General features: G+C 42.4%; 6 protein-coding genes and 4 long non-coding RNA genes across 15 annotated transcripts; 6 read left to right on the forward strand and 4 right to left on the reverse strand.

Moving 5' to 3' along the window:
- Positions 1 to 29,944: 29,944 nt before the first annotated feature.
- On the forward strand, positions 29,945 to 100,038 carry TRPC3 (transient receptor potential cation channel subfamily C member 3). Its single transcript, XM_083571137.1, has 12 exons — positions 29,945 to 30,631; positions 47,933 to 48,704; positions 56,142 to 56,327; positions 72,607 to 72,771; positions 74,027 to 74,243; positions 76,425 to 76,658; positions 77,917 to 78,181; positions 79,217 to 79,412; positions 90,072 to 90,281; positions 91,590 to 91,673; positions 95,496 to 95,571; positions 98,843 to 100,038. Exons 1-12 carry the CDS (start codon positions 30,387 to 30,389, stop codon positions 98,983 to 98,985), a joined length of 2,793 nt encoding a protein of 930 aa, XP_083427263.1. The 5' UTR covers positions 29,945 to 30,386; the 3' UTR covers positions 98,986 to 100,038.
- On the reverse strand, positions 92,021 to 95,511 carry LOC310742620. The gene is made up of 2 exons (XR_014538618.1): positions 95,431 to 95,511; positions 92,021 to 92,588 (listed from the first exon to the last, which is right to left on the reverse strand). It is a non-coding gene; the product is annotated as an uncharacterized lncRNA (long non-coding RNA).
- Positions 100,039 to 102,200: 2,162 nt separating the features above from the next.
- Positions 102,201 to 124,211, forward strand: BBS7 (Bardet-Biedl syndrome 7). Of its 3 annotated transcripts, XM_083571272.1 has the most exons (20): positions 102,201 to 102,380; positions 104,622 to 104,687; positions 105,547 to 105,609; positions 106,443 to 106,618; positions 108,243 to 108,308; positions 109,445 to 109,631; positions 110,669 to 110,741; positions 111,121 to 111,237; positions 113,072 to 113,202; positions 114,275 to 114,359; positions 114,926 to 115,028; positions 115,849 to 116,041; positions 116,748 to 116,822; positions 117,566 to 117,631; positions 119,079 to 119,218; positions 119,663 to 119,827; positions 120,389 to 120,498; positions 120,588 to 120,691; positions 121,766 to 121,889; positions 122,679 to 124,211. In XM_083571272.1, the coding sequence occupies exons 5-20, from the start codon at positions 108,268 to 108,270 to the stop codon at positions 122,813 to 122,815; spliced, it is 1,851 nt and encodes a 616-aa protein (XP_083427398.1). In that variant the 5' UTR covers positions 102,201 to 102,380; positions 104,622 to 104,687; positions 105,547 to 105,609; positions 106,443 to 106,618; positions 108,243 to 108,267; the 3' UTR covers positions 122,816 to 124,211. The 3 variants fall into 3 exon arrangements, with proteins under 3 accessions (XP_083427398.1, XP_083427396.1, XP_083427397.1); XM_083571270.1 differs by lacking the exon at positions 108,243 to 108,308; XM_083571271.1 differs by lacking the exons at positions 108,243 to 108,308; positions 119,663 to 119,827.
- Positions 124,212 to 132,819: 8,608 nt separating this feature from the next.
- On the forward strand, positions 132,820 to 140,758 carry CCNA2 (cyclin A2). The gene is made up of 8 exons (XM_083571570.1): positions 132,820 to 133,164; positions 133,886 to 134,144; positions 134,867 to 134,979; positions 135,914 to 136,137; positions 137,282 to 137,486; positions 138,000 to 138,113; positions 139,244 to 139,377; positions 139,601 to 140,758. Exons 1-8 carry the CDS (start codon positions 133,000 to 133,002, stop codon positions 139,650 to 139,652), a joined length of 1,266 nt encoding a protein of 421 aa, XP_083427696.1. The 5' UTR covers positions 132,820 to 132,999; the 3' UTR covers positions 139,653 to 140,758.
- Positions 140,759 to 141,002: 244 nt separating this feature from the next.
- On the reverse strand, positions 141,003 to 152,442 carry EXOSC9 (exosome component 9). Of its 2 annotated transcripts, none has more exons than XR_014538440.1 (11): positions 152,185 to 152,442; positions 150,823 to 150,917; positions 150,086 to 150,205; positions 149,840 to 149,942; positions 148,686 to 148,823; positions 147,921 to 148,003; positions 147,485 to 147,617; positions 146,075 to 146,163; positions 145,216 to 145,362; positions 143,246 to 144,477; positions 141,003 to 143,009 (listed from the first exon to the last, which is right to left on the reverse strand). XR_014538440.1 is itself a non-coding variant. In XM_083571584.1 (11 exons), the coding sequence occupies exons 1-11, from the start codon at positions 152,248 to 152,250 to the stop codon at positions 142,670 to 142,672; spliced, it is 1,242 nt and encodes a 413-aa protein (XP_083427710.1). In that variant the 5' UTR covers positions 152,251 to 152,441; the 3' UTR covers positions 141,003 to 142,669. The 2 variants fall into 2 exon arrangements, 1 of the variants encoding a protein (XP_083427710.1); XM_083571584.1 differs by having other exon boundaries at positions 141,003 to 142,740; positions 144,281 to 144,477; positions 152,185 to 152,441.
- An 8,905-nt stretch (positions 152,443 to 161,347) lies between these two features.
- On the forward strand, positions 161,348 to 170,314 carry LOC310742632. Its single transcript, XR_014538630.1, has 2 exons — positions 161,348 to 161,446; positions 169,538 to 170,314. It is a non-coding gene; the product is annotated as an uncharacterized lncRNA (long non-coding RNA).
- SMIM43 (small integral membrane protein 43) lies at positions 162,333 to 170,254 on the forward strand. Of its 3 annotated transcripts, none has more exons than XM_083572045.1 (2): positions 162,333 to 163,073; positions 168,524 to 170,254. In XM_083572045.1, the coding sequence occupies exon 1, from the start codon at positions 162,743 to 162,745 to the stop codon at positions 162,926 to 162,928; it is 186 nt and encodes a 61-aa protein (XP_083428171.1). In that variant the 5' UTR covers positions 162,333 to 162,742; the 3' UTR covers positions 162,929 to 163,073; positions 168,524 to 170,254. The 3 variants fall into 3 exon arrangements, 1 of the variants encoding a protein (XP_083428171.1); XR_014538461.1 differs by lacking the exon at positions 162,333 to 163,073 and adding an exon at positions 167,995 to 168,126; XR_014538462.1 differs by lacking the exon at positions 162,333 to 163,073 and adding an exon at positions 168,008 to 168,126 and having other exon boundaries at positions 168,468 to 170,254.
- Positions 170,315 to 185,163: 14,849 nt separating the features above from the next.
- Positions 185,164 to 211,596, forward strand: ANXA5 (annexin A5). Its single transcript, XM_083571766.1, has 13 exons — positions 185,164 to 185,366; positions 185,764 to 185,805; positions 195,184 to 195,268; positions 196,697 to 196,791; positions 197,205 to 197,318; positions 202,323 to 202,413; positions 203,521 to 203,600; positions 204,533 to 204,589; positions 207,997 to 208,090; positions 208,491 to 208,586; positions 209,002 to 209,060; positions 209,548 to 209,670; positions 210,749 to 211,596. Exons 2-13 carry the CDS (start codon positions 185,797 to 185,799, stop codon positions 210,809 to 210,811), a joined length of 966 nt encoding a protein of 321 aa, XP_083427892.1. The 5' UTR covers positions 185,164 to 185,366; positions 185,764 to 185,796; the 3' UTR covers positions 210,812 to 211,596.
- On the reverse strand, positions 209,989 to 221,212 carry LOC310742555. Its single transcript, XR_014538548.1, has 2 exons — positions 220,563 to 221,212; positions 209,989 to 210,234 (listed from the first exon to the last, which is right to left on the reverse strand). It is a non-coding gene; the product is annotated as an uncharacterized lncRNA (long non-coding RNA).
- Positions 211,248 to 214,887, reverse strand: LOC310742611. Its single transcript, XR_014538609.1, has 2 exons — positions 214,823 to 214,887; positions 211,248 to 211,734 (listed from the first exon to the last, which is right to left on the reverse strand). It is a non-coding gene; the product is annotated as an uncharacterized lncRNA (long non-coding RNA).
- Positions 221,213 to 266,333: the final 45,121 nt, after the last annotated feature.

Genomic DNA, 266,333 nt, shown 5'->3' on the forward strand with positions numbered 1-266,333 from the left:
TTTTGGGGGGGGGGTTGCCCACCCACATCAACAGCAGGCCTTGCCATAGCCACTAATCACTCGCCCAATCGCCGCTGACAATCTCCTGCTTGTGGCTGCAACCAATTGCCCCCCCTGCACTATCTATGTATAAGACGACCTCCAATTTTTAATATTATTTTTGAATAAAAAGCCATCGTCTTATACATGGAAAACTACGGTATATTTCCCCTCTCAAATATGAGATCAGCATTATGACCCACAGCTAACCGGTCAAAATGGGAAATGGATTTCTGAATTGTGGGAGTTTGCATTTCGAACAGACCATTTCCACATTTGCTACTATCACTCATCTCATCACAGTTGACAAGATCTGCGTACTTCTGTGCGGAGGGGAGTATTTACTTACACTATAATAACAAAACCCAACTTCCACTCCAATGGTTCTCTTCAGCTCATGCCTCTGCCACCATTTAGTCTCAGATCTATCTATTTATTTATCTAGACCCCCACAACGCTATACCATAACTATATACATTGTTTACAACCATGTCTCTATATTTTAAAAAACCACATTAAAATTTTAAATCAAAGACGGTCAACTAACCACTATAGAAATTTGTTTTCTTAATTGTCTACATAAGACTGGTGGCATAAGCTGTTGTGTGGGAACTCGTGCACCATGTGGGATCAGCGCATGGAGGGTCAGGGGCGGCTTGCTTATAGAGGCAAGTGGCGTGGGGCACCGGGACACTAAGTTCTGGAGGGTGCCAGGGAAGAGGTGGAGGCTGGACACGGTGCCTCCCGGCATCAGCTTGCTGTCCTCGTCCGCCTCCGCCATGCTGCGCCGAAGCAGCGCTGCGCCCAGAGCCTCTGCCTGCCATGGCCATCGCAGCACGGGCACCTGGAAAGAGGCTGAAGCTGGGCGCGGCACCTCCCGGCATCAGCTCGCTGCCCTCGCCCACCTTGCTGAAGCAGCTCCGTGCCCAGAGCCTCTGCCTCTTCGCCACTGGAAGAGCCGCCCTCCAGCTGCTGCCTGCCTCCTCCAGCCCCGCAAAGCTGCGGGCAGCGCTGTAAGAAGGTCGGCAACTCTTGGAAATGGGGGGGGGAGGGTGCTGGAGGGATCTTTGCACCACAGCGCCGGATATACTTAAGACGGCCCTGTGGAGGGTGATGAGCACCCTACACATCCACATGCTCCTACCCTGGGCGCCGGCAAACAGCGCTATGCCACTGACTACTGGCAACTTGGTACATTGCAAAGCCTCTTTAGAACTATTCTATTTTAGAGATGGAAAGTGTCAATAAAAGATTTTTACCAAGACCAACAGCAGCACACCAGGTGATTTTCATCAGGATCCCAGCTGGGGAGGGAAGTGTGAAACCTCTCTTCCCTATGCACTGCAGTCCTGATGAAATCACTCCCTACCCTGGCACAAGTTATTACGTAAACTAATGTGCATTCTGATTTAGTTTGGTTCTGGAAACTCACTTTATTTAAGAAGAAATGAGAGTAAGGAAGCAAAACTTAAAGGAAAATTGCAGCTAAGTTATATGCACATAATTGCAATGGGAGGGGGATGCATTCCTGATGTGCAATTAGTAAATACATTAAACTAAAGCACTTTCCTCGTTTCCTTAAAGAATCTTAGAATACGATTTTACCAATATGTATATTTTAAACTTCAGCACTTGGTAAACCAATAATAATTGCTCAGTGACTTTGCCACAAATGATTATTCTTGTCTGAATTATATAATGGGAACTTGGAAAGCATGGCAGTTCTATTGCCAGAGACAGTAGTTCTAATTCTATATGGTAGAAAAATCAATATTCGTAATGATGAATTCTGTTAAAGCTACATAGGATCTCCCCTGCACTGTCATATTATCAATAAGTGTCCAGATCTCATCCAGTTTTGATCTGTATGGTGCTGCAGGACAAAATTGCCCTGTCTCAGTCTTGTCTGATATTGTGTTGCACAGTTAGCTATTACAGTCAGAGAAAATTATGGTTACCACTGAACTTGGTATTAAAAACCAATATCTGACTATAAGATCAGTATAGTTGAACAGTTTTGACTGAATATAACAGTCATTAAAAACATACTTTACTGTTCAGAACAAACATTACCAAATGGAACTAAAAATGCCTAGTTAAATATATGTTTTTAGCTGATGTCTGAATCCCCCCAAAAAGTGTAGGTTCAAATCTAAAGTTCTGTTCTGATGATTAAATAATTTAACTGAGTTAATCCACCTTGGTAGGATATTGTCCTGAACGGTAGAACACAATCTATTAATAAATAAGATAATGTGTAATTTCTAGCTGACCTAGTTTTTATTTAACAAGATTTTATACACAGCTTGATTGTAACAAAACCTCTAAGTGGTTTACAAGAAATATTAATATTTTGTACTATAGTAGGTGCCGCACATTTTTAATCTTATGAAAATATTAAAATAATGCATCAAAACACAGTCTTTCCATAGATATCAAACAGTCTTTCCATAGATATTTCACAAGACAGTGAATTAGTTCTTCCATGAAATTAAATGTAGCCTGAAATTCTAAACTAAGGATAGTGGCATTTACTGCCACAGTGATTTTACTTTAAAAAATATTAAAAGTAAACTTCAGGCATTGGTTATAAGCCATACTGACAGTCACCGCTTTATGGGGGGGGACCCCACATCACTGCAAGTTTTTCGCTTCCACATTAGCTAGCTAAAAATATTATCAAAAGCAGAACTATTTCTCATATACAAGGTGTGCCATTTATGCCAAAAAGCAAAATGAAGTTCATGTATATTTCATTCTAAATCCCAATTTTGAAATTTAAGTCTGAAATTAACATGAACTTTGTTGTCAGAAGAGCTGTGTATCTAATTCTGACAGAGATTATCCCATTTTGCTGCATCCCCATTGCCTGCAGAATCCTTTTGTGCAATCCAAATCGAATGCTACAGCTATTAGTAAGGAAAACATGTTACTTAAACAGGGTAGTTGCTTTTGACATTCAGTGTCGCAAATCCCTTCTTGTTATTCCGTTTTTTTATTTCGTTTGGAAGAGATTTGTTCACTGGAAAAGAGGTGGAGTGTGCTGATGTCCTTCTGTGTTTCCTGCAACACGAGGGAGAAGATTTTAAATTAGCTCTTCTTAATGAGGACAAGTGCAGCCTGAGAGCTAAAAGAGGCTTCTGGGATGTATTTATCTAATTCTTAGTTATGAGTTTGTTTCTTTTTAACAGCCATCTTCTACTTTCTGTATTTTCTAACACCTATATATTTGAAGCATCTTCAGTATACATTTAAAGCACATGACTCCCCCCTATATCTTGGGAACTGTAGTTTCCTCCTCACAGAGCTATAGTTCCCAGCACCCTTAAACTCCTGATCCCAGAATTCCATGGGGCAAGCCCTGTGCTCTAAATGTGTTGTGAATAGTGGGTATCTGTCATTTCTCAATAGGAATGCTGTCCCACAAACCAGTGGCAGTCACACAAAAATTCTGAGTTACTTTCATATCTTTGGAACATAAAGGAGAAACACTTCCGCAGACTGCAGTGGCCTACTGGCTATATAAGGGATACAGCAGTTCCTCAAGTCACCTGACCACAATATCTGGTATTTGCACATTTGTCCAGCATGAGAAAGGACCCTGTGATTCTAGAGTTTGTACCCATGATTGGGTGGTAGGGTTCCTAATCGAACTTGGATTCACCTTGTGTGAACTTTATATAAGTATAATATTCTCTGCCTCTGGATCCCAGTATGTTCTGCTCTTAGGTCAACACCCAGCAGAGACAGGAAGTCTCATAAGCAGTTTCCTTTCGTTTAAGAACAGCACCTGGAGACATACCTGCCTTTCAGCAAAGCTAGGCAGCTCACATAACCTTCCACTTCTTCCAAAACATACACAGAGATGGAACAAATGACAATTCAGAGGGACTAAACTACACCAGGTGAGTTATCGAAGGGAGGTGGAACTTCATGGTTCCATTACAGACTCCTTAACATACATGCAGGATACCACAACATGTACTTTGGTACAAACATGCTTGGAATATTATGAGGGAGCTGTTCGCCCTGGTCTTGCATTGTCTTTGCAAAGGCTTCAGTTCCAGGTGTGGGCACCTCCATTTCTTTCATGCCTTCCTTTGTACGAGCCCAAGAATCAGTTACTTTGGTAGATAGGCCTACAAACTATTATTTGTTTATTATTACTTTGATATCTTGCCTTTCCTCCAAGGAGTTCAAGGTGGCGCATGTGTTCCTCCATTTTATTACCACAGAAACCCAGTGAGGTAGATTAGGCTGAGACAGTGACTGACCCAAGGTCACCTAGTGATTTTCATGGGTAATTGCGGATTTGAACACTGGTCTCTCAAGCCCTGTTCCAATAGTCTCACCATCACACCGGCTCTCGAACTGTTGCATTTTTGTTTTTAAACTGTGCTTCCGGTCATGGCTGAGACACAGGGCAGCAGAAATAAAACAGTTCTGAAGAAGGTGTAATGGTCAGTCATCTTATGAATACAATAAAAGACACTGTTCTTGTTTTTCTTTAAAAAAAACTGATACAAGAGGAGTACTACTTAATAAACAAGCAGCTGTGCTTTTATTGCCGAGTTATTTCTCTGTGCATTTGAAGAGCAGCAGGTGGAATACTTGGCCATACACTTCAAAAGAAAGCCTGAGTTTCTGTGATAAAAACCTGCCTCATATCCTAAGCAGTTTCCCTAAAATGCATTAATAGTTTAGGTCATACCTTGCATGCTCAGTTTAAGTTAATGGGATGTCTAAAATATTCTGTTCCTTGGCTTTGAACATTACGATGACAGTGTAATAGATTTAACCATGTTTAACAGATGTCCAATTTTGTGAAGATGAAATGCAGCACATCGGCCTCTAGAACGGACAACACTGGCAATTTTCAACTATAAATCTAAAAAGTTGCTGTTTTTTAAAAAAATGCTATCAGAGTTTAACTGTTTAATGTCCTAGACATATTAGTCTAACTCTTGGAAAATGCTCAAGCATATAATAGTTTAATGAAAATGCACAGCCCACTATTTTCTTGTATGCTTCTTCCCACAACAAGTCTAAGTGCTTGAATTAATGCAACATCTATAGCCAGTAGAAATAAGAGTGAAAGTGATAATGGCCCCAGGCCCGCATAATGGTGTTCTTATAACCAGAGGAAGGGGAAGCAAGCAAAATTAATAAAAGCCACACATTTGAGCACATTAATTTGGGGAAAGTGGGTACAAGTGCTCCTCTTGGTGCAGATGGGGTTGGAAGGAAATGCAGTTGTTGGCTTATAACCCTCCAAAGTAGTTACAACAGTGATAGAATACTGCTAATGTTATAATTCGTGTCTGGAATGTGTCGGCCTGTAGGGGCCAGGTTTTCTGGCAAGCGTAGCACAAGTAAGGTCCAAAGCACAAGAGAGTTCCCTCCTAGTAGTAGGATTTTCTACCTTCGCCCAGTATACCTGAAGGAGCGTCTCCACCCCCATCATTCTGCCCGGATGCTGAGGTCCTTTCTGCCCGGAAGGCTGAGGGCCTTTTGGCGGTTCCCACACTGCAAGAAGCAAAGCTACAGGGAACCAGGCAGAGGGCCTTCTCGGTAGTGGCACCTGCACTGTGGAACGCCCTCCCATCAGATGTCAAAGAGATAAACAACTACAGTGGTACCTCTGGTTACATACTTAATTCGTTCCAGAGGTCCGTTCTTAACCTGAAACTGTTCTTAACCTGAAGCACTACTTTAGCTAATGGGGCCTCCTGCTGCTGCTGCGCTGCCGGAGCACAATTTCTGTTCTCATCCTGAAGCAAAGTTCTTATCCCGAGGTACTATTTCTGGGTTAGCGGAGTCTGCAACCTGAAGCGTATGTAACCTGAAGTGTATGTAACCCGAGGTACCACTGTACCTGACATTTAGAAGACATCTGAAGGCAGCTCTGTTCAGGGAAGTTTTTAATGTGTGACATTTTTATGTATTTTGAATTTTTGTTGGAAGCCGCCCAGAGTTCCTGGGGAAACCCAGCCAGATGGACAGGATACAAATAATAAATTATTATTATTATTATTATTATTATTATTATTACTACTACTACTACTACTATTATTACTACTACTACTACTACTACTACTATGCTGATTTCTTGCCTTAGGTGTCATCTGTACTATACATTTAAAGTACTCTTATCTCACTTGAAAGAGTCATGGCTTGCCCCAAAGAATCCTGGAAACTAGTTTGTTAGGCGACTATTGCCCTTACAGAGCTACAAAAGGAGGCAAGAGTGTCTGTCATAGTGTCATGTCCTACTGATCACAACCTGACCCAAAAGGGACATCCCTAGAGGAAGATACTGAGTCATCAGGGCTGCTGCAGACCCATGGAGACCTTGGCTGTAGAGGAGTCCTTCACTTCAGGTCACAGTAGCTGCAAGGGCAGGAAGAAGTGACATATCCCAGAGGGCGCTCTGCAATACCAAACCTGTGAGATGCTCAACCAGGATAATCTGCAGAGATGAGGGACTGGCTGCACAATCCACATCTTGTCTGACTATTGCTGTCCAGTTACTTGGGTAGACAGCTCCCCTTCTATCTCTGAAACCTGACTTTTGCCCTGCTGGACAGCTCCTCTGGCTTGTGGGTAAATTCAACCCTTGCAGCTGTTGTGTCGGAAGGATCAATTCATATAGCCAGGCTAAATTAACTGGAATGGCTAAATTAACTGGAAGACTAAGAAATCAAGAAGACAACGAATATAAAAAAGAATGGAAAATGTTTATTGCATGTATACAAAATCATTGTAAAGAAGTTAATACAATGGACTTCCGGAGGCGGCGCGACCGGTAATGGCTGCCTTCTCCGAGTAAGGAGAAGGGAGCTCCGCTGTAAACGGGTCGTCCGCTACGGCGAAGCGGAGACCCATCCAGGAAAACCACAGGTGGCAGAAGCCTGTGGTCTCGGGACCCGGCGGGCGCCAGAAGCAGCCCCCAAAACGTTGAAGGGACCCCGTAAGGGGCTCCGGATCGCGGAGGGGGTAGCGGCGCTGTGGGTCGTTGCGCAAACAGCGAAGTGAAGCCGCATTGCTGTTGCCGGTCAGCGCTGTCCTTTCTTCCTGCAACTTTTCTGAACTTTGGAAACTACAACCCGTGAGTAAATTTGGACATTGAAAACTTTCTGAAACTTTCGTCAACTTTCTGAAACTTTTTGAGAACTTTATGGAACTTTTAAAACTTTTTTAAAAAAAAGTTGAAATTTGGCTGAAAACGGAGTGAGAATAAGCAGGAAGCCCATCTCCCGCGATACTGAACTTTAAGCAAAGAGCAGGAGGAGTGGAGACAAAAAGTTATGCTTTAACTAAATGCTGGCACCCTGTTAAAGCAGTTTTCTGAGAGAAAGACTTTGAGCTATTGACTTTTGCTGGTCATATGTGGGATGCACTGATATTCTTCTTCTGTGGTACCAGTGGATTATAAAATAAATAAGAATCTCTGGTGCTGGAGCTGCCTGAATGAGCACCAGTTTGCAACTTTGGATATATTGAATTCAGGTTTTGAAACATTCTGAGCTGGAACTGGATACTTTGAAACTGTTGCAGTCAAGGCACTGTAAGAAACACTGTTTTGCTTTAAGTTTTACACTGCTAAAAATAACACACTGTGGAGGCGATAGACATGGATTTAAATTTATAAGTTTAACTTGGATTTGATCTTTTCCCTGAAGACGTATTAAGCTCCCTCTAGAGGATTTTGGGCTTACAGCAGTGACTTTGTTTTACTTTCCCTTTCCCGGCCTCTGTTTGACTATTGCATCTGGGACTCTGCTTTCTCATGGGAACAACTTGGATTGACCTTGGATTACAGATAACTTTGGAATGAGTGGCGCAAGGAGAAGAGGAAGGACTAAACAAACAACTTTAACTTTATCTGCAGCCTCACAGCGTAGATCTTCTGTGCCGGCCTTGCCTTCCACTTTGCCTCCAGACATAGAGGCGGCCTCCCTAATACAGGCAGGGGAGGGTGAGACAGAGGAGCTGCACCTGGGAGATATGGCTTCAGGGACAAGTAGCTCTGTCTTGGAGAAAATTTTGGAGAAACTGGAGGCTCTGGACAAGAAGGCTGATTTGCATACAGCTAAAATTGAACAGAACACAGAAAGTTTGAATAAGCTGACTGGACAAGTTGCACAGAATGCCCAATCCATTGGAGAATTAAAGGAGGCTGTAGGTGAAAATCGTAAACTGGCTGAAGATACTAGTCAAAGATTGGAAGAACTTGAGAAAGAAGTAAGACCACTCAGCAAACAAGTTGGAGAACATCAGATTTACTTTTTGATGACAGAATTGCGAAACAGGGAGACCAACTTGAGGATACGGTCAATACCAGAGGTGGAAGAAGATAATCTTATTGAATTTCTAACTAAGGAATTTGCCAAGTTTTGGGAGTTAGAGGAAAAAGACTTTAAAATTGCATCTGCTTTCAGGCTTGGCAGAGTCAGAAGGACAGAGAAGCCCAGAGACTGTTTGATAACATTGAGATCAAAGGAGGAAAGGGACAAGATTTTGGGCCTGCACTACGAAAAGTCACTAGACATCTTGGGCAAGAGAATTGAAATCTACAAGGACATTCCTAAGCAGTTGCTGGACCTTAGATCTAATTACACGGAATTGGCAAGACTGTTGAGAAGCAACGCAATTATCTTCAGGTGGGAGTTTCCACAAGGATTATCCTTTACCTACAGAGGGAGAAAGATCAAAATCAAAACAGTGGAAGATAGAGACAAGTTTTTGGGAGCACACGGAGAAGACCTCCACAAAGGACTTGGATTGCCAGCGCCAGAACCTCCAGGGGAGCCCGCCCCCTCGGATCCTCAAGGACCGGAGAACAAGGTACCACCCCAGAAAGAATAACCAGATCTATCCAGGATGTCTCTGCAGCTTTTGAGTTGGAACATAAATGGCTGTAACAGTCCCGAAAAAAGGTCTAAAATTTTTCATATTTTAAAAAAGGAACAATTGGACATTATATGCTTACAAGAAACGCATGTGATTAGGCTCCATAGAAAGGTGTTAATAAATAAAAGGCTTGGTCAAGAATTTATATCATCGGATACAGTTAAAAAGAGAGGTGTAGTGATCTATGCAAAAGAGAGCCTTTCACCAAAATTTCTCTTTAAAGACGAAAGTGGAAGAATCCTCGCAATAGAAATACAGTATCAAGGAGAAAAAATTTTGATATTAGGAATTTATGCTCCAAATGAAGGAAAATCGGATTTTTATAAGAAGTTGCACGAGATCATGCTGGACTATCTGGATTACAACAACGTCATCATGATGGGGGACATGAATGGGGTCGTATCAACAAATATGGATAAGTCACAGAACCAGAACATTACTAAAGAGGGAAGACTACCTAAGACCTTTTTTGAAATGACTGACAATATGGACTGGGTTGACATCTGGAGAGTTAGAAACCCCTTGGGAAGAGAAGGAACATTCTTTTCTGAAGCTCAACTGACTTGGACACGAATCGACCAAATATGGATAACTAGAAGTCTGGCACCTAAGGTGAGGAAGGTGGAAATCTGCCCCAAAACATGCTCCGACCATAACGCCTTGAGAATGGATATGACATTGATCCCAATCGGCTCCTTTAGATGGAAGATGAATGATGGCCTGTTTAGAGATCAAAGATTTGTAAAGAAGGCCCAAAAAACCTTAAAGGACTATTTTGAGATTAATTTGAACACTACGGTGGAAAAAAGAACTATCTGGGATGCAAGTAAAGCTGTGATGAGAGGGTTCTTGATCCAACAGAATTCCTTAAAGAAAAGACTGCAAAATGAAAAGAAAGATAAAATTCTGGAAAGTATCAAAGAGTTGGAGAAGAAGTTAAGATCTAACCCGAAGTCCCAACCGATTCTGAGAGAAATTAAACTTTATCAGGCGCAATATTCCAAGCTGATAAATCAGGAAATAGAATGGAAGATTAAAACAATGAAACAAAAAACTTTTGAATCGGCAAATAAATGTGGGAAACTGCTAGCTTGGCAGTTGAAAAGGAGACAAAGATTAAATACAGTAACAAACTTAGAGGTTGAAGGAAGGAACATTCAGAACCCGGGAGAGATTAGAAAGTGCTTCCAGAGGTATTTTAAAAAGTTATATACTCAAGGGCCACAAGATGAAATAGAGATTACACAATTTTTGGAGAGAAATGGTTTAGCAAAGCTGTCAGAAGAAAATAGAACAATTTTAAATGGCAAAATAACACGACAAGAGATTGAACAGGCCATCCTGAGTCTGAAACAGGGCAAATCACCAGGGCCAGATGGACTGACCTCTAACTACTATAAGACATTGAAGGATTATTTGATACAACCTTTGTTGGAAACCCTTTGATACAACCTTTGTTGGAGGTCAGTAATGAAATAATGGAGGGGAAGAAGGCGCCTGAATCGTGGAAAGAAGCATTTATCACATTGATTCCAAAGTCAGAAACTGAAAAGACACAACTCAAGAATTACCGTCCCATCTCCCTTTTAAATGTGGATTACAAAATATTTGCAGATGTTTTGGCACGAAGATTTAAGAAAGTTTTAAGTGAGATAATCCATAAAGACCAGGCAGGCTTTCACCCCTGGAGGCTAAGGCTCGGAAAAGAGCCAATATGGAGGCCAATTGGCCAAAATATTGGGAGATAATAGAAAAGGATGGTGACAACTGGAAATTGGAGGGAATGGAGGGAAGTCAAGGGACCTGAGTAATCCCAAAATATGGCTTTAATAAGGTGTGAAAATGTTTTATTTTCTATTTTCTATTTTTATTTTAATTGTATTTGTTTGTTATGGTGTATATGATGATAATGTTTAAATGTGAAAATTAAAACACACACACACACACACACACACACACACACACACAATATTCATATAGCCAAGGACATGGGTTCACCCATTCTTCTCAGGTATGACACTGCCTATGCTATCAGTTGTGCCTATGCTTTGGGTTACCATCAATTCTACATATTCTTTGATACACAAACGATACATTATTATTATTATTATTATTACTACTACTACTACTACTACTACTACTACTACTACATATTACAGGGAACAAGTACACAAAACACAATGGTGGGCTTGGTCTAGAGAAGCTTTTTTAAAAAGTATTTTTTAAAAAAATCTCTTCTTTTGAATGTATCAGAAGACCTGTTTCCATTCTTCCATGTACATTCTATATGGTCTTTAGTTATAGAATTTAAAAGAAATGGTTTTCACTTACCCAAATTTTCCATTCTTTTCTTTGTGCTACGTGTAAATAAGCTAATGCCTTATGAAACATTATATTGTAGTCATTATGCTTAATGCTTTTGAGAACTGGGTGGAAGTATTTGCATCATTAGGGTATTATCTGAAGATTTCCTTCCTAATATAATTGTTCCAAGAAACAGAAGTAATGACTGCAATGCTTCATTTCTTTCTTCTCTCTCCCTCTTTTTTTTTTTTTTAAAGCTTTGTAGTACATAATATTTCTTTAGTGCAAAGTTAATGCCCAGAATTGGAGAAACAAGCAATGAATGTCTTTTTCAAGTGATGTAATTAACTTGGAAGATCTTTCAAGGACCTATTATGCTAGTGTTTTGGCCAACGCTATCTGTAAAATTTATTAGCAGTGTTGGTGTGAAAATGGAACAGACAAAGAAATTAGTCACCAACAACTATGATTTTACAAGCATTGCATTTCCAGGATAAACAGCCTGCTGCTCACCCATCCCTTATTGCTAACACTTGCTCTTCTCAGAATTCCCACAGTTACTAATCTCAGGACTTCAAATTTGAGCAGCCATTGCTAAACCAAGCTCCACACAGCTGCAACTGGAGTCACAAGGCACGGGGCTGCAGACAGGCAAACTATACCTTAAAATGGAGCTCTCAGAGACTCTTCACCACAGCATGTTCAGAGCACTCAAATATCCATGGCCATAGTGTTTTCCCCTTGCATCCTGCACTATGGAGAACTCTCAGCTCCATCTGTTGTTACGGCCAGTTGGTACCTGTTGTAGCTTTTGGTACGCTCATGACTCATTCTTTCTTGCAGGATCAGAACAAAACTACACAGAGCACAAATGAATGGAGACAGACTCCCCACATGGGATAAATATTGCTGCAATTGCCACATTAGTTCCCCCAGGAGGAGATTTCCAGACATAGGCATCAGGAGAACTGCCATTAGGGAGTGGAGAGCTGTTCTTGAGCATAAAGATCACCCATAGTAAGGTACCAATATTATTGTAATGTTTTCTTTCAATTTAATACAAGGAGAAACTGCTGGGCTTTTTGTAAAGGTCTGGTCCCAGACATGCTATGGTGTTTTAGGGTTTGTTCTTTCCCATTTCGAGTTATTTCCAGTAGGGTCATCTTGACAATAACTCTTTTCTGACATGCTTTTAAGTCTGATTCAAATATAGCCCTTTCACCATATATAGTCCTTTCACAAAAAAATACTATTGAATGTTCTGATTATTTATTTTGGGCTGCTTCCAGACGGTTGCTTTTTTGTTGGTTGGATCCGTATATAAGCAATTTTACGCTACCCAATTCAAGTAGGTTTGGTGCTTTTGCACTCATCTTCCTGCCCAGATTTTTTGCGGTAAGCAAAGTGATGGGAAATTGCACTGAAAAGTTTAGGATGGCAGGCATTTGGTGTGGTGTTGTAAAACCTCCACACAAACAAGTCAGAATGAATGTTCAATTAACAGCAGATGTTGTACACAAACCTTGTGAAAACAAATCACGATGAATGCTCAGTAAATAGGTCATCTTGATCTTGGTCTAATTAATTGTTAACCAGGCAGTTTCTTCCTTGCACCTACCTCATAAAACGTTGATAAGCAATATGTCATCCCGTTTAGTTTATTTGCAGACAAAATAAAGTTATTACTGAATATAAAAAAGTTAACAATGAGATACCCAGGCTTAAAAGGTTATTGAATTCATCCTCGGCAGTTAAAGCTACTAATATTAAAGAGATTTTTTTTTTCTGGATTAATGCAACCCAGCAACATGAGGCAATACTATAGAACAAGCTCAGTAGAGGCTGATACGAAATCTTATTCTAAACTAAACTGTAGCTTAGTCTACTCAGTGTTTATCCATTAGGTATTTTCAAATGATAAGTGTATGAGAAGGTATTTATATTGAAGATGTTAAAAATTCATATTACTTCTGGATTATTGCCAGTATTTGAATTATGAGGGGAAAGTAGGGGGCCCTAAATGAAATTCACAAGCTGCACCCCCTGGCTCCCCATTTCTGCAGTATTATGCCCCCATAGGGCATGCTCCTTCTGGGGTAGTTTGTCCATCTTTGGTCCCCACCCTGCACTCAGCTCTCACCTGTGGCTCCTAGAAGCTGTGAACATATGACACTGACTACCCCCTGGGAAATGGCTTGGGCTGGCCAGCTAAACCAGGTGATGGTAACTGATGAGTCTCAAACCCTACTGAATTAGGGACTCAGTGAATTCCCTGCATGCGAAGACAAGCACCAGTAGATTGAGTGGATGAGACCAAGAGTAGGTCCAACGGTCAAGGAGAAGATTTCTGCATGTGCTGTAGAGGGAAGTGAGGGGCAGGTGAGGCTCATCAACCTGGAAAGGTAGCCCATCTAGGAGAAGGAAAACTCTGATCCTAAAGCTCTGCTGCCTTGCAGGATATCTTCAGAAGATGAAAAGGCTAAGGAGTAAACCCTACACAAATACGGAGTGGAGTTCCTAAGACAGTTGGATGGTGCCTTGTGCGCCTCCTTCCAGAAACTCCTGCAGCCAAGCTGGTACCAAGCATATTGCTCTGTTTTCCTTTGGACCACATCAGTGAGGCCGAGAGGGGAGTCTTGTCACCTGGGCAGCCTAGAACCTCGTTCCACACTGCTCAGGCTTGTGCCCCAGTGAAGCAGTCACTTCACTGCTGCTAATGCAGTGATTTGACTTCACCCCTGGAGGTACACTCCATTGTCTCATGGGACACATAGGTGCCAACAACAATACACACTACTAGCATTAGCTCTTAAGCACTTCTTGGTTTTTAAAAAATATATATATTTTAAAAAGGTGTGTTTGCATTGGTAAAGAAAAGACTGCACTCTTGCTCAGCTTTAAAAAAATAATAATGTAATGGAGGTAACATCAGGTGGCTTTGTAAAAAATTGAGGGGAAGACACACACTGTGTGGCTCCATCCCATCAAGGACCACCCATTACGGTGAACAGGAAATACTGTTTTAAGAACTGGGGACAGAAACTTTAGACTGCTCATCTGAACATGCTTTCACCAATGTGCGCACACACATAAATTGGAGCTGAGTTTTCATTGTGTGAGATAAAAGCCCCATATGGACACAGCCTGAGCCCCAGAATGTCATAATGTACCTTTTGGGTTTGCTTTGCAATCAGTCCCCTCTTATTTTATTCAGCCCTGTTTGTCATCTTTTGATCTCAGCAGGAGACAAGTTTATAAATTGGTGCCCTCTTTGAAAATTCAGCTCTTGGCAGATCACACCAATCGGAGAGAACAGCCATTTTCCTTTTCTTTATAGTTTTCAGGCTTATCACCAACACTCTCTATCCTTCTGATCTCTCACAGTGGCATACCTTTTGGTCTTGCCCTATTTTACAATACAGTGCTCATCTGAAAATTCTAAGAAGGCTTTGGAAAGCCATTTTTAAAAAGTGCATTTAATTGCAAATAAACCTTTTAGAATGAGTTTTATGATATATGAAACATCTATTTTTCATATTCTACTAAAAACACAGTGAAGAAAATTTTAATACATTTTAAATAATCCGTTTTAAGAGGGGGAAAAGCTAAGCATTTTGTGGTATCTTAAAGAGTAGTAACTTCAAAAAACAGATAGTAGTCATAAAAGCTTAAGGCTCAGGCGACTTTGGTGGAAGTATTGTTTTAGGAATTGTAGGCAGAAACGTAAGACCATTCATCTGTGCATACATTTGCACCAATGAGCACATTTAAAAAATGGATCTGAGCTATAATAACAGTATTAAAATGCTGATTGGACAATACATCTCTCCTGGAAAATGTGTTCATAGCATCAATAAAAGAACTAAAACAATGGCAACTATTCCTACTTAAAAAGGAGAATCTGAATCCTGCAGATACTAAGCACTATAAGTTATTTGTAGAGTATCTCATTGTCAAAGCATTACATCTGCTTTCTAGAGGATGTTGTGCAGAATATTACATGTAGCAGGGTTTGCAAGAGTGGCTTATCTTAGAAAAACATGCAGTTTTTGGTTTTCCAGCCACAGCTAATGACCTACTAATATGATTAGATAGACAAATGGGATCTGCAGGAAAACATTGCCGTGAGAAGTGCTCTCGTTCAATGCTCCAGTTGAGAAACCCTATTGAGTTCAACGGGACTTACTTCTTAGTAGACACCTGTAGCATTGCACTGTATAAGGCTGCACAGCAGGATTAAAATCTGAAGCTCAGAAACTGCTCCCACACCTCTGAGTTTAGAAATATTTCACAAGTCTGTTTAGCAGTTCGTAGGAACATAGGAATCTCTGCCTTGCTCCAAGTCAGACCATGGGTCTATCTAGCTCAATACTGTCTGCACTGACTGGCAGTGGCTCTCCAAGGGTTTCTCCCAGTCCTATCTGGGGAGGCTGGGGACTGAATCTGGCACCTTTCTGTGCAATGTAGATGCTCTATCACTGAGCTACAGCCCTTCCCCTAGGACTCATGGAATCACAGGGATTTCAAACTGTCCCTATTTAACTATGTATTTTCTCACAGCACATAGTTGCTAGCCGGTGTATTTGTGCCTGATACTGGAATTTATCTTCCAACTGTGGCTAATTTGCAATGGCACTGTGCTGTTTTGCTTACTGGGGAACTGAAACCATTTAAATTGTCATATTCTTATCAGGTGTGTGAGGGTGTAGATGGGTTTTGCCCCCAGGCTTAGCTCTTCATGTCGTGCTGTTAACATGCTCCCTCTAGAAGTGCCTTACTGTGTGGCGAGCAAGGGAAGCTGTCAAGTGCCCTAACAATGCCCACGCAAGGCGCTCAAAACATATGCAATGCTGCTGGTGATGTGTTTAAAATGACACCGAAAAAGATAAGCCTTCAGTACTTGACAAGCTAAGAAGTCACAATTTAATATCATGCAAAGAGCAGATCCAGTCCTGCCCACTCACAAGTTAACTGCGTTTTAAAATGGATGAAAGTGTTGATTCGATCTTTGTCTTGAGCATTCAGGAGGAAGTTCTGCAGCATTATGTACATACTGCATTTATTTCTATCCCACTTTTCCTCCAAATAGCTCTAGGTTACAGGCATGGTTAAGGGAAGCGGGTGGCGCTGTGGGTTAAACCACAGAGCCTAGGACTTGCCGATCAGAAGGTCGGCGGTTCAAATCCCCGTGACGGGGTGAGCTCCCGTTGCTCGGTCCCTCTTCCTGCCAACCTAGCAGTTCGAAAGCACGTCAAAGTGCAAGTAGATAAATAAGTACCGCTCCAGCGGGAAGGTAAAAGGCATTTCTGTGCACTGCTCTGGTTTGCCAGAAGCGGCTTAGTCATGCTGGCCACATGACCTGGAAGCTGCTCCCTCGGCCAATAAATCGAGATGAGCGCCGCAACCCTAGAGTCGGTCACAACTGGACCTAATGGTCAGGGGTCCCTTTACCTTACAGGCATGCTTCTCTGTGCCCACCCCTACTTTATCCTCTCAACAACCCTGAGAAAGAACAACCGACCCAGTAAGTTCCATGGCTGGGGGAGGATTTGAACCTGGGCCTTCTCAATATTAGTCCAGTGCTCTAACCACTGCAACTCAGTGGACTCTCAAGTTCCGTGAGACTTGCCAGCTAGATAAATACTGTATACTTGGATATGCAACTTTAGTATTATTTTGACAAATTATTTCTAATCAAACTACATTTTCCACAATACATTGAGGCAATATCACCACTACCACCACTGTTTATATGCATGCTGGTTTTCCATGGTAAACCATGCTGAAAGCTGTTCATAACATCAGGAAGTTTACATTTTAAAAATTCTTTATTTTGATGGATTTCGGAGAGCCGTACCCATCAGCTTTCCATGCCCAGTGGATTTTACCTTCTCAGAATTCAATACCCATCTAATATGAAACAATTATTCAAATCTGCTGTTCATTCTGGACCCAATCTGTAAAAGATTAGATTCACAAGGTAAGTCACAGTTCTCATAGGCATTCCTTTGTGGAGAATGTGGAGTGTTTCAAACAGCTGGTGGATCAAGAAAGCATACTGGACCTAAAGCCAGTATTCAAGTGCAGAATCGGGAGGGGAGGAAAGTAATTATTGCATCAGAGATGGGGGATTTTGAAGTATTCTCACCTGTCTTATCCAGACAAATCATAAAGACAGTTGCACTGAATGAAGTTTGATGTTGTTCAAACTGGGATGAAAAGAAGATTTCAACCTATATAGCTATGGTACGAGTCAAAGATGCTCCAAATTACAACACATGGATTAAGCTTGTAGCCATTTATGCAAGGAGGAAGGAATTATGAAGTGGAACTGGACAGGGAAACTTATTGTGTGATGGGGTATGCAAGAAGACATTAATTTCTCTTCCACGTTGTATTTACTGCAAGCAGTGCTGTTTCTGTCTGCTGTGTCAACATTCTGTGTTATTAATTATGCCCTCTAATACATTATCATTACAGTATTCTATACCATTCATTTCAATGCAAAGGAAACACAGTGCAAATTAGAGGGAAATCATGTCTCCGGATACATATAGTTACATATAACTTGCAGACTGAAAGCAACAGCAAATATTGATGGCATCGTTGAACTGATTTCCACTCTGAACATGGGACAAATAAGCCAACACCAGCAATTGCTGCTCCCATGCAATCTTATTTATATATCCACTAGCAGGCAGTGCCCCGTGCTGCCCAGGGATTTTTAGAAACAAACAAAAAGGTATTCGTAAATGGATAAGTGCAACTGTTGAATCTTATTTATATACCAATAGCACTTTCAAATCTGAGTGCCTGTCCTAGAGTAGCCATAATGGTCCAATCCACATACAAGGGGGGGGGGGGTTACCTGTACCAGCCAGCTTGGGAGAAGGTTTGCAAAAGTGCATAAAAACCAAATTTTGGGGGGGGGGGGACCTTAAGGGAGGAGGACAAAAACAGTGGCCATAGAATGCTGGCAGGCTGCAGGAGGCAGGGGTTAGGGATAGGAAACTGGCAAGCAGGTAGAAATGGAAGTAGAATAGAATATCCTGGAAGTGGGTGTAATGGGCTGACTGGAATCCTGAAAGGGAACACTCCACAGGTCAACATTTGATTGCAAATCACACCCTCTTTCTCTTTTTTAATTACACATTGCCTGGCATATAAAGAGGAGCAGGAGACACAGATCCAGGCTTCTATGGGTTAATACCAGAATACACTGTGTTGTACCAAAATATGCAGGTTCTAACCCTGACTGTTATCTTTATAGCTCTTTAAGCAGGCTGTAAACGCTAGAGTAGAGGATGTTGCACATGATGGATCACTTGCGTGATGAAGCATGGCATAACCGGGGCTAAACCAAAAGCAGCAAGAGAAAAGCTGGAATATTCCCAAACATGCTTAATAGAGTTTAAAACAAACAAATGAATGGAGTCTCTCCCCCCCCTTTTACTGTGGGTTGCCATAGCAAATTACAGGAGATGGATGTGGAGTTTCCCTGCTCTCTTTAGTACAGGTTGCCGTAGCAAATTACAGGTTATCTTGGTGTCAGCCTGAGCAGGCAAATGTTGTGGTCCTTTAAAGTGACATGTTGGTGATGCACCCTGCAATTCGAACAGCAGTAGCTCCAGAATAACATTAGTTTAAGAATTACAGTGAATAGCAAAAGTACAGCTTATCTGAGGGCTGAAAGGGACGGGTGATGTTTATAAATTAGCCCTTCCAGGTTTTAGCAGGCTTTGTGGAAATCTTCTTGTGTGAAGTAGGAGTTTTCTTTCGAAACTCTAATATGTATTACTTATTGCCATATTGGACTCTCTTTTGCTACTGGTAAGAATACCTTGACCCATTTCAGTCTGGGTTTAGGCTCGGCTAGGAAACTGAATTGGCGTCAGTCACCCCCATGGATGACCTTTATCAAAAGAAAGGCAGGGTGGGGCTGTGACCCAGTTTCTTACGTGATCTCTTAGCGGCTTTTGAAACCATTGACCATGGCATCAACAGGATGTTTTATAGGAATAAATAAATAAATAAATAAATAAATAAATAAATAAATAAGAGTCCATGTTGTATTCTTGTATGAGTTTTTGGTATATATGAGTACTGGTATATAAAAGGAAGGAAACTAGTACTACAGAGCACTGGCTCTATGCGAATGTTGTTGCTGTTCAGTCATTTAGTCGTGTCCGACTCTTCGTGACCCCATGGACCAGAGCACGCCAGGCACTCCTGTCTTCCACTGCCTCCTGCAGCTTGGTCAAACTCATGCTGGTAGCTTCGAGAACACTGTCCAACCATCTCGTCCTCTGTCGTCCCCTTCTCCTTGTGCCCTCCATCTTTCCCAACATCAGGGTCTTTTCCAGGGAGTCTTCTCTTCTCGTGAGGTGGCCAAAGTATTGGAGCCTTAGCTTCAGGATCTGTCCTACCAGTGAGCACTCAGGGCTGATTTCCTGAAGAATGGATAGGTTTGATCTTCTTGCAGTCCATGGGACTCTCAAGAGTCTTCTCCAGCACCATAATTCAAAAGCATCAATTCTTTGGCGATCAGCCTTCTTTATGGTCCAGCTCTCACTTCCATATATCACTACTGGGAAAACCATAGCTAATAGGATAACTCATTTCATGACTGATTAACATTTACAAGAAGAGTCATCAAGGGCTTAGGCAATGTCAACCTGTGTGGTACTTTAGAGATCTGTAGTCAATGATCAAAGATGATCCCCAAAAAAGGAACTGCATGTGATCCAGGCAGATCCACAGAATCCTCTTAAACATATAACAGAATAGGTCATGTGGCAAGTTCATTAATAACCTACACCTGAGTTTGTTCATTTCCCCCCTGCAACTACCTAACAACCCACGTTGCTTTTGTGACATGCATTTTTAAGTTGTAAGCCTGACTATTTTTTTAATGAACTGGGAGCTGCTCTGAGTGCCTTTTCTTGGCTGAAGAGTTGGGTAAAAATTATATAAATAAGCCCATATTTTAAAAGTTTTTATAGAACTGCCTCCATGGCCTTCACAGTTCAGGCTCTTAATTGTGCACCTATCTTTGTTAATGTCAATATTTGAGCCCACAGATGGTTTTGAGCCAGGGTAATGTCAAACTGTGTGCTACCATGACCATAAATATCTGTAGCCAATGGTCAGGGGTGATCCAGCTGCAAGATTACCCACTGGATCTGCAAGTTCCTCTTAAACACAGGAGAGGATAGGTTTATAGCAAAGGCTGGGCACCCCATCAAAGCTTTCAACGAAAGCTTGTTCTTGAGTTTAAGCAACACAGGAGCTCAGCTCACTCTTGACTCTTGTCAAATTCTCACATTTGTGTCATTTCCACCTTGTTTTCTGGACAGCTCTCACCCCCAGTAATTAAGCAGGAAAATATGAACTGCCATTTTATACACTTGTCTTTCAAGTGAGCTTCTCAAGCAACGTCATGAAGAATAAATCAGGGTAATTAGCCGAAATGTATTTGGAAAGGTGTCTGGCTGAGTACATACAGTGTGGAAAAACTCTAATTCTGGTTGTATTTCACAGGAGTTTAAATATTAATGTATACGAGCTCTTAGATTCTAGGGCCTGGTTTTTTATTTCCTGACAATATGTGCATTTAGCACACCATTTTCATGGAGCCTTCTTTGTAATAAAAAGTGAATCTCTGTGGGTGTTTTTTTTTAATCTCCTGCAAGTATTGTAATTACACTTGAGATTGGGGAAAGACAGAGAAAAGAGAAGCCAAAATCATGACAGAGAGAGCACACTTATCCAACAAGAGCTCCCCAGAGACAGTGTCATTTGCAATTAATCCTTTCCATTTCTGTGCATCAGAACAGATGACACAGCACCTTCCCTCACACAAAAAGGTTTGCTACGTAGGAATTAGTACCACAGGAGACTGAAAATAGATTTCTGAAAGGCTTATTTGATGGCTCGTGTAAGAAGAAGACTCTAAGAAGAAAAGAAAAAAGAATTCTCCAGCCCGATGGCCAATGACTTAATTTGTGAAGATAATGGTTCTGCGGTTGGACATTTCATAAGAAATATTCCATTGTATAAGTGATAAATTACTCGTGAATGATATTAACTCCATGCTTAATCTCTGAAAGCTTCTGAGTGCAGCCAGGATTTTCCCCTCACATAACATGTGATTGTGAACCTTTCAGTAATGCCAAACTTTTCTGTTTGCATCAGCTACTGAGAGAATGTACTGTAGCCAATATTAGAGTTGAGTCAAAAGGGGGCCATTTTTTTGGCATGCATTTCTGGCAGCATTACAAAGCATGCTCCTCTGAGCCATTTTTCAGGGTGCTGCATCAAAAGAATGCAAAGGTGTTTGGCCATTGAGAATTAAGGCAATGTTTCCTGAAGGATGCTTTGTTTGCTGTCAGTGATGTCAGCACGTAGCCCTACATATTAGTTGTGACACCATTCGGTTCACTGTGGGATCCCTTATCGGTTGGGATCACCCATGCAACTATTTCCAAGAAGGAGACACACTACAAAGTAAATGGATGAAAAGACTACAAACTATATTGGGAAAACAATGGCAGAGAATGGGTAGAGAATAGTACAGCATATTGCCCTTGCTAAAGCACTATTTTTGCCATGAAACAAATAAAAGGATGAATTATCCCCATTATGAATAATCCACATAATCCAAAGCAATGCACCATTATCATTTCTAGGTGGATTATTTTGGGAGGAGATGATAGTTTTATGAACTCTTGTCAGATTAGGTTTGATGTGTATATTTATAACTTATATGGGCCCTTGAAATAGGTAAGAAATGAAACTGAATCAATGTATGTCAAAGTCTTTACAGCAGACTCTAACTCCTAATTACCGTATTTTTCGCACCATAGGACGCACTTTTTCCCCTCCAAAAATGAAGGGGAAATGTGTGTGCGTCCTATGGTGCGAATGCAGGCTTTTGCTGAAGCCTGGAGAGTGAGAGAGGTCGGTGCGCACCGACCCCTCACGCTCTCCAGGCTTCGCACACCTCTCTGCAAGCAGCGGGAGCCCAGCGCTGGGCTCCCGCTGCTTGCGGAGACTTGCCTGCATGCCGAAGCCTGCGCGCGCTGAACTCCGCGCGTCCAGGCTTCGCGGACCTCTCCGCAAGCAGCGGGAGCGCTCCCGCTGCTTGCGGAGACTTGCCTGCATGCCGAAGCCTGCGCGCGCTGAGATCAGCGCGCCCAGGCTTCGCGGACCTCTCCGCAAACAGCGGGAGCGCTCCCGCTGCTTGCGGAGAGTTGCCAGCATGCCGAAGCCTGCGGGCGCTGAGATCAGCGCGCCCAGGCTTCGCGGACCTCTCCGCAAACAGCGGGAGCGCTCCCGCTGCTTGCGGAGAGTTGCCAGCATGCCGAAGCCTGCGCGCGCTGAGATCAGCGCGCCCAGGCTTCGCGGACCTCTCCGCAAACAGCGGGAGCGCTCCCGCTGCTTGCGGAGAGTTGCCAGCATGCCGAAGCCTGCGCGCGCTGAGATCAGCGCGCCCAGGCTTCGCGGACCTCTCCGCAAACAGCGGGAGCGCTCCCACGGCTTGCAGAGAGCTGCCTGTTTGGGGGCTGGGGTCGGGGGAAGCTCGAGCTTCCCCCGCCCCAGCCCCGCGCCTGGGGGGGAAATAATTTTTCCCCTTTATTTCCCCCCAAAAAAACTGGGTGCGCCCTATGGTCCGGTGCGCCCTATGGTGCGAAAAATACGGTATCATTCAAACATTTAGGATGGTCAGAGTCTTCTAAATGATTAACTGTGTCTAATTTGATCTGAGTAGAGCTACTTCTTTTGGGAAAACCTGTAGTGGCCAATTTGCAAGCAGCTCATTTACTGAGGTACCAACCAGGAAATCACCTTTATTTCATAAAGTAGATTAAAACAACCCCCATTTTAATTTTTAACCTGTGTTAGAAAATCAGTAAGAGATTGTGCTCTCTCTCCCCGCCACTCCCACTATATTTATCAAATTCACTCCTATAATTTGTGGCTATTTGTGACAATATGTCACAATGTATGATGTGTATTATTCATCTTAATTTTCACTGGCTAATGCCCAGTTTCTTAAAACACTCACTGTATTGCAGGCAATGTGCATGCCTAAGTTAAAACATATAATGATAGCAATTTGCACATAGCTAAAACAAAATACTGATCATTATGAAGAGAGAACACTGTGTTTTGATTTTCCTTGCATAATAAGCAGTCTTTAATTACTGTTATTAATTTATTGTCACCACTGTATCCATTCCGTTGTGCATCTCTCTCTAACTCAATGTCTGACTTCCCAATTACAGTGTGATTAAACCTTCTGCAAATTTATTTGGGCTGAGTTGTTTGCTGTGGAGGAAAATCATTACTAATTAACTAAAGCTTTATATGCTTTGCAACATTCCTCATTTATTCATCATGACTTTGAATTTAATTTGTAACTTAAGGGTCTCTGGTTTCCAGAATGGCTGAGTGAACAGTCAGCCCTACCATTAGGCAGAGTGAGGCAATTACCGCAAATGCTTGGTGGGGGGCAGCGGAAGCTGTTGCTCCTTCTAAGCAACCCCTAACCATTTCCTACTGTTAAGTATCAAAACTAAGTGTGTTGCAGGCCTCTCATATGCCCCTTAAATTAACCTGCTGTCCTCAGATACGTTGTAAGACACTATCCCATTGCAACTGTTGACATAGTGCCACCATACAATTAAAGCACTGTTATATCACCTTAATAGTCATGGCTTCCCCCCAAAGAATCTTGGGATCTGTAGTTTTTTAAACACTTTGAGAGATATTAGAAGACTCACATTTCCCTCAAATAGCTACAATTCCAAGAATTCCCTAGGAAAAGGTTTTGGTTGTTAAGATACTCAGATTATCACTATGAAGGTAATATGGGTCTCCAAACAACTCTCAGGACCCTTAACAAATTACAGTTCCCATGATTCTTTGGCAAAAGACATGATGGTTAAAGTGGTATCATAGTGATTTAAAACTTATGGTGCAGGTATGACCCGATTCAACCACCAGTCTAGTCAGCTTCTGTGAACTGAATGGGGAGAGGTGCAGCTTCTCGTTAGCCTCAAGCAACAAAATACCTTGGACCAGCCCTACCTGAATGCCTCATGCCATAGGCAACATGAAATTCATATTTCAGCTGAAATGGTATATAGCTCTTTCAATTACTAAATTGCTAACAGAAACTGAAAAAGGAAATAGTTAGAAAAAACTGACATCCTTGTTTTTGACCAGAATTCCAGCAAAGTTGCTATTGCTTTATCTTTAGCAGCCTCACTCCATTTCAGGGTTGTCATTTGTCAGATAAGTTGCCTCAGTAGGAAATGTCAGTGTGACTGACTATACTTCTCTTAGTTTAAGGGGGAGAACAATTCCACCAGAAGTGGTGGTTTTCTATAAACAAACTCTTTTTTGTTAATCCAGTTTTACCAAACTATACTTGTCTCTGATACAGCTGCTTTGCTGATAAGAAAGAGAGATTCTTTTAAAACTGCTGTTCCTGCTGAGACATAAATTACCCATGGCTTAAAACCTACCCAAAATAAGTATGCCTGTTGAAAGATTACTCTAACAGCAGCTTTGGCAATTAAGTCTATCAGGCCCCATTATTTATGCCAACTATCTCATTTGTTATTACTCAGGGAATTCTGTACAGCAACATCTGTCTTTCTTATCTAAGCAATGATCAGGTGAACAAGATGTTGCTCAGCTGAAAAGAAAACCCATAGACTGTTTTTTGTATATTATCTTTACTTTATAATATTTCTGGAAAGTGCCATCTTGATAGTACAGGATGGAATATGCAGAACCCAAGTATTCCTGAGGTGTTGTTTTCATAGCATACAGTACTTAGCAGTTTCAGGAAAAGTTGGCTACAACAAAGTGGGTACCTGTCATTGTGACACTGCATAGCCACCATGGTGGAATTATTTCTCTGAAGTCCTTAAAAAGCCAGCAGAAAAACAATAACTGGCCTAGCCCATGGTTGACCTGATGGCCACTCAGATATCACAGTGGGGATACGGGAGGTATAAAGAAGAAAGATTCATGCTCCCACATATCCTAGCACTAATCCCTTGAGCTCTCTGTTCATCCACCCTATTGTACTTTTTCTTAGCACATTTCACATTGTGCAGATTGGAAGCACATCTTCAAACTCATCCAGGATATTGCTTGTAAAAAATGTTCCGTAAACACTGGCTACAAAATGCTGGATATTTCCGGAGCTGACTTGGTGCCAAGAGTTAGAGTTATGCAGTAAACCAATTTTGTGGGTCTGGGGGAGCACTGAAAGTTGGAAGTACTCTGTAAAATCCAAATCATACTCACTCAGAAGTAAGTTTCACTAACTCTAGTAGGATTTAGTTCCAAGTAAGTGCATATACTATTGTAGTTTTAAGCAGTTGTTTTGAAGGATAAGTTCAGATTTTTCTCCTCTGGTATTTGAAACAGGGAAGTAGAACATAGAAAAGGTAAAATTAATGTATAAGCAAAGTGGAGTGTGGAGAGGACTAATAATTATATTATCATCTTTAGCATCCTGTTCTGGATTTGTGGATCTAGTCTGCACTGCTGGTATATTCTAAGGTACTACTAATCACACAGCTCTTAAAAGCACATTGAGGATGATTTGCCAGATGATCTGGGATATTTTTTTTCCTGTTCCTTGGTTTTTTCCCATCCTTTTGCTGCAGGACAAATTTATTCTGGCTTTAGAATGCTATTCCCCCGTTTCAGATATGTCCTGGACTGCAGTTCAAATGTTCTGTGCTAATGCAAGGGATTGAAAGCCCAAGGAAAGACCAAGTCAAGGCTCATCAACATGGAGTGCTGAGTAAACACAGCCCTGAACCTCTGCTTCCCTTTTGTCCTTTGCATGCTGATTGCAGCATCTGGGCTTGACAAGGCATGTGACCCCCACCTGTTCTAAGCCTACTTCAGCTGAGACATCAAATACCTCCTTCCAGCACTAGTGAGCCATATCTAGCAAGCTAGGGAGTTGGGCTGTGGGCCCTTACCTGCCTCAGCCTCCTGGAGCACCCCTCCTGCTGCTCCTTATGCCTCAGAGCCTGCCATGTCCATGGAGACAGGGACTCCTCTGGCTCTGGAGATGGGTCCTGCAGCTCTAGTTCTGTGTACTGACCACATCTCATCATCCTCTGTTACTGTAAGTGCTTCCTAGACCAATCTCTCCGTCCCCATCCCCAGCTTGCATAGGTGTGTCCCAGTCCTAGCTACACCCCTCACCGCTGTCCTGCCAGTTCATGACAGATGTCATGTACGATGTCCATTTGACCTCATTATGCCCACAGGATGGAGCTTCACTCAACACTGGTCTACCCTGACAGTGGCTCTCCAGGGTTTCATACAGGGGTGTCTTCCAGAACTATCTGGAGATGCCGGGGAGTAAACCTGGGGCTTTTTGCATGGAAAACATTTTCACTGCTACTGAATTATCACCTTTCCCATTTTACCACCTTGCTAGTATGCTGGCATTCTGAACATTTCTGCAAGTATTAACAGCCAGATATACGAGAATATGTGTTTTGGAGCCAGAACTTCAGTCTGTTGTTTAATGATGTATCGGGTCATCAGATCCCATGGAAGTAAGCAATTCATTTACTTACTCACTCACATATTATGAATAATTATTGAAAAACAAGCACATATAATTGTTCTGTCAGTTGTTGGAGACTGTGTGCTCTTCCGTCTCAGGAAGTGCACCCTTTGGATTCCCAAGCGTGACCATAAGGCTGTGATTTGCTTGGAAAAAGAGACTAGGAACCACTGCATCAAGGAAAGCCATACAGTATAGTACAGTAATGTGAACTTTGGGGGCTAACTACATGAAGGAATGAACCAGAAGGCTGCGTATGCATTTGTTATGGGTTATAGTGATCAACTATAACAAGGTGTAAATACAATATATATCTTTTTGAAATCAGTTGGGGATTCAGCAAGAGATTTGCCTTTAGTCAGCCCTCCACTGCCTTCAGGAGGACTGTAGCAGTGAGCATTGAATTAAGCACTGGCAACAATGGCATATGAAAACATTCAGTTCTTCTTACAATTACAAGAATTTTTTGCTCATAATCTTGTACAATACAGCACGATGAGCTTTTCAAACAGGAGGAAGATGACTATTGTATTAAAGGAGCTATACTCCTTTAATTTTCCATAGTCTACAAATGTAGCATTTGGTTGTAATTTTGTCAAAGACAAGTAAATATGCAGGGGAAACCAATATTACTTATTATAACATTAAGTAATAAAATACAGAGCAGTCCAAACGCCGCCTATGACAAGCTGGTGTGTGTGTGAGGGAGAGAGAGAGAAATTCAGTGGAAATTTCTCTTTGGGTCGGTAGCAGGCTGGTGGGTTCTTCACCACCAGAGGCCCACCAGAGGGTGGGATGAGCTATCTGAGGGTCCACAAGCTCCCTAGCTGTTCTCATTGCCATCACACTTCAGCATTGGGCCTAATCTGGACCCAATCACTGTGCCAACCTGGAGCTGCCATTGAGATCAGACCCGATAGTCCTCTGCCCACTGCCCCATCCTGCCACAGTCAACATGAGCAGCCAAGTTGCAGATGCAGTGGTGGTGGTGCTGCTCCACAAAGTGGGGGCAATGAAGGGATTTGGACTATTCCATGAGTGGAAACTTTGAGGATTCTGTTTTAAATAATTTTGTGATATCCATATACATAGTGTATCTGAAGTAGTGTATCTGAAGAAGTGTGCATGCACACGAAAGCTCATACCAAGAACTAACTTAGTTGGTCTTTAAGGTGCTACTGGAAAGAAATTTGTTTGTTTGTTTGTTTTGAGTATGGCAGACCAACACGGCTACCTTTCTGTAACTGGATCCATATACATAATTATATATATACACCCCTATATACATGCTACTCCCTCTCCCTCAGTCAATCCCCACAACCACCCTGTGAGGTAGGTTGGGCTGGGACAGGCTTCCTCAATCTCGGCCCTCCAGATGTTTTTGGCCTACAAGTCCCATGATTCCTAGCTAGCAGGACCAGTGGTCAGGGATGATGGGAATTGTAGTCTCAAAACATCTGGAGGGCTGAGGTTAAGGAAGCCTGGGATGGGAGGCAGTGACTGGCCCAAAGTCACCCAATGAGCTTCATGGACAAGGGCAGAGCTGACCCTTAGTCTCCCAGGTCCTTGTCCGATCCTCAAACCATTGCGCAACACTGGCACATTCATGCTCTCTCTTTCTCTCTGGTTAGAACCGCATTTTCCCACTTTCTATCTTACATTTCTAATGTTCTCCTGAGCACCCGCTTAAAATACAGGCTCGGAGATCCTTTTAACGACAAGCCTGAAAGAAACTCAACCTTCTTTCTTGTGAATCACGCTTAAATTAGCCATTACACACAAAAGCCATTATTATTATTGCCTTCTACACACTGTGTAAACAGTAAAAACAACAGGGATATGGCCCCTTAAAGACTAACACAGATTATGGCATAAGATTTTGTAGATTAGAGTGCACTTCACTCAGATGTATGAAATGTTACCCTAAATTGGTCATGGGGATAAGATGGAGATAGCAGTCAGGTTTCTGCAACACGCAATGAGGATTCGTGAGTGTTATACAACATTAACTTAAGTGTTAGATGCACGTTTTTGATGAGTGGTTGTATTGTACTGAAGCCTACTGGAATCTTGTATGTATGCCAATAAAGGTTTGAGATAGATATATCTGTATCTATGAGAGTTGCGGAAGGGAGGAACTGTAAGCAATAACTTAGAAGGGAAATGCAATGCAAAAAGTACACACTGTGACTACTATAACATTAAAGCTAAAATGTATGTAAAATAATTACAGTGGATATTCACTAAGGTAAATTGACATCCCAGCATTGGTAAGCTAATTCACACATGCTGTGGAATAATAATAATAATAAACCATTATTGCTATTCTGGCCAAAAATGATGGAAATGAACTTCTCTGTGGTTTTTTCCATGGCGGTATGTGGGGGTACACATACCCCTAAACATTTTGTGAATCTTTGTACTTTTATCCATTTGCTGTATTTATTTTCTTCGATTTGAACTATAAAATGGTGATTTTCTTGAGTCAAAACGAGAGTACCCAGAATTTTTTTTGGGGGGGGGGGAGCACTGGAACTTCTTCAGTTCCAGTTTCATTCTGGCGTTTCCCTTTGAAGTTCCTTTGTTAAGAACGGCCATCTATGATCAGCAGTAGCGCACTGCTGTGGGGAAATTAAAATGATATCCCACTTTATTTTTATAATTTTTAATACTGCCATTTCTGAGGTCAGATTTCTGCCCACTTATTCCTCCGTCCCGAGCAGAATGCAGAAGGACCTTGCTGTTGGCAGCAGATGACGGCGTATTTATATCGCCCTGGAAGCTGGCATCCTCGACAAGCACGCGGGTGATCTGTTCCCATTAACACTCATTAAAGCCTCGGAGTGAGTTTTGCTCCACTTGGAGGAGAGCACTTAACCTAGAGCAGCCGAGATGCACCTGCAGTTGCATCTCTTAGAGCAGCGCCCTGTGGATCTCAAACGCCCCAGCATCAACTGGGGGCGAGAGATGTGCTCCCCCCTTTTTTCTGGCCTGTCAACAAAGTGGCTACACTTCTTCTCCTCCTTTCCCCCTTCCCTCCTCCCTCTGCTCTGCTTGCTAAAGGACTGATGCTCTCAAATGCTTGCTGACTTACCTCTCTCCGTCCCTCCCTCCCTCCTTGCCTGCCTGCCTGAGTAATGAGCCTGTCCTAGCACGAGATAATGAAAAGGAGAGAGGAGGCAGAGCGGCCGGCCGGCTTCCGCCGCTTGGAGTGCCTTCCCTTCCCTCGGTCCACGCTCAGATGCTTGCCTCTCCGACTAGCAGCAGCAGCAGCAGCCGCAGCAGCAACAGCATCCAGGGCAGCCGCCTGGCGAGGGAAGGCGGGAGGGAGCCTCTCGCCTTGATTGGCGAAGAGCTCCGCCGCCCCTTCGAGCTGCGCGGGTGTTCCCTGGCTGGCCAGCGCTTGCCTGCCGCCCGCCCTCTTCCTTTGCCCGGCACCAGCCAGTAAGTAGCTCCCGAAAGGGCGGGCGGCGGCGCCTGCAGAGCAGCATCGCGGCGGCCGCGGGTCCACGCCAGCATGTCCAGCAAGGGCAAGAGGACCAAGGAGCAGGGCAGCCGAGTGACCTTCCCCCTCCAGCAGCAGCAAGGAGGCGACGACGGGGAGGACGATGGGGCGCCCGAAGCGGAGCAGCAGCGCTCCAGCCGGGGCTGGAGGGGAGTCAATGGGGGGCTGGAGCCCCTCCAGCAGCAGCAGCAGCAGGCGGTGAAAACCCACCGGGAAACCTACGGCTGCTACCCGCCCTCGCCGATGCTGGGCAGCATGTAAGTCCGACGCCCCCCCTACCCTAGCCGTCCTCCCCGTGGGTTAGGTCAACTAGGGATTCGGGGGCGCCCCCAGTTTTGGACGGGAAGGGATCCGCGGTTGATCTCCGTCGGAGGGTTGGGGATCAAAGTATTGGGATTTCTCTTCCTCTGGCTCCTGGGCGACAAAGCGACCCGGATCAGCTTTCCTGGATTTATGAGAGAGAGGGGCTCTTTCTCCTACTCCCGAGGAGACGGTGGCAAGGCAACAGGACCAGGAACTGTTGACTGCCGTCGAGGGAGAGTCTGGTTAAAGGGGATGCCACTTGGTTGGGCTCCAGGTCGAAAAGCTTAAAAGGCTAGCAGGGGAGAGAGAAAATAAGGCTGCCAAGAGTTGTCTCCTCATAAGACTGGGCAGGGTGTTTTCACATGGGGGCTCCATGTTGTAAATGGGTTATCGAAATGGAGTCATTGAATTTGACAACAGGTGTTTTTTTAAAAAAAAATAATAGTAATAATAATAATTGAATTTCCCTAGAAAGGGTAAATCCACATTCAACGGGGGTGAGGATATGGGCTGGCATTTCAGCACCAATAATTTGCATAGATGCTGCAAAAAGCGATGCCACAATAAATACCCGTCTGAGTTGGAAAGTGAACTATTTTATTCAACAAGAAAGGATAGCCATCAGGTGTGGGTGGGTGCAGGAATTCCTGCCTGCCTTGGTTGTTAGTTGCTACTACTGTTTGTTGGGATTCTGTGTTTTCTGCATTCTGGAGTGTAGTCCTGATCCATTCCACTGATTGCTCTTGCAGTTTGCATTAGGAGTTGGACTGTGTGTGTCTGTACCCGCAGCACTCTGGTTCCAGTCCACTTTTGTCCCTGAAAATGAATCTTTCTGCATTTTCTGTCAATATGCACCTTTTCCTTTACAGAATTGCTGACTGCATTTTAAAGGTATTACCAAAGCAAAAACTAACTTGCTCAAGAATTTGCTCATACGAGAGGAAGTGGCGGCCACCAACATGGATGGCTTTGAAAGATAAATTATTGGAGGATAATTCTGTCCTTCACAACTAGCAATGGTGGCTATACAGCTGCCTCCTTGTTCAGAGATAGGATGCTTCTGAATAGTAGTAGCTGGAAACCACAGGAGGAGAGATTGCAGTTGTTCTCAGGTCCCGCTTGCAGGCCTCCCATGAACATCTGGTTGGTCGCTATGAGAATGGGAAGCTGTACTAGATGAGTCACTGGCCTGATCTAGTAGGACCATTCTTTATGTTAAGTCATCTTATTCCTACCCCCCAATTTGCTGCAATTTGCTAAGGGGGGGGAGGTAGAACACGTGTGTGGAAGGAGAACCTTGAGAGAGACCATGGAAGTCTCTGTGCTTCGTTCCTTCTGAAAGAATTTAGAAGGTGGAATGAGCAAAAGCTGCTCCTTGCATGGGTTCAAATTCACCGTACAGCAACGGGGAGGTGACCTTTGTGAAGGAGAAAGGGAGGGACAATTGCCAAGAATAAGGAAGATTCTCAAGATCTGGGGCACTTTCAGATAAGCTGTCCCCAACCAGTCAAAGAACTTTCTAAAAGGGTGGGTTATAAAGTTGTAAAAAAAATAAATGAAATGAAGTGGGTGCTTGGGTGGAGAGCCAGTGTGGTGTAGTGGTTAAGAGTGGTAGACTCGTAATCTGGTGAACCGGGTTCACGTCCCCGCTCCTCCACATGCAGCTGCTGGGTGACCTTGGGCTAGTCACACTTCTCTGAAGTCTCTCAGCCTCACTCACCTCACAGAGTGTTTGTTGTGGGGGAGGAGGGGAAAGGAGAATGTTAGCTGCTTTGAGACTCCTTCGGGTAGTGATAAAGTGGGATATCAAATCCAAACTCCTCCTCCTCTTCTTCTTGGTTTGCAAGGGTGGTTGTAACTACAGCGGCTAATTTAGCACTATGGTCATTGCCCCCTACCCATGGATTTTGCTATTCATTCTGGATTCTCCAGGCATTCACATGGGGGGGAGCACACTTTCTGTATGTACTGAGGGTATCTAACAGGACCAGCTGTACCATTAGGCAGAGTGAGACGGATGCCTCAGGTGGCAGATGCTTAGGGCTGTGGGGCGGATGAAGCTGTGTGTGTGCTGTGCAATTTGGCCTGCACCTGCCAAACTAGGCTGCTTCCCTTGGGTGTGGTGGAAGATGCTGTCCCATTGCCTGTGTTGATATAAGATGCAATTGCCAGTCCAGTTGGCTTCTGAACAAGGAATGATTTATCCTAGTTTAGCTTTTATTTTAACAATATTGATATTTATACTTATAGTTGTTATTGTTTTAAGCTGCTTTAGGCACACTTTGCTTGGAAAGCAACATATAAATATTTTTAAATACAGTGGTACCTCGGGTTAAGTACTTAATTCGTTCCGGAGGTCCGTACTTAACCTGAAACTGTTCTTAACCTGAAGCACCACTTTAGCTAATGGGGCCTCCTGCTGCTGCCACTGCGTCGGAGCGTGATTTCTTTTCTCATCCTGAAGCAAAGTTCTTAACCTGAAGCACTATTTCTGGGTTAGCGGAGTCTGTAACCTGAAGCGTATGTAATCTGAAGCGTATGTAACCCTAGGTACCACTCTAATGGACAAGGGCACCATTTTGACCTTTGTCCCAGGCAGCAAAATGGCTTGCGCCGGCCTCCGTTTCTTGCCCTGCTTGAGAACTCACATAATGTACAAATGTTGTATCTGCAAATATTTCTGGACCAGCCAAAGGAACGAACGATGAGCTCTGTGATGAACGACGAGTAGGACAACTGAGAAATGGAGCTCTAAACAGGAGCCAAGATTTACGGAGTGCAGTGGTTAGTACAGACTAGTCACCTTCTTGTGTGATTTCCTGTCTCTTAATGTTGCATAGTGAAAAATTGCAGGTCTGGATGCACACCCACGGAATATAGATGTCAGGGACTGGAAAGTGAAGGATACAGCTGAGAAAATGGCTCAGGCAGAAAAGATGCTGGAATAATTGTAAATGGGATCATTTCTGTTAGTGCTTGAGAGTTGACATGCGAGGTTAGAAAATGTCTCTTGGTGGAATGAAAAATGGATTTCTGTTTCACCAGAGCTAATGTGGAGCTAGAAAAATATTGAGGTCAGAGATGGTTGGCATGCAGTAAGCACAGGTGCCAAGCTTAATTTGAGCCAGGGCTCAGTGAAGCCTGGAAGATGTGAAATAACAATTGAGAGTTCCTCAATAATTGAAAAAGGACACAGTGCCTTTCCCCTCACTACCGTGCAACCACAACTGGTTCCCACAGACCTTGGATTTTATTTCAAGCCAGAGAAAGTGGATTCTGGGCAGGTGGTCTTCAGGAACTAGCCACTGATAGATGCATGTTTTCTTATTTGAATGTACTATGTAGAAGTCTTGACAGACAACCAAGAGTCTTGTGGCGTCTTAACAACCAACAACTAACTAATTCATTGTGGCATAAGCTTTAGTCGACTACAGTCCACTTTATCATAGAATCATAGAACTGTAGAGTTGGAAGGACCCAGAGGATCATCTAGTCCAACCCACTGAAATGGAGGAATCTTAGCTAAAGCATCCATGACAAGTAACCATCCAATTTTTGCTTAAAAACCGCTAAAGAAGGAGAGACCAGCTCTTACTGTCAGGAAGTTCTTCCTGATGTTTAGTTGGAATCTCCTTTCTTGTAACTTGAATCCATTAGTTTGTGTCTTACTCTCTGAAGCAGGAGAAAACAAGCTTGCTCCATCTTCCATGTGATATCCCATTAGATATTTGAATATGGCTATCATATCTCTTCAGTTTCCTTTTATCCAAGCTAAACATACCCAACTCCATCAACCATTCTTCATGAGGCTTGATTTCCAGACCCTGATTTTTGTCACCCTCCTCTGCACACGTTCCAGCTTGTTAGTATCCTTAAATTGTGGCACCCAGAACTGGACACAGTATTCCAGGTGTGGTTTGACCAAGGTGGAATAGAGCTGGACTATTACTTCCCTTGATCTGGACACTATACTTCTGTTGATGCAGCCTAGAATAGCGTTAGCTTTTTTTGCTGCTTTACTTCACTGTTGACTCATGTTAAGCTTGATGTATGAAGTGTTATCCTGATTTCTAGATATATATGGAAGAGGCAGGATTGTCAGCAATGTGTTCAGAGGAAGAGTGAAATGCAGGCAGTACATAGGGAGATAAACTTAACATAGGCCGATAGTATAATTACAGTGGTACCTTGGGTTAAGAACTTAATTCATTCCGGAGGTCCGTTCTTAACCTGCAACTGTTCTTAACCTGAAGCACCGCTTTAGCTAATGGGGCCTCCTGCTGCCGCCACACCGCCGGAGCACGATTTCTGTTCTCATTCTGAAGCAAAGTTCTATATCTGGGTTAGCGGAGTCTGTAACCTGAAGCATATGTAACCCAAAGCATATGTAACCCGAGGTACAACTGTATTAATGCCTGTATTTTCTGCAAGTCATTTCCTGCTGACCTCACAGACCTAATTGTTTTCTGTCCCCCTGACCCATATATATATATATATCAGGATAACATTGCATATATCTGATGAAGCTAATTGTAATTCACAAAAGGCTATACCCTAGCAATTTTGTTAGTTTTTAGGTGCCACAAGACTCTTTGCTGTCTTGCTGCAACAGAGGAAATTTACAAAACAGTTGTTGATAACCCTGCTGGAAATTGTTACAATGGAAGTCCTATTCATGTCTACCCAGAAGTAAATCCATTGACTTCCTAAATAAGTGTGCAGCATAAGTTTATGGTAGCCCTTTTCCTTTTTCAGTTTGTCTTGATATCCTGAGCAGAAGACAAAAGGCAGAATTTAGAAAAGGCCACGCATAAATTCTTAAACCCCACAGCCCACCAACCCCCATGGAACATGGGGGAAGCACATAGCTCAGTGGTAGAACAGCTGCTTGGCATGCAGAAAGTATGTGTCACATTCCCCAGCATCTCCAAATAGGGCTGGGAGAAACTCCTTCTTGAATCCCTGAAAAGCTGGTGCAAGTCAGTGCAGCCAATACTAAGCTACATGGAACAACGGTTCCTATGTTCCTATTGGAAGAAATATTCTTCAGCACCCCCTGGTGTCTGTCCTTCATAGTCTCACAAAGCCATAGCAAAGTTGCTGCTGAGCTACTTTCCTGCCTTAAAAAAAAAAACACAACAACATTTTCCCCCAGAAGTCGGTCATAGAATTGGGAACATTCTGGGCAGTTTCTGTTGGGTACAGAAGCTTAGCACTCACTGACCTCTTTACAAAACCTAAAACATTTCTTTCTGTCTCTGATTTCATGCATTCTCAAGAAAGCTTTTATTAATATTTGCATTAAATAGATATAAAATCCTAATAAAAAGGAACATTTTAAATGTCCAAGCGAGAAGAGTTTATGAAAATGTGAGACAGCGGCTCAGTCTAGCATGCTTTAATATCCTGCTGAATACATTTAATTGACATTGAAAGCATTTGTTTAATAGATCCAGATGAGTCAGGGGTGTTTTTCTCAGACTGCTAGAATAGCTGCTGAGAAGCTCCACTTTCTGTGTCAGTTCAGGTCTTGCAGCCGTTCTGTTCTGCTGCCAGTAAAAAAAAATAAATTACCTTTCCTCCAAACTTTTTTTTTTTGTATTTTCACATGGCCAAACAAATTTGTCAAAGTGAAGAATGTCACATTGGGAAAAGAAAAGAGATGGAGGACACTTAAAAGAAGATTCTAATTTGGAAGTTTTTGCTGTCGTCTGGAGCTTATTTTTGATTGGTAGTCTCTCTATGGTCTTTACTAAATGTACAAACAGGGAAGGGTGGTTTTCAATATTTTTGTATTTAGACTTCTGGCCTATCTTGTACAAAGTATCCCCAAGGGACTCACAATATAAAGGCCTTTCTATGTTTTGTTTAGGGGGAGCCCTTTGCCAGAACATTCTAGCAGTGCTCCTGTGAAGCACTATGTTTGTGGTATCATAGAACTTGGGAAGTCAGACCAATGGTCCATGATCTGGGATAGCTCAGTTGGTAGAGCATGAGACTCTTAACTTCAGGGTTGTGGTTTGAACCCCACTCTGTCATGAAGCTCACTGGTAACCTTGGGCCAGCCACAGCCTCCTAACCTACCTCACAGGGTTGTTGCAGGGATTAACTGAGGAGAGGGGTGAACCACGTACACTTTATGAAAAGGTGGGATATAAATGCAACAAATAAGCTCTTCCATGCACCTGCTCAAGAAAGCTGGTGGGGCCAGGCAGATGGAGATGTCAGCAGCCAATCTGGCATCCAGAAATCTCCATGTGGTGGCAACTGGACGTGCGCCAGTTGCAGAAAATGAATTGCTAACACTGTTTAGAGCAACACTACTGTCTGTTAGTGCTATTAGAATGCACACAACAGTAAGCCATGAAATGTACTTGGTGTTCGGTTTTGGTTTTTTTTGCCCTTGTACTATTTTATTTTATTGCAGATGTAAGTGTGTTATGTTATGATAGATTTCCCAGACTATCCCTGTAGCATTACAGGGAGAAAGTATGGACGGCCTACCATAGCATTTCCAGTTCTCCAACAATTAATGTATGGAGATACCATAAGTGAAATAAGACATGAGATGGCAAAAGAGGGAAAACGGAAGTAAAGAAAGAAGCATATTCCTTTCTAACTCCTCATCTATCAGCATAAAAGGAGCAGTGCAAGGTTTCCTACTAACCACATTCCCATTTATATCCCCCTCCCTAATTCCAACTGTTGTTTGCTCTTGTTCCTTTCCCATAATGGCTTATTCTCTCAAACACCCACTCCAACCACTTCCTGTGCCCTGCCGTTTCATACCCAGGGGAGATAAAGATTATGATTAAATGTATGCCAGCAATTCATTTTCTTTTCCTGTTTGTGGAGCAATAATACATTTCTTCCCAATGGTTTTTTAAAAAGCAATAAAATGCCTTGAGTTAGAATAATTTTTTGCCTCAGAGAATTATCTTTTCTGTTTATGGTGGGACATAGCTTGCTTTCACTTTTCAGTATTTTAATCTTCAGGGATAACTCTGTTTCAGTGTACACTTTATGAAAAGCTTCTGTTATGAGATCTTTGTTTTGAGTTATAAAATACAGTGTTTCTAAAGAGGCAATTAATTAAACTGAGGCTGGCGGCAAACCCAGAATATAAAATTAGGTGGGGGTTTTTTGGGTGGTGGACTTCACTGTGCACCTCCTTAAGTCAAGGAAGAAAGCTGTTTGAATCTCCCCAATTATAACTTAAAATTGATTCATACAAGCAGTTCTGATTCCACCCCATGCTCCGTCATAATTACTGTGCAGTGGAATCCACAAGAAATATGGAGCCCAATTTTAAGCATGTTTTGTTGTCGTTTAGTCGTGTCCAACTCTTCGTGACCCCATGGACCAGAGCATGCCAGGCACTCCTGTCTTCTACTGCCTCCCGCAGCTTGGTCAAACTCATGTTGGTAGCTTCGAGAACACTGTCCAACCATCTCGTCCTCTGTCGTCCCTTCTCCTTGTGCCCTCAATTTTTTTCAACACCAGGGTCTTTTCCAGGGAGTCTTTTCTTCTCATGAGGTGGCCAAAGTATTGGAGCCTCATCTTCAGGATCTGTCCTTCCAGTGAGCATTCAGGGCTGATTTCCTTCAGAATGGATAGGTTTGATCTTCTTGCAGTCCATGGGACTCTCAAGAGTCTCCTCCAGCACCATAATTCAAAAGCATCAATTCTTTGGTGATCAGCCTTCTTTATGGTCCAGCTCTCACTTCCATATATCACTACTGGGAACACCATAGCTTTTACTATATGGACCTTTGTCGGCAAGGTGATGTCTCTGCTTTTTAAAATGCTGTCTAGGTTTGTCATTGCTTTTCTCCCAAGAAGCAGGCATCTTTTAATTTCATGACTGCTGTCACCATCTGCAGTGATCATGGAACCCAAGAAAGTAAAATCTCTCACTGCCTCCATTTCTTCCCCTTCTATTTGCCAGGAGGTGATGGGACCAGTGGCCATAATCTTAGTTTTTTTAATGTTGAGCTTCATATTTTGCGCTCTCCTCTTCCCTACATACAGGGAAGTAAATCTCCTGTATGTAGTTCATGCAGCTCCCAGTGAGTTTAGGTAATAGAAAATTAAAATTACTATTTAAATAAAACCCTAGCCTCATTCATACATGCACAGATCTTTACATTGGTCTCTGAAACCTGGTATGGCAGCTCTTCACATTGGTCTTTGTACCACATTGGTACAGCATAAGAAGGTGCCTTATACCAATTAGTATCATTTGTCCATCCAGCCCAGTGTTGTCCACTCTGGCACTGGCTCTTTGGGTCACAAACACCTGATCATGTTAGCTGCGAATGGGAAGGTTTGAGCCTGGGACCTTCTGCGTGCAGTACATGTGCTATACAACAGACCTGTGGTCCATCTTCTCTGTATTTGATTTGGCTGATTTATAACCCTGGGCCCTGCATATCTCTCCATATGGTTATGGCTGGTTCTCTGTAACAACAACAACTGAAGCCACAAATACCTTGGACAGTGGCACCGCTACGGACCTAGAGTTCAGACCGGCTCAGCATGAGCATCATGGGATGCTACAAGTTCTGTGGAGTTAGCAGGAAAGTGTGTGCATAGGAATTATTTGTATCCCGCCCTTCCTTCTGAATGTGTATCGGTGTGTATGTTTGTATGAATGAATGAGAGTGGCTTCCATATTACATATGGGGGGGGGGGAGGAAAGAAACTGAGCTAGAAATAAGTAGGAAGATAGTGAAGAGGAAGGCCCAGCGCTCTGTGGTAGGACATGTAGTTTAATGCGTAAGAGGCTGCCTGTTTAATTTTTGCAATTCCCAGTTAAATACTCTTACGCAGTAGGTGGGTCAGGCATCTTCTAACATAGTCCCTCTGTCTCTGGGAACAGCAACTGTGACAATGCTTGGCAGAAGAGACCCTTTGGCACACTGCAATTGTTCAGTGCAGTTGTGTATCTCCTTGCCATGCACTGGCTTCATGCCTATACAGCCCTGTGGGATCTGCACTGCGCTCAGGCTCCCAGCCACCAGATCCAAATAGAATCAGGCCAACTAGTTCAGTTGCTCTCTCCTGGGATCTGCGTGCCTGCAGGGTGATGTTGGTGCTAGGTCATTGTGCTGTACATTGCTTCCTCTCTTAGAGATACTAAGATTTGCAAGTTGCAACCTATTTCTTCTGTCCTAAAGCAGTAGGAAGGGAACATGCAAAACCCAGTTTAAGAGTTAAGCCTTTGGCAATCTGGGGCAGCATAGTGGCCAAAATGATGGCTGTCACTTGGATGGTCCAGATTACGTTATCACTGGGCTGTGAGACTAGTCTAAAACCACACCAAGCCACTCTTGTCTCAACTTTAGTCCTCCATCTGTAATGTTATGATGATAACACTGAGGGTAGCAATTCTGGCAAGTTTTAGAAAAGTTGCTGCAAAGCTTACTGAGATAATGTGTGTATGTGTGTAGTGCTTTGAACATCCAAGAGCATGATACATGTCTAATATGAAGAACCTGTGGCCCTCCAAGTGATGCTGGATTCCAGCTCCCGTCATCCTTCATTATTTCCCATCATCCTTCATTATTTGCTGTGTTGATGGGAGTTGGAGTCCAACAGCATGCATAGGACCAAAGGCTTCCCACCCCTGATTATGTTATGTTTTATGTTATGTTATGTTGTTATGTTATGTTATGTTATGTTATGTTATGTTATGTTATGTTTTATTATGTTATTAAATTTATATACTGCCCTATAGCCGGAATCGGGGTGGTTCACAGAACATGTTACAATGTCATCCTGAGGGTATTTTTTTTTACTGAGGCTGTGGACTGATGATATAATTGTTGTTGTTTAGTTATTTAGTCGTGCCCGACTCTTCGTGACCCCATGGACCAGAGCATGCCAGGCACTCCTGTCTTCCCCTGCCTCCCGCAGTTTGGTCAAACTCATGCTGGTAGCTTTGAGAACACTGTCCAACCATCTCGTCCTCTGTCGTCCCCTTCTCCTTGTGCCCTCCATCTTTCCCAGCATCAGGGTCTTTTCCAGGGAGTCTTCTCTTCTCATGAGGTGGCCAAAGTATTGGAGCATCATCTCCAGGATCTGCTCCTTCCAGTGAGCACCATAGCTTTAACTATACGGACCTTTGTTGGCAAGGTGATGTCTGTGCTTTTTAAGATGCTGTCTAGATGATGTAATAGTAATTGTAATTATCTAGATGGACAATAATGCGACTCTCTAAGATGGTTTGAGTAGAGGAGGACTGCCATTAAGGGCCCTATGGAATGAATAACACTAGCATCATTTTCATTCCACCCTTGGCCTCTGCATGTTGGAGGCTGCTGACTGGAATGCATTTTCTGCAGTCTGTCCCACCCAGCTGCCATAGCAGCAGATGTAACTCTGCTCTATGCTGTTCCTAGAGCTCAGTAAATCAACCTAACAGGACGTGCTTAAGCAACAGGACACCAGAGACCAAGGGACTTGTGGGCGTGTGCACATTCCTGGTTTAGAGTGTTCCTTGCTCTTATTTTGTTCCTCTATAAATTATTGTAGAAGAAACATGCTTGACTCTTCCCAAGTGTAGCTATATACAGTGGTACCTCGGGTTAAGTACTTAATTCATTCTGGAGGTCCATTCTTAACCTGAAACTGTACTTAACCTGAAGCACCACTTTAGCTAATGGAGCCTCCTGCTGCCGCCGCGCCGCCAGAGCACGATTTCTGTTCTCATCCTGAAGCAAAGTTCTTAACCCGAGGTACTATTTCTGGGTTAGCGAAGTCTGTAACCTTAAGCATATGTAACCTGAAGCGTATGTAACCTGAAGTGTATGTAACCCGAGGTACCACTGTACAAGCAGACTTCATCATACGGTATTTCACAGCCACTGTGCACTGGGGTATACGGAAGCCAGCAGCCCCGTTTTTGTTAGAAAGTAGGTACTTTTGAATTGCATTTTAATTTGAAGCTCATATGCTCCGCAGTGTGAAGCATGTGCTAATGAAGCAAGTGTGGCTAAAGGTAATACGAAATCCAGTACTAATTAACTTGCAATAAAAGCCCTCCTGATTCTGATGTGTACTGATGTGTTCTGATCCATGCAAATACCTAAAAGAAAAAAAATTATGAGGCTGTAAGTGAGCATTGCTATTCTGGGAGTATTTCCCTAGTATTGCTGCAGAAAGTTTCCTGAAAACATCTCTCAGTGCAGGAAGGCTTTCAGCTGGCACAAATCCCAGTAAGGCTCCCATTGCCAAGATTATGTAGATATTATTAATTTATTTAAAAGGTTTCCCTGCCACTTTCACCTGTACTAGGAACATAGTTTTCCCCTAAGTGGATTTATTATGACAGTTGCATCAACTCATTTCCAGAATTACAGCTTCCACACTCTGCCCACTTACCTGAGAGTAAACCCAATTAAATTCTGCCGCACTTACATCTGAACAGATATGTACAGGATTTCACTGTACATTAGTTTATATCACTAGGGCGTGAATATGACACCAGAGCAAGTTTAGAGAACAGTAAATGCCCTTAAAGGAACAGGGGCTCTTTCCTGTATTCACTTGGGTGCCCTACCCCTGAGGAAGGAGCAGTCAAAAGCAAGGGGGGATGTTCCAAAAATGTCAAAAGAATGGCACCAAGTCTCATCAGGTCAGCTCTATATCAGACTTCATTCAGGTTATGATTTGTCCCAAACAATAGGGACAGTCAGTTCCTTCCAGAGATGCTTCTGAGTTCCAGGAAAGTTTCTTCCCCAAGGAAAACAAGGGTCTTGTGCCTCAATGCCCTTAGCAGGGTTAAATCCAGGCTGTAATAGTAATAGTAATAGTAATAGTAATAATAATTTATTATTTATACCCCGCCCATCTGGCTGGGTTTCCGCAGCCACTCGGGGCAGCTTCCAACAGAACACTAAAATACAATAATCTATTAAACATTAAAAGCTTCCCTAAACAGGGCTGCCTTCAGATGTCTTCTAAAAGTCTGGTAGTTGTTTTTCTCTTTGACATCTGGTGGGAGGGCGTTCCACAGGGCGGGTGCCACTACCAAGAAGGCCCTCTGCCTGGTTCCCTGTAACTTGGCTTCTCACAGCGAGGGAACTGCCAGAAGGCCCTTGGAGCTGGACCTCAGTGTCCGGGCAGAACGATGGGGGTGGAGATGCTCCTTCAGGTATACTGGACCAAGGTTGTTTAGGGCTTTAAAGGTCAGCACCAACACTTTGAATTATGCTCGGAAACATACTGGGAGCCAGTGTAGGTCTTTCAAGAGAAAGTGTACTCTGTTCTTAGGTCATGCCCAATAGAGCTTTGTGGAATAGTCTGAAGAAGACCTTCCAACAGGGAAGCAAGAACTCCACCCCATCGCCCACCCCAGTCTCTGTGGAGGCACCTTATTTAAGCCTCCAGCTTGACCAACCTGCTCCTTATGTCTCCTTTGGGCTTTTCCACTTTCTTCTCTCTGTCTTTTTATATCATTCCTGTCTCCCCTCCTTTCTGCCTAAGGCACAGAAGATGAGCTCCTTCACTGCCACCAACCTGCTGATGGAGAGCACCCCATCTTTCTCCCACAGGTGGAGTCTCCAGGCAATGTCCAGTTGTGGTCTCCTCATTGCCTGGTTAGTGCCTTCTTGCTTGTATCTGGGCCTAATTAAAGGGCCAGGTGCCAGCAAGTGTGGCAAATGGTTCTACGCTTCGGTTTCCACCTCAGTTGTATGCATCAACTTTTTAATAATATAGTTCTTTATTGAAAGTTTTTTTTCCTTCTAAAATGTGAATAGACAGAGGAAGGAACTCCTGTCTCCCTCAGTACAACCCCAAACAAGCAACACTATTCACCCATCTCACAGAGAAAAAGGAAGACCAGGTGGGGGGAAAACACCAAAAATCACCCTCAATTTAGGTGGATATAGTATTATCAAGATCTTAACAATGTGCACAGGTAACCAAAGAGAAAGAAAGTACATTCCTTTTGTTTCGTTGAACAGAAATTGGAGACCCCAGTGGACCCAAGACAAAATCTGTTTCCATTACCTAGCGCTCCCCATAATAGCCCTACTGACTTATATAGTGCTAGAACAGCTCTGCTGTGCTCCTGTATGTAAGTGTATTCAGTAAAAAGGAACCATATGGTTGCAAATTGATCTCTCTCTATTTGCCCCATAATAACTTGCCATTAATGCAAACGCTTTTCTAACAGGGCTATATGCCAAATCTTAACAATACCAATCCTCTACATCAGTGCACTTAAAACCATTCCAGAGCTTTGCTATTGTTGCACTAGCTGCAAATAAAAGGTGAATAATTAACTCCTGATTTGCTAGGTCCCTCTTTGGACTATCAAACAAATTCAGCATCTGTTGTGTGCATTTGCCAAAGGTTATTAATTCAAGACACAATTCTGAATTTGGATGGTGGCAGAAGAGAGCTTAAGAGCCTTTCGGTTTGCACATTCAAGAACTACAGCTGCCATTTTTAGCTATATATTCTAGTAATATTTTGCTGGGTTTAGCTTTGTAAGTAGCAAATGCTTTCAAATTCCATTAATTAAAGTTTGAGAGAGAGAGAGAGAGAGAGAGGGTTGTTTTTAAACAGCACCCTATAGCCTTTAAGTTTAAAACCGAATATTTAGGTAAAAGAAAAAAGGCTGCTAATGGTATCCATTTTTTAATTCAGGCAGTATTGCTGCTTATTCATACGAGTCTTCAGGGCCAACGTGAGTCATGTTGTTGCCTTGAGTGAAGGATAAGATGGCGCCACATTTCCCCAGTCCCATCTGCAGAAGTTTGCAAGGCAGGCCATTCAAACCTTGTTTCAGCACTGATGATGGAACAGCATCCTCTTAAGGCTGTTTTAGAGGGCTCAGGACAGGCTTCTTGGCCTACACTGCTCTCTCATCCCAACAACTTGCTGCTACTCCCCACTTCCCAGCATCTGCTGCCTTAGGTGGCATTTGCCCCCTGTCTAATGGCAGGGGCGGCGCTGCTAGTATTGTATACTTTGTCTCAGTTTGCTGCAATGCGTCACAGTGGATGTTCTTTACAAAATGTTTCAAATTATAAACATATTCTAAGATTAAAAATTTTCCCTCCGACTTTTCCAGCAGTTCAGTATTTGTTGGGGGGGGGCGGAGGGGAAGAAAGACTGGGATGAGATAAATGGGAAGTACAGTCATACCTCATGTTATGGCCACTTCAGGTTACGTGTTTTTGGGTTGCGGACTGCAGGAAACCCGGAAGTACCGGAATGGGTTACTTCCAAGTTTCGCCGCATGCGCAGAAGCGCCAAATCACACCGGAGCCTGCACAGAAGCGGCGCTTCAGGATGCGAACACTGCGGGTTGCGGATGTGCCTCCGTCATGGATTACGTCCGCAACCCAAGGTTCCACTGTATAAATTGTTTGTGTGGCTCTTTGTGAAATACATGAATGGGAATACCGTGGTACCTTGGGTTACAAACACTTCGGGTTACAAACACTTTGGGTTACAGACTCCGCTAAACTGGAAATAGTACCTCGGGTTAAGAACTTTACCTCGGGATGAGAACAGAAATCGTGCGCTGGTGGCACGGCGGCAGCAGGAGGCCCCATTAGCTAAAGTGGTACTTCAGGTTAAGAACAGTTTCAGGTTACGAACGGACCTCCGGAACGAATTAAGTTCGTAACCAGAGGTATCACTGTATTGAAAAAGAATATGAACCTACCCAGTGATGAAAAAATTCCCATCATGGTCTCACACTAACATGCCAGGACTCCATCCTTTCATGCTAACATGAACCATTTCTCTAGAAGACTTCCAGAAAATTCCCCATTTTTACAAGTTATTTTTTAATAATTGCCCTTCTAGCAAATGTTTTTAAAAATAGATTTTAACGTCTGACAGGAAATCATTAGGAGGAAATTTGGTTTTTTGTTTTTTTTTTTAAATTACTGCAGTTAATTTAGAACTGGGTCCGGTTAGAGGTGGGTAGAAAAAGAGGACTGCACCCATTCACAAATTCTCAGAGAGTGTGCTACTCAGTCTGTTAATGGCAGGTGTTTTTAGAAAGCGTTTTGTAATATGATCTGTTAATGAGCACTTTAGATTCTTTCTCCCCTGTTGAAGACCTTATGATACTCAAAACATGCTAGGATAATTATTTTATCACATTTTCATGTGAAACAAACACTTGCATCTTTTGTGATTTCCACTATGTTTAAAATTTAGATTGATTGAAATACCATTATCGTAAAACATGCTAGCTGTCATTTTCAGAGGAAAATAACTGAGTTTGCCTGCTATTCAGTGTTTGCACGCTACCATTCTCCTCAACCTGGTGTCCTCCAGATACTTTAGACTACAACTCCCATCATCCCTGAGCATTGGCCATGCTGGCTGTGGTTGGCACCTCTGCTTTCTACCTTACCTGTAGGGTAACAAATGTATGGCAGTTTGAGTATGGCTTTTGTTGCACATGCTGTTAGGTGCTAGTTTTCCATGCTCTCAGTTGATAAGGACAAACAGGATAGAATAATTAACCTACTGTCTGCTACAATTAATAACTTTTTTGTTTCATTGATTTCAGGAGGACTGTTAAGTGTTCTCCCTTTGAAATTGATTGGACTGAAAAGTGCTTAACTGTGGCATAGTGAGTTTTGGTGTCTAATTCTTGAACTGTTACAGCAACAATATTTTCATTAACATTGATTATTATTATAATTGCAATTTTATTTAAACATTGCATTATTCCTGAAGGTCTCAGGACTACTTTCCTAGTAACCATATATTTAAAACATACTTGAATAATAACTAACATTTATCACAGTAAATTCCACCCCCATGGAATCTCCTGCCAGAAAATTTATCACAAGCAACCGCCATTACACAGTAAGTAGATTTAAAAAACCACATCGGCATTAAATTCTCAAACTTCAATAGCCAATTTGGTTGTGCAGGAATTACAGTGCATCTTGGTTCCTTATTTTATTTGATTATATATGTTCCCTTTAGCTAGCTATCTGGATATGCAGGACCACAGAAAAGAAAAATGCTTTTTCAAATGCCAGGCAAGAGTCTTGTCAATGAAATACAAGCTACTTTCTAATAGTAATTTCTTTTGGGAAGACATATCGGGCACATCAAATATATGACATTGTCACAATATATTTATTGGGCTATTTATCTCCGCTGACAAAACACTGTACATTTAGAAGAATGTTCTCACCCTATAAAAACTGAGTTTCATTTGCTGAATTTATTATTCTTCACCATCCCGAGTGAGGTGGGTACTAGGGTGCAAGGGAAGAAGGAAATGAAAGCCTGTGGTTTCAAAGTGTTCTGCACGGCCTTGTAAGTATGAGGGAGTTGTAGCCTTTCAGATGCAGTTGGACTCCACCTCCATCGGCTCCCGCCAACATGACTACCAGTCAGGGATGATAGTGGTCAATGGTCCAGAAACTTGTGCTTGGGTCTGTGAAAATGGAAAACACAGAAGGTGGTCTGTAAGAAGCTATGCCTCTTCAAGACTGCAAGGGATATTGCTATGACCGCCTGCTGTTCTAAGTGAGCTGTAATGGTGTTGCTCTGTATGTGGTTGTTAAATTCTTATTGCATGGCCAGGTGGAGACCCCCCCCTGACCCCAGGTGACCCCCGGGTGGAATAATGACTCATGACAACGTGTTATGGGATTAAAATTGGCCACAACTTTATTAAACCTTCAGATGTAGGGAGACGAACTCCCAGGTAAGTTCCACCCTCTACTGCAGGCTTCCTCAACCTCGGCCCCCCCCAGATGTTTTGGCCTACAACTCCCATGATCCCTAGCTAGCAGGACCAGTGGTCAGGGATGATGGGAATTGTAGTCTCTAAACATCTGGAGGGCCGAGGTTGAGGAAGCCTGTTCTATTGTGTGTGCAGGGTGGTCCCAACCCTACCTGGTTGACTTCCCTGGCAACACCTCCCCAGCTGGGATTGGTTTATTGTCTGAGGTTGGGTGGGAACCTCCAGGTATCCAGCTTGGGGAGGTGAAGCCAGGCCTAATTGCCGGGATTCGTGTGGGATCAGGGGGCTGTGTGCGGCCACACAAAAAGCACCCCCCATTTGAAGTGGGGAGCGGTCATTATCAATTAATCCAGGTGTGCAGTGTGGATTTTTTTTGTGATTGACCTATGTTCACCTATTGTATGCATATTTAACTTGGGCCACTCTAGCCCAAGTGTAGATTTCTAGAGAGGCTCTTCCAAGACAATGACAGCTATAAAAATATTCCAAATGTATTGTTTCTGCTCATTAGGACCATTGATGGAAGCCCTTCTTTGAGACGCATGACTGTGATGAGGGAAAAGGGAAGGCGGCAAGCAATCAGAGGTCCAGCTTTTATGTTCAACGAGAGGGGCACAAGTCTTACGGCAGAGGAAGAACGCTTTCTGGACGCGGCAGAGTATGGGAACATCCCTGTGGTACGCAAAATGCTAGAAGAGTCAAAAACTTTGAATGTCAACTGTGTCGACTACATGGGCCAAAATGCCTTGCAGCTCGCTGTGGGGAATGAACATTTGGAAGTGACAGAACTTCTGTTGAAGAAGGAGAACCTGGCACGGATCGGAGATGCCCTGCTACTTGCAATTAGCAAAGGGTATGTCCGGATTGTGGAAGCAATCTTGAATCATCCCGGGTTTGCAGCTAGCAAGCGGCTGACTCTGAGCCCTTGTGAGCAGGAGCTCCAGGATGATGACTTTTATTCTTACGACGAAGATGGCACCCGATTCTCCCCAGACATCACACCCATCATTTTAGCAGCCCATTGTCAGAAGTATGAGGTGGTGCACATGCTGTTAATGAAAGGGGCGAGGATAGAGAGACCTCATGATTATTTCTGCAAGTGCAACGATTGTACTGAGAAACAAAAGCATGATTCTTTCAGCCATTCCAGGTCAAGGATAAATGCATACAAGGGCTTGGCAAGCCCTGCCTACCTGTCTCTGTCCAGCGAAGACCCGGTTCTCACTGCTCTAGAACTCAGTAATGAGCTTGCTAAACTGGCTAATATTGAAAAAGAATTCAAGGTAAGGCTTCTTCTTTTTTTCTGTGCCTTCTCTGCGTGCTGCATTGGCTTCGGTGGATTAAAACACTTCACATTTATTTTCCCTCACTTTATCTGTTCCTGTTAATATTGCTGCTGCGATGTCTGGATGTTTTTTGAAAACACCATTTTGCTTTAAATGAAAATACTTCATAAGCGCCGGGTGTAATCAGAAAAAACGCAATACTCCCCTTGGAATAGATGAAAACAGGTTTGTTCACTGTAACAGAACATAATTGTTTTTATTAAAGTGCACTCTGTTGCAATAATGTCATCTGAGCTACCAGAAGAAAAAGCAAGTGCTAGGTCCTAAATGAGTATTCCTGTTTCTATTCACACTTCTAGATTGTTGTTTACAAGTTATAAAAGCTACGCACATTTGTCATTTCCCTCTCAGAAGGACACCGCTCATTCATCTGCCAGAAATTTATTAGTGTGCCAAGAGCCAGCTGTTAAAATCTATCCAGATGTCCCACCTTTCTGTCTGATGATCATCTATACATATAATGGAGTCATAGCATGCCGACTAGTCTCTCTTTTTCCAAATTTTTCATTAACTGGACTCTGATAAGCATTACTCTGCTCTGCCCCTTTATGATGCCCATGTTCTTAAAATGCCTGATAAAGTTACAGAGGATAGCCCTATCCTGAAGTAGGTCTTTCTGAAAAAAGAAACTGGGATGGTGGATGCAGATTGTAAACAAAATTGGTTCTACAAATGGCAATTTTATCCAGCTGCAGCAAACATTTTAATGGGTTCCTTCTGGGTCAGTGTTGGATTCCGCTTCTCTAATTAACTTTTCCCTAAATTATTGTGAGGAGGCAAAAGACACATTAATCTGCAAGGCCTGTTCCGAGCAGAGAGAGTTTTAAAGAGATAAATGTGGGTGGGCAGCATGGGCTGGCGGTGATGGTATATGGTTATGTGGGTATTTTAACACTGCAGTGCCAGACATAATGTACAACTTAATATCTGCTACAGCACATTTCAGCTCCTTCAGTGGCCCTTCCATTGTAGATGGAAGTGCGGTGAAAAATTAAACTTAGCCTTTTTGCAAGTTGCATATTTTGTAAGCATGGTATTAGATTTGGATTTGAATAGTTAAATACGTAATTACTTCATCATTTTGTTCATTTACACAGTTTTTTACTACAACCTCATACCAAGGAAAGCACCTCATCTTGTTCCAATGCATCCTGAAACACAGCAGTTTATTAAATTGTAGATTTGTGAATCTTTATTTTATGCATTGTACTGAAACTCTAAGATGATTCCTTGTTGTGTAGTGTATAATACATTTGATGCATTGTTGTGTAGTGCAGAAATACGTTTCTTCCTTACTTTTTATTTTCTGTATCCAGATCTTCTGTATCCAGATAAAATTGACTTATTGAAGTTACAAAAATATTGTTTGAAGGAAGACTATAATCCTGGAAGTTGAACGTGCAGCTATTACAGTCCATAATATACTCTTTCAAGGCTTGGCTCTACTATCCCAGCTTCTCATAAAGCATGAAGTTAATTGAAGCGTGACGTTGTAGTTTACTGACTGTAACTGATCATAGATCATATTATTAATAGAACAAAAGTTTCTGGCGAAGACTGGGAGAGATAAGACCCAAGCAAACAGTGACAGCACCTAAATACTAAGGTGTCAGCTTTGACTTACACTCAGAAACAACAGCATTTACCTATGTTTGTTCTTATACCGTTCTTGTACTATGTACCAACAGAGCAAATGATTCCAGCCCATACAGTAGCAAGTTAAGACCGTAACTGCATGTCATAGTCTTTAAATGACATACAGTCGTACCTTGGAAGTCAAATGGAATCCATTCCGGAAGTCTATTCAACTTCCAAAATGTTCAGAAACCAAAGCGCAGCTTCTGATTGGCTGCAGGAAGCTCTTGCAGCCAGTCGGAACCCCCATTGGACGTTCAACTTCCAAAAATAGTTCGCAAACCGGAACAGTCCCAGTTTGTGGAGTTCAGGAGCCAAAATGTTCGACAACTACGCTGTTCAAAAACCAAGGTACGACTGTATTCTGTAACGTAAATTTCTTTGGGGAAAGTCTTCAAGATAGGTTAGAAAAAGTAAAATCCACCCACCCACCCACACACCTCCAGTGCATATCATTTGAAGGCACAGGTAACCTTTGGAAGTTCCACTGTCGATTAAAGGCTAAGTAAAGCTGGTGATGGAATCTCCCGTCCATTCCAGAAGAAAGAAATAGATCTGTCTTTAACAGATTCAAGATTCAAGGCACAGATTCAAGAGCTTGTTGTGCTTGTTCAAGGATGGAGAATGTGAGCATTAGAATGGGATCATTTGCATCCCCTAATGCTAGGCCTACTTTGTAAGCCACTAATATATATACATATGGGGCAGATTGGTTTTTCTATTCAGGCTTTGGTGTTAATGTTACTTTGTAGGTTTTTGTGGGGTTTGTTTGTCTTTGTTGCTCCATTACACTGATGGATTACATTATACTACGAGAAGCCAGCCCCTCAAGGCATCTTACTGCTTTATTTATGAAACCCAGTTCCACCACTAACATTGGTTGCCTGTTGTCAACCCATTTAACTAGTGTGCCTTGACGAACTGTGTTGCAGGCCAGGGAAATCCTGAACTCCTTGGAGGAAGGGCTGGATAAAATATTTAGTAAGTAAATAAAGATTTATTTATTTTTAAGCAGAACTTAATCCTTTTATTTTGAATGGGACACCAATACCTATCAGCGTCCAAACTTGACAAAGCAATCTAATCAGCAACAAGGAGGAGTCATCAACCACTATCTCGTTTAGAGGGCCCGTTGGCAAAACTCCAGTCTTCTTTATAACTTTTTGGAAAGTTTTCAAACATCTCTTACGTTTATTTGCAACAAACAATGTCAACCTGGCCATGCAATACGTATCCTTAAGGATTTTGGATGGCTTTTATCAGAAGGTCTCAAAACTTTCTTGTGCAATGTGTCTGGGATATGCATTGTTTGCAAATGTTAACATAGAGAAGGGACTACTGTGTTGTGGCTGCTAGAGGCACACAGTCATTCGTTGCCTCATAACTAGTGGGGAAAGGCTTTGAAATGTAAAGTCTGGTGGTGGCAGCCGGAGATAGGTGGGGTGGACCAGTATGAGGGATGAATTTGAAACCATGACACTAGGAAGAACTATGGCACCGAAATGTTGTTGTCTGAAGCAATGCAATTGGTCTAATATAGAACTGATTTGGGCTTCAGTAGGGGAAACTGAATGGAAGTGAGAATGAAATTGTCTGCTACTGCTTACCCTGTCCTGTGCTGAGAGGAGAATCAAATATGAGATAATACCTTGCCTACAGGATTTGAGATAGAAATGCCTGTTCAAAGCTATCGGAATGCCAAAAGCTTTGAAGAGAGCATACCTACTGACACTTCTGAAAGCAAAGCGAGAGACAGCGAGAAAGCATAGAATCACGGGTTTTAATTGGTTGTCCTGGTTTATCTGATTGTCCAGGAGGTTGCTTTCTTCAACAGAGTCTATGGCTAAAATGGGACAGAGAAGGATTTTCCATTCTATAATGGATCAGGCTTATCACTTGAATCATGCAGCCATTCATTAACGTTTGAGGCAGAGCAAATGCAGTAGGTTTTTGCCTTCTCACGCTGCATATCCCCACATGCCTGGCATAGATGAATTCCAGGGCTCTTAACTTAGGACTGTTGGCAACTGTGAGGAAATGCTCATTCTATTAAGGATATTGCAACTTTGCAGAAATTTAAAACTTCTAATTTGTTAAAAGAACAGCAGTTCTTGCTCATTAGATTATCTCTTGTCAAGGAGATCTAGCTGGCATTATTCTTTTATAGATGCTTTGGCATGATTGGTTGGACTTGAATAATGCTGAAAAAATCTTGAGTGATTAAGGAGCAATACCAACACACTGAGATTTATTTTTTTCAGGACTTGCATCAGTCCTGATATTTAAAATCCACTTTCATTACTGTATCCTTGTCAAAGATAGTAATGCACGCACACACACATTAAAACAATGACTTTAAAATAATAATAATTCTACCAGCTAGAGCTGAAGCCTTTTTCTAGAAAAATCAGAAACAAACATATCTGGATAGATCGAACACTAAATTCTCTTCCCTTTTGCTAAAATGAGTATGTAAGGCACATAGGAAGCTGCCTTATATTTAGGCTGATCCTTGGTCTATCTAGCTAGCTCTGTATTGTCTGCACTGACTGGTAGAAGCTCCCTGGGGTTTCATTTCTAGCCCCATTTAGAGATTCAAAGCAGACACTCTGCTACTGAGCAATGGTCCTTCCTCATGCCATGCTGCTTTTGCTGTGATTATTGACCCATGCTTTGCCCAATAATGTCTATTCTTATACATATGAGTTAGAGCAGCTCTAACTCGGTAGCAAAGGTTTTAAGAAGAAGCCAGGGGTGCTTTCAAACAGCTTCCCAGGCAAAGGAGAAGTGGCTGGCCTGGGTTTCCAGATGCAACTCCCATGGAAGAATGAGAACAACGGCAAAAATCTGACAAGAAGAGCAGTGTCACTAACAAGTGAGCAAGCTGCCCTAATTTCAACCGCCCTTTAGGACGGTTCTCTAGGGAGATCGCAGCTAGTTGTCATAATTGCGTTCTTATTTGCAGAGCAAGTTTAAAATGTGTTAGACGCTTTACAGATAATACCATTTGCACTCTGAGGTTTGTGTAATTGCTTAGTTGAGACTTAGTACTAAACTTTATAATAAATCAAGCATACGAAAGAGGATTAAATGTGTGTGTTGAAAGCAGGGGTGGAGGAAGGGGGTGCGGTAGGGGCGGGTCGCCCTGGGTGCCACCACTGAGGGGGGTGACAAAATGCCAGGTGGCACTCACTGCGGGCCCTGCAGCGTGCCCAAGCCACGCGTCTCTCCTAGGAGAGACACGGTGGCTTCGGCACTTGCAGGCTCCGCGCTACCCCAAACGGTCCATCCGCTGCCTCCCTCCCAGCTGTAGGGCGGCTGAGTTGGAGGAGGCAGGCAGACTGCCCCACTGCTGCCTTTCCGTAGAGGAAGGTGGGGAGAATCCCCCAGGCGCAGCTGAAGCCAGCCAATTTTCTCCGCTGGCTCCCCTACAGGCAGGCTTTGAAGGACAGCTCCCCTCCTTTGACAGGCGGGTGGGCGGGTTGCAAGCTTGTTGCTCCAAGTCTTGACACAAAAGAGCTGCTTAAGTGCTCAGGTGCTTATTAGCTTTGTCTCCCTTTTCAATGGACCCCTCAGGCCGCTCCTTCACAAGGTTGAATTGAAAAAAAGTAGCAAAAGGAATTGATTTTGATGATGCGATTTCAAAATTTGCAGAGAACGAAGTTGGGGGGGGAGGTTTTAAGTGCTTATGCTCACAATGTTAAGTAAATAAACCAGAAAATAACACTTGCAACTTTAAGTATATTATTTTTCCTTCTTTTAATAATTTCAATTGGGGAGAGGGGTGACAAGAAATTTTCCGCACCGGGTATCACCTGACCTTGCTACGCCACTGTTTGAAAGAGGCTTCTCTCCTTTGGCTATGGAGAAGTAGTTCGATGGGTGTTGTGCAAGAGGCAGCTGGGAAGATGAGAAAGATAGTGGTCTCATCACATAATTTTATCACAAGTGTCATTGCTCTCCCCCCCCCCCCCCCCGCTAAAAGCTTCAGGTCCTGCAAGCAATTAAGCAGAACCACTTCTTATGACTACTTGGATGGAGTCAACCATGTCACTTTAGCATGTGCTGAGCTTGCACACTGACCCACATATACTGACCTGCTGCTGCCTGGTCTACTTTTGCCAGATTTGAGGTGGTGTGTGTTGAGCTACCACTGGTGATTTACAGCACAATCCTATGTATGTCCACTCTGAAGGAGTAAGTCCCATTGAGTTCAGTTGGACTTACTCCCAGGTAACTGAGTGTAGCATTGCAGTCTAATGCATGAGGTTGCTTCAGACTTTCTGAACTTTGCATGGATCTGCTTGGCCCAAGTTTTTAACAACCCAAGTTGATCATGTGGTTTTAAAAAAAAGTTAATTATTTATTGTAGCTAAGGCTTTCGAGGGACTCTGAAGTCACAGCTAAGAAAGCAGGAAACAAATGAAATCAGCTCCTTAATTTTAGAGTCTTCACCTTTCTGTAATCTTAGGACAGGGAGATAATGATTTCTGAAGTCATAGGTGTAGCCATAGTGATGCTGGCTACTCTGAGTTTTACAGTGTATTCATAAGTAAGCTCCATTGATTTCAAGAGAACTTTCTCCCATGTAAGTGGCATAGAATAGCAACCCTAAATGTTTTTCTGAAATAAGGGAGAATAAGGAGGAAGTTGGGACATATTCAAAGCAAAGTTCTAAAATGGGGCAGGAAAGAGAGAGGTACATTATCAATGTATTCAGCACTTCTGTAGTGAAAGCAACCAGGCTCAAGACTTAAATACTAAAATTAACGGTGCTGAAAAGAATTCCATGAGATTGGTGTGCTAAGGAGTTTCTGAACACAAGGACCATTTTTCAGAGGTGACAGACAGTAATAACAGATTTACAGAGAGCCGTAGAATGTAAGAGACAAATGAATGACAACTGGAGTAGCAGAAGGGAGAGGTGAGATAATAAAGTGATTGACTTGTACCCATCATATGGAATACTCTAGCATCCTGCCCCGTGAACTGCTGCTCTTGATTACTTTGGTCCTCTTGGACCAAAACCAAATATGAGAGCAGCCTTTACTGTACATTCCTCCTGTGAACCTACCGGGATCTTGGTGATCGTCATCAGAGGCTCCTCTCTGTGTGCCCCTTCTGAGAAATGTGTGGAGGGTGGTAAGAACTGGCTTGTTCAGTGGTTGGTCCCCATTGATAGAATGCTCTCCCCAGAAGAACATGCCTGGTGCCATCACTGTCAGCTTTCAGATGCCAGGCTAAGAAATTCCTGTTTACCTAGGCTTTTGGTGGATTAATTTGGATTATAACACAGTGCGATTTTTGACCTCATCTTTCAGTTGGGTGGGGTTAGGTTCATTGCTGCATGAGCACTTTTTAGATAAACCGTTCTTTTATGTATTTGTTTTTTAAATGTTTTCAAGCCTTGTGTATTTAATGGATCTGTAAGCCGTTTTGATGCAGCTTTTGTGGAAAGCCACAGTAAATAGAATAAATCATTACAATTAATAATACACTAATTTGAGGACCTGCATAGTGCTGCATTTGTCTTTCTTCCCTGTCTCAGTGTGCATGTTGGTATCTGTGTTGCTATGCAAATTCAAGTATCGTTTGAATACCATGCACGAAAAAGAGGGCAGAAATGTGCAATCCAGCCTAGACAGTCAACTGCAGAATGTACATATGCTAAATAAATGCACATTACTAAATCAGTTCCACATGAATGATGTGACTCAATATCTATTGTCTGCTTTTTAGAATGACTATCGCAAGCTGTCTATGCAATGCAAGGATTTTGTGGTTGGCGTCCTTGATCTCTGCCGAGACTCTGAAGAGGTAGAATCCATTCTAAATGGAGATTTGGAGGCTGAGCCAGTTGAAACACAAAGGCACAGAGCTTCGTTGAGTCGTGTCAAACTGGCAATTAAGTATGAAGTCAAAAAGGTAAGTGACTGTCTCTTTTAGACAGTATGATACTGGATGCATTGCATCATAAACTGCCTGCGTCAAGAACCTTAAGCACTATAACAGGGCTGCATTGTAAACACTTTATGGGTCCTGTCCTCTGGACAGGAATAATTCACTAATGTCAAACTGATTTCACAATAAGGCAGCAGAGAGATTGGCATTTTTCAATGAAAATAATAGGGACTGTCATACACAAGTCAATTATTGTGATGCAGTGTTCTCACGCATGTGCATGTTATCCATTAAAACATCCAGAGACAAACAGCCACATCTTGATCCGACTTCAGCATAAATAAAAAGATTGGAGAAATCATTCTGTGAATAGAAATGATGTTATATCATTATGTTGTTCTTAACTGTACTGCCATTCCACTCAACCCTCTCTCCAGCCACAGTTAAGCTCTTCTGTGTCCCATTGATTTTGTGTCTTCTATTTAAATTAACAGCACTTAAAAGTACTTCACTTTGTCTGGATTGTGTGTAGTGTCAGTGTAATGGGAGGTAGATGCACCAGAGTACATTAAAAATGGCACTCACCTTTTGAAAGCTGTTACTGCTCTTACAACTAATAGGCGCAACAGGCAGTGGCTTGCAGATTGGAAGTGATGTATCACATGCGCACAGAAACAGGCCTTGTTGGTTCCTTTTAGAAGCATCACTGGCAGAGAAAGGGGGGTGCGCCCCGCCCCGGGTGTCATCCCTGAGGGGGGGTGACATCGCTGCGGGCGGCGTCCCCCTGGGGATGCTCACCGCCACCGCACCCCCCCCGGGATGCTAGCCCCGCCCCCACGGAAACAGCAGCTAGCTCCGCCTCTGAGAAGCATATTTTAAGCTTGGAATGATCATGTTTGCTAGAGTCTCTCTACATAGGAATCTGCTATGACTTGAGATATGATAGATGTACAGGATATTCTAGGGGGTTCCGCTGACAAAAGTCTTTAAAATATCCACAGAAGCAAACTCAGAAGCAGTTTATTTATATAGAAAACAGCCATTATAAAACATCCAGGCCGGTGCTTTCTGGGTGTTAATGTTTACGGTCAATCACCTTGGGTCACCACCTCTGAGAAGTAATAAAACACAAATGCTAGAGGACTACGGAAAGGAAGTGACACCTACATTTATTTACATCTGAATAGGTGTGCCTTGGCGGCCATGCTGCCAGTAACAGCAAGCTTTTTCACAGCTTCTGTTATAAATCACATTGTGTTATAGTGAGCCACCTGTTAAAGCCAACCTACTAAATAAGACTGCGGTGCATAAATTGGATAATGTTAGTTTCTTTAAACTCATCCCTGATTAATAGATACTTGAATATTTTCAGTTATATAGATCACAAATGTAATGGTTATATGGGGTTGCTCGTGCGTAAGTTGCTGCCACTCCTGGCTAGGTTGCCTGGTTAAACCTTTTTCTGGCTGGACAGCCCTTCACTTCGTGGCTGTTTCAGTCTCTAGCAGAATCCGTCAGTGGGCGTTTCTTGAACTTCTTCCAGCAAAGAAGTTCTTTGACACCAAGTCTACGCCTACTTTCCCTGCGCGGAAGTCTTCTGCGCAGGGTGCGTGTGGGTAGCGGAGGACCCGTGCTCTCCCCGCTGGTCTCCGGCGAGGAGTCCTGGAGCCCCCTCGCCGATTCCCCCATCTCTCCCCCTTTATCCCTGGTGTTACGCTGATTTCCTTCCCCAGCCGATGAGCTCCCTCTCTCCCTGCTGGGCCCTTCTCCAGCATCGCTTGGGAGCCTTGCCTCCACCTCTGGCTCCGATGTCAGTTCCCTGACAACAAACTTTAAAAATAATCGAGGATTTATTAATTAGCAATGGGTTTAAAAAAACTGACACTATCCCGTTCTTATATAGTAAATCTCTGTGTTACAAGAGCTTTCTATTTTGAGACCAGGTGTGTTGTTGCGATGGCTGTGATTCCCTCACTCCACAGAAGCTTCATCTTGAGCTCATGCTTTACCTGTTCACGGTGCCAGTGGGGGCCATTAATTTATGGGACCAGTGCAGGCTTTGTAGAGTGCACGGCTGGCTTCTGAATGCTTCTGTGGCATTTCTTCGGAGACAAGGCTCCTGCCTTCTGTAGAGTCTTGTCATTGTGATTCTGATTTTGCAGTAGGCGGCCAAACTGAAAGCATGAGAGGTAGCTCTGCAGATTGTTCATAACCTGGAACTGATGTGCAGGACTTCCCTGGATAACTTGGAAAGCCACAAGTGTGCTTTTTATTCTGCACCACAACAAAACAAATATTTCTCTTTTTCCTAGGCATGTGCCCTTTGAACACAAATCAACTGATTACCGTATTTTTCGCACCATAGGACGCACTTTTTCCCCTCCAAAAATGAAGGGGAAATGTGTGTGCGTCCTATGGTGCGAATGCAGGCTTTCGCTGAAGCCTGGAGAGTGAGAGAGGTCGGTGCGCACCGACCCCTCACGCTCTCCAGGCTTCGCACACCTCTCTGCAAGCAGCGGGAGCCCAGCGCTGGGCTCCCGCTGCTTGCGGAGAGTTGCCAGCATGCCGAAGCCTGCGCGCGCTGAGATCAGCGCGCCCAGGCTTCGCGGACCTCTCCGCAAACAGCGGGAGCGGTCCCGCTGCTTGCGGAGAGTTGCCAGCATGCCGAAGCCTGCGCGCGCTGAGATCAGCGCGCCCAGGCTTCGCGGACCTCTCCGCAAACAGCGGGAGCGGTCCCGCTGCTTGCAGAGAGTTGCCAGCATGCCGAAGCCTGCGCGCCCTGAGATCAGCGCGCCCAGGCTTCGCGGACCTCTCCGCAAACAGCGGGAGCGGTCCCGCTGCTTGCAGAGAGTTGCCAGCATGCCGAAGCCTGCGCGCGCTGAGATCAGCGCGCCCAGGCTTCGCGGACCTCTCCGCAAGCAGTGGGAGCGCTCCCACGGCTTGCAGAGAGCTGCCTGTTTGGGGGCTGGGGTCGGGGGAAGCTCGAGCTTCCCCCGCCCCAGCCCCGCCCCTGGGGGGAAAATAATTTTTCCCCTTTATTTCCCCCCAAAAAAACTGGGTGCGCCCTATGGTCCGGTGCGCCCTATGGTGCGAAAAATACGGTAGGTTCTTTTGGGCTTTTAAAAACATTGGATCTTTAAGGATCTGCTGATTTTATAAACTTAGGACAACGTTGGAGAACCTCCAGGCTGTGGACCTAATTCAGTCCTCCAGACTCCTCCAAATGACCCATTAGCCATTCCTAATAAACTCCACCTGCATGTCAATCTTGTGATGTAATTTGACATCACCTATTTATCATGTTGATCCAGCCTACTTTCTGCATTTTCTAGTTTTCTTTGATTAGGCTTAACAATTTAGTATTTTACATATGCTTTATATATTTTATGTACATTGGAAGTCTGGAAGAAAGTTCTAGAAACCGTTGCTCAGAATTGCTGTTGTATGTATGTACCTCAAGCTTCGCTTTGCAGTTGCAAAGGATTTACAGAAACTTGCTAAACGAGCTGCCTTTCTAGTGATTTTTACTTGGAGAACTCAGGTTTGCAAGGATAAGGACTTCTGCACTTGATTTCTTTGTAAGTTTTAAATGGAAAATACAGCTAATGCTCAGGTATTATCCTTACATTCTTCTCAAAATATTAATGCAGCCTGCTGGGACAGTTCCTGTTAGGTTTTCACAGGATTTAGCCATAAAGGAAAATAAAATGGAAACACGGTTTTACTCAAGTCTTCGGGTTACGGGACTAAAGGAAAAATGAGTTCATTGGATGGGGAATTCAGCTGGTTGTTATCAGGTTGTAAAATGTTGGAAATCTCTTGTATTGTGGAAGTGGCTATGTAAAACCCAGTTTGTTCTTATTCAATGGATCTGCTCCTTGTTCATATGCTGAATTAAATTGAAGCTGGTTTAAGAATAGTGCTAAGCTTAGCATAGAGATTGATAAGAAATATTCTAGTTGAGAGCATCTTTTGTGAGAGGCAATGCAACAGTAATTCCAAAGATGTTACAGTAAGTATTAGAATAAGTAGTGACAGGAAGACTATTAGTTCATAGTCTCTTGAAAAGTTTAGGGAGAAGAAGTCAGGAAGAAAACAACAGTGCAGCAATTGATGCAAATGGTGCTACTTTAGAGATAGTATAATTTTAAAAGTACTGATTTGGGGTATAAGGAAGTGAAAGGAAAATGGTTAGAATCAGCTCTAATGTGCTTCAAGGAGAAATATCCATTGACAAATGTCTCTTGTCTTCTTTGCTAAAACCTTCCACTGAGTTCCCTTGTCTGAATTTATTTATTTATTTATTTATTTATTTATTATTTTTGTACAAATGCCCAGCTGGGGGGGGGGAATATATGGATGACTGGAAACATGTTGCCAGTATTTTTCTTCATATTTGTGAAGCAAGTATTCTGAATTGCTCTGCACTCTCCTAAGAGATGCTGTGTTAAAATTAGAATTAATAGCTGCATTCAGATGATCATATATTCGTTTAATAAGCTGAGATAGGAATGAACCTTGAGCCTTGTGCCCTCACATGCAGCCACCTTGACCTTGCATTCAGGCAAGCCAGCAAACCAACCAACCAACCAGGAAACATTCAAGTTAGGTATAGTTTCTTGCTTCAATAGAACCAAATAATGGCTTCAGAATAAGCAAGAATATGAAGCCATTTTCAAACCATGGCTTTGTCTCCTTGCATGTTCCAAAGTAGTTAACCACAGTTTCATGGCATGGTTCATGAAATGGGAAAGTATAGCTAACTGGAAAACATCTTGGTCTGTTAGCAAAGGATGGAGTGAAGTGGCCATGAGTGGCTCGTTTATATCTTGGCGTATTAAGCTAAAATATAAACATCTAGATATGAACATGTTGCTCTTAGACAAATTAATGGAGGTTAAATAGCAAATAGTAGTAGTAGTAGTAATTTATATCCCACCCATCTCGCTGGGTTGTCCCATAACCTTCACAATTAGAAGAAGAGTGTCTCTGGCAGAGCATCCCGACATGTATGTGGCTAGGCAGTATTTGAAAAAGGATACTAGGCCAGGTAGACCCTAATCCTTCTTTCAAAGTCATTCAGGTTGGTGGCTATCGCTAGATTTAGAGGGAGAAAATCCCACAGTTTAATTATGTGCTGTGTCACAGTAAGAAAGGGGTCAGGGGACTCTAAGGAGTGGAAATGGGGAATGCTAAGGTGTGTATCTTGGCAGGTACCCAGTGATGTCTACCCTGACACCATCACAGCTGCAAAGAATAGATAGTTAAAAACTCTAAAACTGATATCTAAAGTCATTTTAGAGTTGCTGAAGAATTTACGCATGCTGAAAGATTTCCCCAAAAGATTGATGCATGTGCTCAAGTGTGTAACTCAGCCACATCTCTGATTTTGGCTTTATATAACAAAACATGCACATTTAGTAATTTCAGAGTTTTAACATAATTTTCTTCTCTCTGGTGCAGGTGCTCTTTAATTACTTTGTGAATGCTTACTAATTTAACTGCCAATGCTAGCTAATTCAGCAGTATATATAGCAGAATGCAAGTTAGCTTGCTCCTGAAGGCTGCTTTAAGGCTTGTCCATGCTTGCCTCTCCTTCTCACTTCTCACAGGCATGCTCTGCACTTTAAAACACAATGGCTGAGCACCCCCCTTTTTTTTGCTCCTGTAGGTTCCCCATGAAAACCTGCTCTTTAAAGCTGGATCAGAGCAAATGGCAATCTGTGGAAAACCCGAAATGCTGTTTGCTACAAATCAGCTTTAAAGAGTGGATTTTCATGGGCAAAGCTCCTGATCAAAGAAAAAGGGGGGTGGCACTCAGAGCTTTAAAGTGCAGATAAGTGTGGATGAGCCCTTAATCAAAGCAAGTTTAAAACTAATCTTTATGCCTTCCAAATGTCTTGAAGATTTGTTATATTGTGTAAATGGCAAATAATAGCTTCACCTATGCTGAACGTAAGTTAAAAAAAACAACCCTTTAAAGCTATTTTTGCTGGCATTTTCATATTCAGAATTCTGGGCACTTATTGCTTATTTGCATGCAAAAAAAACCCACAATGTTTTCCTAGCTTACCATATTGCTTAAAAGTGTTACCCATGATTATACTCAGTGGCTGTGGAATGCTGACTGGCAATTGGGGACTGGGTGGAATGGAATATCCTGGAAGAGAACATGGCTAGCTGGTTGGCATTCTGAATAGGAGCAATTCAAAGAACAACATTTTGTTGCAGGCCCACATATCAGGAAACTAATGGCCTCCTGCCTTTATTGTACAAAGGGCTGCCCGTTTTGTTCTGTGCCTTTATGTACAACTACTGCATTTTAAGCAGAAAAATATTAATCACGTATATGAGGGACATTTAAAATGAAATTCCCACTTGCACCAAGAAAGAACAACTGTTAATATTTTTAGTTTCTGAAAAAAAAACATGTTTCCAATCTCATTTGAGCCTGTGGAGGTGTTACTGTGATGTTAGCAACTCTGCAACATGCCAAATAAACAAACCTAATAATAACATAAAATTGTATGGTGATAACTATCTGTACATTCAGGAGCATTTCTTTATAAAGTCTGAAATAGCTCATTCAAGGAAGCTTGTAATTTAATATTATTTTTAAGAAATATGCCTCAGATTCAAGCGCAGTGGCAACATGTGAATAGGTTGCTATTATAATTTTAGTAGCTGATATTGAAGCTTAAAAAAACTATTAATGGAGTTATATTGGCAACATCATAATCAGAAGGCATCTTTTTTGCAATCAAAAATATTTGCCAGTGAGAATTCCCATGTGATTTAGTGTATATACAGGTGCTTGATACATACGGAGAGCCTGAGGTCTTTCTAATTTTCATAATAAATAGATTCTTCCAGTTCACAAGTAATTTATCAGGAAAATCAAAACTGGGAATGGTACGTTACTATCTGCCTTGCTTGCCCTCATTGCATTGGTGGGTAGTATTGCTTCAGGTGGACTTTGCTTTGATACATTGACCATGATCAAAAATTGATAATGAATCTGTTAATGTTCTAGTCCACAAACAACTAGCATTTCTTGGTCTTTAAGGTGCCATCAGAGTCTATAGTTGTTTTGGCTATCACACAGCCTAGCCAAGTACCACTGGGAAATGAAGCACAAAGTAAGGCATGCTTAAGCCTATTGATTTCAGTAGAATCGATAAACCTAAGTTTCCTGTGTGGGGTTGTAGCTGCTTGTTTCTTGTCATATAAATTGGGTTGGATTCATAGGAACAGAGAAAGCTGCCTTGCACCATTTAGCATGCAGCTTTTGATCTAAAGTCACATCAGTGGTGGGAGGCTGGAAGAAGGGGACTTGCCAGGAGGGATGGTGAAATATACTTGGAGTCGAGTGTGAATTTCATGCTCTTTATTCAGCTCGTAGTAGCAATGAATGAAACTTTTCCCAAAATGTCTAGCTATATATATATTATTTACACAATGGGCCCTGCACCATTGGCTAATTCTGGGCTGCTCCTGTAGGCCAATCAGGTTGCAGATTCACTTTATCCAGGAGCCTGATTGGGTGGCTCCTGCGGACCAATCAGACTGCTGCATTCTGGATCCTATTGTTCTAGGATTCAGCTCAGTACATAACAGATGGCGAAGCCAAAATGGATGGAGGAGCAGAAGTGTGGGGGAACCCTCTTGATGAGAGCAGACTGTCCATCACTAAGCAGCCCTCTTGGTGGAGAGAGAGAGAGAGAGAGAGAGAGAGAGAGAGAGAGAGAGAGAGAGAAGCTGCTGGGAGAGTGAGCAGGAGTGACAGAAATAGTGAAAGACGAGTGGCCTCGCTATTGTACTGGCTTTAACTCTGCCTGCTGCTGGCATGTGGCCCCAGAGGAATGTGATTCTTGGGCAGGGAGGGAGAAAGTTCCCTCCTCTGAGCTACACCAACTAGCAACAGGCTCTCCGGGGTTTCAGCCAGGGTGTTTCTCAGCCATACCTGGAGATGCCATGGACTGAATCTGGGGCTTTCTGTGTGTAAACACATGTCCTAGCACTGCACAATGGTCTTTCAAAGCTGCTCTTCCACTCACAGAAGAGCTGTTCTATATCCATCACTAGAGCTTTGTTTGAGAAAAGTGGAGGTAAACCCAAAGATTACGTTCCCTTATGCAACAGGCCAGTGTCTAAAGCAGAAGCATGAGAATTTCTGTTGTATATTATGGCACTGTGCCAATTCCATAGGTGAGTATGACAGCAGTTTGTACGTAGCTAAAACAAAATGCTGTTCATCCTGAAGAGAGAACAGCGTGTTTTCACACACACACACACACACACACACACACACACACACTGCATAATAAGCAGTCTCTAATTACTGCTGTTAATTTATCATCACCACTGTATCCATGACATACTGAATCTCTCTAATGGATCAACCCATGCCTAATATTTGCAGAATAGTAGTATTGGCCATTTTCCTTCTGCCAGGGTTCCTTGAATCTAACCCTGTGGTTTGGATCCAACTGTGGTTGCTACAAGGGGGAGAATAAATTCCCCACATACACGTTTGACATGAGTTGATAGTGGAGGCGGTACATAGTAGAGATAGTACTATGTAAGCGCATGACAGAAGTCATTCAGCCGGCTGGGCCAAACTGCAATGCTGGCTTCCCGGCAGCTGTGTTGCTCCCACTTGCCAGGAGGAGAAGGAATGAGTGGCGGGGAGGTTGGCTCACAGGGCACCTGCCATTGCGCCCACACTGCCTGACCTCCCTGCTGCATTGCCGTTCCCTCTCCTCCCATTAAGTGGCAATGAGGCACCTTCTGGGAAGCATGGTTAACTTGATGATCTCAGTAGGTGGTCTCATGTTGTGGTAACCATCCACTCAGCCACTATGCAGTTGCGAAGTGCTAGTTGTGGCACCTGCGACATCCATAGCCAGTTTCAATCGCTGAAAAGCAAGGACAGGAATGTGTCTAAAATCCCTGTCACCACATTGTGGTCACTGGTGATTTGACCTAGTAACACATCTCACCAGCTACCACTCAATCCGAAGAGCCATTTCTACTCACTGTATTATTCTGTTCAAGGGGATGTGGGTGGTGTTGTGGTCTAAACCACAGAGCCTAGGGCTTGCCGGTCAGAAGGTTGGCGGTTCAAATCCTCGCAACAGGGTGAGCTCCTATTGCTGTGTCCCAGCTCCTGCCAACCTAGCAGTTTGAAAGCACACCAGTGCAAGTAAATAAATAGGTACCACTGTGGCGGGAAGGTAAATGGCATTTCTATGCACTCTGGCTTCTGTCACAGTGTTCTGTTGTGCCAGAAGGGGTTTACTCATGCTGGCTACATGACCCAGAAGCTGTCTGTGGACAAACGCCCTCTCCCTCGGCCTGAAAGCGAGATGAGCACCACAACCCCAATATCGCCTTTGACTGGACTTAACCATCCAGGGGTCCGTTACCTTTTTACTTTACCTATTATTCCATTCCCTGTTCCCTAACACCTCTACAGTGGCTATATTGGGGTATAATTCCTTTTCAAACATGAAGTTTTTGTATTGGATGACCATAAATGGGCGATCGCTTGTTCAAAAGAATCTCACGCCGGGACTTCCGGAGGCGGCGCGACCGGTAATGGCTGCCTTCTCCGAGTAAGGAGAAGGGAGCTCCGCTGTAAACGGGTCGTCCGCTACGGCGAAGCGGAGACCCATTCAGGAAAACCACAGGTGGCAGAAGCCTGTGGTCTCGGGACCCGGCGGGCGCCAGAAGCAGCCCCCAAAACGTTGAAGGGACCCCGTAAGGGGCTCCGGATCGCGGAGGGGGTAGCGGCGCTGTGGGTCGTTGCGCAAACAGCGAAGTGAAGCCGCATTGCTGTTGCCGGTCAGCGCTGTCCTTTCTTCCTGCAACTTTTCTGAACTTTGGAAACTACAACCCGTGAGTAAATTTGGACATTGAAAACTTTCTGAAACTTTTGTCAACTTTCTGAAACTTTTTGAGAACTTTATGAAACTTTTAAAACTTTTCTAAAAAGTTGAAATCTGGCTGAAAACGGAGTGAGGATAAGCAGGAAGCCCATCTCCCGCTATACTGAACTTTAAGCAAAGAGCAGGAGGAGTGGAGACAAAAAGTTATGCGTTAACTAAATGCTGGCACCCTGTTAAAGCAGTTTTCTGAGTGAAAGACTTTGAGCTATTGACTTTTGCTGGTCATATTCGGGGTGCACTGATATCCTTCTTCTGTGGCACCAGTGGATTATAAAATAAATAAGAATCTCTGGTGCTGGAGCTGCCTGGATGAGCACCAGTTTGCAACTTTGGATACATTGAATTCAGGTTTTGAAACATTCTGAGTTGGAACTGGATACTTTGAAACTGTTGCAGTCAAGGCACTGTAAGAAACACTGTTTTGCTTTAAGTTTTACTCTGCTAAAAATAATACATTGTGGAGGCGATAGACATGGATTTAAATTTATAAGTTTAACTTGGACTTGATCTTTTCCCTGAAGACGTATTAAGCTCCCTCTAGAGGATTTTGGACTTACAGCAGTGACTTTGTTTTACTTTCCCTTTCCCGGCCTCTGTTTGACTATTGCATCTGGGACTTTGCTTTCTCATGGGAACAACTTGGATTGACCTTGGATTACAGATAACTTTGGAATGAGTGGCGCAAGGAGAAGAGGAAGGACTAAACAAACAACTCTAACTTTATCTGCAGCCTCACAGCGTAGATCTTCTGTGCCGGCCTTGCCTTCCACTTTGCCTCCAGACATAGAGGCGGCCTCCCTAATACAGGCAGGGGAGGGTGAGACAGAGGAGCTGCACCTGGGAGATATGGCTTCAGGGACAAGTAGCTCTGTCTTGGAGAAAATTTTGGAGAAACTGGAGGCTCTGGACAAGAAGGCTGATTTGCATACAGCTAAAATTGAACAGAACACAGAAAGCTTGAATAAGCTGACTGGACAAGTTGCACAGAATGCCCAGTCTATTGGAGAATTAAAGGAGGCTGTAGGTGAAAATCGTAAACTGGCTGAAGATACTAGTCAAAGATTGGAAGAACTTGAGAAAGAAGTAAGACCACTCAGCAAACAAGTTGGAGAACATCAGATTTACTTTTTGATGACAGAACTGCGAAACAGGGAGACCAACTTGAGGATACGGTCAATACCAGAGGTGGAAGAAGATAATTTTATTGAATTTCTAACTAAGGAATTTGCCAAGTTTTGGAAGTTAGAGGAAAAAGACTTTAAAATTGTATCTGCTTTCAGGCTTGGCAGAGTCAGAAGGACAGAGAAGCCCAGAGATTGTTTGATAACACTGAGATCAAAGGAGGAAAGGGACAAGATTTTGGGCCTGCACTACGAAAAGTCACTAGACATTTTGGGCAAGAGAATTGAAATCTACAAGGACATTCCTAAGCAGTTGCTGGACCTTAGATCTAACTACACGGAATTGGCAAGACTGTTGAGAAGCAACGCAATTATCTTCAGGTGGGAGTTTCCACAAGGATTATCCTTTACCTACAGAGGGAGAAAGATCAAAATCAAAACAGTGGAAGATAGAGACAAGTTTTTGGGAGCACACGGAGAAGACCTCCACAAAGGACTTGGATTGCCAGCGCCAGAACTTCCAGGGGAGCCCGCCCCCTCGGATCCTCAAGGACCGGAGAACAAGGTACCACCCCAGAAAGAATAACCAGACCTATCCAGGATGTCTCTGCAGCTTTTGAGTTGGAACATAAATGGCTGTAACAGTCCCGAAAAAAGGTCTAAAATTTTTCATATTTTAAAAAAGGAACAATTGGACATTATATGCTTACAAGAAACACATGTGATTAGGCTCCATAGAAAGGTGTTAATAAATAAAAGGCTTGGTCAAGAATTTATATCATCGGATACAGTTAAAAAGAGAGGTGTAGTGATCTATGCAAAAGAGAGCCTTTCACCAAAATTTCTCTTTAAAGATGAAAGTGGAAGAATCCTCGCAATAGAAGTACAGTATCAAGGAGAAAAAATTTTGATATTAGGAATTTATGCTCCAAATGAAGGAAAATCGGATTTTTATAAGAAGTTGCACGAGATCATGCTGGATTATCTGGATTACAACAACGTCATCATGATGGGGGACATGAACGGGGTCGTATCAACAAATATGGATAAGTCACAGAACCAGAACATTACTAAAGAGGGAAGACTACCTAAGACCTTTTTTGAAATGACTGACAATATGGACTGGGTTGACATCTGGAGAGTTAGAAATCCCCTGGGAAGAGAAGGAACATTCTTTTCTGAAGCTCAATTGACTTGGACACGAATCGACCAAATATGGATAACTAGAAGTCTGGCACCTAAGGTGAGGAAGGTGGAAATCTGCCCCAAAACATGCTCCGACCATAACGCCTTGAGAATGGATATGACATTGATCCCAATCGGCTCCTTTAGATGGAAGATGAATGATGGCCTGTTTAGAGATCAAAGAATTGTAAAGAAGGCCCAAAAAACCTTAAAGGACTATTTTGAGATTAATTTGAACACTACGGTGGAAAAAAGAACTATCTGGGATGCAAGTAAAGCTGTGATGAGAGGGTTCTTGATTCAACAGAATTCCTTAAAGAAAAGATTGCAAAATGAAAAGAAAGATAAAATTCTGGAAAGTATCAAAGAGTTGGAGAAGAAGTTAAGATCTAACCCGAAGTCCCAACCGATTCTGAGAGAAATCAAACTTTATCAGGCGCAATATTCCAAGCTGATAAATCAGGAAATAGAATGGAAGATTAAAACAATGAAACAAAAAACTTTTGAATCGGCAAATAAATGTGGGAAACTGCTAGCTTGGCAGTTGAAAAGGAGACAAAGATTAAATACAGTAACAAACTTAGAGGTTGAAGGAAGGAACATTCAGAACCCGGGAGAGATTAGAAAGTGCTTCCAGAGGTATTTTAAAAAGTTATATACTCAAGGGCCACAAGATGAAATAGAGATTACACAATTTTTGGAGAGAAATGGTTTAGCAAAGCTGTCAGAAGAAAATAGAACAATTTTAAATGGCAAAATAACACGACAAGAGATTGAACAGGCCATCCTGAGTCTGAAACAGGGCAAATCACCAGGGCCAGATGGACTGACCTCTAACTACTATAAGACATTGAAGGATTATTTGATACAACCTTTGTTGGAGGTCAGTAATGAAATAATGGAGGGGAAGAAGGCGCCTGAATCGTGGAAAGAAGCATTTATCACATTGATTCCAAAGTCAGAAACTGAAAAGACACAACTCAAGAATTACCGTCCCATCTCCCTTTTAAATGTGGATTACAAAATATTTGCAGATGTTTTGGCACGAAGATTTAAGAAAGTTTTAAGTGAGATAATCCATAAAGACCAGGCAGGCTTTCTCCCGGGCAGACATATGTTTACTAACACAAGGAACATCATAGACATATTGGAACTTTTACAAACAAACATAAACACTAAAGCAGTTTTAATTTTTATAGACGCGGAGAAAGCCTTTGACAACATTTCTTGGAAATTTATGAAGGGGAATTTAAAAGAAATGGGAGTGGGACGGGGGTTTGAGAACGGGATTGAGGCAATATATTCAGAACAAAAGGCTAAACTGATAGTTAACAATGTGGTTACAGAAGAGTTTAAAATTGAAAAAGGTACACGACAAGGCTGCCCGATTTCCCCATTACTGTTTATCTCGGTTCTGGAAGTGCTCCTGAATATGATTAGGGGGGACCGGTTGGTGGAAGGGATTCAGGTCGGAGCGAAACAATATAAACTTAAAGCTTTTGCAGATGACCTAGTTCTGACATTACAGGAGCCGGAGTCTAGTTTGAAAAGAGTACTACAACTGATTCAAAACTTTGGTCGAGTGGCAGGATTTAAGTTAAATAAGCAAAAAACTAAAGTTTTGGGGAAAAACATGACAGATATTGAGTTGGAACAGCTTCAGAAAGAGACAGAACTAAATGTGGTTAAAAAAGTTAAATACCTAGGGGTAAACATAACAGCAAAAAATCTGAGTTTATTTAAAGATAATTATGAAAAATGTTGGTCAGAGATTAAGAGAGACTTGGATAGTTGGTCAAGACTAAAACTTTCTTTGTTAGGCCGAATAGCTGCCATCAAGATGAATGTATTGCCAAAAATGTTATTTTTGTTTCAGACACTGCAGATTGTAGACAAGACAGAGTGCTTCCGGAAGTGGCAGAAAGATATTTCTAAATTTGTCTGGCAGGGCAAAAAGCCCAGAATCAAATTTAAAATATTAACAGATGCGAAAGAAAGAGGGGGCTTTGCCCTGCCAGATTTAAAGTTGTATTATGAAGCTGCAGCTTTCTGCTGGTTAAAAGATTGGTTACTTCTTGAAGATACAGATGTCTTGGATTTGGAAGGTTTTAATAATGCGTTTGGATGGCATGCATATTTATGGTATGATAAAGCTAAGATAAATAAGGCCTTCAAGAACCATATTGTCAGAAAATCAGTTTTTAATGTCTGGACAAAATATAAAGACTTACTGGAGAATAAAACTCCGAGGTGGCTGTCACCCCTGGAGGCTAAGGCTCGGAAAAGAGCCAATATGGAGGCCAACTGGCCAAAATATTGGGAGATAATAGAAAAGGATGGTGACAACTGGAAATTGCAGAGTTTAGAAAAGATGAGAGACAAAGTGCGAGACTGGTTACACTATGCTCAGATTAAAGAAGTGTTTAAAAATGACAAAAAGCTAGGATTCCAAGTGGAAAAGTCAAAGTTAGAAACTGAACTGTTAGAACCTAAGACTAAGGTACTTTCAAGAATGTATAACTTGCTGCTGAAATGGAACACACATGACGAAATGGTAAAATCAACAATGATAAAATGGGCGCAGGATATTGGGTATAATATTATGTTTGAAGATTGGGAAAGGTTGTGGACCTCTGGGCTGAACTTCACTGCATGTAATGCGTTGAAGGAAAATGTGATGAAAATGATGTATAGATGGTACATGACCCCTGTTAAACTGGCTAAAATATACCATTCGTCTGATAGCAAATGTTGGAAATGTAAGGAAAATGAAGGAACATTTTTTCACCTCTGGTGGACCTGCCCTAGAGTGAAGGCCTTTTGGGAGAAGATATATAATGAATTAAAAAAGGTGTTTAAATACACCTTTACTAAGAAATCAGAGGCCTTTCTCCTGGGTATTGTCGGCCAGAGTGTGTTAAAAGAGGACAGAACATTCTTTTTGTACGCAACAACAGCAGCAAGAATATTAATTGCCAAGAATTGGAAAACTCAGGAGCTACCCACTGTGGAAGAATGGCAGATGCAACTGATGGACTATATGCAATTAGCCGAGATGACCGGCAGAATTCGAGACCAGGGAGAAGAAAGGATGGAAGAAGACTGGAGGAAATTTAAGATTTATTTACAAAAATATTGTAATTTGGCTGAGTGCTGAATTGGATGCCAGTGCAGACAATTGTCTACCATTAAATTAGATTTAAGGCTGAATTATATGTTAAACCAAATTAAGATTATTAATTAAGATGAGTTAAATGATAATTTGTTTGAAATTAATTTAATAATGATGTAAGTGTATGCGGGAGGTGTGGGGGAGTCCCATGTAACAATTGAGAGATGTTAAATGGACAATGATAAGTGCTTATCTAATATATGCTTTATTTGAAAACTTTAATAAATATATTAAAAAAACAAAAGAATCTCACGCCATGTGAAAATTTTGTCCCTAATGGGGAGGCAAATTATTATAACCTCTTTCACATTGTTCCTTGTATTCCATTTTAAAGTGGTCCTGTTTTGTTTAGGTTTTTTTAAGAGCATTTATGCATGGAAACGGTACGCAGGAGAGGATTGTGAATTCACACTAAAAAGAATAAAGGCTTTATCCCAAGTATAGTAATGAGAGGGAGAAACATGATTTCTAGCATGCGGCTCCTGTGTCTAAGTAGGAATATGCTTGTAACATGATCCAGTGTCCCAATAGTTGTGTGACACAAAATTATTCATCATTATATAAAGATTTGACGGAAACTGAAAGGTTCTCTCAACTCTCAACTGAAATATCTCTTCTATTAACATGTTAATGTTTGCCCTATCTGTATTCTTAGGAAATGGAAAATGTGAGCTGTTGCAATAGATGCAATAGACTCTTTGTTCCTCCATATTCTGCTCCATCAATCCAATTTGCCATGCTGCTTGGGGCTGATGGGAGTTGGAGTCCAACGACTTATATTGGGGAGAGGGGCACAGGTTACCCCACCCTGCAGTGCGTTATTTACATGTGCTTCGGTATCTGTGTAACTTGTTTTTCTTCTGTTTTCCCCACAGTTTGTGGCCCATCCAAACTGTCAGCAACAGCTGTTGACCATCTGGTATGAAAACCTCTCAGGACTACGGGAACAGGCCATAGCGATCAAGTGTCTAGTTGTGCTGGTGGTAGCACTGGGCCTCCCATTTCTTGCCGTTGGGTACTGGATTGCACCATGTAGCAGGGTACAAGGTTTTGTTTTTGGCTTTTTTGGTGTGTAAATGAATTTCATTTCAGAAAGCCCTCTGTTGAAGTGAGAGACCCAGTCGTGTGCTGGAGGCCGTATTCCTGTTCTCTTGATACCTTGCTGAAACCAAATGATTGCTATTGTTAACGTAATTGTGATTATTCGTTTCCATTACACCATAATGTTTTACAGTTTTTTATCCTGTACTTCTGTTGGGCGAGTGAATTTGGAGCATGAATACCCTTGTTACTAAAAGGAAGTAACACTCTGTGCAAATAAAATAATGCTAAAGATTAGTAATTTATAACAGGTTTCTAAACTAAATAAAATAGGTTGTGGCTGCTCTGCTTGGATGACCTAGGGAAGAGGTCCTGTATCTTCTTCTCTCCTCTCTTATGAAGAAAAGCTATCTCAAGTATGATCTGTAGGCACACGAGGCCATCATCTTGCTGAAGCTAATGAGGTCTGGTCAACGCAAGAACCTGAGAACTGCATGAATACCCCCTCAGGCTCAATGGTGGAAGAAATGTTGGATATAAGTTTATGAAAAGAAAAACACACACACACTATCAGGATCAGTATGTGTTACCCAACATACTGGTGGCCTCATAGGCCTCCTGTTAATGCTGCTTACTTGAGATAATAATAATAATTTATTATTTATACTCCAGCCATCTGGCTAGGTTTCCCCAGCCACTCTGGGCGGCTCCCAACAGAATATTAAAAACACAATAAAACATCAGACATTAAAAACTTCCCTAAACAGGGCTGCCTTCAGATGTCTAAAAGTCAGATACTTGTTTATTTCCTTGACATCTGATGGGAGGGTGTTCCACAGGGCAGGCGCCACTACCAAGAAGGCCCTCTGCCTGGTTCCCTGTAACCTCACTTCCCTCGCAGTGAGGGAACCCCTAGAAGCCCCTCAGAGATTGCAGCAGTGTGTGGGGTTGCTTTAGACCAATTAAAATGTATCAATCAAAACCTTTTCAACTTTTGCACAGGATTGCCAACAATTTGGTGCTACTTTTCATCAAAATGTGATTCCGAAATGGTTTACAAAAGCATAAAAATATACAACAGTCATTTAGGCGAAGAATTCTTAAGTATGGCTTTACAGTAGTTAAATTGCATGCAAAGAAGTATCCCTAAATTGAAATTTAGCATTAAATATGCATTTTTGGCACATGCCATGTCTGTTGAAAGTGAAAGCATACATTGATTAAAAACAAATCTATTCTCCTTTGTTTTCTCAGCTTGGAAAAGTTCTCAGAAGTCCATTTATGAAGTTCGTGGCACATGCAGCCTCCTTCATTATTTTCTTGGGTCTGCTGGTGTTCAACGCTTCAGACAGATTTGAAGGGGTCACAGTATTACCCAACGTGACAGTTACTGATTACCCTAAACAGATTTTTAGGGTTAAGACCACTCAGTTCAGCTGGACAGAGATGCTGATCATGGTATGGGTGCTTGGTATGTATATAGCCTCTCTATCTCAGTGTCAACCTGATTAGTTTCTGTGGCATTCTTCGATAAAACTGCTTTCTGTCATAGCTATTGTATGCTGCTCCTGTACAGTTGATTTAATTTGTTAATTCATTTCGGGGTCCATGCGCACCCTGAAAAATCTGTATCCAGGGGCACAGAGCGCTTATGCGCATGCGTGAGCAGCAAAACCCGGAAAAATACTTCCGGGTTTGCCACTTTTGGAACCCAAAGTTTACATTACTAGAGAGTAACCCGAGGGTCTATTGTAGTAGATTTCTAGGCAGAGATCTCACAAACAGAACTACCGTATTTTTTGCTCTATAAGACTCACTTTTTCCCTCCTAAAAAGTAAGGGGGAATGTGTGTGCGTCTTATGGAGCGAATGCAGGCTGCACAGCTATCCCAGAAGCCAGAACAGTAAGAGGGATCGCTGCGCAGCGATCCCTCTTGGTGTTCTGGCTTCTGAGATTCAGAATATTTTTTTTCTTGTTTTCCTTCTCCAAAAACTAGGTGCGTCTTATGGTCTGGTGCACCTTATAGAGCAAAAAAATACGGTAATTAAAACTAAGCATCATTAATGGTTTAGAGTAGGGCTTTCCAGACTTTTCATGGTGGTGACACACTTTTAGACATGCAGCATTTCGTGACACAGTAATTCAGTTTTACTAGCAAACTGGAGGTTAAACAAACCCCTTTGTAACCCTGGGAGGAGCACGGGGAGCATTCACACGACACACCTACACACTGCAGCCGACACACTAACGTGTTGTCGTGACACGGAGTTTGGAAAGCTCTGGTTTAGAGAGTGCTACTTGTAAAACGTATATTTTTTGAAACAAAGAGCTGGTGTAAGGTTTTGTCGCAAAAATCGCATCAGACTTCTTCCCAGTGACCTTAGATGTTCAATGCAAATTACAGCATATGTGTTGAATACCCAAGGGATCTGGGAAGAAGTCTTTCTCGCTCCAGTAAATAAATAAATCTCACTACAACTTAAAGAGATAAGAGAAGCAACATGATAGGCAGATAGATCAGCTAGCCAAATCTATAATGGCTGTGTTTCTTAATTTAGACTGAACTGAAAATCTCAAGAGCTTAGTTAAATAAACTCTGGAGATTGCACATCATTTCCCCATAGCCTGGGAGTGTCAATAGCCTTGATCACTGATCCCTAGAGCCTTAAAATAACTCTGGCATTTTTATTTTGCTCTCAGAGACCTTATTGTAGAGGACTAAAAATAATTTAAAAGTTGTGGGCCGTAACCAAGTCAAATTCAGAGTACAGCCATTAAAATAAACCAGTGTTAGACAAATCTGTTAATTTCAACGAGTCTGTTGTATGTTGCTCCAGTAGTCTTATTATGCATATGTCCTATTCGAATATTACCCTGTACCTGTATGCCTTTTCAACTTCATTAACATCCTCTTCAAGTTCATATAAAATGAATATCCTCTCTAAAATTGTGGAGGTCTGTTCTCTTAGCACAATAGAATGCCAGAAAATTTCAGAGCACCTGAATCTTCCATTAGACATATGAGTGTGCATACACACAACACCCCACATATACTTTCTCTTTCCTTTTCTTCCTGTCACCTTAAGGTGACCCGGCTGCTCCCAGGCTAGATGACTGAATGGAATAAATCCATCAATGCTGAGCAGCAGTTTCTCTTCTGCAGGTGAGAATAGGGAAGTGTTACTTTTACAGGTAGTGCTCAGGAGGGAGGCTGGAATACTTCCGCCAAGCAGCTGCTGAAGATTACCTTCCTCACTTTCCTGCAGGACTAACCTAAGTCTGGTAATCAAGATAAGAGCTCAGATAATCTGAGTGTGAGTTTGGGTTAGATATGCAGATTTATATGTCTTGCTTGTATTCCACTTTGTGCTAACATTTTACGAGGTCTGTTACACCAGTAATATTGCAGAATGGGCCTATGACCCTGTACAGAAATCTAGTGTGACAGGTGAGATCCTTGCAGTTTTCTGCATGGAAGTGTCTTTCAAGTATGGCATGCCTTGTGTAAAGCAGCTAAGGAAGACCTAATCCATTTTCACTTGTACAATTCTATGTATGTCTGTTCAGACGTCAGTGTCGCAGAGCAGCGGCTTGCTCCCAAGTCAGTGTGTAGCAGTCTTCACTATGTTTTTATTGCTTTTCTGGTTTTTAGGTATGATGTGGTCCGAGTGCAAGGAGCTTTGGACAGAAGGACCCCGGGAATATATTTTGCAGCTGTGGAACGTTCTGGATTTTGGGATGTTGTCTATTTTCATTGCCGCTTTCACAGCAAGGCTACTGGCCTTTCTACAGGCTACAAAAGCACAGCAATATGTGGACAACTTCATTCAAGAGCCTGACCTCTCTGAAGTCACACTTCCACCAAACATAGAATATTTTACTTACGGCAAGTCAAAGAATGTTTTCGTGTCTCTAGTATATTAAAATGGCTAGCATCCTTTTAAAGAAGTAGCATGAGAATTATCACAGGAGATGCTCACTCAGTGGGACACAGCTGCAACAAAAGCATCCTGGAAATGGCATTGCTATTATTTACTGGGACAGGGTAGATTGGCTCTACTGGCGCAGCCCCACTACCCCCACATTGACCCTCCCAGTAAGTAATAGCAATTCTGCTGCCAGGATGCTCTTGTTGCAGCTCTGCCCCACTGGGTGAGTTGCACCTGTAACCTCATATAACCACCCAAGCATACTTGGGACGCAGGTGGTGCTGTGGTCTAAACCACTGAGCCTCTTGGGCTTGCCGATCGGATGGTCAGTGGCTTGAATTCCTGTGATGGAGTGAGCTCCTGTTGCTCTGTCCCAGCTCCTGCCAACCTAGCAGTTCAAAAGCACGATAAATAGGCACTGCTGCAGCAGGAAGGTAAATGGTGTTTTCGTGTGCTCTGGCCTCCGACACGGTATTTCATTGCTCCAGAAGCAGTCTGGTCATGCTGGCCACATGACCTGGAAAGCTGTCTGTGGACAAACGCCGCCTCCCTCGGCCTGAAGTGAGATGAGCACCACAACCCCATAATCGCCTTTGACTGGACTTAACCATCCAGGGGTCCTTGGCCTTTTACCTTTACCTTTACTTTTTTGAGCCCAGTACAAACTTATAAAATCAAGCCTCCTCCTGAAGATGCTACTCCTTGCATATGACCTTACAAATTATGAAAGAAAAGTTTTGATTTTTCTTCTGCAATTACATTTAATACATTGATCTCCACCCGTTGGATCTCTTCTATCATGCCCTCAAACAACTTTCTATTTTTTTCCTATTTTTGTTTTAACAGCATCCAGCTTGAAGAAGAGTGTTACAAAGCTTGGTGTCTGTTTTGCAACTTTTAATAAATAAATAAATCCAAATAAAGATATTATTCTGTTGAAGTTTTGAAGGGCTACAAACATTTATAAGTAAATCAAATCACTTTAAAGCTTTCTGGCCTTTTTCATCACAAAGTCATGAATTAATTCCTCCAAATCAACTTCTCTTACAAGGTCGTGGTGAATTCGAATTACTCAAAAATATCTATTCAGCGCTATAAATATGTATCTTTATCAAGATATATGAATATAGAACGGCCAGATATTTTATTTTTTTAACAAGCAATAAAAAAATACACGTAAAGCAACAGTTTCTCGTTTATGTCTCTTTCTTTCAGCTCGAGATAAATGGCTTCCATCTGATCCGCAGATCATATCAGAAGGTCTTTATGCAATAGCTGTTGTGCTTAGCTTCTCTCGAATAGCTTATATCCTGCCTGCGAATGAGAGTTTTGGCCCATTGCAGATTTCCCTTGGAAGGACCGTAAAAGACATTTTCAAGTTTATGGTCCTTTTTATTATGGTATTCCTTGCCTTTATGATTGGGATGTTCATATTGTACTCCTATTACCTTGGAGCCAAAGTAAACGCAGCATTTACGACGTAAGTAATGCGTATGAAAAAAGGACAAAACTTTTGCATCCTCTTTGTGGTGGAGGCTGCTGGAAGTTTACAGTACAAGTTAGTTTACACATGCATGTCCATCACAATAACTTGTCACTCAGTTCATTTGGATGGATTCAGCTGATTCTAGCTTCTCCTCTGTCCCCTCCTACCCATAATTGCCTATCCCGAGAGTAAATGTTACTAAATGTATTTGAATTGCAGTTATTATATAGGTATAACCAGGTGCATTATGTAGTCAGACAAACTATCAACATTCTTATGTTGCATTTTAAAAATGAAGCATACAGGGCATGTGATATTGAAGATTTGTATGAATGTACAACAGATTGAGAATGGTATACCATACAGTCACTCATATAATAATTGGATTTTTTCCTGCAAAAAAAATGCCAAATCTACACCATTCATGGACTAATGCATTTATAGTTGGGGCATGTAATATTGCACGTGTGTGTCCACTGCACATGCTATAATACGCAGTGACATATAATAATCATGCATTTTTCATAAAAGCAAGCAATTGTTATAAGAATCACTCTGTGCTATGTTGAAATAGCTGTGCATGCACACACATGTACATTTGGTACTTTTATATATAAAAAGAGCAAGTCTGTTGTGACAAGTTGAGCTATGCCTCTGCACTATATTTCATTTAATTTTTGCACAGTTTGCAGGGAGTTCTAGAGATGATGCCATTTACTTTATTAAACAAGTATCTAATCAAAGTTGTAAGGCAGCATCTTGGTGTACAAGGATATAAAAAATGGCAATACACCACCACTTTCCCCTGTCAAACTTAATTCTGTTAATACAGCTCACCAGCCGCAAACATAATTGGCAATATGCAAAAAAGCCACAGGGGAATCAAGTTATCTGAAAACATTTTATGTTGCGAGCATCTTGTTTTGATTAAATGTCTGCACTAGGATCTTTGAATCATCTACTTTTAAACAAAATAATTTACAAGTATTTATATTTGAATTCATTAACGTACCATATTTTTTCATACAGAGTTGAAGAAAGCTTTAAGACCTTATTTTGGTCAATTTTTGGCTTATCAGAGGTCACGTCAGTTGTCCTCAAATATGACCACAAATTCATTGAAAATATTGGCTACGTGTTGTATGGAATATACAACGTAACAATGGTTGTGGTTTTGCTCAACATGCTGATTGCCATGATCAACAGCTCCTATCAAGAAATTGAGGTGGGTACTTTTCTGCTTTATTTTGCCCACCCACCTTGCAAAGATTTGTTCTGTATGTACTGTTTCTCAGCTTACCATAACTTCCTAGACCAGGCATAGGCAACCTTTGGCCCTCCAGATGTTTTGGACTACAGTTCCCATCATCCCTGACCACTGGTCCTGCTAGCTAGGGATTGTGGGAGTTGTAGGCCAAAACATCTGGAGGCCTGAAGGTTGCCTATGCCTGGCTTAGACCCTAAGGTATGTTAACTTAAGAAAGTTCAAGGGAAGAAAGCTTTCCCATTTCCTCTTCCTCCCTTCAGCTACTGTCACCCCCCACCTATAAAGTGTTGTAAAAATAAAGATAATGCTGTCAATGGCTACTAGGCATGATAGTCAGAAACTGTATGCTTATGAATCCATCCATCCATCCATACTCAGTGATCTAAGCCACTGAGACTCTTGGGCTTGCTGATCAGAAGGTCGGCGGTTTGAATTCACACAACGGAGTGAGCTCCCGTTGTTCTGTCCCAGCTTCTGCCAACTTAGCAGTTTGAAAGCACACCAGTGCAAGTAGATAAATAGGTACCGCTGTGGCGGGAAGGTAAACGGTGTTTCTGTGTGCTCTGGTTTCCATCACGGTGTTCCATTTGCCAGAAGTGGTTTAGTCATGCTGGCCACATGACCCGGAAAGCTGTCTGTGGACAAACGCCGGCTCCGTCGGCCAAAAGGCAAGATGAGTGCCGCAACCACATAGTCGCCTTTGACTGGATGTAACCATCCTAGGGTTCTTTACATTTTTTTACCTGCTTATGAATACCAGTTGTTGGATATTTCAATGGGGGAGAGTCGTCTTGTGTTTGGGTCTTGCCTGCAGGCTTCCTGTAGGCATCAAATTGCTCACTGTGAGAACAAGATGCTGGACTAGACAGGCCAGTGTCATGATGCATGATTCTGATTGGCTGCTCTTGTGACTGCAGGCCCCTCATATAAAAATTAATAGTGAGATAACTTCACACTCCATTTCTGTACATATTTATTTCCAGCGTTTAGATACTGCCCCATCACAAAAAAATCCTTTGGGAGGTTTACAAGTGAAAATTAAAACCATAAAATATAATTATACATCATCTCTGTGTTAATAAGAACATAGGAGAAGCCCTGATGGGTGAGAGCAAAGGTTAGATTTTCAAATTCTCTGTAAGCATAACATGTTTTCCAAAATTGAATAAATACAAATGTGCCTGATTTGAATAATTATTATGACCTGAGTACTGGGAAATAGGAGATTTACTGTAACAACATAGACACCCCCTCCACCTCACATAATTAATTTTGTGATTCTGATAAATAATTATGTCACATTCTATCAACACAGTCATCTTTGCTGTGTCAACAGGACTCTGTGGTGCTGCTGATTACATTAATATGAAAACAAATACTAAAGGGACTTTAAAACCTGATTTATTGTAACATAAGCTTTTGTAGATAGCTTACTTGTTAAGATCCAGGAAGTATCAATTTCAGTTTGAAGATATATCCATGTATACTAGGCTGGATAAAAACATGCATTTCTGTGAACAGAAGGATCTCTTAAAAGCAGAGTCTTGCTAACGAAAAGGGGTGTGAGACAATTTTTGCCAGTTCCCCTCCTCCCCTATTTAAAAAGGTTAATATCTGGTGAGAGTTGGTGAAAATGCATTCTGGGAGTGTGTTATGATGACTAAACTGCATTTCCAAATATTAATTATTCAGTGTGTAACCTAAGCATCTTTTTCTGCTTACCATATTTAAAGCTTGGTTCTAATCCTAGGTACATATTAGAAATACGTAGGTGTTTATTCTAAAACAGCCAAGGCTGTACTTAACATCTGCAGGGTGTCAGGTTTTCAAAGAGGGCTAATGTGCGTTACTTAATCAATTACTGATAGCCACATTTTTTATTCCAGAAAGCGCCTTATTCAGCAGGACTGCAAAAGACATCATTAAAAAAATTAATCATATCATCCTGGATGTTTATGTTCTAAACACAGTGCAGTTGAAATAGATAATAGTACATTTTACATGTAAATAAGATGTAGGCATGCTTGGCAAATAACTCCACTAATCTTGGTTCTCAAGAGAAACTTCCAGCGCTGTAGTGTTATTTTTTAGTATCCCGAATAATTAAGAATGTTATGCATCCTGGGAAATTCAAAGAAAGTTCAGTATGTTTTCAGACTAATTGACTGCTTTCTTTTTAATTTTATTGATTAGATTTTTATCCCACTCTTCTTCTAAGGTACTTATTGCCCTGTACATGTTTTTCCTCCTCTGCATTTTGCGTGCTGAGGTCCCCCAAAACACCCTCTCCCCAATAACTCACACCAGACGCACAATTTTTGTTTAAGGTTTTTGGCATAAATTTTGGCCACAACTTTATTAGCATACAAATTGTGAGTGGTTGCTTAGGCATTGGTTAAGACTATCTGTCCCCCCCCGCCTTGGGGACAGCACTGGCTCCCGGATTCCAGCGAAAGCCAGTGTGGAGGAACAAGTTCAGGGATAACTGGAGCTGCGACACAGACCCTCAGCTTCTCCCCGCATGCTCCTAGAGGCTTACACGGCCCAAACCCGATTCCAGGGGTTTGGACGAAAGGATGGTAAGCCCCTGAATTCCTTTAACGGAATTCCCGTGCAGCAGCAGCATTGGAGGGGCAGGCACAGCCAATCCATACCCCTCCACCAACCAATTTAAACCAATGCCTAACCGCCAACCTTACAAGTTGTGACGATTTGCTAAGCAGTAGGCAAAACCCAAGAGGCACACACTAATCAGCCATTCGGGAAAATTCCTACTGGGCCCCCGCACCAATGCGGACGACCCCATGACAGGCAAAGCAAGGTCAAGGCGCAAGCCCCAAACAAGGGAGGGCGGGCGGGAGATCCGATGTCCACAGCAAAAGAGAAAGTAGCCTGCTGTGGACCCTGCTTAAATATCCTCTGATCCCACCCCTAACTTTGCAACATCCAATTCTCCCCAGCAACACCAAACACCCACCAGTGTTAGGCTCCTTAATCTCCAATTGCCTGTTTACCACCAAGGGTGCTTTGACCGTCCCCATCCGCAACACGTGCTCTCCTTTAGTGAGAACACGCTTTGCGTGCTGAGGTCCCCCAAAACACCCTCTCCCCAATAACTCACACCAGACGCACAATTTTTGTTTAAGGTTTTTGGCATAAATTTTGGCCACAACTTTATTAGCATACAAATTGTGAGTGGTTGCTTAGGCATTGGTTAAGACTATCTGTCCCCCCCCGCCTTGGGGACAGCACTGGCTCCCGGATTCCAGCGAAAGCCAGTGTGGAGGAACAAGTTCAGGGATAACTGGAGCTGCGACACAGACCCTCAGCTTCTCCCCGCATGCTCCTAGAGGCTTACACGGCCCAAACCCGATTCCAGGGGTTTGGACGAAAGGATGGTAAGCCCCTGAATTCCTTTAACGGAATTCCCGTGCAGCAGCAGCATTGGAGGGGCAGGCACAGCCAATCCATACCCCTCCACCAACCAATTTAAACCAATGCCTAACCGCCATTCGAGCCCTTACGCTCGCCGCCAACCACTCACAGACACAACCAAGCCCTCAACTTTTCCACCACCGAATTTAACCAAACATCATTCCCAACTGATGACAGATGGACCCCATCCATCATAAACACTTCGGTGGCTTTGAACGTAACCAAAGGGTGCGAAATCACAAAGCCACCCAAATCAACCACCAACTTGCTCACAGCAGAATTAATCCGCTTTCTAACCCGTTCAGTTGCAGCCAAGCAGGGGCTACCCCGCCACTTGCGGCGTTGAAGCAATTGCGACCAAATAATCTTGGTCGCCGGCACCATGGCCGCCAATTCCATCAAATCTTCCAACATAACAGCACGGAGAACAAAACAGGAAGAAGAACAATATCATTCTCCCCCAGCTGAACCACAATCGCCGTAGGAGGGCCTTCCGTGAGCACACGCCTCTGCATCAGCGGTAGCAGCTCCTTCCACAGCATCCCCCGTCTGGAGATCCAGGACACCCTCACGTGCTGTGGGAGGCCAAGGCCATCACCCAATCCGGACTGTCGAGCTCTGTTAGCAGCCCAGTGTACAATACTGTGCCCCACAATCCAGATGCGTACAGCTGCTGAACCTAGGGTAAAACAGAAACGTAAGCACACGCAAAACATCATTTTCGTACATAACCTCTGTACGCATCAGACTGCCACCGTCCCAAATCCTTGATCCTCTCTGCCGATAAACCCCAGTGAGCAGCCGTCGTTGCGGCCCCAATCCGGAAGGAATGAGGAGCAAATTCTGCACCCATGAGGCCGCAGGCCGTGATAACCTTCCGCAGCACCCTGGTGAACTGGTGACGGGCCAATGGCTGTCCATTCTCATGTATGAACAAAGGACCCTCCCCAGGTGGACGTAAAGCCAAGTATTTTCTGAGATCCTTGACCGGGCAAGGGCCCCTTACCCCAGTTGCCGGGAGACGGATCACTGCTCCCCTTCCATATTGGTCAGTTTTGGAATTCCTGACATTGACTTGCAATTCAGACGAAGACAAGCTCACGTCATGCAACAGCAACCCCCTAGAACCTCCATCCCGTTTAGGCTCCAGGACCACCTCCCCCACTCTCAGGGCCCCGAAGAATGCTACTGAAAAGGCTGCGGAAAACAACCGAGCCTCAAACCTGGACCAACAGATGCCCCTCAATTTACTACGCATCTTGGTCAGAAGGGGCAATGTGATGGGGCGCCTGGAAACTGGTCTGGAGGGGCGAAGCCGCCCCCAGCCTTCAATTGCCTTCCGTACCACAAATTTTCCGCAAGGATCCCTGTTAAAATATGCCTTGCTGAAAAATGAAATTGCTGCAGAATGCAGTCTCAGCGTCCGTTGTGCCCGCCGCCTCTGAAATAAATGTGCTAGATACTGTAGCACCTGGGTGGAAGAATGGGGTTTAGCATCTCCCCCCACCACCGGCTGACCGGTAAACTGCAAAAAATCATTCCAAGCCTTCTGATAAGACCTCAAGGTAGAGGGGGCAAGAGATGCAGCTACTCCCTGCAAAACTAAGTGCTGCCAAGGTTCCAGAGATGATCCGGGAAAAATTCCGGACGGTCTCGAGCCTCTGGCGCCAGGGACCTGAACCGCTCCATCTGAAAACGGGACAGAGCATCAGCAATCTCGTTAGACACACCAGGCACAAAGCTAGCAGAAAATACAATGTTAAAACGCAAGCAATGTAACACAAAGGCCCGCAACAGGGCTGATACCCTAGGGGATCGTGAAGACTGCTTGGCGAGCACGTTCACCACCGCCAGGTTATCGGTCCAAAAACAAACTCGCCGGTCCCTGAAATGCACGACCCACAAGTGCACAGCCACTACAATGGGAAAAAACTCCAAAAAAGTTAGGTCACGAGTTATAGCTTCCCCACGCCAAGCTAGTGGCCAATGTTGTGCACACCACCTACCATCCCAATACAAGCCAAATCCCAAAGACCCCGCAGCATCAGAGTGCACCTGGAAATCAGTGTGGAGGTTCAAAGTGTCCTGCCACAAAGACACCCCATTGAACTCCTCCAGGAATTCTAACCAAATACGAAGGTCAGCTCTCACCTGGGCTGAAAGGCGCACCCTATGCCGCGGGGCTCTTAAACCTGACATGAGTCTGGCCAGCCGTGAACAAAAAGGTCTCCCCGGAGCAACAACCCTACAGGCAAAGTTCAGGTGACCCAGCAACGACTGTAGCTGTCGCAGGGTAACCTTCTTTAAGGGCAGCAATTCTTCAATGACTCCCTTAAGCGCACGTATCTTATCCTCCGGCAACCTGGACGTCTGGGCCACGGTATCTAATAAGATGCCTAGATAAGTCAGCTGCGTGGAAGGACCCTCTGTCTTCTCCGCAGCTAACGGCACTCCCAGCTCTTCCGCCAGGTTAGCAAAGGCCTGCAGCAACACAACGCAGTGCCCTGTGTCACTAGCTGAGGCCAGTAAAAAATCATCGAGATAATGGGTGACACCGCCCAAACCAGTTCTTTTGCGCAAGGCCCAATCCAGAAATGTACTAAAACATTCAAAAGCCGCACAGGCTACCGAACAGCCCATGGGCATGGCCTTGTCAAAGTAAAAATTCCCATCGAACTGGAAGCCCAGTAACCAAAAGTCATCGGGGTGAATAGGAAGCAGCCGGAAAGCAGATTCTATGTCGCATTTTGCCAATAAGGCACCCGGCCCAAATTTCCGAATCATCTTGATCGCCTGATCAAGGGAAGCATACCTCACCGTACAAAGCTCCGGGGGAATGACATCATTGACTGATGTGCCTTTTGGGTGTGAAAGATTATGAATTAGGCGGAATTCCCCCGGGGCTTTTTTAGGAACTATACCCAACGGTGAAATATGCAAATTGGGAAATGGGGGACAAGCAAAGGGGCCGGCCATACGATGTAAAGCCAACTCCTTCCCAATTTTCTTGCGTGCTACTTCCGGCATGTCCTTAACCGACTTCTGGTTAGCAGGGTTCCTAGCCACCGGGGTAGAAACCACCGGAATCCTGAAACCCAACGAAAAACCATCCCGTAAATAAGCCGCAGACTCCTTGTCTGGGTAAGCCTGCAATAAAGGCAACAGCTGCTGCAGCCGTACCGGAGTATAGGCCAAAGAGAAAAAGGAACTACTTTGCTGCTCCCGCAGCTGGGGCCGGTGAGGCAGCTTAGGGGGGCTGCTGGGAGCCCCCCCCTTTCCGAAAGGAACGCCGGCCCCCAGCACAAGCCGACGCCGGATGGTTCCCAGAGCACTTCTCACAAGCGTGTGAGTACCTGCAAAATTGACGCAGGCAGGTACCCTTGTTAAAATCCCAGCAATACAATTTGCGACCCACCCTTGCAAGAGCAGACTTAGGCTTCTGCTGTTCTGCTGCCTTCTTATCAATACGCGGCGCCACATAAGTAGTCCATACGTCCAAATCCTTCCGGTCCCAGCGGGCCGTGGGGATCTTAGCTGCCCTGCGCCTAAAATTCTCATCATAAGATAACGCAGCAGATTCTCCAGCCATCGTGAAGGCCGAACGGACAATCGATAAATACACCCATAAATGCAAAGATCTCCTGGGATAAGCTGCGGACACCACTCCTGCAAAAACTTGGAAGCTATCCAGCCAACGTTCGAATGTCCTGTCAGCCTTTGCTAATACTGACCGCTTTTTAGCAGCGGAACCCTTTTCCTGTGGGTCCTGACCCTCCAGAGGAGGGGCCAGGCTGAAAATGTCAATATACCGGCCGTCCAGGATCCTGGACCGCAGCTTAGTAGGCAGATGGGCACCGGGTATAAGGTCCCTGGCCGAATTAGTGGCAACCTTCACCTCGGGTACCAAAATCCCATCTCTACAATCCTGCACTGCTCCGTACTTTGCCCTGTGGGAGTTCGCCCTACGCTCCCAAGCCCACTTTGGAAGCCCTGTTGTCTCCCCAAAGCCCCAATAAAGCTTAAGCGCAGCATCCTCGTCGCTGCTTGAGCAAGAGGATGAAGTACCTGAGGAAGAGGATGAAGTGTCCCTCCGACTTCTTTTAGCACGCCTCTTGGAGCCCTTTTTGCGACGACGATGTCCACCCGAAGAAGTCTTCGGGGGTGGAAGAAGGCTGTCCTCCACCGAAGACTCAGAAACGTCACCTTGCTGAACAGTACCCGGAACAGACTGAAAAGAAACAACCTGTGAATGACCAGGGACCGGCCTTACAGCCGCAGGGGACGACGCACCTGCCGCCTGCGCTGCTCTAATCCGAGCAGATGCCCTTCTCCTGGCCGCACTCCTGGCACCACCCCTGCCCCTTCGCGTGGCCACCGGCAACACAGGTAAGCCCGAGGCCTGGGCCAAGGTGTTAGGTGAAGAACCCCCGGCTGCTACAATCACTCTCTCTTCTTCACTAGATGACGACGCCGGAGAGGCTGTGCAAGCAAGAGAGGCTGCCCTTGCAGAAGAAGTCGACGGAGTTGAACATCGATGGAGCAGGCCATCCATTTCGGCTTCGACCCGGGCCAGAGCAGCAGGGTCACTAGCCAAGCCAGTGACCATGGATTGGAGGCGACTCAACGACGGGTTTGGCTCAGGAGAGCGCAAGGCCTGAGATGGGCCTCTTATAGGCCGCTTTGCCGAAGACAAGGGAACCGGCCTCTTTGCTGCCTTCTTTTTTGGAGCCATACCTACTACAAGTGGAAACAGAATTAAACAATTAATACCCGCAACCAAGCAGAGTTGCAAGCAAACAAAACAGACTAAATAGTGAATTAATGCAAGCAAATTCAATTGGCTGCAAACATACAGACCACCACCAGGTGGCGCAAGCTACCACCAAGGCTCAGTAACAAGGCTGCACTTGCTATGAGCGACCACTAGAGGCCAGCACACAGTAAATGAGGCAGAAAATGGCGCTCCCGCCAAAACTGCCCAAAATGGAGGGCTCCCCGCCCGACCCCCTCCAAAGGCCTCGCAGCAGGCCCCAAACCAGGCCAAAGCAGGGCCCAGGCGTGGCAAGAGCGCCCCGCTGTGCCGCAGCGCTCCCGGAGCGGCTCCTTCGCGCTGCCGCTTCCGCCCCGCAGTGCGCGCCACAGCGCGCCAAAAACCACCGCCACCCAGGCAGAAAAGGATCGCGGGGGCCCTCCAACGGCCGGGAAGCCCCCCCCGCGGGCACCCGCGGACGCCCCGGCCCACCCAAGCCCTCCCAGGCGCAGGGAAGGCCTAAAAAGGCCCACCTGTGCGCAGGCCGCAGCGGAGGCGCCCTCACAGCGCCTCCCGCCGAACGGCCCGCCCCAAGCACGTGTGGCGCCCCGGAGCCCGCCGGAGCGCGCCGGAGGCCCGGGGAAGGCCCGGGCCGGGAAGAAGGACCAAGGCGACCCCCCACCCGGTAAGTAAAGCGCTGGAGGGGGGGGAGGTTTTAAAATAAATCGGATAAGGGGAAAGTACAATTTAAATATTATATAAATATAAAAGAAAATTAACTTAAAGCGCTCCCCCAGGCCCTGAACCCCAAGGCAGGCTCGAGGACCAAGGAGAGCTTGATAGGGAATAAATTAAATGAATAAGGAAGCCGAATAAATGAATCAAAGGAAGAAAAGGAGAGAAGAAAAGTTTAAATACAACCAGTCCTTTACTGTGTCCGATCAGATCCGATGTCCACAGCAAAAGAGAAAGTAGCCTGCTGTGGACCCTGCTTAAATATCCTCTGATCCCACCCCTAACTTTGCAACATCCAATTCTCCCCAGCAACACCAAACACCCACCAGTGTTAGGCTCCTTAATCTCCAATTGCCTGTTTACCACCAAGGGTGCTTTGACCGTCCCCATCCGCAACACGTGCTCTCCTTTAGTGAGAACACGCTTTATCCTCACAACTCTGTGAAGCAGGTTAGGCTGAGAGTGATTGGCTCATGATGATCCAGTGAGCTTTGTGGCTTAATGGGGATTTGAACCTGGGCCAACGCTCTTATCGATACAACACTGACTCTTCATATGTTGCAAACAATGGTATTTTACAGTGTTGAACCTCCTCAGACCATTTCTTCAGTTTAACTGTGGGGAACACGTCCAAATAACTCTGCATTGTTAATAGGTTTATTTTTATTACTTAGAATTATAGCTCTCTGTATTGCATTATCCAGCTCTTGAATGACTGTGGGTTTCTATTCAAAGCAATAGAGTTTCAGGCTGAAAGAATCTCCCCAAGAAATTTGTGTTCTGGCATGGGGCTTGTGTTGTTGTTGTTTTTTAAAAAATCCTACTAGGCATGGCTAAATTTGTGGAAGTACGTTAAGTCACTCTTTGGATATCAGCCATACTCTTGTTTTGTCCCAAGAGTACTGAAAAGAAGACGACGAGATTCAAGGACTTGGGAATAATAGAATATAGTGGGGGGGGAAGGAAACAGGTTGCAATCCTAAGCATACTTATTAGGAAGTAAGTCTCATTTTATTCAGTACATCTGGGTAAAGATGTTGATGATGAGATGGAGAGAATTGGGAAAAGGTGAACTTTTGACAAAACAAAAGTGAATATTTAATGCCAGCAGTAGCAGCACATAACCAGGAGACTCCATACTTCAGAAGATTGCACTCCAACTTGTGGAGGGTGTTCAGAACAAGGATGATGTCTATGTGGAGCTACAGTGCTAGTTCCTGCAGAACTTCCTTCCACCCCGGAACGTTTACTGAACATTACCAGAGAACACCTGAAGTGTGAGCGCTACTCGATATGCCTAAACCCTGCCACTTCCTTGCAGGATACTTCATATAAGTCACTGGAGAACAAGTATGGCTTGAGGGACTTTGGTAAAGAAAGAGGAGGACTCTGTAATCCTGAAGATTGTAGTGTGGTGTGTTTCCACTCATGCTTCTCAGTAAACCTTGTTTTACCCAGGAGACAGAGCAGGGAGTGCAGTCCTTTGTTCTTCCTTCTAGTTATTCACTGCTGTTTCTGTTTCTTGCCTCTTCTCTTCTCATCTTTTTAATAATTGAAATTGCTTGCTTGTTATTCATGTTTTTATCCAGTAAGGCACTTTGTGTGTCCCTGCACAGAAAAATGGGGTAAAAATAATGTGCAGTTGAGTAAGACTATGTAAAAATAAATGAATGAAGATTTCTTTGTTCCCAATGTAGGATGACAGTGATGTGGAGTGGAAATTTGCTCGCTCTAAGCTCTGGTTATCATACTTTGATGATGGGAAAACCCTGCCACCTCCATTCAGTCTTGTCCCAAGTCCCAAGTCTTTTGTTTATTTCTTTATAAGGATCATTAAGTTATTTAAGTGCAGGCGGAAAAGGCTGCAGAAGGATATGGAACTGGGAATAGGCAACTCAAAATCCAGGGTAAGTGCAAATCAGACTCACTCTGTTTCATGGAACATTATTTTTTAAGCTTTTGCTATTTCTTGAACTCTAAGTAATGATGAAGTATGCATTGCTGATCACATTCTAGGGTCTTTCCCATGGAAGGCCCTCCAGATGTTGTTGGACTACAGCTCCCATCATCCCTGATAATTAGCCATGCTGACTGGGGCTGATGGGCAATGGAGTATAGTAACATCCAGAGGGCCACAGGTTCCCCACCTCTGGTCTTCTACATAGTAGGGAAAGAACCAAAATATGGAATAATGAAAATAACCAAAGTATGTCTGCATCCGATCTCACATAGAGACATAAATGCCTCATGTGAGGGAGATGGCTGGTGAGAGCTGAATTGTAAGCTATATCATGGAAAACTGATTGTACCCCACAAGAAAACAGATGTATACGGGGCACTGCAAACAAATACGGCCTTTTCCTTTTCCCCTTTTCAGCAAGCCCCTTTTGTCATGCAATCCCTGTGGCATTATTGGGTGAGTTAGCAGAATCAGACCTTGCTATTGCGAGTGTGTTATATGTGTGGGGGCTATTGGAAGCATCCTCTCTCATTCAGTTCCAACATACCTTTTCTTTCCAGGGTTAATTTCTGGCAAAACCAAATTCCCAGTCTCTGGAATAGTTTATAGGGATGCATGTGTATCAGAGTTGGCCCGCCTTGGGCAGTGAAATTCTGCAGAGTGGCACCCCTGCTAGTGCACTGTCCCTGCTGCCACATGACCCTGGTATGCGAGGCTTTGGCAGAGGGGCAGTGGCAGAAACTTCCGGTTTCACCTCAGGCTGTGAAATGGGCTGGCCTGGCCTGGTGTGTGTGTGTGTGTGTGTGTGTGTGTGTGTGTGTGCGCGCACACACACACACACAGGCATATATATATCACTTTAAACGATTAAGTAGCTGAAGCACTTAATTATAAATTAGTACGTTATAATATTTTACTTCTCGAATCTTCCTTAGACTGGCCACAAGCACAGAGCTTGGGGAGCTAGCAGCCAGTGCAAGCTAGTCTTTAAGTGTGTGGAATGTTGAATTTGTCTTCCATACTTGATTCCAGTTCAGAGAATAGGTAAAATACATATTCTTATTTGAGCACATCCTTGAAGTTGAGAATAAATACATGCACAAGTAGTTTGTGGAATCACAGCTCAGCTTGTTTCTTTCAGAATGTTTTTGCTGAAAAATATACATTTCTGTAATCAGTTAGTAATAAAGCAATGCCAGATTACAGTTGCAAATTCCATGGAAAATATTCTGATTTTAGATTTATTCTTTCCTAGCTCAATCTCTTTTCTCAATCCAACTCGAGGGTTTTTGAATCACACAGCTTTAATAGCATTCTCAATCAGCCAACTCGCTATCAGGTGAGTGGTTAGTTGGGCAGTACATGCAGCCCTGATTATCTAAATAAATTACAAGTTTCCATGTAGCTCTGAAGTTGGACTGCCAATTCACAAACAGATATTTTGTGACAGATCTGTTAATCGCTTAGCACAGAGCTTGCAGGAAGGAATCATTTTCCTGCTTGCTGCTATTTTCACTGCTCTGATGCCAAACCCCCAAATGACTTATTAAAACTTGGGTGAGTTTTGAGGTTGTGTTGCAGAAACTGCTGGGAGAAAATGCTGATAAATGTGCCAGCAAATTTATTGCTGATAAGCTGCACACCCCTGGACTGTAGCCCACAGTGATTTCACTCAGGAATATTCAGTTAATTAGTTGAATGGTTCATTTTAATTAATTGACCTAATTCACGAGTAAGTGCATTTTGTATATCTGCATTATGAAAAACCTTTAGAACCATCAAAATTTCAGATTCTCCAAGTGTGTGGCCAATACACCAACCACCCATATACAAGAGGGAAGTATTAGGAGGCTCGGGAGAACATAAACATTTGGAGCAGTGTAACAGCTTTTTAAGGGGGGGGGAGCCCTAAGGGTAGCAGGAAAACATTTTTTTTTTTAAACTTAGTGAGAACAGATAATGCTCAGAGGCTGCCAAACCCTTGACTATTGGCGGTGGCGGAGCCTGGAAAATCAGGGGGTTAGGAACAGAATGGTGTGTTCTGGAAAAGGGGCATGCTATCAGACTGGAATTCTAAGCAGAAACACTATGTATGCTGCAACATCGTGTTGCAAGCCCAATTTGTATTATTAAATAGAGAATGGAACAGTTTCAGTCGCAAAACCTTAGATTCGGCTGATCAAAAGCTGGCACAGAAGGCTGAAAAGGTTAAGGCATAGGATGTGCTTTTGACTGTCTTTCTCAAAGTCCAGGCCTGTGGGTTCAAAGAAAAACGAGTTATAGCGCTGAAAGAACAGATTCATCAACATCATTTTAAAGCACCAGTTGTGTTGAATGCTAAGCTTACAGAACACTGTTCTAACAAAAGGTCAGAATGCAAGATAGACCATATTGAAAGGATCCAGGGGAGTGATGGAACATGAATAATTTAAATACCAATCTGCATAAACAAACACAAGCATATTATTCAGATACAGTGATATGAAAGATTTTTCCCATGCCCTTCTCTCTCTCCCTCTCCCTTTCTCTCTCCTGTTGACATAAGTCTGACCTTGAGCCATAGAATACATGGGATTTTTATTTTCTGAATTGGAAATGCAGACCAGCTCTTCAGCGGCTGCTATGATTGCATACAAGGGAGGGGAGTATGAATACTGGCCCAGCTTGACAATTCCTGACAGCAGTCCTGGAAAAAAAAAATAATTTCTCCCCACTCACAGAAATGGCATGTGATGTGAGCACATTTTTGTTTGCTTGTTTTTTGTCCAGTGGACAAAAGGGTTACAAATGAAGCCAGAAACAGGTGGAAACAACAACACCAGGAAGATCTCTGTACAGACCTAGCTGCATTGGCCCCTATACTGGGACTTATTTATTATTTAATTCATTGAGGAGGCAACTTCCCGGGCTCCTGACTCTGTATTGTACATGCCAATGAGAGCAGATCACATTGTGAAGCTGCCATAATGTTGCTTCTGGCTGAAGCCTTTGTCAGTTGCCCCTTTGCCATCGCTACAAGTAAGACCTGATAGAAAAGCGTGGCAGTTTATCTTCATCCCATAACATGAATGCTCTACTTCCTGCTTCCAATGTTCCAACCATGTAGGCAGGAATGCCTTCCCCCAAAATTCAGTTCTGCAAGCTGTAAGGGACTCGAGTGGTTCATTCTGCCCATTCATTTTCCCTTTCAGTATTTTATAAGTAACACTCAGTGTTCTATGGCTCAAGCTCAGCCTTTGTTGGGCTGTTTTGGGGAGATTAAACTCCTTTTGGGGTGTATGCACGTACTTTTTTGGAACTTCTTTTGGCACTTATGATCTCTTAATGCAGTGGTTTTCAACCAGTGTGCCGTGGCACCCTGGGGTGCCTTGAATGATGGTCAGGGGTGCTGCAGGCAACACTTGCCTCTGTCCCTCTTTTCTTCCCTCCCTCCTCTGATGCCCTCTTGCGTCTCTGCCTCCCAAAGGCTTGCAAAGCTGGCTACAAACCCCCAAACTTGGCCCTCCAGATGTTTTGGGACTACAATTCCCATCATCCCTGACCACTGGTCCTGTTAGCTAGGAATTGTAGTCCCAAAACAGCTGGAGGGCCAAGTTTGGCCATGCCTGCTAGGTGAATGGTGCCTCTGAGGCTGGCCAGGGGATGCTGGTTGCCAGGAGCTGAAGTGGCCTTGGAGTAAGCATGCAAGCAGGCGAGGGAGCCCAGCCTGTCAGCCAGTCCACCAGCCCTTGCTGTTGGGAATGGGCAGACGTGTCTCAGGCCCCTGTGAGGACCTCTCTTTGGGGCACAGCTCTGAGATCAGGGGAGGCAACAGTGGCTGACAGGAGGACTCCCAAGGAGAGGGGAGAGGAGAGGAATCTGTGGGAACACTTCCCAAGGGAGGGTGTTCAAAAAGGCGTAAGGTATAGGCCAGGGGTGACATAACTGGGCTTCTGAGCCCCACGGGGTGCCACAGAAATAATGTAATTATTTGAGCCATGGACTCAAAAAGGTTGAAAACGTCTGTCTTAATGAATTCATAGGCTGGCTTTCTACCAAAGTGCACAAGGCTCACATACAATAAATACAGTACTAAATAAGATAAAAATAGGGAGCCAGTGTGGTATAGTGGTTAAGAGTGTGGCACTAAGACCTGGGAGACCAGAGTTTCAATCCCCACACGGCCATGAAGCTCACTGGGTGACTTTGGGCCAGTCAACGCCTCTCAGCCTAGCCTACCTCACAGGATAGTTGTAAGAATAAAATGGGGGAGGAGAACAATGCCCAATCACCTTGAGCTCCTTGAAGGAAAGGTGACCTATATATGTAATAAATAAACAAATAAACAACAAAAAATGCTGCCTAAAACGTAACCAATTTACAAGCTGAAACAAACTCATCAGTAGGAGCCCTGTATCTGCCCTAGTTCTCGACGCCTTATCCTTTCACTACAAACCATTAACTCTAATGGATGAGGTAGATAATAATAATAATTTAAAAACCCAGTGCCGCTACAAAACCTCATTGCCTGGCTTTTCCAGAGTAATCAAGCTGCAGTTACATAACCCTTGTCTTGCAAAGTCCCAGACACGGTGCCAAAACACAATTGAACAGGAAGTGTTTTGTCACAGTCAGTGTATACTGTCCCCTTCTCTATGCTTGTTCATGGTGATAACCTTCCTCTTGTTTCTCAATCAAGCCGCTTTGGCTCTTGGCACAGGGGCATTGTGTTTGAGGGAGTGGTTTGACTTGAAGAAGTCATTCCCGCACAAAATGCCCCACCTCACGATTAAAAAGGTGGGATTCAAAGTGCAACCTTTGCTGACACCTTGTGGTGAACAGGGGTTGCAGCCCTGAGAGGGAGCCCAAAGGTTGGCAAGGTTTGTTATTACATATTTTCAGGGAGAAATAAGTGTATGACAGATATTCAGGGTCCTTCTATTTACTGAAACAGCCAGGCATGTGGTGCTGTATTATATCTGGTACTATCCATGTCAAGTTGGGGCAGGGGAGGGGAATTAAATGGCTTTGTGTGGCATCTTGTAGGGTCGGAATCCCTTCCAGTCTGTGTAGCTCTGTCAGTTGTATGTGTGAGAAAGAATTGATTGTACTGTTACCTTTATGACATTCAAAGCATCATGAAATGATAAACAGTTGTGGTGTTGTTGTTCTTCTCCAATAGCAAATCATGAAGAGACTTATAAAACGTTATGTTCTGAAAGCACAAGTAGACAAGGAAAATGATGAAGTCAATGAGGGTAAGAGCTACTGCAGACTTCTTAATATACTTGTACAGTAGGAAGACTCTGAATGCTGTCCCAAAAATGTAACTACTGAGTCAGATCATAGTGCAGTAACTGGTACACTTAGTGCCTTTTATCAACTATCATCACCTCTTATTTTGCTGCCCACAGCACTTTTATCCAGATATGAGTACTGGGCACCTTTGCCATTACACACACAAAAAGCACTACCTATACCACAACTACAACTATAGTTACTACCAGATGTTTTAGCAGAAATTGGGAGCAAGTCACACAGCAACTGTAGAAACATATTGCCTTTTATTTTTTTGAGGTGAGGCTAATTCTTGGTTCACCAGAAACTTAAATAAACTCTCTGCTGAAGCAGGTGTCATTTATTCACTTTTAAAAATTCATTCAGCAAATTTTATATATCGCTGGGTGGTAAACAAAGCTCTAAGTGGTTTGCAAAAATATAAAGTAAAACATTAAAATTGTCAAGTTAAAAGCAGGCATTTCAAAATACGTGTCATGTTAGCCATCTGTTGCACTGAATTCGTGTATGATGTCAGGATACAGGAAAGTGGCTGTACTTTGCCCAAAATGGCCTGGAGTGCCTTACTAGGCTGTGGGCTAGAAGTAGCCCACCAGTGGTATGGATTATTTACAGACAATGCTGCTCCCCACCCCCTGCCCCCAAAATGTAATTATAATGAGCCTTATGACATTTGGAAAAATAAGTGAGCTTCTTCAGACTCAACACAGAAAACACATGAAAAGATTCATGGATGGGGAACCTGTGGCCCTTTCGATGTTGTTGGATTCCAATTCCAGTTAACCCTGACCATGGGCCAGGCTGGCTGTGGCTGATGGGAACTGAAGTCCCACAACACCTAGAGTGCTACAGTTTCCTTATCTGATTTGAAGGTTTAAATAAATAAGTAAATAGCTAGCAGAGAAGGGGAGACTTTGAAGGAAACCTGCACTGGTGGAACTGAAAATACTTTCCTCTCACATTGTCTTACAGGGAGGATGTTAATATGCTTTCAAAAAGTAATTCCAAAATGTGTACTATGGGGAAAAGGCAGATTGGATACTAAGAAATGCACTTAAAATAGAATGTATTGATTCACAGATGACATTAAAAAAACCCAACCCCTCAGGAAACCTGAAATATGATTGAAAACCCACTTTTGTACATATGTGGCCACTGGCTGATTTAAAAACTGAATACAGGCATACTTAAAATTGTCTTTCTGCCTTTCATAAATGTGCACTCCTAATAGGAGAGAGGCTCAGAAGCTATTTAAATGGCACAGGTGAAGTAATCTGTCTGAAGCTTAAGAAGGCTTTGCCGATAGCCATCTCCTATTCAAAACTGGAATAGGTTAGAGTCTTTAGTTATGAAAGATAAAGTGATGGGGGATTAATACTTTGAGTGAAGGTTTCGATCTGCAGAAAAACTCTTCAGCAGCCAACTTACCCTCCAGAGATCTGGAGAATGCGAAAGAGAGATAAATATTTAAAATAATGAACCTGCCTCAGTCCAAATTCATGAAAATCTGTATGGAGGAAGCAATCCCAGGGGTTCTTTTTATTTGTCAGCTTATTGTAGGGGACATGCACACGTTTTCCCTGTAAAATCTCTTGAGCTAAATTAAACTTCTGTCAACAAATGTGAAGATGAATAGTTGCATGTGAATGCTATAAACTAATTCTTTAGAGCTGTAAACTCTGAACTGCTTTATTTTTGAATTGGACAAAATAAAGTAGTTTAAGACAAAGCAGCTAAAAATACTTAAAACCCCAAATACCAGTGGTAGTGACCTTTAAAAACATATCCACGTGAGCTGAATTCTCTTCTAAAATTAGCTAAGAAGAAATATGTGACCTTAATACCTCAAGGATGTTGCTTTGCTGCTGTAAGATATGAAGTGTTTGTAAGAGTATGGGAAATACAATGAATGCTATTTCTCATTTTTGGCTTAGAAGCATGAGAGTTGCATCTTAGACCGTCAAGAGAATAAAAGCATACTTAGATTTTTGTTGAAGCTTATTTCTTCCACACATCACATGAAGACCACACACACAGAAAAGTGAATTGCAGTCCTTTAAAATGACCCAGTTACATTTATTTCAATCCAGTTTCTAATGTCTTGTTAGTCTACTGTTATATATATTGAGGACTGATTGGAATGGACACTTTTGAATTTTGCTATTAATTCTTCCCTTTGCACAACCTTGAGATTCCTTATCTTTTTCTCAAATGTCATACTTCTCAGAGCTGATGTTGGTTTCAATAGGTGGTGTATGCTAAGCATGACAAAGTCTGGATGCAACCCAGTGTATTTAACAGTCAGAAATTTGAATAATAAATTATTATAGCAGAGGTACTCCATTTGATAATGCATTTTTCATGTGGATCTCGCCAAAGCTAAGCACCAATAAGTTCCATTAGATCAAAATGGGAGCATCAAGCATTCCGGGGGGGAGGGATGTAAAGCATTAATTTCAACCACTGAAATTAATAGCAATGTAAAAGTGATTAACTTTGGCTAGATTGTGTCCTGTGTTCAAAATGCAGTTAAATAATCAAACAGGTAGAGGACACATCATTGCTCCACCAGTTCAAAGAAGAATACAGTAAAAGCTTTAAGTAATCTAACTTAATAGTTCAGTAAAGCTTGCAGTCATAATGGAAACAAAAATAGATAATAATAATAAATTGTCCAGTAGCACCTTACAGACCAACTTAGTTTGTTCTGGTATAAGCTTTTGTGTGCATGCACACTTCTTCAGTCATAATGGAATTACTTATGTAAAGCACCTCCTTATATAATTCATCAGCATAGGTTTAAAACATAAGAATATAAGAAGAGTCTGATGGATCAGGGCAGTGGGATATCTATTCCAGCATCCTGTTGTCATTTGCCAACCAGATGCCTATTGTAAGCCTGCAAGCAGGACCTAAGTAATAATAATATTATAATAATTTATTATTTATACCCTGCCCATCTGGCAGGGTTTCCCCAGCCACTCTGGGTAGCTTCCAACAAAATATTAAAATACAATGGTCTGTTAAACATTAAAAGCTTCCCTAAACAGGGCTGCCTTAAGATGTCTTCTGAAAGTCTGGTAGTTGTTTTTATCTTTGACATCTGGTGGGAGGGCGTTCCACAGGGCAGGTGCCGCTACCAAGAAGGCCCTCTGCCTGGTAGTATCCAGTACTACTTCAAATGCTTGGTCTTTGTAAGCTGTGTCAACGTTCTTTTTACTAATTACACAGGTGAACTTAAGGAAATTAAGCAAGATATTTCCAGTCTTCGCTATGAACTCCTTGAAGACAAGTCTCAAGCAACAGAGGAGTTGGCAATTCTCATCCATAAACTCAGTGAGAAACTCAACCCAAATTTAACGAGATGTGAATGATCTCAAATCCCTGGATTTTGACCACAGCACAAGTATTGGCAATAATATTTATGAGTGACTTATACTTGAAAATGTATTGTAGATTTTTAGCACTAAATAACTTTATGTACAGCTTTATTTGAAATACAGTCTTAGAAGATTTTATGAATTTACATGCAAAAACCCCATTTATTTAATGTGTATTATAAAGGATATTTTGCATTTATTTAATAAGGTGCAATTGTATCTAAACAATTTTGCATTGCAAATAGTTTTATCAATAAAATGTATATCATTTGCACTGAACAAAGAAAAAACAACACTGAAGACTAGGGCTGCAATCCTAAACCGCTTTACTAGGGAGGTAAACACGTTTAGGATTGTACTGCATATGTCCTCCACCATGCTGATGGGAGATGTAGTAACCAAAATACAGCCAGCTCAGTGAAAGATTACTTGAAAGTACTTTGCATATGATCCAGTTAAAATTAAAGCACGTTGAACTCCCATTGATTTCAGTGGCATGCGCTTCTCACACTGATGTAAAAAAAAACAACACAGCACAATCCTGTGTATGTTTCCTTGGAAGCAAGTCCCCAACGTTTAGTGGGCCTTAGATTGCAATCTTATACATGCTTCCATTGAACTCACTGGAGCTTATTTTGGAGTGGACACGTATAGGATTGCACTGCTGCTTCCTAGTATGGATACTTGGACTAACCTTTTTAAGTGCTTAATTTTCACTGGATCACACCCCTTAATTTATCAGCTTTCTTAAGAAACAAGCCATGGCATGGACAACTGAATGTTTAATAGTGAAGATAAAAATGCGGCTATAATAGTAATAGTGCCGTTAAAATTACCTATACCTATATAAGTTTGCATATTTGCTTTCAGAATAGGAAGAATTTTTTTTTTTTACTTCTAACTAATGTGAACTGTCAAAATATACATTTTCATGTGGTGAAGATGATTTTTTAAAATTTAAGATACTATGCAGGGCTGATATTTTGTTACATTTGTTCTAAATAATGCCTCTGATGCGTACTTGTTAAATAAAATATTCATACTTTATTGACTCTTATTTTATTCTTAATACTATGTCAGTAGTCAATAGGAATGCTCAAGCAGATTGAGGGGAAGGGGATGGATGGATGGAGGATTGGTGCAAACAACCCGGAACTACAGGGATGAGGAATTGGTTTAATGCAGGGAATGGGAACAAAAGAAAATCAGTCAAATCTGGAACTGCGGTCCTCTAGTACAGGGGCACCCAAACTTTTTTCAAAGAGCCAGATTTGATGAAGTGAACATGCGTGAGGGCCGACCATTTTGCCTGACGTTCTTTGAACCATTAAAATTAAATGCAAATTGTTAAAGTTCATAGCAGAGAATGTCTTCTCACACAAATATGTTGAGCCAAACAAGCTCAGCATTTTCTTAGCCAATGTTCGAATCTCTTGAAACCGGCTCTTATCCAGTTGGCGGTAAGAGAGCTGTTGGTGACGACCTTACTCAGTGTCACAATGCAGCTCAATGAGCTTGAGCTGTAGCTGATCTGGAGCATCATTGGGGTGAACAGAGAATGGATAGGAGAAAAGTCTGATCTCCTTTTCAATAGCAGCAAAATCCTGAAAGCGCCGTTTAAACTCCCCAGCCAGAGATGCGATGTCTGCTGCATACCTGCTTGTTTGCACACTGATATTATCGTGTGGAACACTGTTCATTATTTCCTGCAACACTGAAAAATGTATGGTGTTGGGTTGTGTTTGTGACAATTGCCTTTGGAAAATTTGCAGCTTTGTTCCAAAGGCTTTGAGGTGTGAATAAAGCTGGTTCACCGCGGCATCTTTCCCCAAAGACTCGTGCTCAGTACATTCAGATGCTTTGTTATGTCACACATCGATGCCCGTAACCTAACAGTGTGTGGGAGAAGGAGACTTGATTAGGAGTCTGGGAAAGGTTAACCACCACAAAGGCTCCCTTTCGAGATTCCACTTCCAGATGTGCTGCTGGGAATGGGACAGTTCCAAAATCTTGTAAGAGGCAGTCACACGCACACAAAACTCCTAATTTTGCCTTCTCCTCAGACCCATCGCTTCTGTGCCTTTCCCGTCAGCAACCTTGGCTTGGATCTAGGGGGCAGCCGAGAATCTTAACTTCTCTTCTCAGTGGGTCAATGCTAACCCCCTGGCTGTCAGCCTCAGAGACGGTGGGGGCGTCGGCAGTAAGGAACTGCAAGCCTTTCCCTCTCTTAATTGACATCTTTCCACAGGGCCTGCAAGACAGAGCTGTTCCACCAGGCCTTTGACTGTAAACCTCATAGAACTCTAGCCCAATGGTTGCCATTAATTTGATTCTGAATTTATTTTAGAATGATTTTATATTAATTGACTGTGATTTTATATAAACTGTGCTATTTTTACTCTTGTAAGCCGCTCTGCGCCCGGCTTTGGCTGGGGAGGGCAGGATATAAATAAAATTTTATTATTATTATTATTATTATTATTATTATTATTAACCCCCCCCCCCTGTGTTCCTCACCGCCACAACATCCGTTCGTTCTTCTAAAAACCCCGCCTGCTTGGGGTGGCAGATGCCTGCGACATCGCGACCTCCCCCTCCCCACCTCCTCGACCTCCAGCAGCCCGACCCACCACCTGCCCGGCTCCATCCCTTGCAGTGCGCTCCAGGTGCCCGGCTGCGTCTCTCCCTGGTCAGATTCACCTGCCTAGGGCACCAACCAGCAGCACAGAGCGCGGGGCGGCGGCGGGACAGAGACCCGGGTGGTCCAGCGGGCGATATAAATAACATTATCTGGGCAAGAAGGGACATTTCTGCCCAGGGACAGCTCTGCTGCCCGGCCCAAATAGCCCTGCTCCCTCCGGGGGAGGGAACAGAGGGAAGAGCGGGGAGGAGGCGCCTGCCCTGCATTGCAGCACAGCGGCCTCCGCAGTACTTTTTGTGTGCAAGACCTCCTTTGCTTTTATGCAAGATGTGTTCGCCTTTCCCCGCGGGATGAGCAGCACCGCGTCGCCAGGAGATCCCCCTTGCTTTCCGAGATGACTTTCGACTCCTCCTCGGCATCACCTTGCAGGCATCCTTAGCACCAATCCCGCAAGCGGATGACTTTGTAACCAGATGGGCAAGTTCCTTGCTCAATCACAGGGCGCCCGTTCCAAGCGGAGCCCGCCTCCTCCCTTCACGCCGTGTCCAATTGAATCCCGGCATCGGCGCGCGCGTAGTCCGGTCGCGTTACCATGGTGACGCAGGGCCTAGCGGGAGCTTTTAGGCCTCGCGGTGATGTTTGTGTGGTGAAAAACAGCGCCCGGGACGAGGGAAGAGGGATAACGGTTTGCTTTTCTTAGAAGCTCGCCGCCATGGACCTGGGCCTGAGCCGGGTGGATTATCTGCAGGTAGATGGGGGTGGGTGGGCAGGTGGGCGAGGTTGCGTGTCAGTCAGCGAACCCCCTTGCTTCGCCTCGCGCGAGAACGAGAGCGGCGTTCTTCGCCTCCCTCTGACGCCGTTGCGGACACGTGTTCCTTTCACAGGCGGAAATTCAATCGGTGATGCTGCCGCCCCTCCTCGTACTAAGATAGAGATGCGGAGAGCTTCTTCACGTTTCGAATAAGTAAATGGCCTTGCGGCAAAGGCAGAGGAGCCGCCCTACCAGAAGGCAGGGGAGAAGAGGCAGGGCCGAGAGCGCCGCCGGCTCGCCTGTGGCCCTCCGGGTGCCTCTTCTGCAGCCAGCAGGCCCAGGGGTCAGGCTAGATGGCAGTTGGAGAAGGGCCAGCATGGTCCATATCTCCAGGTAGGGCTTGGGAAATGCTGGGACCTTGGAGTGCCACTGCCAGTCAGGGTCAACAGTATGAAGCTAGATGATGGACTAATGGTTTGACTCGTGTTCCTTTATCACGCATAGGCAAACTCGGCCCTCCAGATGTTTTGGGACTACAACACCCATCATCCCTAGCTAACAGGACCAATGGTCAGTGATGATGGGAATTGTAGTCTGAAAACATCTGGAGGGCCGAGTTTGCCTATGCCTGTCCTATATAGTCCAACAACATCTGGAGTGCCACACCTCTGATTTAAGAGCAAATAGCCATCCGGATTCACCCTCCTGTCAACCCATTGGCTTCTAGATGTAGGAGTTGTATGGGTTTGTTTGTTTTTATTTTTTATTTTAAACCCGACCACCATAGTGCTGTAATTGAGGATCCTTCCATAGACAGCTCTCAACACGGTGCGCTGAGAAAAGTGATGTCACAGAAGAGGTTAATTTGAGATTAAAGTGTGCAAGCTTTTAAGTGTCACACAGGTTTGTTTGTTTTTTGTCAGAAAGAGAGTGTGGGTCAGGCATTTGTTAGCTTTCTTCACAATCCCTTTATTGAAATAAATGGATATTCAGCTGTTGATTTGCTGTGGTTTTGTTGCGTTTTGTTTGACAAAAAATGTGTTTTATCTTATTATTAAAACATAGAGCTGTCATGGAATAATAATAAAATGTAGAAAACAGTTTTTGTCTGTAGACAAAAAGTCCTGTTAAATATTTAAAAAACTAAATTGTATTTTGATTGGTGGAGTGATTTCAAACAGATGCATCAGTATATCATCTGTAGAACTGGGATGGAGTAACACATCACCAATGTAAAATAAATAATCAGATTTATTCTGCCATTCCCAAACCTGTTCACAACAGTCATAAAAAACAACAGGAGAAGGTGGTAAAAGGTGTATTAATTCACTTCCTGTCCCTGATTCGTGGTTAATCCTTACAAGGCAGTTGACCTTACATGACTTCTCTGAAGACATTGCATTTGTCTGGAAGTGGATACTCAATTGTGACCAAACTAAGCCCCCTAGAGCAAAATATACATCAGAAGGCTTAGTTTGGTCAGAATTGAGTTAACGCAAAATACATTTACATGATGTTAAATGAGCCACCATAGCTGCTAGAGGGCAGAAAATTTGTGTCCTGGGCTTTTTAGACTCAGCTACTCATGTGCTATCTGAAACCAAAGGGGTGCATTGGTTGCCAGATGTGATTTTTTTTTCAGTTTTCCTGCCCCACAATTAGAGCTTCTTTTTCATACATCAGTATATAGAGCTAAAATGATATATGATAGACACAGCTATTGTACACAAGGGCAATAATTGGTAATAACACAACCACCGTTTTTCACTGTATTCACATGTATTTTATCTTCACATAGAATTGTCACAGTCAGTATTTCTTGCACTTCATTATTCTTGGGCACTATTGACAGGTTTTTCTATATCTGTGTATGTGTTTGTGTGGCAAGTGAAGACAGTCCATGAAAGCTTGTGCTACAATATTGGCACAGTCCTATCCATGCTTTCTTGAATTTAAATTCCACTGTGTTTGGTGCAGCCTACTCCCTAGTAAGTGTTTTTATGATAATCTATAACAATTTATGACAACCATAATTACCACAGGATCCTTTTTTGTATTGATTTTGCTGTTAGAAACACGACACTTATGACAAAATCTTAATATACCTTTTCATATTAATCATGTTAAAATAACTACTTTGTATTGTTTGTATTGTGGTACATGACAATCCATTTTATACCGCAAGTATACCGCAAGAATTGAAGCATTAATAATGAAATGGTTTTCTCCCCCAATTAGGTGGGAGTGACATCTCAGAAGACCATGAAGTTGCTCCCTGCATCAGGACGCAAGGCCACACAGAAGGTATAGAAATTTGTTGCTTTGAAATATTTCTGTCTGGGAATGATTGCATACACAATTTGTACTCTGATGACAAAAACATATAAAATATCATTTTATCTAAGTCACAGAGCCATTCTCCTCAAAAGCTTGTAATGTAAGTGTTGATGGTGGAGCAGACAACATAAGAACGCAACATTAAAAAGATAGGAAAGAATGAATGCAAAAAGCTTTTTATACTTTTTGAGTTGGGAATGAAGACATTAAAGGCAAGTAATTTGTGTGAGAACCCAGAAATCACTGTAGGAATTTGAGGGTGGGTATTGCGTGTTCTGAATGACAGAAGAAGTATAAAATCTGGCAGCATATCTTTGGATAGAGGTGCATAGATTGAGTTGTTATGTGGGAAGGCTGTAGAGTAGACGGTTGTGTTGTCAAAGTAGGTCATAGCTTGAAAATGAACCAGAGTGGTAATAAAGAGAATAGCCCCAAAAGAAAAGGATATTTGTGGTATTGGGAAAGCAACATAATTTGGTGACAGATTGAATATGGGAAATAAAGGAGAGGCAGAATTCAAAGATGAAGCCAAAGCTTTGTGTTTGAACAACAAGCAGGATGGTGATATTGATGGATGTAAAGAGTAACTGAAAGGAGGGCAACTTGGAGAAGAAAAGGATTTATCTTAGGCATACTGAGTTTTAGACATTAAGGAAACATCCAAGTTGAAATATCAGATACACATTTGGAATTGAGTTAGGAAAAGTATGGATTACAGAGATATAGTTCTGTATTTCTATAGATTTCTGAAATACATATAAATGTATTTCCTTTGCACTCTTAGATGACTAATGTAGACATAACTTCCTATTATTTTACTTTTAAGGTTGTTATTGGAGATCATGATGGTGTTGTTACCTGTTTTGGTATGAAAAAAGGAGAAGCTGTGGTAGGTAACTTTTCTATGTAGTTTTCAATTAATTCTCCCCCAATTAATTAATTAATTAATTGATAATGAAGCTTAATTTACAGATAACATATGGACTTCTTAAAGCTCTTTATGGTATGCACTGGCTTGGGAAAAACTCCCCCCCCCCAATATGTTTGTGCTTTGTTCTAGACATTTTCGAAATAAAATGATACAACCACCCTAGGCATACATGTAACGCTCACAAATTCACTGTAGTAATTTGATTAAATTCTCTTGAAGAAGCTTCTCCCCACAGAATCCTCAAGCGTCTTTTTGAATAGCAGTTATGTTGATTATAACATTGAGCTAGTTACTGGAAAACAAGGATCTACCATCATAATCTATGGCTCTGCTATCTTGATTTCTCTATATTTTCCCTCTTCCATTAAGCTAAGACACTGAGGTCAGACTTTGGGTCACTTCACAAAGCAAGGTTTGATTTATGTGATGCTAGTGTAGGGCATTCTTAGCTCTGACCTTGGTCTTAAAATACTTGTGATGAAATCCTGTGGTGTCTGTTGAAGAAAACGTGCAAACTGTTCTTATTTGGCCGACCTTTTGGTATGAGCTCTTGTTTGGGTTTATTTGTGAGCATTTATTAGCCGAATTTTGGAACATTTTGCAATTGTGTGTATGAACTTTGTGCTTTTCATGGTAGAATCACACAAATAGCTAACTTTTTGAAATATATATATATAGCATAAAATAATTAAAAGCATACAAAATGGAATACATATATATTTTGTATCTAATATCATATTATGATTTGTCGTGAACGTTGGCACTGAACATTGTCTGTCTTCTTTTTTTAGCCAGTATTCAAGACCTTGCCAGGGGAAAAGATTGCAAGGCTAGAACTGGGAGGTGCTCTTAATACACCCCAGGAGAAAATTTTTGTGGCTGCAGGGTCTGAGGTTAGAGGTTTCACAAAGAAAGGGAAGCAGTTCCTTGCATTTAACACCAATCTCACTGAGAACATCAAAGCTATGTATGTATACTGGAAAATACATTAGTAGCCTTAGATGTGTTACTGTCATTTAGGTGCTAAATTGTTATCCTAATGAATGAAATAAGTATATGTTACATTTTTGTGTCCTGTTTAACAATCACTTTATGTATTCTAATACTCCTTATTTGCCTTGAATCTTAGTATAAATTTTATTTGTGTATGGTGATATATAAAGGTCTAGTTTCCATTCTGCACTTTTGCAATAGTAATTTTGCCCTCAGCGGTGTGCGTACACAAGCACTGACTTTAATGAAAGTCATTAAAATAAAAAACACAGAAATTAGCTGAGTCATTAAAAGCTAATCAGTTTAATTGAAAGATAAGGTTGAAACAGTGCAACACTTTAGCTGATTCATAATTAAATTAAATCACAAATCAAATCTTCTTACTGCGTTTTCCAGAGTAATATCTGAACCTGTTGTGCATATTACTTTAATCTGCTGTAATTGATGCAAACCATAAGCTGGTTTGACATAATAAAGTATTGATAATCTAATTAAATGCTGATGTGCTGTACAATCTGTTGCTTTATTTTTAACCAAATTTTGGTGCGTATGATTGAAATTTAAGTGATACATTTTGTTATATAGTTGGAGTCAAATAATAGTTTTTAAGGAAGTTGAAAGAATGATAGCAGCATTGTTATCCTTGTTCGTAAAAATCATAGAATTGTAGAGTTTGAAGGGACCACAAGAGTCATCTAGTCCAACCCCTTGCAATGCAGGAATATTTTGCGCAATGTGGGACTCGAACCCACAACCTTGAGATTAAGTGTCTTGTGCTCTTCCAACTGAGCTATCCCATTTGGGGAAAGCTGCAGATCACTGGTTGAGTTCATACCTTTCATGCAAAATGTCCAAAGGTCAATCCCTGACATCTCCAGGTAGGGCCGGGAGAGACCACTGCCCCTAACTCAGGAGAGCTACTGCTAGTCAGTGTCAACAGATGGACTATTAGTCTTTCTGTTTCCCAGTTATGGTCTGAAGGTACATGAAGCAACCAACTTGCTATAGTTAAGTTGTTCTGGAGTTGGTCAGTACCTGAATGGGACACCTCCTAGAAGCCACATGTGTGGCACCTTGAATTCCACCTTGAGTTCCATGATGGAAGAAAGGCAGAGTACAAAGAGACACAGAAATCAGTAGGTTAGAACTTGGTGCTGATAATGCCAAGGTTGCAGATTCGATCCCTGTATGGGACATCTGCATATTCCTGCATTGCAGGGGGTTTAACTAGATGATCTTCAGGGTCCTTTCCAACTCTACAATTCTATGACGAAATGTAAGAAGATAAAACATTTAAAAACATGTTGTCTGGCCAAACATATCAATTCAGTCAAACAAGATCTGCATGTTTATGGATCGCTACAGAACTTGTTTACCAACAGTTGAATTGGTGTACGCATCATGGACAATGATACTTCTTTTATGCATCTTTCAGTTCCTGGAAAACTATTATCTGTCTCCAAAAATAGATTGGAATCACGGTATTCTACAATAAACTAATTGAATAAACATGCTTCTTACTTGTACCAGTTTACATTCAGAGCTACACTAGAAATATTTAGAAGCTTTATTAATTCTTACATCCTTCCTCTGAATAGTTGAAAGCAGTATTTTATCCCCCAAATGACCATGGGAATAGGCTGGGAGAAAATGACTTGCCAAAGGTAACACAATGAGCTTCATAAGCAACCAGATGTTTGATTCTGGGTTTTCCAAATCCAAATTTGATGCTCCTGTCTGGTTACTGTTTTGTACTGATGTAGTGGCAAACATGATTTGATTCTATTTTCTTTTCTATGTCAGCCTTTTATAGACTTCAGACTCTCTCTAGCTGTCATTAACCTTGCCTTAATACTGTGCATAATCAGTGGAATACTATTTTTTCTTTTCTTAATCCACCTTTTGTAATATCTCAGCTGAATTACTGCTGCTTATCAAAGCTACTTAGAATTTAGACAATAGCTCTCAAAGAGATGGAATATCCCTAAGAATTTTAAAATAATTTTTTGTCAAGAAGGTTCTATATATAGTGCAGTGATTTCAAAAGCAGTAAGACTCTTTTGTAAGCATGCTCCTGTAATTGCAATCAAACATATGTATGCTCTGTATAGATGTGCTAATGATAATTTATAAAACAATATTGCATTGATTGAATACCTAAAAATAATGCCTGAAAGATAATTACCACTAAGAATGTGGTAGCAATAAAATAAGAATATGATCAAAACCAGTGCTTCTCCAGCAGGAGATCCAACATTACACAGAAACAAGTAAAAATTATTGTGATGTCAAGCAAATAAGAGTCATTTTATTCTACTAGTTTCCTTTTAAATTGCAGACCAAATTTGTTCTTCTGAATTGGTCACCTAGGAGGCTAAACTATGTGTCATTTGGAAACCATGTATAATGGTAGCTCAAATAGGGAAAAAATATTTCTGTTGGGGGTGATTGGAAAATGAGAACATTTAACCCTTTTGCCATTTCCACATTTCTAATCTCCTTCAGCAGCCCCCCCCCCTTCCAGACACATATTAAAGACCTGGGGATGTGGTGTTTTGCCTTGAAGATGCTGAGTGGGGAAAGATGGCGTCTTTGCTCCTGATCCCAATGGCAGTGGCTTTACTTATTCTAAAATGGCCAACAGACTACTGTTTAAAAACATTTGTTTAATTTGATGCTAAGTGCCTGTACAGTCTTAACAAAATATAATAGCTTGTGCATAGGAATGGTAGTTGAAATATTTTAACTTTTGGTGGCAATGATTGGAATATAGTATTGATTATTGCTATTATCATTTTAGGCATATATCCGGATCAGATCTCTTTCTTGGTGCAAGCTATGTCTATAACCATTACTGTGACTGTAAGGATCAGCATTACTACCTATCAGGAGACAAAATCAATGATGTTCTCTGCCTTCCAGTAGAGAAGTTGTCTTGCATTACACCAGTATTGGCATGTCAAGATAGAGTCGTTAGAGTTTTGCAGGTATACCTTTCTTAATTGTTGCCATTATCAATAGCAGTTGTTAAATAGCCAGTAGATACCTTGTTAACACCTGTTTGAGAAAACAGAAGTGTATTATTATTTTAATTGTACTTCGGGATATTTATTCCAAAGGTTTTTCCCATTTAAAAATCCTATTGGTGCAGTTCATCTGATAACTGGTAAACTCCAAGTTGCATAGCTGAACCTCAAAACTGTCACTTATGGGGCTGCCTGGAAGTCCTTTTTCCCTTCATGACTGAATTGGGCCAGTTAATTTCTTCTTCCTATATTCTTCCTATATTCCTATACGCCTTTTAGGAGTTCTATGATCCCTGGAATTACATCCTTCCAACAACTTTCCCTCTTGTCCTTAGCAGAAGCCTAGTTTTCTGAAGCTCTGGACTCCTGCATTATTCTTGATGCTTTGTTTGGAATCTTAATAAGTGACTTTATATAATATCTGACTGTTTGTCCAGTATTTTCTGTTTCTGTTCCATATTAATACACTTACATGCCCTTGGTTTTTAAAATATTTTTAAAAATAATTTTTATTAAAGATTTCTCAGTTTAAAAAAGTACTGCATTGTCTCTTTTTTCAGGTTGTGTTATCTACAGATCAGTTTCATTTGTTGTGAGACGTTAGTGTTACATGCAGTATAAGGTTGGGGAGGAAAGAGGGTGGGGTAGGGATGGTGCATGGGGTGGGGTGGTAAAGCTTCTATTCTTCCACTTAGTATATGTGTTTATTTCGGCGTCACTTGAGTGGATTATCCTTGCACACAACCTTCCCTTAACAACATCTTTTTTTCAGTGGTGTTAATAGGCTTGGCAATGAGATCATGGCTTTGGTTTAGATAGGATAGGTTAGGTCCTCGGTTTTATCCTAGCCTAAAGGCAGAAAAATAATGCTGCTTGTTTAAAAGCTTTCCTTTTACACCACCTGTCAGGGAAGACACCACCTTCCCATCCCTCTAAATTAAAACGAAAGAAAAAGTCAAGGGTTGAAACTAACAGTGTTTCTACTTCATTTTCTTGAGGGGTCAGATTTGTTGTATGAAATGGAAGTTCCAGGTCCACCCACAGTTCTGACTTTGAACAATGGAAATGGTGGTAAGCAGAATTTCTTGGTGCATTTTATTTCAATAAAAAGCATGACATAGATTTTAATTAAGAATCTGTAATATTGCCTAGGACTTGATACCCAGTCCTAGTATTACTATTAGGAGACTGTTGGGCAGCAGGGTAGGCAGTACACCAACAGAATCACCATTATATCCCAAGCATCAAGAACAAGCACTCAAAACTGGAAGATTGCCAAAGGGGGCCTCTATTCATAGAGTTGGAGCTGGAACATACCAAAGCAACTCTTCCTTCCTGCCCTCTCTACCTCAGTTTGAGCTAGTGTGATACAGAGAATCTTTGTGGACTGAATCTAATGTTAAAAGGAAGCCTATTAAAAACTAATCCTACTTTTAATTTATTTTCTTAGGTGACTCTGGTGAAGAAGTTCTGTTTGGGACATCTGATGGTAAAATTGGCCTAGTAGAGATCTCTGGTGTTTCTCCAGTAGAAAAGTGGAAAATTGAAAATGAGAAAAAAAGAGGTGGTAGGTGTCTTAAGAGTTTCCCGCTAGATCATAGTTATTCACACCAGGCACAGTAAGAAATCGCTCCCTTTAGTACTGTGGTTTGCATATTGCATTTGTATAAAATAACTTATAAGAAATATCACATCCACTGTCAACTCTCAAAAACAATTACGGTTACCATCAATTCATACATGGACTTCAATGTCTATGTTTTCTACCTGGACTGTGTATGTTGTCCCCTCCATTTTACTCATTCATATCAGGGTGTGACAAAAACAATCCCACCATCTGTCCTTCTCTTTTCCTGCATGTCATTCATAGCATATATTATTTTGGCCATGTTTTTAATTGGGGAATGTGGACATGACTGTGCCAGTGTAGCTGGCATCTGGTTCAGAGAGAAAGGACATTATCCCCGCCTGAAGGGAGAAAAGAGGCTCTCCCCACTTCATCACTTGCTGAGTGGGGACTTTGTGTGAGTGCGTATGTGAGAGAGTATGTACCTATGCTAATGTGTTTGGAAAATAAGGTTTTCAAACTTCCCAAAGTACATGGTTACAAACAATGAGATCTGCCAGGCCTGTTGACCTTGTCCACTTCCACCTGGTTCAAATGGAAAAGTTTACAGCCAGCTTCCCCACTTATTTCTTGATTAGAATTTGGTGAGAAAATTAAAAATACAAATGAAGCAAGTCTGATTACAGTTCTTAACATGCAATCAGTCTTGTTCTTGATTGTGGGCTCCCACCAGAGAAGTAAACAAGAAAGGAAGAAAGGACAAGAATGCAGAAGGACACTTAAAAGCAGAAACAGCACTCAGGCGACCTAAGGGATAGTAAAGCTGCTGCAGATTAACACAACTGCATGCAAATGTGATTCTGATTAATAAATTGATTCTCTAGATTTGTGTAACTTCAGCATGGAAACAATGGCCAACAAACACTGCATTGACATGAAAGGTATTCTTCTGCAAGTATTTCTTAATTGTGTAATTAATTACATGGGTTAGTAGTGGGAGGATGAAAAGGAGCTGGTGTGTGCTTTCTTGATCATCCCACTGGTCAGTTTTGACTGTTGGGAAATGGTTCTTCAGCCCTCTTCTGAAACTTTGGTTTGAACTCTAGCTAGGACTTATTTTGGAGGACTTCATGGTTATTTTTCCAAACCTCAGTTCCGTGCTTTGCAGACATTAAACATTCTAATATGACATCAGATTTCAAACTAATAATAATAGTGTGTGACCAGTTTTACCATTTTTGTGGCAGACATATCCTGCTATATGTGCAAGTATACAAATAGCAGGTGTGGTATATCCATGAAGAGAATAACCAACCAACAATGCCTTATGTTAGTATTCAGTTTGGGGTTGTTTCTATAAATTCTGTACTTTATTATTACTGGAGTGAAATACCCATCTATCAGACAATAATCCCACCTAGCATGTAATAGCTTCTCATAGATAAATTTTAACATTCTGCTTTTAAGAACCTAGTAATAATGCAGTAATTCCAGTGAGGACGTTCAGTTGATTTCATTCTGTATTGGGTGCTAGTTCTTAACACAGTTCTATTTATTTTGTTAAAGGGGAAGGACAATAGCTCGGTGGTACAGCATCTGCTTGGTTTGAAAAAGGCTTTTAGTTCATTCCCTGCCATCTCCTGGTAGGCCTGGGAATGCCTCCTGTCTGAAACCCTGAAGAGCTGCTACCAGTCTGTACTGAGTTAGATGGATAAATGACCAGACTCTGTATAATTAAGAAAGTTTCCTAGGTTCCTAAATTGCATGTGAGATTTACAAGATGATATGATTAGTCAGTTGGATGTAGATACATGCTTCCTGTTCTGTTTTTCAGGCATCTTATGTATGGATAGCTTTGATATTTTGGGAGATGGAGTTAAAGAATTGATCATCGGTCGTGATGATGGAATGTTAGAAATTTATAGCTTTGAATATGCAAAAAGCCCTATCCTTAGATATGAATATGTAAGTTTATTAATGACTACTTTATGTAGAAGGAAATTTTCTTAGTATGCTTTCTTTTATACAAAATTCTGTCAAATATTGCTTTCACATATATTGAGCCATATGTGTTACTAGCAAGTATGGTAAAGACTGAATGCCAATGTTAGATAGGGAAGGGATAGGGGACCTGTGGCCCTTCAGATTATTTTGGACTACAACTACTATAATTTCTATCTGTTGGCCATGCTGGCTTGGACTGATGGGAACTGGAGTCCAAGAACATCTGAAGAGCAACAGATTTTCCAGCCCTGGAATAGAGAGGCTGGGACAAAACTGCACATGTCTATGTCCAGGATCCCACAGGTACAGGGTGATGCCCAATGTAATATTTCAGAAACTAATAGAAATATATAAATATCAGAGATTCAGGCTGTGATGCAGCACTGCAGCAGAGCTGAAGCTTGCATATCTAGAGAGAGATCCTCAAACCCTCCTCTTATTCCCCCTCTACTCTTTCTGCTGAACAATGCAGAATCATAAAATTATTCCCAGGAGAGGAAAAGAGCCACAAGTGGTGCTGAGAATTATGTAAAGTCCCATTGTGATGCTTCCTATTATGCTAACAGAAGAGCTGGGAAGTATTTTTCTTTTATTTAGTGCACTTAAATTTCACTTTTCTACCAGCATGGAACTTAAAGCTGGACACCTGGGTTTCCAGCTCTTCTGCCCATGCACTGACCAGGCACAGACTTATAGATCTTCAGCAAGGTAGCTGTATAGTGTGCCCTAAGAACCTATCCCTGGACAGTTAAAATAATAAGTTTCTAGGAAGTGCGCCAGGCATTTATATCTCACAAGAATGCAATCAGAAGCAGGTGGGACAGATCTCTGCATGTAACAGTCATGTTAGGCTATTCTTATTGTCCCTTGAGAGAATTTGGAGTCCCAGAAAAGATACATGGTCTTATACATGGGGGCGTCTTATAGATGGAAAAATACAGTATATTTTTATCTCAACGGATACCATTTTTAAAGATTAAATAGAATCTAACACACGTATTATGCTTCAAGTCTTCTTCTGTCTTGTTTTTAGGCCTTGTCAGAAAGTGTCACATCTGTTCAAGGTGGCTGTGTTGGGAAAGAGGGCTATGATGAGATCATAACATCAACATATTCAGGTTAGTTTTTTAAATGTTTCTAAATATCTGGAATTTTTATACATTTAACAGGATTTTTTTTAAAAAATAACAATGGAGTCATAGAATGTGTTCTCTGGCTCATATTCCCTGAAGTCAGTCGCTTAACTTGGGAATCTGGGCCCTGGATGCACAGCAATCAGATAGTATAGTGCTCTGCTGACCAGGGCTGGGGCCATTGAAGGGGCTTCATCTGCATACCAGTTGCTGGTGTTGTATGTCCTTTTCAACTTGATGGAGGTTTTTATCCCTGCATATGAGCAGCCCATAGAATTATAGAATTGCAGAACTGGAAGGGACTATGAGGGTCATCTAGTCCAACCCCCTGCAATGCAGGAATCTTTTGCCCAACATGGAGCTCGAACCCACAACCCTGAGATTAAGAGCCTCATACTCAGTTGGTAAACTGAGCTATTCCAGGTTTCTATGGTAGTTCACTGTGCTGGTTCTCACTTTCAGACCCTAAGGATCCTGGTTAGAGCCTCTGACAGTTACCTTCATAATCCACCTGGAAAACTTTTTCATAATTGTTCATATCTTCCTTTTAGGGTGGGTGTCAGGACTGACTACGGAGCCTACCCACAGAGAATGTGGATCAGGGGATGGCTTAAAGATGACTCATGAAATGCAGAACAAGGTTTTGTCCTTAAGGTAATAAATTGTTTTATTACAATGCAAAAGAGAAAATCTTTGCCTTATGCTGGTGCATATCCGGAGCAGATATCTAACCTTACCTGCTGGGTTATAACTATACATCAGTTAACTTACAAAATTTCCAGTAGAATCTTTGTGATAGTACAGCAATTCATTAATAGTATCATAGTTTCAGCTATGTGCACTTCATTACATTGTTTGGTTTCCTGTAAGCATCCCTGTAATTTTCACCTTTCTGGAGCAAAATTGCTACTATGTGGATGTACTGAAAGAGATGCTTTCTGCCTTTTTCAGACTTAAAGTAGATATTTTATAAGTTGCAGTGCCAGTTTGGTAAGTTAGACCTGTGAACTGACATTCTGCTGGGACTGGGCTTCTTGATCCCTTTGTGACATTTCATACGAAGAGACCCTGTTTTTTAAATAAAGCAAAAAATCAAAATAATGTTACCTCAGATAAATTTTAGTAAGCTGTAGAACTGAACAGATGTTACCAAAACATATTTGTTCTGGCCACTGACTTGAACAATTTTTGAAAGATGGTGTCAAAGTAAGTTGGTAAAGGAAAACAGGTGTTGGGGGGGAAATATAGAAAATGAAGTTCTGTTGCTTTAACCCTATTATGCACTTTTCATCTGAATATTTTTTAAGGACCAGAACTTTGATAATACATTTATATCCAGTATTTGTGGAATTATTTCTGAAAACATTTTTTTTTCAATCTAGATGGAAAATATCAAGATAAAAACTGTTTTCCAGGTATCAGTTTGTTATCTAGAGCAGCTTTTTTTAGCCTACCATTCTGTTGTTTGCCATAGGAATGAATTGGAACAGCTACAGATCAAGGTACTTCATGAGCGTGAAAAATACCAGCAGTCCTCTCAGTCCAGCACTGCTGTGTCAGCAGTCCCAACCTTCAGCATAAATGATAAGTTTACATTAAATAGAGATGATGCAAGCTACAGCCTTGTTTTAGAAGTCCAGGCAGCAATTGATACTGTCTTGCTTCAGGTGAGACATTATTTAGAATAACTTTGTAGACTTGGGTATTTGGAAACTTTGATTTTATTTTTAAAATTAAAGATGTGTTAGCTTGTTTTTATATTAAATTAGATAATTTCACTAAGTGGAATATCATTTAATAGTGTGCACTAACTTTTCTCTGAAACTTGCACTTGTGCAGAATGCCTGTAACTGGGTGAGATGGGCTCATTCCCTTCAGGCTATGTAGAAGTCAACACAAGCACTAACTTTTCAAAGACACATGCTGAAGTTATCGGTGCAATTTGCAGAAAGTTGAATACACCATAAGGATGTTTAAAATATTTTTCAGTGAGATCTGGATGCACTTGACTTTCTTCGGATTGTGCTCTTTGGCTACAATCATGCATCACTAATACATGCTTTATGCCACCCATTTACTTCCAAGGGAACAATATGATTAGGATTTCAAACTATATCTGCACTAAGCATTTTTTGAAACTGGCTCCTTTTTGTGCTTTTACATCATATACACATTTTCCTTACTACTGTGTGCATTGTTTTTGAGTTCTGAAGTGTTCCATGGGATGTATGGTTACCTAATACTTATTTTTACCATAGTATTATTTTTGCTGTAAAATTTCTCAGGGAAGATAACTTATGTAAATTGAGAAAGTATATTTGAAACATCCGCATGTTGACCTTTCCTATTACCTGCTACTGTTTCTCTCCTTAGTGTGATGTTCCAATAGATCTAAAGGATGTGGATAAAAATTCAGCTGTGGTTAGTGTTGTTGACTGCGAATCAGAGGTATGTAAAATGCCAGATCTTTTCTACATAGTTCCAAACGCTTAAGCTGAATATCAGCTTTTAATTTCATGGAGTGTGTTCTAGTGAAGTTTAATTGTTGAAGCTGACAAAGAGGACATTTCTGAAGAGTGGGATAAAAATCTCTTACTAAATAATAAACATGCCTAGGATTTAAGCAATCCTATGTATGTTCACTTGGAAGTAAGGCCAGTTGTGTCAAATGGTGCTTGGTTCCATGTAAATTTGCATAAGATTGCAACCTAATTTATTATATCAGACCTTTATGATTTTAACATTTTTGGAACTTTTTCACTTGATGAGCATCCAGTTATAGGTTTTCTGCTTTGGGGCTAAATTCATATTGCAGAAAGTTAAGATGATGATGGTAATTGTTGTTACTACTTTATTTATTTATTTATTCTTCCTTTCTCACGTAGAGTGCAGGGTGCATAGTTTTTTTTAAAAAAAATTTAGAACAACTTTCCTAGTTTTCTTTCAAAATTTGTAAGTAAGGCTGCAAGCCTTTACTTAATGGGAATAAATCCATTGAACTCAGTGGGATTTATTTTTGAGTAGCGATACATATGCCTGTATTGTAAGCATACAGAAAACTTTCTACTGATTCTTGTAGAAAACAGGTACTACTAAAATGACTTAAACTGCTTTAGTTGTAAATAAAATTTAAAAATGAGACTTTATTGCTGTTTCTCAGTATGTTATTTCACAATCTTCATGTTCCACAGCCAAATGGCAACTTCCTCCTTGCCACATATCGCTGTCAAGTAAATACCACAAGGTTGGAGCTTAAGGTAAAATATAGGAATGCTTATATATTTTAAATATAAATTACGATTTAAAATGTTTGTTGTACATATTGTTGAGTATGTGAATTTAAAAACCTATCCAAAGAGCAGCAGTGGTGGTAAAGATCCTGGGTAGGAACATCTGTGAAAACAGATTAATGATTTTTCTATTTAAAAGAAGACAGAAACAAGTATTGATTGTTTTGATTCATAAATTACCGTATATTTCTATTTTCAATTAAAGACTGTTGTGGTGTGGAGAGAAGTTGTTTACCATGATGTCTTGTTATAAGCTACTAAACAGTGAGGTATAAAATGGAAGTCTTTGAATGCAATCCTGTACCCTTGTACCTAGATGAAGCCCAGAGGACTGAGTAGATATGCATTGGATTGCACTATAGGATAGTTTGTGATAAATTTGTATTTTTAGAAATAAGGTTTAGCCCATTGGATAGGTTTATTGAGTGTATGAATTGCTTCACACAACAAAAAGTCCCCTACCAATTTGTAATAAGAATAAAATAATTTGAACATGTATTAAAAATAGATTATTGAAAGTTTAATCCCCTTTCAGTGCAGTGAGAGATACCAAGATGACCTCTGAAAGTACTCCCATTTTATAATGGTGTGGGTGAATTGTCACAAAGTTCCCTAGTTCTTTATAAGATATATTAGCCAAGTGTAGGCTGCTGATGTAGCATCATTCTTTATGGCTGTTTGCCAGACACTCAGGTTAATAAATTTCTCAGGAAGGTATGGGTAATACAGTGGTGTTAGAATGAAAAGTGTTATGAATAAGTTTTCAGTATTCACATTTCAGATGAAAATGGAGTTGAGAACACAGTGATTTCAAGATAAATTTTAACAAAATCAATAGAATGGTTTAGTTTTACACCTTCATTTAGGGAGATTGCAGATGTGATTATGATGACATTAAAGTATAAATTCTAAAGCCTCTTAGTACAGTTTACATGAATGACAATGCAGGCTGCAGCTCCACCTCTAAGCTGTTGTGGTTCACTCAACCCTCCTCTAGTTGAAGAGAGGGAGTGAAGTTTGAGGCTTGCTGACTGCTTTCTTTTTTGCAGAGGAAAGATGAATAGCACTCAGATCTACCAGTGAGATAACAGAAACACATGAAGCACACTTTAAAAATGCTCACACCATAGGAGTCGTAAGCCTTCTACATGGCATTTTCCCAGTGTTAGTCTGAGATAAAGTTGGATGTGACGGTTGTTAAGGCTGCCGGCTACCTAGAAGAAACTCACTGAATTCATTGGGACTGCTTTTGGATTTAATTTTAGTATTTTACTGATGGTTAAATAGATGTTTTGAAAATGTCTTTGTGTTTTGCTGGATAAAGGTGGTACCCATCTGCTAGAACTGGTAATTATGAAGTCATCTAAAATGAAAGTTAGTTCCCCTTTCTTTCTTTCCTCCCTTCCTTGGACAGATTCTATCAATTGAAGGTCGGTATGGGACTCTGCAAGCGTATGTAACTCCAAGAGTTCAACCAAAAACCTGTCAAGTTCGGCAGTATCAGATTAAGCCACTTTCACTTCATCAGAGGACGCATTGTATTGATCGTGACAGGTATTTTTGAGAACAAATGGCTTGTTTTAACTTGAATAGAGGATTTGATTGCATTTCCAGGCAGTGCTTAGTAGAACCCAGAAGCACCCTGCAGCATCTACAATGAAAATACAGGGGCTGGATTCAGAGGAGTTTTGTCAAACTAAGGAGTTTCTTCCATTGGAGTAAGGTGGTTGATTTGATGGATCTCCTGGATCCTGCTCATGGGAAATTGTGTAGATGTTGGGTGTTATCTTTGTAGGGAGAACATCTTCCTGCTAAAACTTAGCAAAATGAAAAAAGTATAAAGATTAACATTCCAAGTTAGTTCTTGAAGGTTATGGCTCTCACAGATCAAGCCAAAGAAACCTCACATTGTTTTGCTGTACCATTAGAAAGTTGCCTTTGTTTCTGATGGTAGATACTCTTTTGTAACAAAATGCTTTTCTATATTTTTTTATTCAGACCCATGAATACACTAACCCTCAAAGGCCAGTTCAGCTTTGCTGAAGTTCACTCCTGGGTGGTGTTTTGCTTGCCTGAAGTTCCCGACAAGACACCAATGGGGGAGAGTGTCAGCTTCTACTTTCAGAACACCTTTTTGGATACACAACTTGAATGTACTTACCGGTAAAATGAAACACAGTTCCTGAAACATGCTGGTTTCGTTTGAAAGGCAATATATAAAATGCTGAAAAGTAGATCCCAGTGAAGCATGCTTGTTCAGGACATTGCATTCAAAAACGTCTAGCTTTTTCTTTTCACTTACGTTATCTCTGACATTTCCTTTGTTATGTACAACTTAGCCCTAAGCATCTTGAGGCTGCAATTGTAATCTCACTTACCTGGTAATAAGCCCCTTTGAATTCTATAGAACTTTTGAGTATACAACATATAGAGGCCCACAGGTTCCTTACCTTTGTGAGTGAGAGTTGTCTTAGGTTTCTAGGATAAGACTGAGAAATTACCAGAGATACATTCAACAGCTTACTATTTAAATTGTTTAGAATTAGTATAATTCTGTTCAGACCTCCAAATATAAGTCAGGGTATTTATAGTGGAAGTGTATGAGGAGAAACTAGAAAGATGGGATTGTGTATTTTTAATATCTCTGGATGAGTTTGAACCTTGTAGGAAGTAAAGGCTGGCACAGTTTTTACCAGTTGTTAATTTCTAACATCTTCTTTATAGGAAAGGCGAGGGCTACTTCAAATCTGACAATATATCCACAATATCCATTCTAAAGGATGTGCTCTCTAAAGAAGCCACTAAAAGGAAAATTAATCTCAATATATCATGTGGTAAGAATTCTTAATTCTCTTCTTGGGATACTTAGAAATGCGTAAAAGTTAACAAACTAACGAGTTGCTTTCTTGTGGTGATCTTCTAGATATAAATGAAGTATCTGTGAACCACACCTTAAAGCTAATCCACCCAAAATTAGAATATCAGCTAATGCTGGCTAAAAAGGTTGAACTGTTGGATGCTTTAAAAGTAAGTCTTTTGGTGGTTGCAAAATTACAAGTACTATGGAGGGACTGTGTAGTGGTTTTTCATGTTTGTGTGATACTTTTGAACTCTATTAACGAGCGTTTTAAGGAACCCAAGATTAATAATCATACTTAGATCAGCTGAACTTCCAACCAGTAGCACTTTGGTCCTATCGGGACATGAAATCTACTGTATTTTTCGCTCTATAGGACGCACTTTTTCCCCTCCAAAAATGAAGGGGAAATGTTTGTGCGTCCTATGGGGCGAATGCAGGCTTTCGCTGAAGCCTGGAGAGCGAGAGGGGTCGGTGCGCACTGACCCCTCTCGCTCTCCAGGCTTCAGGAAGCTATCCGCAAGCCCCGTGCTTCGCACAGGTGTCCGCAAGCCTTGCGAGCCTGGCGGGAGTTCCCGCGGGCTCGCAAGGCTTGCAGGCAGCAGCCTGTTCTGGGGGCTGGGGTCGGGGGAAGCTCGGGCTTCCCCTGCCCCAGCCCCACAGCTGGGGGGGGCGAATAATTTTTTTTTATTCATTCCCTCCCCCCAAAAGGAGGTGCATTCTATGGGCCAGTGCGCCCTATAGGGCGAAAAATACGGTATTTGCTCACCCTCATGTAGACCAAATCTACTTCTAGATCAGGGATGGGGAACCTTTCCCATCAACCCCAGCCAGAATGGTCAGTGTTCAGAGATTATGGGAGTTACCGGTCCCCATAGAAGAGGCCAAATGGGACATTTTTTCCTGCACACAAGCACTATAAACCATATAAGTAATAGCATGCAGATATAAATTATATTGAACTGTACAGAAAGGAATTTGAATATGCTTTTCTGGATAGTTGATTTTTATTTAAGTGTTGTAGCAAAGGACAGTAATAGAAGGAAATCCTCTTTGTGGCTAAAGATGGAGGCTCTTAGCAAAGGATTATGAACATTACCTGGGCTAAAAGCTGGCGACAATCTAGCCTATTTCTTTTCTATGTCATTGTGTAGCCATGCATCTTTAAGCTCCCAATGTTCAACTTTTCTGTCAGGTTTAGAGGGTTTGTAATTGTCTTAACATTTTATTAACATCAATTTAAGGAATTGCAGGCTCATGAAGGAAATACAGACTTCCTGATTCCAGAGTACCGCAGCATTTTGGAGGAGGCAGAGGAGCTGCTCAAAGAACACAAAAAACAACCTACATCTCTTGAAAGACTTTATGGTTGGTTCATTAACACAGTTTTCCTAATTTTCTGTAGTATTGTTTTTCCATTCTTGTTAAATCTTATCTTGTGAAAAGAGAGGTCTGTTTCTAGGGTGGTAGTTCTGTACAACATAAGAGACTTCCTGTGCAAAAGCTCTGATGTGCACATGATTTTAGTACAATCACCTTTACCTTTCATTTCTAAGGAGGAATCAGAACACCAATAATAATGCATATATTTCATATATGGATCTTATCCTGAATGAAAATGATTGCAAAAGCCCAGATAGCAAATTGCACACTGACTCTGAATGACTGTGTCAATGAATTTATGTGCGTAATTTTAATTCTATAGTATTATTGTGCCTCTGTAGTGCCAAAGGAGAAACACATATGTGTATTTACTTTAAATACGTGTTTCTCCTTTGGCACTACAGAGGCACAATTATAGATTATAGAGACAGATTTTAATAAAAATAAATGTAGCAAGGACTGCTGATTCACAGAGATGTACCAATAAACCTATGGGAATATTGGCTATAGAACACCTTGTCTTGAAGTAAACAAAAAAGTTGATTTCATTTGTTCTATATTACTCTTGATTTCACTCAGATTTCTGACACCCAGCTCCATTTCACTAGATATTTTACCACATGCTGCATGTGTTGCAAAGCATTCTAAAATAAATATTTGTTATTAACACAGCCTCTAAATATCCAAAGTCTTCTATCATAAATGTTACTTTTCTCGATTTAAAAGGAAACACCAATTTGTCAAAATAATAAGTGTTTGCATTTTTTCTTCCAGGTATGATTACAGATCTGTTCATAGATAAATTTAAATTCAAAGGCACTAATGTGAAAACGAAAGTTCCCCTTCTCCTGGAAATTTTGGGAAGTTATGATCAAAAAGCATTGATTGCCTTTTTTGATAGTGCTGCTTAAATGGGAAGAATTGGGCCAGCAATCTGAAGATAAAGTAGTGGACATAGAAAAGGCATATTGGATCTTCATTTACCTCCATTTTTAAATATATGTTACTATACTTTATTTTATTGATTTATATCAGTGTCTTGTACCTGTTATTTTAAAAAATGACTGTCAAGAACATACGTTATATGACATACCCCCCTTTTTTTCTTAAACAGTGTTTGGTATAGTTAGCTAATTTGCAGTGAGATCAGGTATATACAGTCCCAATTAGTTTTATATAAAACATTCCCAGATTCTTCGCTTTTAAATATTATACAATTGGATTCTAATTTATTTTAGCTATGAAATGAGCAAACTTTGAAGCTTGAAAATTTTGAATATAGCCATGTGAAATTGTGTACAGTGTTTTCTGTAAATAGTTGAGCAATCCCGATCCTGCTGTCCTGACAGGTCCTATATACCACTGCAACATCTGTGTACCTGGTAGCTTATACTTGTCCAGTACAGGAGGGAGCAGGAAAATACGCAAAGTAGAGGTATACCTTCAGCATCCATGGAAGTGTGGCTACAAGGTCTGTGTCTGAACCCACATGCATATCCAGCTCTCACATGTATTCCACACTACAAGAAGTTCAGCGTATTTTTTGGAGATACAACATGTGCCCATATGAGTATGTGTTTACCCTTATCTTTATGCCCCAAGAAATTAGCATCCAAGAGGAATTAAAAAAAATATTGCTTACTAGAAATGAAAGTGATATGGTATATAGAAGCTGCTTAAGGCAGTAAAAATACAATATAAGCAGGCAGCATACATACACACCTTGATCTAAAGAGTAAAAGAATCCCTAACTACTCCAAAAGCCTAAAGGGAGTGTGACAATTTTGCAACAGACCCACACTAAAAGTGAGAAGGAAAGGAGAAAGGCATACCTGTTCTCAAGCAAAGTATAGTGTCAGGCTGGTCCTTGAGAGCGTAGAGTGAAAAGATCATCTGTGTTAGAGCTTGTGAGAGTTAACTAGCCTTTGAAAATATGGAAAGTACTCTTTAAGCCATGCATTCACATGGAGAGGGGAAGTGGTCTTTTGGATAAGTGATTTGTCATAATACTTTTATTCCTTTGTTGCATTGTTTATTTCCTGCACATTTTTGTGTCCCCCCCTCCCCATTTTGTTTACTTTTCTCAGTTGTTAGTTGAAATGACATGATCATAGTGAGAAATGACTAACTGGCTATCATTGATTCCTGAATTCTCCCCTCCTCACCCCATCCTACATACAATACACAAATTGCTGGATTGCTGGGCGCTGTGTATGTGTACAGTACTGTGCATGTTGTACGTTATATGCAATTATGTATATAAGAAGGAAATTGCTAAATTATTTTAAATAAAACTCTATTAATGGCTCTAGTCTAATTCATAATCACTTTGATAAATAGAATGTCTAAATGTTGTGTGTGCACAAGTCTCTGAAATACATCAGATGTGATACAATGAGCATTTAAAATGTTGTAAAGTCACAACATTATGTTTGCATTTTGGGTGGAGGTGTATTGCTCACTATTCGTATTACAGCAATAGGTGCTTGTTACAACTGAACGCAACCATATGCCAGCTGTACTTGTAGGATATGAATTCCATGGGATAAGAGTCTTTATTTCCCAGATGGAAAATACAGTGCTGGGGAAATGCAATCTGAGCAGCAGCAGTGAAAACCTTGAGGAAAGGTGCTTTTTCAAAGATGCCGCAGCCATACTTTTACTCCACGTACTAAAAACTGAATCTCTGCAAAGGGCTTTAGACAGATGTGGAGTGGTCTAATTTTTTTAAGGTTGTAGCAGTATTACAAAGAAAGATAAATCAAGTAGTAGCTTCAAAAATGCCTACTCAGTAGCTTGGTTGCCGAACAAAATTTGAAAATGGTGATTTTGAATTTGAGGAAATTCAATGCATGGATTGGATTAAGGAGGTGCCTCTGAGAAACATTCCATATCTAGGGGTGGTAGTTGGGGAGGGTGGAATGGGAAATGATAACTTTGAGGTATCTTAGGGCTGGGCAGGCAACACACACGTTTTTCATTCCAGCAAAATAACCAGGCGGAAAATTGTTTCTGAGGAAACTTACATATGCATCTGCGGAGAAAGGGAAAAGTAAAGCATTCACACTGCATACAGTATGTTAACAGCCTTCTGTCCTTTTGTCGCAGGAAACACCCCCCCCCAAATCATTCAGTTTGTACAAACTTGACACACACACACACACACACACACACACTACTTACGCTACGCTTCTGTTATCTGTTTCTATTCATAGAAAATCAACCATACATCGGATCTGCACTGTTCCACTTTTATTTTACTTCATGAAGGAAGGACTGCAAAATGGGGAAGGTTTGATACAGGGCAACCATAATCCCTTCAGCATACCAGCACATACACAGGTGCCCTGCCCAGTTGCTATGCCAACCCTGATGGCCCTAGACAGAAGACCATCAAGGTCACAAAGAACTTGCATATAGAAGTGGATTCAGCACAGACTGGAACAAAGGACAATGATCAGCTCTTCCCTCTGGGGGCAGGAAACTGCAAACTCCCCTTTGTCACCTGGAAAGTACTCATGGGGAGGGGGGAAAGGAGGAACCAGCCAGGTGACAAGATACTTAAGTTACCTCCACAACTCCTCCCTCAACCCCTCCTTTTTGTGATGTAGTTGTGTCCTCTCCCTGCCTCCTCTTTGCGGGCGGTAATCAATCATCACCAGAAAGCTCAACCAGGGGAGCAAAGGCAAGGTCAGGCCGGCCAAAGAAAAGGATCCTGAGATCCGCGAGGGACATTCAAGGACGTGAATATGGTTTGAAATTAGTACATTGGGAGGAGGGTGGAAGGATAACGTCTCCACGACAGCTGAACTTTTCTTTGTTTCCTCTCCTCGACGCCTTCTCTCGGAGCGTGGCCAGAAGGGTTGTGGAAGTCCTTTTCTCTCTCCCTCTCTCTCTCTCTCCCGATTCCCTTCCTTGGAGCGTGGCCAAAGGGATCATGCAAAATCTCTCTTTTTTTTCTCCTCGACAGCTTCTCTCGGAGTGTGGCCAGAAGGGTTGTGGAAAAATCTCTCTCCTGTCCCTAAAAAAAACACACCTAAAAACAAATGAAGCTGCACCTCTGGCACAATGACCCTTGTTGGGGATGACTCGTGTACGTGAGAACGCAAGGCTTCCCTTCAAACCTTTGTCTTCTCGGACCCCAATGTGGCATTGCACTGTGCAAGCGTCCAGTAGGGAATTCCGAACATAGTTCTAAGATCAGGCAGGAGGCTGTCATGGATGGTAGAGCAGGAGGTTTGGGAAGAAGACGGGGCCCCGCACTAGGATTAGTTTTGTGAGCAGCGCTGAGTGGATTCCGGATCCATGGTTTTTCCGGGTTAAGAGACCCGTGGTTTCCAGGCTAGTTGCCTGTGGTTTTAGTTGTAGACAGGGATTGCCTTTGGATTTATACTAGCCTTCTCTGGAGTTTTGCCCAGAAAGGGCCGAGAGGGGCACTTGAGTGTTAGACTGAATAATACTGATAGGATACTGAATAATACTGATAGGATATTCTTTTCTCTTCCCCTCCCTCTTTGTCCCTCTCTTGTATCTCTGTTTATGTATCTCCTTGTGTAGCTTGTTATCGAGCAACCCACCCTCAGTATTAAAGGGAAATGGGAGCTCACTCTTCTAAACACCCTAGCTGGACTCCTCCTGGCAACAAAGCTTCCGTGAAGCCTTTTTGCCCCAGAGAGGAGTCTGATACACCCCTCCAGTTTGTCATCTCCAACTGGGGGGGGGGAGAGATCCCTTAGAACTGAGTTAACAGAAATTCAATTTGACCAACTTCTATTGCTAGGTTTGGTGAATACTTGAATTGCTGAGTTTCTTGTTTTGTTTTAAATCTAACCCTATTTTTTAAAATCTACTCCTTACCCTTCCCTTCCTATAATCGAATGGTAATTTAGCCAAAAGATGCAACACTTTTAATGGTATAAAAGATTTGCTGAGACATGAACTCTGCACATGCACAGAGGCTAGATCACTTTTACAAAAAAAAGGAGAGGAGATTTGGAGAGCGTGGGCTGCAGGGAGAAACTTATCCAAATTTCTTTAGGTAAAACTTGGAACCATTGAGGGAAATCACCCTTAATGTGTCCTTTGCTCCAGGGGCTGCTTAAGACAAAAGGGTTAAGTACTGAACCATCAAAAGTCAAGAGGTTGCCAAGTTCCAAATCTAACATGCCAAATTCTTTTCACAGGTAAATATCAGAGCACTCCCACTGTGAGTTCCTCACTTGAGGAGTTCCCCCCCAAAGGGATTTAAAAGAATTTTATAACAGGTTTTGTTTGTGTGCATTTTAGGAACAGCATTTCCTGACAGATTTCTCACATGAAATAATTTCCCCTTTTAACAGGATATGGGAACCTCTAACAAAGTGTTTGTTCCTTCTTTTCTCCCACAGCACAAAAAAAAGTGGGGGGATACAAACAGTAATTTAAATATTCTGTATCCAAGATTCTCAGAAAAGTAATTGCATTTGTATTTCTTTTAGTCTTTCTTCCCTTACAGCCAAACAGTCACTTTCTTTCTGTTCTGCGAAACAAGTCTGAATCCCTGCTATATTAGTTGACTTCCCTCTATCTCTTTGTGGCTTTGACACTTTTTTAGTTACAAATAATCTGTTTTCATTTATTAAATCAGTTCTTCCATTATATTTATGAAATTAATCTAAGTACAACCAAGTATTGTATTTTCATTTGGGATACTCATTGTTAGAATGCCAAAATAGATAAGCATAGTTTCTTTTAAAAATTGTGTGTTTTAGCATTTATTTATTTTTGGTTCCTCATAGATTATGTCCTTTTACTTTGGGCACATGTCCATCACATGCAGAATAAGGTTCCTTCATTTTGTTGAAAGTCATCCTCATGAAGTTCTCTTTTATCAGATAGCACATGGTGAATTTTAAGCCTTTTCCCATTGTTTTTCCCATTTTTTCAGTCCAGTAGTAATCTGTGTGGTTTTGATAATATCTTTGTATTATTTAATAATAATTCTTTTCTAAATCTGATGTCTTTGTGTCAAGTCCCTTTTCATCTGAAAAAAAAATTGTTTAACTGGTAATCTAATTTCTTTATTTTGTTTTCTTTTTATATTTTTCACCTTTCTTGTAATTCTACCCTTTTCTTTCTGCATATGTGGAGTAACTAACTGAAGGAAAGCAAACAAACTTAGCAGATAATAACAATTATATGAAAATGTGATAATAATATTGAAATGCATAAAATGCTTAATGCGCTAAGATTTTATTATTTGCAGCTAACAAAGATAACTCAAGGAGGTTTTTTGGGGGGGCTTTTGCCCCTCCTTTTCTAACTCTGTCTTTTAAGTCCCTAAAAACCCTGCCCCCTTACAGCACATCACTTCTACAGATGTGTTACTACAGACCCAATGATGAAAAAGCCACAACAACCCCTCAACCTAATTCCTCGTGACCACAAGACTATTACCTGCAACAACAACAGACACCAAAGTTTTCAAAGCGGCCACATCAATTTCTTTCAAAGGGTATAGACTGACGGGGGAGTGAGGCTGACAAAGGGGGGAGGAGTTGAATTGCAAGGACATTCTCTCACTTTTAAACCTCAAGACTCTGTGCTCCAGGATTGAAAAGATATGTAAAAGATCACAATTGCCTGAAGATAAGCAACTGATATTTAATTAGTTTGTTGTGTATTATGTGTTATTATGTGTTTGATAGTGTGTTATTTCCACAAAGGAGGGGGGGCATTTTTTGTGTGTAATTGTTTTTATGTTTAATATATAGTGTCTTATTGCTTACACCCCAATGGAGGATTCTCATGCGTTTTATGCTTTCTAAAGATCAGGCTATTGTGTAGTCCAGTGTTTAGATTAGATCAATTTATGATGTTTCCTTTCCAACCTGGCACTCTACCAACCTTCATTACCCATTTTAAGAAAATGTGTCTTAAATCATTTTACCAAGGAGAAGATTCAGGATCCATGAAAACACCAGATACATGAAGGTGTATATGCTTTGGTTTAGCAGGAATGATCCCTTATAGAGTTAAATTGACTTATTTGGACATGTGCCCTTTTAAGAATGGTTTTGTTTTAACAGATTGATTTGGAAAGTTGAGAACCATGGGGCAAAAAAAATTCTAATTGGACTCAGTTTGAATTGGGCAAGTGTATCCAGGCTGCAATTAGCTTTTTGGTCCTTTAAGAGCAAGTGAGTAACTTCCCATGAGTGCAAAACCAGAGCCTATAATAATAAAACCCCATAGAAAGGCCAAGGCAAAGACATCTCTCTCATGACATGTCCAAACCTGTGCCAGCTATGGTGAGTGCCAGCCGACATGGTCAATATGAAAGCCCTTCAGGGATTCACCAGGGATTGTTGCTGCTGTAGCACTATGGCGGTGTGAGACCAGAGGAGAGCTAGCTTGACACCTGAGAACACACACAAAAAAGGTGGAGGACAAATCAAACTACATTTTCAATCGATATTGGACCTTCCTGCTAAGTGAAAAGCATAGACCACTATTGACAAAATGTTTCTCCCAAGGTGAAAGAATACCACAAGTAATCGAGTAACAAAATGCAACATGTGTTATTTTTACGTGATAGTCTATGACTAGCTATGTGCACTGCTACACTTGCAAATATCCTTAAGAGGCGTGACATGCAAGTCCCTTTCAGATTCACATGGACCCACACATCTGGGAGAGTGGATAGCAGGTTAATATTTAGCACTTTAAATTGTGCGGAGAAAAGGATTGCACAGTAGCCACCTTTGCAATCTTATCTCCGAAGGGGGGAACTGTCGCAGGGAAACCCCCCCATCATTCAATTTGTACAAACTTCACACACACACACACACACACACACACACACACTACATACACTACGCTTCTGTTATAAATTCATAGAAAAACAACCATACCTTGGATCTGCACCGTTCCACTTTTATTTTACTCCATGAAGGAAGGACTACAAAATGGGGAAGGTTTGATACAGGGCAGCCATAATCCCTTGAGTATACCAGCACATACACAGGAGCCCTGCCCAGTTGCTATGCCAACCCTGATGGTGCTAGACAGAAGACCATCAAGGTCACAAAGGACTTGCATATAGAAGTGGATTCAGCACAGTCTGGAACAAAGCACAATGATCAGCTCTTCCCTCTGGGGGCAGGAAACTGCAAACTCCCCTTTGTCACCTGGAAAGTACTCATGGGGAGGGGGGAAAGGAGGAACCAGCCAGGTGACAAGATACTCAGGTTACCTCCACAACTCTTCCCTCAACCCCTCCTTTTTGTGATGTAGTTGTGATGTAGTCTTAGGGGAGTAGTTTGGGGGATTAGTAACTAATAAAAGTTAGGGTCTTCTTTTGTTCGGGGCTTTCATTTTGCTTCATCTTGTTTTGGGTGGGAGTCCTGTCGCGACAGTTTCCAATAAAGGCCAAGCCTACAGGCTGCTGTTTTGCTCCAAATTGTCCTGGTTGGTGTCTTTGTTTTTTTGCCCATGGGAGCCCTCAGATTCCTCCGTTAACACTTTTATTCCAAGGCACTTAAGGACATATATACAAGGAATATATTTGATTATCTTTTACCAGTTTGGTAATAAGATTGACTTCTCTGAGTCCACCCAGTAATTTTCATAGCTTCCCCAGATGGTTTCACTGATCCAAAACCAGCATCTATTTTTGGCATAGGGAACTAGGGGCCAAACCTGTTGCAAGCACAGCCTCTGATTCCTGATCCCCTCCCTTGTATACAACATAAAATGGCTGGAATCCCAGTAGTTCCCTGCATATACCACGTGTCATAGCAGTTTTTTAGTCACCTTTGTATTAGCAGCTCCCCACCCTCCAAGTTCCCTTAAGGGCTGCCCAGACCTGCATGCCATGAATTGTTGCTGACAGAAGGAAATATTTTCAATCCCCTGTTGTACTTGCATGGGTCGTAGCGTGTTTTGGGTGCCACCTGCATCTAGGCTACCCTTAATCTTAATAACGGGGAAAGGGCTCCTGTTGCAGTTAACAGCAGAACATTCTCTTTATTTTATTATTATTATTAGAATTTATATACCACCCTATACCTGAAGGTCTCAGGGCGGTTCACAGTAATGATCAACATAAAAACCACAATTATATATAATCAAATAAAAACAACCACCCAATAATGCCCACCCCAAGACACTTTTTCTAGTGTTAGCTCATGCACAAGCTAAATTGCAGGAAATGGTACTGAATCTAAGGATCTAAAGCAGGCATCCCCAACCTGTGGCCCTCCAGATGTTTTGGCCTACAACTCCCATGATCCCTAGCTAACAGGACCAGTGGTCAGGGATGATGGGAATTATAGTCTAAAACATCTGGAGAGCCGAAGGTTGGGGATGCCTGGTCTAAAGGGAAGGTTGTGTGAAAGTTTGTTTCTGTGCTCCCTAGAGGTAAAGGTAAAGGGACTCCGGACCATTAGGTCCAGTTGTGGCCGACTCTGTGGTTGCGGAGCTCATCTCGCTTTATTGGCCGAGGGAGATGGCGTACAGCTTCCGGGTCATGTGGCCAGCAGGACTAAGCTGCTTCTGGCGAACCAGAGCAGCGCACGGAAACGTGGTTTACCTTCCCGCTGGAGCGGTACCTATTTATTTACTTGCACTTGGATGTACTTTCGAACTGCTAGGTTGGATGTAACTGCGGTATAAGATAATCAACAGATAAAGTACAGCGAGAATAATTGGAAGTCATTTTTAATTTCTTGTTTTACAATCATTCACATCATTGGGAGTACAAATGATGTTAGTTATAAGAATTGTGTTGTTTCATATATTGCTATTGTCTGTCTGTCAATTTATAGTTTGTTTATTTGATTGTATGTTTGTTGGTTGGTTGGTTTGCTTTCCTGGCACAAATGTATCTGTTTTAAAACAATAAAGACATACAGTGGTACCTCAGGTTAAGTACGTAATTCGTTCCGGAGGTCCGTTCTTAACCTGAAACTGTTCTTAACCTGAAGCACTTTAGCTAATGGGGCCTCCTGCTGCTGCCGCGCTGCCAGAGCACAATTTCTGTTCTCATCCTGAAGCAAAGTTCTTAACCTGAGGTATTATTTCTGGGTTAGCGGAGTCTGTAACCTGAAGCGTATGTAACCCGAGGGATCACTGTATTGCAAAAAACAAACAAAAAAACCCGAACTGCTAGGTTGGTTGGAGCAGGGACCAAGCAACGGGCGCTCACCCCGTTGTGGGGATTCGAACCGCTGACCTTCTGATCAGCAAGTCCTAGGCTCTGTGGTTTAACCTGTGGTTTAATCCTCCTGAACTCAATATACTTACTTTTATTTAGTCACATTTACACCCCAGCTTTTAGCCGGCAAGGCTCTGAGTGACTGACATAAATCAGTACAGTAAGCCCACAATTTCCGCACATGATTTTTGTGCGTGGCAAAAAAAGTTACATTGAACCTAGTGGGATTTTATTTTGCGCGATTTTGGTTTTAGCTGCGACCGGTGGAACATAACGCCGCGTAAGCTGCAGGCTTCCTGTCCAGAGACGGTCTGTGCTCTCAGTCTAAAGGTATGGCGAATGCGGAAAAGCGATCTCAACCACAAGTTCTTGATTAAGCATGAATAAATAGAGAATAAATAAATATGGTCGTGTGTCTTGTGCAGAGGCGTTTCGCGCTGTTCCCGCCCTCCCAAGTTTCCAGGCAGGGATCTTACGCGAAGACATTTAAAATCAGGGGCGTCGAGAGAGATGTGACTCTTCGCAGAATCCTCTGAGTACGATTTAAACCTCGGATCTAAAGCTCGAAGGTGTCCTTATTCGCCCCCTGAGCGCCCGTCCCGCCGATAAGCAGCAGAAGCAGCAGCATCTCTGCGGGCGGCGGGCGGAGCTTCCAAGCCCCGCCTCCGAGCGCGTCTAGCGGCTGTTTGACCCTCGCCAGCTTCCGTGCCGCGACGTGACGTCGAGGGCAGCCGCTTCGCCATTGGCGGATTCAATCGTCGCGGGCTACTTGAACGGCGAAAGCGGAGCGGGCCCGAAAGAGAACGAGAGCGAAGCCGCCGAGCGAGGGTCCGTTCAGAGCAGCTCGGCTCGAGGCTCCCCGGTTCTGCAGTCGCCGCCGCCGCCGCCGCGCTTATCGCCATGCTGACGGGAGCCGCCGCCGCCGCCGCCTCCCTGGCTCGGGAGAACCAGGAGAACGTGCCTCCGGGAGCGAAGGGCGACCCTCGGCTGGCGGGCGCTGCGCTGGGGACGCGGGTCCCTCTGGGGCTTCTGCGGGCCAACCGGGAGCCCCTCGTCCAGCCGCAGGTAAAGGGCCGGAGGGGAAGGGGAGCCGTTTCCCGCGCCCCTGGGCCGGTCGGAGCTGCCCCAGACCTCGTATCCGCCATCTTAGAGCTTGGGGCAGAAAAGAGGAGGAGGCGGAGGAGAGGCTCCTTGCATTGGGGGGAAGGAGCGGGATGTCCCCCACCCCAACCTCCGGGCGCCCACCTTGCTGCTGCTGCTGCTCTTGCAAGCGAGAGCTTTCGGGGCTCAGTGGCGGGAGAGGAGGCCCTCGAGGCTGCAGGGGGCGCTCCCCGCGGGCGGGTCCCAGAAAGGGCGCCCGGAGGGAGGGCGCCAACTTGGGCGGCGCGCCTCTGGCCGCCCTGCCCTCGCCGATGGTTTCGGTGCACGATGTATGCGAGCATCGCCTCCCGCTTCGTTCCGAGGCGGCCGCGATCTGCAGCCGCAGCGTGGCCTCTCGTCATGGGGGACACACCCGCAGGGCATCTTGGTTCACGCTACAGGTATATCCCACGCTTTCCCCAAGGAGGTCAAGGGTACTCAACCTTCGCTTCTCTCCTGTGAGGTTGGGAGATAGTGACTGCACTGTTTTCTGCCTTCCTGGGGATCCCAGTCTCATACTTGAGCTGCTACACTGCCCAGGCTTTTATTTAAAAAAAGAAAAATGAGTTTTGCCAGTGGAAAAGTTTTCAAAGACCATTGCCAGGTATTGGGTGCGTGATTGCTAACAGTGAACTTCGTGTTACAGGCTTCCCACAGCCAAATTCCATGGAGTACCAATGATGAAAACTGCCTCGATGTTCCCCTGGGCAAAATGGGGAATAAGCAGCCCGCTTTTCCCATCCATATGGATGAGCCTGATGTCACCAGGCAGAAAAAACGTATGATGTCGAAAAGGATGCCTTCAAGTGAAGAGGCCCTAGGCTTGAAGACGGCAGTAGCTTCAATGGGAATCAGGAAACCTCTGACACCTATAGATAACCCAATGGATCTGAGCTTCGGTGAGGGTAAGAATAGGTTTGCATACACCTATTGGGACCCAGCCCAAAGTTTAAAGAAATCCTGGCTTTTAGTCATATGGGGGTGCACTCCAGGTGTCCCAACACGATTAGTCTTCCGGAGTAAAGGAGTAGTGGACATGGTTATATTTGCTACTAAGGGCATAGAATCATAGACTTGGAAGGGGCCACAAGGGTCATCTAGTCCAACCCCCTACAATTCAGGAATCTTTTTGCCTAATGTGGGGCTCAAACCCACAACACTGAAATGAAAAGTCTCATGCCTTGCTGACCCAGCTATCCCCACTGGTTTTTTTTAGAAAAGGAAACAGTTACTCCGAACTGTTGGCAGGTTAATTTATTATAGCATAAAATTACGGTACACAAGCAAGGATTACTCTGGACTTGAAAGAACTAAACCTTCAGTTGCTTTATAACAGGCATGTCCAACTGACCAATTGCAATCTACTGGTCGATCACAGGGTGTCCCTGGTCAATTGCGCAATCCGGATTGATTGCCCAAAACCAACACCCCCCCAAAGAAAACCTCAACAACTGATCAATCCTCCCCAAAAGGATCAATCCAATGGGTAGATCACTGCCAGTTTTTTATGGTGGGAGTAGATCGCAGTCTCTTGGGAGTTGGATGTGCCTGCTTTATAGCATTCACTGTTGAACTTAAGATGTTGCTTCATAAGAATGAATATTGTTTTACATATTTTGCATTTTAGGATCTCCAAGTATTATGGATATGTCAATAGTCCAAGAAACGGAACAGAGAATTAATGTTAACCATGTACCAGACTACATTGAAGATATCTATAAGTATCTTAGGGAAATGGAGGTGAGAATACAGCTTAGACATTTTATTTTTGGAGGGAGGAATTCTACCTATTTGAGTTTGGATCCCTTCTAACTGCACAGACATGATTATCTTGGGATGTTCATATGAAGGGTTTGGCTGTCGCTTTTCTGCTGGGTTCCCTTGTAAAATGCATACAAAAACATACTATGGTAGGTCAAAGAATGTCGAGTCCCCCTATGTAATACAATTCTGGCTTGTATGCCCTGTCACCACTCCTTTTATCTATTCTAAGTGAATATGCAGCTATCTTTGTAATTTGCCACTTGTCTGTGATAGCAATTGCAGACAATTGACTTAGATGCTGTATAAAAAGCTGGTGGGTGATGGGGGCCAGTTAAGTGGAGAATGGATAGCTACTATTGTGAGTGTTAACATTTACCTCTTTTGGTTAGCTCTCTTGATTGTAGAAAGGAAAAATTGAAGCTTGCAGTCATAAAACCATGCTGGCATGAACTTGGCAAGAAACTAGATCAGTTGTGAGCACAAGTAGAAGTGTTAATTCAGATAGGAGGCATATTTGTTCCAGTTCGATTTACAACACAATGTGTTGACTCTCCAGGCTACTTGGGTAGCATATTTCTTGGAAACTTGCATCTAATAGCAAATAGGTCTGACCACTTTTTTAATATCAAAAGGAGCTCTGAACCAATGTATCCAAACAGGATAACTGTCCTCTTTCAATTTGTTGTCTGCTCACACAGATGGCTCCCCATCAATTGTGAGCAAGTGAATTTAAAATATAGGTTTCTTGTTTTTCAAAATCTTAAACTGGGACAAAAGTGGCGACCTGATGACTCCCCCAACCCAGAGTTGTAAAGCTGGCCTGCAGTCTCCCAGCAGAAAATCAAATTTCATAGCAGCCCAAAGCACTTCAAAAAGTGGCAGGAAGTAATTAACAATGTCCTCTTTATAGGTGAAATGCAAGCCCAAAGCAGGTTACATGAAGAAGCAGCCAGACATCACAAACAATATGCGGGCTATTCTTGTGGACTGGCTAGTGGAGGTTGGCGAAGAGTACAAGCTCCAAAATGAAACTTTGCACTTGGCGGTAAACTACATTGACAGGTTTCTGTCTTCAATGTCAGTGCTAAGAGGGAAACTTCAACTTCTGGGAACTGCTGCCATGCTATTGGCATCGTAAGTAAACTTAATATCCATTGTATTCTATATTTGTTTTACTTTGGAATATTATGTTTTGTCTCATAAAAACCAATATTTCCCAATTCTGAGAATCCAGAGACAGGTAAAATCGTTCAACACTTCCCAAGTACAGTACTGACACCTATATCAGAAATATGTATCTGGGCAAAGTACTGCTGAAATGTGCTTATTGTTTTACAAATGTGTAAATTCTTTCACAGCCTGAGGCCATTAAAGCAGTGTACAAGAAAAGAATAAACTACAAATTGTAAAAGCTATTGCTACAATAAAAAAGCAATACAATAAAAGCAATACAATAAAAGCAATACAATAAAAAAGCAATACAATAAAAGCAATACCTTGAACTGTTTCTGGTAGAATATTGGCAGCCTGTGCAGCTCGCTTAGGAGAGGTGTTATATGGTGTTGGTGGAATACAGTAAGCCTGCAACATACATATATTTAACTTCTGTGCATTCAGCTTTACATGCATGGCAAATAAAAGAGGGGGTTCTGATAAAAATGACTTTGCCAATCTCACCTGCCATTGAACCCAATGTGTTCTGACTATCCACAATTCTGGCTTTAGGTATAATCCCCAGATTGTAACCCCCGGGTAAGTTCTGGCCTTATTGTACCTCAGTCAACAACCTAGCTGCTGCATTCTGTACCAGTTGCGCTCCTAGCCACTGAGGCCACCTGAGCATTGAGTGACAAAGTCTGGTCAGTGAGCACTCCAAACTGCATGCCTGCTCTTTCAGAGAGAGTGCAGTCTGTGCTTACAAACACGAATCCAGTGCATTGCTCTTTGAATATAAATCTTGAGCTGTAAACATTCAGGTCTATTAATCTTTTAAAGATGCTATTGCAACTTGCTGGTGTTTTACACCAGGGTACCAGGCTGCATACAGGGTACCAGGGTACCTAGAACATGCCAGGGTCTTTCCCTACTTCTGAGAGTTCCCAAGCTGGTTGCAGCAAAGCACTGGGAGGCAGATAGGGTATACAAAGTAGGATAAAAACAAACAGCATCTGTACTGGATACTTTGCTTATCCTAATGCATACTTTGGGATGAAATGGTACAAGGGATGGAGACAAATGCAGCTTGATGCTTACAGCAGTGCTTTCCTTTCTACCCTAGAAAGTTTGAAGAAATCTACCCTCCTGAAGTAGCAGAATTTGTATATATCACAGATGACACTTACACAAAGAAACAAGTCCTCAGGATGGAGCACTTAGTTCTGAAAGTCCTTTCATTTGATCTGGCAGCGCCTACTATAAACCAGTTCCTTTCTCAATACTTCTTGCATCAGCCAGCTAGCTCCCAAGTGGAAAACCTGGCAACGGTAAGTGTTGGTTCTGCACATAAGGTTTTGTTTTTTCCTTCAGTTCCTGTGGGAACCAGGTGCCTTCTCTTAAGGAAGAGCTTTGTTTGAGGCATGTGTTAGAACCATAGACGGGACTACGAGGGTCATCTAGTCCAACCCCTACAAGGCAGGAATCAACCCTATGATTAAGAGTCTTATGCTGTACCGATTGAACCATTCCAACTCTTAACCATCGTTGGCAGGGGGGTAAAACTTTCTCCAGCTAATGTGGCTAGAGGAGGGCATAGCATGAGTCCAACTGAATGGCGTATTTTCCAGGTGCTTATTAGAAGTGTTTGTGCTACTTGAAGGGCACAATTTCCATGTACTTGTGTGGTGTAGGACAGGAAGAGGCTGGCTTGGTTTAGCCAATGCCACTCACAGCTTGTTAGTCTGTTAACATACGGAGACAGTTTGCCTGTTTTGAAGGTGCAGCTTCTGTACGGCAAAAATGCAGTGGGCCAGGTTTAAGCATGTTTTCTCTCTCTACAGTACTTGGGAGAACTGAGTTTAATTGATGCTGAGACATACCTGAAATATTTGCCATCAGTAATTGCTGCCGCAGCATTTCATACAGCAAACTATACTATTTCTGGAAAAACTTGGGTATGTATAATACTTGCCTTAATACACATATTGGAGCATCAAAGGGTCTACCTCTGCCTCTACTTCAGCCTGCCTGTACACTGAAATCAGATGTATTCTTCTTTATCCTCTGGCCATCAGGTCAGGCAAGTGGGAAGGCAGCCACCATGGTTATGGGGCCCTGTCTGGAAAATTCTCACCCTGTGAAGACTTGCCTGGTTACCTACATTCTTTCCCAGCACCAGGCAAAAACCTTTATTTTTCCCAACCTTGTACCTTGCAACTTTAGAGGCTTTGTTTCTGTTTTTGCTATGATGTATTCTCTCTTTCAAACTGCCTTGAAAGTTAACTGTTATGGGGCAGTGTATGACATTCAGTTGACATTACTGGAGAAGATGAGTAGGTGTTTCACCTCGAGGCACATAGGAACACAGTATCAGTGGTATTTAGTATGTTGCTTGGTGGCCTGTAAAGATTGCTGGACACTTTCAATGGTCCAATTCTACAGTTGTTATTTGGGAGGTTCCAATGAAAGGCTGCAAAATGTGAGCACAAGGATTCATAGGCCATAATATCTAACTGCTCTGTACTTCTAGGTATGACACTTTCTGTACAACCTACCTCTTTGTCCCTTGCCCCATTTTTTAAATCCCCCCTCCCCAAACGCTCAAGTATTTGACCCATGATTAGCATTGACGCTATTCCTTTATCATTAAATATAAATGCCGTTCCACCGTCTACAACCCTACAGGCACCCCGGGGCAAATTTTGGTCTTAAGGGTACTGAAAAGGATAATGTCCTCTGGGAGACTTGAGTGCATAGAATGCCTAGGTTCTTTAGGCAATAAACAATGGGACTACTATCATCTTCAGGCTCTCTTAACACAACAGACTTTGCTCTCTTCTGCCATTTAATCAGATTTGCTCTTAAGTGCCATGGAGATAAATCTACAAAAGTAGAGAAAGAACTGTCTTCCCTACTATGCTTTAAAAAAATCTTTCCCTACAGTTCATCCCATGTCAACCCCAACTCTTCCTTTGATAATGCCAAATTTCAGATTCAGGACAAAGCCTAAGAAAATAGGAGCAGTGTTCCAGCAATAATGCTGAAAGGCAGAGTTGAATAATCATCTTGACAATTTCCTTGGCAGACTGACTCTCTTGCTGAAGTTACGGGATACACAATTGAAAGTCTTAAGCCTTGTATAATGGACCTCCACAAGACCTACCAGACAGCGGCACAGCATACGCAACAGTCTATACGGGAGAAATACAAGGCTGTAAAGTAAGGCTCTTTCCTATGCTTTTTGTCTAAACAGTTGGGGGTACACTAAAACAGGGGTGGCAAACATTATAGAAGCTGTAGTTTAATATCGGCAGGGAAGGCACCATGTTGACTGCCGCTGCATTAGAATATATTGTCATTTTCTACACAAATACAGTTGATAGAATATAAATACTGTGCCGGAGAGCAGAAGTTAAGTGTTTGTCTATCTTATCCTTTTCAGGTACCATGCAGTATCACTCATTGACCCGCCAGAGACACTAATCTTATCATAACAATCAAACTTGACATCTCAAAGGTGTATATTACCTGTAATGGCAACTGTACAGTTTTAAACTTTTATTTAGACTTCAATCACTCTGGTATATTACCATAGAAAATTGTGAAGTTTTCTACTTTTATAATGTTTTAATGTAAACTTTTGTACATGCAATCTTGTTCTAAATACTTAGGTGACGCGCCTTTAAAAGTTCTGTTGAAACAGACTTAAACCATGCAGGTCAACCACTTAAGTACTGCTGACCCTTTTTTAAAAATAAGAGCATGTAAGTAGGGATTCTGACTCTAAATGTCAAATCAAGAAAATTCAATAGAGTCTGTCTGCATACTTGAAATACTAATACGAAGGAAGGTTCAGTCTATTCAGACTCCTATATACAATTAAGTTGCAACAGTATATTTGGGAAAGTCAACTAATGCTTAACATAATTTAAGAGTGACGCTACTTTTTACAGTTCTGAGTAGCCATTAAGAATGTTGACTGGTTATTATATGTTTGTGCCTGCTGGTGGCAGTAGTGCCACTTAAGTTCATGCTGCTACAGTAGCTTATGAAACGCTGCATTAATGATTTTCACTCTAACCCACAGAAACGGAGTCTTGAAAACAAGGGCAAGAAATAGCATTCTTGTCATAGGAAGGCTATATAGACAGCTATTGCTGTCTGAAAACTGTCTTGGCTTGTACTCTTGAGGTCACAAATTGAAACCACTTAATGTGTCGCCTATTTGAGCATGCCAAACTATAACCTAGACGTAAAGGCCATGGATTTGGTGCTAGAAGTAGCACAGAGCTGAACAGTGATCTCAACTCATGCATACTGCTCTGCAATCCAACTGCAGCTAGCAAAGGTCCTAGGCTTGGGTAGCTGTTCAAATGTGTTATGTATTGATACAGGGTAGAAGTAGTGGGTCTGCTGTACAAACTAAGCCCTGGTTTGAAAGGTTTTCTATATTTGTAAGGGTGGCTAACTTTTATATTCATATTTAAGTAGGATTTTCTGTAAGATAGGATACTGCTTCACATGTGCTCACAGCAAACCAATTGCATGTAAAGACCTACGTGTAAACCATCTTGCTGGTCAATAAAATCCTGAAAGAGGACTTGTCTGCCTTTGTGTTAACCTATTTTCAATATAAGTTGCTTCATAGGACCTTCTCAAGTTCAATACCATTTTATAGGGCTATTTCTAAAAACGTCACTTTTAAAACTGTGACCTAGAGGTTTGGATGTCAAAGAGGAGGAAAGATTATCTTTTGTCATTACCCTGTGAACAGAAAGCAGAAATCAAGTAACCGGTCAGATCCTCACAACCTTTCCTTTAGCAAAGAGCTACACAGAATAGAGCCAGTTCTGCCTAAACTTTATTTGAAAAAGATACTGCACTTAGGCAACTGAACACACCATGACAATTCCTTGCATGTGCACATACACACTAAGTTACAGAATACAGAGCAAGCAAGTTTAATATAAACAATAAAACTTCAAACAGCTTTTTTCTTCTTTTTGCTAGCTGTTTTTTTATTGATGTCCTGCTTTGGGGGAGACTCAGTTCTGTAGGGAAGAAAAGCAGTGAAGTTACAGCAAAATCCAGTAGTCCATTTGTTCATCAAACTACACTATATTGATTTTCAATTATACAAAATATGCACTCATTTGCACTTCCACAGAGTGGTTTTGCCTTTCCCCTGGAAAAACCACACTGGTGCTCTGATGGAACAAACAGCAATCCACAAAAAATCCAGCTGCCATTTGTTCCAATTCAGTATGAACTCTGGGTTTTCCTGAGGGGAAGCAATGGGGCAAATGGAATGGTGGATGAGCCCAGGTCTCTAAAAGATTAGCACTGCATCTGAAAACAGCTATGAAGGCTGTACTCCTTACCACAGGCTTGCTTACAGTATATGGCAATAAGCTGCACTCATCACTTAACATATTTAGAATTGCACAGTACTGATCCCTTATGTGCATGCTCTCTCCACCACCCCCAGTTTCAGAAACTGCTATTAGGCACTACCCAGCCTTAAGGTTTTAAACCTGCTGATACACAATAGACAATTCAAGGACTATGGGACTTTGGCTATGACCAATACATTTTTGTAATGGAAGAGTATGGGTCTAGAACTGTAGGAACTTGTTTCCTGGGTTCAGAAATCACCTTTAACTTGCATTACATAGGTAAAAAAAGGTAACAATTATAATGCAATATTTAGATTTCTTTTATTTCAAGTTCCAGCTAAGCACATAAAAATATAGAAATATACCCTTTTCTTCCCCCTTAGCATAAAATTTTAAGTAAACATTTCACACAAGGTGGAAAAGCTTAAACACATCCAGAACACCAATATCTTTTTCTGAGTCAGATACAAAAACTTCTCTTTGAATCCGTAGTTAAAATTAACTTATTTAGTTTAGATCATGTGGCCTAGATACAGAACACATTTATTCATTCTGTGGATTTTGGGCCTCTTTCCTCCAAAGGCACAACTTAGAAGCAGTTTAGTAACAATTTGAGGAACTTAGGAGGTCTGCAGAAATCCTGCCCATAACTATTTGCTGTCATACATGCAAGCTTCCACTCCATCAACATACAGTATCTTTGGGGTACCGCAGCCTCAGACTCTTACCTTTCTTCATGTTCATCTTAAAGGACATCTCTGAATATAGAGCTATTTGGGTTTTTTTAATCCATTAGTTTTTTATGTCTCAATGACCCCTATTTTATATCCCACCTGAGTTACAGATATGCTATGGACTAGGGTGGGTATTTAGTCCTGCAATTTGAACACTGCTCAGAAGTGACTCCAATTTCTCATCTGTTCAATAAAACTAGTGGAAGTAAGACCACCAGGGTGGGGACCAGCGCTAGGTGCCTTGTTCACAAGCAATGTGTGGATTCCTGACCATGCTCCATGTGGTTCAAAGCAGCCAAGCTGATCTGATTCCCTTTCCATACTAGCAGTAAGTCTCAGTCAAACACAGCCAGCTACAGAAACAGGAAAATGTCCTTGTGATTACCTGCTAATTTCTGGCTCCAGGATAACAACATCTTCCTCTTCACTGTCAGACAACACAATTGTCTCATCTTAAAAATGTAAGAAAATTATTCATTGGTACATGGGTTTCATCTGGAATAACATGATAAATGATATGCTGTAGCAGAAGTGCAGAAAGGGTGTGCCATTTCAGACTGATGGCAACTGTAATGTGTGTGTTGGCACCACAGTTAATCCTGAATTGTGTTACACGCCACACTGATCTCTGAGTGGCATGAGATTCCAGGGGTTCCAGAACCCAGGGTCTGCTTCCTTTGGCATCTTTAGGATATATGGCTTATTTACACATATATACAACCTGAGCATGGCCACCTCATGAGAAGAGAAGACTCCCTGGAAAAGACCCTGATGTTGGGAAAGATTGAGGGCACAAGGAGAAGGGGACGACAGAGGACGAGATGGCTGGACAGTGTTCTCGAAGCTACAAACATGAGTCTGACCAAACTGCGGGAGACAGTGGAAGACAGAAGTGCCTGGCGTGCTCTGGTCCATGGGGTCACGAAGAGTCGGACACGACTAAACAACAACAACAACCTGAGCATATGATGGAGGGGTTCAAAGCATTAACACTCCAAAAGGTTATTGCCTCTCCCATGGCCACAGCCTTGGATGCCAACAGAAGTCAGTCATGGCCCTCTGTCCCTCTGCATAGCTTGCTGCGTTTAACAGCCTGCCACGTTTCTCTCCAGCTTGCCGATGCTTACAGCTTGCAACTATTTTTCCTCCAGCCCACATCACCCCCAACTACAATCCTAAAAACAACTGCTCTCCTTCCAACTCTAAAACTCCACTTCAAAGACTTTCATGTTTCTAACTGTGAGTTGAGGGAAGGGCCCATCCCACTAATTGGAAAATATCAGTTTGCTAAAACTTTAACTCTTCTGATTCAACAGCAACATAGTGCAGAAAACAGAAAATCTTTGGCCCACAGGCCAACAATAGGTGTGTCACTAGGTGGATGGGTAAAGACACAGCTGCAAAGGAACCATCATGAGCCTCAAAGTGTTCTCCCATTAATTATATGGAAAGCAGGGCTTATATGCAGGACCTTTTAAATCTGGGACCAAATGCAAACTCTGCTGGGATTAGTTTTGACTCCTGAGCTCCCAAGTTAATCCTGGCTTGCAACCACTGCTGATCAGCCTGCAAACCGTGCTTTTGGCAAGGATCTTCCTTTTGCAGCCCATCTCGAGTTCAAGCCAGGCTGCAAAGAAGAAAGGAAATACTGTGGGTGCACTTAAGAGTACAATTTTGAAGCTGGGTCATCAGATGTCACAGTGACATCATGTGACTGACAGGTGCTGTGAAACTGGCCCACATTGGGCAATGAGCTCAGGATCTGGCCCAGCCTGGTTGGCAATAAACAGACTTTATTCAAGACAATATTCAAACTGTCCCCTCTGCATATTCAACTGTCTATTGTTGTGGCCAAAAATTCTTGCTTACCTATAATTAGCATGCACTAAAGCAGAAACATCTACAGACACTAATTTACAACTTCTAAGCTGTGTTTTCCCATTTGATATTATCCATGATCTTTCATGAAGCACTGCTGCTAAAGGTACAAACCTTTCTGATTTCTGGTTCGAACACCAGTGTCTCCTGTTTCCATACTCTGGTCTTCTACAGTTATTGGTTCATCTGGGGTGACTTCATCTTCATCTTCCTCCTCTTCCTTTTCAGATTCCTCAAAATCTCCCCAAGAACTCTCTTGTCCTTCTCCAATCTGGGCTGTGCCAGAAGCCCATAAAATGGGCTTAGCCAAGCTAGGTTCATTAAGCAAAATGCAGACATTATCCAGATTTCATTATAGTATGAGGGACTTGGTGGGCTTTCTGACTCAGAAATAGACCTGACCTTTTACCACATTTTGCTTTTTATTTTGGAGAAACAGGCTTCAGTCTGTCCTCAACACTTGCATGCAATGCAGCAATGGTATAAATTCTCCACAATTTTTTGACAAAAATCTATAGATAATAATAATAACAACAACAATAATGTATTATTTATACCCCACCCATCTGGCTGGGTACCCCCAGCCACTCTGGGAGGCTCCCAACTGAATATTAAAAACACAATTAAAAACTTCCCTAAACAGGGCTACTTAGGATCACAGCACAGTGATACCTACTCTGATACCTTTCTGCACAATAGCCTTTAGCACAGTGTGTTGTTATCAATATGATGCACAAGCTTCAGATACTGTTTTTCCTCAACATTTTGCTAGGGTTCCTTCTTAGGACATTTGCGATTTTCCCCCAACATCTAGTTAACTTTTCCCCTGGTGGGATAACCACAACCCTGATTGCTATATGCTCTTTCCTGCTGTGGTGAATCTTCATGCGGTTCTTGGACACCCTTTTATAAAAATTCGTGTAGGCATTGCCATTGAAACTAGAATTGTGAAAATCTATTCAATTGTAAAAGAATAGCTCTAAGGCACGAGATCCTAGCACTTAACATCAATCACCTAACACACTGATGTGAGGCAATAAAAAGGATACACTTCGGAAGGTGGAAATGCTTTTGAGATTATTTCTTCAGCTTGCTCTTGTACATCATTAGTATCAATTGGGGCTTGATCTATCTTAAAAGCTGTAATTTTCTGGCTGGGAATAGATTCTGCAAATCCAAATTTCCCTCCTTCTTTCCTGTTAAAACAAACAAAAAAGTTCCTTTAGACATCCAAATTGACATAAACATTCATAATGTTGAAATGTTCTACAAAACAAATATAAATAAGCAATATAGCTTCTGTTTCAATTTATATCCTGCTTTCAAAAAAAATTCCCATCAAAGTGACTCACAAAGTTATAGAACAATTAAAACAGCCAAACAAGAAAACAAAAGTACATCAGCACAAGAAGAGTAGTTGGGTGGGGAGGGAATAATATGACTTCTCTGAATAAAATGTTTTCAGAGCTTATTTATAGACTGGAAGAGGAGGGGCTTGGCAGTACTATGACAGAAAAGGCTGAATTGGTCAGACAGCTGGGACAGCATTGACAATCTCAGGGTTCAGGCAGGTTCCTATGTGGCCTAACCTTTGGGATCAATAACATTTTAAGTTGAGTTCAGAAACAAATTGGTAGCCAGGGTAACTGATGTATGAGTGGTGTAATATATGCTTATCATCTGGCTCCTACCCTTATTCTGGTGGCCAAATGAAATATCCTTGACAGCCCTAATATATTTCTTCCCTATTTCTAATGGCCTGAGTAAATACAAATGGTCCAATTCAACTATTCTGATACAGGAAACCTATCAGGCAGATTTTATACAAAGTCTGATTGAGAAAATTTGTAGATTAATTTTAAAATGGAACAAATTGGTGATGCAAGTGAGTACCTGTGACATACTAACCTAACTTTTTGATCATTCTCCAAGGCTTTTTGAATTAGTTCTGTAATTTCTGCTACTTTAACACCGGTTATTTTGCTGCATCTCAGAACCTGTGGTAAATAGATCAATATCATGACATAATAATAACAATAATAATAATTTATTATTTATACCCCGCCCATCTGGCTGAGTTTCCCCAGCCACTCTGGGCGGCTCCCAATCAAGTATTAAAAACAATACAGCGTTAAATATTAAAAATTTTCCTGAACAGGGCTGCCTTCAGATGTCTTTTAAAAATAGGATAGCTACTTATTTCCTTCACATCTGAAGGGAGGGTGTTCCACAGGGCGGGCGCCACTACTGAGAAGGCCCTCTGTCTGGTTCCCTGTAATTTCACTTCTCGCAATGAGGGAACTGCCAGAAGGCCCTCGGCGCTGGATCTCAGTGTCGGGCTGAACGATGGGGGTGGAGACACACCTTCAGCAAAAATAAGCTAAAAGGTTTTGTCACAGCATGTGTTCACTCCATATGAGGTATGGTCAAGTTCTTAGATCCGGGGCAAGGAAAGATGCAATAATGACTATGCTTCAGAAGCCAGACACTGGATAGTCAATTCATAGCAAGGGAGCAGACTGAGGATAGCATGCCCTTAAAGCATGGTTCAGAGATATCTACCCCCCTGCCAAGACTTCTGGGAATTACTGGGCTTTTGAGTAATACCAAGCCTTTAAAATGGATTAAATGAAGCTTAATTAAAGGATTTAAAAGGCTGTCTGTTTACATACTGTCTAAGAATAAACAGCAGGATTCACTCTATGAAGTTACAGGTTTCTCTCTTCTATTTCAAGTAAGAAGAAAAAAGGGCAGCAGAAACAACCAGTATTTTGAACTAATAGTACTGTACAAAGTCATGTAGCAAATAAATATTGTAAGACTGCATCATGGGATAGTTTCCATTAAACTTTAGCAAAAGTATGAGTTTAGCAATATTCAAATTAGGTGATACTTTGTTAGAATTGCAAGTTTAGGTCTAAGAAATTATTTGTCCTTGAAGATGTCAAGCCATTCTTAGGTTAAAAGTGTTTTTTTTAATGCAAAAGCTTTGCAAGCCTGGTTCAAATGTCTCATTTGTATACTTTCTAATATTTGCAGTGCAGGGAAGTGTCTCTACATTCAAACAATCAATCAACTATTAACAAGCCCAGCTTCTTGAAACTTTCTATCTCCATGTAGGCACCTAATTGTGCAAGCTCTTCCTTCTCACTCTATCCCAAACATGCTCTGCAGAATATTAAAAGTACCTATCCAGTTCAAAATGCAATCGAGACCATATGTGAAGATGGATTACTCAATGGTGAAACATTAATTATCTGCATAAAGGAAAGTGTGATCCACAGCTTAATACTCAAACTTCAGAAACTTCCATATTACCTGATCTTTTAGCAGCATAATTCCACCACTGGACTGAATTGTACAAATCTCACGGTGCTTATTCATAGCAATCACAAGAAGACCATCCATTACACGTTCCTCCTGTTCACTGGGATCTACTAACAAGTAGGTCCTGCAATCATTTTACAAACTATCAGTAAGTGCTTAATCCCAAAAGAGAGCAATGAAAATTTAAACAATACCATGTGCAAGATGTTAGGTATATGTTTAAGATGTGTTTGTGAATTAAAACCTATGCTGATAAAACACTCGTTAAAATCAGTCATATTACACTGCAATAACTGATTTCTCAGATTAAGACGGCATACTATCTCACTTTCAAGAACCCACCCCATGGTTCCTCTTTGGTGTTATGCGCCTGAATTCCAGAAATGCTGGCAAGTTGCTTTCAGCTCATGGAACAAGATTAACTTACCCTTGCTGGAAGAAAGCAAAGCTTACACAGATAGGCATGTGGTGGATACTCAGAGGGACAGGATCCCGCTCCTCGGGGGTATACTAAATAATCCAATACAAAGGAATACTTTACTTAGCAAAAAATACATAACTGAGAATTCTTACTGACTAGTTACAGAATAAAACTCAGTGGTTACACGGCTTTCAATACTGTAAGAAGAGAAATTTCCAGCCCTCAGAGCTGAGAAGAACATAGCTTTATAGGTATACAGTTAAATGATTTCTATTTTTATTATATTTGAATATCTTGCCCACCCTCTAAAAAGCTTAGGGTGGCTTACATGGCTCCCCACTTGCTTTAGAGAGGAGTCTCAACTGAAGCTGATCAACTCTTCGTTGCTAAGCAAATCAATAGATGGTTCCTGCTCTTATTCCCCAATGTTTTATGTGTAACTTCATATTTAATATACAGCTATCACAAATCCAAAATCAGACAATATGTAAGTGGGATAGCAGCCCACAAACCAATTATTGGTAGACCACCTAGCGCCTGCAGGAATTATTGCAAAGAACATTGGACCCTGATCTGACTGAACAAGGTGTTTCTTAGGTTCTTATCCGTGCAAGGCTGTACTCATCTGTGCTAACTGATTTTGAGTACTATGTCCTCTTGCTTACGAAGTCCCAAGTATGTTGCTTTGCTTTGTAAAGGTAACTCACACTGATGGACCATCAGGATTCTACTTAAAGGGAAAGTCAAGAATGCAAGACTGAAGCAACTTACCAGTGTTACTTCTTCTCCTTGCACAGACACATCTGGCCTCCGGAAGTGGCATAATGCCACTATTGCTGCTATGCTTGCAGCATCAATAATGTTTCCATTATGATTCAACAAATGCAAGTCCACACGAATTTGCCAGACCTCAGAATAAAAAAACAACAAGCAAGGCATTTCATTTTGCTTCTCAGTTTTTGTAATGTTCAGCAAATACAACCCTAAAGGTCCTGCTGTCATATTTTGTTCATACATTTGCCTTGTGCCTCCTTAGAAATCTCATTAAAAACTAGAGAAAACATATTTGAATAAAGAATCAAAACTCATGTGAATATAAGGACACACGTCTAGGTTCTGCTGGTTTCCAAGAGGCTACTAAAAACATGGGAAGGCAAGATCTCTGAAGGAATACCGAATGTGGCATTCTCATCAGTGATCACACACACTGCAAAGTATCTAAAAATATAAGTGTATGTCACTGTAGAGCAGACATCGGGAACCTGCGGCCCTCTACATGTTGTTGGATTCCAACTCCCATCAAACTCTGCCAGCATGGCCAAGGGTCAGGGATGATGGGAGGTTCACATGTTCCCCATTGCTGCTGCAGGAGAAAGAGAGCAAACCAATATTAATAGCAAACCAGTATTAACTATTCTCCAGCAATACTTTTTGCAATGCTTTTAATGAACTTTTAAGGTTTTTATAATGTTCTATGCCACCCTTATATTTTATGATAGGATAGCATATAAAAACTTTTACAGAATAAATATTTTGCTATTGAATACCTTTAGCAGATAAATGCTGGGGTCTCTTCTACAGTTCAGCAGACACTTAAAATACCTTTGCCAAATGCCATACATTAACTCTAGAAATAATCAGCAGTTACAACCTTATGTAGGTTTAAGTCTCATTTAACTCAGTGCCCACCATTGATTTACTAAAAATTAAGACATTCCTGGCAAACAATTTAGACTATTTTTTTAATATATATATTTGTGTGTGCGCGCGTGCGTGCGCATGTACCTAATAGGTACTAGGTACCATGCAACAAGAGAGAGAAAGAACAAAAATCCCTGTCCACAGGTTCACAATCCAAAAAACATAATGCAAAAAAGAAAAGGAAAATAATTGACTAAAGTGTCAGAATTCATGCAATCACACACCTTTTCACCAGCAACAACACAGAGAGATTCAGTATCTATACACTTGGAGTTCCTTAGACATCTTTCTAACAGTCGGTTTAGTTTTATAAGCAGCTCAGATTGTCTAGAATGAAAAACAAAAAAAAAAACAAAGACACAAAACATTAGCTCCTAACAAATGCAAAGCCAGGAACAGTATTTTTATTTTATTTTTTGCATTATCTTTGCTTGTTGACATTACAGGGAGCAGGGGGAACACTCACATACCTTCCAGGCTCAAAAGCAGGTGATGCCATAGGAGAGAGTTCAAGATTAAAGAAAAGTATGCCCTCTGTTGCACGATTTGGCTTTGGGGCGACAAGTTCACATGACACTTGCCCAAGAACTCTGCAGAAAGAGAAGCCACCCCAAAAGACAAGCTTTTAGAAAGAAAAAAAATTAACACCTTACTAATTATTGACATGTGACAGGAAAGCAAACAATGAATCATTCTAAAATTCCAGTCTCTGGACTTAAGGTGAAATTTACCTGGGATAAGTTAACTGCAAGCCTTGAGACAATTGTGTTGCTAATTTGTAACCCACAAATTGACACTGGGAACACAGCAAACTGCCTTACACCGAGTCAGACCATTGGTCCATCTAGCTCCATATTTTCTACACAGAGTGGCAGCAGCTATCCAGAGTTCCAGGCAAGCATCTTTCCCAGTCCTACCTAGAAATACTGGAGATTGGACTTGGGACCTTCGGCATACAAAGCTGATGCTCTACCACTGAACTCTGGCCCTTCCCATTATACCTAATGTTCCAGATGAAGGAAGAAATAGAGTAGCTGTGGATTCTCCCACCTGGCTTTCTCCTGCTTTTTTTATTCACAACTTTCTCCTGCCTGCTATAATAAGTAGGTCCCCAAGTAAGTGACACAGCATACTGCCATGGCAGAAATGGGGGCAGTGAGGTGGTTCAGTTATGCCTGGATACTTGTGTTCCCTTATTTTTAAATACCTGGTTTTTCCGAGCTCCACAATACAGCAGCCATAGTCAGTGCCAAAGGAAATGCGGAGGTTTCTGTAGTCATAGCATTGTCGCCCATCCAGACGCTGCAAAAGCACAGCAGTGTTACAGATGTGAAGTGTGGGACTGGGAAGGTAAGCCACAGAAGTACAGAAGTGGTTGCACAAGGTCAACAATTGCTGGATGCTGCTTAGATTTCCCTTACACATTTCAACAGTCCTTAACACTAGAGTAGCCACCTTTTGGCGGGCAAGGTTTCAAGAAGTATTAATAATATTTATAAAACTGCCCTTTGGTCCTCCACACCCCAAGGTAATGTACACTTAAACAATTCAGCAGAAGCACTGTTTTGGGGGGAAAGGGGTGAGCAGGTGTGTGCGGGGGCTCCCTGGTCCTGAATGGAGTAACTGTGCCCTTGAAGGGCTAGGTGCGCAGCCTGGGAGTCATTTTGGACTCACAGCTGTTAATGGAGGTGCAGGTCAATTCTGTGTCCAGGGAAGCTGTCTACCAGCTCCACCAGGTATGCAGGCTGAGACCCTACCTGCCCGTGGACTGCTCTGGTTATCTCTCACTTAGACTACTGCAATGCGCTCTACGTGGGCCTACCTTTGAAGGTGACTCAGAAACTTCAACTAATCCAGAAAATGGCAGCTAGACTGGTGACTGGGAGTGACTGCCGAGACCCTATAACACTAGTCCTGAAGGACCTACATCAGCTCCCAGTGTGTTTCTGAACACAATTCAAAGTGTTGGTGCTGACCTTTAAAGCCCTAAACGGCCTTGGCCCAGTTTACCTGAAGGAGTGTTTCCACCCCCATCATTCAGCCTGGACACTGAGGTCCAGCTTTGAGGGCCTTCCGGTGGTTCCCTCACTGCGAGAAGCCAGGTTACAGGGAACCAGGCAGAGGGTATTTTCGGTAGTGGCGCCCTCCCTTCAGATGTCAAGGAGATAAACAACCATGTGACTTTTAGAAGACATCTGAAGGCAACCCTGCATTAGGAATTTTTTTATGTCTAACGTTTTACTATTTTTTATGTGCTGTAAGCCACCCAGAATGGCTGGGGAATCCCAGCCAGATTGGAAGGGGGTATAAATAAAATAATAATAATCAGCTTAAAATACAGCTTCATCCATTGTCAGAGGTCAAGAGTCGTTCTTTCACCAGTTAATGACGACTAGTAACATCTTCTCCCTCCCACCTTTTAAACAACACGCTCCCGGGCACCGCCTCTCCCACCCGCGCGGGAAGGAATCCACGCCCACGGCGCCAGCGGCGCGCTTTCCCCCGCGAGTCCCGGCACATAAACACGCGCAGTCCTGCGTAGGAGCATCCACGTCCCGCCACCTCGCACCTTCCGCTCCTCGATAGCCCGGAGCAGGAACCGCTTCTCGCAGTTGGACAGCGGCGTCTCTTTCATGGCAGCAGCGGCGGCCTTTCCCCTTCCTGAGGCCCGTCCCGCGTTCGTAACCGGGTGCGCCGCTTCGCCTCTCCGGGCGCGCTTTACAAAGGACGTCACATGTATGCGACGCCTGCAGAAACCGCGCCGCTTCGTAAGCGTCGCGGGCCAAGCCGCTGCTTAGCAACGAGTCCTTGCCTTGGGGGCTACAGCTCCCATTCACCTCAACAAGCCGGCGAGCCGTCACAACGCACGTCGGCAAGCCTTGCCGTAAATGGAAGGAGCGTGTCGTGAACGGGAGGGGGGAAAGGAGTCTCTTTGTGAGGGCGACCTCCAGCGGCCCTAAAGCGAGCTGCCTGGGTTTGATACGGGCGAGACGCATTGAGAGTCTCGTACTTCGAACCAGGGCTATGTAATCCTAGACATACTGTACTCACTTTGGTGTAAGTCCCCTTGAGCAATGGGACTGGCTTCTGTGTTAGGGTACTAAGGGTTATGGGACGCGGGTGGCGCTGTGGTCTAAACCACTGAGCCTCTTGGGCTTGCTGATCAGAAGGTCGGCAGTTCAAATCCCCACGACGAGGTGAGCTCCCATTGCTCGGTCCCTGCTCCTGCCAACCTAGCAGTTCGAAAGCACATCAAAGTGCAAGTAGATAAATAGGTACCGCTCCGGCGGGGAGGTAAACGGTGTTTCCGTGTGCTGCTCTGGTTTGCCAGAAGCGGCTTAGTCATGCTGGCCACATGACCCGGAAGCTGTACACCGGCTCCCTTGGCCAATAAAGCGAGATGAGCACCACAACCCCAGAGTCGGTCACAACTGGACCTAATGGTCAGGGGTCCCTTTACTCTCTCCTCTGCCTATATAGTCCCATGGTAGATTTTATATAGTCCCCTCGGCCAATAAAGTGAGATGAGCCCCGCAACCCCAGAGTCGTCTGCAACTGGACCTAATGATCAGGGGTACCTTTTCCTTTACCTTTACTAGGGGTTAGGATTCAGCCTAGAAAGGGACGCAGAGAAATGGCTCAAGCTGTAGCTTTCCTGTTACTCTGCAGGTTCCAGCCCGTAAATGGTATATTTTGGAGCCCGATGTTCTATTTATTTATATAAGAAGGAAAAGAAAACCAAGGGGGGAAAGAAAACAAAGTAACAAACCACAATGATGATATTCAGTCAAGATACAAAAAAGCACAATCTCCTTAAACAGAAGCCCTTAACATCTAGTGACCTGACTGGGGGATTCATCTGGTGTTTGGGTTATCCCAATAGCTGGCTCTGAAAGGTCTAAGGAGTGTGATAGAGATGCAGGTGGTGCTTTTTTTCTTAAAAAAAATGTTTTAAGGGTACTCTCATTTTGACTCAAGGAAACCACCATTTTATAGTTCAAACAGGGGGAAAGAAATACAGTAAATGGACAAAAGTACAAAGATTCACAAAACGTTTAGGGGTATGTGTACCCCTGCGTCCCCCCAGAAAAAAAGCACTGGATGCATGTGAAAAGTGCCATTGTTGGCATCATGGGTGTTGCCAGGATTTTTGTTAGAGGGGAGGCAGAACTGACATGGTCGGTCAGTTAGTTTTAAGTATTTCTATTGTTTTCCTGGCTATGTCTATGGCTGGCATCCTAGATACTAACACTGTGCTCACTTTTTATGGGGCATCTTAACATTGTGAGTACAGTATCTTTTATGTTTTCCCTATTAAGGTTTTCCCCCCTTCAAGATTAAGAAAATCCAACTGAAAACTCAATGAAATGGCTACTTTAAATTCCCTATTTTACTGCCAGTCTGGCCAGTGATGACCTCTAGCTATTTGCTTTGCTATGGTCTATCTCTGCTTATTAGGAATCAAGTCTACCATTTTAACCCTTCCCTTTCTAAATACCATTGCCTTTATGTCTGTTTTTCTCTTCTCCATCCCTGGGGTAAATCCTGATCACTAGTACTCAGGAGACAGGGGGAGGAGATATTATATAACCCAGTGGTGGAGAACTGGATCTGGGCAGCAGGCCAAATTTGTTGACAGAATAATGTCAGTTGGTAGATACTTTGAAGTCACAAGAATTGTCAGGACTTCACAGCAACAGGCAGGGCTTGCAAATAGCCCTGCACAATGCTTTGAACCACCAGTGATCAGCTGGTCAGTGGTGCATCAGGGCTCTTGTGCATTGGTAACTGCATTTCCACCTGTTCCTCAGTGGACAAGTGGGTGTGATTTGGGGAGAAATGCTTTTCAGGTCAAATTAGGATCTAGGCCTAATTAGGCCCACAGACTGGAGTTCCCCACCTCTGATTTAATGCTTCCCCTGCCCCCACAGAAACTCTGGACCCTGTAACACTCCTCTTCCACATCTGAAACTAAGGAAAGGGGAACTTCTCCCTTGGCTACAGAGTTTTAGAAGTCTGAAAGTAGAGTTAATTGTATTTCCATCTTGCGGCAGAGCAGCAATAATTGGATGCTAACTTAATTGCCCACATCTGGAAGCAATTGTTTCTTATTGTAGGTAGAATATAGGTTTTCAGAGGTAGAAACTAATTCTTCTAGCAATAGAAAGAAACTGTCCTGTACAGTAAATACCCCCCTTGCTGTTCTTAATTTTTGTAACAGCTTGCTTGTATTACAGGGTTGCCTATTATTGCAATCATATACAGGTCTACTCAGAAGCCTGGCTGAGTTCAATGGGACTAACTCTCAAGTTAGTGTGTATAAGATTGCAGCATAAATTAAAACAAGTGATGTATTGTGGCACCTTAAAGACCAACAATTTACTATGACATATGCTTTAATTTCAAGCCCATCAACTATCCTTGAGAATATTTTGATTAAAGGCAGAGTGTAAATCTAAATAAATAAATAAATAAATAAATAAATAAATAAATAAATAAATAAATAAATATTGTAAGCATAAACATCTAGACAATAGTTACTGGGTTGTTTATTGTTTTAACAGTCATTTAACTAATTCAGAGTTTTAAGTGCTATACAGAATGCAGGTAAGTCCTAAGAAGCAGTCTAGTAAGTGATGTTCCTGTAGAAACTCCATTGAATTAAAGGTCATTTATGTGGAGGCAGTACTTGGGTAGTAGATATCAATGCTTTATTCCAAATTGGTTTACAATTTGAATAGGTTGGCAGAAGAAAGTCAGTATTACAGTTAATTCTACATTCATTGTTATATATTGGGGTGATGACCCTTGTAATGAGCAAATTTAACATTTCAAATGGTTGTTTTGCTTACGACTCTCTGGATATGATATACCAAGAAAAAACATGTCAGCTTCTTTTCACAGTCTACCAGTAGCCTGTTAAGAGCATCTGCAGATCCCTGCATAGAATATAATAGTTAGCAACAGATGCACTACAGTGGTAAGGCTATCCTTGTCCAGGAATGACTGTAGCTGGGAAACCAGACAAAGCTGGTAAAAGGCACTCCTAGCCATAGATGACACTTGAGCCTCTAGTGACAAAGATATACATATTCAGGAGTAACCCTCATGTTCCTTCAGAGGGAGTGCAACACCAGCAAGAAAGGATAGCTTGGAAACTCAAAGAACCTCTGTCTTCCCAGGATTCAAGCACAGTTTATTGGTCCTCATCCAGTCCACTATTGCATTCATACATGGATCAACAGCTTTCACAGCCTGTTATAGATGTCATGGAGAAGTAGAGCTGTATATCATCAGCCTATTGGTGATATCTTGTTCCAAAACTAATGACTTCTCCCAAAGGCCTCATATAGCACTGGGAAGAGGAAAATTCTGTGTGGAAGTCCATAGCACAAGTTGCACTTGCCCAGTGCAGAGAACCATGAGAACACAGTGCCTCCGATAAACTATCCCATTGAGTGCTTCAAGAGGATACTATGGTCAACTGTATAAAAACCTCTAGGCTCACATTGTCCCTGTCTCTTATGCTAAAGGTAATCTACCAGGGCAACCAAGGCTGCTTCAGCTCTGAACCCAGACTGTAGTGCATCTAGTTAATTAGTCTCATCCAGGAACATTTGCAGTTGCTTTGCAACCACCCTTTGCACCACCTTGGCCAAGAAAGTGGCATTGGTGGCTGGTCTATAGTTATACTCTATTTGAAATGTAATATTAGGAAAGGAACTGCATATAGAAAAGGGTGCTATGCACAGGATCTCCAGCATTCTGGTGTGTGTGTATCTGGCGCTGGATTGCAAATTATGCTAATGTTTGGCTGTTAACACTGGCAGGAATACTGGATTCAGCCCGCCTGTTCCTTCTGAACAGGTGATGGATGCTAACAAAGGTCTTTGATTGCTGGCAGATGTACACTACCTAGAAAGGAGCCAATTTCAGTGCTGCATTTCTTGCTGCTGTGTTTCTACAAAATCGCACCAGGGATCCCTCTATGAGATGAATGTGGGATTGCTCCTTTTGATGTGTGATAGTATCTATCAAGTCTTTTCAAAGAAATGCCTGCTGTGATCAGAAATTCCAGGAGCACTTACCTTAATAAGTGTCAACAGGAAGCTGATTGCTAAATGCATGTAGCAGTGAAGTGTGGTACAAAAGTATGACAAGATTCAGGATCTTTCCTAATACATTCCTATGGTAATTTGGTGAGGAGCACTGAAATATGCATAGCGCTCAGCTGCTGTAGCATACAGGTGCTCATTTAGCCCTTGCAGAGAAGGATGGTTGAGCTTGAGGCTATCTGCTCTTGTATGTGACATTTGAAGCTGCATATGTAATTCTTGCATGTAGCATATGTCCTTCTTGGATAATGCTGCATGGGACATTCAAAAGGAGGTAGTCCATGCCTATTGAACCAAACGTACACAAGTAGCATGTGAAAGTACGAGCAGAAGAAGAAAGGCAAAAAAAGTTAAAAGATAATGCTTGCCCCTGCTTGTTGGTATCTGCCTGTCTTGGGAGACAGTGGAGTGCACCTCCAGGGGTAAATTCAAACTGTGTTAGCAGCACCAAAGTGACCTCTCAGGGACACAGGCCTGGGCAGTGTGTATGTGGGTTCTGGGCTGCTCAGAAGACAAGACCCCCACCACAAGGATATATATGTAGTCCAATCCTATGTGTATGACTCACTGTGGAACTATCTCCCTGATAACTGTCCATTTGATTTTCACCCCTGGAGACATTATAAATTGAAATACTGTATACCTTAGTGGGACTTCCTTCCAAGGAAACCTGCATAAGATTCTGCCTTAGTTGTAAAGCCTCATCCATTAGCTCACAGTGCAGGTGTTATATTTTTCAGGCTACAATCTTCACTTACCTGGGAGCAGGCCCAATTTCACACACTGGGATTTACTTCTGAGTAGACATGTACAGGATTGTGCTATAAGTCTTTCTATTTATATCTTCTGCTTCTACTTTTCCATCCTACCTGTATCCTTTTGATTTGATATGTATAAATAGCATCTTCTTAAATGTTCCAACAAGTTTTAAGCGAGAAATTAAGCATTGCCTGCAATCCTAAATATACTTACTTGAAAGTAAATCTCATTGGACCTAACAGGAGTTGCCACCAAATAATTCTATGGCTGTTATGGTTGTCATTGTTTTGAATGCAGGTGGGAAATGTTTGAAACTGGAAATGCAGTGAAGAGATTTGTTACAATACCTGACAAATAATGTTGGAATTAAGTTGCTGGTATCTAAGGTATTACACAAGATGACTAAGAAGAAAATGATAACCGTTCCTGAACCACCAGATGCACATCCATGGCTAAATTAATGTTTTATCGGGTAAATGGAATAGTTAAAGAAAATACTATTTTCACCTGGCTCCAGCACCTTTGATTTTCTGAGCTAATAAAAAATCTAGTTACAGGTAGGTAGCCGTGTTGGTCTGCTGGAGTTGAAACAAAATTCCTTCCAGTAGCACCTTAGAGACCAACTAAGTTTGTTATTGGTGTGCATGCACACGAAAGCTCATACCAATAATAAACCTAGTTGGTCTCTAAGGTGCTACTGGAAGGAATTTAATAAAATATCTGTTTTATTCTGCTACTGGTTTCCTTATTTATTATCACATCTTCCATACTGGTTAGTTACTTACCATTCCATGCTGCAGGAAATATATGCACAATACAGACTGACATAGCATGCTACGTGAAAATAAAAGACTAAGTAAAAGTATTGTCATTATTCTGTGAGGACCAGACCTGTCACTAGACAACTTGTACACCAGTAAGAGTTTCTGGATGGCCTCCTGCAGGAAAACAGACATGGGGGAAGAAATATTCACTGTGGTCATTGAAAAATGTTCATATGACTGCCAACTGTTGCTGATGACTGTGAAAAACTTTCAGTTTAAAGCTGAATCTATATGTTCATATAACTCTTTCATACATATTGATTATAAAGTCAGAATGAGCAGGTGCTTTTTCAAGGAAAAAGAGATAATCAGACAAGTGAAATTGCTTCCATTTATTTAGTGAACTGAATTAAGATACAGCTTATCACCCTGATACAGCAAGGATGATCTGTTTGCACAGGAAAGTCAATGAGTTACTGGCACCTACTGCACTATTGATTTTTAAGCTGAATAAATTCGGTTAGGATTCAGAACTTGTCTAGCTCCATGGTTAATGTCTCCTGAAAACTCCTTAATAACAGTTGCCTCAGCACTACTGTTTTCTGTCTCCACATGGGAAATGGGATGGCCTACATGGTCTATTTTAAGTTCTCAGTACAGTATTAAAAAAGGGGCTGGATGGCACCCTGCCTTGAAATTGATATTGTTACATGCCAGCCCAATCTCTGAGCAATGCAAGATCACAGGGGTTCCAGGCATGCTTACTCAGGGTCTGTGTTTCCTTTTGGAAATGGGCACAGCTGAGACTGTGTTATCTTTATTGATCAAACTATCCATTCATGTTTTACGATCAAGCCATTAAACTGTTCATTAACTGAGCATATTTTCATTTAGGCAGGCTTAGCTGATATGTTTTGTTGTCCTCGGGCTCTGGTTAAGAAGCCATTTTTACTTGTATCATCTATTGTGTTCGTGCATTCCCTAACTTACAGCTCTCAGCAAGAGCTAGTTTTGCTGGAGAGCCACCTGGGGGAGAGAATGGTGGGTTGTGCAGGTCAGCATCGGGAATATATAAAGGAATATATAAAGGAAGGGAAGTAGGATGCAAGAGGCTTCATAGTCCCTTTCTCACCTTGCCTTAGCTATGTTACTTCCACTGCAGGATCTTAAGAGGCACAGCTTCCTAAAGCGCAAATTACTAGGTGAAAAGGAACAAGTATTAACACCAGTGAGAGGTTTAGCTCCAGGGAGAGCAAAAACAATGCCACACCTGAAGAAGTGTAATAATAATAATAATAATAATAATAATAATAATAATAATATATTTATATACCACCCATCTGGCTGGGTTTCCCCAGCCACTATGGGCGGCTCCCAATAGAATATTAAAAACATGATAAATACATCAAACATTAAAAACTTCCCTAAACAGGGCTGCCTTCAGATGTTTTAGAAAAGCCAGACAGTTGATTATTTCCTTGACATCTGATGGGAGGGCATTCCACAGGGCGGACACCACTACCAAGAAGGCCCTCTGCCGGTTATCTGAATATCGCAGGCGAAAACGCACACACAGCTGAAGCCAAGTCTGCAGATGCACTTTGATGACCTGAAACATTAAACATATATGAATACAATATATACGTACCTTAGTTCTAGACAGTGGTGTTTGGTGCCCCTTGGGAATGGTGGTGCAGAAAGCAGGGATGTCAGTGGTAGGTGGAGCTAACAGCAGGAACAGCCAGAATCAATGACAAGCAAAGCCAGCTCATTCTAGTTTTATCCCAATCCATCATCCTGCCAATCAACTCAGGCTAAGGAGGAGGAAGCTGACAGCCAAGGCCACCCACTGGACTGGTTGTAAGTAAGCAGGCAGAGGCTGTTGAGGGCAGACTGAGGTTGATGGGGCATTGCCCCATTTGAACTAATAGATCAGCCTCTGACATGATTGGGGGCTTCCCAGCGACACCTAATAGACCACCGTGTGAAACAGGATTCTGAACTGAATGGCCTATTGACCTGATCCTTCTAATGTTCTTACAATGCAGAGTTCAGTAGCACACGCATTGTGTTGCTGAGTCATGCAACAGTGTGGAGTAATAAGAGTGCTGGACTATGACTTGGGAGACCAGGGTCCGACTCCTCATTCAGCCATGAAGCTCACTGGGTGACTTTGGGTGAGTCACTGACTTTCAGCTTAACTTACATCACAGGGTTGTTGTGAGGATAAAATGGGGAGGGGAGAACCATGTACTCCAACTGGAGCTCCTTGGAAGAATGTGTGGTATATAAAAGCAATAAATCATTGTCATCGTCATCAAATTAGCACCAGAGTGATGGACTCCTGGACCACAGATCCCTGCCATGCTAATGCTGTAGGCACAGATGTCAGTGATCCAGAAAATATGTGCTGCTGAGCATATGGGACCCCTGCATGATGTTTAAATCTGGCCTTACTCTTTGTGGTGAAAGTGTCCTATGTGACATTTTTTTAATTGTGCATTCATTTTCATTTGTTTGCAGAGGAGCTAGACAACATTGAATCAGGTGTTTTCCCACACTTTCCAGTTACTGACCTAACCTAGAGACTGCCAGATGTTAGGCTATCACTGTCCAGATAGGGGCACAGCTGGGCCACCAGCCGAAGCTGATGGAAGCCACTCCGTGCCACTGAGGCCACCTGAGGGGTTCAAGTGACAGCAAAGGATCCAGAAGTACCCTGAACTGCATTCCTGCTCCTTCAGAGGAATAGCAACCTTCCACCCATCAGCTGTAGGGAACCACCCACTAACAGTTCCTCAGTCTTATCTGGATTGAGCTTCAATTTGTTGGCAAAGAACGCATCCAAAGTGTGAGGAACCTGCCTCCTAACCACTCTAATTGTGAGTACCAAACGGTGGTCAAAAGATGCACTATCACATACATTTCCTTGGAAGCAAGTGACCCCCATTGTGCTTAGTGAACTTCCTTGTGAAATCAAACAGGACCATGGGCATAGACAGGATTTATTGCCGGGCCGGGGGCGGGGGGAGAAGGCTTTATGTGAGGGATGGGGCAGAACCGAGTTATCTGTGACCCAATTGGTAAATTAAAGGTAAAGGTAAAGGGACTCCTGACCATTAGGTCCAGTCGTGACTGACACTGGGGTTGCGTTGCTCATCTCGCTTTATTGGCCGAGGGAGCCGGCGTACATGTGGCCAGCATGACTAAGCCACTTCTGGCGAACCAGAGCAGCGCACGGAAACGCCGTTTACCTTCCCGCCAGAGCGGTACCTATTTATCTACTTGCCCTTTGACGTGCTTTCGAACTGCTAGGTTGGCAGAAGCTGGGACCAAACAACAGGAGCTCACCCCGTCACGGCGATTCGAACAGCCGACCTTCTGATCGGCAAGTCCTAGGCTCTGTGGTTTAACCCACAGCGCCACCCGTGTCCCTTAATTGGTAAGTTAGTTAAGTATTATTATTCATTTACTTGACCGGAGGGCATCTGCCCCCAGTGGCGTAGCGTGGGTTGTCAGCACCCGGGGCAAGGCAAGTAATTTGCGCCCCCTAACCCGTGGATTTGCGCCCCCTAACCCATGGATTTGCCCTAACCCCAGATGTTGCGCCCGGTGCGGCCCGCCCCCCCTGCACCCCCCACGCTACGCCACTGTCTGCCCCCCACCACTACGCCCATGCACAGCCCTGGGCTGCAAGATTCCCAAAAGGTCATGAGAAGTGTGCTGCCTGATCTCATGACGCACACCCTGTTCCTCCCCTTGCAGTGCTATGCAATGCGAGCTCTGCAGCTGTATATGTTGGGATGACTTTTCTTCCCCCCCAGACGAGTTTATCCGGTGGGCAAAAACTTCAGCGCCACCTTCGACGCAGACCAGGCCAGGGACAACAATGGCGCGATGATTTCTTTTCTCCCTCTAATTGAAACGGCCTCATTCGGAGACAGAAATCGTCACCCTCCCTTGGCTCTGTTAGTTCCCGGGGCGCAGGCCTTTTGTTCCTTTGCACTTCATTCAGGAAACAGCTTCTCTCCCTCCCTCCCTCACTTCCTAGAGGTCGCCCTGCTCTCCTCCCTCGCTCTTTCCCGGGCAGCTCTTCTTCGCGCCACCGTTTTGGAGACTCCAAGATTCCTCTCGCCTCCAAGTCTGATGTTCCTCGTTCGCCTGCTTGCTTTGGCTTCTGCTGTCGGGGCGGCGGTGGAAACCGGCCGCTCTCTCGCTCTCTCCCGGGGGAATTCCTTTCCGAGCAGCCGCCGCTGCCCCCGGACCCAGACCGGATTCTTCTTCGGACGGTCCCGACCTTGCCAAGGGACATGATGTGGCCAGGAGCAGCGGATCAGCAAGGCGACGGCGCTTGCCAGGGCGGCTGAATGTCCCGATCCCGCCACCAAAACACACAAACACAGACACACACGCCGCCTCCCCGGAGTCCGGAGCAGGGCAGTTAGTGACTGATGGGAACCTGTAGGCGAGGAGCAGCAGCGGCAGCAGCATGGAGTGGGAATTCAACTTGCTCCTCTACCTGGCGCTTTTCTTCCTCTTGCTCTTCCTGCTCTTCCTGCTGCTCTTCGGGGTCATCAAGCAGCTCAAGAACTCCGTGGCCAGCACGGCGGGCGGCCAGCCCGGGAGACACTCCTTGCGCGAGCCCTGGGGCTTCTTCCGAGAGCAAGCCCTGTGAGGCAGCCCCGCGCCGGGGGGAAAGGGCCGCTGCGCCGCTCCGGCTCTAGGGGGCGCTACGGAGGACCGCTCAGGCCACGACGCCACCGCCTGGTATCCACCCCCCCTCCATCCCACCGGTGGGGAGATACGGAGCCAAGACACAGGTGGGTTTCATCTATTTATTTAAATTTTAAAGAAGGACCTAAATGACAAATGATAGCTTAGTCCAGAGCATGGGACTTTTAGATTCCTGCATTGCAGGGGGTTGGACTAGATGACCCTCAGGGTCCCTTCCAACTCCACAATTCTGTGGGCCTGCGGCTAAGCCTGACTCCCGGCTTCCATCGTCCATGCACATTGGTTATACAGTGGTACCTTGGGTTACAGATGCTTCAGGTTACAGACTCCGCTAACCCAGAAATTGTACTTCGGGTTAAGAACTTTGCTTCAGGATGAGAACAGAAATCGCGCAGTGGCGGCGGCAGTGGGAGGCCCCATTAGCTAAAGTGGTGCTTCAGGTTAAGAACAGTTTCAGGTTAAGAACAGACCTCCAGAACGAATTAAGTTCTTAACCCGAGGTACCACTGTACTGGCATAGGCTGATGGGAGTTGGAGTCCAGCAACGTCTGCAGTGGGTTACTGACATAGTGGCATAGGAGCCAACTCCTTGGGGCTTAGGGGGCTTCGCGCCCCAATAAAATATTTGAGGGGGCTGCCCCCCAAAGTTGATGGGCATTGCCATTCAAATAGTGTGCGTGCAGCACGTCATGTGATCGATTATGTGGGGTGGGGCTTACCTCCCCCCCCCATATTTTATTTGAGTTGGCACCCTTGCTGAGCAGTGCTTAGATATGGGGAAGGCTGATGCTTCAAAGACATGCTACATGTTCTCCCAAGTCAAATTGTTGGCGGAAGCATTGGCCATCACAACAGAACTTGCTTCCTCATGTCAGCTTCCTACCTGTCAAATGGGGCAAGTAGCATCCTACCTAAAAAAAAAAAAGTTGCTGTGCAATTTGTTTTTTAAGTTTACCGGCAGCAGTAGAAATCTGTATACCAGTTCCATCGGTAGGCCAGAGCCATTCTTTAGTTACATCATTTAAATTGGCTTTCGTAACTTATCTCTTTTCTGGCCTAGCAAATCTCTTGGCAAAAATAATTCTGAATCAAGTCACAAGTTAAGTAAAGTGATTGACCTGACTGAGAAAACTATTTGACATAACAGCTGGGAAAGGGGCGGGGAGGGAAAATCCTGAACAGACTACATAAGTAATGTATGTGAGGTGTTTTAAGCACTCAAAAGTAGATTGCATTGACTAAATGTTTCCATTGCTGCATTCTCTAAAATCTAAATCCTACTGCCCATCAATTAAAAACCTAACAATTCCCCATCTCTTTTTTTCTGTTTTCCATCCATTCCTAGTTTAACTGTTTCGTTTTTGTGGCATCATCCATACATGCAATACTTCACAATAAAATTTGACTACTTTCTGCATTGGCTTGGCTCTGAGATGCACTTCATAATAGCATGGGTCAAAATAGGTCCTTTGCAACATGTTCATCTGTTTTGCTTTCCTGTCACAGCACACATACCCTCTTATCATTCATTTCCTTAATCCAGTATAGCACAGACGGCTAGCATATGTGATCGTTAGCCAACCCTGAGCTGCAGATGGCTGCATACAGTGGTGGTGCCTCATGCGCACTCTCATGCGCACCTCTTGCATGAACATCCACCACACAGAACACACATAAAGGTAGAGAGACCCCCTTTGGGCATTATTTCTTCTCCATGAAATTATTGATGTAGTGATGACTGGGGAGGGCCAATTTGTATCCCTATCATCACAGTGGGCACTGCCCACTCTAGTATCTTTTATATTTCAGTCTTTAATGCTGCCACCAAAATTGATGGGGTCTTGGCAGGAGAAAAGGAAAAAAATGCTTGGGGGTGGCTAGATCAGATCCCTGACCTGGTGGTTAATCATTCCTGCTGTACAGCTGTGACCTTGCTCATAGCCAGGAGATGAGCACACCAATGCCAAACTTAGAAGAGTTTTCATCAAATATGAAAGCACTCTGCTACACTGCTTTTCTCATTAGAAAAGTTGAAAAGATTACAGCTTCCTGTCACTATTAGACATGACTAACTTTGAGCTTGGCTAAAGGGTTCAGCCTCTGAACTTCTTTCCACTTCACTACAGAATTATTATAGCCCATTCCACAAAAAGCTGCACCATCCCAAATGAAGCCCAAAGAACATCTGATTTTTTATTTTTTATTAATTTGTATTTCAGAAGTTCTTCATGTCTCTGACTGTTGTTGCTGTGTTTTTTTTGTTTTGTGGGTGCCCTTGTAAAGAAGCTCAGAACTGCAGAGTCTTTGGATTTGAATCGAGATAATTTTCAGAGGGTGTGTAGGGATTTCTTGCGTCTGTCTGCAGTTTGGAGAGGAGCAGACGTAACAGGTCGGAGGCTAACAGTTGTTTGGGAGAGAAAAAATGGCATGCATGGTTAAGCGGTTTCATCTGTATGCTGCAAATGGCTCATGACCACTCTTAATCTTTGAAAGTTATGACTGGACTGTTAATCTTCTGTAAGGAAGCTTGTAGGCAAGTTTGGATAATGAGCTCAGTGGCTGCATTCTGACAATCACAATTTGCACCTCGGTAATTTGTAAGTAACTCAGCAGCTCTCATCAAGTGTCAAGCCTAATAGAAGAAATCAGTTACCCAAGTCTTCCCAAATTTCCCTTGGATAACTGATGCATCCTACCACAATTTTCAGCACCAGCTATCAAGAGAGGACTGGGTGACCCATTTCTTCCATAAAGTTTGAGACCTGGTGATGATAGCTGCACCCGGGTTTGGCACGTAATTACTGAGGTGCAAAGGTTATCTAGATAACATTGTAAGAAATATATTGCTTTCCTAAATGTGTGATTCCTATTGTTTCAGGGGTCAATCTTAAAAAGAAACCTGGGGTAAGACTTTTAAAAAAATTCACTTCATCAAATCTGGCCCTATGGTGCATCCAAAACCTGTCTGTTGCATCTAAGGTAATTTAACACATATATGAGCAGAGATACACTGTTGACCAGTGAACAGGCTCTTAACCTTGAATGTGGACAACCTGGTTTTCAATGCCAGCTCTGCAATGGATTCACCCACTGGCCTCCAGCAATTCATTGAGAAATCTCTAAAATGGAAAGCAATGCAACATCATAGGGTACCTCTTAAAAACATAACAGAGCTGTGTTTGGCCGGACCCGAGCAACCATAAGTAATATAGACAGTTAAGTAGGCCCAGGGATTTTTTTCAGCTGGAACTCATTTCTGGCACCAATAGTTGCCATTGCCATTCTAAGAGGTGTTCGTGCTGAGTTCTGGCACCTCTTTTTCTAGAAAAATAGCACTGAGTAGGCCAATTTTGGACCAGAGATAGCCATATAAATGATGCAAATGAAGTATTTAAATCTGAGGGAACCCCCAAATATGTTGCCATTTCAGACCTTCAAGGCTGCTGACCAGACATAACCATAGTTCTTTATTGTGGAAATAATGAATCAAAAGTTACCTAAAGTATAAGTCGTGACGGTTTATGGCCAGCTAGACCGTAAAAAGCAAAATGACTGCCAACCTGAATAGATTCCCCTGTGTTTCTGGGCTGTGCTGGGTAATGGAAAGTTCAGTTGAGTTCACTGTTCAGTTTTAATGCTTTTGCCTAGGAGATGCTATGTGCTGTTATCAGCTGCTAATTACTAGAACAATATTGATCAAATATAGGAAAAAGAGACAAAAACAAAAGGGATAAGGGGGCTTGGCTAACTGACAATTGAATGGAATATGATGACAAGATTTATAAAAGCATGAGGGTTGTTAGGGACTCAGCTAGTTATCAGATCTAATTCCCATTATCTCAAGATAAATTTTGGTGAATTGATTTAATTAATTTAATTTTAGATCATGCCTAAGTTGCCTAGCAGGATCCTGATGGTGCCTCACAGAACAATACCAATATTATAATATCTTATGTGAAACATAATTAACTAATGACATTATTGTTCAAGGCTTCTTGTTTCTTTTTTACTTTCTGATCATCCACTTCTTGCTACTGGAAACAACAACAATTGAAGGAATAGCAATTTCAATGAGAGATTTTGCAAACCATTCCCATATGGCTACCTTGGGGCTGGTTGTAAAGGATCCAAGGGATCATACTTGATGTTATATAGTGCTGATCAGTACACATTTTACCTGCCCTATTGTATTTATACTTGAGGTGGTTAAAGAAGGCCAGGTGTATTATACTTGATTAAAGGGTGACAGAGGGATTGCAGTCTTTATTTCTGAAAGCTGAGCTGGAGAACTAGTCAACCGTTCCAGATTAATTATATGTACAGTGGTACCTCGGGTTACAGATGCTTAGGGTTGCAGACGCTTCAGGTTACAGACTCCGCTAACCCAGAAATATTACCTCGTGTTAAGAACTTTGCTTCAGGATGAGAACAGAAATCGTGCTCCGGCGGCACGGTGGCAGCAGGAAGCTCCATTAGCTAAAGTGGTACCTCAGGTTAAGAACAGTTTCAGGTTAAGAACATATCTCCAGAACAAATTAAGTTCTGAACTCGAGGTACCACTGTATTTGGGAGACTGAAGTTGCTGACGTTGTGTGGCCCCAGCTGCCTCAATTGCTGTGGCAAAGCAGTCCATGTGGGGCTTGTCCACACTTGTGCCATGCCTAGAAAGCACATGACAGAATGGTTTTCCGCTTGATTTGTGCTTTCTAGGCATGAGTTCAAGCGGTTTCCACCTTGCTCAGCTCCTTTCCAAGGGAAAACCCGCTCTTTAGTAATAGATTGGAACAAATGGCAATCCGAGTAAATACATGAAGCACTGTTTGCTCTGACTGAGTGCTAAAGAGTGGTTTTCCTTAGGGGGAAAGCAATGGGATGAGGAGTTTGGATTTGATATCCCGCTTTATCACTACCCGAAGGAGTCTCAAAGCAGCTAACATTCTCCTTCCCCCTCCTCCCCCACAACAAACACTCTGAGAGGTGAGTGAGGCTGAGAGACTTCAGAGAAGTGTGACTGGCCCAAGGTCACCCAGCAGCTGCATGTGGAGGAGCAGAGACGCGAACCCGGTTCACCAGATTACGAGTCTACCGCTCTTAACCCCCACACCACACTGGCTCTCACTGGGATGAGAGGAAGTGCAGGTAAGCTCTTGGTCTCTCTATCGAGGGGATTAAATTCATTCTAGCCTGTCAAACATTACTGATTCAGCCCTATGGCAGAGAGAAAGGGAGAGGCATGGGGGGGTATGGTAAGCCTCACCCTGCATAATTGATGACAAGATGATACACATGCACACCATTTGAATGGCAATGCCTGTCAACTTTGGGTGGCCATGGCCTCCTCAAATATTTTATTTGGGGAGCACAGGGACCTTGGCCCCTAGGAGTTGGCTCCTATGAAGATGCAAAGCATACTCATTCATTCACCTCTCTCTCTCTCTCTCTCTCTCTCTCTCTCTCTCTCTCTCTCTTTCTCTCTCTAGAAACCTAACCTGAAGTTTACAGAGTGACCAACCTGATATGTCTTGTTTACTTTCAGTGTGCTGCTAATCTACAAAAGACATGGTGTCAATGATTTGCTCAGTTGAGATGGACTCCTCTGTGCCACTGGGCATTAGGACAGGAATGCCATATTACTTGTCCTGGAACATAATAAGACTATGCTCTTTGGAGAAAGGCAATCTGCTTGAAAAGGCAGCTGTGCTTGGAGACTGGACAAGTTGTGGAGTCAACCAATAATGGCCATGCAACGTAGCAAAACTGAATGTGTTTTAGTGGTGAACTGCAACCTGCGTTTTAAAATGCCTGTCATGTTCTTTGTCTTTTTCTTATTTGCCAATCCCCACAAATCTGGTCAGCCCATAAATAGCCTTTCTCCTTGGGAGTGTGTCCATGAGAGTGGCTGAGCGGCAGGCATCTCTTTAGATCGCAACATAAACAAGACTACAAATGCATCATACAGCAGTAACTTGGTATTCATCCATCTCCTCCCACCACCCAACTTCGATTCTTTTGTTTTGCAAATGAAATTTGTACTCTCTTGTGATTTATGTTTTTGGTCTTTCTGGAAACACTGAACTGAAAGGATGACACTTATAACAAGATTAAAGGCTGCTGACCTTCACCACTGATGGTGAAGAAAACAGAAATCCTTATTTAATAATTATTCTAAAAGACCCATTAAGCCAGAACATCAATCATCTACTCTGCAGAGCTTACAATGACTTTAAACTACCATCCTGTAGTGTTTCATATACACAATCAGGCAGCTTTTGTGTTATTGAATATGCTAGCTGTTTTATGATACTCTATATGTCAAAAGACCAGCTCCCATCATACTCAAGGATTATCATAAAATCCATCATGGGACTATATAGGCAGAGGAGAGACTAAAGTCTAGTAAGGTAAAGGTAAAGGGACCCCTGACCATTAGGTCCAATCGTGGCCGACTCTGGGGATGTGGCGCTCATCTCGCTTTATTGGCCGAGGGAGCCGGCAAACAGCTTCCTGGTCATGTGGCCAGCATGACTAAGCCACTTCTGGCAAACCAGAGCAGCGCACGGAAATGCCGTTTACCTTCCCACCGGAGCGGTACCTATTTATCTACTTGCACTTTGACGTGCTTTCGAATTGCTAGGTTGGCAGGAGCAGGGACCGAGCAATGGGAGTTCACCCCATTACGGGGATTTGAACTGCCGACCTTCTGATTGGCAAGTCCTAGGCTCTGTGGTTTAACCCACAGTGCCACCCACGTGGGTTAAAGTCTAGTAGCAATACATAATTGACCTGTGTGCCAGGGATACCTGGCATGTGCCCTTCAGATGTAGCTGGACAACTCCTAGTATCCCTGACTATTGGCCATGCTGGCTAGGGCTGATGGCTGTTGGAATAATAATGATACTGATAACAATTTTATTATTTGTACCACTTGACTGGGTTGCCCCCAACTTGTGGAGGGTACTAAATGGGCTACCTCTTCTGTGTTCCCTTCCCCCAGTAATGACTTTTCTGGTAAAGGGGGCCTGTTTTAGGTGAATATACTGAAATTCTAAGAACACACCTCTGTGCAAAAGCTGGTCAAGGCTATAATTCACATTCCATTAAATTAAGCAGAGAAACTTCCATTGGGTTATAGAGGAGCTGGGAAAGCGTCTTATGAATGTTTGTCTTTTTTGTATTGTTTTTTAAAAATAAGTTTGTGCTCTTGATACAAAGTCTTGTGAATTGTCATAACGTGTGCCTTCCTGTAAACACGAATAAAAATCCACAGTGATGTGTGTGTGTGTGTATATATATACAGTATATAAAAAACAGCCTTAAGTTGCCATCATCTAGTGATTGTGTTTCATGCTCTGTTGTGTCAGCATTCATTGTTAGGCTTAACTGCCTGTTTTGTGATCAGTTTATTACAGTCAATTAATGAGAAAAGCAGTTATCTTTCCCCAAAATTCTTTATTAAGAGCATAAGAAAAGTCGTGCTGGATCAGAGCAGTGGCTCATCTTCCCAGCATCGTGTTTTCACAGTGGCCAACCAGATGCCAATGGGAGGCCCACAAGCAGTGCCTGAGGACAACAGCACTCACTCCTTATGCAGTTCCCAGCAACTGGCCTCCGACTGTGGAGCTAGACCAAAACCATCGTGGTTAGTAGCCATAGATATCCTATACCTCCGTGAATTTGTCCAGTTATCTTTTAAAGCCATCCAAATTGATGGCCAGCACTGTGTCTTGTGAGCGCAAATTCCATAGTTTAACTATGCACTGTGTGAGGAACTAGTTTCTTTTATCTTTCCTGAATCTTTCAACATTCAGCTTCGTTGGGTATCCACCTGTTCTAGTGTATGAGCGAGGAAGAAAAGCTTTTCTCTATCCACTTTCTCCTCCCATGTATTATTTTATACACTTCTGCCCTGTCACCTCTTACTTACCTTTTCTCTAAACTAAAAAATCCCAAATGAGGTAACTTTCCCACATATGGGAGTTTCTCCAGCCTCTTTTGGACCAACAATTGTGTATGGACATAGCCAACTAAACAAGAAAGGATCTCAAGGTCATAGATGTCCATGCAACAAGTGGATAAAAAGCTTGTGAAAAAGATTACGGGTCTTTCCCTCAGTAAGCAGTTGAAGATTACACAATCATTTCCAAGAGAAAGCGGAATAATTTGGGGGGAATAATGGGTGGGATTCACCTAACAAGCCCCACCAATGGAAGTTGTGCACAAGAGTTTCCACTTGCGCAATGGCACTTCCTCCCCTCTGTCCTCCCATGCCTCCGAAATTGACTTTGCGGGGTGGGAGAAACCCCCCCCCCCAGGACAGTTTGCAGGGGGAGAGGGAATCATTCCACCTGACAAGCTGATCAACTTGGAGAGATGAAACATTTGTAAGATGTTGAATTCCACCCAGTTGATCAACCACTAAGGAAAGTAGACCATATCTCGTAAGTTTCGATCAAACAATTGCAGAAACCATTTTGTTGTTGTTGTTGTTTAGTCGTTTAGTCATGCCCGACTCTTTGTGACCCCATGGACCAGAGCACGCCAGACACTCCTGTCTTCCACTGCCTCCCGCAGTTTGGTCAAACTCATGCTGGTAGCTTCAAGAACACTGTCCAACCATCTCGTCCTCTGTCGTCCCCTTCTCCTTGTGCCCTCAATCTTTCCCAACATCAGGGTCTTTTCCAGGGAGTCTTCTCTTCTCATGAGGTGGCCAAAGTATTGGAGTCTCAGCTTTACGATCTGTCCTTCCAGTGAGCACTCAGGGCTGATTTCCTTAAGAATGGATAGGTTTGATCTTGCAGTCCATGGCACTCTCAAGAGTAACTCAGAGAAGCTATAAACTATGCCGAGCAGGAACCTTTTATATTACTGCAAACATCAAATGCTACAACGGAGCAGCTCTGTGATAGAGAAGGAGGTGGGAAACAACCAACCAACCAACCAACCAACCAACCAACCCCTTCAGAGTAGCCACAGCAGAAGTTATTAGAAGGGAACTTTACTGGTTATGGATAGGTATGAATTTCTGCTCATACAAGTAAGTATATAATAATCAATGAGATCCCAAGTTCCTGTAAAGGCAAAATTTACATTTGTCTTGCCCTGCCCCCTGCCAGGTTGTAGAGAAAGGAACCTGGCCCTGAATCTGAAAAAGGTTCCCCACCCTGATTTACAGGCTCACAGTAGCCCTTGCAGGGGATAGGGGCTCTGTAATTGTACCATGGGGTTGTGTGTCTGGCCTCCACACGGGGGCACCAACTTTCCATGAATGATTCTTCTACACAAACTCTGGCTTTAGTTGTTTTATTCAGGCATTATACAGTGGTACCTTGGGTTACAGACGCTTCAGGTTGCAGACTCTGCTAACCCAGAAATAGTACCTCAGGTTAAGAACTTTGCTTCAAGATGAGAACAGAAATGCTGTGGCGGCAGCAGGAGGCCCCATTAGCTAAAGTGGCACCTCAGGTTAAGAACAGTTTCAGATTAAGAATGGACCTCCGGAACGAATTAAGTTCTTAACTCGAGGTATCACTGTACTTGTTGAGCTTTAAGGGAAAAAAAGGTTAAGTACAATGAATGCAAAGGAGGGAAAACAAATTAACAAATAAACTAAAACCAAAACATAAACAGCACAGCTGATTAACCCTGGTAGGTAGCTGTAAGGAAACAGGGAATTATCTCAGGCAGAAACCTCTGTGTTCTGTGCACATCCTTTTGGAATCCTTTTGTGAAGAAGTGCAGAGTGATTGCAGACAACGCTGTTCACGAAATGATCCATGCCTTTACAGCTAAGAATGAAACAAAAGGTTCCATTCATGAAATAAGTTGCTTGCTTATATTGCAACATGTGATGCTCTGAGGCAAAAATCACATTTAATGTTGTGATACCATTGTGGAGTTAATTCAGTTTACATAGCTTTCAGTCACATAATCAGTGAAAGTGATGAAGTCTGCAGAGAAATTTGCTGGTCACATCAGCCTCTTACATCACTTGATGTATTCCATCAGTATTATCGCTCTTGTTTGTGGATGTGAAGCTTAAGAGTTAATCACCACGAGTTGTTATTATCTGTCATGAATTTTCTCTGGTGACATTCCTTAGGGGAGACATTATCAGTTGCTGCTGCTGCTGCTGCTGCTGCTCCTTATTCCATTATGGCTGCTAAATTGGTCAATATTATCTTACTATATCATTTCGATGCTTCATCGCTCCTCTTCTGCTTATTTCTTAAAGCCTCTTCATGAAATAAAAAAATAAAACCCCTTGGCCCAGTGTGCATCTCCAAGCTTCTCTAATTGGGTGATTGTTTATGAGACACACTTCTTTCCCTATTGGAATGTGAGTGATATTTCTACATGTGCCTTGATTATCTTCAATGAATCTATGTATGGGAGCTTTGTGGAGTTTTGCTAATACTATCCAGAAAGAGAGAGAAATCTCCAGACGAAACACACTGCGTCAAGCCAATTAAGCAGACTCTGCTGGACCATAGAAGGAAAGAGAAACAGACCATAGCTATTTGCTTTCTCTTTGGTGTTAATTATCTCGAGATATTGAATACTGGATCCTAGAGACGTTTAAATGATCCTTGTAATTGGGGTATGGATTCAGACCATTAGAATTTTTCAGGTTCGTTTGCTCTGTTCTTTCTGCTTGATGTTTCCCTTTCATGTTCCTTTCTGGCTTCTCTTCTTCAGGGCCCAGACGCCGCTGTTATGAATTCTTAATATTGGCAATAGATACAAACCACATCCCAATGACTAGAGAAGTTAATGTTACTGAGAACTTGGGTTCAATTATATTGGCTAGTGTTCTAAGAGCAGGTCAATCCTCTGCATGTTTACTTGGAAGTGAGATTTGCTGTGCTCAATGGAACTTACACCCAGAGGTGCCAGCTTGCGAGGGCAATTGGGGGCTGTCGATGCACACAATGTCAGGATGTCGGGAGGAGCTGGGTGTGGAGCTGAACGCAGTGACAGCACAGCTTCAACGGCTGGCTCCTCTCCCTCCTGCCATACCCACATCACTGGAAAAGCTCATCCTCCAGTCGAGTCCTCCAATGATGATTAACGTCCTGGGCCTCTGATAAGGCTCCAGACACGTTCCCTCATTACACAGAGTATCCAGCAGCAGGGAAGGACGAGAAAATATGAGCTACATTGCAAAGAGTTTTAATTCTAGTTACGCAGACAGAAAAGAAACATCCTCTCTCTGTGAAAGCAGAGAGCAACTGAACAACAAAGGAACAGGAAACCAGTAACATCACATCCGTCTCCTGTCCTCCTTTTTTTTGGAATTATTTTTTATTCATTTTACAATACAAAAATATAAAAACACATAACACAATTTTTCACAAATACATTTTTTGGAGTTCCCTCAGCTCTTCTGCAAATCCTCCGTTTTAGTCCTTCTTCCGCATTTCTTAATCTAATATTGCCTTTTATTAAAAACCTCCTCCCTCTTATTCCCTTTTTTACAATATTTCTAATATTATTTTCACAGAGCCTCTTGCAAACCTACAAACGTTAATTGTTCATCGCAAATACTTTTCAAATACAGTAGTCTACAAATTTACTCCAGTCTTCAGTGAATCTGTGGTCTCATAGGCCTCGGATCCTTCCTGTTAGTTTATCAAGTTCTGTGTATTCCATTAACTTCATTCTCCATTCTTCCATGGACGGTAATTCTTCTTGTTTCCATTTTTGGGCTAGCAGTATTCTTGCCGCTGTTACTGCGTATAAAAAAAGCTTATAATCTTTTCTATTTATTTCATTTCCTACCATTCCTAACAAAAATGCCTCTGGTTTCTTAACAAATGTATATTTCAACATTTTTTTCAATTCATTATATATCATTTCCCAGAAGCCTTTCACCTTCTTACATTCCCACCACATATGATAAAATGTCCCTTCCTTTTCTTTACATTTCCAACATTTATTACACACTTTATACATTCTTGCTAACTTCACTGGTGTTATATACCATCTATATACCATTTTCATAACATTTTCTTTTAACGCAGTACAGGCCGTAAATTTTAACCTTTCGTTCCATAGTTTTATCCATTCATATAACTGTATATTATATCCAAAATCTCTAGCCCAATGACGCTTCAGGTTACAGACTCTGCTAACCCGGAAGTAGTACCTCGGGTTAAGAACTTTGCTTCAGGATGAGAATAGAAATCGCGCAGCGGCGGCATGGTGGCAGCGGGAGGCCCCATTAGCTAAAGTGTTACCTCAGGTTAAGAACAGTTTCAGGTTAAGAACGGACCTCCAGAACGAATTAAGTTCTTAACCCAGGGTACCACTGTACATGCTTGTCCCAGATGTCACCAGAGCCTGCCTGGAATTTAATAAGAAAACTGTACCCATGTGACCCCTAAAAAGTTCTTCACTATTTTACAATTTGATAGAACAATGTTTTAAAAATATATAGGACTATTTTGAGGGCTAGTCTTTTGTGTTTTTGCTTCTGTTTGGTGTTGTCCCCTTTTACCTGTTACAGAGCTTTTCTGCACCAAACTTTACAATACTGTAAAGTGGCAGCGGCCATGAATTGAAGGGGTGTAGATTCCAGCATAAGTGTTCTGCTCCCCTATGCCACCACCATCATGCCTACAAGTGCTCCATTCCATCAATTCTGCTGGTGTACCATTCGCAGAGGAATGGCTCTGTGAGCTGAATGGGGCATTCCATCAGCATCTCTCTCATGGTGGTGCTGCATCCGCCATTCTGCTGGGACAGCACTGCTTCCTTCATATACTATCAGCCCTTAGTTGTGGAGCATCAGTGTACGATTGCAGCATTAGAGGTGCTATTTTCGGGGTGGGATTTCTGCAAATGGACTGCCTGAGGAAAAGTTTCATTGTGGTTAGCTGGAAAATACAGATTCACTGATTCATCCAGGCGTCATCCCACACAAAGCCACACCAAGAATTCTTCTTCAACATGTCCCGGTCTATGATTTGCTCTTTCCAGACTTATTCATAGTCTTCCCCTTCACTGTGCTTGATCTCTTCCGCTGTGCAATTCATGTTTACATTCGGTCAAAACAGAATGTAATTAATCCAAATGGATGTAACCAATTCGAATGGACATTATGTAGCTCAGGATTCGATCATGGTACTACTTGAACATGTCGACTTTGGAAATATGCTGTGTAATTCCCATTGAACAAAGTATTCCATTCAGCTGGACCTCAGCATGTCTTACTTTCTCTGGATCAGGGCTTTGGGAAAACACAAGTAGGAGCCTCAAGCTGCCCATGATGGAATGTCACAGAGTAAACATCCGCAAGGTAGAAGTCCTTAAAGTATGTGTATTGCTAATTCTAGCATAAAGAATTGCACAACAACTCATGTGAAGGTTTATACCTTCTGATTCATAGATTCCACACTACTTAAACACACCAGTGGCACAGGACTGCTTGTTGGTGCCCGGGGCGAGTGCATGTGTGTACCAGGCCAGGGCAGAGCACACTTGCCCAGCCCTCGCCCTCGCCACTTGGCAGATGGGGGGGGCAGGACACAGAGGGTGCTCTTGGCAAGGGCAGGACATAGGATGCTCTTCACCCTCCTCTCTCATCAAGCCCCTACGTCTGGAGCCAGACAAGGCATGGGGAACTCTGTGGGGGCATCTGGTCCACCCCCCCCCAAAATTCTGTGCCTGGGGCCTTGGCTATATCCATACTATACCACTGAAACATGCACAAAGAATTTGTAATTGTGGAAGTCTACTGCGCCATGGAAAAATTAGGTCGGATGTGTAATCCTGTCTAATTCAAATGGATATTATTTAGTGCTAACTCACCTGCCCCCCCACCCAATAAAAGATCATAATTATGAGGCAAACATTGAAAGAACAATATGGTTGGATGCTAGCTGGCTGATTATCTCATTGGAATTATTTGCATTGTATTATTTCCCACATTTTAGGATATTCCCTGTCCCTTCCTCAACCCATACTACCTGTAAGAGACAAATATTGGATATTAGCTGGTCTGATGCTAATATACAGGATGAGGATCAGGATAAGTAAATAGGGCCATCCTGCAATCCCAATCAGTGCTTGAACTGTGGGGCTTTGATGAAATCCACACTCCTCACATAAAAATCAAGCCACTCCTTGACTTTTTCAGCCAAATCAAGTATAGCCATCTAAAACCAGTAGCTAAGGGATCAGAATTTGAACACTGGATGTGGCATATGCCTTGCACTCTGGTCATTATTTTTTCTTTTTCTCCAGTATTTTTCTTTGCATTTGTTCCACTTAAGGGCCTTTGTGGCCTGCGCTTCTTCTGTTTCAGAAACTTACTTCATGTTCTTCCTGTAATGTAATTTCCCCAGCCTCCAGGAGCTAGATGAAATGACATGAGGGTTGGAGAAAGAATGAGCTTTCCCCCTGTAAGATAACTACAAAGTCAAGTGTTGTTATAGTAGGGCGGTGTTTTCCCCCCTATTAGCATTCCGCAGCAACACCAGGGATCACATGAGAATTCAAGCATCTTCCGATATGTCCATTTGTAATGGGCTACAGTTTAAAATGAAATATGATCTCCCACAAAATACTTTTTTACTGGGCCTCAAAATAGCATTTCCCGCTTTCAGATTAAGTATGGCAGATGGGAAAAGAATCAGCCTCCTTTCACAAACAATCACAATTACCCTAGGGATAAACCATCTTTGACTTCTGGTATATACAATATCAAAATACACATGTAATCTTTCTGCCCATCATTCTAAAATGAAGCTGTCATATTGCTTAGTGCTCACTGCAAAATAGCTATTAGGCTGTGGAGAGAGCAATTCTCAGTCCATGGAAATTAACTGTAAAGAAGTCGCATAACACTATATTCAGAGCCTATTGAGCTGCCATTGGAACCCATGACTCTCTTGACACGGATTGGAAATGGAGCTGGTCCTCCTATTAGACAGAGAAAGATGGCTGCCTCAGACAGTTGATTCTGGGTGTCAGGAAAGGGTGAAAATTGTTCAGTTATTTAATGTATTAAATATTGTAATTTTACACTCAGATGGAAGCAGGTGTGGATATGTTTTTCCCTCAGGTGCCAAAATAACTTGATTAGCCTTGGATTACGCTGCCCATTGACTTAAATGCTGCCGTTTGCTTTTCCACCTCAGGAAGCAAAATGTATTGAACAGGCCATGGTTGAAAATAGGTTGGCTGCACAAACCGTTGTCCTTCACCCAACTTATTTTAGCTATCTATAAAATTTGTGCACCGCCTTTCATCCAAAGATCACGGGGTGGTTCACAACATAAAAATATGAAATCAAAACACATAATATAACAAAAACAAAACAACAACTGCACTCCAACAGACACATTTAAAAGGCTGTAGAATGTTAATCAGCTAAACACTTAGTGGAAGAGAAACATTTTCATCTAGAGCCTAAATATATGTAATGAAGGTACCAGGCGAGGCTCCTTAGGGAGAGCATAACACAGACTTCTTCTGTAACCTCCTATAGTGGCCATAACATTAAAGTCCATAACATTAAAGTTCTGAGCTCCTTTGGGACAGAACCATGAGTATGGTCCTGGCTTCTAGTGTATATGATATTCTCTTCCTTCCTGTCTCTCTTACCTCCTCTCTCTTCTTGTGGCTCAAATTCCTTTCCTGGACTTACAGCCCCCATTTGCCTCTTCCGCCTGCCCTTTTTGTTTTTTTTTTGTTTTTAAATGATATTTATTAGAATTTTCAAAATGTTACAAAATAAAATATAGACAAAAACAAATGCAAATTCAAACCCAAAAAAGAAAAAAATAGAAAAAAATACGACAATACATCACAAACAATTAAAAACATTTAAAAAACAAATTCATTATTTCCAAATCCTCAACTGTCATTACCTTCTTTCTTAGACCTCCTCCTCCTCCCTTTCTTTGTATCCTAGTTGTTAATTATCCCAGCAAATCCTTTCCATATTTCATAATATTCTGTCATTACATTACCCTAATCTGTTTTAGTCTTATCTTTCTATAATAAAATAAATCTAAAAGCTTAAATCTTAAATCTTGTCCTTACCAGCTTCTCATAACCATAACATTCTTTCATAATTCTTTAAACATTTTTGCTAAAGCCAAGTAATTTCATTCCAACATTTTCCTAATGTTCATCAATTTTATAAAACAGTTCTAATGGTAGAGAAAAAAAATACAAACAAGTCCAATCTTCATCCAATGTCCCTTCCTCCTGGTTCCAGGTTTTGTCAGTCCTTATTATCACGTCGATCTAGCTCATTAACCTGGCAACCTTATATCCGAGGCCCTCAAGTCTCTTCCATGTCCCTTCTGCAGCTCTTCTTCATATTTGTAGCTGTATTTTCCCTTGTCTCCTGCTCGTGGTAGCTCCAGCTTGGCAATATTTTTAACCCTTCTAGACAGATCAGCCCCTTTTCCATATTCAACACTAAATTCCATATGGTATTTAACAGCATGTTTCAAGAACCCTCCAAGATTAGGAGCCCCCACAATCCCAAACATCTCACGGCCCACTGCCACATTTGAAAAGTCCAGACATTTCAGCATAGGGGGGTCAATCCAGCCCCCCATTTCCAAGCCAAACCAAACTTTTTCTTTCCAAATGTGGCTTTTTCCAAGTTCATTTGTCAAGTCCGAAAGCTCATATTCCTGTTGGGCCTGTTCTGTCAAGACACACTCCTGATTTAATTCCTGAGTAGGCTCCACATATTTTCCCACTGCCTGTTCAAAGTTTCCCACTGCCTGTTCCAAATTTCTAGCCGAGGTCGGCATCCAATTCACCTTATCGTGTAATTGTTCCAGTAGGGCATTTGTTTTATAAAAGACACACAACAAGGTTTCTGAATACATTGTCCTGCAAGGTCAAATGTCTGTTCCCACGACTGTAATCTATAACAGCTGCCGACTCCCTGGAGTTGGTTACAGTTTCATAGTCTCCCTCTAGGGGGAAAACTTCTATTTGTTCTTGCAACAGAGTCTCCCCTTTTAAGATACTTTGTCAATATTTATTCCTTTCAAATGTGAAGAGGAACATTGGAATCACTATGTTTCTCTTCTTTTCACTATCTGTCAAAAACACTTATTTCTGGTCAGTGAACTTCAAATGTCGGTCCTGACACCCCCGCTCCAGTATCAGGACGGAGGAAAGTTACTTTACTTTAAATTCACTTTAAACAGTCTAAAAATGATCCTCCCCCTTCTCCTGCTGTCAAAGGGGGGCTCCACAATTATAAATGATGAAATCCAGTCCTTTAGAGACGATTTTCTTAGCCCTAGTTTATATTGTCTTTGCTTTATTCTGTTTACAAAAGAACGGAAGGCTGACTTCCTGTTTAGACCTTCCCGTTCCGTACCAAATTAAAGTAGGTATTTTAAAATCCAATTCTTTTCTGCTCGCTATTCCTTATTTGATGTCTAATTGTTCAAAATCTAAGTACTCACGGGTGCTTATTTTAAAGTCCAGATTGTCCCAGGAAAAAGGCAGCGCTCTCCGGCAACGGCTATGCGGCTTCGCTCCACGGAAATAGCCGTTGACTCTCAGCACCGCGCCACTTCCCCCTCTTCACTTCGGAGCCCGTTAGTGGGTTCCTTAGCGAGTTGGGGGGGGCGCTAAAGGTGCCCGCCGAGTCCCATGTTCACAGGCTTCATCCGCCTGTGATTTTTGAAAGGGTCCCCGCTTCGCCGTAGCGGAGAAGACCCATTTCCCGCAGAGCTCTTCCCTCCAGTTCAGAGGGAGTCCGCCATTGCCGGTGGCACCACCCCGGAAGTTCCCACCTGCCCTTTTTGTGCTTGATGGGTGGGTGAATCGGTTCATTTTTGTTTCTTTTAGGTTCACCTTCTTCCAGTCTGAAGATCAGTTCTTCACATTTCCACATCAGTATGTGAGTGCTTAAAAAAAAAAAAACAACTCATGAAAATTCATCAGTATGTATAAAGTTTCTCTTAATATACATATTTTTGTATGAAATTTGCCAAATCTACACATTTTTGGAAAGCAAATTCCTCTAATATAATGCAAATTTGTTTGTTATTTTCAGTAACAGACGCATTTCAATGCACACGTCACCCTAGTATATGCATTCCGGAGAAAGGCACTGTGAAATTCAGAGAAGTGAGAATTTTGAAGAATGGCAACATTTTAGTTTAAACAAAATAAAAAAAAAAATCCTTCCAGTAGCACCTTAGAGACCAACTAAGTTTGTTCTTGGTATGAGCTTTCATGTGCATGCACACCAGTTTGTGTATTGTTTGGGAAGTGTGTCTTAGGTAGGTTCACCTTTAAAAATGAACTGAAGTTAATTTATTTTCCACCCCTACCCTCAAAAGAGATGTTTTGCCTGTACTGTGCTTTGGAGCCATCACCAACCTGAAGCATATTCATATATCATTCTGAACACGTTACAGCAAGAAACACAGGAGTCCCCTTGGTACATCCATTCTACTCTGTGCTGGTTTGTGCTAATGCTAACACTGTAACAGAAACTCCAGCATTCTGGATCAAATACCAGTGAGAGTGCATAGGAAGCTGCTTTATACTAATCAGACTGCTGCTCCATCTAGCTGAGGGCTGCCTACATTGACCACAGGGTTTCAGGCAGGACTCTTTCGCAGCTCTGCCTGGGATTGGACATGGGACCCTTTGCATGCAGAGTATCATGTGCACTACCACTGAACTATGGCCCATCTCCAGAGTTTTTATACCATTTCTATTGTGACAAAAGTTGCACACCACTGACAAAAGTTGCACACCACTGAGCCAGTGCGGTGTTGTGGTTAAGAGAGGTGGACTCGTAATCTGGTGAACCGGGTTCACGTCTCCACTCCTCCACATGCAGCTGCTGGGTGACCTTGGGCCAGTCACACTTCTCTGAAGTCTCTCAGCCCCACTCACCTCACAGAGTGTTTGTTGTTGGGGAGGAAGGGAAAGGAGAATGTTAGCCGCTTTGAGACTCCTTCGGGTAGTGATAAAGCAGGATATCAAATCCAAACTCCTTCTCTTCTTCTTCTTCTCTCTCTGCTGAGTGGTAGCAGGATTCCAGGGGATTCCTTTGAGAATCAAGACTTGGTGGAGGTTGTTGTAGCTTTAAGAAATATTTGTTCACATATTTACACCTGAGTTTGGATGGAGTCCTGTTCTTACAGTATGGTCATCTCAAGAGGAGCTTGTTCTCCTTGGCAGTGCAACTCTGGAGTCCAAGGCATCTCTCCCAACCTCCTTTCAGCCAAAGATGGATCTCAGTCTTTGTTTCAGCTATGCCAAGCCTCATGCCAAAGGCCCCAAACTCTTTCTATGGCATCACGCCCAGTTGCCCTGGCAACCCTGTTCACGCTTCAGGGCAAGGAGGTTATTATTATAAGAGCAGTTCTCTTGCATTGCCAATGCCCCTCAATGACCCTGAATTGTTTCTTAGTGGCCCTAGTTCAGCCAGGTTGTATTGCATAGGCTAGCCCAGGAATTCCTCTTCGTGATACAGTGGTACCTTGGTTCCCGAACAGCTTGGCTCCTGAACAATTCAGCTCCTGAATGCCGCAAACCTGGAAGTAAGTGTTCTGGTTTGTGAACGTTTTTCGGATGCCGGACATTCAACATGGCTTCTGTGGCTTCCAATTGAGTGCAGGAAGCTCCTGCAGCCAATTGGAAGCTGTGTCTTGGTTTTTGAATGGTTTCGGGACTCCAGCAGACTCCCAGAATGGATTAAGTTCAAGAACCAAGGTACCACTGTAATCTGTAACACTGTGTTGTGAATGTCTGCTGCATTTAAGAAATCCAATACAGTGGTACCTCAGGTTAAGTACTTAATTTGTTCCGGAGGTCTGTACTTAACCTGAAACTGTTCTTAACCTGAAGCACCACTTTAGCTAATGGGGCCTCTTGCTGTCACCGCGCCGCCGGAGCACGATTTCTATTCTTATCCTGAAGCAAAGTTCTTAACCTGAGGTAATATTTCTGGGTTAGCGGAGTCTGTAACCTGAAGCATATGTAACCTGAAGCGTATGTAACCCGAGCTACCACTGTATGTACAAATGTGCTGAATACTGAGTACAATTTTCCTAATGGGTTTGTTTCCGTAAGATGCACATCCAATTTATATTTTGAACTTCTAGGATGGTGACACTTTCTTGCAAAATGTCCTTGGGTGAAATAATACATCTACTTGAGTGAATGCCAGTACAGGTAATGCAGAGCACAGCTATTTGCTTTCAAGGTAAAACTCATTTTGTGCACGGAATTCTCCAAGTAGGTAATCAGCTATTCAATGCAGGAACACGTTTTGCAAGTCTCCACATATTATGCATAGCAATTTAGTACAGAAGTCACATTCTAGTTAGGAACAAAGTTCTTCCCTTTAGGCAACTAGTTTTGGTTCCAATACAAAGGCTTATTATAGCAGCCAAGTACTTCTCATACATTATCTGCTGTCTCTTTAACTCTCCTCCTCCTTTCTGGGGATTCCGCCATATGACTCTGACTCATAAATACTCCCTTGAGTCTGACTCAGTTTCATTTTGCTACACTCCAGTAGATTTTGGTAGTACCCCCTTTTGCGTATGCACCCATTTTTATTTATTAATGCCATAAAATGTATATACTGCTTGTTTTTAAAAAATCTCAAAACGGTTTACAAAAAGATAAAACAAGAAAATCCAAGGACAATTCACAACCATACTTTAAAACATGCAAAAGTTAAAATGCTAAAACAGATTGAAATTACGGTACAGATCCACATGCAGATAATCAACACACGTTTCAGTCATGGGGATGTAGAAAGTGTTTAACTTGGCTAGCTTGGACTAAAGTACACAGAGACTTCCCATAGATAATATTTTTTCTGTGGGCTTTTTAATGCACTGACCTGGGCATATATCCAGGATGATTTTGGCTTTCAAACAGCCAGACCGATCTCTCTGGAATGTTACTGGAAACAGCCATTTTGAAAGTTTTAACACACAGATCCCTAGTCCTACAATCTGATCCGTGTGATTTCAGTTCACATCTTACTTATTCTTCTGAAACTGTACCAGTTTTATTCATATTTGTTTTCACATTTCCATGGAAATGCATGAAGCAGCATACAATAATTGAACCGACATATGAGTGTCCATTGCTCCCTTTCATATCCAGCTGTCAGAGTACAAGATCAAAGCTGTTTTCTGTGGCTTTTAAAATGTGTTTGTGGGAAGGAGGTCACTGTTTTTTGTTGTTGCTATGTACAGTATTTTGTATTCTCATTTTGTATTTTTCTGTTGTGATTCTCCCTGGGATCTTTGGATGAAGGGCGGCATACAAATTTAATAAATAATAATAATAAAGGCCTGAACACAGCTTATGCTGTAACTGTTGCTTGTTGGTTTTGATAGATACAGTGTTGGCAAAATATCTGAGGGCTGTTTAAAGTGGTATATTTCTGCTTTCAATGCATAGCACAGATAAGTTTCCTTGGAAGTAAGGATGAAGTCCTATAGAGTGCATACCCAAATGAAGGCCACAGGACCAAGCCACATGTTGCACTTTTCCTATTCACACTTACCTGGCAGTAGGTATCCTTGAATTCAATCAGAATTGCTTATATTGGAAAGCATTGTCAATTTACTTCAATAACACTTTTTGTCCTGTGCTCCAGGAAGGTTGGTGGTTCGAATCCCCACGACGGGATGAGCTCCACCAACCTAGCAGTTCGAAAGCATGTCAAAGAAAAACTGTCTGTGGACAAACATCGGGTCCCTCCGCCACTAAAGCAAGATGAGTGCTGCACCCCCAGAGTCGTTTGCGACTGGACTTTACTGTCAGGGGTCCTTTACCTTTACCTTTTTATAAAGTTTTAAAAGGCCATTTCCCAAATGCAAAACTTGAAATACACTTTTAGCTGTTTTATAATTGTTATAAATCACCTTGCCACACGCGTAAAATGAGATTCATAACGATAAATAAATATTCTCAATTTCATAGCGACCCCACCCTTCGTTTCAAGTTTGCAGCCTAGGCAGCGGCAATGCATGCAGACCGTCGAAAATTTTCTGCATACTAAACATTCACTGTACTTTATTTGAAACGCCCATATTGTTTGTCATCCACCACCGTCTGTTGAAACACCTCAAAATTCGCCCTCAGTCTATTGGCGATTATTTGAGACGGGGCGGGAGGGAGCATCCGTCGGGGACTCGGATGGAAAGCCAGCCTCTGCCTGGACGAGCGCTATTAACGGAGAGGGGATGGGTGTGGCTACAGGCAGGAAGAGCCACGACGCTTGGCCGCCAGGGAGAATCGGAGCGCAGGGCGTGGCAAGCAGCGAGAACCGCAGCGCTTCCCTGGACGCCTCCACTCTGTGCGAGTAATCGCTGCCGTGCGCTTCGCTGCTCCCCGTCGGCCGAGTTTCGGTGAGTTCCGCGGGCGTGTGGGCCAGGAGTTGTGGAGTGGAGAGGGGTAATGGCACTTCATGGAGAAGTGTAGTGAAAGCTCTTGCAGTGCGCTAATAACATAAAATAAAGTCCATCGGTATATAAGTAATGCGTAAACATCGTTGCAGGAGGGAAGGCATTCTCTGTCTGTGATAGCTCCGTTCGCCTGCTGAGGGGAAGGGGGGACGTGGGGACACGTTTGCAGGCTTGGGCGTTGGCTCCCGACGTGACGATTACGAAATCGGAACTTCTGGGCGCTGGCAGGGAACCCTCCGCTCCGCCTTTTTGCGCCCCCGCGTTTCCTGCGCCCTTTCCAGAGTTTACTGGCGACTGCACAGAGCACAACCTGATACTTTCTGCTCGTCTTCTCTTGCAGCGTCTCTTCTTCGCCGGATCGATTCCCGAAACAATGGCAAAGGTGAGTCATACCCGGCTTCCTTCTCTTTCTCCTTATTAAAATGTGTTTTATTAAATTAACGAAGTGGGTGGGCGGGGAAGCAGCCTTGGCGCCATCTTGCAGGGCACTCATTTATCTGTATTCTCCCAGTCTGTCTCTGAAGAGCTCAGGGCGATGTGCAGGGTCTCTAACCGCCCTCCCTCTTTATTACAACCCAGTGAGGTAGGTTAGATCCAGGGAAGGTCTCATTAAAACTCACAAAGTAAGCTCTGCAAAGGAACGGTCATGGTGGCTGTTGCCTTTAAAACGATGCTGCTATGGCAGAGACATAAAGTTTTTCTTCCTCTGTTAATTACTTGGAAGTTGGCACCTGGCAGTACGTGTGAAAAGGATCTAGGGGTCTTGGTGGACCACAGGCTTAACATGAGTCCACAGTGTGATGCAGCGGCAAAAAAAGCTAATGCTATTCTAGGCTGCATCAACAGAAGTATAGTGCCAGATCCTGGGAAGTAATACCTGTAGTAGCACTCTATTCTGCCTTAGTCATACCACACTTGGAATAATGTATACAATGCTGGGCACCACAATTTAAGAAGGATGTTGACAAGCTGGGACATGTGCAGAGGAGAGCAACCAAGATGATCAAGTGTCTGGAAACTAAGCCTTAGGAAGAGTGCTTGAAGGAGCTGAGTGTGATTAGCCTGGAAAAGACGAGGCTGAGAGGAGATGATATGATAGCCATCTTCGAATATCTGAAGGGCTGTCACATGGAACAGGGAACATGCTTGTTTTCTCCTGCTCTGGAGGGTAGGACTTGAACCAGTGGCTTCAAGTTACAAGAACGGAGATTCCAACTGAACATTCAGAAAAACTTTCTGACAGTAAGAGCTGTTCAGCAGTGGAACAGACTCCCACAAGAGGTTGTGGACTCTCTTTCCTTGGAGGTTTTTAAACAGAGGTTGGATGGCCATCTGTCATGGATACTTTGGCTGAGATTCCTGTATTTCAGGGGGTTGGACTAGATGACCATCTGAGACCCTTCCAACTCTGAGATTCTATAATTCTATGACCTTGACAGTCTGTTTCCCCATCATTTTTCTTAGTCCTTGCCTTACCGAAGAGGAGTGTTTTCTGGTGGGTGGGGAAGTCTGCCCTCCAGATAAAAGGGACTTTCACTTCTGCCCTTAACTTTCATACTGCTCAGTGCTGAATTCTGTCTGAGTCAGTCTATCCAAGAGTTTTATAGAGAAGCAGAATCTGTAGCAATGTGAGTTCAGCCTAATCATGTGAAATCCACGTCAGACTTTTCCCCATTTTCCATTCTTTTAGCCAAGTTTCCTGCACTGTAGTTTTGTGCTGTGAGTGGGCGTTGCCTATTTCTAGTGGTTAAGAAGCAAGAAGCCAGGCAGGGAGAAATATTCCAAATTCCACTTTCCTCCTCCCTCTGTTTTCTATTACTTACTCCTTGTGGTCAGACTTCTTTTGCATTACATTCATTTTCTATCTCTCTGAATGACTTTTTTCTTTATAAACCTTAAAGTTAATTTTTTCCTGAATGTATATGAAGACTTTTCAGTATCATCACAAGACTTTACTTTTGAAGTGTCCAAGAATGGCAGCTGAAGGACTAAACACATGGGACTACAGATATTTTATAAGTTTACAAAAAAAACAGCCATTTGCCCCAGTGTCATAGTGCTAGCCCAAATTGCCCCATCCCTGAGCTGCTATTGACCAGAGAGGAAGAAACTTATGAGGTTAATACTGTAGTTTAAATGTGCAACTTTATTTTTCTGTATTGCAATAGCAGCTTTGGGGAATGACATGAAGTTGACAAATCAGTGTGGTGCAGAGGCTCCACAGGTCCTGTGCAAATCAAACTTCCTCGCACTGGGGCTGCTGTCTGTAACATAAGATGTTTGGATTCCAGTTAAGGAACTCCCCTATCAGGTGTAGTTTGACTCTTAAGAAAGCTTGGAAAACTCAAAAGAGGAATCTTTGGGAACAATGGGCCACTCCATATGTGGCGGTTGTAATGCAACTTGGCTGTAGGTAAATGATTTTCTTTCATAAATAGATTGGGAGCATGGCACAGTGGGAGAGGCCTTTAAGCTTTTGCCCCGGCCTCATTCCTGGTTGGAACAGGTCCCCATGTTTGTCACACAGCTCCCACTGGCACTAGTGGGTCCAGCTGCTTTGCTATCACTCAGTAACTTTGAGGGGATTGTGCAAAATGACTCCACTGGAAGATGTTGTCCTGAAGGATTTATGTGATATGCTGCTTTTGCTCAAAGTGTTTAATCCAGTGTTTCTCAACCTTTTTCCTACGTGGCCCCCTCCCGACCTTGTTTCCTTCCTGTGCCCCCCTCATGGGCGTAGCCAAGGGGGGCGGGGGCCAGCTGCCCCACCAATAAGTAAAAATCAATACAAATCTGAGGTTCTGCTCCCCCCCACAAAAGTCTGCCCCCCCTAACAGAAATTCTGGCTATGTCCATGCCCCCCCATCCCTCTGGCAGAAAGGTAGCTATTTAAATGTTTTGTTTGTAAATAGAACATGTTTTATTTATAATTTTTTATAATTTATACAAAATACAATTGCAAAAAAATGATGGGAACATAATGAAATATTGTTGAAACAGAAAAAACACACACCATAGAATGGAGCTGGAAGTGACATCTTTCTAGTGCAACCCCCTGCAATGCAGGAAACTCAGCTAAGGCATCCATGACAGACGGCTATCCAACCTCTGCTTAGAAAGCTGGGCTGATGCTGCTGGCAGGCCCTGCACCCCTCTGCAACATCCGAACGTCCTGATCCACTAGGTGCTGGGGTGGATTGAACCCTGCGCCTTGCAGAGTCAGGCCCAGGCTGCCACCGGGCCCAGCACTGGCAGCAGCAACAAGCAGTTCCGGCTCGCCCAGCCCTACTCATTGACTCATTGCCACCCCACCACTGCACCTGGGGGGTACACCTGGGGGTTCTGGATCGCAGGCTCTAGTGGTCAAAACGGGAGCCTCAGCTATCGCCCTCTCCCACTGGAAACAAACCAGGACCGCTCCAAGAAAACGCAAATGGCAAAAATGAGCATTGGGCCCTGGTGGGCCACCCTCTTACCTGCTTGTGATTGGCCAAGCGGGATAGCCAGCCAATCAGGATTAAAAAATAAAATAAAATTATTTTCACCATTTCTCACTTCCCTCTGTGGCCCCTAGCCTTGTGCTGTGCTCCTCCCCCCATTTATACATTTTCACTTTGAATATCCTGGGGGGGGCAGGGGGGTCATATGGCCCTCAGTTTAGAAACACTGGTTTAACCAGAAGTTGGTTGCTATTCATAAACATGAGAATCAACACTGTGTGTCTGCAGTCTGAACAAAACATCTGAGAAAAATACATTGACATGGGGTTACAATCCAGAAGGAGGCTGGGCTGCATACACATTGAACATCCTTGCTCTGTTCCCAGACCTTCATATGTTGGGTGCACAGGGTTTTTCACATGACCAGGGAACCCCAACTGTCTGTGCTTCCTGAATTTCATGGGGAGCCTAAGCGTTTTCTGCCAGATATGCATAGGTTCTCTCTTGAGATCTTTTACTCAACACAGGAAGGTATGAGTTGGATATATTGGAGCCAGGAACAGCATTTGTGGGCCTCTCCATGCATTCATTAGAAAGTGTGTGTGATAACTTCTGAAGAGGGAGTAAGAGGCAAAATAATGTGAAGTACCCGGTTCAGCTCATACAAACATTCCATTTTCTGAATGCCATGAAGCTCACAGTTTGATCTTTGAGAAGATAGATGAGACAGAGAAACAGCTTGATTATTTAATGGGATGATGCATGATGTAAATGAAGTAAATAATAAGGGGCTCAGAACAGCTAGTTTTGTCTGCAGTTACTCTGATTCCGGAAGCCTGGGAAATAAGTCTGTTCAAATACCTTCCACATCATATCTAGTCTGGCACTGTGATAACATTCAAAGCATGGGCAAATCTGGTTTATGAGGAATGAACAAGCAGGAGCTAACTACAAGTGAAGTAAGGTAATTTATTAGTCTTATGGAAGGCATGCTAAAGAGTAGATTACAGAAGTTACCGGCACTTAGCATTTGCCTAGTCTTGCTCTGCTGTAGCCTGGGTTGACTAACAGTTGTAATCTTATATCACAGTATGTCACCTAATGTCTAGAATAACCACCTTGCTGCAATGATTACCCACGTCCTTTGTAATTGGAGTAGTTTAGCTTTTCTAACAAAGCTGTTTCTATAGTAGCAGTGCACAACTGTTACATGTTTGGATGTTGTCCCAAGATACTAGGAAAGGAAGCCCAGGACATTAATTGAGTTGATTGCAATGCATGTACATTTGGCGAATATGCAGTATAAAAGATGTGTGTACTGTTTTTAGGTATGTTGAATTGGGCAGTCCTTAAACCAACATTGCTACTTTTTCTGGGTTTTTTAAAATAATTTTGTACGAAGGGCCTCTACTCATGTACAGAGTGTCTTCCTACTCAAGAACGCACATTTGAAAAAAAAAGGGTCACTCAAACGGCTTAAAACCTGAACAGTCCTTGCCATACGTCCATGATTTGTTATGAAACTATTTATATTCAGGGAAAGTATATTGTAAAATATATGCATATTGCATCAGCTGGAAAGGGTGGGGCACATCCATTAATTTAGCTTTTTAAAAACCATAGGTTTGGTTCTTTTCTGGTTGGTGCTCATACTCCTTTATAAAAAGAAAAATGATTGATTCATTCACCTATCTTTCATAACAGACATGATCTGCATGTATGTTGCACTTCAATGTATGTATCCTATATGAATTGGCCCCTAGAGCACACATCCCTGGAGACACAAAGCAGGCTCAGTCATATTGTGAGCACACGCAGAAGTGTCTTCCTGTTAGCATGGGTGGCACTGTGGTCCAAACCACTGAGTCTCTTGGGCTTGCCAGTCAGAAGGTCAGCGGTTCGAATCCCTGCGACGGAGTGAGCTCCTGTTGCTCAGTCCCAGCTCCTGCCAACCTAGCAGTTCTAAAGCACACCAGTGCTAGTATATAAATAGGTACCACTGCAGCGGGAAGGTAAATGGCGTTTCCATGTGCTCTGGTTTCTGTCACAGTGTTCTGTCGCACCAGAAGCAGTTTAGTCATGCTGGCCACATAACCCTGAAAGCTGTCTATGGACAAACACCAACTCCCTCAGCCTAAAAGCGAGATGAGTGCCACAACCCCATAGTTGCCTTTGACTGGACTTAACCATCCAGGGGTCCTTTACCTTTACTTATATATACATAAAATGAATTTTCAGAGCGGGGCAGACTTGAAACATTATAGGTTTGTTGCTGCCAGGCCATGCTTGGTCATTTCCCACCCTGCTTCTATTTCTTGTCTTAATACAGACTTTTAAATACTCAGTGCTAGCTTCTGCCAATAAAATTAGCAATAATAAATGGGTCGGAGATGCAGGTGCAATGGCACAAATTGGCCAAAATAAATTGGCCCCTCACCCACCCACAAGTGTTCTAATGGAAGAGAGCCAGGAATAAACCTCTTTCCAAGTCAAGTTTCACAAAAGCGTGGAGCTTTGCTATGAGGTGCAAGCATAGGATTGCAAAAAGGAACAGTGGAGAAGAAAGGCCTTCAAATCCAGTGTGAGTCATGTAGTCTCTTTTCCGCTATCTGAAAACAGATGGTGCGTTTCCGCAGCAAGCAGCTGGTTTGGAGGGACCCAAGAAGAATATAGTTGTTCTCTTGGGTCAATTATCAAAGGAGAACATGGACTGGATTTTAATACTAGTCTAGCAAACAAAGGAATAGGCAAGGGTGTTGTTCTTAAAAGTAAGTGCTTAGGAATCGATGGTGTAGCTAAGGACCAAAAGTGGATGGTTGTGCAACAGACAGTCTTGCAATGTTTTTTAAAAAGGAGAAGTAGCTGCAATCTGGGATGAAGGAGTGGTGGAAAGAGAGACTGCTTAACCCTTTCCCATCCCGTTGTTGTCTACTCAAAATCCCTCTGTTGATTTTTCTCCTCACGGAGTGGGAGAGAATTACAAAGTTTTCTTATTTATAAAGGATATTTTTAGTGGGAAAATGGCAGGAGAGGGAAGAGTTAAACAGTCTTTCCTCTGTTGAACTTCCACTCAAACTGGCAGGTTTCCATAACTCCTATTGTTTTTAAACTAAAACAGCCCACAGGCCTTGGGAAGCTGTTCAAACATACCTTGGCTGATCTTTCTCTCCCCTTACATGACAGCTTAGCTTGTCTTCTCTCCCATTCACCTTCTGCTAACTCTCCTGTTTTCAGAGCACACTTATGTTTGCAGACTGTAGCCTCCCCACCACCACCCAGATAGTGTTGTTTACATAGTTCAATACTGGCAGCTGTCCTGGCTAATGAAATAATGGGCAGGCTGGTAGTTTTCCGCCTGGGTTCTGCCGCAGCAAAATCCTAGTAAGTTACCTTCACAATGAATGTCAGTCTTTAGTTGGAATGCTAGCATTACAGTGGTTAAACATGCATATACTTGCAAGACGAGGGCTTTCAATCATCTGAGCTGTTTAACTAGGATTGCTTGTGTGTGAATGGAAGCACGTTGCAAAACTCTGCATGAAGGATTGAATCTTCAGTGTATTGCATGTCTCCATCATAAGCATTCTGCTGGAATTTACCCACACATGTTATGATAAGATCTGGAAATGAACACTTATGCCAACTCTGTGTAACTCTTTCTTCCTGCATTGCAAGCAGCCTCTTGCACTGAATACTCAGCATGTTCTCTTAATTGTAGCATAAGTGTTGTAACCCTAACACAAACAACAGACAGCCCCAGAAAACATAGCTGAACTGGGGAATTAATTCAGCCATACTGAAAAAAGCAAGTACCTCTTTAATTTGGCTGCAGTACCTTTCCCCTCATATGTATTTAATGCCAAGATGAAAAATAATCCTTGCTGATCTCCCAGTCTTGAGACACTTTCAGATTATTTTTTAAAAAACCTTCCTCCACACCAGTTCATAATCTAATCAAAAGGTTATTCTCAACTGATTTCAATAGACAGTATACATGCAGCAGTCTTCTTAACCAAACGCTCCTTTAAACCCAAATTTTATTTATTGATTCATATTTTAAAGCTAAGAATCATTTGTAAGCAGTTTGTAATAATAATAATAATAACAACAGAGGCCTGCAGTTATTGGCCTTGATATGAAAAATGGAGGTCACGAATTTCCTCTTTGCTAAGGAAATGCCTTATTAGCCAGTTGTTTCAGACAGGCAAGCAAGGAGCTTGTAAGCTTGGCCCTTTGTAAGAAAGATGCTTTGGTGCCTTGCTTCCAGGTGTCCAAGAAGGGCTCTGGATGTCCTTCCTGCAGGGAAAGGGGTTGTTAGAACAGTTGGAAGGCAGGGGTGCTGGACAGCTCCCCTCAAGCAGTCAAACAACCCTTGGCCTTCCAGCCTTGGAGCTGGGAGGGAGCAGAGTCATCACACAGCTGCTGGGAGAACCCTGTCTTAAATCTTCCACTTCAAAGATGGTGGTAGTGGGCCTAGTCATTTGCTAGAGGACTTGCACCCTTGCCACAATGAGCAGAAACATAGAAGTCTGTTTGCATTGATTATAAGTTTAGGCAGAGGTATACCAGTGGGTGTGGAGATAATCATTCTGAATTCAGGGGCAGAAAAATAGTGTGTACTAGTCTTTTGGGGTCTTTTCTAGTCCAGAATAAATTGAATAAAATGTGTTATGTCTGACATGTTGTTATGTTGCCTGTTGCACTTACTTTGCCTAGATTCTTTTTTTAATGTAGTGTAGCATGGCAGCTATCCTACTGGGATATAATGATTCCGCTTTGGCTTAGAATAACACACACAGCTGCTGCCAGATAAATTACAGCTGCTGTTGAGATGCCAATTTTGTTTTGTCCTCTGTATTTGCCTTTGACCGATGGTTGCCCTCTGAGCTAGATCCCTTTTGCCAGTTTTCTAACAATAGAGCAGATTAATTGAAACTGGCGAATAAAGAGTTGAGTTTCCTTGCTGGAGTCAGAGAACAATGCTAGCTTAATATAACCCAACAAGTAAGAATACGAAGATACTTACTGCCATATTGTGAAACTTGCACATACCGTTACAATGTCAGTAGTGTAGACTGTAAAACTGAGGGTTATTTGGAGGAAAGGAACAGACGAAAAATGAAATGGCCCTTCACACAACTGTTCTATTACCACAGGGTGACATCTAGGATTGAGTCAGGTGAGTATCTGAGGTTGTGAAGGCATGAGGGAGTTCTTCATGTGGTGACTATTTGCAAGCAAACACATTGATGTACCACAAATCCTTGTTTCCCCTTCCTGTTTACTCTGCATCTTAAAGGAATTTCGTGAGGTGGTGGTCTGGATTATCCTTGAAACTTCTAAAGTTGCCCATTTATCTTTATTGTCAGTTCTGACAAGAGATCAGTAAGGAACCCATTCACATTATTTTGAATGGAATTGACATGTATTCTGGTGTCCCAACATCATGTGACCACTGAGTCTTCTCTTCTCAGGTGTGTACCACTGGTGCACAAGGCAAATCCATGCACAGAATCTGCAGATTTCGGCCAGGAGGTGATGAACTGGATTTCACCTTGTAAATAAATTTAAAAAACTGTGTACCCATTTGCCCAAACACCAATAATTGATTAAGCTACAACAGGAAGGCTCAACCATTGTGATTCCAAAACTTTCCCAAGAACAGTTGCCCAGTCCCTAAAGAGAAGGGTTGTATAAGGAGTATGGTTTATGAAGACTGGAACACCTAGCAGCCATCTTGGTGTCCTCCAGATGTTGATAGACTAGAACACCTATAATCCTAGACTTTTGGCTATTGTGGCTGGGGCTGATGGGAGTTTGAGTCCACCAACATCTGTGGAGGGCACCATGTTGGCTATCCCTGAATTTAGGGGCACATGAACTCTCTTCAAGAAAATGATGAGCTTTCATGAAACTTGGTTTGTTTGTTTGTTTGTTTGTTTAAAAAACCCACACACAACATTTTATTTTGCCTTCTATATTTGGATGCCTTTGTCAGGGACTTGCATTAGATGTTTAGGAAGTGCAACTAACTAGCTTTTTGTCCAGCCCTTAATTATCTGACTGGAGGATTTTATCTTATTTTTGTGTTGGAGGGTTTTGTATTTTAAATATTTTATTTTTCAAATGTGTTTATGCATCATAACATTGAGTGAAACTTGTTGGATTCTTATGGTTCATGTCTTTTAGATATTGTTTTAATGATTAATGATTAATTAATAATCATTAGATGATTGAGGATTCCCCCCCCCCCGCTTTTGGAATTATCGTAATATTGCCAAAACTGCAATGCCTTAATGTAATGTCGTGTTTCTTTCTAGTATACAAAAGGCACCGTGAAGGATTTCCCTGGCTTTGATGCCAGAGCTGATGCTGAGGTCCTTCGAAAGGCAATGAAAGGCTTGGGTAAGGCATTAATTGTTTTACAGACTAAGTGGACCATTATCAGTTAATCAACATGTTCAGATTCCTGCTTCATCCCTTACCATAACAGTCATTCACTGATGTTTGCATAAGCAGGATATGACATACTTAGAAAAGCAATCATTAACAATGTGTTCCAGTAAAAGTAATTATTTATCCATTTTTTTCCTGAACAGTGGAAGTCCTGTTCTAAAATAGTTACATTTTTCAGGAAATGTTAATTATTTTTTTCTAAAATAAGGGCATCACTGATTGATTAAAGTGTGAGCTGGAAGCATTGATTTGGCTTCATTATGTCAAAGCATAGACAAATTTGATTAGCTATTTGGCATCATTGGGAAGGCTGATCAGAATTAGAGTGATACTTCCTGCTCCCACTCGGATGCAGTGTTGTTGTATCACTAAATCTAAAGTATTTTTCATACCATAGGATGCTCCGTCCCATAGGACGCACCTAGTTTTTTTGGGGGGAAATAAAGGAAATTCCCCCTTTATTTCCCCCCCAAAACCAGGTCGGGGAACAGCGGGATGGAGGCGATGCGCCTCCCCGCTGTCCCCCGAGCTTGTGGGGCTGGCCGATGTCTGCCCGAAGTGCGGGGCACCACGCGCCGGGCGGCAGGCTGCTATCCCCACGCTGCGGGTGTCTGCCCGGCGGGAGGGGCGCTCTGCTTCAGGGTGTCCCGCGTGCCAGGCAGGGCTCCCCACGCTGTGGATGTCTGCCCGGCGCAAGGGGCGCTCTGCTTCAGGGCGCACTGCGCGCCGGGCGGCAGGCTGCTATCCGCAGCATGGGGAGCCCTGCGGGAACTCCTGCGGGCTCCCCAGGCTTGCTGATAGCTTCCTGAAGCCTGGAGAGCGAGAGGGGTCGGTGCGCACCCCTCTCGCTCTCCAAGCTTCAGCGAAAGCCTGTATTCGCCCCATAGGATGCACACAGATTTCCCCTTCATTTTTGGAGGGGGAAAAGTGCGTCCTATAGGGCGAAAAATACAGTAATTGGTTGCCTAACACATAGTGGTTTTTGATTGGCTGGGGTACCTTGGGAGAGGCAATTTCCTCTTTTTCTTTTAATGGCATTGAAGCAGGAGGTTGGAGAACTAATTAGTTGCAAGCAGTGCTTCAAAAAAGGTAATTGGAGTTCATGGAAATCTCCCTCATAGACCAGGCACTTTCATGGGCAGAAATCTGGTATAGCCATGCCATACCAATAATGCATGTTAAAATATGTTTCGATTGGAGATTGTATAGTGAAGTAGAGAGATATTTATATAACTTTCTTCCGGCAACACAGAATTTCTAGAAAGTGAATATTCATGTGTACTGTAGCCTATTTTCAATTCTTGACATATTCATCTACAAAATATTTATGTTCATCATTGCAATCAATCACTCTGTTTTTAATTTGCATAATTTAAGGAACGGATGAAGAGCCAATTGTGAAGATTCTAACGAGCAGAAGCAATAAGCAACGCCAGGAAATTGCGGTGGAATTTAAAACGTTGTTTGGCAGGGTAAGGAGGCTACTTTGGGTTGGGAATTGATTTGTGTGCACTTGTCTGTATAATATGGATTTAGTGATGAATAATACTTCAGGTCTACTGGTTTCAAATTTTCTATTACTCCATGCAACCAACCCCAAATAAATACCATACTTTTCTATGTACAAGACTAGGGTTTTTTTTAACTAAAAAATAATGTAAAAAAGGGGGGTAGTCCTATACATGGGGGGCAATCTCCCCCCATTTTCTTAATTTTGAGTCCCCCAAAATAGGGGGCGTCTTATACACGGAAAAATATGGTATACACCCTTCATGAACATCCTAGTGATGTTCCAGTTTTTATGGCTGACGGGTTAATTTTAAACTGCATTTCTCATTAGTCAGGCATTTCTTATTAATTAGGCATTCTTCATTCTGTCAATTAGGACCTGGTTGATGACTTAAAATCGGAGCTTACAGGCAAATTTGAGAGACTGATGGTTGCTCTGATGAGACCTGCACGGCTTTTTGACGCCCATGCACTGAAGCATGCCATTAAGGTAAAATGAGTGGCACAAAATGAAAATATTGATGACTTTTTCCTTTTTCTTTAGGAATGTATCTCCTATCATTAAGTCTTCCTATCATTATGATGATGATCGTTCTGCTTGATTATTTATGGTGATTGCTTTCATTTTAATGATCTCATTTATTTTCTGATCCACCTGAGTAATTCCAGAAACATCTCAACCACTTGAGTTTTCAATGGTCTTTTGTCTTGTGGAAGAAGTGCAAACAATGTCTGGTCCATAAGAGTGTGTGCAAAAAAGCCATGCATGCCGAATGCTCGAATTCCACAATCGCAAGGTGTCTTTCCTTTTAAAGTGGCCCTCTATGTAAAATTTATGAGTGAATCCCATTGTTCTGCTTCCAGTGGAAGTTTTTAATGGCCATTAATGGTGCTAGTTTGTGATTAAATATATTATATGCAATGCTATTCTTAGGGATGGGGGAACCAGCAAGGAAAGTTCACAAGAGCTCTGCCTGATGAACACTGCATTTTGATTCACAAAGTAGCTAACCAGGTTCCTATGAAAAGCCCATTAATGGGACACAAAGACAACAATTTGCTCCCATGTGGCTTCCACCAAGAGGTATTAAGAGGCATCCTCCCTCTGAGCCCAGCGATTCATTGTGATTTAATAGCAACTCGCCACCGCTATATCTTACGATGGCAAATTCCATAATTACCTGTTGTCTGCCCTGAATTACCTTCTCATCAATTTCATTAGATGGCGTCATTGAGAGGGAATAAAACTTCCTCACTTTCTTCACACCATGCATAATCCTGTACGCCTCTTATCATGTCTCCTCCTTTGCTGTCTCCCTTTCTACTCTAAAAAAACCCTAGTTGTAGGTTTTCCTCATAAGACAGGCCCCTTGTCATTTCTGTTGCCCTTTCCATGTAAGACAGATAACCGTTCTGTAAAACTGCTCACATTTGGCAGTTTCTCTCAGCACCTTTTGTAAGCACAGGGCGTACGCTGAGAAACAAAATAATCTGTAGATATTATGTGCAAATGTCTGGTTAGATCCAATAATGTTTAGCAGGGACAAGCCCTCCAAGATACAGTTACTTACTAGTACAGTTATTCAACTATATAAACTGTTTCCAGTTGCTTATCCACTCTGAGCAGAGTATTCTAGCCAAATATTGATTTTGCTTTCCCAGCTAGGAATTTGAGGGGAAAAGGCAACTGGAAAGTTGACATACTGGGGTGGCTGAGTAAATGAAAGGACCATGATCTCATATTAATTTTAAGAGATAAAAATAATAATCATTAAGCTGACAGAAGGGGGAACAGGGATGGAATGGTTAATGATTAAAAGACTTGTTACTCAAGCCAGCTTGGTTATATTATGTAGAATGTGTAGACGTTTGTCGGAGGTTTGTGGGTTTTTTTAAGCCTGATGAAAGCAGCCATTGATAATTCTCCATGACCACCCGCCTTACAACTTTTCTGATGTTTTACCCTCATGCCTCAGAGGCTGGAATGACATTTTGGGTACTAGAACCCACACTGAAAGTCCACACCTCTGCAGGGCACCTGTAAATGGTGACAAGCACACGTTTGGAGCCTGGCTGGCTGAAAAGCAGTGGTTTACCTAGATTTCCAAAGGGACATTTCATTCATGAACCTGTCTGCATGTTGCAGAAGAAGCCTTGTTACACTTTCCTCCACTGTATGTGGAGGTAAGGACCCATGGCCAGGCCTTAGTACTGGGCCCACCCTTTGAGTTTCACTTCCCACAAGGACTTGGCAAGGCCTTTTCCTGTGTGTTCAGATAGCAATTGAAGACAGTGCTGATTGAGTTTATTTATTATGATGTTCACTGAGCATTGATTTCTTCCCGCCCTGCCCCAGTTGCTTTTTTGGTGCTTTTTTTTTTTGGTGCATTTTGTATTTCATTTTAGTGTATTATATAGTGGGTGCAAGCCACTCTTTCAATCCTACATTTGGGCAAAAGTGAAATGGTTTTCTAAATTATTAAAAAGCATCTGGTGGGAGAAGGTTCTGGGGGACAAAAGCAGGGAAAGGATTAAGCACCTTCTTTCCCCCACTGTTTTTCCATTGCAAATGCCCCAGATTTTCGCACTTTGGTCTGCCACTGAAAGTTGAGTAGTAGCCCTATGAATGCTACAGGATAAAAATAGGGGAGCATCTTTGCCACTGGAATGGCTTGCAGTCTATTTCTTGCCCCAATTCAAACAACTTTACGTTGTTTGGCACTCCCAAAATATAGGAAGTAAATAAAAATAAAATACAGATTTTATACTGACAGTGGTGGAAAGCAAATACATGACCTCTTTGCTACATGGCAACTTCTGCACAAATTAGTGCAACTGACATCTCAACTCATCAAACAGATGGCATGAATTGGCCCTTGATTTTGAAGCATCCCTATGTGTTCAGAATAAAGAATTACTTTGTTCACAAGTGTTGCAAATACATGCTGAGTAGTAAGCTCTGAAAAGAGGGGAGTGAAGTGAATCAAAATGGTTTATCATCCATAAATTCAGCCAGATGTTTGCAGAGCAAATCTGGGCTTGTAGTGATAAGGTAGTTTAAAATATTGGCTTTCAAAGTATTATCTTGTAGAGTTGTAATGTGACCATAGATATTAGAAGAAAGATACATCTATACAAAGTAGCAATTAAGTAATTGCATTAGCAATGCAACTCTAGAACTATTTAGAGTCCTGGGCACTGTCAAGGTCACTTCCTAGCCAAAGGAATGCACACGGCTGATAGTTAAATATTTATTGTCAAAGATAACACACACAGTCACTTCTACAGCTCTGGATATCTATGCAATACCAATCTAACAGCTAGGCAGCTATTCCCTGGTCCGCATTCTATGGAGCAGTTGCAGCAACAGGGGACCACCTCTGTTCCACCGGTTTATGTACCTTCCACTGATGGGTTTCATGCATGTAGCCAGAGACTGTGTCTGCGTGGAAGCTTCCTCCATTCCTCCCTTTTGTATTCTCTCCTGGTTCTGGGAGACAGTGGTGTGGGATGTAAAACCGCAGTCAAGTACAGCATTCCTACAGTGGACATGTGACTTGAAGAGGGTGTGGTCTGTTGTACTAGCATGGAGGAGCACACGGCCTCCATGTTATGATCAGTGTGTGTGTTCTCCATTTTGGATGTTGCTATGTGTTTGGAGAAGGGACTGCTTAGCCGCAGTCCCTTAGGACTAACTTCTTTATGGAATAGTTCTAGTTGTTAAGTACAGTCATACCTTGGGTTAAATATGCTTCAGGTTGAGCATTTTCAAGTTACACTCCGTGGTGATCCGGAAGTAACGGAACACGTTACTTCCGGGTTTCGCCACTCGCGCATGTGCAGACGCTCAAAATGACGTCATGCATGCGCAGATGTGCAGTCGCGGGTTGCATTCTACTCAGGATGCAAACGGGGCTCCGGAACGTATCCCATTCACATCCAGAGGTACCACTGTACTGTAGCCTAAGCCTACCTTCAGGGATATGTCTGGGAACTGGAATGAATCTGTGAGTAAACTATTTTTATAATAACGTTAATCAGATTCTTTTGTTTATTCTTTTAAGAGGGAAAGGCAAGGGATTTTACTAGGAAGGAATCTTTAATAGTAAGACTCAGATGAGTCAGGAGCAAGCTGATCGCTGCATAATCTGAAAAGGGGGATGTTTGGAACTCTGCTAGGATATGGAACTTGCTAGTGCAAGTTTGGAAGGATATTATTAAATAATATATCCTCTCCTGCCTCCCCAATCATCCCCACAAGTGATGCATGACCAGGTGAGAAAGCACCTGGCTTTTCACTTGCCTGACCTGCCTCTTCTGCCTTATCTTCCTACCCATCCTATGCTCCACTCTCCAGCTCTGAAGCTTTTCCTGCCTCTGCCTCTTGCCTCCTGCCTCCTGGCTGGTACAGATTCCCATTGACCACTGCCCCCTTCTCCTGATTCAGACTCCAGCTTGCTGCCCCCCCCCCCAAGTGCAGACAGGAATTGCAGTGAAATAACGTGGTCTCAGGAAACTCCTCTCCACCCACCTATTTTCTCAGGAAACAAGGCATATATTTCATTCTTGTTAAGAATTAGAATGGAGTTATGAACTAAGCTGAAGTTTCGTCTTCTGTTTTCTTCATAGACTTCCATTTTTAAAATAATAATAATAATAAAAGTTTGTAACAACTGGTGATCAGAAGGGGACCTGAGGGCTGGAGGAAATCTGGCTGCAAGCCACATCTGATCTGTGAGCTGGGCGTTCTCCTCTCTTGGTTTAACCCCCCAAAGTGGATCATTTCTGTCTTGAATGCTTAATAAATACATTCATTTATAATGAAACTTTTAAAAAGCAATCTTGATCCCATTAGCAGGCATGCTTATTTGCTCTTTGTATTTATTGGGCAACAACAGCTGTTATAAAAGTAACCACTAATGGCTCTTAGCGCCTCTTCTTTGCTTCTGTTATAAACTTTGCTGGTGGAGAACGGTTGTATTGGAGGAAATAGGAGGCAGATTCAAGCACACACTTTCCTGTACACATGCAGAGAAATACCATGACCTCATTGTCTCCGTTCCACAGCTGGACATCTGTCATCTGGCAGTACTACTGATAAGAGATGGTGGTCATTCTGTTCTTTGGTGAGGCTAAAACCATCCACTTGGCAGGCCCATTGGGATTTTCTTTTAGTTTTATTAGAAGGACCATGTTGTAGGAATCCTTATTTCAGCTCTTAACTCTGCCACGTTTCCTGTGTGAGTCAGTGCAAATTCTATTTCTGGGTCTTCATGTACCCTTATTGACGTGGCATTCAGGAAGCAGAACTTTGTAGTCTTGAGCATTATGAATTTCTTTCAAATGCATTTTAAGTAATTAAATGTTTGAAGTTGTGTTTTTTTTAAAAAAGAAAATTCTGTAGAAAATGAACGTCCCCATGAGATTAAGATAGAGGTGTATATTGAACAAAAATAACTTACATTATTTCATCAACCAAATCCATTAATTACAGGGGGCAGGAACCGATGAAAAAGTCCTTACTGAAATTCTTGCATCCAGAACACCAGCCGAAATCCGGAATATAAAACAAGTTTATCAGGAAGGTAAAAGCAGTGCTTTTTCTGTGTTTTGAAACACTGTTGTACTTGCAGGAGCTTTTGTCTGTGCATGAAATAATAGAATAAGGAAAGTGGAAAATATACAGAATGCAACTTCAGTACTTGGAGAGATAAGGCTTGTAAAAGCTTCAAATGCCTTGTTTTGGGTGCACGTTCTTGTGCTTTGCACTACATAATTGAATTTCTTCCTTCAACATTTTCTTTAGAATTTAATTCAGTCAACGAACAGGATTCTAACAACATGTGAAAGAGGGAATTCGGTACCACTTAGTGATTTGAAAAGGCTTATTCTGAACCATTGATTGTAGATAAAGTATTTATTTCCTGGTTCAAAGTTCTATTAAGGCTGCTCTTTTCGGCATTGTTTATAAGTTACAGTCAATGCAGTCAATTGGATGGGATTGTTTTTTTAATGGGGAGGAAAATATCACAAAGCATAATAGAGTGAGGCAACCAATTCACACTGTTGTTTTTGTGCTGCAGTTTCTCTTTTCAGATAGGCTCTCTGGTAGCTCTACTATAGAGGAGGAATCTGCAGATGGTTAGCTTTGGGTAGCTGTGTGACTTGTAGTATCAATGAGCATGTCTGATCTCAGGGGTGGGAAACTGTTTGCATGGAGGGAGGGTAGAAGAATATCAGAAGCCCAGTTCACACCTTACCTTCAATAGATCTTTTGCATGAAGAGGAAGGAGCACCAATGCCTGCCCCAATGGCCTTGCCCCTGCCACATCCACTTGTTCAGTGTGGTTGTCTGTAAAGGGGTAGCTGTGCATGAATAGCTGAATGCATGAAACTGACCCATGTGTCAGGCGATTGTGTCAATGTCTGTCCAAGTTTCTCATTTTCCCAGTCTTCAGTTCACTACATTTCCACATCAGTGCAACTTCTTTTAAAAAAGGCGGCCCTGGTGCAATTTAGTGCAGATACACACATTTTTGCGAGCAACGTAATGTATGTAATATTTGTTCTCATTCATAAAAAACATACTTGGGAGACTTGCCATTCTAGTTGTTTTATATACATATGTATGACATCAACATAAAGTAGCTCACATTTTGTACAGTGATGGGTGTGTTCCCTTTTTTTTGCAGAATATGAAGCTGACTTAGAAGATCATGTAACTTCAGACACTTCTGGTTTCTATCAGAGGATGCTGGTAGTTCTTCTTCAGGTAAGCATCCACAGTAGATGGCTTAAGCAGGAAATTCAAGGCAAGGGTTGCTTTATTTAAAGTGGAGTCTCTGCATTATGGCTCCAGTATATGTTTTGTGAGGGGTGGGATTCATCTCCCCCAAGCCTGTTTGTATGTGGGTCCTTGCTTCAGACATTTTCCCCTAATAGCCTGTGTCCCATAGAGCACAGTGTGGAAGGAAAACATGAATCAAAGAGCATATTGTAAGTTCTGGGGTCCTGTCCCAATTTCCTAGACCATCTTCACTTTTCCTCTTACCTTTTTTAAAAAAGTGACTTCCCCCCTTCCTTTCCTCCTTTGTATCTGCTCCTTAGAACCTCTACACCAGTTTTAGTAGTGCTGTAGAAAAGGTTACTATTGCAGGATTGGTGTCTCTTGTCCAAATGTGCCATCCTCTCAACAACATCGACAGTAAGGGTACTTTCCAACAGATTTTCCCTTGGGTCTTGGCCTGTTGGTTTAGTATCCACAGCTCAAATGCAACATGGTGCCCATGCACAGCTTGGCTCTGTCTATCTGCATACTGGAGACAGTGAATCACATAGGGCATGTGTAGCCCATGCACAGTGCCTACCAATGAAGGCTGAGGTGGCTGCAAAAAACTATTTGGGAAGGACCATAGCTCAACGGTAGAGCATCTGCCTTGCACTCATAAGGTCCCAGGTTCAATTCCCGCCATCTCCAGGTAGAACTTGGAGAAACTTCTTGTCTGAAACTCTGGAGAGCTGCTACCAGTGTAGACAATACTGAGCTAGATTGAACCATCGGTCTGACTCGGTATATGGCCGCTTCTTGTGTTTCTCTTTGCCATATCAAAACCTTTTTTGACAGTGCAGAATTTTTATACCTAAGTGTATTCATCTCATTATATTCATGAACCTATTCTATCCCCCCCCCTTTATCTCATTTAGGCCAATAGAGACCCCGATAGCCAAGTGAATGAGGCGCTGGTCGAGAAAGATGCTCAGGTAAGACTCTCTACTTGTCCTTTCCCCCAAGTGTTTTTGAAAAAGCACCCTAAAAATACATGCAAGTAGAAGTTCACTTTGAGGGTGCAATTCCAGCATGGAAATGTAGATCTGCAGCCCATTCAGTTGTGTGTGCATTGAGAATACAGGCCTTACAAATTATTTTTATTTCCCTTGTTTTCATCTTACATTCTGCAGTCACTGCATTGTACAAACTTGGCAAATAAAGGAAGCACTGTTTGGAACTGGTCCCGAAGGGCCCCTGCATTTCAGAGCCCTGTTCTCAGCCTGTAAAAGGCAGACATTTTGAATATTTTTGCAAGTGAGAATTCCTGGAGTGTTTTGATGCAACTTACTGAGCCTCTGTTAAGCTTGCAGCCACCATTTTCATTTTTTTTCCAGAATGATCCATACTGAGGTGCCTTTAGGGAAAGAAATAGCTGCAACCAAAAAAGAGTGAACCTCACTTTTTTGGGTGCGGTGGCCATCAATTTCTTTCCATTCTGGGAAAACCGCCAGCAGCCTGATAGAGGCTCAAGAACCTTAATAGGTCTCCCCATTCCCAAACAATAAGAAAGAAGGGGGTGCACGTTCACCTTCCTCTTTTGATGAGGTCCCAAACTCTTCAAATCTAAGCTGGTGATTCTCTCTGGAAAATGTTTGGCTGAGCCTTGACTGGCCTGTTAGAGGGAGCATTTTGCAGCATCCCATCTGGCCTTGGGTCATTCAGTAGGAACATGCTGAACCTGGCACTAATCTACGCTGCTGCACAGCTATACTGGGTTAGCGATCGGCCATGCTTCATTCTGACATGCAACAAAGTCATAGGGATGTATCCAGTGCTGCACCAGTAGGGTCCACAGATGCAATTGGACTTCTGTCTCCTCTTCTCCCCCTGCACACACCCCAAAATCTGCTCCAGCGTGTGTACCAACCCAACTGCACCACTCTTAACATTAAAAAAAGATAAGTGGGAAGGAGATGGGACCCACCAACACCCCAACAAGAACTGAGCATGTTCAATGGCTGTAGAAGGCTGACTATCCCATGATTCGAAATGGAAAAGCAAGAGGGAAGAGAATGGGGTATCCTGAACGAGGGTGTTCCATTTTGCAACGTGCTGCAAGTCCCGCTTGTGTGTCATAGTATATGTGTTAATTCAGATCTTGGGTGACTCATAAGAGGGTGGAGTGAGTGCTAAAACCATTCATGTAAAATTACTTTGATGGGATTCTTTTTGGGAAGCAGATGAATAACATTTTCCATGGTTCTCCGTGTGTGTGTGTGTGTGTGTGTGTGTGTGTGTGTGTAAGCTCTGAGTTGGTTTACAAACAGGAAAAAGGAGTGGTAGCAACAAAGTAATCGCTTAGGTCACACTGTATTTTAGAGCAGACTGGCTGGGAAGTTAATTATAGTAATCTTAGCTGCTTCATCACAGGACAAGTTCATCAAATGTTATCGCTTTCCATTTTAATCTTTTTTTCTTGCCAAGAGGAGGTTCCTCCCAGGGCAGGTTTTCATGGTTCCCAAAGTATCCTTCATTCTGGTACCTTTCTTAAAAAATTAAAATTAAAATTCAGTAGTATTTCAACCTCCCTTGAGAGTATTTTTTAAAATGCAGTGTGGTGTTGATTTTTAAAAATTAAGTACTGCTTGTACTTGACCAGTGATATCCCACTACTGTATTTCTAGCTGGGAAACCACACTAGTGCTACTACTACAGTGTGTCTTTGCAAGAAATACTCCTCTTAAATGAGAGAGTGAGCACACACCTCTACCCTAGTGTTGCACTGTGTTTTGCCAGCTACAAAATGGGACCTGGTGACCTTCCATGGTCTAGGCCTATGGCTAGGATAGACACCCTGGTAGACAAGTGGAAGGCCATAGCTGGTAAAGCACCTGCTTTGCATGCCAAAAGTTCATTTCCTTACATCTCCAGAAACACACTTGCCTGAAACTGTTGAGAGCTGCTGCCAGTCAGTGTTGACAGTGCTGAGCCAGATGAACCAGTGGCCTGACCAGTTATATATGGCTGCTTCCTATGTTCTATAGCAGGGGTCGGCAACCTAAGGCCCGGGGGCCGGATGCGGTCCAATCGCCTTCTTAATCCAGCCTGCGGACGGTCCGGGAATCAGCATGTTTTTACATGAATAGAATGTGTCCTTTTATTTAAATTGCATCTCTGGGTTATTTGTGGGGCATAGGAATTCATTCACCCCCCCCCAAATATAGTCTGGCCCACAACATGGTCTGAGGGATGGTGGACCGGCCCACAGCTGAAAAAGGTTGCTGACCCCTGTTCTATAGAGCATGCAAAAGGATTGTGGAAAAGCCATAGTGAATGGAGCATTTAATGAGGTTCTCCAAAATAATATATTGGCATTGCCTTTTGGGACTGTTGGTTGTTTGAGTAGCAAGATTGACACAAGTCTGCTTTTGCCATGACACAAATCCAGTATCACTTGAATAATGTGATGGTGAAGCATTAAGCACGTGCAAATACTTCAACTTTGCAGTATGCAAAACAGTTACTCCCTTTAGCAGTGTGACACACCTTATTTAAAGAGTTAACTGCTTGTGCCACAAGAAACTCTGGATCCTGGGGATTTGTTAGCGGATAGGTCTGCTTTATAGAAGCGGTTGGGCTAGATGATTGCATGCAGCCTTCCTGCTTCATGATATTTATACATTTATAACCCAAGTAGTGAAGTTCCAGCAACTGCCAATGCATCTTGTCTCGGAAAGATCCTTAAATTAAGCATCATTTATGGTTTCTTGCTAGATCACATGTGAAGCCACTGACATTTTAATGTATGAATCATTCATATTTCAAGAAAGGGTGTCAAATGGATAATATGTGACTGACCATAATTTGCCCCCTTCACAAGCAGCAGTCCTTGGAATGATAGTACTTAAACACAGATTGATTGTATACCTTAAAAACAGCCAAAAGGTATTTATTAAAAGAGGAGGCAATTTCATTATGAAGCACACTGTTGTTGTTGTTTCGATTTAGATCCCATCGTTCCTCCTGAAGGACCCCAGGGTGACAATATATAAGTAATAAAACTAAGAGTGAGGAAAGGGTGAAAGGGGGCATTGAGGCACCTTGTCCAAGGGACCCCCCAAACCTTGATCTAGTACTGTGATAAGGTATCATTCCAAAAGAATGAATGTGGCAAATGTAGTTCTATAAGGGATAGTTCAAAACTTCTGTGCCTAAGTAGACTGGAGTTAGGTTCTTTGGTCTTAAGTCCCAAGCCTAAGCTGCACCTTAGACATTTAAGGGATTTGTGGCTAAAGCTTTCCCCCCCCTCTGGTGGTTTTATTCACAATATGGTAAAGTATTCACATTTGCTTTTGGGAGAGAAAACCTTCACTTCATTTTCTTCTTCTGATTTTAACAGGAGCTGTTTAGAGCTGGTGAGCTGAAATGGGGAACCGATGAAGAAAGGTTCATCACCATCCTGGGGACTCGCAGTGTGACTCACTTAAGGAAGGGTGAGGAGAACTGAACATTTTGGGCTCTCTTTTTAAAGGACTGTAATCATCATACTCGGCCAATAAAGCGAGATGAGTGCCACAACCCCAGAGTTGTCCACGGCTGAACCTAACGGTCAGGGGTCCCTTTACCTAATCATCATACTGGGGGTGCAAGTGGTGGGGGTGAAGCTTCAACAAAAACCGGGACTTGGTTTTCTGTGTGGGGTGCCCTGGTTCTGATCTAGGGTGAACTTGACCTGGTTTAGAAAATTTCTCCTTACTATCCTGGCTTCCATCAACTCTTCTGCCCAAATGTTGATTGTGTTTGGATGGGTTTGTTATGTTTGTTTGGAAAAGCAGAAAGGAAGCAATATGTAAAATACACATAATTGCTATGTATTCCTTTTGTGTCTTTCAGTCTTTGACAAATATATGACTATCTCTGGCTTCCAAATTGAAGAGACAATCGACCGTGAAACTTCTGGTCCACTAGAGAAGCTTCTGCTGGCAGTTGGTAATGAGCAGTCCTGGTTGCAATGCACTATTTATGAGAACCGCAAGCAAGCTGTTGGGTGGAAAGCAGCACAATGTGCTGATCAAAGAAACAAAATGGCGTCTTGGTAATCTGATTTAGACGTGATGCTTGCTTGCTTTTTATTTTTTATTTAACATGGGGCTCTGAATTCTAGACTCCACAACAGCGCAAGGAGATAGCAGGGCAAATCTGCACATCTACTCAGAAGTGAATCCCATTGTGTTCAGAGGGCTTTACTCCCAGCTAGATGTACACAGAATTGTGGCATAGCTCACTGTTATGCCCTGTTATGGAAATACTGGAAGGTGCCTTTTTGTGTGAAGCACCATGCCATTCAGATAAAGTTATTTTTCACTGTTTTCAAACTGAACTGGATTATTTTTTCCCCTTTCAGTGAAAAGTGTCCGTAGTGTTCCTGCATATCTTGCTGAATCACTGTTTTATGCAATGAAAGTGAGTACTTATTTTACCTTTCTTTCTTTCTTTCTTTCTTTCTTTCTTTCTTTCTTTTTAAAGGAAAAGTTTCCAATTGGAAACGAAATGAGGGTGGAAAAATGTTGACTTTTTCCTGACTTTTTTTTTATGCTGAGCACTGGATGCTCTATAGAGAGCTCACCCCATTAATATAGTGCAGTGATTCAGGATTCTATTTCATGCAATTGTGATAAAATCTCCTAACTTCAACAGCAAGAAGGAGGACTATTAATCCTCAAGGTATTATATACATTCTTCAAGTATCTCTATTGTATATGTATTCTGTGTGACATTCTCAGGTGCAGCTATTCGCTTAGTGGCCAAAGTTAAGCCCTTTAGTTTCACTGACTTCAGTGGGGAAAATGAAGCATGTGCACGATGCTCTCCAGCTGAAATGAATGGTACCTGAAAGTAGATTATGTTCTTAATGGGTTGTTTAAAATGGGTTCCCTTTTGATTTTACCAGGGGGCTGGCACTGATGACGACACCCTGATCAGGATCGTAGTTTCAAGGAGTGAAATTGATCTGCTGGACATCAGACAGGCGTTCAGAAGAAATTTTGCAAAATCTTTGTACCATGCAATTCAGGTACGACTTGCTTTGTATTTCATTCTCTTTTTGAATGGGAAATACTGACTGCTGCGGCTCTTTTCTTTTTAAAATGGAATGTGGCCTGTTTGTATTTTGGCTGTACAACTGTTCCAATTTTGCAAATAGAAAAAAAAGTCCACTTTCCAATACATGTGAAATATGCCACCATGAGGCATGTAGGCAGCTGGCTTATGTGGGCTCCCATTCCTGGGCAACCTCCCAGTCCCGTGTCAGGAGGGAAAACTAAAGGCAGGCAAACTAGTTCGTCCAAAGCCTTGCTGGATTTCTGGTGGCTGGACGGAAGTGAAGACAGAGTAGCGTTTCCCTTTTATTTCCAGGCTTCCTCCCTCCCTTTTAAAGGATTCCCCCCTCCTGTTGTTGCCAATGGAAGGGAAGATACACCAGTCCTGATGTTGGTGTATTTATGTCCCCACCCCCCGTTTTGGGTGTGGGGAGAGTGTCAGGGGACTGTGAAACCTATGGCTCCTTCAGATTCATAGCTTTGCTGCAATGTATCTGCTGCATCTTCCCTTGCGTCTACTGATGTCAGTATGTCAGCATCTGTAATGCAAGGCAAAAATCAGTTAGGCGAGGGTGGTGGAGGTTTCTGCAGCGGCAAGGAAGGGTCATATGGAGTCAAATCTTCCTCCTCACCCATGAACAGGGACATCTGTATGCCCGCTGGCATTCCCTCCTTGCAGCCATATGATTGCACCCTTAATTGGCTTAAATACAAGTATTCTGGTTTAATTGATGTGTACATAGGGCCTTCCCCTTTGCCTGCATTCGCTAAAGGATATCAAAGTTGTTTAAATCCTCCTTGTAATGTTTAGAGTTATGACTTTTTGGTCTGCCATTGGAAGGCAAATAGATGTTCCCTCGTTTTGCTTTTGCATTTTTTAAAAATATATGTTGCACCAAATAAATAGCTTTCTGGAGAACTTTTGCTTACCATTCCCGAGTGGATAGTCATACAAATGGATTTCCTGCGGTAGAAAAGCTGTCATTTGTCAAGAATTTTTCCTTGAATCATTACTGACTCATTGCCATTTGATCCCTGTCTTTTGATTTGTAGAAAGATACATCTGGTGATTACAGAAAAGGCCTTTTGCTGCTCTGTGGTGGTGAAGATGACTAACTGACGACGATATGAAAGGCAGAATCTTAACTCCTGCCTTGTGCCTCCTTTCCGCTTTGTATGGCTAAGCTTTCCATTGGCATTTACAGCTGCAGCCTTTTTTTGTGTTTCTCATGGATATCCTTGCTATCAGACGCAATGTGCATATCATTAGTATGATGATATAGTAACACTTACTGTTGAAATCCATATCGGATCCCATTCATAGTATTGCCACTCCTTTCTAGGGAACTGCCTGTTTTTCACTGATAGTATTTTATGTTAGTTTTATACAATGTTAACATACAGGCTGCTCTTGAAAAGATTAAGCCGGCCAGTTGGAAGTCATGGGGCTGGGATCAGGCTATGCTGGTTGCACATGGAGATCAATGTGACAAGCTAGTCGTGACTTAAGTCCCATTTAACTCAATGGGGACTTAATGCAACTAACATAGTCTGGATTCAGCCTCTTTTGTGTAAAATAATTTAATGCAAAGTGCCTCTTGTATAAATGTGTTCCCCTTGTTTTGAAAACCATGTTGGAAGCCAGGAATCTGGTGCCTTTTGTTATTATTTTGCAAAAAAAATATGGAACTAAAGGACATTCCAATTAGTAAAACCAAATTACTTTTTAACCTGAACTATATTTTTGCATTTGTACTAATTTGCAGAAAGCTTCCAGTAATGGCTTTGAAATTGTGACCTATGCATGATCTTCATGTATTGTAATGATTTGGTGCTATTAAAAGGAACAAAAAGCCTACTAAATGATATATGGAGGACCAATAAAATGTACCCACAAACTATGAGCTTTCTGAATGCTTCTGGTTTTATTAAGCAATTCTTCCCCAGAATATCTCCTCATTTTTGTAGAATTTGTTCCAGTTCTCCTATTCTTCCTCAGAATATCTCCTCATTTTTGTAGAATTTGTTCCAGTTCTATTCTATGTGTAGGAGAGAAGAGCTATGTGGATCGCTGAAATTATTATTATTATTATTATTATTATTATTATTATTATTATTATTTGTTTCATTTCTATACTGCTTTATATTTTTAAGAAAAATCTCAAAGTGGTTTACAGCATATTAAAACATCAATAAAACACCAATAAAACAATGTAAAGGAAGTCAAATATACAGTCAAATGAACATAACTAACAGAAAACTAAAATATCTTAAAAGATTTCAAAATAAAACATTGCAAAGGAGGTCAACTGCAGAATACATATTTAACACAAAGTTAACAAAAATAATAATAATCAAACATATTTTATTTTTTTAAAGTTCCACCTCCAACCACTAGAAATCTTCATCACCAACCCTTCTGATGCCTATAATTTCACCAGACAGGTACCTTCAGACTTTTTAGCTTATCTTCACAACTCTCATGGTTCCTTTTTTTAAAAAAAAAAAATGAAAGCACAGATTTTTCAGGATACTTAATTCTCTGCCCTATGCCACGTCCTTTTCTTTTGGTCCTTCAGGGGAATTGCAGTTTATGCACAACGGCATACAAAGGTTATTTCCCCTGCTCCAACCCCAGTTACGGCAATTAGCCAAGTGTGGAATCAGTAATGGCTGGCATTTGGGCTGCTTCCATCATGACAGAAACATGCTTCTGAGAGGCCAAAGTGCTTCTAAAAAGCATAAAAATCTTAAGTTTTTAAAGAACAGCTTGCACATTGAGATGACTCATGGGAAGACTCTCTCATGACCCAGGCCCACAGCCAGAATCTTGTGGGGCCTAAGGAGAAAGGGAGGTCACTGCAGAACAGTCAGAGCATAAAACACACTCTCAGAACAAGAGGTTCTGTACCTTGGCACTCAGTGCAAATGGCAACCCAAAACCTTTTCCAGAGGTGCTGTGGATGGTGTCACAATTCAGGGGTTACTGAACTCTTATCATCCCTTCTGCCTTCCACTGCTATACTGCATCACTCAGATCCCCCCCCCCCCCGGTTCTCATTAGCTTATGTGTGTGTGTGTGTGTGTGTGAGTGAGACAGACAGACAGACAGAGACTGACTGGACCCATTTGGAACAGGGCCTCACACATTACTATTTATTAAATCTGTATATCACCCTATACCCATAGATCTCAGGGCAGTTCACAACATAAAATTACAATAAAACAACAACAAAGATCTTAAACTGTGGTTATTCATTTGGCAGCTATTGCCTTTCTTCTTTTTTAAAGGTAAAGTTAATGGGTTCAATGGCCCTTGTCATGCTGAGCACACAAGGTATCAGAAGGATGGAGATGAGTAAAAAAAAGGTAAAGGTAAAGGACCCCTGGATGGTTACTTCCAGTCAAAGGTGACTATGGGGTTGCGGCACTCATCTCACTTTCAGGCCGAGGGAGCCGGCATTTGTCCATAGGCAGCTTTCCATGTCATGTGGCCAGCATGACTAAACCACTTCTGGCTCAACAGGACTCTGTGATGGAAACCAAAGTGCATGGAAATGCCATTTACCTTCCCACCACAGCGGTACCTATTTATCTACTTGCACTTGGTCATGCTTTCGAACTGCTAGGTAAGCAGGAGCTGGGACAGAGCAACAGGAGCTCACCCTGTTGCGGGGATTCGAACCACCAACCTTCCGATTGGCAAGCCGAAGAGCCTCAGTGGTTTAGACCACAGTGCCACCCGTGTCCCCCTGGAGATGAGTACTCTCTGACAGGCACCAGCCCATTCCACATAATCTGCTGGTATGGATTTGGTGCAGAGTCAGGTCTGTGTGCTCGCCTGACTTTAAGTTGCTATTATTCAGGGCTGCTTTCTTGCCCTTTTCTTAAATCATTCTAGTACTTCAGTGTACTGTATACAGTGCAGTGTAAACAATGAATTTAAGACATGGAGTAAATGTGCTTTTATAGGTACAGTGGTACCTCGGGCTAAGAACTTAATTTGTTCTGGAGGTCCGTTCTTAACCTCAAACTCTTCTTAACCTGAAGTACCACTTTAGCTAATGGGGCCTTCTGCTGCCGCTGCGCAATTTCTGTTCTCATCCTGAAGCAAAGTTCTTAACCTAAGGTACTATTTCTGGGTTAGCGGAGTCTGTAACCTGAAGCGTCTGTAACTTGAAGAGTCTGTAACCCCGAGGTACCATTGTATTACTGCAATAAGTTAAAAAGAATTTGTTGTAGTTTTTAAAAATAGCCTTGAATATCTTTCGGTTTTACAAAGAGTTGGGGATGTCTTTTACAAATCAGTTTCAATTTTAGAAAAAAGTGCATTCTTCCCCAGTTTGTATATATCAGAATGGCCAATGACCTGATTCTTGTGCTGTTATGTATTAAGGCTATCAACATGCTTCAACTCAATCTTTTTCTTTATAGAAGTTGTTCACCATTTCTTACACACTGATTTACGGAAACTCTTTCAGAAGGAAGCTAATGGCATTGAATCAGTGGTAGCTGTTACACAATATAGTAGTAGGCAGAAAGAAAGAAAGTGTTGGGGAATAGAACCAGAGGGAGTAACTTGCAGACAACGAAGGAAGCTTTTTGAACATTGTGGCTATTGGCAAGGATCAGTTTCTACTTAATATTTGGTAATGAAAATTGCAAATGCTAATACAGCATTATCTAGTATTCCCATCTCATACATACATACGTCATTTTATTTGTAAGCTGCCTTTCCATTGTTAAAACCATCTTCAAGGCAGCTTACGACTTGGAAAAAAATCACAGTTACAAATAAAACAAAAGTAGTGATAAACAATAAATAAAACACATCAAAAGTACAGAAACAAATTGAACAATTTCCATGCAAGTTCTAAAAATAAAGATACAAAAAAGCAATATCAATAACAGCTAAAAAAACCCCAGCAACTCCTGCTAAACAATACCTCAACCAAAAAAAGGCAGCGCAAAATAGGATTCTCTCATATTGAAACAATAATAATTTTGAAACTCCTTTTTACATCCTTACAAACATACCATAAAAAGTGCTAAAAATAACCTTAAATTTTCATATTCTTACCTCCTTTTTTATTTCCTCTTTCCTTCTGACAAATTGTTCCGACAAACCTCTTATCCATTTGCATCTACTTTTCAAGATTGCTTGGTTGCATATTTTGTGAAAAAACTGCTCTGCACCCAGATGAGCAAATCAAATCTAGAATGTTGGTGCGGACAAAAAGGAAAAGGAAAAAAAGAGGGAGGACCAAAAGCAGTTCTTCCTCATTTGTGCCTTGCATCAAAAATATCTTAAGATGCTGGTGTTGGCAGTAGCTTAGAAGAAGAAGAAGAAGAAGAAGAAGAAGAAAGGCCTTTCCTAACAAACTAGTCTTGGAGACAGATCTTCCTTACTTTGCAAATGGTCCAAACAGTACAGGCTGACTTTAAATGTGGTTTACTTATGGTTCTGGTGCCATCTAGCTTCTGCCAGCTTTATTACTGTTCTGATTAACATGACTATTATTTGCAGAACTCATTATCTGTGTTACTTAAAAACAAAACAAAAAAACCCATCAGGATTCTGTGCACTAACATGAATAAACAATATGATCCATAGTAATATGCATAATTAGTGAACTCTGTTCTGAATATATGCTATATTTTATTTATTATTACATTTATATCTCACTTTTCCTTCCCAAGGAGCTCAAAGTAGGTTTTGTGGTTCTCCTATTTTAGGTTAGGCTAAGAAGCACTGATTGGCCCAAGATAATCCAGTGCGCTTCATGGCAGAGTGGGGATTTCAATCTTGGATTCCCAGTTTCAACACTTGAACTGTAACACTACTCAGGTACTCTGTGCAACTGTTTGCTCCCAAATTCTACTGACATGTATCAATAAAACTTTGCCTAGCAATTTGTGCACCACAATTCCATTATAGCTGAAAAATAGTGTTGTTTTGTTTTAAAGCATTCAGCTATTGCTGAAAACTTTCATTAGTGATGTTGACTAAGAGATGGATATATACAAGTACCTGTAGTGAAAACAGCGCTACAGTTTTGTCATGCTTGGAATAATTTTTCCGTCTGTTCAACTCAAAAGCAGTACATCTCCTAATGGCATGAATTGCCTTTCCTGAACTGTACAGAAGGATCACACAACACACAATGAGCACATCACCTAAAAGGAAGTGGCTTGTATTTATTAAGGTATTACTTTAGTAAGGGAAGAGGAAAGGAATGGAAGCTAGCTAATTGTGCTAATCTCTGCTAATGAATCCTAGTGTTTGCACAGCTGATTCATAAATTAGTTCCCAGTGTCAATAAGAATTGCTTCTGTTCCTACACCTGGTGCTTAAAAGCCTGCTCACTCAGGCTCTCAACTTGTGATTTATATTTTTTGCAAAAATCAGTAGTTGCAAATCCACTCCTTCCTGAAGACTTCTTCCTCAAATCGGCTCTCCAGTGCATCCATGAAGGAATATCATGAAGGAATATCCATGAAGGAATAGGAATAGGCAGTGCTTTTTTTCCAGGGGCACGCAGGGGTACGCATACCCCTAAACATTTTGTGAATCTAATGGGAGAAGAAACTATTTTTTAAAAAAATTAAGTTTCTTCTCTAGCACGGTGAATCATCAGTTCTGTTGCTACCCCCAATGGCATCCTTTTTTCCTGTTACGGTGTTTCCTGAGTCTCAGAAGGACTGACAGCACTCCTAAACATTTTTAAAGAAAAAAAGCACTGGGAATAGGGTACAGAGTCAGGATCAATATCTGCTTTCTGAATGTGCTGAATGTTCCTGTCTAAACCTCAAAAGAGCCAGGAATGGGCATCCCTACACACATGATGAAATTAGAGTAGAAATTGCATTGGTTGAGTCACCTCCAGAGGCTCATCACAATATGGATGAGTTCCTGCATTTGCTCTACAAAAGGGAATCTACAGGCAGCTCTTGCTGAGTCAGGGAGACAGTAGCCCTGTTCACATGTTCTCAGAATTACATGCAAGGATGTGGGGATTACTGCACTAGCTCCACCCCTGTCCTCTGTCATGTCACTGTCGTTGTTTCCATCCCTATTGCTCTCAATATGGAGTCTGCTGTGCTTGCTTAGGTTTCTGGCACAATTCCTCTACAAACGTTGGCCATCCAACACAATGGAAATGGGCCCAGTGATGCAACAAAGGAGGCAGAGCTAGCTAGCATGTGTATTGCTCCTATCCTTCATGTGATTCTAATCTTATGAGGGAAACTGATGCCTGAATCAAGCACAAATAAATAAAGTAAAAAGCATAGACGTAAATCCTATACCTATTTAGCTGGGAGCAAACTCCAATGAACTTGGTAAATATAGTGGAATTATAGAATCGTAGAGTTGGATGGGAGCATGGAAGTCATCTAGTTAACCCGTAGAACAATGCAAGATCTGCAATGTCAGATGCAACACAGAATCACACCGTTGGGGGCCGGATCCTGGCTTGTACCACTGCATCTGCCTCTGCTGTTGTTTTCCAAGGTGAGCTCCAAGGATAAGACTGGGTGTTTGTCCACACTTTGTGCATATTGCCTGATATACACACCATTGCAATGCCGCAGCATTTTGCTGCTTTGGCTGGCAGATGTTTCGGTACAAACATTTAGAACTGAATTGCAAGTTCACCCATTCATGAAATCTAAAAGGCTCTCAGAGTTGTAAATGGTGTGCTCTTATGCCCTAAGTGTAGACTATTTTAAAAAGACTGTAATTTTATCCTCTCAAAATCAGCTCTCATTTGAATGTTCAAAATCCCTGGCTGATGAGAGCTATTCTCTACCAAATTTCAACATTCTTCAGCAGTTTCAATCCCTGGGCTGACTTCTGTCTTGTTTACAAGACTGTTATATACTGAGGTGGTGTTTGTCACGGAAGCCCTTTGTTTTCAAAATAACACAGTTCATTTTCACTGACTCTGAAAATGAAGGCAAAGCCAGAATGCTTTCAACTGGATAAATGAAAGTCAAGTTAAGGTTGGATAAATTCTGAAAAGTTTCACATATCCAAGAATCCTTGCTTTGCAACAAGATTATAACAGCTGACCTAGAAAGCTGTTGTTGTGTGTCTGTGTAATTTATAAATTTATTTGAATTGTGGGTGTCATATAAAACACACACAACTGTGTGTTTGAGCATATTTTTTCCAAACCCTGGAGGAAAGGGAACAAAGTCTTGCACTGCTTCAAGGAGGCACAGGAAGGTTGAGCGATTTGGCACCCTGCTATAGTTAATTACCACCAAGATATTTTTAGGCCTGACAGTGTTCCTCTCTTCTGAGTGGTGAATAACATAGAATCATAGAATCTTAGAGTTGGAAGTGACCCCAAGGCTCATCTTATCCAACCCCCAGCCACGAAGGAATCTCAACTCAAACATCCTTGACAGATGGCCATCCAACCTTTGCTTAGAAACCACCAAGAAAGGAGAGTCCACCACCTGCCAGAGTCCATTCCACTGTCAAACTGCTCTCCCCCCCCAATTTTTTAAATTCATTTTATAACACAAATAAACAACATAAACAGAAAAACAAACAATACAAACAAATTCTTGTCTTATCCTTATTTTTTCTAAGCATTGTTAGGTGAGCTTCCCCAAGTCCCCCCATCTGATTTTCATTTAGCAGTTTACATATATCATAATTTTAAACCAATTTTTTAATCACACTTACTTTTACCATAAAAATCTTCACATTTTATCCCTTACAAGTAATACTATTTTAAAATACACTATCTTCTACTTCTAACCCTAGAGCCTATATCCACTTCCAAGGCTATTCTAAGATTTAAACATTAACATATTTTTTCAAATATTCTATAAATTTCATCCAATCTTCTTCCACCGTCTCTTCTCTCTGGTCTCAGAATCTTTCTTCCAATTCTTTGCTAATAATATTTTCGTAGCTGTTGTGGCATACAGAAAAAAGTAACATCCTTTTTGGGGATTTCACCCTCCACTATACCAAGTAAAAAGCCTTCTGGTTTCTTAATAATAATAATAATAATAATAATAATAATAATAATGTGCACCCCACCCCCAAGACCATTCCATTATCCAGTCTCCCAGAATTTCAACATCTCTTGTGATGGTTTGACCCCTTTCCTTTTTTAACAGTACAGATTCTACAAACACCTTCCATATCTCCTCAGGATCATTTCTCCTGCATATTCCCCTTCTTACCTTAATGACACATGTTAATTTATCATTCATAGTTATATCCCACACCTCTTTATACCATTCTTCCATTTTATATTCACCTTGCCCCTTCCACTTCCTAGCTATAATAACTTGTGCAGCTGTCAATAAATTTGTGAGCAAGTCCTTCATAGCCTGTGACCCTTCCAGTCCATCATATATTGATAACAATGCTACCTCTGGACTTTCAGTCAACTTTAACCCTGTTATTTCTGTTATCTCCTTAAACACCCTTTGCCAAAAAGTTTGTATGCATTTATACTCCAACCACATGTGAACATAAGTACCGGTTTCCTGGCATCCCCTCCAACATAACTCCAAATATTCCTTGTTTATTTGATTTAATCTTACTGGTGTTAAGTGCCATCTCCATACTAAAAGGTAAAGGTACCCCTGCCCGTACGGGCCAGTCTTGACAGACTCTAGGGTTGTGCGCTCATCTCACTCTATAGGCCGGGAGCCAGCGCTGTCCGCAGACACTTCCAGGTCACGTGGCCAGCATGACAAGCTGCATCTGGCGAGCCAGCGCAGCACACGGAACTCCATACTAACTTGTAGTAATTTTCTTTTATCCTTATAGACAACATTCTCAGAATGTGTTTCTCCCATATCCCCGCCCCCACCCCAGCTTTGGCTGTTTATCTTCCCTGTTGTCTCCTTTTCCCACTCCTCTTTTAATTGATCTTGTTGATTCTCCATTTCTAGAATGTTCTAGAAATCTAGTTTCTTGTAACTTGAAGCCATTGGTCCAAGTACTACATTCCAGAGCAGGAGAAAACAAGCTTGCTCCATCTTCCATGTGACAGCTCTTTTAAATATTTGAAGATGGCTATCCCATCTCTTCTCAGTCTCCTCTTTTCCAGGCTAAACATAACCAATCGCTCTTCATAAAACTTGGTTTCCAGACCCTTGATCTTCTTGGCTGCCCTCTTCTGCTGGGTCTTAGTAATCACAGCATCCTTTCCTAAGAGCTCACAGACTGTTTAATTATCTGTCCTATTACCTTTCCAGTCAGTAGTTACTAGGGTCTTCCCCCACCCACTTTTTGAAAACAGAGGCAACATTTGCCCTCCACCAGTTTGCAGGGACCTCACATATGGTAATCTAATATCCAGCATAGTCTCCAGGCATGGCCAAACTTGACACTCCAGCTGTTTTGGGAGTACAATTCCCATCATTCCTGACCACTGGTCCTCTTAGCTAGGGGTGATGGGAGTTGTAGTCCCAAAACAGCTGGAGGGCAAAGTCTGGTCTAGTCAGTTGCCTGTAATCATATTAAGTTTGGTGGTGTGTCAGCAGTGACACTGCAACTCATGTGATGGTGAAAGGCATTGGTCAAAATCCATCGCTTATGAGGGGGTGCCTACCAGGGATCATAGAGTTGGCATATCACACAGACATGTTCAATCATCAGCCACTCTCCATTCAGGCACAAACAAGCCCCAGCTTCAGTCCACAAATATCCACACAGCTTCCATCAATGGGCTTCCAAAAGGGAATTTCAACCAGCTTACATTCACAAATACCAGCCTGCTCCAGCCTTGCGGCATTTGCCAGCATCCAAATGTGAACTCCCCCTGCTTCTACCCACCAATGTCTGCCAGCTTCCATCAGGTTCATCTCCAGACACCAGACAGTTGCTTACCATGGATATCAGCAACGTTCAAACTGCAATTCTACTCAGCAAGCAAACCTGCCTTCTCATCATTCCACAACAGCAGGATGACCACCTCCTTCTGTCTCCTAATTCTCCTCTGTGTGGAAAGAGACCACCCAATGATGAATGCCACAGCTGTTGTCCTCTTTGGGAAGGATAAAGACTTTTGCCTTGGCTTTCCCCATGGCCCACCTTTATAGATCCACTTGTCTGCCATGTGCCATTTGTGACATCACAGGCAGTCCACAGTCAATGGCAGCAGCTGGGGAGGTGCAGCAAAACCTGCTTAGCTCCTGCAATAGTGAAGGCAGCTTTCTTTGTCTCTTTCCCTGTTTGTTATTGAAAAGATGTAGAGCCCACTCCTTATCTGTACTGATACTAGGGAAGGGAGCACCATAAGCCTAGGGGAGTCATTTTTCAGCCCAATGGCTGCACACCTTCATGTCCAGTGTTCCAGGGGCCACATGCAAGTGGCAGAAGGGGGGACAGAGGCAGAAAGGGCATGGAGTGACAAATGTGACTCTTATCTTTGTACAGGAGACGCCATTCCAGAGGCTTAAGCACCCCATATCTCTCAGGCCAGTTAAGCAAGAAACATAATCACAGTTGAAACATAGAATAAACATAGAACAGGGTTCACTTCATATGTTAGAAAATTTATTCCGTATAGAAAGTTTGTGCATTAAAGTGATTCCGTATAGAAAGTTTGTGCATTAAAGTGATTCATATTAGCCGACAAATCTCCTACTTTGCTATGTCCACAAGATGGTGATGGTGAGTTATTTATCAGGCTGTAAGGTTACAGTTGTTTCAGTTTTTCTCAAGGTATGCGGTGAACTGCTTCAATTACTGCTTATTCATTAAAGTATTTTATTTTCCCCTTCCTAACAGTAAAGTACATAATCCCCTGTCATTGGTCTGAAAGTTGAACTAACCCAAACTCCCTCCCGTTGCCCAGAAGCCAAATTTTTCCTAGAACCCCAGGTGGGATTCTATTACTCAATCTTTTGCTTTTTCAATTCTTCTTTTATTTTAGAATGAGTGAAGCTGCATAAAAGAACCTCTGAGTTTATTGCATAATAAACATACGGAGTTGCAAAATGAACCACATAATCAATGCAGCTTCTCTTGTTTTCAACAGGTGTGCTTTTCATTTCTGTCCAAGAAAGGGGATATCAGGCCTGGGGCAGGATGAAGCTGTCATCTTTCGTCGCAATGCTGCCAGCTGCATTGAAATTCAAAAAAAGGGGGAGTTTTCTGATTGTACACAAACTTAGATGCCTGTTTGATGCACCAACTGTAGGCACAACAAAGCTCTTCTTCGGGAAGGCTGATGTGCCTTTACGAAAACAAGCAGAAAGCTCAGCGAACATTCGAATCAATGTACTGAAAGTCAGGCTGTGCACACACAAAGACATTGCCTTGCTGAGAACTCCCTTGGATCTGTTATTTTGTGGGTGTGATTGACTCGCTAATGTCCACTCACCCTTTTTTTAAACATTATATGGATTGCTCTTCCAATGCTTTGATGGGATGTATCAGGGTATGTGTTTGGGGGGAGGTTGTCCCTCCTCTCAGTCCCTCCTGCACTACCCTCCACCAGGTTCTTGTATTTCTGAGTGAATGAATAATAATAATGTTTGCCCTCCAGCACAGGGGTAGGCAAGCTAAGACCTGTCGGTCGGATGCGGCCCAATCGCCTTCTAAATCCTGCCCGTGGACGGTTCGGGGATCAGCGTGTTTTTACATGAGTAGAATGTGTGCTTTTATTTAAAATGCATCTCTGGATTATTTGTGGGGCATAGGAATTCATTCATTTTTTCCCTTCAAAATATAGGCCGGCCCACCACATGGTCTGAGGGACGGTGGACCGGCTCACAGCTGAAAAAGGTTGCTGACCCCTGCTCTAGTATATGTATTGCCTCTCTTTCTTGAGCATGCACATGGGCACCCCATACAGCAGAAAGGGAAAGGAGGAGGTGGTGGAGGAGGTGGTGGTGGTTGAAATCCATTAGCTCCTTTGCTTGGACTCTCCTCTCACTCCTCCTTGCCACAGTTGCAGCCATTCTTCAGGCAACCACTGTCAAGGTGCTGTCAGCAGCTGTCACAGTTCGGTCTGCAGGTGATCGAAGTCCCGGCTGAGGACTTCGGGACCGGGGGCAAGATGGGGTGGGAGCAGGAACAAGAGTCCAGAAGCCAGGAGTCCGAGGGTCAGGAAGCAAGGAGTCACAAAGTCCAGGGTCTGAGGATCAAGAAGTAGGAAGTCAAGAAGCCAGGGTCTGAGGATCAGGAAGCAAGATGCCAAACGCAGCAAGGCAGGAAGCGTGTTGCTGTGGCAAAGAGCCAAAGGCAAATGCTGACCTTATATCCCTTCCCGGCTCTTGCCACCAGGTGCAGTGAGTTACCAAGCGGCCACACCTGTGTGGCCGTGCCTTGCCTCTTCAGAACAAACTTAGGAAGGCCGCAGTCCTGCAAAGTCCTATTGGTCACAGGGCCTGGCTCCTGCATGCACTCCGGACAGTGGCTCCCAGCTGTTTGCCCAGGAAAGCATAAAGACAAGGAAAAGTTTCTTACAATCCTTTTTTATTTCAATCTTTACAGAGAGAGGCTATAGAACCCAGCCTTTTGTATAATGGTGAATCCAAGTGAATTGGTGAACCCAAGTGAATCTCCATCCTCTGTCTCTCCCATTTCCGCATTTGTCACCATCATCATCACCTCCTCTATGGGTGCCGCTAAGTGCCCTCTGTCTTTGAGCTCTTTGCTCTCCTACTTTTAAGGCTCACTGGGTTCTAGGAGATGGTGGGTCTAGAATGCTTTCTAGTGACAATGTGTCAGCCAGCTGCTGCTCTGTCTTTGCCTGCTTATCCTCTCCCATTATTTTCCAACTTTTCCCCTCATCTTCCACTGAGCTGTGACCTCTCACAAACCACTGTTGTAAATCAATACTGTCTTCCTGGAAGATTCAGGATGGGGAGGATGTCTTCCCCACTTCTTCTCCTCCTCTGCCCAGCCCCTGACAACCACCTGGGTTAAATTATTTTCATGCACACATTTTACAGCTTTGCACAAGAAGACTTAATTAAGAAAATATACACACTGTGAATGTTCTGCTTTCAACATAAAAAGCAATGCTGTTCTCAGTTCATTCCTTCTTTTGCTTGGCTGGCGTTGTGTGTCAGTACTGTATATATCTGTCAACCTATATATCTGTCAACCAGCTTCAAGCTGCTGCATCTCCCTCTCTTGCCTCCTGTGGCAATCACACAGGGTCCCCGGACGTTTGACGGTCTATTGATCCTGTGCCACCACTGCGATTGCTTTTTCCGCTGCCACCACCCCGTATCTCACAGGGACACACGGAGTCCAGTCAGTTGTTAACATTAACAAATAATCAAGTTTACTTTTAAATGCAGGAACAAGCTTATGGTCACTGTTAATTTTTCTTGGCAGTTTCTTTAATCTTAGTTCCTAACAACTTCAAACTGTTTATTGCCAACTATCTATCTGACTCCACCTGACAATTCCTCTCACTCTCTCACAATACAACTCTACCAACCCACACCTAATCCTCCCTCTTCCTTCTTCAACTCCCAAACCTCAACTGACTTTCAAAACCTCCCACTCTAACTTTTACTCCCCCCTTGCATTCCCACTGGCCAATCACATTCTCACACATTTAACCCTTTCCTAATGACCCACCTAGGAGGCAAACGCCACACCTCCCTTATCAGGAACCCTCCTTTAGTTTTCCCCCCTAAGCCAACTGTTTCCTTTTCCTTCTGTGACATGGAGGGGGGAGGAGTTTGTGGTTTGGAGAGAAATGAAGCACTTATGGTGCAGGGCAGAAGGGGGAGCAGCCATCTTGCTTTGAACGTGGATCAGTTCCTCTTTTTCTGGAAAGGAGAAATTCAAAAGTTTGAAGAAAAGCAGAGCACAGACACAAAATTGGATTTTACTAAGTGCTCAGCAACTCTGGAGTTTAATATGGATTTGTAGCTGCATGTGACTCATGACCTCTTTCCCAGCATCAACATAAAGTCTTCCTCATCCAACCAGCAGCCTGCACTCCCCAGCCTCCATAAAATTCAGATTTTCCTGATTCATAGATAATTCAATAAGGGAAGAAAATCCAATATAAAATTGCTTGTTACCTGACTGCAGATGTACTGAAGCACAGGGTGTCAGTGGTTTGTTTGTTTTTTACAAGTATGTTGGCATTTACTGGGCACTATTTATTACCACACCTCCTACTTCCATCATGTTTCCATCAGCCCACATGAAAGAATGCAGCCTGCTCTATTGTTGTTGAAGGCACATTCTCAGTAATTTTATTTTTCAAACAGCTCCTTTTTTGCAGAAATGCTCTTCGGCAAGATAGCTGCATTCAAAATGGAAAATCAACTTTTAAATGGGGGGAAAGTGTGGGCTGCCACTTTTGGTAGACAATACAGGACAGTGAACATGGGGGGGGGAGCACACACAGGATGTATCAAGTTCACTTTAAACTGCTGCATCTACACATCTTCATTCATAGTCTGACACCAGGAAGTATATGACCGAACAATGAATGAATGTTCAGAAGCAGTGTTGGTGGGAAGTTTCTGTCATTAGCTTTTTTAAAGAGCTTTGTAGCTGACATGAATGAAATGTCAATAAAGCAATTTTTGAGTGACGTTTCTGTGAAACACTTCAGATGCAAGAAGATGCTTCTTCTGTCTACCAAAATTTAAATCCTAGCAATAATTACACTTTTCTGAATCTTTCTCAAACTGTGTTTCTACTTCATCTGTTGGGTGTGTTCAGTAGTAAGACAACAGTGATCAAAACTTTGTCCTGCCCAAGCGATGGAATGCCAAAGAAAATCCCACCCCCATTTTAGGCTTCAATACAATGCACACTTACTAGGGAATAAGTTCCATTGAAAATAGTGTGGCTTAATTTCTGAGCAATCATGCATAGAGTCACAGTAATTGCAGAATCTGTGGCTGAGAGTAATGCTACTTCTGCCTCGTGAGAACCTCAGAGATAGGATTCCATACCATCCTTTCCTATGGATTATGTAGATTTTCAGAGCCAGGTTTTGCCAAAGAAGTAAGGTTTGAGGTGAACCTTCTGTGTAAGGTTTGAAAAATAGTAGCATTCTCCATGATGATATTTCCAAAAGTATTATGCTTATTTTCTACACTGTCATTGGAATTAGAAATAATGAAACTTAATCAATTACAGAAAACAATTATGACATTGTTATGGTCTGATAAACCAAGTAGGACTGCTAATGAAAATTTGTACGAGAAAACAAATCAAGGTGGGTTGGGAGTAAGTAATATAACAAAATATTGCAGTGCCTCCAAAGTATCATTGATCTCTGAATGGTTGGAACATTGAAATATAACTTGTAAATCTTTTTTTATTATTTAAGATTTGCACTTACTAATCTTGATTTTTATATGCAAGTCCCATTCTGTAAGATTAAAGTTTGAGAGATAGGCCATTGAATTGATCTAGCAAACTCTTCTTATGTTCTTATCCCATCCCCATGATGGATGTGCTTGATCTTTTTTCTACTGAGGTAATCTTGAATATATTTTTGTGACAGCTGTACTTTTTCATATTTTAATAGAGGTTTTTCTAAAGGATTCATAAGATGTGGTACATTTTGTCTGCCATTATTCCACTATTTATTTGAGTTGAAATAATTAAAATAACGATAAACACGCTTGATTTATTGCCTTTCGGGCCTGTTCATTGGAGATGATATGTCTTTGCTTGTACCAGTTGCTAAGATGAAGTAGCTTTTCCCAGATTGTCATGTTTGAATGGTTCCATAATTGCCTTTCAAAAATCTTAAATTAATGAAGATTGTGGTAGATTAAATTTATATGAGCATTTTCTCCATACGTTCATTATCGTTTTTGTGGAAGTAGGTATGTGTCAGGGACTAGACTGAACAGGAGGGCTGGGAAGTCTGCTTGGCTCCTCTCAGAAGAGGAAGGGCAGTGGGAAGTCCCCCCCCCCCCGTCTCCAGCAGTTTCAAGAGGAGAAGGAGACAGGGCTGAATTACAGCTGAAGGAAGAAATGCCTAGTTACGAGATAGTGGAGGAGGAGGAGGAGGAGGGGAGAGTCAGAGAGCAGTCAGCAGAGACCTCCCTGGAGAGTCTGGGAGATCCTCTTTCTCCAAGGTCACGCTGATCCCTCCGCATTCAAGAACAGAGAATGCAGAGAAGTGTGACTCCTGGGACTTTCTGTAGGTACTGAGGATGTTGTTGGGGATGGAAGAGGAGGGACTCAGAGTAGGCAACATCTCCTTTTTGTGGAGATATGGATTCTTTGTCTTGCAACCAGATGACTGAATAAAAACCATAAATACGAACTTACTTGTTCTTCTTGCTTTTGATGCTACTGGGGGAGGAGAGGATTCTCCATGCCTGACAGTATGTTAGAGTCTTTTATGGTCTTCTTTGAATCAAACCAAGGTAATCTCCATAACTGATAATTATGTAACACCAGTTTTGCTTGTAGTAATATATCATTGTTGTTGTTGCTGTTTAGTCATTTAGTTGTGTCCGACTCTTCGTGACCCCATGGACCAGAGCATGCCAGGCACTCCTGTTTTCCACTGCCTCCCACAGTTTGGTCAAACTCATATTAGTAGCTTCGAGAACACTGTCCAACCATCTCGTCCTCTGTCAGCTTTGAAGACTGTAATGCATTTTTAAAAACTTGGATGTGTCAATGACAATGTCTTCTCTCAGCATGACAGTAATATGTGTTGATTTCTTAAGTGCAGCAGACTTGCCATGTTCTAGTTTTTAAAAGATTGTTTACAAGGTTATTTAGTATTAGCGGAGTCTGACAACAAGAAGTTGCAGTTCATCATATATGGATGGGTGTGTGTGTGTGTGTGTGTGTGTGTGTATACACATGTATACACATATGCTTGCATGTGTCAACTTTTTCAAGTTAGGGAGGCACTTAGGATTCCATGCTCAAGTACATAAAAAATCATGGAGCCCATTCTGCTCATTTGCCTCCTCAAGACACAAGATTTCGGGAGAGGTTTATAGCTCAGTGTTAGATCATCTCTGCTACATACATGCAAAAGGTCCCAGATTCAATCCCAGGTGTCTCCGATAGGGCTGTGGAAGTCTGACTCAGTATAAGACAGCTTCTCATTGTCCCATAACTTGGTGATTCTCTATACTGTTGGAAAAGAAAGTAGCCATCTTCTCAGAGGTAAGTCTCTTTGAGTTCAATGTACTCCTAAGTTGTAAGTCTGTAAACAGTTGCAGCCTAAGAGAGGCAATTCATAGTATCACAGAACTTATTTTAGCCAGTCCTAGTCAGCAGGACTAGGTGAAGGCTTGGCTATCTCTTACTTACAATTAAACCTTTAAAAGACAAAGGCAGCAGTCCTGTTCTGTGATGGCATGTTGAATTTTTAGTGCTGCTATTTGCTTGCTACCAGCTTTTGTTTTTTAAAAAAATCATTTTTATTGATTTTCCAATAAAAACAGCCAATCAAGATATCCGAATCATAATCCAAATAAAAATAATAAGCTAAAATAAAAAAGGAACCAAATTATAGTCCAAATTGCAATTATTAATTTTTCCGGGCTCCCCACAGTCTGGACCTCTGAAGCGTATCTCCAAATCTTCCTTCCTGCCTCTTCTCATTGCTTTCATATTTTCCGCCTTCTGATCTTAACACTTTAAAGTTCTCCATCCTTGGCTATGCGATTCTCAGTCATGTAAAAAATCATATATCCTTTCATCTATCGAATACAGCTTTATTTGTAAATATATATTTTTTCAACTGTCTGTTTAGCAGCGCAGCTTTTCTTGACTTCATTCCAATCTTCCAATCCGGGGTGTTGTCCAAGTTTATCCTTTGACGTTTAATGACGTAGCAACTCCCAAGTTGTTAAATCACTCCAATCCCGGCTGTTGTCCAAACCTTTCTTTTGAGATTTAATGACGCAGTACCTTCCACATTGTTGAGTTGTTACTATAAATTGTTGGGCAGACTGTTTGCAATATTGCAATGCAAATGAACTGTATTCCACAGATATACATCATTTGGCGATCGATCAGCCTCTTGGAGACCACAAAAGAGACCAGGCCCTAGAGGGGGGGCTGCCAGGCATCCATTCAGCCTTCTCTCTCGCTCATAAAGAAAAACTTCTGCAAACAGCTGCACTATATATTGCTACCAGCTTTTGGATACAGAGGGACTCAGGTGAAATTGTTAATGAAGAGCATGGTCTGTGGAGAAGGTTTCACCTCTGTTGCTGTGCTGTGGGCAGTGCTCTATTATCAAGTTACAAAATCAATTCACTTGGATTTCACTTTCCTTTTCTTAAGCACATAATGTTTCACAACTAGCGGATGAAGATAACTGTACTGTTCTCAAGGGAGTGCCCAGTCCTTCAGCACATTTCAGGTAGGTATGCCATGGGACTGAACTTATATTTTGTATCTCAGCAGCTTTTGTATCTCAGTGTGTTGTGCTTTCACCCCTAGTAGACTTCCAGTAAAGATTACTCACTTTTTCAAGATGACACTCAGATCACAATTCAATAGTCTACATCCTTTAATTATTCTGTTGCAAGCCATAATGAAACCTGGCTAGAAAACCTCATTGGTAGCACAGCAGGTGATTTGAAATAAGTGAAATGGAATGAGGAAAGAAAATCCACCAGAAGATTATCAGGCCCCGAATGAGGGAAAAAAATCACATACTGGTTTTGCCACTCAAGAAAGGATAATTATTGTGAAATGTGAGTTTGGGTTGCCATATCAACAAAGAGGTTTCTGGGTGGGTTTGGGTTGGGTTTTTTTAAAGACACTTGGGAAACCATTGTGCAAATAGAGCACAAATACAACAGGAATGTTATATATAGTAATTATAAAAACAAATGTATTAAAAGATGGGACTGCTTGCTCCACACCTGTATCTTGGCATTTGGGAATTACACTTACACCCACAAACAGAGCTTACTTCTCCTTCACCAACACTTTCTAGGAGCAAAAAATAGAGGCTGGCATTGTTTAGTCTTCCTAGATTCACACATCACTTCAGTCAAAATGGGGAGCTAGTACAACTTATTATCAGGTGTGGATAAGTGTACAGTATTGTTGATCAAGCTTGGCTTTTAAAAGAATCCAGACTTCACCGCCTTCAAATAAGTTTTTCCTGCCAATTGTTCAACAGCTGAGACAGCTAGAGGAACCTTGTGCATTATGCTCCTAAAACATGTTAGTTTGTTCAATTAAACATAGTACGTTACGGTCCCATGGAGGACAGCTGTAAGGTAGCTAATAGGCAATTAAATCAACTCATCTATTTGCAAATTGGTCTTACCAGGATTCATTAAAATGCAGAGACTGTTGTTTTCCTAAATGCATGCTACTTAAAGGAGATTAAATAACTTGCTTTTGGGTTTCCATGTTTAAAAGTCCCTTGCACGAGTAGCAGGCTGGCTCATTATGTGGTATTGCTACTTCCAAACACTTGCATGCGCAGGCCACGCACACACACCCTCTTCTGCTCAAGTGAGCTACCAATAAAAGAGACCACACAGTTGAATGGGATCAAATCAAGCCACAACTTCATTGACTACAGATGAGGTGGTTTGGCATAGGCATTGGGTAAGCATTTCAATTTCTGGGCTTCCTACTGGAAATAACATCAGGGATCAACCAGGCAGTGAGGATTCCTAAGACTTACATCAAATAGGGGGATCCCCGAGTCCCCCATCTGGGCAAATGGACAGAAGCAACTCCATCATGGATCCCTTTAATGGGTTACCCTATTTCTGGAGGGGAAGGTGAGGGTAGAACACCCCCTCCAATCAAGCCTACAGTTACCCAATGTCTAAACCACCAAAGGTGTGACAAGGTAGGCAAAACCTCCAGGTCATAGCCAATTCACCTGAAAGGCAAATTCCTACCTGGCCCCGCTAACATGGTGACCACCACCACCAGCCATAGCAAGGTCAACTCAATGAGTAAATGCAAAACTACCAGACTGAGTGGGTGGGTAGGGGCTGGCACAGGCTGCTTTTAAATCCCCCGGGAGTGGACCTGAGGGAAGCCTGCTTGTGCCCTCACGCCTGCCCCCATGAGGCCAGCCCTCTGCGCTAGCCTGCCATTGGCCAACTCAGTAGGCTGACCCGGAACAGGATTTCAAGATGGGAGCAGGAGCCAAAGCTCCCCACACCCAGCCCTGCATCGCTGGTGGGGGAGGGGAGGCACTGGCTGTCCTGCAAAGCCGCCACACCCCTAATCACACTCCTAGAAGTCCTAATCACACTCCTATTTGCAATTATCTCACGGAAGTATGGGAAAGATTCTATGCCCTCGTTGAGCAACAGTTAATCTAGAGAGGAAAGTATAGTGGTACCTTGGGTTAAGAACTTAATTCGTTCTGGAGGTCCGTTCTTAACCTGAAACTGTTCTTAACCTGAAGCACCACTTTAGCTAATGGCGCCTCCGGTCACCGCCGCACGATTTCTGTTCTCATCCTGAAGCAAAGTTCTTAACCTGAGGTACTATTTCTGGGTTAGCGGAGTCTGTAACCTGAAGCGTCTGTAACCTGAGGTACCACTGTACTGGAAAAGAACTGCAGAGTGCTTATGTCAAAAGAATCACTGCAGTATTATTTAAAGCATTCAGACCTCTAGTTACAAACTTAATTCATTCCGGAGGTCCGTTCTGAACCGGAAACTGTTTTTAACTAGAGGTGTGCTTTCACTAATGCCGCTGCGCTGCCGCCACACGATTTTCGTTCTCATCCTGGGGCAAAGTTCTCAACTTGAGGTAACTCTTCCAGGTTAGCAGAGTTTGTAACCTGAAGTGTTGGGAACCTGAGGCATTTGTAACTCGAGGTACCACTGTATGTGTTAAGCAGCAAGCTTGTGCTTATCAGGCAGAACTAGAGCTGAGCATTAGGAGTTAGGTGTGAGGAGATTTTACCCCTCCCATATCCAAGAATCTGCTGATGTGCTCTGCTGATTCTCCAGAGAGGAGGGGGCGGTTTCTGCTCTCTACTTATTCCACTCCAGCCTCATATCAAAGTGTCGGGGGGGGGGGGAGAGAGACTGAGTGTTAGAGAGAGATCGTGTGTATAGATAAGGTTGCTGCTAAAAGCAGCTGCAGACACTCAGTGCAGTTCAGCATTTTTGTTTAGACCTCATTTAGCTCTGTACATAGTTGTGTGTTATAGTTGTAGATAGAATAAAAGAAGATATTCCACAGAGCTGCTCTCCGAGTCGTTTATGCTCTGCTATACTCTGCTGTACTCTGCTGTGCGACGACTGTCTTCTTGTGGAAGTGAATCCGGTGCTCACAACTCTAAGCTGTGAGTCCACAGCACTTTGACCTCTTCCTGTGCAGAAGGTGGTCTCTGGAAGTGCTACCCAGCTCGCCTAGCCCAGTCGGGCTGAAGTGGATGAGTCCAGTTGGTGGCACTGGCTCAATGGTGATGCTGACAAGGTGTAATATTACTCTATATTTAACATTTATATTAGTCAGCTGTGTATAAGGTATAAGACTGTGTATTCACAATACTTTAAAACCCATTCAAAACACATTCTTTCTTTCAAATAACTATGGGCACTGTAGTTTACCCCTCACAGAATTACAGTTCCCTGAATGTGTAGTCTCTAACCCCTATCACAGAAATGCATCATTATCCCCGTTATTTTACACAGAGGGGGTTTCATTTGCAAAGGAGAGAACATTAAGCTTTAGCCAAGATCATATTTACTTCCACACTAGACCTTAAATTTATATTCCTGTCATTCTGATGTTCTTTCAGCACGATCAATCCCAAATGGCAGAATCATTATGGAGGCATTAAGATCAGACCTGCAGAACTTGAGGGAGAGGAACTCATCAGTCATGCAGCAGTTGGCACAAATGGTGTTAGGGAAATGATGCTGAAGTTGGCTACTAGTTCTCAGTTCCTCATCTGCACAAAAAATCAAGAAGGATGCTGCCCAAAATTCAAATGCAGTATTTTCAAAAGAGAAAGATGGAGGGCACAAGGAGAAGGGGACGACAGAGGACGAGATGGTTGGATAGTGTTCTCGAAGCTACCAGCATGAGTTTGACCAAACTGCGGGAGGCAGTGGAAGACAGAAGTGCCTGGCATGCTCTGGTCCATGGGGTCATGAGTCGGACGCGACTAAACAACAACAATTTTCAAAAAATATATATTGTTAATTAAGGACACACATCACGGTTTGTTAACAATGCCCTTTCAAAGTGATACAATACAAAGAAATTTGGGAACCCACGTTAAAATTTGGGTTTTCCACACCTGCAATACATGAATGAATGAAACTTTATTTGCGTCAGCCATAGGCCATAGCAACAAAAGAACATTGCAATATACACAGAACAGAAATAAAAAGTTGATTATATAAAACACAGTTTAGGGTCCTGAATCAGCAGTCAAATGGTGGATCTTATTCTGATTGCCCCAGCTAAAAACCTTGCAACCTTTGCTGTCACCTGCTCATCTTGATATGCCAAGGGAAAGGACACTGTGGCAGTGGTTGGGCGACCTGGAATGGACAATAAAAGAGGGGTGATAATCTCATTCCTCAAGTCTTTATAAAGAGTGCAAGTCAGAAGGGCATGCGCCACCGATTCGGCACTGCCATCTCCACAGGGACATAAGCGTTTTTTGTGTGGAATCTGTTGGAATCATCCCTCAAGTACAGCCAACGGCAAGACATTCAAAGTGCGTCTATATTTTGGAATCGCTAGTTTATGCAGATAGGATGCCAGAGAATCAAAATGGAAAGGTGGATTTATGGCATGCCTTTCTCTGATGTCATTATAGATAAGGAGTGAGCTGTACATGGCAAATAAGCAAAGGGGAAATGGCTGCTGAGCTGCACCCACCATTGTGAGGCCTGAGGAGTTGATGATGATGATGCCTCTCCAGCTGCTGTTATTGGCTGTGGATGCCCTGTGATGTCACATAAGCACATGGCAGCTCAGTGGATATACAAAAGCGGCCCAAGAGGAAAGCCCAAGGCAAAGCTTGAAAAGGACACAGTGGACAATAGTTGTGTTATTCAGTACTTGGTGATCTCCACATGGAGGCGAAGTGGCAAATGGAAGGAGGCCATCATCCGTCAATGAGATGCTGTGGAGCAACGAGAAGGCAAGTGTACCTGATGAGCAGAACCGCGGCTTGAAAGCGGCAGATATCCATGGTTGGAAGCTGGCAATGGACCTGGCAGAAGCTGTGATTAGCATGTGGAAGGCCAGGATGCCACAGGGCTGAAGGAGGCTGACATTTGTGTATGTAAGTTGGTTGAAATTCACCTTCAGAAGGCAATTGACAAAAGCTGTGTGGATATTTGTGGGTTGATGCTGGGGTAAGTATGAATGGAGAGTGTGGACATAGGTCACCCACCAAACATGGTATGCCTGGGAATTGCATGTTCAGATAGCGGTGCAGGCTGCCCTCCAGACTCTGGGCGAATGAACCACTGGATATTCATGGGTGGAAGCCAGTGGAGGTTGGCAGGCTGGCCAGTGGAGGTGGCTGGATGATAACAGTTGGATGAGGGCCATTCCCCTCACCATGTCTGTGTTTGCCTTTCATGGATATTTACAAGCTGACGAGGCTTTCCCCAAAAGCAGCAATGAACGGGCCAGCAGAGCTTAAGCAAGCCATCTTCTACTTCCAAATCAAGGTATTTCTAAATACATCTAAGTAACGCTCATGACATTCCCCTTTCCAGTACCAGGATAGGAGGCTGTGCAGATGCATCCCTAAGCAGTTGCCGTGGGCTACAAACTTCCTGTGATGTCACAAATGAACAGGGTGGCTGAGGGGAAAGAGGCTGTTACTAGTGGGAGGTGGCTGGAAGAAGGGAGAAACTCCAGTAGAAGGTTCAGGGGAAGCTGGGGTAGGTAGGAAGGGCCAGCTGGATATGCAGAAGTTGAATATGGGCTGACTCTCTTGTCTACTTGCGTTGCCAATGTTTTGTTCTCTCATGGCTCCTGTACCTGTCTCACCTAGATCGCTTGGCAAGAGCCCCAGCCCTTTAATGGTTCCTGCATTTCTGCAGAGCGCCCCCAATATATATATATATATATTGCTCTTTTCAACCAGGCCTGTTGATTAATAGCTGGGCTCTAAATTGATGGCTAACAGGCCAAGATCAAGAGCATTTTGAAACAAGATATTAAACGTTAAGTAATATTCAACATTAAATAATTTCCTCTCAAACATGTAACATTAGTGTAACTCCAGAGCATACAGAAACCTGCTCCAGAGGAGCCACTCTCCTCCCTCTTGCAATGGAGAGTGGAAATGGGGGGGGGGGGCACGACAATGCATAATTCCGATACACTCCTGCTGCTGTTAATCTAATCATTTGCATTTTAATAGTTGGATTATTATTTCTTTTCTGTTTGCTTTTTATCCCTAAGTCAATTTGAGCAGCTCCTTTGTGAAGGAGGAAAGCAGGCTATTCATTTTATAAATAAACTGCATTCAGCTGTGAAATTCAACCCCCCCCTGCCCACTTTAAACTCTGTAACAAGCACACAAGCGTCACACTTTGCTGAAGCTAAAGCAGATCTCATTATGTTCTGCTTCAGGAATGGTGACCACATACATGCCACCTTGGGTTCCATGATGGAAGAACATGGTTGATAATTTTAAGGAGTGAGGAATACAGTCAGCATTGGCTGGAGCACCTGCTCCTAACAGTCACAACCCCAATGTTTGTCTTGTTTCATACTCTCTCTTTTTCAACATACCAGTCCTAAACTGCATCAGGGCTCCTTACAGCTACTTTTGTAAACAAAGAGATGTGGCCAGTCTAAGCGTGTTTTTGAATCACATTGTTAAGTCATATGTAGTTAGACCCAGAAGAGATTACGTACCTTCTTGGTCTCTTTTGCACTAAGAGAATACAGTGAGAATATCTGCTTTGCTAAACACTTTATGCTTCTGGCATAAATAGACATTTTAAAAAATTCATGGCTGAAGTTTGTTGCTGGTTTCTGAGATAATGCAGTAAATTCTTCTCCCCATAAAAGTGTCACTTTTAGAAACGAAAACTAAGATGATTTGTAGCATATTACAATTGCAATTAAGCTATAATGAGTCCCCCCAAATTACACATGATGTAGGTTCTCATTATATAATATAAACACTTCTTTACTGGGTTTCCTTTTCTTGGCTTATGGTGTTTTGCATCTGCCTTTTCAATTTCAAAAAGAATGCAATAACCTGAAACATATTGAACGCATAGCATATGCTCTGGGTGGTATAATAAATGTTATTTGAAATGAGATTTCATTGAGCCATGAAGCTTGATCCGGTCCATGATTATGTGGAAGTAAGTCTCATTGAGTTCAACAGAAGCTACTTCCTAGTAAGCAGTCACAAGACTATGGCCATAATAGCTCAATTCCATTTCAATTTAAGTAACAAAATAGGGTGGTTTTGTTCCTCCCTGATCCCGTTATTTTCACTAATACCACTTGTTCTGGATCTTGCCGTCTTTTGCTTTCAATACATGGCAGCCCTTCTCAGAAGTTCAAAGGAATGTGGATAAGTCAGTGAAGGAGCCTGACTGCCACCACAATGCTGTGCCCCCACCCTGAACATTCCTTTCACTCTACAACAGGGGTGAGGAGCTTCCAGCCACGGGCCTAATTAGACCCAGCAGTTGTCCCAGTTTGGCCCACAAGTTCGTATTCCCCAGACCATGCCCATCTACACCACACCTGATGTCATCAGGCATGGGGCAGGTGAGGATGTGGCTCCAAAGGAAGAACGGGGAGCTTAAAGCAAGTTCCTGATTGCTCCTTCGCAAGTGAGGCTTGCTGGCTGCGCTGACACTGAGCCCAGCTAGGATCAGCTGCACTAGGAAGTTCCCCACTAAGAACTCCTCAATAGGGAACTCCTTAATGCAGCTGTTGACTGGTAATTGCAGTGAGCTGCTTTGAAAACAGATTGCCAACACAGATCAGCTTGATGGATCAGCAGTTACAGTGAGCCCCTTTGAAGTTGCCACCTGACATCATAATGGGGGGAAAAGACAAAAGACCTTATGAAATCACTAATAGTCATATTAGACAATACTGGGCTTGATGAATTTAACATCCTTGTTACGCTTCAGCATAATTTCTATAAACACCACCTTTTCTTGAATACAAATTTGGATATTTGGATGGCATCTATATGTGTCAACTAAGATGGGTGCATTGATGTTTAAATGTATTCTTAGTGTGAGCTGACATTCTCATGATTTTTGAAATTATTACTTAGTTTTAAGTTTTCTTCTTTAATGAATTTGCAATAAAAACCAACCAACCAAAAAACCCAGCCTCCATCCATTGGGGAAACAGGCAGCTGGTAACTTGTGTTGTTCAAGTCGTAACTAGAAAGGCAGATATAAAAATATATCTAATAAAGAAAGTATGCAAAGTTGCTATGCAACATGGCCCCAGAGAGAGATACCCTGTATCTCTGCTGTCATGTATTGGAAACAGAGGAGCAGAGGAGGGCAAGAACTAGATCCAGCTCAGGGGAGAGGTGGTGAGATGTCCGCATTGTCAGAGCTGTGGAGGAGCACTGAGTGGCAGTAATCACTGCAGCATGATTAGGGGGATGATGGAGAGGCAGCAGCAAGTGGGTGACCTCAGACAGCAATGTATCTTGGGCCATCCCAGGCAGTATAGCCGTCTTTCCCATAGGACTTAGTGGTGCGTCGCGCCAGGGCGTCGGCCTCTCAGGGGCATGCCAGCCAGCTACGTCCTGCCAACCATATGGCTGGCAGATGTGCAGCTTCCCTCCCAAGCCTCTGTGGGGATTTTTATCCTGCAGCGGCATGGGGGAGAGTTGCGGTCCCCCCCCCCGATGGCTGGCAGTGCTTAGCTTTGCCTCCCCCCCCATCCATGGTAGTTTGGGGGCGCTGGGCAGATATTTGCACCCCAGTGCTGCATCTGCTAAAAACGGCCCTGCCAGGCAGGAATATACCGTATTTTTTGCCCTATAGGACGCTGTGATGGGATGATGAGCTGCTTGTGCGTGAAGTTCCTAGTCCCTCAGTGTTTGGCTAAGTCCACAAACCACTGTCTGTAACGGAGCTCCATAAGCATGGCTCCGTCAGTCGCTGGCAGAATCCGACAGTGGGCGTTTACGGAATTTCTTCCAGCATAAAAGCTCCTTAACGGAAACACGCCTTCTGGACTCTCTGCGTGACAGTTTCCGGCGAGGAGTGGGTGTCCCTATAGGAGGTCCTGAAACCTCCCCACTGTTCTCGCTGGAATTGTCTCTGAGCCATCCTTCCGACTCACTTTCCCTTGGAGCTCTTTCTCTCCCCCTGCTGGTTCCCTCCTCCGCTGATAAGTCTCTCCCAACCTCTGGGAGCCCTTGCACCACCGGTTCTTCCGATGACAGTTCCCTGACAGACGCACTTTTTCCCCTCCAAAAATGAAGGGGAATTGTGTGTGCGTCCTATGGGGCGAATGCAGGCTTTCGCTGAAGCCTGGAGAGCGAGAGGGGTCGGTGGGCACTGACCCCTCTCACTCTCCAGGCTTCGCGGACCTCTCCGCAAGCAGCGGGAGCCTGCATGCCTGCATGCCAAAGCCTGCACGCGCTGAGCTCAGTGCGCCCAGGCTTCGCGGACCTCTCCGCAAGCAGCGGGGGCGCTCCTGCTGCTTGCGAAGAGTTGCCAGCATGCCGAACCTTCGCGGACCTCTCCGCAAGCAGCGGGAGTGCTCCCGCTGCTTGCGGAGAGTTGCCTGCAAGCCGAAGCCTGCGCGCGCTGAGATCAGCGCGCCCAGGCTTCGCGGACCTCTCAGCAAGCAGCAGGAGCCAGCTCTGGGCTCCCACGGCTTGCAGAGCGCTGCCTGTTTGGGGGCTGGGGTCGGGGGAAGCTCGGGCCTCCCCCGCCCCAGCCCTGCGCCTGGGGGGGAAATAATTTTTCCCCTTTATTTCCCCCCCCAAAAACTAGGTGCGCCTTATGGGACGGTGCGTCCTATAGGGCGAAAAATACGGTATATTTCAGCCATCTCTCTTTCACTCTCCTTCCACTTGACCAAATTGAAAACTGCAAATTGCTATTTCTGCAGGCACAGAAATCACTCATCTTCTCTATCTTACTCACATTTTGCTATTTCACTTAAAATGCCCACAGAAGATCTGCAGATCTCAGGGGACCATCTCCTCACAATTAGGTTCCAGGAAGAGCCATTATGGGCTATTAGGAAACAATTTCCCTGACAGAAGGATGTGGTTGGCCAGCTTTAACAGCAGAACGCATGGAAGTTTACGCATTATCATGTACAGCTTTTGCCAACAGTTCACAATGGCTGAGTCTGATGTGAGTTGCTGTCCAAAATATCTGGAGGACACGAGGTTGGCAAAGATGATCTACTAACTTTTACAAAATTCCTCCCCCCCCCCCCTTGAATTTACAATGTTTTGCACCAGACGTAATAGCTCTCTCACTAGTAATGAGAAGGCAGGCAGTTGTAAAAGAGCAGCAAATGCATCTTTGTTACCTTGGCATTCTGCTTGCTTGTTATTCTTATGGGAAAAGATTTGGTAATTACAAGAAGAGAAGTAAGCAAAGGTACTAAGACAGAAAAAGGGCAAATAATAGAAAGAAACCCCAATAATAGATGAAACACTTACCAGGGGCTGTGAGGCAATGCAGAAAGAAAGCTCTACTTGGTAATTGTTGTAGAGAGGTCAACTAAACAATTGTATGTAAAAAGCACTTGGAGGGAAAAGGATACGTATTGAATTAAGGAGTTGAGAGAGAGAGAGAGAATTGGAAACCTGAAAGAATACCAGACAAGACTGCCTGCTTTAGATGCTACTTTTTCCTCAGTTCTGACTCCAGCTTTGAAAAGCCTTTGGGCAAAGTGCTGCTGGTTGAGGCCCCTCATGCATTATTAGTTAACTGTGGAGGACTGATCTGGGAGCCATGCTGGGCAGCAGAGCTCCATAGCAGCAGCCCGTGGCCTGGATTAGGCCCACTGTTTAAATTTCTCACAATGCTCCAGAGTTACACAACATGGTGTTATAGCGGGAAATTGTTTTCACAAGACCAAGTTGTCCTATACTGTTCTGTGTGTAAATGTAATCTGAGCTTGGTTCTCAGGTGTTGCTGTTCACAAACAACTCAGCGTGCGCTAGGGTTATATAGTGGGCACGTGTGGCTCTGGACTTAGTTTTGCCAAGCATTTGCCTACAGCTAATGTGCCACTTGGTTGGCATTTGTCGCAAGGGAAACAAATACACATTGCTTCCTGTTCAGCTTCCTTGAGGCTACTTTTAGGAACAAAAAGTTTCACTCTCCCGCCGTTTCTCTTTCATAAGACTCTGCATTGAGATATAAATGTCGTTTTAAAAACTTTTTTTAAAAAGTTCTCTTACAAGTCATGGATATGTCTGAAGAAATACAAACATATTATATTCATATATTTGTGCACTACGACATGTAAAACATATTTAATCAACCAGGACATCACCTGCAGGTCCTGCAGTCTAAGTTGGAGCATGCTAAAAAGGGATGTCATACAGTGCAGATGTAAAACTACAACTGACCTATGTACACATTTTAGAAATCACAACTATTCTGACAGAAAAGTGGAGCAAGCAACGTAATGTTAAACACCTTCATTCTGAGACTCATAACTGGCTGGAGACTTATAAATAATTGCTACAGAGATGCCAACGGACCCAAGAAGTGTTAACCAAAAGGGAGAAAAGCTGGATGTGCATGCTGAACACATTAACACTGCATGGCCTCAACCTGGAGGATAGTTTTTAATTAATTAGTTAATTAATTATATTTAATTTGTATACCTCCCTATACCTGCAGGTCTTAGGTTGGTTCCCAGGATAAAATCAGAATATATAACCACAAAATGCATAATCAAAACAAAAACAAAAACAACCCAATAACCCACCCCCCAACACATCTTAAAAAGGCACAGGATGTCAATCAACCAAAGGCCTGGTTAAAGAGGAACTTTTTTGCTTGGCACTTAAAGGTGTATAATGAAGGCGCCAAGCGAACCTCCCTGGTGAGAGCATTCCACAGATGGGGAGCCGCTGCAGAAAAGACCCGCTCTCATGCTGCCACCCTCTGGACCTATTGTGGAGGAGACACACGAAGATGGGCCTCAGAAGATGACCTCAGGGTCTGGGTGGGTTCATATGGAAGGAGGTACCAGCATCACTAAGCTTCAGCAAATGAGCACCTTTGGAATTCCATCCTCCAAGCTCTACAACTGTCACCTTGGAAACAGCATCATTTTTATCAGAGCAACTGATGAAGGTGCTGAAGCTGAAATGTTTTGCTGTAAGAATTTAACATTTCTCTTTTGCTTATCATTGTAGTAGTGATTGACTGCATCCTATCAGGATCCAGAACAATCTTCTTCTTCTTTGAATTTATATACTACCCTATACCCAGAGGTCTGAAGTGTGGATTGATGCTTTCATTTTCTGTCTGTCTCTCTGCATAAACACCCACCTTCGCCCACTGAAGTCTAGAATTGTGTCTGGTGTCTTGCTATATATAGCAGTACTCTCAACAAGACACATAGATGGAAAAGATAATCTGAAAATTATCGTATATCTTTAAAATGTAAAAATGTAATTAGACACATATGCCTTTAAAATGGCAGCACCAAAAATTATCCTTAATTTAAAAGCTTGAAATCACCAACCTGACCTGTCTTGTGGAACAAAACATTATGTCTGTTTACAGCCACAAACGTTTTTGAATGTTTCAGTGAATCCAGAAGTTATACAGAAGGGTTAATCCAAAAGCATTTATTATTTAACCACTGCTGGGAAAAATCCACCAGGAGCAAGCTGGTTTTTGTATCACTAGATTATGAATTTTCTCAAACTCTGTGGTTAATGATGATCCCTTATGAATACCCTCTTAGCTGAAATTTTATTTTGTGTAATGAAATGGGAACAAAATCTTATGAATATGCCAGTAGTCTGAAGCCTTATCTAATCTACTATTTGTTTGAGGATACTCTGAATTAATTCCTCTGCATATATTAGACTAGAATTCCTAGAATTGTCTTTGATATCTAAAATAATTCTACAAAGCGGAAACATTCTTACCAACCTGTATTTATTGCAGTCCATTTAATATCAATAATATTTTAATGGAATTTAATAGATGTTTTCAATTCTTCACTTAGAAAAGACAAGAGAGAGAGAGAGATTGTATTTATGAATTCACCCCTCTTTTGATTACTGTGCCCAATCAACAATCCCCACTGATTAACAATCATGGTTGAAAAGAATGAAAAAGAATCTTAACATGCTGAGTGAATATTAAATTCGGGTGAGGAGGAAGGAAAAAAGAATGGAGAGGGGGATTTGCATATGTGAGATTCATGTGCATATAGGGGTAGCCAAGCTTTATTCGGTCAAGGGTTACGTTCCCTCTGAGGTAATCTGTCAGGGTCCTTGTGATGGTGATAGGTGGAGACAGAGATGATGGCTGGACCCAGAACAAATGTGTTCCTGATTAGCTAACCCAGAATGAAGACCACCATGCCTGAATTTTCATCATGGTTACCTCAGATTACAATTCCCAAGCCTATCCAGGTCTACTCAAAAGTAGACACAAAAATCTGTGTTTGTGGCATTTTTCTCAAATAAGCATACAGGTAATTTTCTTTAGTGCAACAGTTCCATGTAGCCACTGTACCAGAAGTTTCATTTTGGGTGTTTATGCACATACACATGGCAGAAACCTTTCAGTTTGTTCTCAGACAGCTGCAGGTCCCTGGCTGGGGGACTTTTTCCTAAGTCCCACAACCAGGGGAAAAGCAAACTAAAAACAAATTAAAAACAAATACCTTTTATATAAATCACAATAAGATCTAAAATAAAGACACAAAATTTAATATAAATACAGTGGTACCTCAGGTTAAGAACTTAATTTGTTCCGGAGGTCTGTTCTTAACCTGAAACTGTTCTTAACCTGAAGCACCACTTTAGCTAATGGAGCCTCCCGCTGCCGCTGCGCCACCGGAGCACAATTTCTGTTCTCATCCTGAAGCAAAGTTCTTAACCTGGGGTACTATTTCTGGGTTAGCAGAGCCTGTAACCTGAAGCGTCTGTAACCCGAGGTACCACTGTAACAGCAACAGCCTCTGCCCAACAATACCCCCTTTTAAACAATACCATAGCCCAAGAGTTTGGGTGGCCCAAACAGAAAAGCAAATGAAAAGAGGAATTCTTTTTCTTACTTGCATCTCAGGACTCGTCCACACTTCTGCTTCTCCCATTGCTAGAGAGTTTGGGTCTGAGCAGTTTTCTGCTTGTCCCATGCTTTGTAGGCACGAGTCCAAGCAGATTTGCCTTTGCCCTACCACTTTCCCCGGGAAAACCCACTATTTAGCGCTAAATTGAACAAACAGCAATCTGTAGAAAAACCTGATTGCTGTTTGTTCCAATTCAGTGCTAAACTATGGGTTTTCACAGGGGAAAGCTGTGGAGCAAACAGGTGTGTGGTTAAGCCATCAATCAGATAAGACTTTCCCCCACACGAGATGATGGTTTGTGGCTTGTAAAGGGTTTAAAGGAGATGGACTGTAACCTTCACTTTTCCTATGACTGAGTGGTTGGGATTTGTGTTTGTGTGTCCACCACTGATCCTGCCGCCTCCAACCAGTTCGGTTCAGTCAGTGTAAGCAAGCCTCAGAGCTGTTCCTGCTTGTTATCTCTTTGATAAAGCAAATGTCTGCTATGGTGTGCGGCTAACCGGGAGGTGTGCAATCATGTGAGCTGGGTGCGCAAGGGACTTGCCTAATACTGCCTGCTGTCAGAGCAACGCCTGTTCTCCAGTGATATCCCAGTCGTGTGATTATAGCATGGAGACTCTCCGGGGAAGCCAGCGCTCCCAGGCAATGCGATAATCCGCTAAAGAAAGGGGAAGCAGGGCTTTGAAGTGCACAACATTGCTGGTGGTGCAGGTATAACAAGCAGCCGATTCCAGACAGCTGTATTTCTGGAGAAAAGGGCACGTTAAAGCAAAATATCACAGCTGTAATCAGCAAGTGGTACAGGAAATAATGTTATTTATGGCTTGCCTCTATGCATATTTGACTCAAGAGTGATTTGTTTTTTTTTATTGTCACTTCTTTCAATTACATACTGCCTTTGTCTTCCAAGGATCTCAAGGTGGTGTTCATGGTTCTCCTCCTTCCCATTTCATCCTCACAACAACTCTGTGAGGGAGGTTTAGGCTAAGAGATGGTGACTGGCCCAAGGTCACCCAATGAGCTTCATGGCTGAATGGGGATATGAACCCTGGTCTCCCAGGTCCAACACTCTAATCATTACGCCATACTGTTACAAAAGCTTGTACAGTGTGTGCAATATTATGATGTTACAATAGCATCATACTATTGCAGCTTCAAGACCATTAGTAACAACCCAAAGGTGCCATAGCATATACAAAGCAAGCAAACAAACAGTAGATAATAAGAGGAAGAAATGGTAACAAACCAATATAAATCCAGACATCCATATTTCCCAAACTGGCATGGATGGTGAATTTCAGGCATCCAAGGCTAAAGCATAAGAAACACCAGATGACATAAAAGTGATCCATCCTTCTGGAGACACATAATTTATTTGTGTGTTTTTTTCTACAACCGCCAAGGTCCCTAAGCTCTTATACAACAAAGACAGATGTAGATTTTTCATGTTTTTCCATTGTTGGGCTATTGAAATCCAAGCTGCAGCTAACATCCATGTCGCAAGCTCTTTCATATTATTGGTCTACATATTCAGTTGTGACAGTTGTGGGGAGGCCTAAACAGGTGATTATTATTTTTTTAAAATAGACATTTCTTGGTATACTTGAGACCAGAATAATGAAACCAAAGGCTGATTGAATGCAGAGGGATTTATTCTAAACATATTATATAGCCTGCTCACTGTCTAATCACAAAGACTGATATTTGTATGTTATGAAAAGCAAAAGGCAAACAACACAGCACATCCCCCAAAAGAAACACATCCCCCAAAGAAAAGATGCAAACACACACACTCATATCACACCAGTTCCTGTGGTTTGTGGTAGAAAGTACAGTTCATGTATTTCTATTTAAATAACAATAACAACAACAACAACAGATTTGTGCAAAGTGCTAATGAGAATTTTTATTATCTCAGTGTGTTTAAGCTGGTGGCAGCAAAGTCAGCAAAATTTTTAGCATCTGCCATTAAAATAAGGGCTGCTGTGGTGCTCTCTGAGACTATAATTTTTAATCTGACAATTTTATTTGTTCAGTTGTGCCATTATGTTTGATGTTGTGCTCTTTATATGAATTGCAAGGGCTAGTGGCTGATGCAGATCCATTTCTATCCTTCTACCGATAGACTCCCCTTCATGGATCACTGCCTTGCCGTGGCGAAGGGGCTTGAATAACTCAGAGAAGCTATGAGCTATGCCGTGCAGGGCCACCCAAGACGGATAGGTCATAGTGGAGAGTTTTGACCAAACATGATCCACCTGGAGCAGGAACCGGCAAGCCACTCCAGTATCCCTGCCAAGAAAACTCCATGGACAAAGACAACAGGCATATAAAAGTTATGACGCTGGAAGATGAGCCACTCAGGTCGGAAGGCATCCAACATGCTACTGAGGAAGAGCGGAGGACAAGTACAAGTAGATCCAGAGCTGATGAAGCGGCTGGGCCAAAGCCGAAAGGACGCTCAGTTGCGGATATGCCTGGAAGTGAAAGGAAAGTCCAATGCTGTAAAGAAAAATATTGCATAGGAACCTGGCATGTAAGAACCATGAACCTTGGTAAGTTGGATGTGGTCAAAAATGAGATGGCAAGAATAAATATTGACAACCTGGGCATCAGTGAACTAAAATGGACGGGAATGGGCGAATTCAGTTCAGATGACCATCATATCTACTACTGTGGGCAAGAATCCTATAAAAGAAATGGAGTGGCCCTCATAGTCAACAAAAGAGTGGCGAAAGCTGTACTGGGATGCAATCTCAAAAATGATAGAATGATCTTGATACGAATCCAAGGCAGACCTTTTAACATCATAGTAATCCAAGTTTATGCACCAACCACTGGTGCTGAAGAAACTGAAATTGACCAATTCTATGAAGACTTACAACACCTTATAGAAATGACACCAAAAGAAGGATGTTCTTCTCATTATAGGGGATTGGAATGCTAAAGTAGGGAGTCAAGAGATAAAAGGAACAACTGGCAAGTTTGGCCTTGGAATTCAAAACGAAGCAGGGCAAAGGCTAATAGAGTTCTGCCAAGAGAACAAGCTGGTCATCACAAACACTCTTTTCCAACAACACAAGAGACGACTCTACATATGGACATCACCAGATGGGAGGCATCGAAATCAGATTGATTATATTCTCTGTAGCCAAAGATGGAGAAGCTCTATACAGTCAGCAAAAACAAGACTTGGAGCTGACTGTGGCTCAGATCATCAGCTTCTTATAGCAAAATTCAAGCTTAAACTGAAGAAAGTAGGAAAAACCACTGGGCCGGTAAGATACAACCTAAGTCAAATCCCTTATGAATATACAGTGGAAGTGAGGAACAGGTTTAAGGATTTAGATTTGGTGGACAGAGTGCCTGAAGAACTATGGATGGAGGCTTGTAACATTATACAGGAGGCAGCAACTAAAACCATCCCAATGAAAAGGAAAGGCAAGAAAGCAAAGTGGCTGTCCAACGAGGCCTTAAAAATAGCGGGGGAGAGAAGGCAAGCAAAATGCGAGGGAGATAGTGAAAGATACAGGAAATTGAATGCAGATTTCCAAAAAATAGCAAGGAGAGACAAGAAGGCCTTCTTAAACGAGCAATGCAAAGAAATAGAGGAAAACAATAGAAAGGGAAAAACCAGAGATCTGTTCAAGAAAATTGGAGATATGAAAGGAACATTTCGTACAAAGATTACCATAATAAAAGAAAAAAGTGGAAAGGACCTAACAGAAGCAGAAGACATCAAGAAGAGGTGGCAAGAATACACAGAGGAATTATACCAGAAAGAAATGGATGTCTCGTACACCCCAGGTAGTGTGGTTGCTGACCTTGAGCCAGACATCCTGGAGAGTGAAGTCAAGTGGGCCTTAGAAAGCACTGCTAATAACAAGGCCAGTGGAAGTGATGATATTCCAGCTGAACTATTTAAAATTTCAAACAATGATGCTGTCAAGGTGCTACACTCAATATGCCAGCAAATTTGGAAAATTCAGCAGTGGCCAGAGGATTGGAGAAGATCAGTCTACATCCCAATCCCAAAGAAGGGCAGTGCCAAAGAATGTTCCAACTACCGCACAATTGCACTCATTTCACACGCTAGCAAGGTTATGCTTAAAATTCTACAAGGTAGGCTTAAGCAGTATGTGGACCGAGAACTCCCAGAAGTGCAAGCTGGATTTCGAAGGGGCAGAGGAACCAGAGACCAAATTGCAAACATGCGCTGGATTATGGAGAAAGCTAGAGAGTTCCAGAAAGACATCTACTTCTGCTTCATTGACTATGCAAAAGCCTTTGACTGTGTCAGCCACAGCAAACTATGGCAAGTTCTTAAAGAAATGGGAGTGCCTGATCACCCCATCTGTCTCCTGAGAAATCTCTATGTGGGACAAGAAGCTACAGTTAGAACTGGATATGGAACAACTGATTGGTTCAAAATTGGGAAAGGAGTACTGTAGCACCCTGCTTGTGGTTAACGCTTAGCTGGAATGAAATATTCAACACAGCAATAGAGAAATTAAAATAATAATTTATTTGTCAGACAAATAAATGAGAGACACAGTGGTATATGGTTACCAAAGCTCTGCCCACTCCAGCCCTGATGGCCAGCACTTATATTTCCTCAGCCCAGCCCCCTTGCTCCTCCTTTGGCTGCCTCTGTCCAATCAGCCTGGTTGAAATTTCTATTGGCTGTTTGCTAGAACCAATCATAAAAGATACACCCATTTCCTATTACCTTTTATGGGAGACAAAGAGCTATATTTCCTTCTATCTATAAATGGCAAACAAGTAGCCATATATCTTACATTTGCCTCAACAAGGCACCTTAACTACCAGATCACCTCTTCCCCTTCTTGCCCTTTTGCCCTCCAAAACAGATGGCTAATGGTTTTAAATTTTTATCTTAAACAGAGGTCAGAGATCTTGGGTTCACATTCTCACACACCATCAATGAAAGATCTCCTTCTCTGGAGGTCTTTAAGCAGAGGCTTGACAACCATATGTCAGGAGTGCTCTGATGGTGTTTCCTGCTTGGCAGGGGGTTGGACTCGATGGCCCTTGTGGTCTCTTCCAACTCTATGATTCTATGAAATAAGAATCTAACATAAGAATCTAACATTTCTTACTTTCTAAATCCTTTGCATAATTACATTTAAGCCAATATATTTCATACATAACATATATAGATTTTTAGCAGCAAAGGCCTTTTCTAAGTAAAAAAGGAACTTAGTAAAAAACACTTTCCAGAAGCAACCCCCCTTTCCTGGCCAGCTGCTTTTCCCATTAGCTCTTGCCCTTTAACCTTATGAAAATGTGGCTAAAGTCTCTAATGGGAGACACATGGTATTATATTTTGTTAAACAATGAATCCTACTATTTACCAACTCTTAATTAGTGCTTTTGCAGCTTGATTGTATTCTGTAGGGTCAGTAACCTAGTAACCTTTGCTCTCAGCCTGTAATTCCCTTTTTACAACTTTGAGAATTTTGGCTCCTGCTATAAATAAATCAGGGGGGGCCTTTGTCCAGGAGGATAAACATCTGCCAGTCTTTTAGACAGCTGGTCTTCTGCCTGGCATTAAAACATCTTTAAGCTCATTTTTTAAAATACAGGCCTTGATCAGATGCCTCATTCCCCCCTTTCAAGCTCAAGGACCTTCATCCCAAGTGTCCTTGATAGCTTGACCTTCATCATATTCCTGAGGTAAAGCTCTGTACAGGGCCATGATATGAGGTAGAGTTTCATTTGAAATCATCTTGCTAATTGTACTTCTAAAACATGAAATGATACATGGCACCATACATAAAACCATTACTACTACCGTCAAGAAAAACAAGCAAGACAATAGTATCCCTTTGAGTCCCGCAACATTAGGTAACCAATTGGTGAGCCATCCCATATCCCATCCTTCCCATATTTGTACTGGGACATGTGCTATACTCTCCATCTTTGTGGCCAACACACGGATTGCCTCACCATTATCAGAAATGTTAAAGCAACAGGCATTCCCTGTCAAGTTCAAGACTCCACATAGGCCTCCCTGCCTGGCAAGTACATAATCCATTCCCATTTTCAGCTGCAAAATGGCGGCTCTACTTTCATCCAACTGTTGTGCAATAAGTCTCAAACTCTGGGCCGTTGCATTGGTTACAAGTTCCACTACTGCTTGCAATCGAATTATTCTGTTTAGATTATAAATAGGATCCCGTGCCCCTTGTATGAGCTCATCAGGATTCCAGGAGGCAGGTTCATAATAGGCTATAATGCGCTCTGGTGGCCAATCATCAGTATCGCTCCAACTTTGGGTACTTCCTCCTGCTATATGAGAAATACCAGCGTTTCTTCGTGTATGCTTGGCCGAACTAGTGGGCATAATCCACATTGGTGGTAATACCCATCCCAGGAAACAAGTCCCACTCCATTTGGAAGGGAGTTGCTTGTATGCCCATTCTCCACATATCCACCACAACCATCGGGTCTGAGGTTTTTGGTACGTGGAGTGCATAAGGTGAAATATCAAAAGGGGTATAGAGTTCACAGTGCAGTATGTTAGATTGCCTTTTGCTGTCACAGTTATGTTCCACACCATTTTCCATGCATGAATAAAAGGAGGTGCACAGGGCAAGGTATTCCGAGTTCGATAGGTAGTACCGTTTGCCCATGTTTGACTATTCTTAATATAATCCCAAGTATAGTGGCAATGAGAAGAGCCTACCATGGTAGAATCAGCTGCATCTGATGATTTATGTACACAGAATTCCCCTTGCACAGGTATAACTCGTATTGGTTTAGTTGAGTTCCATCCGGGGAAATTCTGTACTTCTGTTTGGTGTGGCATTTCGCTTACCATACCAATGGCATTTAATGGTATCGGTAATAAGGGCATACCTCCCTCTGAATCATCTGGCCCAAGAGAGCAAACAAGGCAATTAGTCCTATTTGTAACATTGGCTACCATCTCAGCTAAGCCTACCCACATATTGTGGTCATGGCGGAATCCATATTTAGCAAATTTGGTCAGATTCAAGGACCCTTCCCCTTCCCAAGGGATCAGGATTAATAATAAAATCATGTTGATGTCTAGTATATGCATTCCTTCCACAAAAGATTACCTTATTGTGATAGCAAAAAAATATTAGCCCCAATATAATTCCCCCAGTGACAGAAATGGGGAACCACCAAGACCAAAACATATATCCTGAGGATCCCCAATGAGTAATATCCCTGATAATTGTTCCACAAGGGGGGGGCAGTCAATCAATTGTATAAGAGAATCTTCCCGTTCACAATCGCTGGTTCAGATGCTCCTCAAGCTTCAGGCGTGCGCAGGTCAGCCAGCTTCCAGGTTGTGGCTGCAGCAGGCCGGTCGTCTAATGTTGCCCGTGACCTAGCCCGTTCCCCGTAGGGCTAGATACAGGGGTTTTTGGAGAGAGTCAGTTTTAAAGGATTAGAGGGGTCACCTTTACACGTCCAACTGCCTTCGGACTTCTTCAAACGGGAGTGATGAATCCAGGGTGTCACCTCAGCTACCTTCACCGCTGTTGGAGTAGAGAGCAAGACGGTGTAAGGTCCATGCCACTTAGGTGCAAGTGGATCGCGTTTCCACTCTTTCACCCATACGCTATCGCCAGCCTGGAACTGATGAATCGGCTCGGCAATGCTGCACGGCATGCGCTCGAGGGCCCACCTGTTAAGAGAAACAAAAACACGGGAGATTGCACTTGTCCCTGTGTCACATGGTCTCCTATTTGTTTGAGGTCAGCTGGAATATCCTGAACAAAGGAGGGCGGCCTCCCATACAGGAGCTCAAAAGGTGACAACTTAAGTCTTTTTGTGGGTGCGCACCGAACACGAAACAGTGTTATGGGTAACACATCTACCCATCCCAATCCCGTTTCCTGGGTTAACTTTGCCAATTGGGTTTTCAGAGTCCGATTCATTCTTTCAGTTTTCCCCGAACTCTGAGGCCTATATGCTGCATGCAGTCTCCATTTCACTTGTAGGACTCGACATACTTCTTGTACTACTTGATCAATGAATGCTGGCCCATTATCACTTCCAATGCATCTAGGTAATCCAAACCTCGGGATCAATTCAGTGAGGAGTCTCTTAGTTACCTCTCGTGCCTTTTCAGTTCGGGTGGGAAAAGCTTCAACCCATCCGGTAAGAGTATCTACAAACACAAGGAGATACTTGAATCCCTTAGAAGGGACCAGCTCTGTGAAGTCCACAATTAGGCTTTCCATGGGGACGTATCCCACATGTTGGATTCCAGAAGGTTGTACCGGTCCCTGCCTGGGATTGTTTTTAGCACAAAGAACACATTTCTGTGAAATGCAGGTTGCTAATTGTGATATACAACTTCCGACTGAGACTCTCTCTGGTTGCAGTACCGCCAAGGTGAGTAGATTCATGATAATTTCTTACAATTGTGCCTGCTAGGTGATGAGGTACATAAATCCTATTGTCTGGCAGGATCATCCAACCGTCCTTCACAACCGCTCCTTCCTGTTCAGCCCACTTCCTCTCTTCTGGGGTATAATGAGGTTTAACTTCTTCTGGAATTACCTCTGGTATGAGGGCTGCTATAAATCCTCCCACCGGCTTTTGGGCTGCCTCTCGGGCTGCTTTGTCAGCAGCATGATTTCCTCTGGTTATTGGATCCCTTCCTCGTCCATGACCTTTGCAGTGCATTACAGCAATCTGTTCTGGAGCCCATACGGCTTCCAACAGGATTTCTACTTCAGGTCCATATTTCAAGGCCTTCCCGTGGGCTCCGATTAGACCTCTTTCTTTCCATAGAGCTCCATGTGCATGCAGGGTTAAGAAGGCATATTTAGAATCAGTATAGATGTTTGCCTTACATCTGGCTGCCAATTGCAGAGCTCTAGTTAAACCTATAAGTTCAGCTTTTTGGCTCCTGCTATAAATAAATCAGGGGGGCCTTTGTCCAGGAGGATAAACATCTCCCAGTCTTTTAGACAGCTGGTCTTCTGCCTGGCATTAAAACATCTTTAAGCTCATTTTTTAAAATACAGGCCTTGATCAGATGCCTCAGTATGGCAAGGCTGTATATTGTCTCCCTGGTTATTTAACTTATATGCAGAATTCATCATGCGAAAGGCTGGACTGGATGAATCCCAAGCCGGAATTAAGATCGCCGGAAGAAATATCAACAACCTCAGATATGCAGATGACACAACCTTGATGGCAGAAAGTGAAGAGGAATTAAAGAACCTTTTAATGAGGGTGAAAGAGGAGAGCACAAAATATGGTCTGAAGCTCAACATCAAAAAAACGAAGATCATGGCCACTGGTCCCATCAGCTCCTGGCAAATAGAAGGGGAAGAAATGGAGGCAGTGAGAGATTTTACTTTCTTGGGCTCCATGATCACTGCAGATGGTGACAGCAGTCACGAAATTAAAAGACGCCTGCTCCTTGGGAGAAAGGCGATGGCAAACCTAGACAGCATCTTAAAAAGCAGAGACATCACCTTGCCAACAAAGGTCCGTATAGTTAAAGCCATGGTTTTCCCAGTAGTGATGTATGGAAGTGAGAGCTGAACTATCAAGAAGGCTGATCGCCAAAGAATTGATGCTTTTCAATTATGGTGCTGGAGGAGACTCTTGACAGTCCCATGGACTGCAAGAAGATCAAACGTATCCATTCTTAAGGAAATCAGCCCTGAGTGCTCACTGGAAGGACAGATCCTGAAGCTGAGGCTCCAATACTTTGGCCACCTCATGAGAAGAGAAGACTCCCTGGAAAAGACCCTGATGTTGGGAAAGATGGAGGGCACAAGGAGAAGGGGACGACAGAGGACGAGATGGTTGGACAGTGTTCTCGAAGCTGCCTTGCGTGCTCTGGTCCATGGGGTCACGAAGAGTCGGACACGACTAAACGACTAAACAACAACAACAAACCGATAGACTCTAAAACTATAAGTATTCTGAGTCACGGCTACAATATGTGAACTGTGTACCCAGAAGAACAGACGTGAATAGAAAATATAACAGAATCATACCCTAAGGCTGCAATCCTATATTCACTTGGGAGTAAGCCCAATTGAACGCAATGGGGCTTACTTCTGAGAAGATATGAATGGGATTTCTCTGTAAAACACCGGTGCATGACCTCTTCATACAAAGTCAGATGTATAAGCAGAATTTAAACAATTCAAAGCTCAGGTCATTGGTTTTGCTTATGAACTTATTTCTAAATGTGCATATGAACATCACACATTGCACGGCATGATGATATCTACTACAAGTAATACCAAAGGGCATTGGCACTCCTAAAATATGTAAGATTCCTGCTGAGCCATAATGAATGAGAGAATTATTCAACAGGTTTCAATAGGTTTCCAAATCTCTGCTTGAAACTGATTATTTGAATCAAATCTATTTTTGTCAGACAGAGAAGAAGATGAACTGGGGAATCTTTATCAGTCTCAGGGCTGCATTCCTGGCCATATGCCGGGGGTGAAAATGGCTAGTGTCAAAGTTACCCTAGCTTCTACACAAGCACAAACCCTTCTCTAGCCTCCATCTAGGTGGTAACAGGCATTATTAGACTTCAGCATGTCATTCAGGGCCAGTGAAGGGTCTACATAAGTGCCTTGTGAATCAGGCCAATGGCCCATCTAGTCCAGCATCCTCTGCTCACCCAGATACCTATGGGAAACTGGCCTAGGAAAAGTTTCAAGAGCCAGACAGAGAGGCTTGAATTACTGTATTCTGAATGTATGAAGGGGAAGCAAGATCCTGCCTGCTGAAACCACCCTTGGCATCAGGAGTGCCAACTTGGCCCTGTGACCATGGGTGGCTGGGGCCATGGGTGCCATGCTGTGTGCATGGCCCTGGCACTGACATTTGTGGGTGCCCAGCCCCTTCATGGGGAATTTTGTGGGTGCTCAGGCACCCGGGGCCCCAGGGAGTTGGCACCTATGCTTGGCATTCACATGTTCCCCCTTAGTGTGAAAGAGGCCTGCATGTCTGTTGGTATACGTGCATCAGCTTACTTCCCATAGTTTGGACCTCTGATCATCCAGGATTCCTGACTGCATGGGCCAACCTTTCATGTGCCTAGTTGCATGTGTATGGTGAATATGGATGAATCTGTGGTAGGAATGTCAACGGACATTTAATTTGGACCTGTCTTGAATTTGGCGGCTGTCTGTGTCCTCACCTGTTTCGTGTTGGCCACAGCACACAGTGCAAATCTCTGTTCACTCCTCAGTTTACCCACTATGTCATTGTCTAATATTGGGGGGGGGGGCGTTCCGGTTGGCACAGTGGAAAACCACACACCCTGTACATAAATATCATAGTAGTTTTTCTTTGGCCGCTAGGTGGTGTGGTTGTTCCTCTGCACTGTAGCTTACCATTCCCCCGGAGCTAATTGTCAGTTTACACTGTGGCTTTTTAAAGGTATTTCCCCCCATGTACTGTTTTCTGCATGGTAGAACTCACATGAGTTTTTAATAATTACCTGGTGCCATTCAGAGGTGCCATAACCTGGTGCCATTCAGAGGTTTTGGACTACAACTGGAATGACAACAAATGGCTACTGGTAGCAGCTGGAAGACTGCATGTTTTAGAGCATGAGAAGTGTTGAATGGAATTATATAAATAATCTGTGATTATAACCACATAGGGAAGTTCCACTGGCAGACATATTGAGCTGGGATACTAATGGGGATGGGGAGGGAAAGAGATTCATTATAAGCTTAGTCAGCAGAGCATGAGTCTCTTAATCTCAGGATCAATATGCATCCTTGAAAAATGGCAAGGTCATTGGAAGACGTACACAAAGGAAGCACCTCTTTCTTATTCAGACCTGTGGGTGAGATTGTGCTTAATGTACTGCCAGCTCTGTGATGGTATAATAAAATTTGTATTTGTATTGTACTGTATAGCTGAAGGACTATGCCAAAAATTAAATGTAACAGAAGCAATTCTACAAGTAGAGATACCAGGCATGATCTTTTCAGTCCCCACAAAATCCCTCTTTGAGTGCACAAAATTTTAGGCAAATGAGGCATCAGTCATTTTATTTCACATTTACTGTATTGACCTGAATATAAGATGCACCGACAAATAAGCTGCACCTTGTAAATTCAAGGAAACAATGACAGGTCACTGGAATGAAGCTTACATTAAAGATGCAGTAGTCAACCTTAAAAGAATCAAGAGTGCTTTGCTGAGATAGTCCACATTGATCTTGCACTATACAAGAGTAAGGTAAAAAGAGTACAGTGGTACCTTGGGTTAAGTACTTAATTCGTTCCAGAGGTCCATCTTTAACCTGAAACTGTTCTTAACCTGAAGCACCACTTTAGCTAATGGGGCCTGCAGCTGCTGCCGCGCCGCCGGAGCACAATTTCTGTTCTCATCCTGAAGCAAAGTTCTTAACCCAAGGTACTATTTCTGGGTTAGCAGAGTCTGTAACCTGAAGCGTATGTAACCCGAGGTACCACTGTACTTCTTCACCAAGTCAAGCATATGACCTGCCAGATATACTGTAATTTGTGATGAGCCCAAGGCTGTCGCAGAGGCCATGAAATCTTGAAATATACCACAATTTTTTTTGGTATTTCTATAAGGCAATCATAGCTCCTGAAATCTTTAGTAACATTGTGCTGCCAAATTTGAGAGCTGTGTGGATAAATCAAACTCTGTCTTTGATCTTCTGTGGTCAAAGAATTGCATGGTCCCCATGCTTCTTTTAAATATAGCACCTGGCACAGTTATTAAAATCCATATTTCTATAGTCACACTTTTTAAATTTTGCACTGTGCAGCTACTGCCTGAATGGAAGCTTTATATTCATTGTGTTTTGTTGATGGACTAGCTTTGTCTAGCTACATAATCCACAAGGACAGTGTGGTATATGGGAAACAAAAGAATGGGAGAATCAGAAGACAAGGCAGCCTGCACTGAGTCGCGTGTAGTACAAAAATCTATTGCTCTGGCAATTTTTTTGGATAATTGCTTTAATTGATTCTCTCTGTGAAAATTAAGTTCTATTCAGTAAATGACTTCCTTTTCAAGCTATGTATCTGGCAAGGCTCTGAATACTTGAGCCCCTGCTCCTTCATTAAATTTTCCCTCTAGGTTACAGCTTAGAAGGGAGGCTGTGATTGTGGCCTCTGTTGTCCTTCTTCAGTCACAGTGAAATCTCAGCCCTGATTTATACCAGCTAGATGAGGATAGGATGCCAACTCCTACTACTCTGAAAAATCCTGAAAAGATGCTGGCTCCATGCCATTTTATTGTTACACATTTGTGGGGTGCAAAGCACAGTCTCTACTGTGCCTCATTTCCAAAGGAAACACAGACCCTGGTAAGTGTGCCTGGTACACCCTGGAATTTCACACCACTTGGAGGTTGGGGTGTCTCTATGATATCTGGTTTATTTACACATATCTACAACCTGAGGTCCTTATAGTAAAAGCTATGGTTTTCCCAGTAGTGATGTACGGAAGTGAGAGCTGGACCATAAAGAAGGCTGGTCGCCGAAAAATTGATGCTTTTGAATTATGGTGCTGGAGGAGACTCTTGAGAGTCCCATGGACAGCAAGAAAATCAAACGTATCCATTCTTAAGGAAATCAGCCCTGAGTGCTCACTGGAAGGACAGAGCCTGAAGCTGAGGCTCCAATACTTTGGCCACCTCATGAGAAGAGAAGACTCCCTGGAAAAGACCCTGATGTTGGGAAAGATGGAGGGCACAAGGAGAAGGGGACGACAGAGGACGAGATGGTTGGATAGTGTTCTCGAAGCTACCAGCATGAGTTTGACCAAACTGTGGGAGGCAGTAGAAGACAGGAGTGCCTGGCGTGCTCTGGTCCATGGGGTCACGAAGAGTCGGTTACGACTAAACAACTAAACAACAACAACACAACCTGAGTCTATGAGGGAAGAGTTCGCAGCATTGCACTCCAAGAGGGTCTCTTGCTGCTTCCATAGGCTCAGCAGCCTTGGATTCAAAACAGAAATCTGCCATAGTCTCTGTCCCCTTTCACAGCCTGTCACAGTTTATGCTAACAGATCAGTGCCAACTCCCATCCTTAAAATTCTGGCTTTTTGTCTCTTGCTAACTACCTCTCTAGAAGAAGGAGGGGCTCACACCCTTCTCCTGTCCAGCACAGAGTAACTGCTTTGTTAATTGCCCATCTGCTTACCCTTTTGTTTGTGTAACGACTCGGCCATTCTCAGGCTTTGTTTCCATAATGACCCACATTTAATGAGCTATCACCAGGCTGGCCTGGCTTGTATTCTTAACATAAGCACTGGATCCAGAGGTTCAGTGCGTGGCACAGATTAACTCCCCAAACCTTGATTAGTTCTAATTTTTATTGGGCCCAGGAATTTAGGGTGTCTTGTACGCTACAAACTCGTAACAGTATTTTCCATGATGTGCATATATATATCCACATATATATGGATTTCATATAACTACAGCAGCTGGTCCAGTGGTACTCGGCCCTTGTAAACAGTGTCCTGGTGGAATTGTTGAAACGTCTGGGAAAATCAACCACTTTGGCCAAAAACAACCAAAACCAACAAACTCAACAACTTGTGTCCAGATTTTCACCCTAAGTGGTACATTCTTATTAAGCTTCATACACAATATGTTTATTTATGCATTATCAATTCAAGTACCCTCTCCACAGAAATTCTTGAGTTGTAGGTGGAATAAAAGTATCTTCTGTTTCATTTATAAAGGAAAAGAATAGAAGCCAGGTCTCACCAAAAGTGTCTATCTTTGAAGTGCCTTTAAGTACCCTTCTGTGGCAAGTAAGGTGTTCTGATAGAGCCACATTCTAAATATTATTTACCCAGATTTCAATGGGATTTCTATATTTTCTTGTAAGCCACCTTGAAAGAGTTTGACGTCAAAGTAAGAATGCAAGTATCGCAAACGAATGAATAAAACATTTCATTTATTCATTTAAAGTATGTCTTCTAATGTTTAGTTAAAACGTTTCAAAACCACACTTACCTAACAGACCCCAAGGTGTTGGTCCATAGACATAGAAATCTATTCAAACAAAGTTCGGAATATTCTTCTGAGGAGAAAATAGCACATAGAAAGCAAATGGATGAAACATAACCTTTTAGCTTAAACATTTCAAGGATGTTATCTTTTGCTCAAAGTAGTTTGCATTTATTGTTGATTCTGCACAGCTCTCAACTACATTATATAAAGATATATTTAGCAGCCATTGATATAAAAGGTTCATTAGACTGCATTAGACTGCAGTGCCCAACATCAGGAAAGCTCCAGAATTTCTTTTAGACTCCTCCGTTATTCACACTGCTGATTCTATTTTTTCTGGATACAAGGCATCTTTTACCAGTGTTGCCAGCAACATCAACGGAAGGTGATTTATGTGCCCTGTGTCTTGCACTGTTTTTGTTATTCACAGAAGCGTCTCCAAAAAATCCAGGCAAGCATAATTACTTGTAAAATAACAAGAGTTAAAATGAATTCATACAAAGCTAATTAACATAAATTGCTGTCAGTGTTAGGTGGTGTGAAAGTCAAAAATGATTAATTCAGAAGAGGTATTATGGTAAACAATAGCAGATCATTTTCAGAGATGTTGTAGACGGTTACAGGTACAATTGCAAGATAAAATTGCTGAAAGGCAAACAAAAGGTTGATGCTTATTTGCTACTTAACGGCTATACAAAGAGGCTGTTGTCTATAAAAACTTTTTAAAAAGCAGTTCTGGAAATAGTTGGGAATGTTTGCGACTGGCTAATTTTCTTGTTCTGTTATATTATGATCAGTGGAGTAGGGATGGTGGTGGCTGGCGACTCTGTTTAGAGCTGGACAGAGGTGCTAGGGCCCTGGGTGCATGAGCACCCACAAATTTTAAAGGAAGGGGCCAGGCACCCTCAAGAGTCCACTTGTGCATGCCACAGGCATGCTGGCTTCACACACGCATATGCTGGGGCATACCGACATGCTGCGTGCATGCCACAGGGTGTGCTGACATCACTCACGCATTATCCTCCAGGAACTCGTCTAATCCTCTTCTCAAGCCATTCAAGTTGGTAGCCATCGCTGCTTCTTGAGGGATGTGCTTTTTCAGCAATAGATGTTGCCAGGGACTCGACTGAGGAGGAATGGTGGAGACGGCCTCCCCAGCTTGACCCTTCCAGAGAAGAGGAAGACAGTGTAGATTTACAACTGTGGTTTGCGGGAGGTCACAGCTCAGAGGAAGATGATGGGAAATAATGGGAGAGGAGGAGGAGGAGCGGGAACAGCTGACTGACACATTATCACTAGAAAGCATTCTAGACCCCTCCTCTGCCAGAACCCGGCGAGCATTGAAAGTAGGAGAGCAAAGGGCTTGGAGACAGATGGCCCTAAGCAGCAACCGTAAGGTGGGTGGTGCTGTTGACAAATGAGGAGAGAAGGGGTATGTGGAGATTTACTCAGAGCAATGCCATCACTTCAAGAGGCAGCATGTCTAAGCCTCTCTCTGTGAATATTGAATACACAACATTGGTAAGAACTTTCCCTTGTCTTATTTATACCTGTCAACCGACCGTGGGGGTTTGGATCCTCTGGCGCCTGACAGATGCACTGTTATGCACACATATATGCATTTCTGACATGTCACTTGGCTGGAAAACCACGTCACAAAAAACATAGATGTGTGAATTTAAATGTGGACCAATACAAATTTCTTCCCATTTCCCACTTGAAATAAAACATAACTTTTTAAAAGCAACATTCAGAGTCTAATACCTCAAAGGAAGGCTACATGTTGAACACTGCAGTATTACTATTACTACTGCTGTTATTGTAGTTGTTTGTTTTTGTTTTTATTATCACTGTCACCAGCATTTTAAGGCTAAAGTTTCCCAAGTGGCTTACGTACAATGTTAAAACATAAAATGCAGACAAAATAAATTCATCTGTACTATAAAATTTAAAGCCGTGATCTAAAAACACCCTATAGTCCAGCACAGTAAGTGCAGTGAATCAATTCAAAATAATTAAAAACTTTAAAAGTATAAATGATAAAGCATCAGGCAAGCACCTTTAACTATAAAGTGAAACAAAATGGGCTTCAGTGTTCATTAAAAAGCTGAGAACCTGACAACAGGTGATTTGGGTTTGCTGGCTGGCTGGGGAATCAAAATAATGAGACACAGGGGTATTCTAAGCAGCCTGTAGTTCAAATCAAAGGTAGAAACTTAGCCTTTAGCTTTTGGGATTGGCTTTGGGAAGACAGTGCCAATCAAGAGCAGCCAAGCGCAGACAATAGTGTCAATCAGGAGCTGTCAAAGCTGCAAATAGCAGGCAAACATAACCACCGGTTCAGCATGGCATTTCAGTACTGCATAGGTAGAACATTTGTATCTGACACAAAATACACCAGTTTGCTATGTTTTTACTGGTCATGGTACTGGACAAAGAATGCTAACGTAAGAATCTTTATCTAAAAACTCTTAAGATCTGATAAACCACAGAGGTAAGAAAGCTGTAACATGGCGATGTGAGTGGGGTTATTTTTGCAGAAAATATGAAAACAATACACATGAGTTAGTATGCTATGATTATCTATGCACATGGGTGGGGGAAATTGCTAGCTGGCAATCAGAAATAAATACAGGTGCTTAGAACTAGAAAGGGTTCTTTTGATTGTTGCAATAGCTGAAATTCCCACGCAATATGAAATAATCCCGTGGTGTGTGAGGATCAAAGTGCTGCCTTCTGAGTACCTTGAACTTCAGCATGCGATTTTTCTGAATTTCTTTCACGCTGTCTATCATGTTTAGAACTGTTTTGTATTTTCAGTTTCTTTAATTGTTTAGAAAAGAGGTAACTGCCTCTCCACCAGATGATAGCCATTTAAACATTCAGAAAAGTCTATATCAAGTTAAAATAGAAAATAAACACTTCAAACAGAAATAAATACAAGAAAACACTGTTAAAATATACACAATGAAATCCCACCAACTGCTCCTAAATTCTGCAAGATGCATATATGAAGGGTGTCTTAAGATGGCTCATCACAACTTTAATGTTTAAACCTAGCATTCACTGCATACTCTACACTGTATAGGGTTAGCATGCAAGTACCTTTTAACATGAATAAACAGCTAGCCAGCCCTGCAAATTAGGTGTCAGGGAACTGCCATCAGTGCCGGAGGGAGAGAGCAAGCTCCAGAGGGATTCCAGAGAGCGTCCCGGGATGGGGAGAGGCAGCCCAGCTTCTGGGGAAGAGAATCAGCGTAGCACCGGTGGAGAAGGGGGGCAGATGGGGGAATCGGCGAGGCGGTCCCATGACTCCTTGCCGGGGACCAGCGGGGAAAGTAAGGGTCCACCGCTGCCTACGCCCTCCTTGCCCAGAAGGCTTCCGTGCAGGGAGAGTAGGAGGAGACTAGGCATCAAAGAGCTTCTTTGCTGGAAGAAGTTTAAGAAACGCCCACTGACGGATTCTGCCAGCGATTGAGACAGCCACGGGTGAGAGGCTGTCCAGACAGAAAAGGTTCACGCAGGCAACCCAGCCAGGTGTTGGCACCGGCTTACGCACGAGCAACCCCTAGAACCATTACATTAGGGAACTAATGTCTTTCATGATATCTTCCCCTCTCTAGTATTTTCTGATGTGTGTAAATACACGACTGCACTTGTTTTCCCCCCAGTTTATTTAAACGTATTTAAAATATGTACATTGCAATAGAGACAGTTCATTTAAAATGCCTGCATTTGTGACAGCTTTTTTCTTTTTAAGTCTTTGAATTACAAAGGAAGGCGACAGTGGGAAGAATTTATTACAGCTTATTTTGAGAGAGCAATTTTGGACTTTTGGTAGGCTGCTTCACTTTGAAGAGTGTGTGGGTCTTGGGGAAAGCTAATTCCAATGAGAACAGGAATAAAAAACCATCTTGCATAATTGCACAAAGACTGGAAGCTGCAAAGTTTCATAATAGCCATACATAGCAACCGTCGTCTGATGAAGCTGAAGGCTGGGAGATTCTGGACAGGCAAAAAGAAGAACTTATTCACACAGTACACAGTTAAACTATGGAATTCACTTACATGAGAGGTAGTGATGGCCACCAATATAAATGGCTTTCAAAGGGAATTCAACAAATTCATGGGGAATAATGTTACGATGGCTACATGCTGCCTCTGAATACTGATTGGGGGAATAACAGGTGCAAAGAATGGTGTTGCACTCAGGTTCAGGGTTGGAGCTTTCCATAGACCCCTGGTCAGCCACTGTGTGAGACCAGAATCCTGAACTAGATGGACTTTTGATCTAATTCAGTAGGGCTTTTCTTATGTTCTCATGCCTCACCCTTTTCCACTTCAGCATTTTGCTGAAAGCATTGCCAACGTCTGTTTCTAGAGTGCTCAGCTTGACTGTATTTTTGGACTGTACACTGAACACAACATTTTTAATAAGGATTGAGGCTCTTCAACAAAAAATGTCTGCCAGTACTATAACGGAAAGACAAATATACCAATAGTTTGCCGTAAATATTCGATGCTGAGGATGTTTTCAAAAGGGGAATTCTCCCAACTAAATGGCACTAGCAAATCACTTGTTTGGAAAAATTTCCTTGTTTTTGTTGTCCTGGTGCTTTGTGAGTACTATTCTTTCAAAGGCACCCTTCCAATTAAATAGATTAATGGGTTTTTTGTGAGCTTGATGATGTTTTCAAAGCATTCTGAGAGAGGTTGGCTGTGGAAATCAGCACTCCCATGGTGGATTTTTCAACCAACACAACATGCTGCTCTGTGTATCTCAAATGTGGAACGGGGAGTCAAAACTTAATTCGCATTTTTCAGCTGCCCCAAACAAGCACCAATTCTTTATAAGGCATGCAGAGATCCTAACATGCAGTTGTGCACATATAATTCGCTACTGTGTAAAAAGACCTGTGGGTTGTCATCAGTGTTGGGCTGAAACCTATTTCTCCAGTTTCTTGGAAGTCTTTCTCCAAACCGTGAAAAAGGCTTTGAATGTGTCATTCAAAGAGCAATTCAGAATGTACTATATGTTTTGGAAATTTGTCTTTCTGTTCTCTGTGCATTTGGGCACCTCTTAATATATCATGACCACAATTTTGCATAAGAGTTCCTGAGATCAACGACATTTTCTTTTCCTTTTTGCCATATCCTTTTTATTAATTTTACAATAATGCTTTCTATTACAATCTCTCCTCTTATATTATACAATTTGGCTTTTTAGGGCCATGACTTCCTTCAAACCTTCCTTATGATGTTCTATCTTTCATTTTGAATTTCTGCTTTCACCATTGCTTTCAAATCAAAAACATCAAAGCATCATATTTTCTTATTCTTCTCTGAAGTGATTTTTATACTTTCCTTACAAAGCTTCTTGCAATCCTACCAACGTGTTTGATTGACTACAATTGTCTTTCAAATAATTACAAATTTAGAGATCAAGGACGTTTTCATCAATGTTTAGTTTATACATTCATTCAAATATTTCGCATGAATATACAATTTCAGCAATGAATATTGAAAATATGCAACCCAATCCAAATGACAAACAAAGCATTCCACTTACATGAGTCCAATAAAATAAGAGCAGTTCTTGAATTTCGATTACTACATCTGCCTGGAATTGTTCTAAATATGTTTGGAAAAGATGTTTTTGTTGTTTATCATTTTCGCGCACTCGGCTTTATTGTGATCCATAGACCCAAAATACACAGTACAACAGTAGTATATATCAACAGTTATTAAGGTGTTTGCTGCCCTGCACTCCTTTGAGGTGAGGATATAAATTCAATAAATTAAATGAAATAAAAACTGCACTGATCATTACCAAATTTTGCATGATGGCAGTGGCAGACCTTGGGGTCTCAAATTTCAGTGGTCCCCTATGTGATGCTGAAATTTGGCATCCCTTACCTCTCACCTTCCATTCTACATCATAGATCTACATTCTGCATCCAGTGCCTCCAACGATGGTTTCTGAGATCAAGGAGAAGATTTTCGCCTATGTCTGGATACAGTTGGTCAGCATTTTGACTCAAGATGGCAGACTGTATCTTTAAAAGCTGCATTATTTCTTCTTCTTCTTCTTCTTCTTCTTCTTCTTCTTCTTCTTCTTCTTCTTCTTCTTCTTCAGATCTCCTAGCAATGCAGCTAAAAGGTTGGTAGATTATCATTTTGACAGTTGCAAAGTTGACCTTACTTTTCCATTGTGAGGTGGTCGTGGGTGGTGTGTATCTGTGCGGGTCTGTCTTTCTTTCTGTCTTTCTATGTATTTCCTCCAGCACGTTGCCACTTCCTTGGATGCTTGTGCTTCCTGATCTGAAAAATCTCCATGGGAGGAGTTACCTCGTGACATCTCCCTCTGGCCAACAAATCCACTTTAAAAAGAAACAACAGACTAGTCTCCATCTGTCCCTACGCATACACCCAGCAATTTAAAATTTAGTCCAGAAACAGAGTTGGGTTCAGTGCAGTTGGCGTAGTGGCAACGTCTCGTCTCAGTTTATAATCTAGCAGCTGAATTCTAAACTAACTGCAGTTTCTGAAAAGTCTTCAAAGGCAACTACACATAATAGTAGTCCAACCAGGAAGTTATCAGAAATGGATAACAATTTATGCCTCCATAGGTGTTTGATTTTAGTTATTAAAAGTGCATTATTGGCCTGAGGGGAAATTATTGTGGTGTCTTCTGCTTTTATATATTATTGTTTCCATTTTTAGCTTTACTGGTTGCTGTGTTCCTTTCATGCCATTTCATTTTTTTCTGTTAAGTTTTAGTGCTAATTTTCATCCTTAAGGCTTTTTTTTTAAAAAAATGTTCTTTTTTGTTAGCTGCCTTGGAAACTCCTGGGTTTTAAAGAAATAGAATTGCTTGCTTCTTATGGAACAGTGTGGGCATAGGGTCATTTGTGGAAAGAAATCAATAACTTGGCCTTAAACTTCTTTATTTTTGCCTAGAAAGGAACGAATATCTGAAAAAGAGTTATTATGGGATGATCAGATTCAAAGGCAGCAACAATTTAACAATTTCATTGGAACTAAAAACCATTCTGAGTATGAATAGGTTTGGGGTTTTTTAAGTGCTGAAATTGTAACATCAGGAGAAGGACAGCTGCCCTGCAAATCAAGCAACCATTGAAAAACCTGGGCTGTAAAGATTAAAGCTGTAGGGATGCAGGTAGGGGACAGCTTATGTGCCCAGAAAAGGTTTTTAAAAATGATTACAAAATACTAAAGCAAATTTCTTACCTGGCCATGTTTCCTTTGCAAGTTAAGATAAATAGTGCTGCTACCAAGAGCTTGTCAAAAATGGCTTTGCAAGTCATCTGCATCTTTGCAAGCAAGCTAAACATTACATGCAGTCACAATTAACAAACACAGTATAATGAAGACTGGTCAGCACCTTGCCTCCTTTTAAATGTTATTTATTTATTTGGTTTTTCAGATTGAAATTTTACAGCCACATATCCAACAGAAAAGCTAGCTTCCAAGGAATCTCTTGGGCTTCCCTCCTCCCCTTTGTGGGTCCTACTGTTAATCATTTCCTCCTGCATCTTTTATAATAATCCAGATCTTTTATCTCTCCACTGTATCCAAAATTCAGCACCTTGCCTCCTAATCCAGGCTTCCTCAACCTCGGCCCTCCAGATGTTTTGAGACTACAATTCCCATCATCCCTGAGCACTGGTCCTGCTAGCTAGGGATCATGGGAGTTGTAGGCCAAAAACATCTGGAGGGCTGAGGTTGAGGAAGCTTGTCCTAATCCTAGCTGCAAACCACAGAAAATGTTCGGCCTTGAAGCAAAAGTGCCATTTTTGGAAACAAAGGGTGGCTATTTTTAAATATGCAGTGAATATGGAAGCATTGTGCCTGAAGTATCATTTTGGGAACAGTTTAAAATGGATGTTTTGCTGAAGGAATGCTTCAAGCCCCAGCTCTTACATTGGCTCACAAATCCTAATCCTCCTACCCTCGCAACCAACAGCCCTGTGAGGTAGGCTACTCTGAGAGAGAATGATTGGTTTAAGGTCACCCAGCGAGCTTCAGTGCTAAATGGGCATTTGAACCCAGGTCTCCTCGATCTAGGCCCACAATGTTAACTTCTATTACCTGGGTTATGAAGGCTCACTAAAGATGTTAAAGCAAAGATTATGGGATAATACACACAGTGACTTGCGATCTTGATCACACGCAGTCTGTAGTCCGTTGGCAGTAGGAGTACAATATGGGCATGTCTTTAAGTTAACGCCTTACATTAAAAACCTGACAGTACCAAAGTATCAAAGGTTATTCACCAAAGCCAGACCAAACGTCTTTCCTTCTGCAGTGTTGGATGGCAGGTTGAGAGGAGTTCCCTACCAGGACAGACTTTGCTCGTGTGCTCAAGACATTGATTCTATAAAACATATTTTGCTGCACTGTGCGAAATACAAGCAAGCCAGGGCTGAACTGATATTACCC

The sequence above is a fragment of the Podarcis filfolensis genome, assembly GCF_964270895.1.
Source record: "Podarcis filfolensis genome assembly, chromosome: 9".
NCBI classification, from domain to species: domain Eukaryota; kingdom Metazoa; phylum Chordata; class Lepidosauria; order Squamata; family Lacertidae; genus Podarcis; species Podarcis filfolensis.

Bases quoted from the DNA above. Each gene is read 5' to 3' on its own strand.
- TRPC3 (XM_083571137.1), top strand. From the start codon at position 30,387: ATGTCCAGCAAGGGCAAGAGGACCAAGGAGCAGGGCAGCCGAGTGACC. The intron at 74,244-76,424 runs GTATGTATATAG...TCTGGTTTTTAG, and splicing joins GATCATGGTATGGGTGCTTG to GTATGATGTGGTCCGAGTGC. The intron at 78,182-79,216 runs GTAAGTAATGCG...TTTTTCATACAG, and splicing joins GTAAACGCAGCATTTACGAC to AGTTGAAGAAAGCTTTAAGA.
- BBS7 (XM_083571270.1), top strand. From the start codon at position 102,345: ATGGACCTGGGCCTGAGCCGGGTGGATTATCTGCAG. The intron at 114,360-114,925 runs GTTAGTTTTTTA...TCTTCCTTTTAG, and splicing joins CATAACATCAACATATTCAG to GGTGGGTGTCAGGACTGACT. The intron at 120,499-120,587 runs GTAAGAATTCTT...GTGATCTTCTAG, and splicing joins TAATCTCAATATATCATGTG to ATATAAATGAAGTATCTGTG.
- CCNA2 (XM_083571570.1), top strand. From the start codon at position 133,000: ATGCTGACGGGAGCCGCCGCCGCCGCCGCCTCCCTGGCTCGGGAGAAC. The intron at 134,980-135,913 runs GTGAGAATACAG...TCCTCTTTATAG, and splicing joins AGTATCTTAGGGAAATGGAG to GTGAAATGCAAGCCCAAAGC. The intron at 137,487-137,999 runs GTAAGTGTTGGT...CTCTCTCTACAG, and splicing joins AAGTGGAAAACCTGGCAACG to TACTTGGGAGAACTGAGTTT.
- EXOSC9 (XM_083571584.1), bottom strand. From the start codon at position 152,250: ATGAAAGAGACGCCGCTGTCCAACTGCGAGAAGCGGTTCCTGCTCCGG. The intron at 148,824-149,839 runs GTGTGTGATTGC...TTTTATTCTGAG, and splicing joins GTGTTGTTGCTGGTGAAAAG to GTCTGGCAAATTCGTGTGGA. The intron at 144,478-145,215 runs GTATCCTTTTTA...TAATGAACCTAG, and splicing joins GCATTTCCACCTTCCGAAGT to CTTGGCTAAGCCCATTTTAT.
- SMIM43 (XM_083572045.1), top strand. From the start codon at position 162,743: ATGGAGTGGGAATTCAACTTGCTCCTCTACCTGGCGCTTTTCTTCCTC.
- ANXA5 (XM_083571766.1), top strand. The intron at 202,414-203,520 runs GTAAAAGCAGTG...TTTTTTTTGCAG, and splicing joins AAAACAAGTTTATCAGGAAG to AATATGAAGCTGACTTAGAA. The intron at 208,587-209,001 runs GTAATGAGCAGT...TTCCCCTTTCAG, and splicing joins GAAGCTTCTGCTGGCAGTTG to TGAAAAGTGTCCGTAGTGTT.